The sequence below is a fragment of the Myotis yumanensis genome, unplaced genomic scaffold, assembly GCF_028538775.1.
Source record: "Myotis yumanensis isolate MYYU_CA2020_CCGP unplaced genomic scaffold, mMyoYum1.0.hap1 SCAF_2, whole genome shotgun sequence".
Taxonomy (NCBI): domain Eukaryota; kingdom Metazoa; phylum Chordata; class Mammalia; order Chiroptera; family Vespertilionidae; genus Myotis; species Myotis yumanensis.
The window spans coordinates 173,909,853-174,150,524 of NW_027223753.1; the positions used below are offsets into that span (position 1 = coordinate 173,909,853).

Sequence of the window (240,672 nt, forward strand, 5' to 3'; positions counted from 1 at the left end):
CTGTCTGGTTCTTTCACTGGTTCCGCTATTTCCTAACCTGGCTTCTGATCGCAGTCTTCTCTCTCACAAAATAATGGAGGGTAAGAGACTAGACTCTGTGTTTGCTGCTGTGTGAGCTCTGTCAACTATTCCTAAGCTTCCATTTCCTGGACTGTAAAGTGGGGGCTGTTAAGAGTCCTGCTTCATGAGAGTTTTTATATGGAATAAATACATTCTTGTGTGTAAAATGCTTACTGTGAGGTCGTGAGTGTATTAGGTACTCAATGAATGTCAGCTGCCCTTACCCCCCACCCCCGCCCCCATTTAAACTCTCCTCTAGAGACAGATGGCATCCAATTTGAATGTTCAGTCTGAGCACTGAATTTTCACCTGCTTGCTAAGAGGCAGCACAGGGCAGAGGAAAGTGCATGGCTTTGGAGGGGGCAGCCCAGGGTGTGAGTCCTGTTCAGCGCTCACAGCTGTGGACTTTGCAAAGTGACTTCATCGGAACACCTGCTCATCTACTTATCCGTAAGTGGGCTCATGATACTTCTCTGGAGTGGAATAAGCTTTGCCATGTCCATTTCCTCCATGGCACTTACCATCCTATATAATAAAAGCCTAATATGCAAATTGTCCCCTCGACCGGGAGTTTGAGCAGGAGTTCGACCAGCTGCCGGCAGCTGCTAGGGACCCTACCTGTGTACGAATTTTATGCACTGGGTCTCTAGTGTTCTATAATTACATCTTTCTCCATGCTCTCCTCCAACCAAGGGAAAGTAAAGTCCTGAAGAGTAGGAACCTTGCCTTCTGTTCCCTACTCTGTTCCTTGCCCCAGCACACTTCTGACAGAGGCTCAATAACACTAGTTTCTCATTCACTTTCTCTCCTATATTCCTCAGACTTCTCAAAATCAACATATACCAAATCAACTAGTAATTTCCTTGCTAGACCCTACCTCTTAATTGAACAAATATTTATTAAGTGCCAGTTTTAAGCCAAGCAGAGGGCTAAGGGCCAGATCAGACAAAAGATTGATGAGATATTGTCTCATTTGTGGAAATGTTTACTGTCTGCCAGGGAGATGAATAATGACACTGGAGCATAGTATTTGCAATAATAGAAATAGAGACCCTTCACAGAGAAGGAGCCCCAAGCATCAAGAAGGGACAATCTTTTCTGAGTGTAGGAGTGGGAGGATGTTTCTCAGTGGAAGTGACAATTGCCCTGGCTGTTGATGAGAGTAGGAATTTTCCAGACAGAGAAGACTGCCAGATTGAAGGAAGGGTATTGTCAGAGGCATGAACTAACATGATGCATGCTCAGCTGGAATGGAGGGTTTAAAGGGACAAATGAGAATGGAGGGCTGAGACCATTTGCCCCATTTTTTAAAATGGAAAATTTCACAAACATACAGATATAGAGAAAATGGTATAAAATCCACCTCCATGTGCTGATCATCCAGCTTCCACAATTATCAATTCAGTGGACAGTCTTGTTTATTTATATCCCTACCCACTGAACTCCCATCCCATTGTTTTTTTAGGACACAAAGTTTTCTTTAAATATTTCTTTTGGGGAGGGAACACGACACTTCTCAATTAAGAGAAGCATCATTTTTTTTAACAGTACAGAGTATATAAATTACATATATATATATATATATATATATATATATATACCAGATTATTATGACCACCCCATCAGTACAATGAAGTGAATTAGTTATGCAAATAATAATAATAATAAAACCTTGAGAGTATTTGCTTAGGAAGTTTTCAATATTCAGTATTTTTGGAAGTGTCAATGAAGTACTGATGGGGCGGTCATAATAATCTGGCCACTCAGTGTATATATATAAAATCGTGCCGTGGATTCACAGGGAGTGGGGGCCAGCAGCTCAGGCTCCTTTCCTCTGGTTCTCACATAGTGAGCTCCTCTGGGTGGAGCAGGCTGGCCCTTCAGTTGAACCCAAGTACCGTTCTCTTTGGCTTCCTTCTTTTTCTGATCATTTCCCTTCACACGTTTCAGGAAACTATCAGCTGTTAGAGTGCTTAATATGCTCAACACATACATCAATTCTCTTGGCAAGAATCTTGCCCTTGTTTGTTTACAATGCCCACTGCATGCTGGGAAACATTGTAGACTCACCCAGTTTTGCCAAGGGAACATTTGTAGACATCCCTTGAAGTCTACAATATCACGTTTCTTGTAGATTCAGATGAATGTGGCCAAAGAAACAACTCCATGTTTTCTAAAAGTGCCTCTCGCTGGTGCCTCTCCTCTTTCCCTTTGTATTGGTCATTTTGGAAATTATTGGAAGATGGTGGGTCTAGCCAAAAGGCCCATTCCATTATTTTGATGCAAATCCAAGACATTAAATCATTTCATTCATACATGCTTTAGTATTTTGAAAAGATAAAGTGTATCCTTGTATTTTCTTCTCGAAAAGGAGTCATAATATGCTCTAACACTGCAACTTCCCTATCTGACGACTGAACTGTGTCAGGATATATAGAGTCGCCTCCCTCTTTTAGGAAGCTACCTAGTGTTGCCTTTGTGACTATATGTTCCAATTATCTATAGGAACATAAGCACAGGTGACCCAATTCGTTTCATTTGGATATACCAATACAAACATCAGAGGGTACTTACTATTAATTAATATGGCCGAGCTTAACCAAAAACTAAGAAGAGAGAGAAAGACACAGGAGATAAACAATGCAAGAAATCACACAGGTTTATTTACCAGAGAGCTGATGGGTTTCAGTCCTTGGCAGGCCACCCGGAGACACTCGCCGACAGAGAAGACACACGGAGGTCGTCAAAAATACGCTGCAGCAATGAGCTCGGTCTCTTGACTCGAAGAGAGGCGCCTCCAGCAGTTTGGGCTCAGGCAGAGCAAGAATGGCAGTTTTGCAGTCCGGCAGTTTCCAGGGGGGAGGAGAGCATCCTGTCTGTGGAGGGCAGACAAGCGTCTGAACCTCAGCAGATTTGCTCTCCTTAAATCCTTGAAGCTGGGCGTCTTCAGTGTCTCATATCGGGTGCCATACACGGGTGCTGCCCTGTTATCTAGGTATACACTCAGGCGGGAAAGTTGTGACCATGTTCAAAGCTTATCAATCATACATACACCTTATTTTTGGAGTTGTTTACAAGTGTTGGTCTAAGAATAAAACGGGGTCTACTTATGCTAACTTATGCTAATACAAAGTGAGTCTACTTTATGCTAACTTATTGCTTATACAAAAATGGAGTTTACTTTATGCTAACTAAACTTATTACTATAACAGGCTTCTTCAGTGTCTCTGGCCAGTGTGTTCCAGTGGCCTTCTGGGCTTATCAGGATGCACACGCAGGAGGTTGCAAGTTTCTTATAAGGAGTTAACATGCTGGGAGTTATTGGTCAGGAGTTAGCTTGCAGGGCATTACAAGTTACTTATCAGGGTCTCACACACACACACACAAGTTAAGTTTCACTTCTAAGTAAAGTTTAAAATTCACTCTAATAAAGAAATGAAATTTGATTATACTATCTTATACTAACTAAACTTATTACTGTAACACTATACCACAGTTAACCTAGCTGGTCCCCAACTGAGGGACATTTAGGTTGTTCCCAATCTCTTCATATCAAAGCAAAGCTGAGAAGAATACCTTTGGACATACGTGTTTGTCTATTGAGGGGAATATCTACAGGTTAAATTCCTGGATGCAGAATTGCAAGGACTTTGTACATTTTGAATTCTGACAGGTGCTCCCTATTTGGCCTAAAAGATGCTTTGGGTGATAAGACAAGGATATTTTTTTCTGTCCAGGCTTGAGACATTCTGGAATCCTCTCTGCCCCTGCTCCATTTAATCAGTCATATGCTCTACCAACTCAACTCCCAGCCTGTCCATCTCCCTTCCTTCCTTCATCCCCACTGCTGTGGTCCTGGCTCAGGCCTGCATCCTCTATCATCAGGACAGCTGCAACTATCAACTCAACGTATTCGAATCCTAACACAGGGACGGAATCATTCTCTTGCTGAACCACTTCTGCTGGTGCCTCACCATGTACAATATTAAAAAAAAAACACACAATTTCTTAGCCTGCCTGCCTTTCAATGCTTTCCAGTTTGTCCCTAACTTCTCCCTCATTTTCATACACCTTAGATTTCACTGAACCCGGACCCTGGTGCCTTACTTGGGCCCCCACCTCTCTCTCTCTTTGTCTGATGTGGAAAATCTTGCTCAACTTTTAAGGTACATTGAAGCCCCACCGCCTCATCCACGCAGCATTGGGCCACTAGTTTAGGACCCACGTTGACTTGGATTCTAATCTTTTCTTTGGGGGGATGTCAATCCTCCTGAGATTCAGTTTTCGTCTGTTAAATAAAGACAAAAATACCAACCTTGTTGTGAGGATGATAGCAGGCATCAATAAAAGGTAATTCTGATCATTTCCGAGGTCACTGTGACCTTCTCACCGGAGTCCCTGCTTTCACCTGGCTGCATTAGCATGTGTTACCGCTAATTGTGGACAATACTGTCTTGAACCCTAGACTGCAAGCTCGCTGTGGGCAGGGCTCGTGATTCGCCTCTGGACGTCCCCAGGCCTGGCAGAGAGCCTACAAATAAGCGGAGACAGAGACAGAGATAAACGTGTCAAGAGAGGAAAGAGGCAGACGAGCGGAGAGGGGCTAGGCTAGGCTTCCGCTGGAATCTTGGCCCAGCGCCAGGGGCGGAGTCTGGGCCGGGGCGGGGCCTGGGGCGGGGGGGGGGCGCTCAGCTTGGGGGCGGAGTCTGGGCCTGGGGGCGGGTCCTCGGTCTGGGGGCGGGGCTTGGCGCGGGCCCCGCCTCGGTCCGTCGGTGAACGCGGTCCCCGGGCTCCGGCTGCGCGCGGCGCGGTGCGGGCGCTGCCTCCAGGCTCCTCGCAGCCGGCGGGTCCGGGTGCGGGCGCCGAGATGCGCCCCCTGCTCCTCCTGCTCCTGGTCTTCGTCGGCTGCACCTTCGCCTTGTACTTGCTGTCGACACAGCTGCCCCGCGCGCCGACACGGGGCTCCGCCGAGGACGCTGAAGGCAGGTGCGTGGCGGGGACCGGGGTTCGGGTCAGAGGAAGCGAGACAGTTTCGGGGATGGGGTCTGGGAATCTGAGACTCGGGTTCTGGGATCGGGGGCGACGGGGCCGGGATTTGGGGTTCCAGCACAGGCGATAGGGGTCTGGTCTCGGGCCGGCCGGCGGCTGGGACCTGCGCGCTGCGGGCCCCGCCGGTGCCGCGGGCTGGTGACTTGCGGAGAGAAACGCGGCACTTTCCCCGGCGGAGCCCGCTCGCGCCTCTGTTCACGCCGTGGCCTCGCCTGCCGTTCGCGTTCCCACCGCGTTCACACTCAGCCCTCACCCCCGTGCGCAGCCGACCCTCACCCGTTTGCACCCGCAGCCCCTTCACGACTGCTCTCAGCCTCCCACCTCACTTAGGTCCACCCTGGGGGCTGGAAGGCATTCGGCCTTCAGCCGAAACGTGGACTTTAGGTTATTCAGGGATTGATGATCGGGTCCGCCCTCTTCCTGACTGTCTCTACCTTTCCGTGTCTCATTGCCGCCCGGACGAGGCAGGAGGCGGTGTGATACCCGCCGGGCTGGTTTGTGGGAAGAGCTGCTGTTTGTAAATTTCGTGGGCGTACGCCTGGCACAGCCTTGCGTGTAGGATGTTCCTGATATTCGAATATTAGGACAGTTGTTTTCAGTTACTGCACCCTTTTGCTCTAGCTGAGAGGGCTTTGCTGTGGGTGTCAGATGCGCTAAGAGAAACATTTTTCTGAGGACGAGGAGGGTTTGCTAATAATTGATCATGGATGGATTCAAGGGTTGCTCAGGTGGCAGCCGCAAAGTAGCCTTTACTCTGTAACCCTTGTACAGGACTCAGAGTGCACCCTGGACCAGATAAAGATCAGGGTGAAAAGGCAGGCTCTTTGAAAGGATTGGTTTCCAGGCTGACGTATCATCAAGAAGGTTATGTTTATGGTGCAGGACAAATAGACGTTCCCAGGGAATCTTTAGTTGGCGTGTTACTGTCTGATAAAACAGTCCTTTTAACTAGTAACTCAGGAGCAGTGGGAAGATTGACTTGTCCTTGGCCTAAAGTTTGGGGAGGAGGGGGTGCTCCTTGAAAGGAAGGCATTTTAGGACGTTTAGTCTTTGCCTGGAAATTTATCCATTTGCTTCTTAAGAATAGACCGTAAAACCTGAGAGGTGAAAGGGAACTTAGTGATTATCCAACACTGAGCCTCCTTTTCAGATAAGGAAACCGAGCCGAGGGACTAGCCCAAGATCACACAGCTGGACAGCAGCAGAGTCCAGGTGCTGACCCATCTCCCTTGCTTCCACACCAGGGCTCTTCTGTCCGCTCTGCTGTGTTGTATCAGGTCACCCACCATCTGGAGCTCCCAGCATGTGTATATTCTCAGCAGACCAGAAGATGAGCACATTTATAAGACGACACATTGAGTAACTTTCATAGGTCCTGGGCTGATCTGGACTCACCGTTTCCATCTGCTTTTCCAAATCCCCAGGTCCCTGTGGTTCCCCTCCGACTTGGCTGAGCTGCGGGAGCTCTCCGAGGTCCTTCGAGACTACCGGAGGGAGCACCAGGCCTACGTGTTCCTGCTCTTCTGCAGTGCCTACCTCTACAAACAGTGCTTTGCCATCCCCGGCTCCAGCTTCCTGGTCAGTGCCCTGTCCTCCTTCTGTGCCTGTCAGGAAGCCTCCTTCTGTCTCTGTAGGGGGGTCCTTAGGCTGCAAATCACACAGTTCAGAGGACAGACTACCGTGACTACCCTGTTTGGACAGCTTCTCCTGGGGCAGGCACTGTCCTAGTTGTTTTACCTGCATGACCTTATTTAATGCTCCCAACAGCCTCATCGTGTGGGGAGAAGTTACGTTACTGTCCAAGGGGACAAGAGGAGGAGGGGGTAGGGCTGGGAGCTGCACCTGCTTCTGCTCAGCTCCAGGGCCTGCCTTTCCTCTCAGGTTTGCTGCCTTTGTTTCGGAGGCATCAAGAGCCATGGCGCTCTGTCCTTGGGAGACACACAGATGTACCCTGGGCTGGGTCAACTCTTCCTCCTCACAGCCCCCAGGATGTTCTGCATTTTGGCACTGCTTTTGACTTTTCAAAAAACAATCTGTTTTCGGGGGGCCCAAGTCCCTCTGATTGAGGCCACTCCCCCCCTCCCCCAATCTGTTTTTTGTCTCTGAGTTCCTGAGTTCCTTGAGGATAGGACCTGTTTCTTATTCTCAGCACTTGTATTCCTTTGCCTGACATAGGGAGGTGTCTTCGTAAGTGTTTAATGAACAAATGCAAGTTGTTTGTGGTGATGTTAGGCGATGGAGGATCGGGAAGTTTCTCTGATGTGGAGAGAACAAGTCATTCTGATTTTCCAGCCACAGTCTTAGTCCCGAGCTCGTTCTCCGGCTATCGGATGCTTCTCATCAGTTGCCATCTCAGTTTATACAGAAGACTCTGTGCTCTCCTCCCAGCAGCATTTTATATCTATAGGCATGGGGTTGGTTTGAATCCCAGCTATGCAACCTTGGGCAAGCCATTTAACCTCCCCTGCCCTGTTTCCTTGTCCATAAAACAGGATACTTCTATGTAACCCCTAGGGTTGTTGCGTGGGAAGAGTAGGTGTAGAGTGGCTGGCATGGTGATCGGGCCTGGCACGCAGTGGCACTCAAGCACTTGTTGAATGACTGAGTGATGGAGCAGGATAGCCTGCTTCTCTCTCTCCTGCCCCAGCCTCTTTTCGCTACTACAGGCTTAGGCTGGGTCTGCTTAAGCAGTTTCTTCGTTGGAAACTGGAAGGAAAACAAATGTGTCCATGCCAAGAGAGGCGGGGGAGGTGTGTGGAGTTTGGGTACCTGCCTTGCCACTTGAGCTGATCCCTCATTAGGGCAAAGAGCCAGCTGCCACCTGGATCTCGTCTGTGCCTAGTGTGATCTTGGGCACGATACTTAATCTCTCACCCATAGAATGGGGTAAGGATAGCATATGACACAGGGTCATAGTGAGGATTAAATAAGACATGTAGTCAAGCATAACACATGTACGTGCTCAGTAGACCCTCACCTCCTCACTTCCACATTCCCCTTTTACTTTTTAAAAAATATATATTTTTATTGATTTCAGAGAGGAAGGGAGACGGAGAGAGATAGAAACATCAATGATGAGAGAATCGTCAATTGGCTGCCTCTTGCATGCCCCCTACTGGAGATCGAGCCACCTGGGCCTGTGCCCTGATTGAGAATAGAACCCTGACCTCCCGGTTCATAGGCTGACGCTCAATCACTGAGCCATGCCAGCCAGGCCCCTTTTACTTTCTGTCTTGTATCCCACATTTGGCAGGATGATGTTAACCAACCAAATTACATTTAGGAAGTATCAGCTCACTTTATCATTTTTGTTAATCTAAGACTTTTTTGAGTGTCACCTAGATCTCTGGTCAACATGAACCACCCCCACCCACACCCCCCCTCCCACCAAGTATTAGCATACCACATAGAAACAAGACATTTTATATAGCTTGTGTGGTCTTACTGAGGAAAAATCCATTATTTGTGTTCATATAAAGGGGTAAAAATAACTTGTGAGTTTCAGTTCTGCCTTCTCGGAGCATCCGTGTTTGCAGGATGTACACGGCAGGCTGGGTGCTGTATACTCCTGTTTTGTCTTTTAATTCTTCCTGCCTTCTGAGGTCTTAATCCTCATCCCTGGTTTAAAGGTGAAGAGCACAAAGCCAGAGTTGTAGTTCTCAGCTCTTTCATCACTTTTCACTCACTTCTTTAAAATGGGAGTTGGGTTTGGGCCAGAAGGGTGGAGGGAACTCACGACTCGGCCTCCGGGACTGGTAGCTGCCAGATGTGCTGGTGGCTGAGGATTTGTTTTCTTTGCAGAACGTTTTAGCAGGTGCTTTGTTTGGGCCGTGGCTGGGGCTTCTGCTGTGCTGTGTGTTGACTTCGGTGGGTGCCACGTGCTGCTACCTGCTTTCCAGTATGTTTGGCAAACAACTGGTGGTCTCCTACTTTCCTGATAAAGTGGCCCTGCTGCAGAGCAAGGTAAGGGGCAGGGGTACGTCTGAGTGCTGGGCTCCCATAGTCACCTCAGGGACCTGGGGGCGGGGGTGAGGGGCAGGGATTTCCCACCGTGTTCCTCCGCCTGCTTCTGGGAGTCCTAGGGGTTCTTTTGGTGTCTCCAAGAGGCACAGACCTGAGATCAAATCCCAGCTCCATCATTAGCAGCTCTGGGACTTGAGGCAAATTCCTGACTTCTCTGAGCCTCAGGTACCTCTGTTTTAAAAACAAGGAAAACAGTCTCTACCCGGGGGGTTGTTGGGAGGTTTGGGGACAGAATATATAAAGTATCTAGAACAGTGCCTGGCACTAACAGATTTTCAACATCTGGAAATGCTTTCTGCTTCCTAATGGCCTTGTCTTCTTTGGCTACAGGTGGAGGAGAACAGAAACAGCTTGTTTTTTTTCTTACTGTTTTTGAGACTTTTCCCCATGACACCAAACTGGTTCTTGAACCTCTCATCCCCGATTCTGAACATCCCCATTGGGCAGTTCTTCTTCTCTGTGCTTATTGGTAAGAAGCTTTTGGAGTGAGTGAGTCTTCAGAGTTGTGCCTGCATCTGCATCTGAGGCCCATGAAGAGCATCTTCAGGTGTTCACTAAAATCCTGATGTCAAATCTACTCAGGCTTGAACAAGAAACCTCAGAAAAAGACTTTCAGAAAAAATTGGACTGTTCATCCTACAACTGTATTTAGTGCCTATGGTGTGCCAAGCTCTGTGCAAGACATTGGGTTAGAGGATAATGTATAAAGCACACGACTTGGCCCATGCTAGGTGCTCAGGAAATACTAGCAGGAGAAGCAGGGTTGGAAGGAAGGTATGTGGGCAGAAAAAAGGAACAAGAGCAGCGGACATCCTGTCTGGCTTTGGCTTTGGCCCCTGTTTAATTAAGATGTGCCTTAGGAAGAGCAGGTACCACTGGAGTTCCTTCCTGCCTCCTGACAGATGTGTGACCTCCAGCAGGCTGCTTTGCCTCCTTGGGCCCCATGGCCAGATGAGGGGCAAGAGCAGTGTTTCTCAATGTGTAGGCCATAGACCACCTTTATCAGAACGCTAACGTGCTAACACCCTATTAAGTCAGTGACTTATTTTCTCCTGGAAATAAACCATTTTCTTTAAGCTTAAGGCAAGGATTGCCTCGCTTAAACCTTCTTTAGAGTGTGGATGGAAAGAATACTCAGGGCTTCTAGGTCAAACAAAACAAATCTGTGGTTGAGCAGCTGCTATTAATAGGGGATTCTTGAGAGAAATTGAGATCTTAAAACGAAGCAAAATCAACCACAGTTAATTCTGGTCATATCAGCTTTCAGACAGAGTGCCTCAGTGCCTCGGGTAGCAGCCTGTAATTACCCAGGTGGCACAAAGGTCAGAAGGACTCTGGAGACCAGAGCTCCAGTCTCCCCTCTGACAAGCTGTGCAACCTTGAGTGGTCTGTGATCTTGAGATCTATGATCAGCTGTGGGAGAGGGCTGGTTCATCAGGGGGTCTCAAGCCAATCAGAGTGGAGAGGCTTTTAAACTGCAGGTTCCTGATGCTCTCTTAGACCCAGGTAACCAGAATCTCTGGGCTGGAGCCCTAGGATATGTTTTTGTTCACTTCACCAGGAGATTGTTGTCACCAGCCTGTCTAGCTGCCACTCACACTTTTGGGGTCCAATGAACTTGATCACCCCTTAGAAACAGTGTAGACCATGAAGAGAACACGGTGGTTTTTATGTTATGTGTACTGTAGGTCTCATCATGCTGGTGCTGCTCCTTACTTGGCTCTTGGCTGCTCAGAACCGAATTTGGGGCCCACCTCTAGCAAGTGGGTGATCCTTATGCATTTTTGTCCTAACTTTACTCCCTTATTTTTTTCTTCACTCATTGTGTTTTTCCTGTTAACATCTGTTTAATCTTATTGTAGTGTATGTATTTTTGTAAACCATCTCAAGCCCTTTTGTTAAATAAGGCAGGTGTATGTGGGAAGTGAAGAAAGGAGGGAGAAAGTAGAAAAGAAGGGAGAGGGTAATATGTTTAGGAGTTAAGAGCTGTGAATTCATGGTGACATTTCTGAACAGTTAATGTTCTTCTTTTTCCTTTTCTTCTTCCAGGTTTAATCCCCTACAACTTCATCTGTGTGCAGACAGGCTCCATCCTGTCAACCCTTACCTCTCTGGATGCTCTTTTCTCCTGGGAAACTGTCTTGAAGCTGCTGGCCATCGCTCTGGTGGCCTTAGTTCCTGGAACCCTCATAAAAAAGTTCAGTCAGAAAGACCTGCATTTGAATGAAACAAGCAATGCCAATCATCTAAACAGCAGAAAGGCCATGTGATCTGGATTGTTTTGGTTGTGTGTCCCTGGACTCTACTGCTTCTGTGTGTCATGGGTGTGGTCCTCTACAGCCCTTCCTTGTTTTTTAATTACCCTCAACGGGTGGCTTGGACAGTATTCATCCGGGCGCAGTGTCTCGTCATGAAGGACACTGTGCTGTAGAAGGTGAGTTACTTCAGGTTCTCAAAGCAGCCCTGGTTCAGTAGGACACTCTGTGAACTGGATAGCTGCTCAGAAAACCCTGGTTATATTTTATCGAGTAACAGGGAGCTCAGGATAGTCTTGTATTTATTTGCCTCTTGCCAAGCCCAGAGCTGCCTTGGGAGAGGATGCCGACTGTCCTTGTCCAGAGTGCCTCTTTTGCAAAGTGATAGGCTGTAGTGACAGGTGTTCCTTCTGTTCTTCTTTGCGGATGACCTACCTCTTCCATAAGCCAAGGGAAAGAAGCTGCTGAGAACGTCTGTGTACAGTTCAAGTGCACAGTGACTTCTGCGATGCGCTTTGTGTTCAGACACCCCGAGGTTGCCATGTATGTCAGGCTTCCTCTTGGTTGCAGACAGATGATTAAATATGAATCGAGCACACTCTGTATGCCATGGATACGCGCTGGAGAAACTCGCATCCCTCCGGACAGCGCAGGGCCCTTGACTCCCCTGAACCAAATGACCATCAGTACATTTTCTAATCTGTGCTTTCTGTGTGGGAGCCCCTTCTCCCTCCTGCTAGGAGAATGGGTGCAGTACCCCCAGATTTTGCCCTCTGAATGTTTCTCAATTTGTCATTTGCCAAGAATAACTGAGGAATAATGATATTTTTTTTTTAAAATATATTTTATTGACTTTTTACAGAGAGGAAGGGAGAGGGACAGAGAGCTAGAAACATCGATGAGAGAGAAACATCGACCAGCTGCCTCCTGCACATCTCCCACTGGGGATGTGCCCGCAACCAACGCACATGCCCCTGACCGGAATCGAACCCGGGACCCCTCAATCCGCAGGCCGACACTCCACCCACCGAGCCAAACCGGTTTCGGCGGAATAATGATATTTTATCTTTTAATTCTAAGAGGAAAACTTGGTTTGGGGTTTCTAGTGTGTGTTTGGATTGTCTGCAGCTGTCGTTGCTTCCTAGCGCAGCAGTACTGCATTGGCACAGCCCTGGTTTCATTCTTCCAAGGACAGAAGGAGCTTGGCTCCTAAACTGACCAGCTCTGGGACCCTGTACCCGACAGGAGTAACTCCTCATTTCTCACCAGATTGGTGCGCTTGTGCATTGTCTGCTGGGTTTTGGATTTGGGTTGGCCAAGAATCTTGCCAGGGCTTTAATCTAGGCCAGGGGTCCTCAAACTACGGCCCGAAGGCCACATGCAAATACAAATATTGTGTTTGTTTCCGTTTTGTTTTTTTACTTCAAAATAAGATATGTGCAGTGTGCATAGGAATTTGTACGTAGTTTTTTTTTTTAAACTATAGTCCGGCCCTCCAGCGGTCTGAGGGACAGTGAACTGGTCCCCTGTTTAAAAAAGTTTGAGGACCCCTGATCTAGGCCACCTGTTCTACATGAATTCTTGAGAATGAATTCCCAAGCATTGTTTTTTGGACTCGTATGATAAAGAAACAAAACAAAACAAAAACAGAAGAACTTAATTTTTAAAGATGTGTTGCTTTAAAAGAAGCTTGATAACAAGGGTTGGGGCGAAGAGGAGGCCGCCTGGACTTGGAAACCTGTGGCTTTTTGCTCCTGGAGTAGGGGAGGGAGGGAGGACCAGGACGCTGTCCCACTTTGTCCTTTACCAGGACCCTCTCTCCCTCATCCCCCATGATTTTGCAACAATGTGCCTTATCGGCTGTGAGTTTACAGGCAAAGCAAGCTCCCAAATAAAGGCTATAAATGCTCTGTGTGGTATGTGTTTGTACATGTTGCTAACTTTCAATTTCCCTCGCCAGTGGGAGACAGGATTGGCTCAGAATCAGTCCAAAACGGTGTTCCAGCTCTCCACTCTCGGGCCTTTTACCAACATTGTTTTTTAGAAGCCACACTCTCATTTTCACCGTTCCCCTCTCTCTGCTCACTTGATAGTGGGGTAACTAGTAACACTTACTGACTATAAGGTGGGCAGCAGGGAAACCAGAGGGATGAAGCAGAGTGCCTGTCTAGGCGATGACAGACTAACCAAGAAGAGACTATAACAAAGCAGCGGTGCTCTCTTCCTTCTGTGATGTGTCCAACAAGAGCCACAGAGACTGGCTTTGCCATCAGTTGCTTTTCCTGGCTGCAGGAAACCCAGTCGTGTGACATCCTCCTTTGCCCAAGTTCTGACATGCTGAGATTTGTGAAGGTGGCTCTCAGGAGACAACCAGTACCTTTAGGAAAAGACGACCAAAAAACAGCGAAGTACACTTTTTGTTTAATTCCGTGCATTTGTTTGCTTTGATAGTCGCTCTTGTTCCCATTGCTATACAATTGTTTGGTGCAAAGCGAGCTGGCATCAAACCAACAAGGTGTAGAGGAACTAACAGGACTGCAACCACAAGGAAACAGATGAGGGGGTTCATTTTGAGACCTGACCACAAAAAAGAAGTTAATTTGCTCCAAACTGATAGGGAACTCAGATTATTGCAATAAAGAATCGAAGTGAGTCTTCCCACTTCCAGAGTCAGAAGAGCCCTCTGGGTGACATAGTCAGTAAGGGATGTCTTCCTAATAGCATGTGCACTCTGATTGGGGTTCCCTCCTCCAGGCAACCATTGGAGGACCCTGCCTGCTTGGCCACTGGGCAGCAGCCAGGAACCAGCATTCCCTGGTGCTGTGAAGTGGCTGGAGAGTAGGTCTGTGATTCTGCCAGGAGTTTCCTTACAGTGGCCTTGCCATCGTGTGAAATCCTGCCATCATGCTCTGGTCATGTTGACAGTTAGTCAAAGCCCTAACTTCTTTGGGGTAACCCTCTTTCTCAGAGAAGTGATTGCAGAGCTCCCCTCTTCTGCCACCTGTCCCAGAGAAGTGTTCCAGTTTCCACAGGGGTCCTCTACTCAGCAGTCTAGTTCACTCAGTTTGAATAGGTGCTTGCACTATTGGCTGTAACATGCAAACAAGCAGACTAATGTGATTCTTGTGTGCTAGTCTGTTGGTAACATTGGTGGTGTGAATATACTAGGACATTTATTCTATGAAATCTGCAAGGAAGGAAAATCTTGCGACCTGGAAAGGCACTAAATTCAAGTCAAGGTCACATTGTTTTGATACTTTAGTAACTGGGATTTAACATATTAAGTGTGTATAGAAGGTGAGGGAGGAACATGCTTATTTAACACAATGAAATAAAGTGAGTGAAGAGACACATTTTGGAATTCAATTTGTCAGCAATTGAGGATGATTCAATTGGAATTGTAGTCCCAAAGGGCAGGGGTGGAGGCAGGTGGCCTTTTCCAGCCGATGGTGCTGCCCCCTGAGACCCATAGGGTGGGGTCCATAAGGAGAACACTGGTGTGACCTGTCATTTTCCCGTCGGGGCTAACGCCAGATCTCAAACCACTGTTAGGAAACTAATTATGAGCTTAGAGCCGGGATGGTAAACATCTCTCCCTGCACAGCCGTTCTAACAAGTGGTAGTTGTTCCCCGTGCTGTGTTGTAAGAGGCTCTGAACATGGTGAGCAGTGAATAATGTTGGTCTTGGGTGTTTAGAGTATAGATTGTAGGTGGTGGTATTTTGGTTTCTGGCTTAGTGGCAAAACAAAATAGCGCACTACTGCAGAGCAGAGTGGGAATTCCTAGGTTTCCAAGTATTATGTTCCATTTTGGAGAATTCAGTTCCAGGAACTTCAAGCAGGAACATTTTAAGGGGAAACAAATGAGACATAAGGGGACAGGGGAACAAGAGTAAATTACTTGATCAATAAGAATGCACTTACACTGAAAGGATGTCAGTGCTCCACAGTGGGCGGGCTTTTAAAATTGCTTGGTACCAGGAAAACCCCAAACCATAAAATCCATTATTTAGGGCAAGAGGGAAATTTAGCACAAAGAATCCCTGAAATGGATGTCTAGTACTAAAAATATCCTTAACTCTTGAAGAATGGATTTGTTGATACTGAACTTTTAAAATATCTGAACTTCAAGTAGGCCATTCCAGATCATCTTACAACAGAGCTAGCGACTTCTTTTTTCTGAGTAGGTGCTCCCCACATCCTCCAAATAGATCTAAATTTTAAAGCCTATTATAATTTCAACGTGGATGCAGGCTTCTTAGTTTCTCTGCTAAGCAACTTATTTATTTATTTGTTTGTTTATTTATTTATAACTCTCCAGCCAGGTTTATTTAAAAAAAATTCTTTCCCCCCCCCTTAAACTCCACATTCTTAGTTTTTCAGGAAGAGAGAGAAGTTTGCAGCAATGACATCAACTCAGCATCATCTGGCTGCTCCTGATTCTACAGGACTAAAACCATTCTCAGGAGTCCTGCCCACCAGCCAGTGAGGACAAGACTTCTTCAGGTGTGGTCCAGCTCAAGGACATCTGACCCACCCTGACAAAGAGGCTTGCTTGCACGGTCTGACAAAGCACAAAACATTGAACAGGTAGCCTGGGACTCCCAGGCCTTGTAAAGAGCTTCATTAGTGCCGTTCAGGTAACTGAACCAAGCGCATCTTCCCTGACACTCGCTGCTATGCACTAGCCTCTACTTCCACAAACCTGTCAATGTGCAAAGGTTCAACATGCGGGGGATGGAGCAAAGTGTGGCTGGGCAGCCTTGAAAACACACCTTTTACCAGCATTGAGAAAAGAGAAATGGTGGGGAGTGGGGTTCCCTGAAGACAATAAGATGACCTTTCCCTAGCTCCCCTCCTAGCACCTGCCTCAAGCAGTGTCCTCCTGTGACAGGGCACTAAGGAGGCTAAAGGTTAACACGGCTACCAATCCCTGCCCCTTCTGGAACGTGAGAAAAGCTTCCTAGAGCTTTACATGTGTAGCTGCAAAATGCTAGTGGCACTAGGACGGCTTAACCTATACGTTTCTGTTCTAGAGCTGAGTAGACTGTGAACCTTAGTTTGTAAGAAACAAGTATGCATGACAAGAGGGCTCACCTTCTGCCATGGGCCCCTTCCCAGCCGAGCCTCAGGTTCTGTGGAGACTGGAACCTGCAGTACCTGGTGCCACACCCCCAAATGCACCCTTTGCCCTACGCAGCCAGCACTCCATCAGCCTTGTTTTTAACCAAAATACCTCAACATCTGCTAAGCAATTTGAAGAGGAATTGTTATTCAGAAGACATGATCTAGAAATAGATGGAAATCAGAAACAAATGCCCATCTGCAACCCAAATTAAAACGCATTATCTTGCAGTCAAAAACAGATGCTAAATGAATGTGGACATTCATCCTAAGGGGGTTAAACTTTCGATCAACAATGAAGCTTGAAATCACAGTCCTGTGAGGTTCATAGTCATTAGGCCTGAAGAATTAGTTTTTAAATTTCCTGAGCTCTTGATTCAATGCTCTTCAGAAGAGTTCTCAAACACACCAACTCAAAATTGTCCTGGGACCTCAGGCAGGCAATAAGGGGCAAGGCTGGGATAGAGAAGGCAGTTCTCTTTCTGACCTAAAGACACTGTTCTCTGAAGCCCCTAGTCTAGTGGTTCTCAACCTTCCTAATGCCGCGACCCTTTAATACAGTTCCTCATGTTGTGGTGACCCCAAATTTCATTGTTACAAATTGAACATAATTAAAGCATAGTGGTTAATCACAAAAACAATATGTAATTATATATGTGTTTTCCGATGGTCTTAGGCAACCCTTGTGAAAGGGTTGCTCAACCCCCAAAGGGGTCGTGACCCACAGGTTGAGAACCGCTGCCCTAGTCACTTCTACTGAAAATTAAATATAATGTTTAATGTGGAACTTTATTAAACTCCTGACCATACAGTGAATGACTGAAGATTCCATGCTTTATATGACCCTAACATGCTCATACAGTTATCCCAGATAGGTATATGGCACTGTAATGACAGACAGTCAAGATGGGAAATCAGGAAATTTATTAAGAATATGAGGTGTCAGCTCTAACCGGTTTGGCTCAGTGGATAGAGCATCGGCCTGCGGACTGAAAGGTCCCAGGTTCAATTCTGGTCAAGGGCATGTACCTTGGTTGTGGGCACGTCCCCAGTAGGGGGTGTGCAGGAGGCAGCTGATCGATGTTTCTCTCTCATTGATGTTTTTAACTTTCTATCCCTCTCCCTTCCTCTCTGTAAAAAAATCAATAAAATATATATTTTTTTAAAAAAGAATATGAGGTGTCAGGTGGGGGTTTCCTAGGAAGATCGTGACTGGGAGATATAAGACAGACATTGACCGTCATGTTTCTCTTTTGCCACCACAGGTGGGCAAGAACCAGACCAGCTGAAGTGTCAGTGTTTTATGTTGGACAGAAAGCGGACAGAGTTGTAGCTTATCTTTTCCCAGAAGTAATGACCCAGAGAGATTCATAGTATAGTGTGGTCTGAAGTCAGAGGATGCAAAATAGGGCTCTTCAAGGTAGTACTTTTCCAGCCCTAAGAGCCGCTAAGTGACCAAGCCTTTCTAGAATTTCTTTAGTCTTGTTATAGGATGACATCACAGCTAGGTATTTTATGTCATGATATATATATATTAGTTTTTCTGCTACTCCCAACTAGGAGAAAGCAGGTTAGTTTTGTGGGATCTTGCAGGAACAAGATGACAAACTATGCTACCAGTTCTTGGAACTCTTTAACCTATGGGCCCCATGCAGAAATTCTCTATGTCTGTGCCTCTTAGGGAATTAAATAATTCTCTTTTTGCTTCTAGTGTAGTCTCATGATTTTATTTAAGAAACTTGAGAAAGATTACAGCCTTTGAACTATTTGTCCATCCACTCAGTCATCTGCCCACCCAGGAGCTTCCACGATCAAGTCAAAGTCACCATGTGCCCACTGGGCTCCAGGGCAGAGCACACATCCTCAGATGATTGTTGCACACAGAAAATGAGGGAATGCACCTCAGATGAATACTGGAGAGCTCCCAAGTGGCAGTCTCATTTTCATTCCTTCATAAAAATCATAAAAATTCACGATAATTCATGGTTAGCGATAAACACAATCATTGTGCTACACTGTAAACCACACCTTCTGATCGACAGAAAATGAGAATGACAATAATTATTATAAAATAAAATAACAATGATAATAATGCCATAACTTAAGATCTTTCATGTAGTCCAGCTACAGAATGTATACAAAATGGAATAATTTAATGCAAACAATACTGTTCTCTGTATAAGTTAGACATTTTCCTTCATCTTACTTAAGAGCTATAAATTAAAAGACAGTAAATTTTAAATTAATACCTCAACATAAATTGTAAACAAATGAGGGAACAGACAAGCAAAAGGAACTGCTCTCAATTCCCTCCTGCCTTTCCTTTTTGGCTGATGCAATCGGTGAAACCCAGCAGAGGGCAACATTTCCACCTGCACTGGAATGGTTTAATGCCAATATGTGTAAGTCTTTCCTAACGTCCAACACGATGCCGTGTCTAAGACTCTAGCCATCGCCTTCAGATTCTGAGCCTAGAGACATTGTTTGACAGTAATCTATCTTGGAGACAGAGACAGGAACGAGGCCGATATCTGTTTTTATATAAAATTCGACATAAAAATTGGCTTACAGCTGAGGTACCATGATGTACCTTGGCATGCTTTTCAGAGCCCATGACCCTGGATAGGAAGGACCTCATGCTTTGGAAAAGGCAAAATCTTCCCAATTGCTGCTCAGCATCAGTTGTTCTTTGCACAAATTCCCAAATCCAATGATTTAAAATTGTGTTGATCCGAAGAAAAGTAAAATACCTTTCACAAACAGCTTTGAACAAAAATGCTATTGTGCTGGGATATTGTGGTGGGGGGTGTCTTTTGCAACTTGCTTATTTTGCCTTTATTCTGATAGTGGAAGCCAGTCACTAAAGCTTACAGGATAGAATGAGTTAATAAGTAAAAACAAGGGAATGGTTTGTGATTGGACATTGGACAGACTCACACACACCCTAGCTGCCTTCAAAGTCTGTTCTCCTATTTGAATCAATATGACTCTAGTAGACAAGCAACCTGGTTCCACAGAGGGCTAGCTCCACCTTCTGGACGAGCGGAACTGAGAGGTTCTGACAACGTACTTTTACAAATTCCACGTTTGCTTTTCTAACACTGTGGTCAGTTTCCTTTTTCTCTTATCCTTCTCTTCTTCTCAGCCCTCCCCTTTTTCCTAAAGGAAGTGGTCACCAGGTGGAAAGGAAATGGCTATGAGGAAATGGCACGTTGGTCAAGGTCACACATTTGTCAAGGTAATGGCAATGACAGCATTTAAAAGGTAAATGTTTGTCAAGGAAGATTCGACTCTATCCATAAGTCTCACAACTAAATGCTGCTTAAAATAAATAAAAATGAAACCAGTTTTCACATATACAGTTTTTTTTTCCTCCCAGAGGAAGCACATGCCCTCAAAGACCTTGGGTGCAAGTATCTGGTTACCAAACTTTTCTAGATAATTTTCATCACCCAAAGGATAAGCTGGTTGAACTTAAATGTGGTCTGTTCACAAGTTACCCGGAATTGCTTTTCTTTTGCTGTCCTTTGTTTTCTAAAATGCTCAACATGTCTTGCTCTGGCTCTTCTTCAGTCACTTATGGTCAAAAGAACTGGTCCCCTGTTCAAGTAGCAATAATAATACCTCTTGGCCCCACAAATTACCAAGAATGTTGCTTCTAAATTCCACTTCTTGCTTCCTTTCTCTCTCTTTTTTTTTTTTGCAAGAAATTATTGTCTCTCTCTCTATCATATATAGTTCAATCTTTACAGTACAAAGTGTTAAAATGTCAAACAAAAATAAATATCAATGTTACAGTAGCTAGAATATTCAATAAAATAGATCCCTGCCATTCTTGATTGAAATGTTCAGTGAGACTTAGTTTCATTTGGATATTTTTTTTCCAGAGATTTGCGAAGTCTCATGTTCCTGTTATTGCAGCTTATTTCTAGGGGTAAGAAAGATGGGGCAGCTCTCTTCCCAGACAAAAAGGCAGGGGGAGAGCGGGAGGAATCGGGGTGGGGCGGATCTGAAACATCAGTATTGTCACGTCATCTTCAGGATGGGTGCCCTCTCATTACCAAGTAGCAGAGCTGTAGTGTTTATTGGTCCTCACTGTGGCATCAGAACACTCCCCATCTGAAGAGTCACAGTCCGATTCTTCAAACTGCATAGGATTCTACAAAGTCAAGACAAAATAAAACCTTAGTTCGTGTTTGCAACCACTCAGTAAACATATATGGAACACCTCCCACATGACAGGCTTTGGGCTACAAAGATGAGACTAGGTCCTGTCCTGGTGGGGCTTACGGAAAAAGAAGACATGTAAAGATGATGTTCATGACAATGATTATGACCATGATAACAGTACCACCACAACCACACTGTACAGCGTCTACTATGTTCCAGGCACGGCACACTCCTTGTCAGAGAGCCCATTATTAATCCATTTAATCCTTACAACAGCCCCATGAGATAGATGCTGTTACCATACCCATTTTACAGATAAGAAAACTGACCCATGGAGAATTTAAGTGACTTGCCCAACAGCACACAGTAAGTAAGTGGAAAGGCTGGGGTTTGATCTGGGCAGTCAGATTCCAGGGGACACAATTTCAACCCCTGTGCTATCCTGCCTCTCGAAAGGCAGCACTGACCATGAACTAAAGTGGTACCTGTGCTATGATAGCCTCATTAGGGGACAGCGGGGACAGGGAAGAGGGACGTTCATACCCTTCACCAGATTGGGCGATGAGGCCAGGAGGAGGTGATGTTGGAGTTCAATCTTGGAAGGGAGGTTCCTGAGCCGTTCAATGTTTGTGCCTCATTTGGGAGCTCTACCCTCATTTTTAGGAGCTCTGTTGCTCTGTGTACTTTTACTTACTTCTTGGAGGCAGTTGTTGTATCTCATATACTCAATGATCATTGTAAAGGACCTCAGGACTCTGAGCACATCATAACTCAAAAGAGCTACAGGAAGGGAACAGTGCCGAGAGGAGAAGAAAGGAGAGGCCCGCACCTCGTAGCCACGCTGCTCCACACACAGCTTGCCCAGAGACATCTGCGTCTTCACGCGGCGCACGGCACACTCCTTGTCAGAGAGCCCATCTGAATGCGAGGAGATCTCGATGGGAATCTCCGGCGTCTGGGACAGCAGGTCATCGAGCCTCTCTGCCAGGCGGCCTTCAAGTTTATCAGCAAACTCATCAGGACTGTTTGAGTGGTCACTGGTATTTCCCTCCTCGCCATCGGACACAGAGAAATTCTCAGAGCTAAAGGTTGAATACGACTGGCAGCTTCGGATGCAGCGATGGGGCCTAGAACCACAAAGAACCAGAGGAATTTCATCCCGGGAACCACCACCCTCCTTACTTTGTCCATCAATCACAGTCCCGGTGAGGGGTCACCTAGTTTTTTCCCTGCCCTTCAGGGAGATTCAAATCCAGATAGACTGAAATGATTTAATTTGAAAGCAACCGAGAAGGACATTTACATGTTGATGTGCTAACGTCCAAAGCTGAGGGTAACCATTGGTCTTGAAAAATATCAGCTGATCTAATCATGCTGTGTATACCTATGCATGGAAATTATGTTTCTTACAGAATCCCAGGTTCTCGCAGGTGAAAGAGACTTGGGAGATTCTCTGGTCTAACTCATTTTCCAGATCAGAAAACTAGAGCCAGAGAAGGAAAGTGACTCGTGCAAGGTCACACCATTAGTCAAGGCAGAGCTGTGGCATGGGTGGGTCTATTCACACTCTGCTCAGTGTCCTTCTTTACCTCACTCCACCCCATTGCATCGCCCATTCAGCTGCTTCAGCCACTGGGCATGGCAGCCCTGGGGGCAGTGCCTTCACCACCCTGTCAACCCAACTGCAACATAAAAGAGCTTGGAAGCAACATTAACCTTGCAGCTGGGGACACTGCCCAGCCAGCCAGTGGCTCATTTCAGTTAATATTGGGGTTTCGTTCTGATAAAGACAAAGATTCAGGGGGGAGGGTGTAAGGAGGAGAATTTGCAAAAGTTCCTCACTTCTTTCTCATGGTTTAAAAGCAGCTTAGTAAGTAAGAATGCTGTTAGCGTATACTGGTTTAAAAACAAAACAGAACAAATAACAAAAGAAGACTGCCTTTTCCCTCTGGCATTGTCTGATCTGTCTGTATTTCTTAGTACAAAGTGATTTTGATGGCAGATGATCTGAGCCTGGCTGATGACCAGGCCAGGTGGTGGGCTGCGGGTGGGGGATCAAGGTCACATGAAAAGAGCCACTGTGGGAAATGGAAGTGAAGGTAAGAGTCACGTAACTTTTCAAGGCTGGTAATCCAGAAGAGAGACAGGGAGAAGAATGTTATAAAAAGCAAAACCATGTAGTGAAAATATAATTTGCATCATAGCAAGAAAAGGTGGGAAGCCATTAGGTGGGCTGAGTTCATGGTGTGTCACAGGAACAAAAGCTGGAGGTAATATTGTGATGCTAGCGAGTGATTTCGTGTTACTCAGGCGCAATCTGGTTGCATAGGAGGAAACTACTGTTCATGGCAGGTATAGCTCAGAGATGAGAACATATTTCAATTTTGTGTAGAGCATGGGGACCCAGAATACAATTTACCAAAGGATTAGGAGAGCCTTCGTTTGCAGGAAATTCCTGTTTCTGGGCAGGTACACAACCCTTCCGGGGATCCTTAGAGCTTCACTTTTAAAGAACAAAATGCCTATTAGCAGAAAAGGCCTCCTGGGAGGAAAACAACCTTTCCTACTCTTGCATAGGAGCAGCCTGTTCTAGACGTAGAGGAGTGTGTGGTCCTTCTTTAATCCTACAAGCAAAATTATTATCGCTGGCTAAGCAGGAAGCCCTTTCTAAGGCTGGGTTGAAGGAGGACTCAGCTCATCTAATCCAATTATAATCTAACTAGAGGCCTGGCACACGAAATCGTGCACAGGTATGGTCCCTAGGCCCAGCCTGCGATCAGGGCCATCTTCCCTGGCAGCTGGCCCTACCCCCCCACTGCCACCCACCCTGGTTCCCCGTTTGCCATCAGCAATCAGAACCTGCGGGCCAGGGGGAGAGACCAAGAGGTTGGCCCATTCTACCCGCTCACCAGTCTAGGCCCCTGCTGCCACCCACCCTGGTTCCCAGTTTGCCATCGGCGATCGGAGCCTACTGGCTGGAGAAAGGGACTGAGAGGTGGTCAGTGCACCACATAGTGACTGGTTGAGTGGTCGTTCTGCCATTATGGTCACTGGGCTTTTATTATATAGGATTATAATTAATTATACTAGAGCAGCCGTGGGCAAACTACAGCCCACGGGCCGGGTCCGGCCCGTTTGAAATGAATAAAACTAAAAAAAAAAAAAGACCGTACCCTTTTATGTAATGATGTTTACTTTGAATTTATATTAGTTCACACAAACACTCCATCCATGCTTTTGTTCCAGCCCTCCGGTCCAGTTTAAGAACCCATTGTGGCCCTCAAGTCAAAAAGTTTGCCCACCCCTGTACTAGAGGCTTGGTGCACAAAGTTTGTGCACTGAGGGGGTTGTCCCTCAGCCCAGCCTGCACCCTCTCCAATCTGGGACCCCTCTCACAATCCGGGACTGCTGGCTCCCAATTGCTCGCCTGCCTGCCTGCCTGATTGCCCCTAACCCCTTCTGCCTGCCAGCTTGATCACCCCCTAACCACTCCCCTGCCAGCCTTATCAATGCCTAACTGCTCCCCTGCCAGCCCCATTGCCCCCAACTGCCCTCCTCTGCTGGCCCAATCACTCCCAACTGCCCTCCCCTGCAGGCCTGGTCACCCCCAACTGCCCTCCCCTGCTGGCCCAGTTGCCCCCAACTGCCCTCCGCTGCAGGCCTGGTCACCCCCAACTGCCCTCCCCTGCAGGCCTGGTCACCCCCAACTGTCCTCCCCTGCTTGCCCAGTTGTCCCAACTGCCCTCCCCTGTAGGCCTGGTCACCCCCAACTGCCCTCCCCTGCAGGCCTGGTCACCCCCAACTACCCTCCCCTGCAGGCCTGGTCACCCCCAACTGTCCTCCCCTGCTTGCCCGGTTGTCCCAACTGCCCTCCCCTGCAGGCCTGGTCACCCCCAACTTCCTTCCCCTGCAGGCCTGGTCACCCCCAACTGTCCTCCCCTGCCAGCCTGGTCACCCTCAACTGCCCTCCCCTGCTTGCCCGGTTGTCCCAACTGCCCTCCCCTGCTGGCCTGGTCACTCCCAACTGTTCTCCCCTGCCGGCTTGATCGCCCACAACTGTTCCCCTGTGGTGGCCATCTTTGACCATATGGGGGTGGCCATCTTGTGTGTTGGAGTGATGGTCAATTTGCATATTACCTCTTTATTATATAGGATAATATCTTGGGACATGGAAAGTGCTGTGGACTGAACTGTGTATCCCCCTTCCCTCCCCCCCAATTTAGATGTTGAATCCTTAAACTCCAAAGTAACTGAATCTTCACAGTCTTTAGGAGGTAATTAAGGTTAAATGAGGCCAAAGGGTAGGGCCCTAATCCTATAGGATGTGGCCTTATAAAAAGAGGAAGATCTCTCTCTCTCTCTCTCTTCTCCTCCTCACAGCCCCCACCCCCCACCCTCTCCCCCACCCCCCACCCCCCACCAACTCCAAACATGTGAGAACACAGTGAGAAAGCTGTTATGTGCAAACCAGGAAGAGAGTTCTCATCAGGAACTTTGAGCTTGGACTTCCCAGCGTCCAGAAATGTGAGAAATAAAATTCCATTGTTTAAGCTACCTAGTCAATGGCATTTCATTATGGCAGCCCAAGGAAACTAATTCAAGGAGGTACACTAGAAACCAGTAAAATTATCCACAGAACACATGGCCTTCTCTCATAAACTGCCCACTATATTCTTAGTTGTAATCTTGAATCTGTATTTATGTTCGTCTTGAAGTTCCTATGAAAAGAATTCTGATAAACTGGGACTGGCTGTGCATAGCCAGTTGCCAAAATGTGGGAACAGGAGACGATATACATAGTGAGTTCAAGTTTCCTTACAACAGTGATGGCAAACCTATGACACGCATGTCAGAGGTGACACACGAACTCATTTTTTTGGTTGATTTTTCTTTGTTAAATGGCATTTAAATATATAAAATAAATATAAAAAAATATGTCTTTGTTTTACTATGGTTGCAAATATCAAAAAATTTCTATATGTGACACGGCACTAGAGTTAAGTTAGGGTTTTTCAAAATGCTGACACGCCGAGTTCAAAAGGTTCGCCATCACTGCCTTACAAGGTGGTTGTTAGAAAGTGATATGCAATTGAACAGGAAGTGGCAACCTCAGGGTTTCCCCAATTACACTGAAAGCAATCACATGTGTTTGATGATTTTACCTCTGTCTTCGTGGAAATTCAACTTCACTATCTACTTCCCCTTCTTCCTCTTCTGAGGACTCATCTCCACTCTAAAGAAAACCAAGATAAAAGAATTTTATTTCTCTCTCTCTCTCTTTCTCTCTCTCTCTCTCTCTCTCTCACACACACACACACACACACGGTCCTTGCAAAGATTTAGTCATCAAAAGGCATTTGAGTAGTAGCTTGCTGAGTGTCATCTTTAAACATACATATCTTCACTCATACTTTTAGCAACTTTTCCTGGGTGTCCATGGTGACAGGCCTTGCACTAGGTGCTGGAAGACATACAGAAATGAATAAAACATATCTTTGCCCTCAGGGAGGTAAAGGCTCCATGAGCATGTCCAGAGGTGAGTGACAGAGACAGAGAGGGGAAACTGGAGAAGAGGTCTTGGAGTGGGGGCAGGCTCATGCAATCATTGTCACTAGTGGTTCCAGGCTTTGTCATAGAGACTTCACCAAGAAGTGATCTTTCAATTGTTCAAAGCCCAACAACTACTTTTCCCCCTTTCACATACAAACCCCCTTTCACTGATATGATAGTCATTACACATGTATCATCTCCACTACTAAGACATATATCATTTGAGAGTGTCATCTTTAAACATACATATCTTCTTGTACTGTCCCCCTCACTCCACCATTAATACAATGCTGCATATAGAGCAGGTGCTTAGTACATTACATTATTGAGTCAGCATGTTGGCCGGACAAGGGCCATTGGAGGCCTCATGGTTGCGGGATTCTGTGGTTGATCTGGAAGGCTGGGTAAGTGTTCTGTCTGAATAAATGATCTTCCCTCACAGGGAAGCTTCCATTTCTCTTCAAGTGCACAGGAGTAGCCACACTCAAACCAACCGTCCTTAACCACAGCGATACTACGTACCACATTACTACAATCCCTGTGAGGCGGGTAATTGGGTCCAAGTAATTGTACCAAAGATCAAGGATAATGTGCTTTGAAAGTCAGTTCTAAATGTCACTCTTATCTACTTGCATTCAGATGCTTTCTGAGTAGGAAAGACAGGGATGGAGGTACCCTGACTGCTAAGATGAGCCCTTTACCCCAGAGGCACACATGGGAGTATATGTCAGTAGAGAGAAGTCGAACTGCTCTCTGGGAGTGTGGTTCTAATAAGACCAAATGTATAAGGGTTGTGCTCTGTGGCCGCCAGACCATAAAAGGCAGTATGTTCAAGTAGGTGAGGGAAAGGCTGGATTATACTAGGTTTCTGCAAGATTTCTCAAAGTCTAGGACTTGCTAATGTACACGAGGAATTTCCCGGAGGGGACAGAGAATACAATGTTAACCAAACCTGTTTTATAATCGGATCTTTCCTTCTTGCAACATCCTTCGGGACTGGGCTAAAGTAGTGGTTTCCAAACGATTTTGATTTCATATCCCTAATATATGGTTGTCTATTTATAAATAATGTACATTTCAATCAGTCCACTGGTTCAATAGTTCTCAAAATGTATTTCTAAGTCCTTCACTTAAGCAGTGTGAAAAGAAAATATTTAAAATAAAGGAGCTCCTGTTTATTCTCTTGTTAGCTCATCCTTTTACAAAATGTGCACTTGTTGTGTATGTCTTACAATGCATGTACCACGACGGACTCTGGCATCCACGAAGGCAGTGACGCCCACGCTGTCCTTACCTTTTGAAGGGGCCTTGTTTTTCGAGGTAGCGCTGGTGGGGTGATGTGATGAGGGACGCCAAGGGACGAGGCAGACCTACAGCCACTGAATTCTTCATTTTCTTCCATTTTCTCAGAACCTTGGGCATTTTCTGAGAGGAGATTGTGTGCTGGTGACTTGAAAAGGTCGGGGCTCCTCCCCACCGGCTCAGCAAAGGGACTGTCTAGGGGCCCGCACTGCTCCGGCCTGCACTGCACGCAGGGGTCATAGGGGTCAGCCTGGCAGCAGCCCCAGGGGCCGGCCTGGCCTTGAGCAGGCTCAGAACTTCTCCAGCCATCTGCTGCCACGGCTGTGGAGATGAGGTCAGGGCTGGAGCCAGGCATCTGTCTCTGAGCGTGGTTGCTGAGCGGGCTCCGCAGGGCAGCCGCGGGGCCAAAGTACCTCAGGTTGTTGGCGCAGGTGGCAATGTCCTGGCCGTGCACATTGAGCCTGGGATGGTGACTCTGAGACGTGGCGGGAGGGGGCTGCTGGTACTGCTGCTGCAGAGAAGGGTGCTGGGGTTGAGCCTGGTGTAGATACGTGGGGTGGGGTGAGTTTTCGGGGGCCGGCTGGTTTTTCAAGATTGCTGCAAAGTCACTATGGCTGCCTCGGCTATTCCCCCGGCGGTGGCGTGGTTTGCTCCGGTACCGGCTCTTGCCGCCTGAGGTGGACATTTTGGGGCTTCCGGACAAAGGGGACGCAGCGGGAGCCACCTCCACACTGGGGATGCCTTCTGACCGCAGCAGATCTGGCCTGGGAGAACAGAGCAGGTTAAGTTTTAAACACATGAAAACACATATTCAGGTTTGGGGAACTCTATCCCAGGCCTTAAAACACACCGTTTGAATCAGCAGCCACACCCAGGGATTTACCCAATGGAGGAAGTGGATGTCCACAAAAACGTGTGTTTGAAGGCACTGCGTTAACGTATTGCTTAAAACAGCAGAAATGTGGAAACTGCCTACGTGTCCGCTTACAGGGGATTCCCGTTATGCCTCCTGGGTTTCATTCTGTGCCTCACTGCCCAAGGCGCTCAGTCCCTTTAAACTCTAACTCTGCCCAACAGGTTTCTGGATCTCCTCCTCATAGTATCAACCATCAGCTTGGTGCCAACATGCCAACACACAGGCATGGGCGATTGCCCACGACCAGAAATCTGTCTGGTGATGGATAGGGATAGATCCTACAGGGATCACAGTGGAGAGAGTTCTGGTACCAGGGACGGACACCTCGGGGTAATGAGGCAAGAGGCTAAGTTCAGAGAGTCAGGTGCAGACAGGTCTTCTTGAGGGCTGGGCTATGTCATATTCATGTTTGTCTGTGAAGGACACTAACAAGGAGTCTTGATCACAGTAGGGACGCAATAGTGTTTCAAGAGGAGGGGACATGGGGGTGGAGCCCGAAGACAGGACACAGTAGACAGCCCAGGAGGTTGAGCAGAGGCAGCGAGAGAAGGCTCCTGAGGAGTGGCCCTGGCACTGCACTGTGCTCCTACGGGGAGGAGTCCTCTCCCAGCCCCGCTGTCACGTGCCCCCCGGCCAGCCATGCAGCCCGTGTCCAGGAGGAAGCCGGCTCCGGAGGTGAACGCTGTGCACACGGACTCCAAGGCACATACTAGTAGGTCAGCAACAAGTGCTTTCTGAACCGATGAAGCGATTCAGGCAAAGATTCTAGGACACCAGGGAGTATTGCTACCTCCTCCCCACTGAGGAACTGACATTGAACTGTCCAAATAATCTAGCCTCACCCTCCTCTGGGACCAGACAGATACAAATTGGCAGGAGCTTTCAGGGCTGGAGGCCACCCCCTAGTTTTCTTAACAACAGAATCCTTTACTCAAATTAATTATTAGGAGAAGCCCAGTATCTGAAGCAGATCTAGTGGGACAGCTGAAGAGGCCCCTCCCTGCAGGGTCCTCGTTCTCTCCACCCTGCAATCGGACCTGAGGTCCTCTCTATGCAGGCCCTAGGGTACCCCAGACCTTGCTTGGAAACACAGATACAGTCCTGCCCCCACCCTGTGTGATGAGGAACCCAGAGCCCAGCCAAAGTGGCTCCTGGTCCCATAGCTCGTTCCTGGCAGAATGCGGACCAGAAGTCTCCGGCTCATTAGATACAGTATAGTTTGCAGGTGCGTACATGTTACTTGAGAGTTTGTTAAAATGACTGAGTAGGTCTGGGATGGGGCCTTAGGGTCTGCATTTCTAACCTGCTCTTGGATGATGCTGAGCTGAGGGCCTACACTTTGAAGAGCGAGGGCTTAGAGGAAATTAGCCAGCACCAGACAGTAGGAGGTGGGTTTCCCTTTCTTTCAGGGGAGGTACAGTAAAAGGCTTGCCTTAGCACAGAAGTTCTAGGAGTTACTGGCTTACGATAAGGCTGGTTTACGATAAGATACTGTGCTGTTCTCAGCAGCTTCCAGTCTCAGATTCAGTTCTATGGTCAGTTGAACAGCTTGTGCCTCAGACGGTATCTGGATGGAGGAGGCCCTGGGGCTTTTGTTGAGGCAAGAGGGCCCTCAAGACTCAGTCAGGGGCGTCTACTTACACAGAGGCTGGCTATGGTGGCATCTAAGAGGGCTGAGGAGAAAGTGTCCTACGTCCGGTGAAGGCTGCTTTCATTGAAGCTGGCAGCGCAAACATCACAGGACAACGTTGACACAGCACGTCACAGTTGACAAAGCCCTTTGCATTATATAAACCACTTGTTTCCTACTATTACAATATCCGTTTTACAGAGAAAGGCACTGAGGGGTCAGGGCGGTTAGCTGTCTTGTGTCCATCACAAAGCAAGTAAATGGCAGAACTCAAAAACTGACCCCAGGTCTTTTGACTCTGAGGAACAGTTCTTTTCCCGTTCCAAGCTCCTGCTTATTCCAAGGCATTTAGACGATCTTATTGGCCTATCCCAGTGGTCGGCAAACTGCGGCTCTCGAGCCACATGCGGCTCTTTGGCCCCTTGAGTGTGGCTCTTCCTAAGCCTTAGGAGTACCCTAATTAAGTTAATAACAATGTACCTACCTATATAGTTTAAGTTTAAAAAATTTGGCTCTCAAAAGAAATTTCAATCTTTGTACTGTTGATATTTGGCTCTGTTGACTAATGAGTTTGCCGACCACTGGCGTAGCCTCACTTGTGACAGGCTCGGTGGATCCATAATGGAACTCTGGCTCTCTTCTTTCTAGTCCTTGACTGAACATACCCTGAAGCCTAGGCTAAAGGATGGTGGATGGTTTCTCTTCTCTGCTCCCCTCAAAGGTCACTGGCCTTCTGGTTTGATAATCATTGAACTGTCCAAATAATCTGAAACTTAACTCCATTAAGGGGCAAGCAGCTGAAAATACTCTTCACAGCTCTAGTACCCATCCAGGTTACTTCCTGGACAAGTTCAGTTGGCTTGTAGACTAAGCATCTGCTGATGGTGTCAAACTCCTTCAAACACATTTCCCACAGCACATGAGCTCATATTCTGTAAAAGTAAACATGAGCTCATAAATTGAAAAAAAAAGGTACTATTGTCCACCCTACCCCCCACTCCAATGCTCTTAGTTTTAACTATAGGCAGAATGCAGGAAGGACCAGCAGGCAAATTTGGTCCCTATTTAGGACACCCAAAGAAAGAGGTGTTGGGCTTCCAGGAGGGTCTTACCAGGTACTATCTGAAAACAATTTCTCAGAACTTGAGCAGGCGATAGTCAGGAGTGGTAATTAAAAGCGAAACTGGAGTTAATCCATGGAATTGCTCACTAGTAGTTTAGATTTACATTAGTCATGGTCTCGGGCCACCTTTCTGAAAGCCTTAGAATAGATTCTTGGTTTGCATTTTTCATTACTTTTATTCTTACTGCATTTAGCTCACGTCTCACTGTTGGGCCCAGCTCCCAGGTTTAGGGACATTTCTTTCCTTTCTATTAATTTAGCTAGGACAAAACCAACTCTCCATTATTTGGGAGGAATGCGGCTCTTGCAGAACTTGGTAAGAAACACTGACTGGAGGAGCATTTTAAGGTTAAACTAATTCAGTATTTTAGATCTGTGGTTAGGGTCCGAGTTTGTAGTGGGCTGAGTCAGGTTATATGTGGATTTCCCACTAAGCAGGTGGTTGGCACCCCTAATCTCTACATTGTTCAAGGGCCAACATATAAGGAAAATGTGTTATAATTGGGGAAAAGGGCAATCTTTAAAAAAAACTATTAAAAAATCCACTTTTTGAGTATCTGTGATTTATTAGGTGACCTCACATATTATCTTATTTAAACTTCACAAAAGTCCCTTGCAAGAGTGGAATGAGGGGAACCATATGGGCAGATAGAGGTAATTATCAAAGCCGCTTTGGTAGCACATATACGAAAATTGGGTGATACAGAGGAGATTAGCATGGTCCCGTGCAAAGATGACCCGCAAAAGTTGTGAAGTGGAAAAAAAACCCCAAAAAACAAGTCCCTGCCTTCATTTGTGTGTGGTGGATTTATGGGTACTTATTACAATATTAAAATAGCTAATAGCTAAATGAATAAATAAAAGTGGGTCATGTGTGGACCAATGTTGCCTAAATTGAGAATTATAATTAACCCAATTTTGTGCATTAGGGGCCAAAGAAGAAATCTCATGTGCTATAGTTATACCATTTTACCATGGGGCTGAAAGAGGGCAACTGACATGGCCCAAATCACACAGCTCATAATGGGCCTAGCCAGGATTCAAACCCAGGTCTGTCTGCACCCCCCTCCCCCCGCCCCCGTTTATTTCTCTTTTCACTATTCTATGCTAAGAGAATAAATTTCTATGCCTCAGATAGTAAAGCATGGATCCCTAGGGTCCATGACACACTTTCTCTTAGCTTCCCACTCTGTTTTATCTAGAGGCACGTGTGCTAATGATGAGGTAGGGTGGCCACACCCACCATTGTCTGATAATGTATTTTTAGGGAGATAGTTCCCCATTTCTCTGAATACCAGGTCAGCACAAGCATCTCACCGTTTGGTCTGCACCCCAGGTTTGTGAGGCACGCCCTTCCTTTTCATGAGCTTCTCCATGGCATTGGGGTGGATTATTGGACGGACAGGGTGTCGCTTGTAGGTCCCAGGATACTTCTTTTCCACGGCTTGCTCACGCCTGCAGAAAAAAAGAAAAAGCTCATCTCAGCCACCGCAGACAGACAAGATGGGCAGAATGTTGCACAGGCTAATTCCACCCACAGATTCAGGCCACCTTACCAGGTGTAGGCCATTTGAATTACAAGGTTGTTATTTGGGTAAAATGGGGATAAAAAAAGATACTAAATTCAACCTAATGTGATTTCATTTTTCCCTTCAACTCATAGGTGAACTCGGAGACTGACCTTCCCTCCACAGTACACCTCATGAGAGACACAACGCAATGGTAGAAGTCCTACTGATTTCAGTAGCTGCTGTGTTGGTCAGGACCCCGGGATTTTCTTGCCATTCTCAGGAATACCCAAAACCACTTGCAGAAGCCACCTCACTTCCCCAGGGGGCAATAAGCCCCCACTCAACAACATCCAGCTCACCATGAAATGGCACCCCTTCTTTTTTTTAAAATATATTTTATTGATTTTTTACAGAGAGGAAGGGAGAGGGATAGAGAGTTAGAAACATCGATGAGAGAGAAACATCAATCAGCTGCCTCCTGCACACTCCCCACTGGGGATGTGCCCGCAACCAAGGCACATGCCCCCGACCGGAATCGAACCTGGGACCCTTGAGTCCACAGGCTGACGCTCTATCCACTGAGCCAAACCGGTTAGGGCGGCACCCCTTCTTGAGCCGTTCAGCAGGGTGAAGTGGCAAATAGCTGTCAGTGCATGCTCCCCTAGAACCAGCTCTGCGGCAACTCCACTCAATCGGAAACCTCCCCAGGGGCAGGGACTGTGCACCCCCCCAAAAAATGTTGGGTGAATGAATAAGACATCTGCCAGTTCTGAGTAGCAGCAACATGGAAGAGCAGTACATTTCTGCTGATGGATAGACCACATCAACAAGGGCAGACAGTGGTCTGGATGCATACTTAATGAGCTCCTTCTCCCGCATTTCCAGCTGCAGCATGATGGCACTCAGCTCCATGTATAAATTATTAGCCCGCTCAAGTTTTCTCTCGTAGTGTTCACGAATGTCCAAAGCATGCCTACCAAAGAAAACACAGGATCAGTGAAATCAACCAACTCCGGGGAGGACAAAAGTCAGCTCTCATGAAGTAAGAACCAGAATGGTTGATGTCAAAAGCATTTGCCCAAGGGCCCCCTAGATTAAAGGCTCCCTTGTCCGATGCAATGACTCAGCCAAGATGGAGTGGGAGATGGAAAATCTAAGCTTTCCATTTGGTTTATCCTTAGGGGCCATATCCAGCCACATAGAATAGCCAGGAGGGCCACAGGTAAAATGTGAATGGGATTTGTGCATAATTTGTAGCCTTTGTGTAGCACTGATAATATCATAATAAGAATACATTATAACTCATTGTTAATGGAAATATGCAGTTGGAGCTGATACCATGATCACTCATTTATACTTATCTGTGGCACAGATCCTGCCTAATTATAGTGTTTATCTATGAACATGTCTTGCATCCCTTAACAGATTATAACCATCTTGAGACCAGGGACTACATCTTATAAGTTTCTGGCCTCCAATGTCATCTAGGACAGGGGCTGAGTGGACAAATAGCATTGCTCTGGGAATCTTCATTGCAGAGATACAATGAAAGAGGATAACAGAGTGGCAGGGGGCAAGGAGGGGAGGATAAGCCAGTGATATAAAGGAGAGCAAATTTGAAAGAGAATTAACAATAAACAGCACAGGGAAAAGTGTGTAGAAAGTGAAGTGGTGATTCACAGAGAGAGTTCCTGCTAACATCTGGAGACCTGGGGATGCGAAGAGGTGGAGGAGAAAGCAGCTGACCTGAGCTCTTCTCGCCGCCTTCTAATCAGCTCTTCATCTAAGCGGTGTATACAAGTCCCTTCACTTTTGATCTTCTCAAAGTGTTTTTTCACTTCTTCTCTCCATTCAGCCTGGGTGAGGATAAATTAGACTTTGTTAATATTCTAGGAGTTTCAAACCCTGATACAGCCATAGACTCATGTATAAGATTTTTTTTTTCTGTAAGCTTCTCTTGAAGAACATTATAGAATAGATGTTCAATTAATATTAGTCAACAGCAAAATATCTCATGAAAATGTACCTGCACACCATATCCCACCCCATTTTCTGTAGTGAGACCAATATGCAATGCCATCTCTTTTCCAGTTTCCTGGGCCACCAGAACCATCACAGCTAGCATACCAGCTATCACCTCTGCAAGTTAAGAGGGCAGCAGAGAAAGCCTGGCTAGAAAGAATGGCTGTGATAACCATCTATATATATAAAAGCCTAAGCGACCGAATGACCGAACAACCCAACAACCAGTCCACCGGTCACTATGATGTGCACTGACCAACAGGGGACAGATGCTCAACACACAGAACCGGGCTCCCTCCTGTTTGGATTGGGCCTGCAGGGATTGGGCCTGTGGGGATCAGGCTCTCTCCTGTCTGGATCGGGCCTGCAGGGATCAGGCCAAAACCAGCTATCCGACATCCCCCGTGGGGTCCCGGATTGTGAGAGGGTGCAGGCCAGGCCGAGGGACCCCATTGGTACACGAATCCGTGCACTGGGCCTCTAGTATGGTACAAGTGCATGTCAGTGAGAACATGATCGTCTTTTACAACTGGCACCAGCATTTGTCTTAGGTTCTGTGTATGAAAAAACTTGAAAAAATATTTGGAGGAGAAGACCCAAGGGGCATGAACAGCAGGTGATGGGAATAAAAATACAGAGAATTATACAGGAATTTGGGAGTGAGACTACTAAATTCGTGAGGAATTTAGTAGGCTGACAAAATACTTAAGACAGAAAGGATGTCTAATATGTGATCTAAGTTGTTCAAAATGTAAGTCTTTTCCAATGTCCCAAATCTTTAGTAAAGTCTCTTGACATTCAACCTGACTTTGCATATGTATTTTTGTTTTTTTAGAAATCAAGAAAAGGTGCTGAACTTCATGGCAGGGGTGGGGGCCAAGAATTTTAGGAAGGCAGAGCCAGAGTGGCCATGAAATTATAAATCTCCAGGAATTCACAGGAGTGTTAGGACATTGGACTTTCCATAGGGCATGTAATTTCAAGCCAATTTTATCTAAATTTTAGGGGGCAGGGAAACCTCTGGTGGAATATAGTCTACATAGGCAGTTTTTCAAAAAACAGCTAAGGATATATTTCCTCAAATTATGTATAGACTACCATCCCTGGAAGCTAATGAGGTTAACATAACTTCCAGCGAAGGCTAGACACATCACTAAATGTTTCCAATTGCATAATCTTCCTCTAGAGCTATTCTATTACCTTCAGATTTGTGTTAATAGTGATCCCTCTAGATCATGAAGAAGTTACACTTAAGAGATTGTGAAATTACAGAAGGTTTCTCCCAAAATATGCCATTTATCATTTATTTTTATAGAGGAGGTTATATTATAACTAGAGGCCTGATGCACAAAATTTGTGCAAGGGGCTTGGCCCTCGCAGCCCCAGCTTCGTTTGGAAGGTTGTCTGGAAGGTCATTCGGTTGTCTGGTCTAATTAGCATATTATGCTTTTATTATTATAGATTATTTAGAAAGTGATTATCCTGACTATCCATTTATAATATGCTAGATCTTCATATATATGTTGACTCTGGCTGACAAAAATTAACTTTTGTGTACTGAACCTGCCAAACAATGCCATCAGAAAGCCAAGGTTCAGAATGTGCTGTCCATTATTTGATAGCAGTGATTGACAGTATCCTATATAATAAAAGCCTAATATGCAAATCAACTGAATGGTGGAACAACCGGTCACTATGACACGCATTGACCACCAGGGGGCAGATGCTCAACACAGGAGCTGCCCCCAGCCCGCAGGCCCCAGGCCAGCCAAGGCAGGTGCCAGTGGGGGCCCCCCGATTGCCCCACCCATCACCCCACAGATCAGCCCTGATCGCCGGCCAGGCCTAGGGACCCTACCCATGCATGAATTTTGTGCACCAGGCCTCTAGTCTAAGCTATAAATGCAGGTTTGGTTGAGCCCCAGGTAATGCTGTTCTTTTAATCATCAGATCAAAATCATGAGGTAGAAAGAGTATTGAGCTTTAAGATGCCAAAGATTGACAATCAAGAGTTGTTAGACCAAAAAAGAATAAGGGGGAGAATCAAACTTAGGCCTTAAAGTGTCCTCATCATACAAAAACCTGTCAGTGATTCCAGTACAGTACTTAAAGGAACCAGGAAAGGGAATACCTCCATCTGGTGGTGAGGAATGAGATATGATATGGCAGATCTATTTATTTATTATTTTTTAAAAATAAATCTTTATTGTTGAAAGTATTACATATTCCCCTTTCCCCCCCTGTTTATTTTTTAATTCTAGAGAAAATAAACCTCTTGATATTTAGCTTATGGGTGTATGGGTTAGGGAAACTTAAAGAGAACATCCTGAAGATTGAAACCTATTAAAAAAGTGAATTTCCAAAAAGAAGTTCCCTCTTGTGAAGAGGGAACAGGACGTGTGGGAAGACAGCAGGTACTGATTTGAGGAAGACAGCTTTCCCCAAAGGTATCATGTGACTGGTAGATGTTAATTTTGGAGTTCCCTCACATACACTTAAAATCTTTATGTAATAGGAGTTCCAACTGGCACTTAATCTGCAGCTCAGACATGTGTGGGCATATGTGAAGCCAATTTGACAGAGACCGAGGAGCCTCTGAGAGAAAACAGTCATGCAGGAAGGATTCCTGCTTTAACTTGACCTATAAAAAAGCCACCATCACTGGGGAGGAGCGGCACTTTCCACTGTTTCACTAAAATACCTGTAAGATGTTGCCATAACCAGCACTGCCCCATTGCTTTTAACAAAGTGTAAGCCAACAGGGAAAGGAAGAGTTCGTTGTGTAAACAGGACAATGTGCAGCTTTGGAATCTTATAAAGTCCAGAGCTGCAGTTACAGCAGGAAATAACAGCTCCCATGGGTGGTGGTGGTGCCCTAAGGATACGGGGGCACCTGGTGGATGTCAGCCGGGGATCACAGTCCTTTAGAAGAAAGCAGTGCTATCCAATAAAGCAACACCTGGCAGATGCTAGGCGGGGACTGCTGTGTCCAGCCAGAGCCAGTGGAAAGCAGAGCAGATGCTGTTCATTTGAGGCTGACACCCTACTCTTTATGGGGATTTCCCCCAAATGCATGTGGAGAATGGAAGGAGGGAGTAGGGGGTGCCTCAAGGTACTTACATCCCCTGTGAACAGATAAGAGAAAAATCCAGTAAAACCTAGGTTATCACCATTAGTGGGACATAAAGAGGACATTTAGGTTTTTGACTTCTCCAGCCTTCCACTTATTCAGTCAATAGCATTGAAGCTCTTGCACCCAAGCCTTGCTTCTTTTCTCTCCCATAATATAGGTGTCAAAATGAAGTTGAGTTAACAGAAGAATGGATCAACAACATGTGGGTATATCCATTCAGCAGAACATTATTCAGTCATATAAAGGAATGAAGTTCTGACGCATGCTACAACATAGATGAATCTTAAAAAATTTCTAAGTGAAACAAAGTTAAATGAAGGATCTAGAATAGGTAAATTCATCAAGCAGAAAGTAGAACAGAGATTAGCAGGGGCTGTGGAGAGGAGGGAATGAGAAATTATTGCTTAATGGGGTGATGAAAAATTTTGGAAGCAGATTAATAGTTTAACAACATTGTGAATTTAATTAATGCTCCTGAATTGTATGGTTAAAATGGAAAATTTTATATTATATACTAGAGGCCCAGTACACGAAATTTGTGCACGGGGTGGGGGTGTCCCCTCAGCCCAGCCTGCACCCTCTCCAATCCGGGACCCCTTGGTAGATGTCTGACTGCCAGTTTAGGTCTCATCCCGGGGATCGGGCCTAAACCGGCAGTCGGGCATCCCTCTCACAATCCTGGACTGCTGGCTCCTAATCACTCACCTGCCTACCTGCCTGGTTGCCCCTAACTGCCCCCTTCCTGCTGGCCTGGTCGCTCCTAACTGCCCCCCCTACTGGCCTGGTCACCTCTTACTGCCCCCCCTGCCAGCCTGGTTGCCCCCAACTGCCTTCCTCTGCCATCCTGGTCGCCCCCATCTGCCCCCTTCCTGCTGGCCTAGTTGCCCCTCACTGCCCTCCCTGCCAGCCTAATTGCCCCCAACTGCACCCCCTGCCAGCCTGGTCGCCCCCAACTGCCCCTCTCTGCCAGCCTGGTCACTCCTAACTTCCCCCCCTGCCAGCCTGGTCACCCCCAACTGCCCCCCTGCTTGCCTGGTCACCCCCAACTCCTCTCCCTGCTGGCCTAGTCGCCCCCTCACGGCTCCCCCGCCGGCCTGGTCGCCCCACGCAGCCTGCTTGTTCAGTCGTTTGGTCATCCCTCACTAACCCCCTGCCAGCCTGGTCATAGGCAGCCAGCTTGTGATGGCATGAGGGTTAATTTGCATATCACCTCTTTATTATATAGGATGTTTTACCTCAAAGTAAAAAAAGAATGAGTTCCAGCTTCTCTTGAGGAATATAGAAGCAGGATTCCAGGGGGCTAAGTAGCAGGAAATCATAGATTCTGAGTCAGTAAACACTTAGATGTGGTAAGCCCAACTCTTGATTGGCACAGAGTCCTGTTTCCTGCCTCCCACATAAGGACCCACTTCCAGCCTAAGCACCTACTTGCTCAGGACGAGACTACTTTTTGTTTGTTTGTTTGTTAATCCTCACCCAAGGATATTTTTCCGTTGATTTTTAGAGAGTGGAAGGGAGAGGAAGAGACAGAGAGAAACATCGACTGGCTGCTTCCTGCGTGCACTCCAACCAAGGCCAGGGAACCTGCAACCAAGGTACATGACCTTGACCGGAATCGAACCCGGGATCCTTTAGTCCACAGGCTGACGCTCTATCCACTGAGCCAAATGGCTAGGGAATGACCAAGACTACTCTTGAGGCAGCACAGTTTTACAGTGAATTTAGTGCCTCTGCAGCTCCCCTGAATTAATGGTGGTCGTAGTGGCACTCAAAAGGAAATTAGAATGATGCAAAGGCAGAGGGTGGTGGAGAGCTTAGAAGCAGAGCACACGGTCCATCTGGCAGCTGGGATTTGGGACCAGGCTAAAATGGTTTCTAAAGGCCGATATAAAATGTAATTGAATACCAGAAGCAATAAGTGCCTACTTGGAGAAATGGGTTATTGCTTAAGAATGAAGCAATAGCTGTGGCAGAATCTAATATTGTACTGAAATTGGTTGCTTTGTTCATTTGTGCTATGCATGCTGCGTCTTCATACATGTGCCGCTGATGAGAAACAGATGAATGAAGCATTTTCTCTTAGGCTGGGGCAGTGCTCTGGACTGACAGTTTTGGTGGGAGGTGGAAACGATGGCCAACAACCATTGATTAATAACTGATGCTGATAAGATTTTGTCAGCAGGCAGGAGGAGGTGAGGCCTCAGGTGCAAGACTGCTACAGCAAAGCAAAACCATGTGCGAATAACCAGCTCTTCTCCACCCGGGTGGCATAATGTCAAAGTACAATGAATATTCCCTACTGCCATCTTATCCATCTCAGGAGGTCATCAGAAAAAGTACCCAGAATGTAACAACCCAAAGGAGGCTTAATTTCTGTAGCTTTGTGGGAGGTTCTCTAAAGTTTACAAATCATTTGCACTTTTATTGTCTCACTTGGTTCTCAACAAAACTCCACCAGGACGGGAAGATATGATTATCTTTATTGTTTAGATGAGTAAGCTGATGTCTAGAGAATGTAGTGAGTTATCCAGGATCATAGGACAGGGGTTTAGACTCAGGGCCTAATTCTAGAAACTAGCAAGGATAGCAGATTTTGGGGCTCTTTAAGGAGAAGTACAATTTTATGTTGGGAGAAAAATGTGGAAGAATTAATGAATATTAAAAGATATCCAATGTAACAAGTTTTTCTTCTCTCTTCCTTCCCTTCCCCTCCCTTTCTTCTTCCTTTCATATTCTTGCTCCAAAAGAACCTTTTCTTTTCTGATCTCATCTGTGCTATATATGCTGCATCTTCACACATTTAGCACTGCATGTGCTGATAAAAGTGAGTTTGTACAAGTGAGGACACCGACTGTGGGTGCTGGGTTGCACCATGCTGTGCTTGGCACATGCTGGGGGCTTAAAACATGTTGCACTGGCTAAGAAGTGATATTCTGGGAGCACTCAAGTAAAATCTGCTTAGAAATTAAAGTTTCCCAAGTATATAAGTTATACTGTCTCAATAGCTTGTGACTTAGCATGCTCACAAAAACTGCTTTTCAAAATTGTGGTATGTATAGTTTTATAGTCACTGTATAGTAAAGGAAGCAAAGCTGGGGTTGCAACCAGACCCTACGCTAGAAAGATTTCCTAGAGTGCTCACTATTGTTCCCTTTCATTTCACAAAAGGCCCTAAGATTTTTTTCTGAGCACTAACAGCTATTTGACAGATTTCTTCTCCATGCCCCACACCTACACGTATTTGGATAGGCAATAGTTGTAATCGTTTCAAAGGGAGTTTACTTGAATGCATATAAAAGAACAGAGGAAATGGTATGAAGTCAATCTCCTACTTACTCTTATTTTCTCTAAGACAGTGGTTCTCAACCTTCCTAATGCCGCGGCCCTTTAATACAGTTCCTCATGTTGTGGTGACCCCCGATTTTATTGTTACAAATTGAACATAATTAAAGCATAGTGATTAATCACAAAAACAATATGTAATTACATATGTGTTTTCCGATGGTCTTAGGCGACCCCTGTGAAAGGGTCGTTCGACCCCCAAAGGGGTCGCGACCCACAGGTTGAGGACCGCTGCTCTAAGATCAAACACTTTTCTTCCATAGTAATTCCTTAGAAACACTAAAAAACTATAGGGCCAAGCCTAATTAAATATTTAAAGACACAGTTGTGGGAAGAGCTAAGTTTGTGGCTCCATAGAAAGTATGTTGGAACTTTGGGCAGGATAAGAGTCTCTGACTTATCTTTTTTTGGGAACTGCCAGAAGCCCTGTGACTTTATTAAGAAATTCAAAATGTCTGATGGCCAGAGTATCTCTATGTCTGTCAGATACCTGAGAAGCACATACTCTGAGCCTTGGGTAGGGGCGGGTAGTAAAACATATTGGAGGACTTGTTCAACCCCCAGGATGATGCCTCTCCCAGTTCAGTACTCTTTCTAACACAGACTTCCCTGGTAGGTAAATGCATCCCCCACTGCAGATGGGGGGCGATGAGGAATAGATTGAACCACCGATTGGTAATGATGTCTTCTCTGAGAATGAATCTTTTTTTAATTGATTTTTTACAGAGAGGAAGGGAGAGGGATAGAGAGTTAGAAACATCGATGAGAGAGAAACATCGATCAGCTGCCTCCTGCACACCCCCTACTGGGGATGTGCCCACAACCAAGGTACATGCCCTTGACCGGAATCGAACCTAGGACCCTTCAGTCCGCAGGCCGACGCTCTATCCGCTGAGCCAAACTGGTTAGGGCGAGAATGAATCTTTGAAATGATACTGGAAAATAATGTGGAGATGGAATTCATCTTATAAAAATTCACTTAGAAGCACAGTACCATGAGTGAGACAAAGCTATATGATAAGAAATTAGGTAATACTGTTGTGAAATCCTACAGGCATAAAGTTATAACTTAGGATCATCACACTTATTTCAAAATCCATAGTTTCACCCTATTTTGCTCCTTTTGCTATTACCCGGGTCTGGGAGGGATGAGGAACATACGTACACTTATCTCCATCCACTCCCTAACCATGTTGATAGAGGTTGGACCACCAATCCTTAGGACATCTGTAGCATTTTCATTTAACAGTGACAAATTCTTCCCCTCTCTGCACCTATCAAGAGGTGATGTCTATTTCTCCATCTGGGTTGGCCTGTGACTTGCGTAGCCAAGGAGACATTAGCACGCATGATACACACACAGGCTTCAAACTCACTTGTGCACTGGGCTTGCCCCTTGCTGCATCTGTCACCCCGAGAACACCGTGTGAACAGGCCCACGCTAGCCTGCCGCAGGGTAAGAGGCCACGTGGAGAACTGAGGCCTCTAGCAAATAGCCAACCAGTCGTCAGACCTGAGAATGAGGCCATCTGGAACCTGCCAGCCTGCCAGCCGACCTTGCAACGGACGGCAGACATGTGAGCGAGCCCAAAGCCGGCAGAAGAACTGCCCAGCCCAAATTCCCGACCCACAAAATTGTGAGCTAAACAAAAGCTTATTGTTTTAAGCCATAAGTTTTAGAATGACTTGTAATGCAGCAAAAGCTAACAGACACATTAAATGATATTTTATTTGGTGCTACTAAGTGACATATAAAGTTGGAGAAAAGGTTCTCTCTGGGCCTGATTCTATCATGGGCTCTTTCTGGTATTTAACTTCCCTCCTCTGTACTGTATTTTTTCTTCTTCAAAGACAGTAATACGTTCATGAAGTTCAGTAGTAATTCTAATTTGCATATATATACATTACACTTTTCATATCTTCTTTTCCTCTTTCCTCTTCAACAGTTTCACCAGAACCCATTATGAAGATCGGATTCTGATATACATTCTTTTCAAATGAGAGAATACTATATGTGCTCAAGAAACTCCAAAAGGTCACATGTATGAGCATCACAGTTACGGTTTCACAATGAATGGAGTTATATAATTGCTATAAGAATCAGAATGGCTCTCTTCTAAGAATTACTTTTTCTCACGGAGAGCTCCTTGTCTGTTTGTTCAGTAGTAGTACCTGGTAGAAAGTTTCCAAACTTACCTGAGACTTGAAGTAAGTTTCTTGTGGGGTGGCAAGAACATCTGCAGACGCGATGTCCAAATGCATGAGTGTCTGCCGGAAAGAAGGCCGGTTGCGAGGTTTACTTTGCCTAAATGTAGAAAAAGGCAGCTTGTGCATTTCAGAAGGTATGTCCAGGAGGATAAAGATTTTATTCTACTCTAATAAAAATGAAAGCCATTTTGACTCTATGCATGGCTGTATCTCAGTGTTGATGAAATGAACATCAGTGACCTGTTTGATAATAATCCCTTAGGACTGGTAAAGTAATAATAGCTATTATTTACTAAGGCCTACTATTTCAACATGTACTAAGTCCTTTATTTATCAATAGTTCCAAGGCTCCTGGTTTTTATCCTACCAGGTAATTCACTCCCAATACACATTAGAGACTTCCCTGCAGTTCTGAAGAAGTTTTAAGTATGGTTTTGAGGAGGAAGGTAAAATAGAATATTGGGAGAAATATATTCCTTACCATGTCTGTTTCATAAGGATTTTGAATCCATCAGGGCAAGTGGAAGGAACTGGAAGATGTAGGCTATTGCTTCCAACACCCCAGATAATGGCCGAAGAGTCTACATCTTTATAAGGTATCTCTCCTGTCAGCAATTCCCAAAGCACCACACCAAAGGACCTGCAGTAGTACCAAGAACATGCACAGAAGACGTTTCAGAAAGGCTGGCTTGTACTTTAGTTCTTTAATCATTTTTTAAAAATATATATTTTTATTGTTTTCAGAGAGGAAGGGAGAGGGAGAGAGAGATAGAAACATCAATGATGAGAGAGAATCATTGATTGGCTGCCTCCTGCACACCCCCCACTGGGGATCGAGGCCGCAACCCTAGGCATGTACCCTTGACTGGAATTGAACCTGGGACCCTTTGGTCCGCAGGCTGACGCTCCATCCACTGAGCCAAACCAGCCAGGGCTCTTTATTCATTTTTAATTGAATGTGTACCCAGTTTTAAAATTCTAATACTGCTACAAGAAAAATGGAAACAGCCAGGAAAACTCTAAGAAAGAAAGTCACTGAGAGGTAACCAGCACTACTGATATTAAAACGTTTTATAAGGCTTCAGTGATTAACTCTGGTGCATGAACAGACAGCTACACTAATGAAATGGAACAGAAATCTAGAAATAGACCAACTGCATAGAGGGATTGCATATATGATAAAAGTGACATCTCCAACCAGTGGGGGAAATTGATTATTCAATAGATGCTGTTTGGACAACTAGGGAGAAAATGAAATTTATATGTTATCTTACATAAAGATGAATTCCTAATGAATCAAAGATTTAGTTATAATAATGAAACTAAATTTCCTGAAAAAATACATGGGAATTAAAAAAAAACTTAGAGTGGTGAAGGATTTTCTGATTATGAAATCCAGAAGCCATAAAAGGAGAGAATGATAAGCTAAACTGCATTAAAAAAAAAAAATCTGGCATGGAAAAAAACTCTAAGCAAAATAACAAAATGTGAAAAGTAGTTATAATTCATATACACAAAAGGCTAATCTTTTTAATATATAAAATATTCATAAATTGATAAGAATAAAGATCAGAAAGCTTAGCAAAGAATAAAAATAGTTCACAAATAAGAAATTACAAATGGTTTGTAAACATGAAAAAATGCACAACCTTACTTATAAGAAGAGGAATACAAATTAAAATTGCTCCAAATATACTTTTTTTTTAAACCTACATGGTTGGCAAACATCCAAAAGTTTAACTTTGTTGGTGAGGCTGAGAAAACACTCTTACACATTTCTGTTGGGAACATAAATTGGCATAATTCCTAAGGAGGACACATTCATAATAATTACCCAAATTACCAGTCACTCTACATTTCTTCTTTTTCTTACTCTGATGTTACATGCAATTTTAATATATGCCATTATTTTAGCCTAAAAGTTATTAGTAGTCCGTTTTACGAATGGAAAAAAGCAACTACAAGGAAATACACTGTTAATAGCAAAGATTTGGAGGAAAAAGTGATAAAGATTCTAAAAAGGTCACCACCAACAAAAAAGCATAGCCCATAGAGGTGTTTATAAAAGGGTAAATAGCATTATACAACTCAAATATGTCTATTCTCATCAGTAGGTCACAGATGTACATGATGGTCTGAGTCACCAAAACAGGTAAACTTTGTTCAAAGTATTTTATTTAAGAAGGTGAGAATTATGTAATGTAAAGTCCAGGAAGACTTTTGTACTAAATGGTTATTTAAAGTAAACATCCAATTTTCCAGAAAGTTTAGCATATTCTTTGAAGGTCCTTAAAACTGATGCTTTACTGAATCATCTTAATTCTATCCCAACCCTTCTTACCATCGTATTGGGTAATATGGGACTGCAACCAACCAGAAGAGAGTAACACTGAAGACTACTTGAGGAAAGTAGAAGTATGGATGGAGGAACATGCTGACAGGGTGAAAGTGGGAAAAGGTTTTCCAGTTGGTACAGACGGTGCTGCTCACCATATATCGACTTTTTCAGAGACAGGCTCATTTCGTATCACTTCTGGTGCCATCCACGCAACTGTGCCAGCAAAGGACATCTTGGTACTTTTATCGCTGAGTTCCTTAGAGGTACCAAAATCTGAAATTTTTACTGCATCTGTGTGAGTCACTAAAACACTTTGAAAAGAAATAAGAGAACATCCATTAGTACTAATTAAAAACATGACTCAAATTGGCAACTGAAGACTTCGCTGCCTCCTACCTTGCAGAATTCAGCTTACCAGTTTCAATATTACTAGGACATTAGTGATACACTAGAAACAGCACCACTCATACTTGTGAGGCAGCATAGCATATATTTGATGTTTTTTAGAAAGAGAGGAAGGAAAAGGGAGAGAAAGAGAAACATCGATGTGAGAGAGAAACATTGATTGGTTGCCTCCTTTACACACCCCACCTGGGGACCGAACCTACAACCTGGGCCTGTGCCCTGACTGAAATCGAACCGGTGACCTTCTGGTGCAAGGGATCATGCTCAACCAACTGAGCAACTCTGGCCAGGGCCATAGTGGGCTTTTACATCTGGTTTTATCCTGCCTTCACCATTGTGTGAGCTTTGCCAATTTATGTAATTCTGCTACGCCATTTTTCTCATCTATGAGATGGAGACAATTCAGTTCACAATATCTTATCCACAATTTAAAAATGCAAAAAGATCTAAAAACAGTGTATAAGTATTTTTTCATATGCATAAAGCAAACACACTTTATTTATCCCACTTTGTGTGCCTACCATAGGTTTCGCTACAGATATATGAATGTGGCTGATTATAGGGTGCTGCCCCAGTCTTTGCTGGGGATGTAAGGTAATGAATGCACTGTTCCTGAAATCATCTGACTCCCAGAGTTTTGGATAAGGAATACGGGCCTGTAATAATGCCTCATAGAAATTTTGTTTGAATTAAATGAGATAAGTAAAGCACACATGCTCAATAAATATTGGTTTCCACCCTGCCAGTCTCAGACAACCCACTAAGAAAACACTTCTTTCAAAACACTGTTGAAATGATGGCCAACTAAAACCATGCATGGGACCATGATACTAGGAAGTAGTATACTGGGATTCCACTAAAAATGAGAAAAAGCAGGAATAAATTTAAGCTTAAGTAGATTCACACAACTCATGTTTTAGTTTTCATAATAGTTATCTGAAATGTGACCTGGGCAAACTGCTTTTGCCAGCTTTTAAGATGAATATAACCTGGGACTAATACAACATAGTAACATCCTCACGCACTACCAGTGGTTGGCAAACTGTGGCTCTTTGGCCCCTTGAGTGTGGCTCTTCCACAAAATACCGACTTCTGCGCATGGGCCATGAAGTTTCAATCGCACTGTATGTGTGCGCCCACACGTGGTATTTTGTGGAAGAGCCACACTCAAGGGGCCAAAGAGCCGTATGTGTCTCACGAGCTGCGGTTTGCCGACCACTGCACTAGACAGAGTTCACTTGAAACAGCCTGTTTAGAACTTAAGAATGTCAATGAGTTAGGGTTTCAGAGGCTTAATGATCTAGAGACTATTTTTAACAATAAGAAGGCTTAATACTCCAACAGTATCAGAATCAAGGAGGTGAGAAAATAGGAAACTTCTCAGTCTATCTCCTTCCTTCTCTTCTTGAACCAGGGACTTCACATTTGCCCCATCCCTGCCAATATGAAATAGCTATTTACCAAATAGCTCAGTGCTTACAATTGCTTTAGAATACCTTCATCCACATCCATGCCCTGGTTTTTCACCTGCTATGTAAAATTCACATAATTTAGGAATTTTGATTTAATGGTGCTAGTGTTGGTGGAAATGTATAAAGATGAAAGTATCATGGGCTATTTGTGATAATTGGAGAATTGAGGTATCATAAACCATGAGAGTCAGAAAAGGCGATAAGCCCCTAGGGGAAAAACACCAGAAACTTCCCTTTCTGCCTCTTATATGTTTCTCATTATAGGACACTAGAGGTCTGGTGCATGAAATTCCTACAAGGGTAGGGTCCCTAGGCCTGGCTGGAAGGAGGGCTGATCTGTGGGGCGACCAGCTGAGTAACTGCCCCGCCCGTTGGGGCCTGCGGGCTGGGGGCAGCTCCTGCATTGAGCGTCTGCCCCCTGGTGGTCAGTGCATGTCATAGTGACTGGCTGTTGGTCGATTTGCATATTAGGGTTTTATATAGATAGATGACGAGCGGGAATGGACATGGGAGGGGATAAGAGAAGATATGATTTTGAAACTTTTGTGAAATCTCTGAGACAAAGGTCATACAGCCTAAAGACTTAATGTGGGTAACAAAATCTCTCTTTACAGCAAGACAAACTGATCTTTGTTTTTTCAAAATTGTCTTGGAACCCAAAGAGGCCAAGGCTGCAGGGGTTCAGGGTGGTACTGATAACAGAGGGAATGCTTACTGGGTAATCAACTTACTCTAATCTTTAAGTGACAGCAGTTAAAGAGAGCAGTGTGTGATTGTTATGTATTCTACATATTCCTGACTTCCTTTTCTACAATTAATTCTCAAGGAGAACAAGGTGATTCAAAAGCAGACCATTCAAAGAGGCCTTTGGCAAGTATCTTATGTGTATGTAGTGGGTAACAAAAGCATCCATATAGACAGAAGGAATGAACACTATATAATAAAGTTATTTGCAAGTAAATCAAGAAGAAGTTTGTTCAGTGAGCTAACAATGGTAATAAACATTATTGAGAACTGTGGTGATAAATGTGGCCGGTCTTTTAAGTTTATAATCAAGACTGATTTATATCTTCCATGGAGAAGAGGCAGGATTCCTTGTGAATCCCTCACCTTCACACGATGACTTAAGAAGCAGTGGTCTTTGGTTGAAAAGTTCTGGGTTCAAGGCCTAGCTCCATGACTTCCGTCTCTGAGCCCTAGTTTCTCTCATATAAAATAAAAATAATGATACTTGTCACATATATCCCACACAGTTTTTGTCAAGTTCAAAGCAGATGTGATCATGGATATAAAAATATGTTGTAAACCATAAAAGCACATGCAAAAAAGATTAATCCTTTTCTGCTTCTCCAAACCAAAATGTGACGAGAAGTGATAAAAATGTTTAAAAATAGGAGCAACACTGAAATATACCATTTTATCAATTCTTGTATGCAATTTGAGGAACTGATAAACACTCCTCTTAAAATGGTTATTAGTAGCCAAGGAATCATTTTGAAAACAGAGGCTACTAGAAACAGCTTTGCTTCTCTTAAATAATCAGTTTGTATTTTTCTTATGAACACTGTGAACCTTATAACGATTTCTTTCTTTCTTTGCTTAGACTTTAGGAAACTCAGCGCCAGATATGGAGTCCACCTCTACACCACAGCGGTAGAGAATCTTATGGTATACATTTTGTGAACAAGCTTTAGTTCTAACATTTTTATTTATTCTTTGCCTCTGTTTCTTATTCATTCACTTTCACCTGACTGTATTAAGAGCATTTCTGAAACTCACTTTTAAAAAGTGTTTTTCTGGAAACACACAGGAAAACAGCAAGTCAAGCCTCCAAGTGAGGAAGTTTGGCATTAATTATTCAAAATGATTAATTATTCAGATAATGAATTGTTTCATAATTATACAATTATAATGCAACAAAAAGGGAAAACTAGTGTCAGGTGCCTGAACATATCTGCCATCTACATAGGTCAGTAGGTCAATAATAATCCAAAAGATACACAAATAGCATTGCCCACTGTGCTGACGTAAGCTGAACCAAAAGTGTCAAGTCTGAAAACTTCAACTAAGGTTGATGGAATTCCTTATTTCAAAGCAATAAAACAAAATGGCTGAAAAATTAGCTCCAGTACTCACTTAGGTGATTTGAGATCACGATGAATAATTTTGTGAAGGTGCAAATAATTCATTCCACTTGCGATTCCTGTGGACCAGTCTACTAGCAATCGAGGTGTGATCTTCCTGCCCGCTCGCAAAACCTCGTAGAGTTGTCCATGGGCACAGTATTCCATGATGATACAATAACATGGGGCCTGAGTACAAACACCCCTTTCAAGAAAACACAAGCATGGATATAATACACACATAGAAACAAACATACATGCATACTTATTTATATCTTAGGAGCATTTCATAAATTTAATCACTAAGGCCAATTCTCTATCCAAATTATTTTTTACATGCATATAGATAATCATTCCTGATTCTTAAATTAGCATTAAAACCCTTTAGTCTACAGATTTTCCCTACTATGCATAGCAACAATTTTAGTTTTGTTTTGTTCACTCTGGGTATCTACATGCTATGCTATATCTGGTGCTTTTTTTCTGTGGCGACATTCCATTCTGGGTCAAAGAGCACCCTTTCCTGAGGCTTTGTGTGGGCTAGATATTGTGTTGTTCTGATTAAGAATAATTTAAATAGCGTCCTTTTAGAATTCCATAGAGGGTTTTATACATAGTGTGCAGAAATATAATTCGAATAAAATATTGCTGTTTTTGCTATTATTTTGTTGAATTTTAAGTTACTCAAATTTAAGACTAGCTAGATTGAGGATCAGAAAAAAAGAATCAATTTTCTTTTAAAAAAATATGTTTTTATTGATTTCAGAGAGAGTAAGGGAGAGGGAGAAAGGGATAGAAACATCGATGAGAGAGAATCATTGGTTGGCTGCCTCCTGCACACCCCCTACTGGGGACCAAGCCAGAAACCTGGGCATGTACCCTGCCTGGAAATTGAACTGTGACCTCCTGGTTCATGGGTCGACACTCAACCACTGAGCAACACAGCTGGGCTCAATTTTCTATTTTATATGTCTCTAGTGATGTGTATACCTGAAACTAATATAATATTGTATGTCAATGGTAATTAAAATATAAAGAATGATTTAAATAAATTTAAAAAGAAGTTAAAAAAAACTTTTAAAAATTTCTATATTATATAGTCTTTGAAAAACCTTTCTGTTTAGAATAAAAATAGCATTACACAATGTGTTATATATCCATGCAGCCTGTATTTCCATCAATTCTTACATCTCCCATGAAGCCTTTCCTGATCATTCCAGCCTAAAGATCTTTCTCTTCTCTCAATTCCAATGCTACATAGCAGCCATTAGTTTTCAGATACGATCTGATATAGATTACAGGCTCATTGAAGGAAAAGGTTTTCAAGTTCTCATCTGTCTACCACAAGGCCTAGACATTCACAGCAAGGCCTTGAGAGATAGTTCTTAACTTTACCTTAACTTTCTTTGATGATCAAACCTTCACATGAACATGTGCAGAGGCCTAGGGTAGGAGGAGGGGCACTAACATGAAAGAACATCTTCTATTTGTCAGGTGTGTTTACATGTTTATTTGTTTTATTTAGTCTGCTCCAAACCACTGTAAGATAGATATTACCTTTTCCATTTTTTATAGGTAATGTTCAGAGAGGGACAGTGACTTGTCTTAGATCAGACAACTAACGAATGACAGTGGGATTCAAATCTGCCTGTTTAACTTCAATGCCATGCTCTTTCCACTCGTATACCACACTGCCTCTGTTATCCTCCTTCACTGCAGGATGGACAAGCATATTGGGGATTCCTATATTAATATTGTTAACTTATAGAAGTGGGAATAATCAGATTAATTCTAATTCACAGTTTGGTTCTGAGGATGAGAAAAGAGAAAAAGAAATCACCGTCTGCAATTCTCTGTGTCCCATCCTTAATGGTATGTATGTATGTATGTATGCCTTCCTTTAAAACTTTCCAGAATAGTTATTGAGAGCAGTCTACCTACAAGGCACCCAGCTAAAGTCCTTAGCCAGCTCTCAATTCATGTCCTATTTCTTAGGCTGCTATAAGTGATGAAGGACACTAGAGGCCATGATGGGCCCGCCTGGCATGGCTCAGTGGTTGAGTGTCAACCTATGAACCAGGAGGTCACAGTCAATTCCAGGTCAGGGCACATGCCTGGATTAAGGGCTTGATTCCCAGTGTGGGGTGTGCAAGAAGCAGCCAATCAATGCTTTTATCTCACCATTGATGTTTCTATCTCACTCCCTCTTCCTTCCTCTCTGAAATCAATAAAAATATATATTAAAAATAGAGGGCATGATGGCTTGTAATCATGTGAAAGTCTTACAACAATAACAGGTTATAAAGAAATTAAAGAAGTAGTCTTCATTTTCCCTGCTTTGCTGTGCCTGTCAAATGCCACAAAGCTATTTCTATTACTCCCCAGCATTTTCTAAGCTCCCCAAAATTTTCATCTTGATTTTCAGTGGAAACATTTTTTCAAGTTTTTGTTACTTGACTTGTAGGAAACCTCAGTGGAGCAGGAATGTACGGCACCTACAAACAGACTTTAATTTTCATCACAGAGAAATAATAAGTAAGGCAGGAATAATGTAATATGCTTAAGGATATCAAAATACATATTTGTTTGAAGCTACTCAGTATCCTGTTCAACTATGTTTTAACTTGTCACAAATGTAGACAGAAAGGGCCTAACGGTGATATGTATGCGTTTTTCATCTTTCCCGACTGACGAATGAGAAGCAATCATTCCATCAGCCCTATACTATGACAAGGCCCTTACTAGCTATAAATAACAGCTCTATAATCACTTCTAATTGCTACCTTTTCTTCCCCATTGGCACTCAATTCCATTAGGAACAGTCAGACTGGGTTTTCTTAAAAGACCGCTTTAAGAAATTGGGAGGAAAAAGAATACAGTATTCTTTCCTTGCTCTTTCCCTACTGTATATGGTTCTTATTTCAAAAGAAGCTGTAAGCACAGAAATCAGTATCCAGAGAGACGTACTAAAATCTAATATTGCCTTCATGTCTTCCAGATGGTCCTGAATGATTCATTGGCCAAGCAACACATGGCACAGATAGCTGCAAACATAACACTGCACAATGCCTCAAGAGCATGGTGTAATGGGCCAGGGACACAGTCTCGCTATTGTTTCCATGTAGAGGTAAAGACTATTCAAGCATCTTCAGCCTAAAGAGTTGGGGACCAGCATGGCAATATTTGTCCAAAATGCTGAAAAGTGCATATGCAGGTGGGCGGGTCAGAGAGTGAGGTGGGAGGAAAGACTGAGAAGAAAAGGAATAAAGCTTCTCATACCCATCCTCTTAGGACACACATGCTACATGGAAAGCCCTCTTACCTGGAAGATACAGCCTATTTCATTTCAGGAGGCCAAAAGGCTTGCTGATCTCTGTCTCAAACCTAAGCTTCAAGGTATAGTTAAATGGAAGCTCTACCTTCCATTTATTTATTTTTTTAATTTTATTTTATTGTTTAAAGTATTACAAATAGTAGTAAATATGTCTCCTTTTCCCCCCCATTGATCTTCCCCTGGCCTCCCCTTCTACCTTACATTTAGAATGATGTAGCATAGTGGGAGTGAAGATCCTCTTAGTGAAGTAAAATGAAAGAAAGAAGTGAGTTTCTGGTAGCCTGCTTAAAAATAATTCTCTTGCCCTGGCCAGTTTTCTCAGTGGTTAGAGCATCGGCCTGCAGGCCGAAGAGTTGAGGGTTCATTTCCCAGTGAGGGGCATGCACCTCAATTGCAGGTTCTATCCAAGGCCCTGGGCTCGTGCAGAGGCAACCAGTCAATGTGTCTCTCTCACATTGATGACTCTCTCTCTCTCTCTCTCTCTCTCTCTCTTTCTCTGCCTCCCTCCCTCTCTCCCTCCCTTCTCGCCCCTTCCATTCTCTCTCTAAAGATCAATGAAAAAAATATCCTCGGGTAAGGATTAAAAAAATAAAATCCTCTTATTGTCTTTTGAAATGATCATCTTTGGAAAGATTAGAATTGGTCTCTAGAACATTTTGTTTTAAGTCTCACATGCAACTAGGGCTACCAGTAATAGAATCACTAGAGAGAGTGGAAGGGAGAGAGAAGTGGGAGAGAGAAACATCGATGTGGGAGAGACAAGACACATGGATTGGTTGCCACCTGCATGTGCCCCAACCCGCACTTGTCCTGACTGGGCTGGGGATTGAACCCCAACCCAGGTACATGCCCTTAACTGGGAATCAAACCTGTGACCCTTTGGTGTGCAGGCCAATGCTCTAACCACTGAACAATGTTGGCCAGGGCAATGCTTCTCCTTTTTACACTCATTTCCCTGTCCATAAGGGGTCTTGAATCAAAACAGCTTTAATACTCGTTTAAACTCATTGTATAAAACTTGTACCTAAGATTTCTATTTCTTACTTTGGGGATGTGGTTCCAACAAAAAATTATCACATCACATGTTTAGCTTTATAATGAGAATTTTGTCAAGAGAGGCTCCCTCTTGGGGGCTGGGAGGAGTTCCTTCTAGTTTAGGGAAGGGGGATTTGTAAGTTATTTCACTTTTAACTGTAGCCTCATTGGTCATATAATTTTCATATATACATTTAAAGAAGTTCTACTTTCACCCTAACCAGTTTGGCTCAGTGGATAGAGCATTGGCCTGCGGACGCAAGGGTCCCAGGTTCGATTCTGGTCAAGGGCATTTACCTTGGTTGCGGGCATATCCCCAGTGGGGAGTGTGCAGGAGGCAGCTGATGGATGTTTCTCTCACATTGATGTTTCTGACTATCCCTCTCCTTTCCTCTCTGTAAAAATTCAATAAAATATATTTTTTAAAAAAAGAAGTTCTACTTTCTATACTTTCAGCTCACCTAAAAGCTACCTTTCCTATTCTTCACCTTGCCTACTCTAAAGCCAATCACCATTCATTTGTTCAAACCTAAGGCAAACTTTGAAGACTGGTAAGAGATGGAACACAAGGCAGAAGGAATTGCACATATTTAGAACTCAGCACTGCTAAATTTGGTGATTTCCACAAATTTGCCTTTGGGTCTCCCCCTTTTGCTAGGGATTCCTGCCAATATTCTGAAAATAATGGTCTAAACTATAAAGATCTTGAAAACAACTACTTTGTGAAATGAAAATAGCACATACTTGCTATCACCAATAACTCTGTATCATTACATTTAGAAAGCTGAGTATTTGGCATTCCTTAAAAAGCCACCTAGCAAGCAATGAGGCAGGGAGAAATACTCTGAAGGTATCTGTTATTACAAGTTAATATTTAATGAGAGATGCTAATAGAAACTAATAAAAAGCATATCTATTACACAGGGACTAATTGTTCTCTGGTTACTTAGATGTTAGCTTTGTTTTCTTAACTGAATTTTAGCATGTCCAGGTTATCTGTCATCCTATCGATAAATGAGGTTGATGAGCAGATCTGACTGCTTGGCAAGAATCCACTTTCTCTCTCTCTGCCCCATCTGCATCACGTCCAAGGAGGGCATTCTCTGGCAAAAAGAACTTCTATATTATAAACTCCTTAAAGACATGATTCTAATTTAATAGTTATTGATACCCTACCAAAGCACCTAGCACAGTGCTCAGTCTATAGCAGTGATGGCGAACCTATGACACGTGTGTCAGAGGTGACACGCGAACTCATTTTTTTGGTTGATTTTTCTTTGTTCAATGGCATTTAAATATATAAAATAAATATCAAAAATATAAGTCTTTGTTTTACTATGGTTGCAAATATCAAAAAATTTCTCTATGTGACACGGCACCAGAGTTAAGTTAGGGTTTTTCAAAATGCTGACACGCTGAGCTCAAAAGGTTCGCCATCACTGGTCTATAGCATGGTCTTAACATGTCTTTCAAAGCAGGAATTTATATGTATATATTGGGGGAAAGAAAATTTATTTCTTAAAAAAAAGAAAAAGCCTTGACCTACTTGAAAGCGATGATGTTAGGATGCTTCAACTTCCTCAAGTGCTTGATATCCGTCTCATTCTGTTCTCTCACTTTCTTGATGGCCACCTCCTCCGCTCGGAACTTGCCCAGAAAAACAGCTCCTTGGGCTCCGCTACCCAGCCACTGCAGCTCTGAGATCTCCTCAAATGGCACTTCCCAAGTATCTGGGCACACAAACAAGGAACAAGCTTAAAAAGATCTTGGAATTTGCTTAGGGACTATTCTACAAGGCCGCTCCAAAGGTGCCAACTTTACCATGCCCCAAAATGACTCTACACTTTGTTTCCCACCTGGTAACTCACCAAAAGTTAGAACCTTTCTATGTGCCTTGAGACTATAGATTAGATATTCCCATGAGTTAGTCTGTATCAATTTTTCACCAGTGAAATCAAGCAGATCAGAGATCTCCAATATACTCTCCTCCAAACAAAACATATAGGGTGTCCCAAAAAATGCATACACACACTTTGAATAATTATAAAGGCAGTGTTTATTAAAATACATTTCATTTTCAAAATTGAGCTATCAGCTGTTAAAGTGTGTATACAATTTTTGGGCGCACCCTGCATACTGACACTCGCTTCTCTGCGCTTCAAGCTTGCATGTTCAGTCGATTCCCCTGTCTCTACACCACTATCCCTACCCCATCACCCATTATAAGTGTTGTTTTATTCCTCTTCAAATTTCTAGTCAGGTGCTCAATTAATTCTTGCTGAATGAATTTTCAATGAATCTCACCTAAGAATCTAATTATGCATAATACCTGTATTAGTATTTACCTTTTATTTAGTAGTTACTATATGCCAGACACTAGCATACTGTTTTACATGTCTCATGTGTTTAATCCTTACAATAATCCTACAAGTTCAGCCTTATTATGGTTATTTAAAGATGAGAAAACTCGTTAGGGGTAGGGATGGTAAGTGGCAGAACTGGGCCTAGAACTCTAGAATTGGCTGATTCCAGGGGGTGTAGAGAAGCACTATACCACATTGCCTCTCATGCAGTAACTAAGAGTGTCATTAGTCATGATATCTCTCTATATAAAAGCCTAAGCGACCAAACAACCAAATGACAAGTTGACCGGTCGCTATGGTGTGCACTGACCACCAGGGGGCAGACGTTCAACGCAGGAGCTGCCCCCTGGTAGTCAGTGCACTCCCACAGTGGGAGCGCCACTCAGCTGACCAATGGGCACCAGAGGCAGGGCCCACGGTTGGTTAGCGCTGCTGCAGCAGCGCGAGCCTCTCCCAATCAGAACTGACTGGGTGCGAGCCCACGGCAGGTGCAGCAGGGCTGGGATGAGCGGGAGCAGCAGGCAGGAGCATCAGGTGGTGTTGGACTGCCAGTTTCTGCCAGATCCTTGCAGGCTAAGCTGAGGGACCCCACCAGTGCACAAATCCGTGCACCGGGCCTCTAGTATTTCCTCATATAGATATTTATTCTTGTAGTTCTCATATTTTCATGTTTCTCTCTTTTTTAGAGTTTTATTTTTATTTTTGGTACCAAAAAATGTACCAGCAGTTATTTCGAAGTGGTGGTATTATTAGTGATTCATATGGTTCTTTATCCTTTTCTGCATTAAACATGCTTAACTGTAAGTGTATATTACTTTCATAATGAATTAAATGCTATTTGAGATAAAGCACTTCAAAAACCCAATCAATATTTGCTTTAATCTTGTGAAACTTAAAAGGAAGAATGTAATCCATTGATCCTTCTCCTCGTCCCCCTTTTGCCAGTGCGTCATCACTGCACTGGTAAGAAATGAGCATCAAAGAGCCAGGAGCCCCAGGAGTGAGGGGAGGATGATGACAACGTTAAAGGTTATGAGAAATTCTTGTCGGATCACTGATCACTAAAAGGCTGCTATTTAGAGAACACTGAACAAGGTAGTGTTGACGGGGCTTTGAAGATATTCTGGTCTTGAAAGCAAATCAACTTACCATTTGCCATGTGAAGCAAGAGCAGAAAGAGTTCATCAGTATCCAGAACTACATTTCCCTCGTCTCTAATTTCTCCACTTTAGGAGAAAAGAAATTCTGTAGGCTCTTAACAAAATGTGGCTTCTCATCACAATGGTTAAACATGACCTTCAAAATGTAACTATGTAGAGCAGAAAATATTATAGTGAGGGTGGTTTATATCATGGGTATCCGTCCCATTCTGCTGACATCAGCAGTTTTAAAGGTTTCTATGCTATTGAAAGGGACTATATGTTATATCAAAGCAAATCTCTAAAATACAAATAACTCACAAATAAGAAATCACCTAAGGAACAAATAATATCAAATGCGATTAGGGAGAAAGCAGTAAGTTATAGACTTGACTGCTTTCAATATCTTTATGGCTTCTAATGACTGGTAAGTATTAAGTGGCTGGAGCAGTCTCACTTTCGTCCCCATGGGCTTATTCGTGCAGCACACACAGGCGCAGATATTGATGCATACTCTAAGACAGTTTTACTATCAGGGTCAGTGAAGAACTAAACACAGTGTCATTGTGACCATCCTGATGACGGAATAAGGTATGATTACAGGATATGGGGCAAGAGCATAATTGGATAATATTTCTCTGAATAACTTTATAAAAGTCCAAGTTACCCTAATTTTTAATACAATAACTGTTAAAATTGGACAATCTTTGGGTGTCTTTTTTTCCTATCTACTCAATCTTTATTTACTGTTAAATACTAGAAACATTAGAAAATACCAGAAAACCCCCTATTTTATCTAATATCCCACCCCATACTCAGTTTTCATCTTCTCTTTTAGTCTTTGTTCACATGTATACAGCTATGTAAAAGTTGTATATATGTATAATTTTTTTATGTATTATGTATTCCCCATGTACTTATATAATTTTTATTTTAAGCTTTAATAATTGTTTACTGTATCCTCATCTTTTTTTTGTACTTAAATATTTCCATCTTTTTGTTTGCTAATTTAAATTTGAAATTAAAACACTTTTTTCTTTCTTCATATTTACTTCCTCAAACTCAATCCTTAGATTAAAGAGCACAGTTTCTTGGCTCTTGGTATACATTCCAAATTGCTACCCAAAAGGATTTAGCTCATTTTTGCTGACAGCAGCAATGTATGTTCCTTTTATAACAACTTTGCCAGCCATGAATATTGCCAATTATTTTTTGGTGCTAACTTAATTAGGTATAAAATACTATTTTATGTTTGTACTACTTTAATTGTCAGCAATGTGGAATATTTCCTTTACATTTGCTTACTATGCACATCTATTTTGTAGGAATTATCAAATTTATCCTTTGTCTATTTACATAGTAGGGTCTTGTAGTTCTCATAAATTTGAAAGAACTTCCTCTCTATTTCTTTGAAAACATGAAGAGAATATATATATATGTGTGTATATATATATATATATATATATATTTTTTTTTTTTTTTACAAAAGCATTTTCCTTTTAATTTTATTATTTTTTGAACAACATATTTTTGTGGTTGCCTGAAATTTTCCTTGTAATGTCTTCTACTGGCTATTCTATCCTCTAAGAGTTGATCTATAGTTGATTTTTAAAAACTTTAACCTTTACATCCATCTGGAGTTTATTTAGGTGTATGATGGGAGGACTGGTTTAAATTAATTTTTTTCCATATTGTTATTTAGGAATTCTAAAACAATATCTTAAGTAACTCTTTCTTTTTATATCATTTTATAATGCTTACATTGTAATTTATTATATTTTAAAGAAATAATGCCTATTATTAATTATTTTTTCTTTTCTTTTTAAAAAATCCTCACACAAGGATGTTTTTATTGATTTTAGAGACAGAGGAGGGGGGAGAGAGAGAGAAGGATGGAGAGAGAGAGAGAGAGAGAGAGAGAGAGAAACATCGATGTGAGAAACATCTATCAGTTGCCTCCCATATGTGCCCCAACTGAAGATCAAACTCACAACTAGGTATGTGTCCTGACCAGGAATTGAATGGTGCAACTGTTTTGGTGTATGGGATGATACTCAGCCAACTGAGCCACCTGGCCAGGGTGTATTATTAAGTATTTTTATAAAATGAGAAATAAATAAATTGGCACTCAAATACCAAAAGTTGAGGATATTATAATAAGGATTAAAGTATTCCTCTACCAACACTAGCTCATGCCTATGTTATTCAGCCAAGTGTCAATTAATATGGAAAAACAAAGGAGATAGCATTGGTATTCAAGAACACAGAGTGTAAAATAAAATAGTATTTCAACTACCTTCACATCCATCTTTTTACTAGAACTGATTACCAAAAGTAAAATGATGGATGTGATTTAGTCTTCTTGTCCTGTCCCAAAGTCCCTGTCAATATCTAGTAAGGAGGCAAGGGACAGAAGAATGGCAGGAAAAAAACAAACAGCAATAAGAATGTGAAAAATTGGGGGCCTAGATCATTGATGAACGAGATCGCTATCCTCATAATAATGGAAATTGGTTGTGCTCCCTCCAGGGTTAGCCCCAGACTTTCTGCTGCTTTTACATCTGTCCCTGGTACTCTTCCCAGCTTTCATCTTCTCTCTGATTCATCACTATGACTACTATCTTAGTTCCAATATCCACCAGGATTCTTAAGACTGAGAAAAAGCCACATGCTCACCCACTTTAATGCATAAATTCTCCTTTGTTTATTCAGACATGCCTATGACAATACTTGCTTTGAGACTGGGAATTATTTGGAAATAAAAGATTTCAATGACATATAGTGCTGCCTTACTTGGACTTCACTACCAACAAACAAAACGGCAGATGAGGACATCATTAAAATTTTTTTAAAATTTAGTGAAATTTCCTCATAAGTACCAACCGCAGGGACACATCTGTTACACGAGCTGTCCCTTGGTTGACTGTAATCCAGGATTAAAGATAATCTCCCTGATCCCAGGCTGACAAGGAAGAAACACTTAGTTTCTGGCTAGCAAATCTCTCACAGCCCACGGCAACACCAGCCCACAACAGGATATCTTATCATCTGCTGAAGAGTTAGGCAGCTGCTGTGTCCTTGTGAGCTTAAACTGACCAGGCCTGTTTCTTACTTATTCCTGCAATAATCCTTTCTGAAAGTCACATAATCAATTGGAAGACAAAATAAATACAAGTTTATAGAACAATAAAAAAATTTAAAGGCTCCTTTTCACAAACACAGAATGTGTCTTTTATACCTTTTATATGTCTAAACCTCACTGCTCCATTTGGGTCCTGAGACCTTCAACTTACCACCAAAATAATTATGAGACTGGACAAGTGAAGACCCTAAAAACCAAATAGAGTTTATAGCATAAGCAGATATTTGTAGGTTTTGTGTCTATTCAAAGAGGGAACTTTAAAAAAAATAATAACTTAAGGGTTGTTATCTCTAGATTGTGGGATGACAGGTCATTTTTATTTTCCTCTTTGTGCTTATCTTTATTACCAATTTAAAAAAAAAAGACTGTTTAACGTAGGAGTTCCCAGCTTTTGTGTGACAAGGAATGCTTTTTTAATTTCCTTAAAAACTTAAGATCATGGTGGGGGGTGGGGATGGAATGTGCAGAGTATGGGAAGATGTATGAAAAAGAGACACAGACAGACACAAAGACAAACAGAGAAAATCCAGGTACTGACAAAGAATTTCTGCATGGAGCTCGAATGGAGGCTGACAAACCCGGAAAAGTACACCGGGAATTGACAGATCTACCAGTAGATTCCAATATATTTATGGGGAGGAAGTAGAGAGGGAGAGGTTGGTGTGGTTTAGGAAGAGTATTTCACAAATAGAAGAAACAGAATGCATGAGAAAAGTGGTTAATGGCGATTAATGTCGACTGGCTGTTGTGGAAAAGCTGTCAACAGTCCTGATAAAAGAGAAGAATATATTTTTAAGGGAGGGCCACAGAGTCCAATATTCATTATAAAAGAAATAAAAGACTCTTATTTCTGGTCCATATTTTTCCCTTCTAAAATTTTAAATGAGAGATCTCATAACAACTGAATCTTTTACACAAGGCTACAAAGATGTGTATCAAAGGCCTTAAAAGCAACAAACCCTTTGAACCCAACCATTCCTCTTCTAGGAATTTATCCTAAGGAGTAATCAAAGATATGTGCAAAAATTAAGAAATAGACAAATGTTCATTGCAGTGTGACCTATAATCACCAAAAATAGCAAACGAACTGCCAAGTAATAGAGAGTTGCTTAAATAAATATTGGCATGTTCACATGATTTAATATTATGCAGCCACTAAAAATGATGTTGACAAAGTATATTTGATGATATGGAAAAAGTTCACCTTATGAAGTGAAAAACAGTATGACTCTATTTGCTTTTAAGGCACACATACACACACACAAAAGGACTAACGTAATATGTACCAAAAACATTAATGGTGGTTATTCTTAGGATACTGGGATCACAGATTATTTTAACTTTTTTTTGAGGGGGGGAACCTGTATGTCTCAAATTTTCTACATATATTTTGCTATCAGAAATAAAATGTTCTTTTAAAGAACATAAGTGAAGTTATAAAGAACACTAGGGCCATGTGTTCTCTTCAGAACCATCATGCTGGAATTAGAATATATGAATATACGTGCTACACAGTGATGGGAGTTAAAATTTTACTTTTTAAAAAGCAGGGGGATCTAGAAATAATGATGCATCTCAAGAATGGTTAGATATTTTATCTTTCCTCAAACTGTGGGCTTCCTGTATCTTGACTGAAAGAAATAAATTCCTTTTATGACACCCTCAGGCAGGCTTGCAATCAGCAGGGGCAGTACCATGTGGCTTCCATCTGGTTTGGGATCAGTCCAGTGGCCATCAGCCTTTTTGACTGTATAAACTTTCAATAAAAATGTTTAAATATGCAAATATTATGTGATTTATTTATAAACTAGAGGCCTGGTGCACAAAAATTTGTGCACTCGGGGGGGGAAGAGGGGGTCCCTCAGCCTGGCCTGTGCCCTCTCGCAGTCTGGGACCCCTCGGGAGATAACGACCTGCTGGCTTAGGCCTGCTCCTGAGTGGCAGAGGGCAAGCCCAATCCCTAGGTGCAGCCCCTGGTCGGGCTCAGAGCAGGGCTGATTGGGGAGTTGGGGTGCCGCCCCCTGTCATGCACAGAGCAGGGCGGATTGGGAGGTTGCGATGCCACCCTCAGTCACGCTCAGGGTAGGGCCGATTGGGGGGTTGGGGCACCGCCCCCTGTCACACTCAAGGCAGGTTCAATGGGGAGGTTGCGGCGCCACCCCCTGTGATGCACAGAGCAGGGCCAATCAGGGGGTTGGGGCGCTGCCCCCTGTCACTCACAGAGCAGGGCCCATCAGGGGGTTGGGGCACTGCCCCCTGTCACTCACAGAGCAGGGCCAATCAGGGGGTTGGGGCACTGCCCCCCTCCCATCACGCACAGAGCAGGGCCCATCAGGGCGTTGGGGAGCTCCCCCCTGTCACGCACAGAGCAGGGCCCATCAGGGGGTTGGGGAGCTCCCCCCTGTCACGCACAGAGTAGGGCCGATAGGGGAGTTAGGGCACCGCCCCCTGTCACCCACAGAGCAGGGCCAATCAGGGGGTTGGGGCGCCACCACTGTCACACTCAGGGCAGGGCCGATGGGGAGGTTATGGCTCTACCCCGTCACACACAGAGCAGGGCCCGTGGGGGGGGGGGGGTTGGGGCACCACCCCCTGTCACACACAGAGCAGGGCCGATCAGGGGGTTGGGACGCCACACCCTGTCACACACAGAGCAGGGCCTGGGGGGAGGGGGGGAATTGGGGCGCTGCACCCTGTCACAGAGCAGGGCCGATCAGAGGGTTGGGACGCCGCACCCTGTCACACACAGAGTCGCAGGGCGATCAGGGGGTTTGGGCGCTGCCCCCTGTCATGCTGATCTGGTGCCAGGAGGCCTCGTGGCTCCGCTGATCCCTGTGCTGGGAGGCATATTACCCTTTTACTATATAGGATAGGGGCCTGGGGGCTGGCTGGTTTGCCCTGAAGGGTGTCCTGGATCAGGGTGGGGGTCCCCAATGGGGTGCCTGGCCAGCCTGGATGAGGGGATGATGGCTGTTTGCAGCTGGTCACACACCCTTCAGGGTGGGGGTCCCCACTGGGGTGCCTGGCCAGTCTGGGTGAGGGGCTGAGGGCTGATTGACTGAAGCTCCCAACCGCTCCTTTTTTTTTTTTTTTTCTTCTGGGCCAGCTTTAGCTCTGGCTCTAGCTCTGAGGCTTCCGCTGCTGGTTTGTTTGCCGTTCTATAATCGAAACAATGTATAACTTCAGCTCTGAGATCCCAGCCAGCTATATTTGTTAGAATGTTTCAAACTGCCAGCTCAGAGTCTGGCAAGTCAGGCGGGGAAGTTGGAGTCTGCAGTCACTGGAGCAAGCAAGCCTCACGTTCGCTTCCAGCTGCCTGGCTGCCGGCTGCCATCTTGGCTGACAGTTAATTTGCATAAGGATACGCTGATTAGCCAATCGGAAGGGTAGCGGTCGTACGCCAATTACCATCTTTCTCTTTTATTAGTGTAGATTAGATATCTGCACTTTATTAAAATACCCAAACTATATAAAAACACACATGAAAATAGAAAGTTAAAATGATGAGATGAAAGGAACAGAAACTCTAACATTTTCTTCCTTATAACACCATGATTGTCTTATCTGTAATCTACTTTGGATACCATTGGATTGGACAACCACAAAAGATGGGCTTCGACCAAAAAAATCCACCCGAATGTGAATCTGTTCCATTCAGAAGGTCTATGGGAAACTGATATGGGTATTCACTAGGCACTAGTTCTTTAATTTACCCACAGGCCAAAGGTTATGCAGTTAATGATGATGGTGTCTTTACACAAGAAATACCTCCCAGGTCTATATGATAGCTTACCTTGCTGCTGTAATTTGTAATCAGTGGAATACGCCTTCCCAATGATATTCCATACAGGCCTTAAGCATCCAAATAGTCCTTCAAGAAACCCACCACTGCCGCCGCCTGACCTGCTGAACTGAATCTTGATGTCTTCTGTTCCACTCATGCTCTCTCCATCTACAGTGTTGCTGTTCCCCTGAGACACGGCCATTTCCGATTCATCTTGTTCCCTTAGCTGAAGAACGCTGTTCTCAAACTGGTCCCTGGAATCCTCGCTCACACTTGTCAACACTGTTGTGGTGATGGGGCTGTGCATGCCCTCCGTTAGCTCGGTTTGCACCACCCCCTGGTCCTGCTGGTCCGTAAGGAGCTTGGGTGAAGGGTGGCTCCCCATGGGCGGGAGTTCATCTTGCAGTCCATTGAAGGTTTTGTTTTCACTCAAGGGTAAGTGTGGGGAGGAGGAGCAGCTCAGGTGCTCCTGAGGGTCGGCCATCGTGCCATGAGTGTGCCCGAGGCCCTGAGATGACACTCAGAGGATTATCTGAATAGAGTTCTGATGTAAGAGTGGGCTCCAAAACCTGGGGGAACAGGAGGAGGACATGAGGTCACCCTTTCTTCAGGCATCCGCACTACACTTCTGTTTATAATAATAAAAACACTGCAACAATGAGGTTAGTTAAACAGTGGTGCATATCCACATGATGGAATATTGTGCAGCAATTAAAAATCATGCGGAAGAAGAGCATTTACTCATATGAGAAAATTCATGACATATTAATATAAAAACACATTAGAACAATATATTTTACATAAACTGTTTTTAAATGTATTTAAAAGGATACATAAACACTTGTACAAGAAAAAAGACTGAAAGGATATATCCAAAGCATTAACAATAGTTAATTCCAGGTGGTTAGATAGAGGGGGTGGTGGTGGTTATATTGTCATGTTTTTTGAGATATTCCAAGCATTCTGCATTAATACAGGATGTTGCTATAGACCCAATGTTTGTGTCCCTCCCAAATTCATATGTTGAAACCCAATCCCCATTGTGTTGATGTTTGGTGGTGGGGTCATGAGGGCGAAGTCCTCAGGAATGGGATTAGTGGCCTTGTAAAAGAGACCCCGAAGAGTATCCCCTGTCTTTTCTGCCCTGTGAGGACACAGTGAGGAGATGGCTGTCTATGAACCAGGAAATGGGCAATGAAGATGCGGGGGTAGATTTAAGAGGCAGATTAGTAAGATGAAGTGACTGATTAAACATAGGGGTGGGTAAGGAAAAGAGAGAGGAATAACTTTCAGATAACTTACATGGGTAATGGATAGATGGGCATGTCATTAACTGAGATAGGAAACACCAAAAGAAAAGGAGATTTAGAAAGAAGATAATTAGCTCAGTTATAGACATAGAGGTTTTAAGGCCTACTGTGAATGTCATGAACTGAACCAGGCTTTTATTTTTGTTATCTGATTTTAAAAAGACACTTTGTAGGAAAGGATTTGAAGAGAGGTAATGATGGGTGCTCCTTTAGCTCAGGGGCAGAAGTATCAAAATAATACAAGGGTGAACCAAAGTTAAGTTAAAGGTGTATTTATTAAATATGTGCTAAGAGCTGTGTTGCAATGGGCTAGGTTCTGCAGATACAGAACATTACTTGTTGCCATTACTACTTTTATAGAGCCCTATTTACATAATTTAGCCATATGCTAGTAAACCAGCTCTCCAGGGGGAAAAAAAACCAATAACCCAATTTGTAGGGTTTGTAATTTCCCTGGGATAAATACTTCCATCATGGCAGATTTTAATCTAATAACACTTTAACAACCTGTTTGCAAAGTTACTCAATATTGGACAACTGGCTCTTACAAATTGATGTATAAGCCATCTCCAGCACTAATAGTCCTGGTAAGCGTGTCTTGTCATTTTACAGAGAAGTAAGAAACTTTTCTAAGGTCATATGTGGAGTAGGAGGTAGAGCAGGAATTAAAATCTAACTCAAAATTTAGATTTCCAAACCCCCTTGCCTTTTTAATAACACGATGGCCCTTACTTTTTTAAGAGTGCTTCCTGGTTAAAAAACACTGTTGCCTCTGAGATTGATCTAAACGTTTGTCCCCTGTGTAAGGAAGAGAAAACGTGGGATCATTGTCCCTGTTTTTTAAAGACGGACACAAAGGCCTAGAGACAGGTATGTGCTAAAGGTTACAGAGCAGGATTGAATACCAGGTTAATTTTCCTTATCCCCAAACTCTCTCCTGTACCATAACAGTCTCTGTAAGATGTAAGACACAGTTCCTTCCTTTCAGAGCTAGCAAACTAGTCAAGGAGTTAATAATTACATCAAAGGAATCACCTCCTGACTGTTCCCCACCCATGATAAATGAGCTGTGAGAAGAAAAACAATAATGGGGGTAGGAGTAGTGAACTTGGGCTGCAGGAGAGAGGTAGGACTTGAGATGAACCTTTGAAAGGAAAATGTGTTTAGAACAGACAGAAGATAGGGAGGCAGGGAGGAAGAAAAGACCAGGGTATGGAAGGGGTTGATAACTTGAATTTTAGGGCATAGAGAAATTTTAGGGCTGGGCAACTGCCTGGGAATATAAGGTTGGGGGGAAAAGAGAAAGACAAAGAAAAGCTGGATTTATGTGTTACAGCAATAGCTGTTGGCTGAATGGACTCCCATTCCCCCTACCCCATCCTCCCTACTTTGTTTCCTCTGTGCTCATCTCTACGTTTTGACATTACCGATTCCCTCATTTTGCGTTCTTGCTAATCTCCTGCTACAACCTTGGCTGTCTCTTGCCTTTGGTCTCTCCAACCTTGTTCTGCCTGATCTCTTTGAAAACTGCTGACTTCAGATTCTCTGACCTGGCCACTGCCTCAGCCGTTCCTTCCAGTCTGCCTTTGCCGTTGGGACTTGTGGTTATCCTACACAGCACAGGGTGTCCGTTATGCTATTGGCTTCCATTAGACTTGAGGACATTGCATACTGTATATGTGATTTTCAGCCAAACACCTATTTGTGCAATTTGTTCTTTGAATCAAACTATGGGACTTTATATTAATTCTTAGTAAATTTCTATTTTGTTGATTTTTATCCTGAGTTTCTCCCTGATGACATCATATTGGAATGAGCTCACACACAAAAAGTTAGAAAAACATGTGTTTGTTTTGTAATCTCTTCCCTTTTCCAAGAGGTTACGGGTGCACATGAAGCAGACCAGTTGCCACTGGCACTGGAGATGAGTACAGAAGAGAACTTCAGCATGGGCATCACCTGCAATTTGATATTTAAGAAATCAAGGCATAACAGGACCTTCGAGGAATACAGTCCAACCTACTGGTTTTACATATAAGAAGCAAATCTCAGAGAAACTGCTGACTTGCTCAACACAACCAATTAGTGGCAGAGCTGGGATGTGACCTCTTCCTCATCCCAAGAAGTGTGGTCAGAGAAGCTTGTACCAAGTCCACTGTCAGCGAATAAAGGCAGAGAAATTGAGAGACATAGAACAAAGGGAAGGAAACCATTGCCATGACTATATTCCAATATGATCAGAGCTGACTCTGCATTTAAGGAGAGTGTAGGAGGATAAAAAGATCTAAATTTTACCTGTGTTTGTGTGCACACCTACAAACGGCCACTGCACAGTTTAGAAGCTGGTAAGTAGAAACGGAGGGAACGCAAGCAGCCCCACTATCTCTGCCTCTGTCTTTGTCCTCTCCATCCCACTCTCCCTGACCAGATTTTGCTCAGGTATCTTCATGGGAATTGACTGGATCTTCTTCTTTTTTTTTTTTTTTAAATATATTTTATTGATTTTTTACAGAGAGGAAGGGAGAGAGATAGAGAGTTAGAAACATCGATGAGAGAGAAACATCGATCAGCTGCCTCCTGCACATTTCCCACTGGGAATGCACCCGCAACCCAGGTACATGCCCTTGACTGGAAACGAACCTGGGACCTTTCAGTCCGCAGGCCAAACTGGTTTCGGCAACTGGATCTTCTTTAAAAAAAATTTTTTTTAATTGATTTCAGAGAGGGAGAGGAAGAGATAGAAACATCAATGATGAGACTCATCAGTCAACTGTTCCGGAACGCCCCCTACTGGGGATCAAGCCTGTAACCCACCCAGGCATGTGCCCCCAACCAGGAATCCAAGCATGACTTCCTGGTTCATAGGTTGGTGCGCAACTGGTGAGTCACACTGGCTGGGCATGACCGGCTATTTTAATTCATGAGAAGTCAAAGTTAGTTTTTATTAGAAGGGGATAGAAAGGAAAGGAGATGATATTTTTAAACATTGAGAGTCAGATGGAAAAAGATAAGGAAGAGCAGAGGAGTGAAGGGGCGAGGTGGGCAGGGCTGCAGGAGTGGTGATATGGCTGCCACCTCACAAGGGCTCCTGAACCTGCCAGGAGCACAAGAGGGCCTTCTGCGTCTGCCCTCCAGGCACACTCCTCTTACTCGGTGAGTTTCCCAGCACCGAGAGGAGGGAGCGGTTTGTGCAAAATGAGTAGGCAAGAGCTGGAGACAGCAGCAGCTGTGCATTTGTCAGGGCCCTGCCAAATTCTGGAAATTACCTTGGCTTTGTGCCAAGACGCATCCAGCACAGAGAAAACGAGGAATGGAAGAGGCAACGTGACCATATGGCCTTCAAATTCTTGTGTTTATTATATAACACAAATTTTCCCATGTTGCTAATAGAGGATAATTTTATATAGATCATATTCTGAGTTTTATATTATAAACATGAGTAAATCAAAGAATTTAGAAAAATTTGCCCCTTAGATAAAATTTTCAGTGTGACTAAAATTGAATAACATTTTAATTTAAGCTTTATTGCTGAGATTTCTTGATTGATGTTGAAAATTTCCCAAGCTGTCTTCTCTTTATTTGGGTTTTTCTTGCCTTAAATTAAACACAGTCTTGCTACCCTAACCTCTTGGTCATTTCTTTAAAATACATATAGTAGTATTTCAAGCATAAGAGACTTCTGCTATTAGGGCATCATTTCCATCTTAAAATTGGGATTAGGTTACTTGTTCACAGTAATAACATAAAGTGATCTTCCCAGGATAGAGGTCTATCACCAAGATCTTGCTTGGAATTTTGAAAAACATTAGATAGCTTTTTAATGGAATTAAAATTCTAAGTTATTTAAAATCAGATCAAAAGAGTGGCCAACGATCATGCTTTTATCTCTCACCTGCTCTTATAACTATGAACGAACCATCTACTAAAAGTTCTATTTGAGAGGATAATTATAACCTCCCATCAACCAAACCCACTCACCTACCTCATCTCATCTTTATAACATTTCACTTAAAAACCATGCACTCAAAAAATACTGATTCAGTACTTACCATATACCTATATTTTTGGTTAAGATTCTGAATGTTTATTAATACTGAAGTATGCTGGAGCCAGCAAAAAATAAAAATTACAAAAAGGCAAATTCTCCATATTGATGGATCACCTTCTGCATACTAATACTTATAAATACAACCATGATTGAAGTTAAGATATGTTTAAAATGTAGGCTTTAAAATGAATGAAGATACTTCATTTTCATAGTCATAATTATAAACTTGTCAAGAAGTAGAAATTTGTGAGATTTCATATATAACTTAAGTCAAAGGCTAAACGCATTTCTTGACCAAAGAAATGATTTCTCTATAACCTCTATAAATCTACAATAAATAATAAATAGCATGGGGAAAAAGTAGGTTTAAACTGTGAATATACAAAACAGAGTTTATGTTTGCATTATTATTTGTTAATTATTATATTATTTTCCATACAAACAACTGTAAACCTACTTTTGCCCCATCCGGTACACTATTTTTAGTGTTAATATTCCAGAACAGAATCAAAATTTCCTGACCTATCTCTGACTTGCCATATGAAGAAGAAAATCAGTAACTAAATAAATTCACTTAAAGTATCTTAAAAATAAGATACAGACCTATTGCCTTTAAACATACAAATATTAATGAGTGTAAAAATAATTATTTAAGCATTACAAGAAAACAGAAAAATTGGTTTAAATGGTCAACAGTGGTTATTACTGTTGTTCTTTTAAATTGTCTCCATTTTCCTAAATTTTTATTAATAGCATGCATTACTTGTTTAATCAGAAATTTTCAAACCAAATCTTTATTGCTTTAAACACATAGACTAATGAGCCAATTTACCTACATTTGCATATATGACAAATGATATGAGATGTTAAGGGCATTGTTAGGAAACCTACTTGTCAGTCTGTGCTGCAGCTTGCAAACAAATTGAATAATAATTATAAATTCAAAATGAAAAGAACATGAATAAAAAACAGATGACAATGAGGAAACAAAAGTTGACAACTCCTGTTTTGTTTTTGCCTTTTCTACTAGTAAAATTTGTATTCAAGTGGGAAAAGGTAGAATAATTGTGACTAAGAGAACAAACTCAAGACAGATGAAAAGACAGGGCATATCTAAGTGTTTTGATTATTTCCAAGTTCTAAGGTCCAGATGTAGTACATGCTAAGACACTAAAAAACTTGCATTTAGAATCACAAAACAACCTTTGGTAAAGAATTATCTTTAGGAATTGTGCCATCTATTCATAAAAAAAGGAGAAGGTAGAGACATACCCTAATTTTTTTTTAAAAAAAGGGAGGATTATAGACTACATAGAACTAGGAACTTGAGTGGGCCACTAATACAAGTATCAAGTATATAGTTAGCACTCTGAAAATGCTAGTCCCTTTTCTTCTTTTCCTTTCCTGTTACTTTGTGCCTTTTCCCTCTCTTTTTGGAAATCTATGACTCTCTTTAAGACATACAGTTCAGGAGAACAATTAAAATGACAATTGAAATTATTTAAAATTAAAACTGTGTTTAAAAATCTGGGCTATAACACAATCTTTAATATTGTTTCCCAGTCCATCAGTTCAGAAATTTCTATACACTTCATCATATAGAGAACAATATTGTGAGGGTCTAAGACGAGAAGCACTGGAGGAAGATAGACCTGGATTCAAATATTAGTCATTAACTTGACCTTACTCTCTCTCTAAGTCTCAATTTCATTATCTGTAATTGGCAATAATAACAGAATCCACCTCATAGAATAGATTTGATAATTACATGAGATAAAGCATATATAACATACTTATACAATACACAGTGACTCCTTAGTACTTGTTAGCTTCATACCTTCTATTTTTCAAAAGAAATAAACTAATTTTCATTAGTTTATAAATTTACTGGAAGTACAATCCAAGTATTTTGTATCTCTGTATCTTGTCCCTCTTCTTTTTCTTACTATCTGGCCTCAGCACCTAGTACAGGACCTGATATAATATGATGCAATGTACTTTTTAGATGGGAGAACTTTACAGGCACGCATGCACCCCCCCCCCCCCCACACACACATACAGAGCAATGGGATAAGTAATATATTAATAACAATAGCTAACATTTACTGGGATTATTGCCACTCACTGCTCTAAACACTTTTCTTGTATTAACTTCTCTAATCATATCAATCCTGATAATGATTGATAAAGAAATTGGGGCACAAAGTTTAAATAACTGACCTACAACTACTAAGTGGTAAAGACAGGTCGGACCCAGCTCCACTTCAGTTCCAGAGCCTAAGCCTGAGTACAAGTCCAAGCCAGCACCCTTAGTCACAAGACCCCAGTGTCAATATTATAAAGGGCTTCCATTTAATTAAGAAAGGCCTAAGGCAGAAAAATATGGTCTAGGACTCACATCTTACCTTGAACTTCGGTTCTATACTTAGGATGAAAGATAAAAATTCCTAACAACAAATAAAAATAAGTGGAGAATTCTAAAATATGCCACTTTCTGTGTGGTTTACTTTATTCTGTTTTAACATTAAGCCCCTATATCTGCACTGTCCAATATGGTAGCTTCTAGCCATATGTGGTTTTAACTTAAAGTTAAATTCAGTAAAAAAGTCAGTTCCTCAGTTGCACTAGTCTGTTTCAAGTGCTCAGTAGCCCTGTGTGGCTGGTGGCAACCATATTGGACAGTGCAAAATGCAACCTTTCCATCAGTACAGAGAGTTCTATAGGACAGTGGTGCTCTACATGCTTTATTCATATTAACAGATTTGTGTTGTTGTGAGGATTCATAAAAACTGTGGCTTCCCTTTGTATATGGGGATTTGCTAAATGTATAGAACTCCATTACTTCCTTTAAAATAACAGGTCTGTTGCCAAATTTTAGGAATATCTGTAGATGAAATGACTAAAGTATAGCTTATTCTAAACGTGGTTTGTCAGAACCAAATTAAAGCAGAGAATTTTAAAAAATATATATTTTATTGATTTCAGAGAGGAAGGGAGAGGAAGAGAAAGATAAAACATCAATGATGAGAGAGAATTGTTGATTGGCTGCCTCCTGCACACCTCCTGCTGGGGAACAAGCCCGAAACTCAGGTATGTGCCCTGACTGGGAATCGAACTGTGACATCCTGGTTCATAGCTTGATGCTCAACCACTGAGCAACACCAGCTGGGCAAAGCAGAGATTTTTAAAATAGGATTTTCAAGGGGCCATAGCCAGGTATCTAAAACCATCAGAAGAGCCTAGGAATTATTTTCAAATACCTAAGTAGTTTCAACAGTCATCTGTGGAAAATTTTAAAATTGCAATTGGATTATTGCTATTCTCATAATTACCCTTCCTTGAAGTTCCTAATCACAGTACTAGTGTAGGTGAAAGGCAAAAAACTAGGGAAGGCTAATGGACGGAAGAATAAATAAACAGAAATATCTATCAAATCAGCAATAGCTCTTATTACTCCCCAGAGAAGATTGTATTACAGATAACCGGGATAAAAACTCCAGGAGGAACAAGGACCTATAGACTCTGGATCTAATGCCCAGTTTTAATAGTGAAGTAATTAAAACCATATTAGTGAAAGATCCCATTGCTTTAGACTTTTACATTTTTCCTTAACATCGTTTTTGCTCACAGAAACAGTCCTAAGTTTTAATTTTTTAAGGTAATGATTCAATCAAGATGATATCCTTGAAAATGTGTGATGAACATTTTGAGCTTTACCAAAAGGAAATTGGCAAAGATCAATCATTTTTCACCTGTCTCTTGTCACTGTTTTGAATGTGAATTTGACTTTGTGCTAGAGAGTAATCCAAACCCATTATTTAATTATTCATTGGTATATTTTCCACTTATACTCTCAATATATAGCTGAAATTTGCAGACTACTAAAGGAACCTTGATAAGTCCCATCTAAGATGAGGATGACTAGGAAGAACATCAATTAATATTAAATATTTATTCTAAGTGTTAAAAAATTATAAATATACAAGACAGTTCTAGTGGAAAAAATAAATGTAGAATAACAAACTGTTTGTGATAGAAAACAGTATGTAGTGCCTCAATAAAAAGATTAATATTACAGAGGATGGAATTTAAAGACATATTTAGCTGCCTCCCTTCAGAAATTATAATTTATTTATTTTAATTTATTTCAGAGAGAGGAAGGAGAGGGAGAGAGAGAGAAACCACAATTATGAGAGAGTATCATTGATCAGCTGCCTCCTGAACACCCCCTACTGGGGATCAAGCCCTCAACCCAAGCATGTGCCCTGACCCGGAATCAAACCATGACCTCCAGGTTCATGGGTCAATGCTCAACCACTGAGTAACACTAGCCGCGCCAGAAATTATAATTTTAACTCACTACATGGACACATATTTTCAGTACACATGTTCCTAAAAATTTGCATATAAATCCTATTTTTTTTTAAAGTCAACATTTTAAAATTTCCAGTAGAAGTGACTATTTGAAGTAACACTGACAAATCTGTGCAAAATCCTTATAAATGCTAATGAGTTTTTATTATTGTACTTGTTTGTTAATTTGAATTTTCTTCTGTCTCAATATAAAGCCATTAGTCAACTCATTAGCCATGACTTCTCATAGCTGTTAGTAAACCTGCTTGAGCAATTAATGTGTCTTTATAATTTGTTCTGGACCCGGAAACCAGATAACCACGCTTGTTCAAAGGTTTTGTACAAAGGCTTGAAGACTCCTCCTATGAGTGAACTCTGAGGGTTGGTACATGGTCTACGACAGTGTGAGAATGTTTCTTCCCCTCATAGTCTGGTTCTAAATAACTATTTATACATTTATATAAATTATGTCTAGCTGTTTTTAAAAGCATAGCATGAGTTATAGTCACAACACTCTGTAAAGTGAGGATAAGAAGAGACAACTCTACCTGAAGAACCTATGAAATGACAGTGGTCCATTTAGCCTGGCTCGCTGCCTCTGACAATAGCCTTGGAGGGGATGTCATTGTTTTTTTGTAACTTCTGCTTCCAAAAGGAATGGATATACCATAAACATCACTTGCTTCTCTTCACAATCCATTAAAGAATCTTATTCATGTGCTGAACTTATTTTTATATTAAACCTTAATGCTTGTATGTTATCACTAACATTTAATATTGTAGATGATCTCTACAACACATGTGTTTCTCTCACTAGAAGAGAAGCTTGCTGAAGGTAGGAACTATCTTAGTACTGTTTTTCTTAATACCTAGCGTGGAACCTGACATTAATAAAGGTCATATGAATTAATAAACTAAGGTAAAAAAATGCCTTTTCAAAATTTAAAAGTATCTGATGTTTTTAAAGTCTAGAATTCCAGAGTTTGTACACAATGATTTTATAAATACCAACTTTTTTCTTTAACACTGATGGGTCTTCAAAGTTCCAGGCTGCATTCCTAAGGCAGGGCACACATCCCTTGAATAATTTCGATTGTTCTTTCTGATCCATCTCCAACTTCACTTCACCTTTCCCAGAATTTTGCTCTGAATGTCACTGTTCCCTGGTGGTGGATTAAAGGGAGGAAACTTCCCTATTTCGGTGCTAGACCCCTTCTGATGATGCCCAACACATTAGTGAGTTGGCCACACACAGCACACTGAGCAAATGTCATCAGTGAATAACCTACCATTATGTCAAATTTCCTCCCAGAATCATAATGAACCAGACGGTAATGAAGGCCAAGATAGTGTAAACAGTTGTTTCCCCATGTTGATTACATTATGCTTATGATGTGTTGTAACAGGAAAGAATCTGGGGTTTCAAGTCAGAAAGACCTCATTGAATCCTGGCTCTGCAACTTACCAGCTGTGAAGTCTTCAACAAGTTACATAAATACATTTGTACACTGGAGATAATATAAAACTCCCTTTTGGGGGTTGTTGTAGATTCAAATCAAACTAACAGGCATTTTATTGAGTGTTTACTATAAATAAGACCTGAAATCTTCAAATGGTTTCTCTCGGTTTCCTTGACATCTGAAATAAGTTTGATTTCAACTGCAAAATTGGAAGATTTCACTCTATACTCGCATTTTCTGATTTATTTTCTAAAACTGTTAAATAAGATTTCTAGTTAAACATGGTAGATTAAACATAGACATTTTATCTCTGTTTCCCCTCTCCCCCCAACCAAATTCCACTAAGATGAAAGCAAGGCAAATGAGAAAAAAAGATACAGTGGGGCCTTGACTTACGAGTGTCCCCACTAACGAGTTTTTTGAGATACTAGCTGTCTCTCCTCCGATTTTTTGCTTTGAGTTGACAGAGTAATTTGAGTTAACAAGCTCCTTAACGAGCTCGGTCTCCGAACGAATTAAACTCGTAAGTCAAGGCCCCACTGTATAGCAATATGAATGAATCTCAAAAGCACAATGCTAAGAGAAAAAAGCCAAATACACGAAATCCATTTATAGAAACGACAAAACCACGAGGACAGGAAATAGTACAATAATTGACAGGGGCAAGTGGGGGGAGAGGGAACTGACAGCTTTTCTCTCCACACCCCCATGTCCAATACTGAGGTCTGCAAATTGCCATTTGCAAGGTAAAGTCCCCAAGCAACGGTAGAATGGCCAGAACAGGCTCCTTCAATGCTAACAGGGTTCCCAGGACACTGATACTTTTCCTGACTCTTTTACCAGGATGTCCTTGATAAAGACGAAGCTCACTTAGTTGGGTAAGTTGTGGCAAGCATTGTTAAAACTTCTATACAGATAAAACTTTTCATTTGTGTATATATTAGAATTAGCTTTGTATTTAGAACCTTAACACCTTTTGAATCAGAGCTACCTCTGGGTATGTTTAAATGGAGGATAATAAACACAAGTCTAGAGAATAAAATGGGTAAGAGTTTATGACAATCAAGATTAGATGTGCCTTAGAATCTAAATGCTATCCCTAGAGTTTCACACCCCAGAACCAAGTGTTGAGTTAAAGGCTGAGATAGAGATCCAGGGTCTGCTGGTGGAAAATGGTTAAGGAAAGAGACATTGGTTATATCTTGAGGATTCACAAATAAACACATAATTGGCTCATGAATTCTTTCCCACGCTTATTGAGGCAAATCAAAGTGTCCTTCTCATAAACTCTGTAGTGTTTCTATTATCCTTTTATGATTTTCTTTTCCTTTTCAGGCATGCTTTCAATATTAATTTTTTACCTTTATTTTACTGGGTACAAATTTGTGGGAACACATCTCTTCTGGGATGATCCACCACCCTCTATAATTTCCAAAATTCACATGATAGATTTTTCCACAGAGCCCCTTTTTTACTTGGCTCCCCCCCTAAAAACAAGTAGATTCACTAGTGAGAATGGGTTTCGAAATGGGGCATCCATCCAACCTCACTAATCTGACATGAGTTGAGCACTAAAATTTAAAATATGAAAATAAATCATTACATACCTATGAGGAATCACAGAGTCCTACCTCGTCTACTGAATGGTCTTCTTCTCATACTCACTGAAATGGCAATAGGACTAGGATGGTCCACCAATTGTACCAGCGACTTAGAAATTAACCTTTGACAATCTAGGTTTTGGAATTAGTGGCTTTTTCCTTTGGCCTAATATAGATAATCCCATGGGACAAAATTAAAGGCATGATTGGCTATGGTCACAGAGAAGCTCAAGAAAAGTCTACTTCTTGACCCCAGTAGATTCAGATTCTGGTTTATTCTCTTTTTTCACTGTCTCCTTACTCACACAGCCTAGGCAGAATAAAAAGAAAAGCCTAAAATTTCTCAATAGCTGGCATTTAGTTTCAGAGTCAAAATGTTAGAATAAAAAATGTATTTAGCATACTCCTACCATGTTACTGGCTTTATTTCAAACCTTTTCTTGACATGGCATTATACTTTAATTAAGGGAAGGTGCTACAAAAAAGAAAAGTTGAGAACTAAATTGCTGGCTAGGGATGGCTAAATTGAGAGTCAAGTGGTATCCTAAGCTTCCTGTTTTTCTGACTTCAAAATGTTCTGGGTAATGTTCCCTGACTAATCTGGGGCCCTCCAGTCTTTTTTAACTTTTCCACTACTCTTTCACCCAGGATCAAACATTATACAACTCTAGGGGGCCTCATTCCTAGGAACAACTTTGCTTTTATTACTTCTCTCTTCCACAAATAATTCTCAAAGTCAAAACGATTTCCAATAAGATCAACTGATGGTAACTGGTTATTTCATTTTAGAGAATTACAACCAAGTGGTTTAAATGTGCCAGATAACTAGAGTAGTCCTTCCAATTCCCTCACTGTTATGGTCTAAATGTTTGTGTCTCCTCCAAAGTCATAGGTTGAAATCCTAACGCCCAAAGGTATTAGTATGTGGGGCCTATGAGAGGTACTTGGGTCATGAGGATGGAGCCCCCATACATGGGATTAGAGGCTCTGGAGAGAGCCCTTGCCCTTCCACTGTGTACAATGAGAAGCCTGTGACCTAGAAGAGGGCCTCATCCAATCACCTGGCACCCTCATCTCAGACTTCCAGCTTCCAGAACTGTGAGCAATAAATTTCTGTTGTTTATAAGCTACCCAGTAGGTGGTATTTTGTTATTGCAGCCCGAATGGACAAAGACACTCCCTCAGTAAACATGCACTGAGCATGTGCCACACATCGTGTAATGATGCCGTGGATGATGGAATAGAGACATAGACAGTCCTAAGCTCAAGGAGCACACAACAGAGAGTCAACAAAACAGTGGCCATAATGAAGTGTAGAATTAAGTAAGCCTTTAAGAGTGTCACGAGCCATGGCACAGCAGAGAGGGCAGTAACTAACTATAATGGAGAATATCAGGAGAACACTTCATAGAGGAAGAGACATTCGAGCAACAAAGTGGGACTTGAAGGAAGAGCGAAAGTCACAGCAGTGGAGAAAGGGAGGAAGACGGGGGTGGCAAGCGCGGTATTTAGAAGAGGGCATTCATTTTTATAAAAAAGAAGCTAAAAAGAAAAGAATGGAGAGCGAGACAAAAATGGAGTTTTCCAGAAATAGTAAGCAGCCTGGAATAGTTGGAACATCAGGTGCGTGGAGGGCAGTGATAAGCACAGCTCTAAGTATAGGGCAGTGTCACATCATGAAAGGTTTTGAATGCTGGGCTAACAAGTCTCTTCTTTGAGCAGAAGGATCTGACTTCATAAAAACTATTACTCATTACTTATGCAATGATCAGGAAACTTATTCAAAACCACAGTAATTGGAATGAGCAGAATATGTAGTTTCTAAAATCACGATGTTACATTAAATAATGCATATAAACCTTATTAGCAAAATAGCATTGTCTGGGACATAAAATTGAGGCAGAGTTTCCCTTAAGCCATTAACTGGCACAAACACATTCTTCAATAACAATTCTAGAAGTCTAACAGTATCCAGGAAGGAATAAACATGCTGGCCTTTACCAAAAGGGTGCATGCCACAGGAAACAGTCAACATACTGAGATGCGTGCCAGTGAGAACACCGTCTAAGGCAGTGGTTCTCAACCTTCCTAATGCCGCGACCCTTTAATACAGTTCCTCATGTTGTGGTGACCCCAATTTCATTGTTACAAATTGAACATAATTAAAGCATAGTGATTAATCACAAAAACAATATGTAATTATATATGTGTTTTCCGATGGTCTTAGGCGACCCCTGTGAAAGGGTCGTTCGACCCCCAAAGGGGTCGCGACCCACAGGTTGAGAACTGCTGGTCTAAGGGCTTATGACAATTTGTATATTGTCAATAGGACTGGCTCCAAAATTTGCAAGGCTGGCACAAAATAAAAATGCAAGACCCCATGTTCAAGAGCAATTGAGAATTTTAAGGTAGAGACAACAGAGCATTAAACTGAGCACAGGACCCTTGCAGTGGCACAGGTTACACCCTCTAAACTGGCTTGATTGCCAGCTCTGACTTTTTGTTATTGTTGTTAATCCTCACCTGAAGATATTCTTCCATTGATTTTTAGAGAGAGTGGGAGGGAGAGGGAGAGACAGAGAGAAACATTGATGTGAGAGAGACACGTTGATTGGTTGCCTCCTGCATACACCCCAACCAGGGCCGGGGAACCTGCAACTGAGGTATGTGCCCTTGACCAGAATTGAACCCAGGATCTTTCAATCTGCAGGCCGAAGCTCTATTCACTGAACCAGACCAGCTAGGGCCCAGCTCTAACTTTTAATGGCAAGCCACCTGGTTTCTACAGCCTGATATGTATAAATCAGTTCTCACATGCAAGTGTGAATTTTGGCACCAATCTACCCCCAGAATTTATCCCATCCCACCGGTGTGCTTCCTTTCTGCCTTGCTAGCAATGGTAACTAGAAGAGAGTCCTTCTTAGGCAGTGGTTCTCAACCTTCCTAATGCCGCGGCCCTTTAATACAGTTCCTCATGTTGTGGTGACCCCCAATTTCATTGTTACAAATTGAACATAATTAAAGCATAGCGATTAATCACAAAACAATATGTAATTATATATGTGTTTTCCAATGGTCTTAGGCGACCCCCAAAGGGGTCGAGACCCACAGGTTAAGAACTGCTGTTTAGGGAAGTGCTAAATCCTTCACCTGTTCTTACAATGCTGTTCTGCCACTGAAAGTTCAGCCTCCCTCTCCTTAATCTTTTGTATTTAAAATCTTTCCTCTTCATAAAGGCTTCAAGTTAGGAGGTAAGGTAATATTTTCTCATCCACATCCAGTATTTAATCTTAAATTGATGCATTATTTGGGGTGCTATTTATGCTGAGTGTAAGTATAGGTACTATGGCTGCTGCTAATATTGATGGTGACTGAGTGCCCAGGTACTGTGCTGGGCATTTTACAGTCCTGAAAATTGGTCAGTGGATGACCCATTACTATCTGATTTCCTTGTTCTATATATTTTAGCCCTATTCCTTAACCTATTAATATTTCCCCCAAAGGAATAGCAAACGAAGGAGGGGGGTAAAATCCCACTTGGGTGGGACAATTTTGTTACTTGTTAATAGGATTGGTAAGAAAAAACTGGTAATGACTTTTTAAAAAAAGATTTAAAGCAATCACTTAATTACAGTTCCTATCTTATTTCTGTATTTAATTCATCTCCCCTGACCTTCACTCGATAAATTGACTGTTGGGCTCATCTATATCAATAAGTTGGCTATCTTAGTCAATAAAATCATAGAAGACACTATGCCTTTTGAATGGATGATTAGTACAACACACATACATAATTAAAAAATGGGAAGCTGTGAACTCTACTCAGCCGATTGAAATGTGTAGTATGCTAAGCCTCGCACTTCATGGTATATTACAAGGATGTAAGTTTTCATATCAGTGTACTGTCGTTGATAAAGAACTTCAGACAAGACCTTCTTGTGGCCTTGAACTAGGATTGGGTTCAGAGTGCAAAGTGGGGTTAATTTGCTCAGACGTCACCAATTTCAGAGCAGCAGCAGCAGATCCAGTCAGACTCTCAGCTGAGCTGCACTTTAGAATCACCTGGGAATATTTTTAAAATCCTGATTTCTGGGCCTCATCCTCCGATGATTTTAAAGAGATTTTAAAAAGATTCCCAGGTGATTCTAATGTGCAGCCAAGGTTGAGAACCACTGCTTAGCTGAACAGGAATCAATCCAGTCTGCTAACAATTTCCAAAGTGCTGCACATGTAGCTGAAGTTTGGCACACGGTTTGTGTTTTTCCCCATTTTGCCTTTTTACCTCTGATTTGAGAAGACTATGTACCACTATCCTGGGAATGTGAGAAGGAGGGAAGTTTTTCTTTTTACAAGAAGACATCTCTAGAACCTCAAGACACTTTGCCTCTCGAGCCACAGCTTAACCGCATTAGCAAACGCAGTTCAGCCAGAGGGGAACTGAACAGCAGCTGAGTCAGTCTCATAATTTACACTGGGGAAAGCCCTTGGAATTCAGAGGCACGCTGCCCAGCTGGAGAGACACAGCTAATCTCTGCTAATGATGTTTCCCCCTCTCTCTCCTATCAGGGTTGGGCTTTTTACACATGCGCACATAATTATATATGCACACTCGGTGTCCAGTGAAGCCAAACAACACGGCACCCAGGATTAAATTACACAGTAAGACTCTCGGCGTCATCTGGCCTCCACATCCTGTCTAATGAATGCTGTCCAGGGTTTACATTGGGGAGCTGTTAAAGACCTTACGAGTTCAGAAACACAGCTACCTACTAAAATTCAAAAGTAATAATATCATGGTTTTATTTGAGACTGACTATAATTAAGCTCAATGTCTTAAATGTATTTCAATAAACAAATGCATATTAGGAGACAGACACCTGGACTTTGTCCTAAAAATGACTCAAGGCTGTTGACAAAAATGCACACAGTATAATAGGTAAATAGGAGAAGGGAAAATAAGAATAAAATGCCAAAAACAAAACAGAAAAACCCAAGGTAAATACCAGCAGACAAAAACAATCCTATTGTATGCTAATGACTATTAAAGATGGTCCGAAAATTTGGACCAGAACTTTGTGTAGATAAAAAACTAATTAATTATTCACAAAATATAAAAACATGCCGATAGTCCAGAAGAAGCAGTGCGTACTGAAGCCTGAGAGGCCCAAGCCTTCCACTGATTCGTACAGAATGGTAAAATAGCTCAACAATACCCTCATAGCAAATACAGTAGCGTCTTTCCCGGGAGAGTTTTTAGAGTACCTCTCCATACAGGGTCAGATTCCCAAATATTCTAGAAAAGCAACACTTATAGTAAGAGGTTCTAAGTAAAATATAGCTCTTTGCAAGTATGATTTATCCAGAAGTGCATGGACTACAGCGCCTTTGGGAAATCTTCCTTGACCATTATTTATCACATTCAAGCTTTCAAAAAAAAAAAAAAAATTGAGTAGCTAAGAATGATAAGTTCTATTGGCAGGAACCTGGTGTACAAATATTGTGGGTTTTCATGTAAGAGGTCGATCCATAAGCTTTAGCAATCAACCAAGAAGAAGAAAGAGCTGACACCCTCCTGTGAAAATTCTCCTTTGAAAATTCAGTAATCTTTCCAGAATTTGTACCTCAAAACCTCATTTCCACACAAAGGCAGGCCAAGAAAAATAAGCCTGACTATGTGGTTGTTTATTTTTTATTATAGTGCATCATGTTCTTCACACTCTGATGAAACAACTTTTTATCAGTGAAAGTGTTTTCATACAAAGCCCTTTGCAAGTAGCATCAATTATTTTAAAAAGAAAGAAGCAATTTAATAGTTAATACCTCCGCCACTTGACTAAAGTAAATAGGGAGTGGTGGGGTAGTTAGTCACCATCTGGGCTGTAAATTAGAATCCTGCTGCCTGGTAATGGGTGGAGGGCCGAGCCATGAAGCTCCCCTAGGAGAACCCATCTATCAGTGCAGCCGTCCATAGAGGGGACTGCAGAGCAGGGCAGCTCCGAGCCCAGACAAGGACTCTGCTGCCAGATTTTCAAAGGGAGCTCTCAGGCAACCTCCTAACTCCGCCCCTGTCTAAAGACCTTGCTGAATTTCTGAATTCAGGAAGTTTTAGGGAAAATTCTCACACTTTAAATATTGGCAATTGGAGGGGACTTTATGATTTGGGAAGCTCTGGGCAAAAATAACACACAAAAAAACAAAAAAACTATAGACTCAAAGCTGTTTCGTCTATTTTTAATGTTTTGAAAAGTGGTGAAAGGTGACATTGTTTACCATAGCATGAAAACTGAGAAGAGAAGGTGACCAAGCAGGAAGCTATGTGATTGGGTGTGCATGTGCTTGTATGAAATTGCACAGACCCAAACAGTGCCCCGGTGGCCGATGACTCTCCTCCGCCTCTCACTGCAAGCTAAGGACTTAGCTGCTTTGGACTCCTTCCTCCAAATATGATCATTGCAAAGATGGCACAGCCAGGTAAAAAGAAGACAGGAGACAAGAATGATCCTAATAAGAAGGAAAACAGTGCAGAAAATCAAGTGTATAAAAATAATCAGAAAATTACAAGTTGAAAGAAAAATTTAGTTAGGATACTTTTTGAGGTCTTACATTAAGCCTCAATGGGTGCCTGGGATTATTCTTAGGAAATACAAGTTAGAAAAGCTTAAACAACTGTTTGATTGATCGATTGATTGATTTGGTATGCTGCCTAAATACCTAAACCTTAGGCCTGACACATCGTCTTAGATATTCAAAGACTTTTATAAACATTCTCATATCAGTTCTCGTCACAGCCATCTGAAAAAGGCACCTATCAGATGTGCCACCAAAATTACAAAACTACACCTACAAACTCCCATTTTAGTGAGGAAGGTGGTCGCTTCTCAGATATTTTCTATTCAGCTCATCCACTGATTCAACTACTGCTTCGCTCCTCTCCTGGGGTGCTGGCTCTGTGTTAAGCAATAAGGACAATGCAGAGATGAACAAGACAATGGACCCCTGCTCTGGAGGAGCTCACAACCTGTAAGAGGAGAAACACACAAATAAAAGACTACCATGCAGAACCAGAAGCTCTCTAGGGGAGATGGGCACACGTTTTTGAAGTCCACAAAAGGGGAAAATGCTGTCTGGGATGAACAGGAAATGGGTATAAGGAAGAGGAAGGCCCTGCACAAATGCAAATGGGTGTGAGAGAAATCACGTGGTTGTTTGGGAAGAGGGAAACATGTCAGCAGGGCTGGTAGGAGGTGATAAGGGAGGTAAAAGATGGGGCTAGAAAGGTAGATTAGGGGACTTTCTTTTCCCCTATGGGAAAAGTATGGAGAGGTGAAGGGAAGTGACATGTTAGATTTGAAAGATGATTCCGTAGACGATGGATGGAGGGTGGGAAAAAGCTGCTACAGAGAGAATGGAAAGAATCTGAGAGATGTTTAGAAGACAGAACTGATAGATTGGACAGGATGGTGAGGGAGGATTTTCCAGTGGGGATGACGAGATGCTGCCACTAATCAAAGCAGAAGAGGCACTGGCTAGGGGACTGCAGAGAAGAGGTAGCCAGTTAGGGCTTATAGTTTCGCATACCCTTCATCAGGCAAGGCTGTTTGAAACTGAATAAGGAAGTAGCTAAACTGAAACTGGGAAAAGGACTACTTATTTTTGAGTAGACAAATATAAGGGGGAAGTTTCACATAATTATTATATTCACATCAGGAGAGTTATACATTTTATGGACTCACTTTATTCTTAGGTTGGTGATGAGTATTATTCTTTTCTTAAGGGTTATTTTCTCATTTTTGTCTTGTTCACAACCCTCCTGAATCTACCACCAAGCTCCTTACCCTCCCCGACACCACACCCATACACACATAAATAATCTCCTCCTACCCTTTCTTCAACCCAACAGTGTTCCTTTTTCTTCAAAACCCTCTGTCTTCCATGAACTAAGTTTTGATTCTCCTAAAAAAAAATCAGTAATGGCTAAAGGATGCAACAGAGAACGCAGAGAGCAAACTAATTCTACCATTTAAAGCCACATCCATATTCCCATTAGCTATTTACTAGTATACCTTTGTTTTATTTCATTCCTTTATTTAAAATTTAAGTCTGATGAATAGAACACTTCACTACTTCAGAGTTCGAACACCATCAACAATGAGAACTGTCTAATGTGGGCATCACTGCCCCCAAAGGCCTCGCAGAACAGTTACTGTTTCCATGATTATCAGAGTATATTGGCATATACTTAGCCCCCAGAGAAAATGGTTCTGATTCCACGTAATCGGCAAGGGATAGGAAGGATGATTGCACAAGTGTAAGAAGGAGCTAGTGCTGCAACTCAACAACCTCTCCTGCTGCCTGCTGCCTGCGGCCTGCTAGGTGCTGTACAGTGCTGCTTAGAAGCCACACTGAATAGGAAGGTGTAAGGATGGTATCCTCTTTATCTTTTGATATACCTTACATATTTGATAATTTTTGTTAAAAAGTCCCTGTTGCTTAGAACACAAGTCTAAGGGGGAGATAGCCACAAACACAAATGAAGACAGGCCATGGCGTGTGCATATAATGGAGGTGCACAGATTAATAAATAGATTATAACAATTGATGAAGCTTCCTGCTTTTGGGGAACAAGTCTGGTCATCTGTCTTTACAAGGATATGAGGCTAAAAGTCTGAAATTTAGAGAGAAAATGTCTTTCTTGCTGGTGTATCTGATAAGCCTGAGATAAATATTTTTACGCCTCCAGCTGAAAAGGTATTAAGGGTAGCCCATTGGATCACGGGCTCAAAGCTGCTGCCTGGCCCTCTTTCTAAAGCTTTTGGCTGTTTCTCAGAAGAGACAGCATTGCTTGTCAGCTCTCTCAATCACACCAGTTCCAATGCCCGCCCTCCCCTCGCACCCCCGCCCCGTCTTTCCACATACCTCAAATCCCTCTCAGATTCTCCCATCATAGCCAGTGTTCTGTCCTCCTCTTCACTGTCCCCCCCGCCCCCACCCCCACACATACACAGAGTAAGGGGTGACCCCACAGCTTCCAGCCAGCGATTTCACAAGACAAAACGTTACAGATTCCCTTTAAGTGCAGTCCTTCCAGAAGGAAGGCAGAAGCCAGGCGACCTTTCAAATTCCCCATGGCATATGGACAGGCTCTACCCCTGTCTCATCCACATTGCCACTGACGGGCCTGGGACCAAAGCCTGACAGGAATATTAAAAAGCCTCTGGCTCCAGTCCACTCCATGGCCCTCATGTCTGGCAGAAAAATGTGTTTTTGTGTCTGCTTTGGTCATATGACTTCTTAGATATAAGAATCAAACTGATGCAGGGCAGGGTGGGAGTGGGGGACAGTAAGTGATCAACCAAAGGACTTGTATGCATGCAGATAAGCATAACCAATGGACACAGACACCAGACGGGCGAGGGCATGTGCTGGGGGGTGGGGGTGGCCAGGGAAAGGTCAATGGGGGAAAAAGCAGACATATGTAATACTTTCAACAATAAAGAATTTAAATTAAAAAAAAGGAATCAGATTGATGAATTCTTCTTCCCCTCCCCCTCAAAAAAGAAAAGGAAAGGAAAAAAGCCTTTTGAAAGGAGGGTATTTCTCATGAAGCTTTACCGAAATATTTGTACATATTAAAAGGAAAGATTTGAATTTTCTCCATCAAGGTAAAAATAAGTTTATCTATAACACAACATAAATATTTGCTATGCTAAAGTATGCCGCACACCAAAGCCTTTACATAACTGCATAATAGCATTTAATACCATTCAATTTTTCTGACTTTTGTAATTTTGCAGCTTAATGATTTGGAAATAAGGTACCAAGAGTCAGGAGTCCCAGCTGTGCCATAAATTAGTTGTTTGGCCTTGGGCAAGTCACCTAACCGCTGTGAGCCTCAATTTCCTCATCTGAAAACAGAAGGAACTGGACGAATGGTCTCTAAAATCCCTTTTAATGATTAAAAAAATTATGTGAATATAAGGAATCAGAACCATCTAACAAAGGAAAAGGATCTCTCAAAACTGATTAGCTCTCCCACTGCTGGAAATGCCCAATCTATCAGAGAAATGATAAGACTCCTGCTTTGGTAAAGATGATTGAGCCAAATGACCTCTTCTATGTCTTTCAATTGTAAGATTCTCTCGTTTTACCGATTAGTTCTAGAGACCATAAAGCCAGTAGAGAAAGAAATTAATTAAACAGTAAAAGGGGGAGGGAGGGGTATGCCATCTTCTACATATAGTAAATGTTTGCTGTTACATTAACAGAGCAATCACAGGTATGGCAAGTCACTGTGTAGCTAATACGGACTGTTTGTCTTGGGCCACGTTGCTAGGTGGTGTAAATAACTGTGCAAACACAACACCCAGCAATGAAAAGGTCTACATGCCTTCAGTCACTCCGAAGTGAGCATATAGGGTTTCATCACATAAAGCCTTCTGATTGCCAGTCGGAAAGTAAGAGGAGGGAAGACTAGCACAATGGGCTCTCCTGGGTTTGGGGGCATACACACACTTCCTATAGTGGTGTGCTCCACTGGCCTGTGCTCTTAGGGACGTATCAGAAGAGAGTGCAAAGAATAACAGTAATCACTGTGTTACCTTACATTTACATATTGGGTTTCCAAAGTAAGTCCATATATTTATTTTTTAAAATTAAATCTTTATTAATTTAATAAAATTAAATCTTTATTGTCAGATTATTACAGTTGTTCCTCTTTTTTCCCCTCATAGCTCCCCTCCACCCCTTTCCCACCCCACCCTCTGCCCTTACCCCCACCCCACTGTCCTCATCCATAGGTGTACGATTTTTGTCCAGTCTCTTCCAGCACCCCCCACACCCCTTTCCCCTCCCAAAAACAGTCAGTCCACTCCCTTTCTATGCCCCTGATTCTATTATATTCACCAGTTTATTCTGTTCATCAGATTATTTATTCACTTGATTTTTAGATTCACTTGTTGATAGATGTGTATTTGTTGTTCATAATTTGTATCTTTACCTTTTTCTTCTTCCTCCTCTTCTTAAAGGATACCTTTCAGCATTTCATATAATACTGGTTTGGTGGTGATGAACTCCTTTAGCTTTTTCTTATCTGTGAAGCTCTTTATCTGACCTTCAATTCTGAATGATAGCTTTGCTGGATAAAGTAATCTTGCTTGTAGGTTCTTGCTATTCATCACTTTGAATATTTCTTGCCACTCCCTTCTGGCCTGCATAGTTTCTGTTGAGAAATCAGCTGACAGTCGTATGGGCACTCCCTTGTAGGTAACTGACTTTTTTTCTCTTGCTGCTTTTAAGATTCTCTCTTTGTCTTTTGCTCTTGGCATTTTAATTATGATGTGTCTTGGTGTGGTCCTCTTTGGATTCCTTTTGTTTGGGGTTCTCTGCGCTTCCTGGACTTGTAAGTCTATTTCTGACACCAGGTAGGGGAAGTTTTCTGTCATTATTTCTTCCAATAGGTTTTCAATATCTTGCTCTCTCTCTTCTTCTGGCACCCCCATAATTTGGATGGTGGTACACTTGAAGTTGTCCCAGAGGCTCTTTACACTATCTTCATATTTTTGGATTCTTTTTTCTTTTTGTTTTTCCAGTTGGGTATTTTTGCTTCTTTGTATTTCAAATCTTTGACTTGATTTTTGTGATCCTCTAGTCTTCTGTTGGGAGTCTGTATAATATTCTTTATTTCAGTCAGTGTATGCTTAATTTCTAGTTGGTCCTTTTTCATAACCTCGAGGGTCTCACTAGATTTATTGAGAGTCTCACTAAATTTATCAGTGGTTTCTAGAAAATTCTAGAAACCGTGGTTTTGAACTCTGTATCCAGTAGTTTGCTTTCCTTCATTTCTGTCATTTGTGACCTGTTTCTTTGTCTCCGCATTTTTTATGCTTCCCTGTGTTGATAGAGTGGCTTTGTGTGCTAGGTGTCCTATAGGGCCCAGTGGCTCAACCTCCCCAGTTACCTGAGGTGGGCACTCTTGGTCCACCCCTTTGTGGGCTTTGTGCACAGTCTTGTTGTAGTTAAGCCTTGATTGTTATAGGTATCACTGGGAGGAATTGACCTCCAAGCCAATTGGCTGAGAATCAGTTGTGTCTACAGTGGGAGAACTTCTGTGCTGAAGACACCCTTATGGGGCAAGACTTGCTTCAGTGGGGCTTTGGTGCTCATTGACTCTGCCCCCTGAGTGTGTCCCTTATGGATCTGAGGAGTTGTAATCTGGATGGTCCCACTCTGACCACTGGGTACACTGGCTCTTGGATCTAAGGAGGTGCTAATTTAGCCTCTTCCTGAGGCTATCCAGCAGGAGCTATGGAGAGATCTGCAGGTTCCTCTTCTTTGTTTGGAGTTTGCAGTTTGCAGTTTGCAGTTTGGAGTTTGGAGGTGCCCAGATGAGGCCCAGCTGTGAAGCAATGCAAGCTGCTGTGGGGCCTTGGGCCTTCTTTTGGATGTTCTGGGTCTCTCTGACCCAGCTGTAGTTTGTTAGGTAATTTCAGATTGCAAAGGGCCAGGCCATTCATATGCAAAAGCCTCTGTGCACAGCTTGGGTGGGGTGGGGTCTCAGGGAATCAATAGGGCAGAGCAAACAGCTATGGCTGATCCTCAGCCCTGCCCTAAGAGGCCCCGGGTCTCAGGGTCCCGCGGTAATCGCTGCAAGCACCTCTGAGAGAAAGCCGCCCTCGAGTTCCGACTGATGCCAGACAGTCCAGTTTCTCCCAGTATGAATCTGGGTCCTCAGAGACTTGCCTGGAACTGGAGTTCAGAGCAGTTGGGAGCTTGTGTCTCCTTCCCGATTGAAAAAAACAACCGCATCCTCAGTCGCCAGCCCTTTCCACATGCGCCTCCGTACCTCTGCACTTTACTTCTGCACCTCCTCTGAGTCTCAGTGTGCTTTTCTCTTTCCTTCTAGTTGTAGAATTTCCACTCAGCCAGCCTTCCTGTGGTTTTGGACGATATCTGTTTTGTCTTTTAGTTGTATTTTTGAGTGTGCAGGCCGACGCTCTATCCACTGAGCCAAACCAGTTAGGGCTTAGTTGTATTTTTGAAGTGGTTGTTCGAGGCAGCAATTTCCGGTGTTTACCTATGCTGCCATCTTGGTTTCTTTCTAATTCCATATATTTAAATCTCATTTGAGCCTCATAATAGCCATGTGAGGTTGGCTGAGCAGGTATTATTGACCCTTCTCGGAGGAAAATTGAGGTTTACTATGGCTGAGTAACATTCCCTTTAACTGATCAAATCCTTATTATATCACTTCGAACCCTTTTAATGCTTTTATCACAAGAGGTTTGTCTGACAGGTTGTATCTGTCCATTTATGATTGCAGTATATTTGCATATATTCAGGAAATGTAAGAGGTATACGATATAGTTATAGACTTTCAGAGAATACCCTTTAAAAAGAAAATCAATGATAGAAATCTTGAATTATAATGGCATTTTGAAAAGCTGTATTAGAAAGTGATGCTGAATTAGAAATGCCTGCTGCATCTGAGAAATAATAAACAACGGAACCTGAAAAATCTAGGACAAACCAAACCCAATTTAAGTGGCAATCCAGCAATGTGATTCTGGAAGTATGTAATGGTAAAGCTCAGTATACTGGAAAGACATAGTCAGTACACTAGGGAGAGAGCAACGTACTTGAAACAAGTGATAAACATATCAAGAAATAAAGATCTTTCTACAGAATTTACATTGAAAGAACTAAATTTAGATTGATGAAGAATTAAGCAGAGGAGCTAAGTGCTAAATGCAGCCATGTTCAATAAAGGCAGATGTTGGTATACAGTAAGTATGCAAAAGCTTTAAGCCTTAGAACAAAAAAACCCAGTAGCTGTTAAAGCATCAATTATGCTTTATATACTTTTTATATACTTTATCTCAATTAATCATCATACTTTCAGAGAGATCAATATTATCATCATTTTATAGATGAGAAAACTGAGGGTCAGAGAGGTTAAAACACTTGTCCAAGTTCACATAGTTAATAGATGGCTTGTCAGGTCCATCTGATTTCAAACTAGGTCCTTTTAGTTAGCAAGTTACCTCTTCTTAGAAAAAGGATATCTAAAATTTGCAGTTATATTTAGTTATTGGAAACATGAGAAATTAAAAAGATACCTTTCATCTTTCCTAATAATTGCTAGGCTGAAAATTCCATGAGATGTTGTAATGTAACTCACTCATCCTAGTGACATGAGCTTTAGCATCAAAAGAACTGAGTATGAATCCTAGAACCCTTACTTAAGCAGCATATGATCTGGGGTAAGCCCATGAACTTTTTAAGGCCATAATCCAATATGTTAGTCTTTCATTATGAAATATAATTACTGGATGTCATGCTAGGTATCCAAGGGATAGAAAGATACACAAGACATGAGTCTCCATCCTCAGAATGTATTTTCATTAAATCAATTTAGTTAAATCAAAATCAGCTTCTACATTCTTGTTTAAAATACATTATTTTTATTGATTTCAGAGAGGAAGGGAGAGGGAGAGAGAGAAAAACATCAATGATGAGAGAGAATTGATCTGGCTGCCTCCTGCACATCTTAACATCCTTCTTTAGGTTTTTGCTCCAAGCAAGCAGGTGTTAGGGACAAGTGCACAGCGAGACAGGATAAATGAAGAGTTCTAACACTGACACTATAGATCAGAAGGCTACAGGGAATAATTCTTCAAACTTTGTAGTCAGCTAATCCCACCTTGCATCACATGCCTGTTCTCCTCTACCCACAATGTAAGCACCCCTGTTTATAGTCTTGACCCTGTACTTCTCTGTGCATCCTCTTCCCCACCCCCATTGTCCTCCCCTCCAAAACTCTCTCATTGTATCTTTCTGTTTCTTCAAAATCTTGACTGAATGCTCCCCTCAACCTCCTTGAACAAATGGTCACAGTTGACTTTTCTCTCTTTTCTCCCCTGCTCACCATCACCACATCCATCTAATCAACAAGATCCTGTGGATATTTTATTGTCAGGGAAAATTGCCAATGACTAAAATAGGCAAAAAGATTGCTGAGTATCCTTGCCTACTGCACCATTCCCAGTTTACATGAGGCTTTCTTTGTTTTTGAGATATTAAAAACTCTGAAAATGTAGCATACTAGTAATGTAACTGATTTTTGTCTATAGAAATGCTCAAATAGAATGTACTTCAGTTTCTTTAGGCTTTTATTTTATAGAGTCAGAGTAAAATACTCAACTCATCTGCTTTTCAAATTGTGAACAGTTCCATTAAATGTCTATTCCTAGAAAGAGGGCTTTGTTTTACGTTTTCTGTGATGGGGAAAAGGGAATGGGAGCAGAAAAAAGCACAAGAAAGGGAAAAGAAGGCCAGAATCATGAGAAATGGCTACAGCATACACAATGGATTCTAGCTACTGCCCAGGCTCTCTTTCTTTTTTCCTTTCTTCCTCCTTTCCTCTCTTGTCTTTTCTTTCCAAAAATATATTTTATTGATTTTTTTACAGAGAGGAAGGGAGAGGGATAGTTAGAAACATCGATGGGAGAGAAACATCGATCAGCAGCCTCCTGCACACCTCCTACTGGGGATGTGCCTGCAACCCAGGCACATGCCCTTGACCGGAATAGAACCTGAGACTTTTCAGTCCGTAGGCCGACACTCTATCCACTGAGCCAAACCAGTTAGGGCTTTTTTCTTTCCTCTTTTCCTCTCCTCTCCTCTCCTCTCCTCTCCTCTCCTCTCCTCTCCTCTCCTCTCCTCTCCTCTCCTCTCCTCTCCTCTCCTCCCCTCCCCTCCCCTCCCCTCCCCTTCCCTCCCCTCCCCTCCCCTCCCCTCCCCTCCCCTCCCCTCCCCTCCCCTCCCCTCCTCTTCTCTCGTTTCCTCTTCTTGTCTTTTCCTTTTCTTCTCCCCTTTCCTCCCTCCCTCCCTCCCTCCCTCCCTCCCTCCCTTCCTTCCTTCCTTCCTTCCTTTCTTCCTTCCTTCCTTCCTTCTTTCTTCCTTCCTTCCTGCCTTTCTTTCTTCCCTTCTATCTATCTTCTACTGAATTCTTCCTATCCAAAGAACATTATGACATTTAGGATAAATGTTGAAAATAGTAGCTTTGTAATAAGGCATAGACGCAGTACATTATAGGTTTATGTTACTTTCTTTAAATTCTGTAGCATTTTACATTCTTTTTCTTTTTTATTAACTGATATTTCTTTGGGTCCTATGTTTATGAATTATTCTTAACAAGCAAAGCCCTAACTTTAGTATTCAGCCTTAAACAGGAAGGGGATTCTGATACATGACATGGATGAACTTGGAGGCCATCATGCTCAGTGAAATAAGCCAGTCACAAAGGACAAATATTGAAAGATTTCACTAACATGAGGTTCCTAGAGTATTCAAGTTCATAGAGACAGAAAGTAGAATGTTAATTGACAGTGACAAGGGGGAGGGGAGGGATTGGGGAGTCAATCTTTAATGCGTACAGCAGTTCAGTTTGGGAAAATAAAAAAGTTCTGGAGATGGATGATGGTGATGATTAAGCAACAATATAAACAATGTATGTAATGCCACTGAAGTGTACACTTAAAAATGGTTAAAATTGTAAATTTTATGTATATTTTATGTTATGTAAAATTGGAGAAAATTCTATTTATTAGCCTTGAAACTGTATTAACTGGCAGCTGCTGTTTGGAATACTGGACAGACTGAAGTATGCAGGACAGAGCTGTTGATACAATTGGGAGAAAGGGGGAAAATCTGAATGTAAAGTGATTTATAAGAAACTTATTAAAGCTGAGGGCTGAAAACATACCCAAAAATAAGATCGGGCTCTGAATTTAGTGACAATGAAGTGTTCTCCCAAGATTGTCTGTGAGAACCCCTATTCTTGCATATCCCTTAAGAAAAATGGTGTCTTCTCTATGAAATACTACTCAATTCCCATGTAGGGGAGCAGGGCAGTGGCATAGAAAAGAGTCTGGACCCTGGAGCCAGATGATCTGAAACTAAATGCTGGCTCCACTTGGTGGAATTTACCTTTTTGTGCTTTGGTGTCATCTGGAAATTAGGAAAAATAATAATAGCACCTTCCTCATAGGGTTTTTGGGAGGTTTAAGTATGTAAATCACTACGGACAGTGTCTGGCATAGTAACAGATGTTATCTATAAGCGCAGATGTTAGCTATAATTCTTGTTTCTTCTTCACACTCACAGCCAATGCAGTGGTGCTCAGCGTGTGCTCTGGCTCTCCTGGGGTTCCCGGAGACCTTTCAGGGGGTGTGTGATGTCAGAACTATTTTCATAATAAGATGTTATGGAGAAAAAGGAACCCTCATCCACTGATGATGGGAATGTAAACTGGTACAGCCACTAAGGAAAACAGTTTGGAGGTTCCTCAAGAAATTAAGATTAGCATTATCATATGATCAAGCAACCTCTATTCTGGGTATTACCTGAAAAATTTAAAAACACTTATTTACAAAGATACATGCACACCTCTATTCATTGCAGCACTATTCACAGTGGCCAAGACATGGAAACAACCGAAGTGTCCTTCACTAGATGATTGGATGAAGGAGGTGTGGAACATAGTAGTATATACAATGGAATACTACACAGCCATATGAAAAGATGAAATACTACCATTTGTGACAATATGGATGGACCCTGAAAATATCATGCTAAGTGAAGTAAGTCAGAAAAAACAAAGAACCATATGATTTCACTCATATGTGGGATATAATACTGAAACTCATAAACACAGAAAACAGTATGGTGGTTACCAGAGGGAAGGGGGATAGTAAAGGATAAATGGGGCCAAATATATGGTGAAGAAAGATGATTTGACTTTGGGTGGTGGGCACACAATGCAATATACAAGTTATGTAGCATGGAGATGTATACTTGAAACCTATATAATCTTATTAACCAATGACACCTTAATAAATGTAATTAAAAAATCATCTTGAAAAAAAAAGACAAAGAAATGTTTTCAGTAAAGAAAATTTAATTTTTTTCTCAGTTTTAATTCCAACTATAGTAAATATAGAAGATACAACTCACATAAACAAAAGTCCTTTGGAATACACATAATTTTTTGGTCCTGAGCCCAGAAAGTTTGAGAACCACAGTTTTATTGCAATATAGTGTATGTACCAATCCCTCTAAGTTGACTGGGAATGTTTGTGGACAGAAATACTATTTTTCTTTTTTTAATTTCTCAGTCATCAACTGACAGCCTTTTTCACCTGGTGGACAATCAAAAAAGGGATTGAAGTAAAATATAGTAGCAACTACCATTTATTCAGGGACTAGTATATGTTATGTACTGTGCTAGCCTTTCATTTAACCCTCACTAGGTTCTAGAATTATCCCAATGATATATATGTGGGAAACTTAGAGACATTAAATAATTTACTCAAGGCACAGTTAGTAAATGGAAATGCCAGGATTCAACTGCCATCTGCCTGATTTTAGAAGCCAAGTTGTTAACCATGTCAAAAGGTTGGGAAAATGTAGAAATGAGAGAAGCTATGATTAGGCAAGACAAATTAATTACAAGCATGGTTCCAGTAGTATCTACCAAGTAAGTACCTAGTTTACCTTTGCCAGATGTTTGTAATCTGGATTTCTCTTGGATATTCACAGTGTGACTGTTTCCCCTACTGGCTGTACCAGTTTACATCCCCATAGTCAGTGAACGAGGGTTCCTTTTTCTCCACAACATCTGCGCATGTCTACGAATGACTATAAAAGTGCTGCAAGTATTGATTTGGGGGTTAAAAAGAAATTTTAGTGAGTAGGTGAGTTCACAAATACTAAGTCTGTACGTAATGAATATCAACTGTATTTCCCTAATATTGAAGAGTTCGTTTATTTCTTTTTCTTTCTATTACAATAATGCCATGGTTAATATTTTTATGCACAAAACATCTTCCTCCTTTAGGAGTATTTCCTTATGAACTACTGGGATAGCTGTAATTTTGATACAGCCTACATATTGCAGTTCTTGGCGTGGCTTGTGCTAATCCTTCAGATTCTTGCTACTTGCAAAGTGTGGTCCGAGGACCAGTAGCATCAGCGTCACCTAGGAGCGAATTAGATGCTGACAAAATTACCCCAGACTAACTGAATCAGAATCTGGTTTTTAACAAATTCAAGTGATTCCTATGCACATTAAAAGTCTGAGGAGCACTTCTATCAATCAAGCATTCTCAAACTTTACTACACATCAGCATCACCTCGTCAGCTTGTTAAAACAGATGCCTGGGCCCCGCCCCCTGAATTCCTGCGGAGTGGCCTGAGAACCTGCATTTCTGAAAGTCTCCCGCTGATGCTGATGTTCCTGGTCTGGGGATAAGTCACTGAATAAGCTGGTCTGTGGGTAAGTCCCTCACAGGATTAATGTTTTTAAACTGCTAATGCATCTTTTTCTTGGTAAAAGGGAGAAAAAAAAAGAATCAATTTATAGCACATCCAAAGAAATCTTCACTGAAAAGGGCCAGATTTTGTGGAGGTGGGTGAGCTAGCCAGAATGGTTAGACCTAAGTCATGGCTGGTGAAGAGAGGCCAATATGGATGGGTCAACTGAGAAATAAAAATATAGTAAAAAAAATTGTTTCCCCTCCTCCTTGTTATTTAGGAATACTCTATTAAATATCACTAAAGTATCTGAAAAAACTATTATTGAGTAGTTTTTCATAAACATGTTATATTTTATGAATTACATACAAAAAGAAGATAATGTTAAGAATCTGCTTGGTAAAAATGGCAAAGAAACATTTTTTTTGTTTTTCAGTTTCCTGTGATAAGATACAGCAATGAAAGAATAGGTCTCAAAACAAGGCCTCAAAGCTTAGTTTCCTGGTTTTTGGCAAATCCTTGGCTGCAATCACTCAGGAATAAGCTGGAGGAGATTTCTCTTAGAAGATGGAAGCCTCGAGACTCAATTTCCTTACCCCAAACCTTCACATCCAGTACACAGTCAATTCTAATGCCTAACTATCCTCCAGAGTAAAGACATTTCTGAGTACAAGTCACATGCATTTCAGGTAAACCACAATCACAGTTCATACCGATTATGAGTTTGGCAAACTATTTTCCTAATAATAAGACATTATTTTCTTTTTTACCTGAATAGGTACTCCTTTGGAGTGACGCCCCCCCCCCCCCCCCCTTTTCCTTACCCTAGAGGCCCTTTGGCTTTGCATTAATAATGAGGTTCTCTTGGTCATTTCTCCTTCTTTTCCAGACTTGGTCCAAAGCTTTTAGAATCTGGTTGGCTAGCTGTTCTTTGTTTTTAAAACTACTCCATGGCTTTTCAAATAGTTTGCAGGAAAAAGAGAAAGGCTATTTATAGAGCAATTTGCGGCAAAGGCAGTTGACTCTTACAAAAGCCAGTATCAAAGGCATAAATTTCAGTTAAAGGAAATCCTTATCAATGTAGATAACCTTTGATCAAAGGAGAGCAGGTGCTGTTTCACTGTGTTATGGCAGGAGCCCTGATTGGAGACAAGATCATTACACAAAACATAAAGGATCATGTGATTGCTTTTCTTTCTCAAAAAAATCTACACAGATCTTCAGGTATCTGAGAATATTAAAGGAAAAGATTAGGGCCTCGCTGTAATAATTGACACAAGCAGAATAAAGCAAATGTTCAGTTATTTTTTATTAGATAAACAGATGGAAGGAATTCTGTTACAAAATGGCCAGAAATGGGGGAATGGGGGGGGGGGGGGAGGTGGTTAAGGAAAGGGGAGGGAGAACCTAGCAAAGCAGTACAATTTCTTTTCAAATTGGCTTTTGACCCTAGCAGCTGCAATATCAGGTGGGTATTTCCCAGGAGTTTCTGTGCTTAGCAAAGGTTTTTAAATTAGTCTGTAATTTAGATCTAGAAGTAGTGACTAGAAATATACAAAGATATGTTGTATCTGTTTGTTCTTGGTGTATTTATTACATGAGAGGAAATAATTGGTGAGTAATGAGTAAAATGCTTAATCTCAGTTTCATCAAAATATTATTTTCCCTGAAAAAAGCAACCATGGCTTTGTATTTTGGTGCGCTTGATCTCACGAGTCTCAATTATCCACGCCTGTAGACAGCCTAATGTGTCCCATTGAAGGCAGGCCTGCTCACAACTAGAAATGCAGGCACAGTGCCTCGGGGGTAATAAGAAGCCTCAGTGGGCTTATTTTGCAAATTGAGCCTTCTTTTGTAATAGCAACTGTGACAGCCCTCCTTAGGACTCTAACAGAGTCTTTTTCAGTCTGGGTCCCAGATCCACTTTCTTTGGTTGAAGGTGGAAACTGCTGTCCTGGCTGCCACCTGCCTGAACCCATGAGCCATCAGCTCAGCCACAGTCTCCCTGAGCTCTGCCTCCCTTTTATCCATCACCTTTCTCCAGTGCTTTGTCTTTGGCTATTTCCTAAGCCCTTTACCCTTGGAATCTAGAATTCCACTAACATATCCTCCTAGTACTGTTCAATTCTACTATTACCCTCAGCCCAGGAATTCAGAATACAAATAAGCACATGGAAAACAATTACCATCTGCCAGTGGGAAGTCCTACATTGTTTTTCCTTAAAATTTTTAAACAATTAAAATTGCACAGTTACTACACATTCTCTTAGATTGCCCTGTAATATATATTGCTTTTTGCAAGATGTTTTCATCACACTGCCACACATATACTAGTAAATATTATTACTAACTGGAACCACTCTATGAATTTATTGTAGATGTTAGGACTAGTGTTAGCCTTCTCTGCTTAACTATTTATACAAATAACAAAGGATATAAGGAAAATTCTAGACTGATTAACACAAAAATGAAAAATAAGTTTTCTGTTTTGCAATATTTTTAACTTATCTTTTTTCTTTGACAAAATCTGCAAACTCAAAACACCAATCCATCAACCAACTTGTTCTTTGGAAAATTCTGTAAAGAATAATTTTTTTTTTAAAGTTAATAACTCTCATGCAAAATAACAAAATCTTAATTTTTCAAAGACTGGTTAAACACATTTATGGATTTAATGGGTCTTCATTTTCTTATTTACTGTAGTCTTTCCTCCTTCATCACACTCCAGCCTGAATTAGAGAATGGTAGGAGGAAGTGAGAGATGGACAGAAAGAGCCAATCTGATGAATTTTGTTTTTTAGTAGCACTAATAAAAGTCAGGTCAAGGAAAAGTCTACAACAGATAACCAAACTGAGGTTATTAGATAGATTATCTGTTGCCACATCCCATAGTAGTCCAGACTCCCAAATCACTCATCGAATGAAAGCTCTCTCTTGACTACAAAGAACAACGGCAAAGACAGATGACATTTATAATGGGCATGTCTAAGACGGCAAGGTCAGATCTCATCAGGACTCTATTTCCTGCTTATGAGGAAGTCCCTAGGCACTTCTGAAAGTGATTTCAGCTTTTTATGTCTCACCCAGATATCTCCTGACCCTCTGACACTTTCTCTGCCTCTTCAACTATAGCAGCATCCGTGGGGGTTGAACTACAAGGATACTATGAAAAAATTGGAGTAAAGATAGATTTTAAGCAAACTGTCTTAGAAATTGTCACTTGCCTATTGACCTTGGTAATAACCAGATTCCAAGAACCCTACCATGTTAGAGTTAGAAAGGACATTGGAGATCACGAAAAATAATTTCTTTACCTCGTATATTAAAACCAAAGCTGAGGAAAGAGAATTGTCTTGCCAAGGGTGTCCTGAGACTACTCCATGCGCCCTTACAGTTTTAGTCCAATTCTTTCGATTGCAGCATTGTGCCTTACAGAAAGTAAACAGACGACATGCTGAATTTATCCATTATTAATATAAGTCATCTTCTAGATAAAGAAAAAAGGCAGGTAAGTGGTTGCATAATGGAACTTCGTTATTTAAAACTTTATTATGCAATTTACTCTCTGTTAAAGATGGCGCATGTGAATCTCCTGCTAAAGTGTAAAAAGCAAAAGAAATTTAAGTGTCTTCTACATACTCTGGTGGTTCTCTGTTCAATTCATGTGGGAACTAGACACATGCCCCTCATTGACTATTACTCACAATGCAGTGATTCTCAGTGGTGACATTATGAAGGACACACTTCATAAGTGTGTGTCAGTGGACCCACAGACACACACACATCCACAGACATACTGAGAAGGATCTACAAATAGGGCAGCAAGCAAAGTTTCAAAACGTCTCCCAAACACCACCCTAGCCCTGGCCTCCACCAATGGAAAATGCACTAATCCCCCAAAATGGCGTCACACAATAAACCAATGTTTCGGAGTGTCTACCCTGCCAGGCGTGGGGTATAAAGTGGTGAACAAAAAGTTAATACTAAATATTAACCTCGAGTTTCAGTACTTAGAAGACACTATATATCCAAAATGCCTGACTTGGTCAGCCACCAGCCTCAGGGTTAGATGGTTCCTTAATTTCTTTGACTATACAAAGACTATACAAGGAAAAAAGTCCCTTTTTTTACTTTACTGCATCTCCAGCACTCTTTATTCCCTCCCACTTTTATTTTTCTCCTTAACATTTATCACTGTCTAAACATAATTTATTTATTCATTGTTTGTCTTTGTCAATAAAAAAAAAGCTTAAGAGGGCAAGAATTTTTGTCTGTTTTTTCCACTGCTGTGTACCCGGTACTTAGAACACATAGTAATTACTCAATAAATATGTGTTGATTAAATGAATGCCAACACCTCCACAGCTGCAAATTCTATTTGATCTATCCTCTTTTCCATCATGGTCTCCAAGCCATTCCCTTCAGTCATTCTTTTTTTTTTTTAAATATATATTTTTATTGATTTCAGAGAGGAAGGGAGAGGGAGAGATAGAAACATCAATGATGAAAGAGAATCATTGACTGGCTGCCTCCTGCACACCCCCAACTGGGGATCGAGCCCACAACCCAGGCATGTGCCCTTGACTGGAATCGAACCCGAGACCCTTCGGTCTGCAGTCTGACGCTCTATCCACTGAGCCAAACCAGCTAGGGCCACTTCAGTCATTCTTACATGCCTAGTATATTGGCCTTCCATCCTCTTAGAATTTTTCCTGCCAGCTGCACCTAGGCAGAGTATAGCCAGCCTAGGATCCATGATGAAGTATCACATGATATACTTCTTTTACCCCCACTCTCTTATCTCCCACTATACCTACTGTGGCAACACTTATCCCTATATTATCCCCACAATGAAACTTATCTTGCTCTTTGTTCAGTCCAGAGCATTTCTAGAGAAAATCTAAGATTCATGCTAATGACTGGAGCAGTAACAATTCTTGGTTAGGACTCAATATTGTTCAAAATCCATGATACACAGAAGAAAAGGAATGGGATTAAAAATTAGAGCTGAATTTGAAAATGGGGCATGATGTGCACTACCTGGTGTCTTTGGCTGAGTCAGACCCATTCTGAACCTATTTTCTTCTCTGTGAAATGGGGGTAATAGTACCTACTTCATATCCATGAGCGTTACATTTTAAATGAAATAATGTATGTGAAAGCTCTTAGCAGATTTATAGCATGTAGAAGGTGCTTAATAAATGTTAGCTGCTACCCTTCCTTCAATTTAACATATTTTACTAACCTTCAGTGATGCCCTCACTCTTTGAAAATGACTAATTCCTACTTAGCAAGAAAATTCATGCTTTCTGGTATGAACCTTCTTAATTTTCCTCTCTCCTCTCATTTCCATATCAGAATTCTATGTCTTCAGATATCCTCTCTCCTATTCTTTTCTAAGACTAGCCCTTTGTCCATGCCAATAGTTTTCAACCATGGCTGCACATCAGAATCATCTGGGGAGCTTTTCAAAACTGCAGGTGTCTGGGTCCATCACAGACCAATTAACATGAATCTCTGGAGGTGGGAGCTTGGCATTGGTATTTTTTTCAAGTTCCTAGGTAAGGTGACAAGATAATTCAATAGGGGTTGTGGGTGGAGGTGGGGGAAGAACAGTTTTGTGTTTTTTTTAAAAAAACAATTATTGCTGGAAATGGATGGATATCCTCCTTCAAAAGAATGAAATTGAATCCATGCATAAAAGTGAATTCAAAATGGATCATAGACTTAAATGTAAAAGCTAAAACTCTTAGAAAAAAACATAAGATTAAATCTTCATTACTTTGGGTTAGGCAAAGCCTTCTTAGATACGACACCAAAAGCACAAGCAACAAAGAAAAAATAGATAAATTAAAATTTCTGTGCTACAAACAATATCAAGAAAGTAAAAAGACAACTCACAGACTAAAATAAGATATTTGCAAGCTATATATTTTATAAAGAACTTGTACCTAGAATATATAAAGAATACTTAAACTTAATAATAAGATTAATAACCTAATTTTGTAAATGGGTAAAAGATGTAAATCAACATTTCTCCAAAGAAGAAATACAAATGTTCAATAAGCACATTTCCTGAAAATGGATGGCTATCATATGACCCAGCAATTCTACTTCTAGGTATATAACCAAGAGAAATAAAAATGTATCTTCACACAAAAACTTGTTCACAAATTTACACAGCAGCATTATTCATAACAAGCAAAAAGTGGAAATAAGTCAAATGTCCATCAATTGAATGGATAAATAAAAATGTGGTATATTTATAAATGAATATTATTCAGTAATAGAAAGGAATGAAGCACTGATATATTCTATAATATGGAACTTTTAAAACCTCATACTAAGCAAAAGAAGCAAGTCATAAAAACACATATCTTGTATAATTTTGTTTATATGAAATTATTAGAATAGGCAAATCTATGTATAGAGAAAGCAGATTAGTGGTTGCCTAGTGCTGGGGTGCTGAGGGGAAATGAGGAGTGACTGCTAATGTGTATGGGTTTCCTTCTGCAATGATGAAAATGTTCTAAAATGATTGTGGTAAATGTTGAACAACTCTCTGAACATACTAAAAACAACTGAAGAGGGGGGAGAGAGAGAGAGAGAGAGAGAGAGAGAGAGAGAGAGAGAGAGAGAGAAAGAAGAAGAAGAAGAAGAAGAAGAAGAAGAAGGAGGAGGAGGAGGAGGAGGAGGAGGAGGAGGAGGAGGAGGAGGAGGAGGAGAGAGAAGAGAGCAAGCAAGTGAGCATCTCTCCCAGGTAAAGTCTCCCAGGTAAAGTCTGTTTGCAGAGGCCAGTTTCTGAACTGCAACACTATAACACTACATCTCATGTGGTAACTTACCTTCTAGAGTCCTTAGGGGTAAAGATGGCATCTTCTAAATCTTTCCCCAAATATCCTTAAGGAATAATACCCAACATAGAGCAAAAATGTGATATCTTTAAAAAAATTTTTAAGTAAAAGAGTGTTCTTGGGAGAAAGTTGTTGATTTTAATTAAAATTGCTAGAGTCAGGCTGTCACCTGGCAGAATTGGTCATGTTGGCTATCTTGATTCATTTCAACCCCCCAAGTAATTAATTCAGCTGCAGCCTATAGAGGGAGGGTAGGTAGACAGTGTAAACCCAACTGACCGGTTCTGCCATCCAGAGATTGGTTGCTTCGTCATATACCAGTGGATGTGGCCTCCGGCCCTTAGGAACCATTCTTTTGACAGTTCCCCAGGACATGGCTCTGGTTTGACTGACTTTGTTTACTAAATAAATTAATTCCTACTCCTGGAGCAGCTTCAATTTTTAAACAGAAAGCCATCTATTGATAGTCACTGATACACAGGATTTTATTGTTTGATATTAAACAATTAAGAGTTATTGTTTTTTCCTCTACAAGTACACTATACATGAAAATAAATATAAACTAGAATACAGACACTAGGAGTGGAAGAGAGGGAGATTCTATAGCCACTCTCAATCTTAAAGAGATAGTTTTACTTTACCAAATCCATAGTGCAGACTGCATTTCTTGCACAAAATAAAACTCTCTCTTGGCAAAATGTATATAAAAAACAGTCTGATCAACATTTCTTAAGATGAGTTTTTATTATTAAACACATTATTTTTAAATTCTAAGAATTCAGTCTTTTGATCTGGCAGTGAGCTGATAGATTTCAATAATTTAAAATAACTTTAAAATTGCTTCTTTCAACAAAGTCTCTGGAGGTACACATAAAAATTGAAATAAATCTAGATGTTTACAAGTATAGGAAACAATGTCATTTGTTTAACCCAGCCCATAAAAAATAGCAAAATAGGAAACCATACTTGTCTGAATATAGGACAAAGATCTGGTTCAGAATCAGCAGAAGTTCTCCCTTCTATAACTCTAGTGAGTTTAATTGCACTCAGAAAAACAAAATGAGCGAGGGCAATGCCAAGATGGGAAGCAAAAGAGAATTCTAAATCCTCAGGTAATTTTGAAATGAAATGAGTTTACAGTTGGAAGATTCCCCAATAAGAAAATTCAAAAGATATCATTAGAGCCATAATTTAGAAGCCTTGTTTCATGAGAAAAGATTGGAATATGAAATTCTCAAAACTAAGTACTGATTATACAAGGTAAACATGACGAGGCTCGATGATAAGACATTTTGCTTCCTCTCTCACTGGAAAGGACAGTGAGGTCCCTGCCACAGACTAGAACATAAATTGCTCAAAGTGAGGCAGTTGGAAAAGGCTATTAGATTAATCGGGCTGAGGAGATGCCCAAAGGCAGAACATGTCACAATGTCACCTCTCTCTTCTTTACTATCACAATTTTCACCAGAATAAACCAGAGCCTTGGAAAACAAATTCAATCACAAACACTAACTTTTTGTTAACACTCTGAGCAAACTATCAAACCAACTTCATACACTGAACACATCAGAACTTGTCCATGTTTCCCAAACACCATGGAACAAACTATTTTCAGTATCTTGGAAAAATAGTCACGTGCATTTCTACACAATATAATTATGGAAGATATTAAGAAACCTTTTCTTAGTTTTACGAAAGGATAGTAAAAAGTCAGAATTTAAGGGTAATTTCCCTTTTGCCTCTGGTGCAGGCTTTTAGGTTTTTGAAAATATAAATAAAATGTACAGAGTGACAGGAAGAGCTACAAATACGTATAAATACACCAATCCAGCTCCCATAATAAAAGCTTTTAGGAAAAAATGGTTGGACAAGTATTCATCTTCCCCAAATTGCAATCCCAGGATATTGGTTGTCACACAATTATGAAACAAAGGCAAGGTGAAGGGTGAGAAACAAGAGAGAGGACAGCAGGAAGGAAGACAAGTGCTCAGCAGGCTGGATCCTGCTCCTTCTAGCTGGCCGGGCTTTCCCCAGCACCTTTCTGGTATCGGTTCCGGGCTTTTCCTCCAATACAATCCACATCATCTCTCCGAGACATGGATCTCTCTTAAAGGAAAGCCAGGCCAGCATCCAGAGGTAACGTGCAGAACCGTAAATGAAAAATGTCCACGTCTCGCAGGCAGACAAGCCAAGGAGAGCCAGCTGTCAGTTTCGGACGCCGCTGGCTGTAACGGGGTTTCGGGTTTCTCTCTGTCTCCGTCGGTCTGTCCCTCTCACCTTGTCTCCCTCAATAATATCAGCTTCCTAATCACCTCAAATCACAAATACAGTCTCCATCTGTCCTTGTATAATATATGCCGAGGAAACAGAAAAAGAGAGGGCGATACTCACAACAATGAAGAATTCCTACACATGTCGTTCCATTTTCTTGCATCGAAAAGATGAAAGGTTAATTTAAAAAGCCTTGCAGGATTAGAGCGATGAGGGGGAGGGGAATTCCGCCCGCACAATCCAGCAGCCCACCGCACAGGAGCCCGCAGGCTTGCTGACGTCACAGATTCATGAATGGATGTAAATTGGGCTGGTTTAGGATTCCGCACGGACGCTGTGGTGTGTGCCCTGAAAAAGAAAGGGAGGGTCCAGAGCAGTGCCGGCCAATGGGCTTCGGGCGGGCATGGCGTGCCTCCTCTTAGAAGGAATCTGGTCACAGAATAAACAGAGCCCGCCAATCAGGCGTCGGCCACGGCCTCAGACAGACTGGCAGCTTGAGGAGTGTGTGTGTGTGGTGTGTGGTGTGTGTGTGGTGTGTGGTGTGTGTGTGGTGTGTGTGTGGTGTGTGTGTGTGTGTGTGTGTGGTGTGTGTGTGTGTGTGGTGTGTGTGTGTGTGGTGTGTGGTGTGTGTGTGTGTGTGGTGTGTGTGTGGTATGTGGTGTGTGTGTGTGTGTGTGGTGTGTGTGTGTGTGTGTGGTGTGTGGTGTGTGTGTGTGTGTGTGTGGTGTGTGGTGTGTGTGGTGTGTGGTGTGTGTGTGGTATGTGGTGTGTGTGTGTGTGTGGTGTGGTGTGTGTGTGTGTGTGTGTGTGTGTGGTATGTGGTGTGTGTGTGTGTGTGTGTGGTGTGTGGCGTGTGTGGTGTGTGGTGTGTGTGTGGTATGTGGTGTGTGTGTGTGTGTGGTGTGGTGTGTGTGTGTGTGTGTGTGTGTGGTATGTGGTGTGTGTGTGTGTGGTGTGTGTGTGGTGTGTGGTGTGTGTGTGTGGTGTGTGTGGGTGTGTGTGTGTGTGTGTGTGGTGTGTGTGTGGTGTGTGTGTGGTGTGTGTGTGTGTGTGTGTGGTGTGTGTGGTGTGTGTGTGTGTGGTGTGTGTGTGGTGTGTGTATGTGTGTGTGGTGTGTGTGTGTGTGTGTATGTGTGTTAGGTGTGTGTTTCAAGAAAACATTATTATTGCTATTGAATGAGGGGATCAAAATAGAATTTCAGTGGAGTCAATGCTACCAAAAAAGCATCTAGAGAAATGACAGTCTTTTATTAGAGCAATTTTCTTTAACGCTTTTCTTGCTGTTCAGCAATGTGTATGATGTGATGTGATTTTAAAAATAATAATAAAAGTCAGGGAAATAGTTTCCAAAACTGATAACCAAGGGACATGCTTGCCCTGCACACCAAGACTTGTCAAAGCAAAATAATAGGGAAATAACCTAGTGATTAAGGAAATAAAAATATGTAAGGTGATATTACATAAATGTAATTGTTTTGTAGAACAGTATCATCTTGCTGACCTTGTGATGCATCAAAAGTGAGTGTGGAAGAGTAACTTATTACTTCCTTTGAATAAAGTAGAAAATTTCCTCATTGGTTTATTAAACTTCTGACATTCCTCCCAAAGAGCCCCTAATGAATCTTAGAGCAATTGTTAATTTTAGTAAGAAGCCTTATTATGAACAGCAAAAACAACTGTATTAAATTTACCCAAAGAGCTCACAACATTTTAAAAAATTAAAATAAACTTTAACACCTTTATTAAAGTATAATTGATATACAAAGAACTGTACATATTTAATGTGTACAATTTGATGAGTTTGGAGATATACAAACATCTGTGATACTATTACCATAGTCAACATAGTACACATGTCCAATATCTCTAAGAGTTTCCGTGTGTTCCTTTGTGGGTTTTTTGGTTGTTTTTGGTTTTGGTGTTTGTGATAAGAACACTTAACCTGAGCTCTACCCTCTTAGCAAATTTTGAAGTACACAATATAATATTGCATTCTTAACTACAGGCACTATGTTTACAGCATATCTCTAGAACTTATTCATCTAGCATAACTGAAACTCAACACCCATTAAATAACAACTCCCTATTTCCTCTTCCCTCAGCCCCTGGCAACCACTATTGTATTCTCGGTTTCTATTAGTTTGGCTGCAGGATTGCTCATATAAGTGGAATCATGCAGTATTTGCCTTTTTTGTGACGGGCTTATTTCACTTAACATAATGTCCTCTAGGTTCATCCATGTTGTCATAAATGGCAGGATTTCCTTCTTTTTTAAGGCTGAATCATACTCCTTTGTATGCATATCCCACATTTTCTTTATCCATTCATCTGTCATTTACATTTGGGTTATTTCCATGTCTTACTTATTGTATAATGCTGCAATGAACATAGGAGTATAGAGATCTCTTCAAGATACTGAATTCAATTATTTTGAACATATTCCCAGAAGTGAGATAGCTGGGTCATATGGCAGTTCTATTCTCAATTTTATGAGGAACCTCTATACTGTTTTCCATAGCTGCTGCACCACTTGTATTCCCACCAACCTTGCCAGCAAGGGTGTACAAGGGTTCCAATTTCTCCACAACTTTGCTGACACTTACTTATATTTTATCTTTTAATAATAGCCAGCCTAAGTACTATGCGGTGATATCTCAGTTTTGATTTGTATTTTCCTGATAATTAATGATGTTGGGCATTTTCTCATATACCTGTTTGCCATCTGTATGTCTTCTTTAGAGAAACATCAATTTAAGTTCTTTGCCCACCTTTCACACAGGACTTAGCAATGATTGCCTGGATATAACACCAAAAGCACATCAACAAAAACAAAAATATACAAGTGGGACTACATCAAAGTAAAGAGCTCTGCACAGCAAAGGAAACAATCAACAGAATGGAAAGAGTAATACAAAATGGGATAAAATATTTTCAACCCATGTATCTGATAAGGGGTTAATTTCCAAAATATATAAAGAGCTCATACAACTCAATAGTACAAACACAAATAACTTGTGGCATTTCTCTACTATTTAAAAAAGTTCAAAGTTACACAAAAGTGGAGATGAATATAATTTACTGCCCCTGTAACCCATCACTTTGCTTCACAACTACCAATACTTTACTAATACTGATCACAACTTCTTTGAAATTGGGAAATGGCCTTAAGTCCTTGAATCTGGAACAATAGTGGTTAATATAAGGCCTCAGTTATGAAGTGTCCAGTGACCAGGAACGTTCTGAACAGAGATCTGTTCTCCCAGTCAGATTATTTGAACAGCTGAGAGAAGAAAAGCATTTGCCTTTTTCTTACGGTGAGTTCAAACCTGACACAAGTAAATACTGCACTGCTTAGCTCATTTGGAAAAAGAAAACTTCTAGGATTCTTTTGCACACAAAGATGTCCAGTGTGCTGTTCTATATACTAAAGCAACAGAATATTATAGGTAAGTAACATATTCACCAAATTTCCACAGGAGCTTATTGTGAAATATCACTATGGAAAAAATAGACCAAAGAAATTTACCCAGGTGATGTGGGAGTGCTCAAGACCAACACAGTAGTGATATATTCTTCATAGGCTGAGTGCACCACATTGGACTGTATCAACATGTCCATGTCCCCAGATTATTTTAGAACCCACAAATGAAAAGACAAGAAAATATATCTCTTTTTCTTTTAACAGAAATCAAAACCAACCAGAATACGCTAAAAGAATCAGATTTACAAAAAAATGTTTTCTTTCAAAATAATACAGACTAACTCATAGAAGGCAGCAGCCACTTTGTGGAACATGTCAATAAAATGGTCAGTCTGTTATAGAGACTTAACAGTTGCTGTAAGGTTTGATGGCAACATCATTAGGAATAAGTCTACCAGGAATCAGGGTAGTCTCTGAAGCAATTCAACAAAACAGTCTATAAATGCTTCTAATAACTGCCACCTAAGATGTTGGCTTACTATATGTAACCTGGCAAATAAAAACTAGCTGGCTCTATGGACTTGCCATTTTAATAAGCTGAACTCAGTCTGGTTAGCATGCATCCCTGTACCATAGAAATATCAACTGGGCCAACAAAACTTTCTCCATGTCAAATATCATGGGAAGTCATTGAGAAGATAAGTTGTCTCTCCAAATGACAAAATCTGTAGAGATTGTTGGAGGAAGCCATTGTTGTCTTAGGGACAGAAGGAAGGCAGGGAGAGGGGGCCATGAGAATTGTACATTGGAGAGCAACACTGCTGGGAAACTTCCTGCGATGATGGAAATGTTCTATAATTTGCAGTCGAACACAGTAGCCACATGTAGCTACTTAGCATTTGAAATGTGTTTAGGAACTGAGTTTTAAATTATTTTTAATTTGAATTAAGTTAAATTTAAAAATAAATAGTCCCATGTGGCTGGTGGCTACTGGGGACACAGCAATTCGAGAGATATGAAGCCAAGTCTCATCATCACAAGTAATTTTGTATTTCAGCATTGGGCAGGCAAGTGTGAAGACTATAAAGTCACTATCAAGGTGAGTAGTTCTTTTAAGATCCAAAGGATTTGGTTCAACTTTTAATAATGACTGGAAGATGATTCTGGTCTCATTCCCAACAGGATATTAAAGACTCATTATTAGAAAAAGATCCTAAGAATAGAAGTCAAAGTACAATTTTTCTGCTATAAAAATATGAGCTAGTCTAGGTTGGATTTTTATTTTAGAAAATTTAGTTTTTGTTTTTGTTTTTAAGAAAAATAACATTTAAGTCAGAGTCTAAGAGAAGTCCAAAGTATTATGACCCTGTGACAAATTTTGTCAGAAATACCAGGATAAAGAAATAATATAATGACCTCAAATGCCAATGCATAAAGATTCAGATTTCCTTCACAAGCAACACTGTGTAGTAGTGAAAAGCCAGTAAAGATTTGGGTTCAAATCCTGATGCTACCAGTTATCAGTTAGTTATGTAAGTTCAGAGAAACCTGGGTTTCATTTTCTCATTATTAAAATGAGGATAATAATAGGCTCTGCCTATTGTGTGGAAGTTAAATAAAATAACACATGTAAAGAGTCTAGCACAATACTTGCATATAGAAGATGCTCAATAAATGATACTGGTAGCAGTTTTTATTTTATTGCTATTATTCAAATACCATGGGTCCTTCTACTCTCTCAACAAGAGAAATTGCAACTGTACAGATCCAAGAATAAAAAACACAGAAAAGAATACAACATCTTTATTTTGCTTGTAATATAGCCTGACTATATCTTTGCAGGAAAAATTTAAAATATATATTAGTGACACATCTTTCCCCCAAAAGCTTATTCAAATCATTTTCCTTTGGGAGTTTGGGGCATACTCTATGAGGCTCTAAAGCAGAGGAGAGGAAAAATCCTCAGAAAGTTAAACTATATGACTAAAAACTCTCTTTATAAAAATAAAATAAATAAAAAGAAAGATAATTTTTTATGTAAAGATGTAGTATATATATAATGATATTAACTAATATGGAAAACAATATGTCTACAAGGTGGGAACACTAGTCAGAGAATTTTCTACTTTCATATGAGAATATTAATCCCAACTTTCCTTGTTTTCAAAGCATATCTTTAGTCAATGATTTCAATCTTCAAATTTCAATACTTAAAGACCTCAGCAGACTATTACTTCAATTTTCTGTTGTTGTTGCTGCCCAGCTCCCAGATGCCTATCTGAGAAAGTGATTTTTAAGAAACATCTAAGGAAGCCAGTCAATGAAGGAAAAATACCACATGATCTCACTCATTCATGGATAATAAAGACCATTACAAACTTTTGAACAATAATAGATACAGAGGCAGAGCTGCCTCAAACTGATTGTCAAACTGCAGTGGGAAGGCCAGAGAGGATTGGGGGGCAGAAGGAAGGGGAGTAAGAGATCAACCGAAGGACTTGTATGCATGCATATAAGCATAACTAATGGACATAAGACACTAGGGGGTAAGAGAGGGCAGGGGATTGTTAAGGGCGGGGGGTGGGGGCAGGACACATATGTAATACCCTTTGTAATACTTATTATAATATTTTTTTAAAAAAGAATAAAAAAAATAAATAAATAAAAAAGAAACATCTAAGGAAAAACATTCTTATAAGCATCACTAAAATCTATCCTTGTATCAGAAAGATAGGTCATCAGAAAGCTACATGCCACCTAAATATCATTAGCCTAGAGACCCCCTTAGCAGAATCACTATCATTGAGTTACATTTTATGTTATAGTTTGCTTTTGCCAAGAATAATTGTAAGGAGCAGTCATATTGCTTCTGTGTTGTCCATTATTCTGCATGATGTCTCACATATATGGAAATCATAGGAAGAATTCACTTTAGAAAAGACTTTTGTTCTTGAAGGATTATTAGGCATCCACCTTTTAGATGACAACAGTGTAATCAACTGAATTGCCAATGTTTTGTCCCTGCTTCTGGGAAACTTAGAGCATTATGCTCAAGTCAGTCTATCTACTTATACCTATATATACTATATTTTAGCTTTTGTGGTGTATTTAGTATATTTGCTTTTTATTCTTGTTTTGGGTTTGATTTACTTTTTGTTAACCTTATTGCATATATACTTCATGATAAGCACTTCAAATCCTTTTTGAAAAGGTAGACTATAAATAAAAATGTATGCTAAATACATACCCATTAACTTTTAAAAAGATACAAGTCTTATGTTGATAAATACTACATTTATCTTCATGATAAAATAAAACTCTAAAGGTAGCACAATTATGGCAAACTTTGAAGGATATCATGAGTTAAGTGGATTTGAAGTCTTCAATATTTTTTATCAAAGGATAATAAAACAGACAGTCAGCTGGAGAAAAGCAATTGCTTTGAGATTTTATATGCTTTTTCAGAATAAATCTTAATAACTTAATGACATTTTAATGTATTATCCCTGTCAAAAGGATGACTAAAAATGAGGGCTACAAGAATTCTTCTCTGATCGATAATGAAAATGCACTGAAACAAATCAAAAGCAAATGGATTTTTCAATTAATAAAATATTTAACATCCCAGACACACACCACTCCATAATATACAAATTCTGGCAAGATACCATAAACCAAACATTTGGGAGACTAAAATGAATATCTTGAGTTTATAAAGGCCCTTACATATTGAAAGAATAAAAGGAAACTTTATACATTATTTTACTCATTCACATAGAATTTGTCCTACTTTCTGAAAGGTCATAGAAAATGAAAACTTAGCCATCCTACTTCTATTCTTCTGATCCTGTTTTAATTTCCCTTCTTTTTAGCTAGATATAACTTGGCATTTCCACTTTAGCCTCAGAGTGCAGGCAACATAATTGGAAGATCAAAACATGGGAATAGTGGATATCTGCCTTTTTTTATTTAGCCTGCCCCTGCATCTTTTCCATTTGGGAAATTGTCTCTCCCCAATTTTCAGTCCAAGTGGTTAAGATGGTGCAGTACCAGTTGAATCTTGGGCTGCAAGAGTGACCATGGCACCAGGCTGGCCAATTTACCTCCTCGGTCATATGATTAGTGAAATGACAGACGCATGACCCAAGCCAATCAATGAGAGTTAGCCAAGTCATCCCCAGGATGTTTGCTACAACTATTGGAGGTGGGGTGGGGGAGTACATTTGTTTAATCAGGATACTCTGCATAATGTAAGCAGAGAGCTGTCAACTTTGTCCATAGGTAGGACATAGGATATAGGAAAACAGACCCAAGAGATAAAGAAAAGAAGACGGATTTCTGACAACAGTAACTGAGAACCTAATTTCACTGATGTCTGAAGCTACTTATTCCTCTGGAGCTCCCAACTACATAAATCAATCAATCCTTTCCCTGTGACTCTCATTTTTGGGGATTAAACCAGATTGATATAGAATCATATTAACATTCAGTCAAGAGTCCTATTATTAACACAATGTCATTAACTGATCCTCTTCTGTCATACTCAACACACCTCAGTTACTATCCATTGCTTTTACTATGAGAGCTCCTTTTCTGACATTAATAATTTCAATACATTGGTAGATTTAACTTTCAAATTCTGTTTTCTAACTCAGACAGTGTTTGTATTTCATTATTGTCTTTGTCATCTTAAAATATTCTTAAGACCAGTATCTTTCAATAGCAAGCTCTAGCTTTGATATTTTAGAGTTAGTGATGTTTCCCTGTTTGTACTATATGGCAAGCATTGGGCTAAGAGCTCTCTCTCTATATATCTCATTTAACTCACACAATGATCTGAGGTAGGTATTTTTAAGCCCCATTTTAAGATGAGGAATGTGAAATGCAAAAAGGCTTAAATGATTAAAAGTTACAAAACCAATGAAAAAAAAACAGGCAGCAGTCTCTAGAACCTATGCTGTTATTATGCTGGTCTGTTTGTAAGAAAAAAAGATAATTTAACTGGGAGTCTTACACAAAAAGTATTAAAACAATCGGATTGATTTTTAGAGAGATATGTATAATCATTGTTTAAAAAGTTACCCTACAGTAAGTATTAAAGAAGTCCATTTAAAGGTATGATCCATGCTCTGAATATTCCACAGGCCTGGCAGGGTGACCTACGATAGTAGTAAAGATAGTAATAGTCAAATGAAAAAGCAACCTGTTAGAACCTATTTTATAAAGTGAATTATTCAGGACTACCCAGGTGCCTAGAGCTCCAAGAAAAAAGAAACACCTGGAATATTTATTGTTGATAAAGCTAGAGATTTGATGTATTTGTTTTAAAAAATCGAAGTTGTTATTGTGGGGAAAATAATTTAACAAACATCATTATATATTATACAATCAGCATTGTTTTAATGATTTTGACTTAATATTTGGGTGAGAGAACTTTTTTCAGTGTTTGGGGCCATAAAGTTCTTAATTCAGTCTTTGGGTTTTAATACATAATAATGTCATACATTTTCAGAACAAAGGTCATTGTCTCCTAAGCAGGGGGTACTCCAGATGCACCATCTAATGGAGCAAGCGGAACTAGAAGTATGGCACTGAGAAGACAACTATCTTGGTAAGTCTTTTCAAAAGAACTCTTGTTGTAGCATCTCCTTCAACAGGAGCTATTAAACATAGCCAGCGATTCTTAAGATGTTAAACACACACCTACCAGATGATATAGTCATTTCACTCCTAGGTAATTTACTCAGAGGGAATGAAAGCATACGCCCAAACGAAGACTTGTACACACATGTTCATAGCAACTTGATTTGTCATAGCCCCAAAATGAAACACACACACGTCCCTCAACAAGTGAATGAATAAACAGTGGTAAATCTATACAATGGGAATACTCCTTAGCAATAAAAAGGAATGTACTGTTGATACGCACTGCATCATTGATGAATCTCAAAGTAATTACATTGAGTGAAAAAAAGCCAGATAAAAGAGTGTATGCTCTATGACTCCATATATATAAAATACTAGGAAATAAAAACTAATGCACTATGACAGAAAACATACAATGGTGGCCAGGTAAAGGGGATGGAAGCAGAGAGGAAAAACAAAGGACCCGAAGAAGATTTTGGGGTGCTCCATATGTTCATTATCTTCATTTCTGTGATGAGTTTATGGGGGTACACTTATGTCAAAACATACCCAATTGTATACTTTAAATACATGCAATTTAAAATGGTATGTCAATTTTACCCCCCAATAAAGCTATTAAGAAAATTATTTAAAGAAGACACAAACACAGCCAAAAAAATTTATGTACTTTTAAAATTATTGCATGATGCTTTCTGATATTTTTAAGATAAAGAGTAAGCATTAAAAATAATGGCATTCAGTGTGTGAACTAAGAAGCAAAAACAAATGTGTTCCCATTCCTATATTGTGTAATATGCTTTTTCCATTTTAAGGTAAACAAACATTTGATAGACTCAAAAGGATGATAGAAAATGCAGTCTTTAATAGACTCTAATGACATAAAAGGGTTTTTAAGAAAATATTTTTCAAACTGCAGTTGCAACCCATTAATGGACCGTGAAATTGATTTAGTGGGTCATGACCATGATTTAATAAATGAGATAAAATAGAACAGAATAGAAAATAGTATGTCCCATGTGGTGAACTTAAATATATTGTTTCAGGAAACTTGCTGTATGTGGGTATATAATGGGACACTATGAAAATTATGTTTCTTACTGTCGGTTGTGGTTCAAAAGTTTAAAACTTCTACAATAAATACATTTAACACATATCTGTTTCTTGTTATTTTTTTGTTATTGTTAATCCTCACCCAAGGATATTTTTCCATTGAATCTTTTTTTTTAGAGCGAGTAGAAGGGAGGGGGAGAGACACACAGAGAAAAACATCGATGTAATCACATCGATTGGTTGCCTCCTGCTCACACTCCAACCGGGGATCGAACCTGCAACCAAGGTACGTACCCTTGACTGGAATTGAATCTGGTACTCTTCAGTCTCAGGCCAATACTCTATTCACTAAGCCAATGGGCTAGGGCTGTTTCTTGTTATTTTTTATGTCCCACATTATAACCCATGCCTGTTGTGCTAAAATATCTTCTTTATATAATTGTGCTCTTTGGAGTTTCAGCTATTTAAGTTCCAGAAATGATAATTGGGAACAAATCTGGTCCTAGAATACTTTGTAAACAATCTTGTACTTACTTCACAATTTACAAAGTAGTTTATTTTATTTTATTTTTTTAAATTAAATCTTTATTGTTCAGATTATTACAGTTGTTCCTCTTTTTTCCCCTCCATAGCTCCCCTCCACCCGTTTCCCACCCCACCCTCCGCCCTCACCCCCCCCCCCACTGTCCTCATCCATAGGTGCACGATTTTTGTTCAGTCTCTTCCTGCATCCCCCACACCCCTTTCCCTCCCAAGAATAGTCAGTCCACTCCCTTTCTATGCCCCTGATTCTATTATAATCACCAGTTTATTCTGTTCATCAGATTATTTATTCACTTGATTTTTAGATTTACTTGTTGATAGATGTGTATTTGTTGTTCATAGTTTGTATCTTTACCATTTTCTTATTCTTCCTCTTCTTAAAGGATACCTTTCAGCATTTCATATAATACTGGTTTGGTGGTGATGAACTCCTTTAGCTTTTTCTTATCTGTGAAGCTCTTTATCTGACCTTCAATTCTGAATGATAGCTTTGCTGGATAAAGTAATCTTGGTTGTAGGTTCTTGCTATTCATCACTTTGAATATTTCTTGCCACTCCCTTCTGGCCTGCAAAGTTTCTGTTGAGAAATCAGCTGACAGTCGTATGGGCACTCCCTTGTAGGTAACTGACTTTTTTTCTCTTGCTGCTTTTAAGATTCTCTCTTTGTCTTTTGCTCTTGGCATTTTAATTATGATGTGTCTTGGTGTGGTCCTCTTTGGATTCCTTTTGTTTGGGGTTCTCTGTGCTTCCTGGACCTGTAAGTCTATTTCTTTCACCAGGTAGGGGAAGTTTTCTGTCATTATTTCTTCAAATAGGTTTTCAGTATCTTGCTCTCTCTCTTCTTCTGGCACCCCCATAATTTGGATATTGGTACACTTGAAGTTGTCCCAGAGGCTCCTTACACTATCTTCATATTTTTGGATTCTTTTTTCATTTTGCTTTTCCGGTTGGGTGTTTTTTGCTTCTTCATATTTCAAATCTTTGACTTGATTCTTGTGATCCTCTAGTCTTCTGTTGGGAGTCTGTATAATATTCTTTATTTCAGTCAGTGTATGCTTAATTTCTAGTTGGTCCTTTATCACAACCTCGAGGGTCTCATTAGATTTCTTGAGGGTCTCATTAAGTTTATCGGCAGTTTCTAGAAAATTCTTGAAAAACCTTAAAAGTGTGATTTTGAACTCTCTATCCAGTAGTTTGCTTTCCTCCATTTCTGTCATTTGTGTCCTGTTTCTTTGTCTCTGCATTTTTTTATGCTTCGCTGTGTCGATAGAGTGGCTTTCTGTACAAGGTGTCCTATAGGGCCCAGTGGCTCAGCCTCCCCAATTACCTGAGGTAGACACTCTTGGTGCACTCCCTTGTGGGCTTTGTGCACAGTCTTGTTGTAGTTAAGCCTTGATTGTTGTAGGTATCACTGGGAGGGATTGACCTCCAGGCCAATTGGCTGTGAGAATCAGCTGTGTCTGCAGTGGGAGAACTTCTGTGCTGGAGACACCCTCCAGGGCAAGACTTGCTTCAATGGGGCTTTGGTGCTCACTGAGTTTGCCCCCTGAGTGTGTCCTTTATGAATCCGAGGAGCTGCAATCTGGATGGTCCCACTCTGACCACCGGGCACACTGGCTCCTGGATCTCTAAGGAGGTGCTAATCTAGCCTCTGCCTGAGGCTATCCAGCAGGAGCCAGCTGTGACGCAATGCAAGTTGCCCTGGGTCCTTGGGCCAGCTGCAGTTTGTTAGGTAATTATTAGATTGCAAAGGGCCAGGCCTTTCATATGCAAAAGCCTCCGTGGCTTGGGCAGGGCTGGGTCCCAGAGGATCAACAGGGTGGAGCGAGCAGTTATGGCTGCTCTCAGTCCTGCCCTCAGAGGCCCTGCTTCTCAGTGTCCGGGCAATCGCTGCAAGCACCTCCGAGAGAAAGCTGCCCTCGAGTTCCGACCGATGCCAGACAGTCCAGTTTCTCCCGTATGAGTCTGGGTTCCCAGAGACTCGCCCAGAACTGAAGCTCAGAGCTTGAGAGTCCCTCCTGATTGAAAAAGACAACTGTGTCCTCAGCCGCCAACCCTCTCCGCATACACCTCTGTACCTCTGTATTTTACTTCCGCACCGCACCTCCTCTGAGTCTCGGTATGCTTTTCTCTTTCTTTCTAGTTGTAGAATTTCCACTCAGCCAGCCTTCCTGTGGTTCTGGATGATGTCTGTTCCGTCTTTTAGTTGTATTTTTGAAGTGGTTGTGCGAGGCAGCAATCTCCGGTGTTTACCTATGCCGCCATCTTGGTTTGTATAAAGTAGTTTAAAGTAGCATAGGTGTTAGCACCATTTTATATGTAATTTCTGCTCAAGGAGATTGATGCATCTAATCTACCTCTATGTATACTCTGTAATCTACTGACTACACAGTAGTCCCCCCTTTATCCACAGGGGATACATTCCAAGACCCCCAGTGGATGACTGAAACCACAGAGGGCACTGACCCCTATATATACCATGTTTTCTTTCCCTAGACATATGTACATTTTCATTTAAAGGAAGCACTTTATGACTTCTTTTTGGCGTGTCTGAATTGCCAGCATCACACTCCTGTGCGTTAGGGCCGTTATTAAGTAAAGTAATGGTTACTTGACCACTAGCACTGCAATACCGTGACCACCAATCTGATAACCCAGACCCCTACTAAGTGACGGATGAGTGGGAAGCATATCCAAGGTGAAGACGCTGGACAAAGGGATGATTCGTGCCCAGGGCAGGACAGAGCTGGACAGCAGGAGATCTCATCACACTACTCAGAATGGTGCACAATTTAAAACGTATAAATTGTTTACTTCTGAAATTTCCCATTTAATATTTTCAGACCACAGTTAACTGCGGGTAATTGAAACCACAGAAAGGGAAACTGTGGATAAAGGGGGACTACTGTCCTTTTAAATTTTACCCATTACTCCATGACCCTCCCCCAGTTAAAAGCCTGTCTTCTATCATCCAATGACTATAATTAAAAGTGAATTTCAAAAGTGACAATGCAAAGATGAAAAAGCAAGCTTTTGGTAACAAGGAGCTTTGGTAAGATGAGTTACTACACAAAGTGGTGAAAGTGGTGTAGCCAGGAATGTCCTACTTGAGATTGGAGAGCAATGCTAGAAGGAAGTTAACTAACATCTGGGGTGAGAATATGCTTCCTTGCATGGGACTTTTCTACATAATGCAAAAACGTTTAGTACTCCCCATGTCTGCAAAATAAAATAAAATAAAAATAAATAAAATAAAATAAAAATCTCCCAGGCATTTGTCTTAGGCACTAGAGGATTGGGACTGCCCCAGTTTGAGACCTAGAGGTTAAGGTGGTGCTCTCTGCTGCCCTCTATTGATATAGAGAGGTAAGATCAAGCCCTTAACAGAAAAATGTATCTTGTCCCTTAGGGAAAAATATGTTTCTTGGAGAAAAATGTAACAAGAACAAAGATGCCTAGCATTGAGGCTAAGCAAGAGCTCTGGGGATGTAAGGTAAGTAAGGGAAGACTGAATACAGACTGGAAGCCACTCTTCCTGGTTCAGACTATAAACGGCCAGTACTTGCTGTTTGCTTGTCTTTGGCAAGTTGGCATGTTTGTAAAGGGAATAAAGGCTTCTTCTTATGCAAATACACCCTGTTCTTATGCTTTGGTTCTTTCCAGGGTTTGAGTTAAGTCTTTTTTCTGATAGGATGATCATTTGGGGCTAAGTGGTTATAATCAGTTATAAAAGGCGATGAACTGGCTCAGTGTATAGAGTGTCGGCCTGCACACCTGAAGTTGGAGGGTTTGATTCCTGGTCAAAGGCACATACCTGGATTGCAGGTTCGATCCCCAGCCTGGGTTGGGGTGTGTGCAGGAGGTGACCAATCAATGAAACTCTCACATCAATGTTTCTCTCTCTCCTTCTCCTTCTCTCATTTTCACTCTCTCTAAAAAGCAATAGAAAAAAATACCCTCAGGTGAGGATTAACAAATAATAAACAAACAAATAAATAAATGGAGGTAAACTGAACTGGACCTTGAAGGGGACTGGATATGAGAGAACAAGGACAATTCTCTGAGGTCATCTATAGCAGATGTGAAACTGTGAGGCACATACAGTACTTTTCATTCTGGTACAGGATTATGGTGCACATGTGCGGCAGATAAAGACCTGCAATCCAGAATGGATAAGATGTTAAGACCGAGTCAGTAAACTGTAGCCTGTTTTCAAAATGAGCCCCACGACTATTCATAAACAGGCTCATGCTATATAAACTCACACTTGGCACTACATCGACTCTCTATTAACACCAAAAAGGAAACAGAGACAGAAACCAAAAATCTCTCAGGAGAATATGTTTCAAAGTTTACTCATAAATATAATTAATTACAGGTCTAGGGAGTACACTTAAAACCAAACGAAGACACCACACTGGAAAGCGCTTGGTTTTCCATTACATGTAGTCATGCTGCCCCAAAATCATAATAGAAGGCGTAGTGGTGAAGACTGTGCCCCAGTATCCAATCTCTTCTCTTTCCTTTTAGTTATAGAATCCTTACCCCCACACCACTCTTAAAGTCTTAGGGTACATGCCCTGCTGCTAAAGACTTTTACTACTAGTAGTAAAAAACAGTAATTGCTATTAGTAGCAACCTGCTCCAAATTAATCAGTCTAATATATATATATATATATATAGTTTTACTACTTCATAGTTTCTGATCTAGTCTCCTCAACTTGGTTGAGAATAAAAGTTTTACATCTAACAATCACTGAATAAGTAATACGTAGACAGAGCAGGGTATAAGAGGGAGTGTGTGGGACATAGTGCTTACTTAGATGCTCTGAAAAATCAATATATAAATTAAACATACATATTTTATTGAATGACATCTATGTTCAAAATACCTTGACATGTTCTTTGGGGTATACATATAGGCATAAATCATAGATCCTGATCTCAGTCAATTTCATTAGATAAGATAAACACAATAAACAGTAAAATAAAAACTGTTATAGTGACTTAAAATCATAACAGAAGGCATAGTGGTAAAGACTGTGCCCCAGTATCCAATCTCCTCTCTTTCCTTTTAGTTATAGAATCCTTACCCCACACCACTCTTAAAGTTTTAAGGTACATGCCTTGGTGCTAAAGACTTTTCTATTCTCCTGGCTGTAGATGGGACACATGACCAAGTTGTAGACAACGGGATGTGAATGGAGCGATGCCTGGAACTCCCAGGTCTTCTGGGAAAGGAAGCTGCTTGTCCTGGATTCTCTTTCTTCCCCCACTCCCCCACTCTGAGGCAGCTTCTACCATGCAGGTGATGACCTACCCCACACAATGGCAGAGAAACAAAACAGGAGCCTTGGGCTTTGACTATTTTAGTAAACCAGAGTTGTCCATCTGTCCTGGAGTACCTGCCTACTTTAGGCTTGTTGCTGAAAGCTGTAATAACATTCTTCCCTTTTTGAGCCACCACATTTTTTGACACTCTGTTCCTGCTGCTTAGAATGTATCCCAACTAATATGTCCTGTTAGTGGGTGGTATATGGTTGTTTCCTAAATGAGCAATATTGTTCCAGACACCCTGAGAAGAAATACTGACTCAGAATCAACGAACTGGGAGAAACCTTAAAATTCAAATCTACTCTGTCTCCGTTGTTTACATATGAAGAAACTGGGGTTCAGAGACTTGTCCATAGTCTTGGAACTTGTGCTGGAACCAGGAACTGATCCCAGGCCTCCTCAGTGTTTTGTATGACATCATCCTGTCTATCTGTGGGATAACAGTGAGCACTGGTGCTGCCCTTTCTTTTCCCGACGCAGGCAAGACTCGATCGGTCCTCCTGGGGCATAGGATACTGGCCTGAGTTCTATAGGAAAGCCAACAAGAATTTTTAAAAGCATGTGTTTTGTGTCAAAGGTATCTGCAATCTACCACAGAGACAATACTAGCACAACTATGTGGTGCTATTAAACTAAGGACAACCAAACAAGAACAGACTCAAGCAATTAGAGATCCAATAACCCTTAAGTGGAAATGGTCATAAAAGTATTATAGGAGCAGTTCACTTCCTGATAAAAAGTGCTTTGGAAATGCAGAAAATATGATTCAAGAATGCTTGAATCCATTTTTTCAGGGTTCTCTTAAAACCTAATTCAACATGCCGGGGCCTGGGAATATATATTCAATTCTCATAAAATTCCGTCTTTTTCTTTGGCCTGGAAAATGTTAATGCTTTTATCTTTAAAAAACAAAACAAACAAACAAATAAAAACCACACAAAACACCCCAAAAAGCCTTCAGCCTAGAGATCTCTTCTGTACTGGCTAGTCCACAATAGCCGTTCTTTAGCAGAAATCTCTCTTCTAAGCTGTACTCTTGCTGAGAGGAAGAGGTAATGAATACCTCATTGTAAGCGCACAGCCTGCTGTAGAGAATGTGAAGAAAGGGGCAGCTTGGGGGCGATATGAAAGGAAGGAATGAGAGGAGAGGGTCACTTCATTTGTTCATCAATGAAAACTTGCTGGGCACTCAGTGTGTGCTGGACTTGAGCTGAGATCTGGGGATAAATACATGGACCCTGCCTTGAAGAACCATACAGTCTAGAACTGGAAACTTTCCTTTCTGAATACATGTTCACACATAGAGTTTAGCTGGGATGGAATTAAGGGTGAAAGAATGCTTTAACTCCCACCCACCCCCTATCCCCCAAAAACCTTAATCTTTGGAGTAGGAAAAACCACTCCAGACCACCTTCACTTTGTTCCTGAATCCTAATCTGCTCTTTTTCATTCTGAGGTCATTCTAAGAAACAATTCCACGTTTCCCTACAGCCTCTGGTTGCTCTTAGTTCAGAACAATCTGGGCTTTCTGCCATCAAAACCACCATTAGCTTTCAATTGGTCTGAGTACCAAGTGTTCCTCTTTCTCCTCAAAACCCACAACCCCTTGGCCTATCTTACAGTCTCCTCTGGCCTATGTTACATACCATCCACCAGTCATTATAGTTTGCAAACCAAAGCAGGTGTGCTCCCAGATCCCCTGTGGTGGTGTGGCTTGACCCTGCTGTGAATGGACTACAGACCATGCTTATCCAACTTTAGGGGGAATATTACAATCTAAAGACAATTATTGCAAATACTCCTGAGGCATGTATTGGCCCTGAATTTTAAAATTAGCAAAATGATCCCCTGGCTGGTGTGGGTCAGTTGGTTGGACCATCACCCCGTGCACCTGAGGATCACAGGTTTGATTCCAGGTCAGGGCACAGACCTAGGTTGCAAGTTTGATCCCTGGTTAGGTGCCTTCAGGAGGCAGCTGATAGGTATCTCTCATCTCTCTCTCTCTCTCTCTTTCTCTCTCTCTCCCTCCCTCCAAAAAAACCACACAAAACTAAACTAAACTAAAATTAAAAAGAAAAGAAAATTAGCAAAATAAAGTCCTATTGAAGACCACCCATAATGGAAACTGTGGCCTCAAAAGGCCATATTTTCTTCACTTGTATTTTTAATCTGTTACTAAAGGCTCTGTGTTAAATGGTCATCATTCCAAAGGCCACTTCTCTGGAAAAGAGGCTGGTGTCTTGAAGTAGCTTTCACTATAAATATAAAAAGAGGTAAGTGGAGGGGGCCTAGTAAGATTCCAGAAAAGTAGTAAGACATACTATAATTAGTAAATAATGCAACATTTGAAAAATAAAATGCATTTTTCCCACGAAGAGTATATGTTGGAGCTTACATCTTAGCTGGGCTATACCATACTCACAAACTTCTGCTGAATTTACATTTCTAGAGGAGCCTCCATCATGAAGCTCTTCACATTTAGGGCATGTTGCTTTATGCTGCCCCCATAAATGCCTGATTATATCTGAACCAAATGAAAGAATGCTTTCTGCTGCTGCCACCTACTGAAAACTTGAAAAGTATGCTTAAAAACGTAAAAGAGAAAATGTAATATAATACTCTAACTGAAGAATAATTTATGTCAGAGAAGTAGACAGATCAATGTCCATAGTCTTTACTTTTAATCAAGCTACCAATTATTTCAGAAGCTTTAATGATGACCAATAAGGTAATGTTGCATAAAGAGAGTAAATAAGCTACACAGGACAGTACTAAATGGCTTTGCCAAGCTACAGCTTGACATCATTATAATCATATATCATTAATCATTCATGCACCATATCATATATATCATATATCATGTCATTTTTCTCTAGTCTATCTCATAGGCAAAAACCAGTCTATTCTTTGTGTTGAGAAAAACCTAATGCAGAACTACCAGAAAAATAAAGTACAAAATACAATTTTACTAATTTGAACAACTGTGAATTCAAAAAATATCAAGGGAGATAAACATATAAATATCAGGGGGAAGGGAATTGGGGGGAGAGCAGAAAAGGTTTGTGAAAAAACAATGCACATAAAAAGAGATGTAAAGGCCCGGCCGGTGTGGCTCAGTGGTTGAGTGTTGACCTATGTACCAGGAGGTCACAGTTCAGGTTCAATTCCTGGTCAGGGCACATGCCCAGGTTGCAGGCTCCATCCCTAGTGTGGGGTGTGCAGGAGGCAGCCGATCAATGATTCTCTCTCACCATTGACGTTTCTATCTCTCTCTCCCTCTCCCTTCCTCTCTGAAACAAACAAACAAACAATCAAACAAATAAGTAAAATAAAAAAAGAGATGTAAAGGCCAATACGAAAAATGTTTAACTTCAGTATCAAAGAAATTCAAATTAAAACACAATGGGAGAGAACCAAGATGGCGGCATAGGTAAACACCGGAGACTGCTGCCGCAAACAACCACTTCGAAAATACAACTAAAAGACGGAACAGACATCACCCAGAACCACAGGAAAGCTGGCTGAGGAGAGACTCTTCAACTAGAAGGAAAGAGAACAGCAAACCGAGGCTCAGAGGAGGCGCAGTGTGGAAAATACAAAGGTACCGAGGTGCGCGCGCAAAGCGGGCTGGTGGCTGAGGGCGTGGTTGTCGTTTTCAGTCGGGAGGGAGTCTCAGACTCTGGGCTCCAGATCCGGGCGAGTTTCTAGGGACTCAGACTCAGACGGGAGAAGCGGGATTGTCCGGCATCAGTTGGAATCTGAAGGCAGCTTTCTCTCCGAGGTTTGCAGCGGCTGCTGGGGTTCTGAGAAGCAGAGCCTCTGGGAAGGGACTGAGAGCAGCCATAACTGCTCCCTCCACCCACCCGCCCTGTTGATCCCACCCCGCCCAAGCCCTACGCAGAGCCATTTGCCAATTCTCCTCAGGCAAAGGCTAGATTAGCACCTCCCCAGAGGACAGAAGTTTTCCACACAGCTGATTCTCACAGCCAGTCAGCCTGGTGGTCAAATCCCTCAGTATTAACTAAAAAAATCAAGGCTTAACTAGAACAAGACTGCGCACAAAGACCACAAGGGGGTGCACCAAGAAAGCATAAAAAATGCGGAGACAAAAAAACATGACAGAAATGGAGGATATGGAGCTAAAAAGCGCAATTTTGAGGGCTTGCAATAAACTTGTGGAGAGCCTCACAAAAACTAATGAGACCCTCGATGCTACGATAAAGAAACTAGAAATCCCCATACACGGACTGAAATAAAGAATATTATACCCAATAGCAGACCAGAGGAGCGCAAGAATCAAGCCAAAGATTTGAAATTCGAAGAAGCAAAAAACACCCAACCGAAAAGCAAAATGAAAAAAGAATCCGAAAATACGAAGATAGTGTAAGGAGCCTCTGGGACAGCTTCAAGCGCACTAATATCAGAATTATTGGGGTGCCAAAAGATGAGAGACAGCAAGATATTGAAAACCTATTTGAAGAAATAATGGCAGAAAACTTCCCCCACCTGGTGAAAGAAATGGACTTACAGGTCCAAGAAGCGCAGAGAACCCCAAACAAAAGGAATCCAAAGAGGACCACACCAAGACACATCATCATTAAAATGCCAAGAGCAAAAGACAAAGAGAGAATCTTAAAAGCAGCAAGAGAAAGAGACTCAATTACCTACAAGGGAATACCCATACGACTGTCAGCTGATTTCTCAACAGAAACTTTGCAGGCCAGAAGGGAATGGCAAGAAATATTCAAAGTGCTGAATACCAAGAACCTACAACCAAGAGTACTTTATCCAGCAAAGCTATCATTCAGAATTGAAGGTCAGATAAAGAGCTTCACAGATAAGGAAAAGCTAAAGGAGTTCATCACCACTAAACCAGTATTATATGAAATGCTGAAAGGTATCCTTTAAGAAGAGGAAGAAGAAGAAAAAGGTAAAGATACAAATTATGAACAACAAACATGCATCTATCAACAAGTGAATCTAAGAATCAAGTGAATAAATAATCTGATGTACAGAATGAACTGGTGATTATAATGAATCAGGGACATAGAAAGGGAATAGACTGACTATTCTCGGGGGGGAAAGGGGAGTGGGAGATTCGGGAAGAGACTGGACAAAAATCGTGCACCTATGGATGAGGACAGTGGGTGAGGAGTGAGGGCGGAGGGTGGGGCGGGATCTGGGAGGAGGGGAGTTATGGGGGGGGAAAAAAAGAGGAACAAATGTAATCTGAACAATAAAGATTTAATTAAAAAAACAACAAATTAAAACACAATGAAATCAAGCTCTAAACCAATGATTATCACATTTCTTTACATTTGACGAATGTTCCATATTTATAAAGAACTTTCACGTAAACAAACAAAACAAATAAACACAATGGGATACCAGTTTCTCCTTGCAAAAGTGGCTAAGATTGCTTTTTTACATAGTAACATTTGGAAAGGGTTTGGGAAAACAGACACTCTTATATACTGCTGATGGTTAACTAATGATTGCAACTTTTTTGAAGTACAATTATTTAGCAAAGCGTATCAGTAGGCTTAATGTAAACAGCCTTTGATCCAAAATTCAACTTCAGGGAATTATTGTAACAAATAATCAGAAATTTGAAAAAAGGATCTAGCTATAAAGATTTCATCACATATTTATTTCAAAAAATAAATGGGAACATTATACTACTCATAAAGGGAGTATTTGTTAAATAAATTATGGTAAAACTGCACAATAGACTATTTATAACCTTTATAAATTATGTACCAAAATACATAAGAACAGGTAAAATATTCATGACAAAGTGTGAAAAATGGCAAGTAACATGATACTAGGTAACATGATCTAATACACACATATGGAAGAATATATGTAATATTAACTATAGTTATCTCTGGTTACAGAGATAATGGTAATTTTATTTTCTTCTCTTTGAATTTTCATCTAAATTTCTAAATTATTTATGAAATGCAAATGTGGTACTTACTTTTGGAAAAAAATTTTTAAAGTTGATAATTTACTTAATAAATACTAATTGTTATTTTAGCTTATTTAAACTATTTTAACTTAAGAAAACTTGTTATAGTTTTTTTCTCCCTAATGTTAAGGAATATATCAAATTTTGAGGCAAAGGTGGTGTGGAAATGATTCAATAATACACTATGCTGTAGTGGTTAATTTATCTTTTCACTGGAGTAAGGAATGCTCATGGCTGGGATAAGCTTTGGGGAGGTGGGAGGGTTTAGGACTAAGTCTTGACCAGAAGGTAGGTCTCTCTCTCTCTCTCTCTCTCTCTCTCTCTCTCTCTCTGTATGTGTGTGTATGTGCATTTACTTAGTTTTGCAAGAAAATATAAAAGTGAGGATGGCAATAAAAGATTATGAGATGAGTACAAAGGAAGTTGAGAAACCACATTATAGGAGGAACAGTCAACTGGTGAAAAGACAATAGAGTTGGGATCATAAGGAACAGAAAAGGTTTGGATAGCTACTGTCAGAAATGCAAATAAATATGAATCAAATGCCACCAATCGGCAGTGAGGACCCAACTAATGAGGAAAAACAATCAATAGGGTGGCAGATAAAACGATTAGGGAGGTACTGTGGGTTGGGGACAATCAAAGGAGGAAGGGCCTGAGGTTGTCTAGGGTGGAGAAAGTAAGACTTGGAGAAAGTGATTGTTGCCATGGCTAATGATATTTCCAAGCTGGATGGGACAGAAAGGAAAAGGGGTCAGGGATATATTCACTTTGGTTACTATAGTATCTACTGCCATGTATGACACACAGTAGAGCCGTGTAATATATTTTTAAGGGGAAAAAAGTGAGGAGAGACTGTGTAAGGAGAAGGATAAGACAAAAAATATCACTGAGCGCCTACTATGTAACATTCATTTGGCACAGATAAATACATCATTTTCTGTCTTTTCTTATTGGCTGGGCTTCTCCTTTGTCTCTCCTTTATAAAATTTCCCTTTGACTTATCTACTCAGTTTCCTCTTCATTACCACTAAACTTCTTGAAAGAACACTGTTATACAACAGGGCTGGCACAAAATCCCACAGGTATAGCCAATTGCAGGTATAGCCAATATATGATGGTGCTCTTTCCCACTGACACACCCATAAACATATGTGAAACTGAATATTGTCTAGCAAAGGGCCTTGTACATGGTAAGCATTCAATAGCAACTTGCTAAATAAATGAATGCATACATGTCACATATCAAGATAGATGTGGGAATCATCACATCTACTGTTGCCTTTCTTATTCCTAGGTCTTACTAAAACCTGAATACAATGTATGTAGGATGATCAAAAGGCACCAAATGATAGAACCTTTTACCCTATATCTGTAACTTTATAGAAACAGGCTCCCTTTATGCTACTGACAACAGCACCTTAGGTTCCTCATATGCAGGAAACCTTTGCTTAGGGTCAATCTAGCTACTTGCATGCCAACTGTTTCCAACTACAGTATTTTCCAGCCTGGAGGCATGTTTGGGGATTAGGTATATCGTTTACCTTCCCTGTTTTTATTATCCCATTTCCAAACCTTCTATTCAACTCTCCCCTGGGGGTTGTCCATTTGCAACACGGAGGAGGGAAACACACACACACAAACCCAAAACAACACCTCACACTCCCTTTTTAGGTACAGAAACCTTTGGTAAAGTACTAATTCTATCTTGCACAGAGGAGTCGCATGATCTCCAAGTCTACTGTGGCAGACACACTCTTTTTTTGTTTTTTTTAAGAATAGTTTATTGATTTTTAGAGAGAGAAGAAGGGAGAGGAAGAGAGAGAGGAACATTGAATTGAGAGGGCAACATCACTTGGCTGCCTCCTGCATGCCCCTTACCAGGGATCAAGCCTGCAACTTGGGCATATGCCCTGACCAGGAAACCAACCAGCAACCTTTGGGAGCACATGATGACGATGCTCAACCAATTGAGCCACACCAGCCAGGGCCAGATGCACTCTTAGGGTGGCTCTCATGATCCCCACCTCCTAATGTTGTGTGTTCCTCCCCTTGAGTGTGAGTGAGGCTTGCTTCTAAACAACAGAATACAGTAAAGGGGCTGGAATGCATGTGATTACATGCACGTAATTATATGATGATGCTGTATAAAACCCTAGTGCCTGTCTTGCTGGAGTTTCTCCTTTGCTAGCTCTGAGGAAGCAAGTGGCCATGTTGAGGAATCCCACATGGCAAGGAAGCTTGGGTTGCCTCTATGAGCTGAGGGCAGCCTCTGGTCAACAGGCAATAACAACAAAACAACAACAATAAACGGAGGCTCTCAGTCCTACAACCGCAAGGAACTAGATGCTGTCAACAACCACTTGAGCTCCTCAGTGGAGCTTCCAGATGAGAACCTAGCTCTGGCCAGTACCTTGATTGGTGCCTTGAGAGACCCTAAATAGAAGGCTCAGCTAGCTCATGTTCAGATTCCTGACCCTCAGAAATTGAGCTAATATATGTGTTGTTTTAAGCTACTAAGTTTGTGATATTATTGTTATGCAGCAATAGAACAACCACAGAACTTAACACCATCCCAGCCAGAGACAATTTGATTTACATTTATAGAAAGCAACTAAAATCCTGAAGGCACACTGAGTAAAGATTATAACGGCATACTCTAATATTCCTTTTATATAAATAACTAGTGACCCGGTGCACAGATTCATGCACATTGAAAGGAAATTAATTAGAAGGTGGCCGGCTGGGCGGGACTGGGCAAGAGGGACCGAACATGCCCCGGAGCCAACCTCCCGTGGTCCCTCTCTGATGTCTGTGGAGTGAGCAGGGTCCCGCCGGCAGGTGGGGTCCCTCAGCCTGGCCTGCAAGGATCAGGCCAAAACCAGCTCTCCGACATCCCCCCGAGGGGTCCTGGAGTGCGAGAGGGCACTCTGCAAAGTTGCTGTTGTACAGGGTGGAGAACACAAACGCAAGTGTGCAATGAACCAGATTCAGGGCCGACAGTGCTCCAGCAACAACATAACCCATGGCCAAAGGTGGATCGCGTAGTCCTGCGAGAAATCAGGCTCCCTCCTCTCTAGTTTTGGGTACATCACCCGAGAACCACTGCTGCCAAGTCACTGCAGTTCAGCAGCTCCTGTATTGAGCGTCTGCCCCCTAGTGGTCAGTGCATGTCATAGCGACCGGTCGGATGGTCAGACACTTAGCATATTAGCCTTTTATATAAATAAATAGTAAGAGTAAACATTCTGCCTGATGACTCAAGTAAGCATGGTTTACAAACCTAATTATTTTGTTAGTGATAGTAAAAATCAGTAGCAATGATAATATATAGTAAGGAGAATTATGAAAAATATAGAAGATACAGTCCTTGTTTTCCATTATCCTTTGTTTCCTAAGAGTCTTGTTTATGTTATCTAGGAGCTTCATTATATAAAGGTCTCATTTCCCAGTATGTTTCTAAAACAGCAAAAGCCTGAGGCATAGATAAGACACACAGAGCAGCTTGCAGGCTGCAGTGAAAACTGCAGAAGGGAGGAGTGGGTATTAGTTATGTATTGTGGCAAAACAGATTGCCCCCAGATTATCAGCTTAAAACAGCACACATTTATTATCTCACACAGCTTCTGCAGGTCAGGAATCTGGAGCAGCTAGGTGGATGGTTCTGGCTCAGGGTCACTCGTGAAGTTGCAGTGAAGCAGTTGACCAGGGAAAGCTTAACTGGGGCTTAAGGCACTACTTCTAAGAGTGTTCACTGACATAGCTGTTTGCAGGAGGCCTCAGTTCCTTGCCATGCGGCCTTTTATCAGGGCCATGTGAGTGTCCTCGTTACAAGGCAGCTGGGTTTCTCCAGAGCAAGTTAAGAGCAAGCAAAAAGCTGCAGTGCTTTTTATGACCTAGTTCGGGGATCGGCAAACTTAAAGGGCTAGATAGCAAATATTGGCTCTGCATGTCAATATAGGCTTGTGTGTACTCACCTCATTGTTTTAGTGTGAAAACAGCCACATACAATGTGTAAACAAATGGGCATGGTATGCTCCAATACAACTTTCTTTATGAAACTAGGCAGCTATCCCGCAGACAGTAGTTTGCCAACCCCTGACCTGGCCTCCAAAGTCTATTCATCAGAAGTAAGTCATTAGGTCCAACCTACACTCAAGGGGAGAGGAATTAGTCTCTACCTCTTGAAGTGAAAAATAAAAGAATTTGTTATCTTAAAACTGTTCTGCTTTCTATGTGTTAAGTCCATTGCAGTGAATTTTGTGGGGAAAACCCACCACAACATATAATTATATTCCCCTCAAAATTCATATTTGGCTGTAACCTGAGAAGGTGATCTTATCTGTTAAATAGGGTCTTTGCATATGTAATTAAGTGAATATGAGGTCATACTGAATATGGTGGGCCCTAAATCCAATGACTATTGTCCTTGTAAGAGGAGGAGAGAATATACTCTTAAGCCCTGAAATGTGTAAGGGATGTTCCTTGTAATCCTTAGGATAAAGCATACTCATAGAGATTTTAAAACCCCTTTCTTAGTAATAAGTAGAGCTAGACAAAAAAAAAAATCAGTAATTAGATAGACGTAAACAATGCTTATCAATCATCTTGACCTAATTAACACTCTTAGAACACTGCACTTAACTGCAGCATACTTACAAACTAAGAATTCCAGAATGGAAGTAAACTATGAATCTTAGTTAATAATAATGTTATCAATATTTGCTCATGAATCCTGAAAAATGTTCCACACTACTGCACGATATTAAAATAGAGAAAACTGGGTGGGGCAAGCAGAAATATGGGAACCCATTGTACTTTCTTTTTTAAAAAATATATTTTACTGATTTTTTACAGAGAGGAAGGGAGAGGGATAGAGAGTTAGAAACATCGATGAGCGAGAACCATCGATGTATATCCCCTTCTGGGTATATACCTGCAACCAAGGTACATACCCTTGACTGGAATCGAACCTTGGACCCTTGAGTCCGCAGGCCGATGCTCTATCCACTGAGCCAAACTGGTTAGGGCCCATTGTACACTCTACTCATTTTTATATAAATTTAAAACTGCTTTCAAAATTAATAAGGTCTATTATTCTAAAAAATTTGCCATTATTAGGAATGAAAGAAGATACCACATCAGATATTGAAGACACTAAGAATAAAACAGAAATATTATGAATGCTATGAAAATATGTGCAACAACTTAGATAATATGGACAGAACTTGAAAAATACAAATGACTTAAAAAGAATTAGAAAAAAAGTGTCTTGATGTCTGGTAAATAATTCACAATGAATCAAATTCATAATAAAAATCTCTCATACAACTCAATAGCAAAAAACCCCAAACAATTTGATTTTAAAAAAGACCACATTATTTGAATAAACATTTTTCCAAAGAAGACATACAAAAGGCCAACAGGTACATGAAAAGATGCTCAACATCACTAATTACCAGGCAAATGCAAACCACAACCACAATGAACTATCACCTCATATCTGTTAGAATCGGTATTATAAAAAAGACAATACATAACAAGTGTTGGAAAGGATGTGGAGAAAGAGAATCCTTGTACACTATTGGTGGGAATTTAAATCTGTGCAGCCACTATGGAAAACAGTATGAAGGTTCTTCAAAAAATTAAAAATTGAACAACCATATGATCCAGCAATTCCACTTCTGGGTATTTATCTAGAGAAAACTAAAATACTAACTCAAAAAGATATATGTAGCTCCATGTTCACTGCAACATTATTTACAATAGACATGACATAGAAGCAAGTGAAGTGTTCATCAATGGGTGAATAAAGATGTGATACACTTTCTCTTTTCAAGATGGCAACAGAGTAGGTAGATCTTGCTCTCACCTCCTCCTAGAACCAAACTGTAAATACATCTAATTTAGAGAACAATCACCCTGAATTACCAACTAAAGACTATCTGAAGAGGAGTCCTATAACCAAAGACTGGCAGAAGAAGCCACCTTAAGACTGGTCGGAAGGGCAAGGATGCGAAAGGGGCTGCCACAGGTGGCTGCCAAGGTTACGGAGGGATATCTCAGCTGTGGAGGTTCCCCTGGAGAGGTGTGAAGCCTAAACCCCAGGCTGGCTCCCCAGTCCAGAGCTCCAGAGCTGGAAAGAAGTGCCCACAAAGCATCTGGCTGTGAAAAGCAGTGGGGTTTCTGTCCACCAAAGAAAGGCTGAGCCTGGAGACAAAGGCAAACTCTTAAAGGGCCAATGGGCAAAATTTCATTCACAGCCACTGACCCTGGGCTCCAGCAGAAGGAGGGCAGTGCAGACTGGAGTGGCCTGAGGAGAGTCCGCGGTCTGTGGCTTTGGGGAGAACATGAGGGAACAGCCACCAGGATCCCTGTACTGAGCATCCTCTGATACCACAGGACCATCTTTCTTGGGCAGGCAGTCCCCTCCCAGCAATCAGCCTGGGGAAAAGCAGTTATCCCACCCTCAGGAATCCTTCTCGCCCCACCCTGAGGATCTTAAGACCTGCTGAGGAGTAAGTGGCATAGGCTGGGTATAGAAAGCTAGACAGAATCAGGGGGTGTCTGTGAATGGCTTTGGGGAACGGCCATTCCCCCACTTTCCTGTGAACCTGAGTGGTGCTTCCCCTCATGGGAGATCTGGTAGAAATACCCTCCTGACTCCGGCTTCCAGCAGACCTAACCTCTGGACTCAAGAGGCCCCAGCCTGACTACTAGAGGCTCTGCCCTGAAAGGGTCAGGGAAAAGACAGGGACAGAGTCAGACACATGGCTCTGGGGTGAGGGTTTATACCCATCATCTTCCCTGAAGTCTGAACGGCACCTCCCCTCACAAAAGATCCAATAGCCTCATCTTCCCGATTCTGCCAGAGGCTATTTATTTCAGTGACTGAGCCTTTTCAGTGACTATGCCTAATAGGCAGCCGCAGGTATGGGTGTATCCCGGGGTGACTTGGGACTTTTGCTGACCCGCCCTTGGGCCTGGTGCTGGTAAAAGCTGGCCTTGGAGTACAGCTTGGTCCTTCCCATGCACAGCCAAGCCCAGCAGAGGCAGCCACAAATTGTGGATCACCTGTAGCTTCAAACACTTTGCCAAGAGCCAGGCATAGATACTGTTTGACATTGGCTTGCACCAGAGTCCCTCCCAAGAGGCCTAGAACCAACACACCAAGTGGCCAGCTCCAGACATCAGAGCAGGATCCAACAAGCTTCACTGACAGTATATCCAAAGGGAGGTCACAGCAGGCACTAAACTCTGCTGAGACAAACTCCGCTTTTTTATTCTTTATTATTTTCTATTTCTTTTCTTTCTTTTTTCTATTATGTTCTTTTTTTCCTTTCTCCTTTCCTTATTCTATTTTTCCCATTTTTCTTTTCTTATTCTTTTTTTTTAGTTTCATAGTGGTTCTTTCCCTTTTTTCTTTTTTTATTCTATGTTTTTTTTCTGACTTTTTTCTTTTTCTTTTTTTTCTTATTTTCTCTTTTTTATTCTTTTTTCTTTTCTTATTCTTACTGTTCTGTTTCATTTGCAATACCAGAACCTGTATAGCAGCTTGCACACTGTGGTCAGGGCTGAGCTCACAGCCAGCCAACCTGAGGGTCGATCCCACCCAGGAACGGGCCAAGAGCAATCCAGACCCAATTACAACAGGAGGGTCTACATAACCAACACCAGGGACATTCCTAGAGCAGCCAGGTGCCTCTGTGGAACTTCTCATCCTTGTTTATCCTATCTTAAAACAGGCTAAAAACTGGCTTTCAATTTCTAATGTAAAATTATTTTTGTCATCTATGTTGTTATGCTGCCCCTTTTATTTGTATCTCTCTTGTCTATTTTTCTTTGATGAGGTGTGTCATAAAGTACTGTGAAGTGTGTGTTTACTTTGTTACATTTATTGAAGAGTAGAAAAAAGGCTGTTCTATTCTGTCCAGGTGTTCTGTAATTGTCTTTGATGTCTGTGCAACATCCTGTGTAAATTGTTTCTGATAAGTTTGTATTGCAAATGTATTTTGAAATAAATTTTACCAGGGTCCATCACACCATTTTGCTATGGAAACACTAGGATGGATCTCTCAACATGGCATTCATGATTTATTCCTTAAATTTTAGAGTAATGTTGAATATTATCTGGTTATGATTACAATTATTGTCCTGTGAGGAAGGCAGAGTGAGACATTACCTCATTTTCCAGATGAGGAAAGTGAGACATGGACAGAAATGATTAAATGAGATAGCACATGAGAAAGTACCTGTGACAGGGCCTGGTGTGCATGTACGTGTACGTGTACCTATACACGGACGAAGACATACATGTACATGCACATGTAATTTTTCTTTGCAATGAGGGACAGAGCAGTAATTTTTTCTCTTTAAAAGAATATATTTACTTATGATTACAAAGCAAATTAGTGAAAGATCTAAAATTAAAGCTTTTTGACTTCTAGTCATGTATGGTCTTTCTAGTAAGCTCTATTCAGATGGCACAGATGACATTTCCATATCTGGTTATTAGCTTTTCATATTCATGACAAACTATTGTGTATTATAGTAGTTCCATTTTTAAAATAAAATCCAGAGATAATATAGGGACACTTCCTTAAGCTGTCTTTCCTTTATATATTTCTACTGTCATTATACCATTTTGACTTCTTCCCAAGATCTCTTTCTGGGAACAGGAAAAGCCGTGGGCCAAATTCTGGTTTAGGTTAAGTTTGGCTTTGGCTTCCTTCCACTTTCTTTTCTGGTCCCTCTACTATTTCTTACTAGGGGCCCAGAGTGTGAAATTGCATGAGAAGGTGCCCTGCCTCCTGTCTCCCGCAGGGCGCCGCCAGGGCCAAGAGGTGCTCCATGCACCTCCTAGAGACCCATTATTGGGTCGTTTTGGTCGTGACGCCTCTTGGCCTTTTATTATTATGATGTGACAACTTGTGTTCCATAAAAGTCAGTCAGTTCATGGACAGCAACAGCAGGTAGAGCAATCAGATCTGGACAGTGAACTACGAATCAGAGACTAGGAATGCCACAGGAAAAAAATGCCTTTGAGCAATTAGGAACTGAAAGAACTGCGAGATGAGCAATCTGAGAGCAAAAGGTTAACAATTCAGAGTTTGACAGGTGGGGAGGGAGCAGGACAGAGCAGGCCTAACAAGGAGTTTCTGGAACCAGCACCAGCAGCAGGGAAAATGCAGAGTGCTTTCCCTTTAGTCCCTCTTTATTCCTCTCACGATGGCGAATTCCAATCTAATGTGATCCTACCAGTAGAAGTACCTGCAACAGTTGTCTGGCTGACCGCTCAATGTGGAGTGGGGAGTGACCACAGTTATTTTGGAAGAAGGGTTGGTTTTCTTTACTCTGGTTGTTGAAAAGGATGCAATAACATTAATTCATACCAAAAGGGAGAAACTGATCATTAACGTATTACAGCTCTTAAACATAGTCTGTTTTGAGGAGCGAACCAAAGCAGCCCTTCTCCCATTGTGGCATGCCCACTCCGCATTGAGCTGAACCAGGTCTCGGTGGCCACGCACTCGGGAAAATGCTGCCTGGCCCTCCTACTAGAAACAGTAACATATCAAAAGTCCCGAGAGTCTTCCAGTAAGTACATGAGCTCATTGATTTGATTTGATTTACTTGTATGGTTAGTGCTCTAGTGTCCTGCTCAAGAAATCTTTACATACCTCAAGATTACAAAGATATTTTCCTTCGTGTTTTTGTGGTTGTTTTTTTTAACTTTCTGGTCCTATTTTATGTTTAGATCTACAGCTGTCTACTTCATGTTGTGAACTGAGTGAGAAAGATGTATGTTTTTTTCCATAAGAAAATCCATTTTTTTCCAGCAATATGTTTAAAAAGTCTATTCTTTTCCCATTGAACTGACTCAGCACCTTGATCAAGAATCCATCAACCTGCCCGGCAGGCATGGTTCAGTGGTTGAGCATCGACCTATGAACCAGGAGGTCACGGTTTGATTCCTAGTCAGGACACATGCCTGGGTTGCAGGCTAGATGCCCAGTGAATTGGCCTATCAATGATTCTCATCACTGATGTTTCTATCTCTCTCTCCCTCTCCCTCCCTCTCTAAAATCAATAAAAACATATTTTTTAAAAAAGGAATCAATCAACCTTTGTATGTGTGAGTTGATTTCTGAATGAACTATTCTCTTCCGTTGATGTTTGTCTATCCTTAGGGCAACATTTGATAATTGTAGCTTTACAGACAAGTCTTGAAATCACATTTTATAAATCAACCCCTTGTTGTTCCTTTTCAAGATTGTTTTAGTTATTCTATGTCAGTTGCATTTCCAGATAAGTTCTAGAATCACTTGACAGTTTCTTCAAAAGTCCTGTTGGAATTTTGATAGGATTGCATTGGATACATAGATTAATTTAAGGAGAATTGGAATCTTAACAATTTGGAGTTTAATAATCCATGATCATGGTGTATACATTGTACTTTTTATTTTGGTCAAAGAAATTCTTGCCCTCACAGAACTTATGTTCTAGTGAGAAAAACTGTATAAAATAAATAATACCAGGTAGCTATTTTTCTTTAAAAAAAAAAAAAGGTATATCAGGGTAAATAACAAAAGGAGAAATACTGTAGAAGTGGGGTAGTGGTGTCTCCCAGGAAGAGGCATTTGAGTCACAATTTAAATGAAAGGAAGGAAGAAACAAAGAGCTTTCCAAGCAGCCAAGGACTTGAGGCAGAAACAAGCTTGATGTACCTGCAGCAAGCTGCGTGAGGAGAACAATGCTAGGCAATGATGGTAAGCATATGGTCAGAAGGTAGATCATGTGGGCTTTGTAGGGCATGGGCAACTTTTGGAGATTTAAGAAAAAAAAATCTGAAAGGGTCTTGGTTAAGATTCATCCAGTAATAAAAAAAAAATTTAAAAAAAGATTCAGCCAATACACACCTGTATGTCCATCCAGGTTGTTAAAACAGTGAAATATTTCGAATCCTTAGGAAATAGCTGCTTCCATAGCAGCAGTTGCACCTGCCATGCTGGCTCCTTTCCCAGGAACCCCCAGCCCCCAATGTCCCGCCCATGAACCAACAGCTAAATAAGTAACCTAGCCCAGCAGAGGCTATTGCGTTGGGGAATTTAACCAGCTCAGGAACCCAAGACCATTGAAATTCATCAATCTAAAGGATGAGTAAAGGTTTCACGTCATTACAGTCCTAGAGCCTGCTTAGGACAGTGCGTCTTGAGCTTCCAAGGCTCTATTGGGGCCCCATGCCATTGTCTGGGCTCCTGCTCAGTCCAGCAGGAATAAGAGGTAGGCTCGAGAAGCAGACTGAATGTTCCTGAGGTCTGAGATGAAGGCAGAGGAAAGGGGAAATCCAGTGCATTTCTACATAAACAATCGGTCTTCTTAGCACTTCCTGCATTGATTTGAAAGGCTACTGGCCTTTATAACTTTTATATATTGACCACATCAAACTTTTTTTCTATATTCAAAGTCATAAAATTGTGAACTACCAGCAGTTGTGTGTTTTTTTTTTCAATACATTGTGGCAAAAGGGAAATAGAAAATATCAACCTCTCCAACACTAAATGCAACCTTAACATTCTCAGAGCTGCACTCAATAAAGTCAATGCTTGGGTAACAGTGTGTAGTTCCTGGAATCCTAACCTCAACATACAAATACATCAGTTGAAATAAAGCAATTCTAATTTCATATATGAAATTCATTTTACACAGTATAGTACCAGAAAATTAGTACATATGTCAAAATCTTAAAACCATATTTCTCCAAAGTTGCATGAAATTTCTAAGGCTGCTTGCCATTTCCATCCATTTCACAAAATTCCTCCTTTTTGAAAATAAATTCTGCTGCTCTTATATCTAGGACCCCAACATCCAATTATATAGTATTAAAGTTCTACTTTATTATCATTTAATTTATTTGAACATTAACACCTTCAGTTTCATTACCTGAGAGATCACTAAATATCTGCTGACATAAACTTGTAACATGGACCTAAACTAAAGGAAAAGCAACTGGAAAGATCAGGGAGAAATCTAAGCTCTACTTAGAAATAATCCATCTCTGGGCACTAGCATCTATTCACTCACTTACATTTTCTGACTGTAAACAATCTCACTGATCCAAAGACAAGACATTAAAAACCATATGCGAGCAGGACCTGTGTTAGTAGAACACTTGCTGAAAAACTTCATTGCTTTTTCCTTTTCGCTGTTTAACATAAAACTACTTGTGAAATGCCAAAACTTTCTTTCAGGTAGGTCTAGCACACAAGCTTGAGGGTCAAGCAGAACCTTAATGTAATCTTAGATGGAAATTATTCCTACTAATTATATTCCTTTTTATATTCCGATATCATAATTTTTAAAATCAAAACTACTTACACCACAGCAAGCTGACGTCTGGACAGACAGCACGAGACTGCTAGTAAGCCACCTATTTGTTCACAGGCTACACTTTGCTCCCTCGCTGGCTGGGATCAGGTTCTGGATCAGGTTCACACTGGTACACATTCACTGTGGCCTTGGAAGCTGCCACCCCAGGGGGGAGGTGGGAGGGCTTGTGAATTTAACTCCTGCTTGATAACCACTTATCAGAAATTTCTTAAAGGTTGATTTCAATGTGTCTAAAGAGAAAAATGTAAGGAAGATTATAGGGAAAGTCTGAAAACTCTCAATAGTCTCTGATGGCTGGGCTTTGGGTTCAGAGGGGATTTTGTTTCCATATGTTTCTGGTGGGGGAAGGGGGAGAGAGACACACAATAGTCCTATGAGCTTTAAAAATCTTGCTTTCTTCCTTTGATAAAAGTTTCCCCAACTCCTTAGGACCTATCCACTGTATAATCATGGCAACACACACACACACACACACACACACACACCCGGAAAGTTGCTTCTCTACTGCTATCTCCCATCTCCCCCATTTTCCTCAACTCTCACTAGCTAGGAAAATAATACAGTTCTTGTTAAATTTAGTGCTTTTGGACATTGAAACCACCTGCTGATGTAATGTAAAGTGATAACTTGGATCCCAAATTCTGTTTCATCCCCTTTCCATCCCTAGCTTCTTTCCCTTCTGAACCACTATATGCCTGAAATTTCTGAATTATCCTTCAAAGCAAAAACTATTTATTATGTACTTACTACACTAATCATTTCATAAACATTATCTCTTCTTTCCTAGGCATGACATTTTAGGATCATCTCCAATTCTTCTTTGCCTGATTCTCTGTATCCAATTTAGCTCCTTCACTCTTCCTGGTGGTCCTCTGTAATAAGCACTGAGTAGGCAGAATAATGGTCCATCCCCCCCACCCCCCCACCCCCCCAGGGATGTGCATGCCCTAATCACTAGAACCTGTGAATATGTCACCTTGCATGGCGAAAGTACAGCAGTGGAAAATCTAGTGAAAACTGAATAAAGTCTGCATTTTAGTTAATAGTTATGAGCCAATGTTAATTTTTTAAAACACAATTTCTTTGAGGTTAAGGATTTTGAGACGGGGAGATTATCCAGATGGGTCCAAAGTAATCACACAAGTCCTTTGGAAGTGGTGAACCTTTCCCAGCTGTGGTCAGAGAGAGGCAAAGTGAGGACTGGACTTGCTCTTGCTGGCTCTGAAGATGGGGGAAGGGAGCTACTTGAAGTTGGAAAAGGCCAGGAATCAGCCTTGAGGTAGCTTGGTCTTAGCCCAGTGAGATTCATGCTGGATTTTGGACCTACAGACTGTAAGATAATAAATTTGCATTGTTTTAAGCCACTAAATTTGTGATAAATTGTTTTGGAAGCAACAGTTAAATAATGCAGGTACTTTAATTTCAAAAATGCCCTTTTGAAATATAATACCTAGAACTGAATAGAATACTCCAAATGAGATCTGATGATATGCTAAATGGTAATGTGGCAAAAGTACAGCAGTGGAAAATCTAGTGAAAACTGAATAAAGTCTGGGTTTCAGTTAATAGTTATGTGGCAATGTTAATTTTTTAAAACGATTTTTTAGAGCGAGGAAGGGAGGGAGATGGGGGAGAGAGGGAGAGAGAGAGAGAGAGAGAGAGAGAGAGAGAGAGATCATGTGCGAGAGAAACACCAATCGGTTGCCTCTGGCACGCACCTTAACCAGGGATCGAACTCAAAACCTGGGTATGTGCCCTGACTGGAAATCAAACTTGCTGCCTTTCGGTGTACAGGACAATGCTCTAACCAACTGTGAGCCACACCAGCCAGGGCCCAATGCTAATTTCTTAATTTTGGCAAATGAGCCATGCTTATGTAAAATGTTAATTTAACATCAGAAGAAACTGGGTAAAGGTACTATTTTTGCAATTTCTTTATAAACCTAAAATTATTCCAAAAATAAAAAACATATTAAAACAAGAAATAAGCTAACATTTAAAAAGTTATTAGAGTAGCTGTGGTGGAAATAGCTTGGAGAGAAAAGAGATTAGAACCAAATAGTCCAGATGGGAAACTGTAGGAGTAATCTTGGCATGAGTTGCCAAGGACCTCCATAGGGTTAAAGTCATGAAAATAACTAATACACATATGATATATTTAAAAAGAAAAAAATCAATAAAATACTTGCAATAGCAGAGAGCAGAGGTAAGAACAGTGATACCATGACAAAAGGTGAAAATTACAGGAGGAATCTGGTCTGAAGGGAAATGAGATTCATTTAATCATTCATTCAGTAAGTATTTGTTGGTACCTACTGTGCCAGGCTCTATGTAAGGCACTGGGGATGTGAGAGTGAGTTTATAAATGTCCTTGGATTGTCCAAAAGGCACCTGGATATTATAAGTGAGAGGACAGAACTGAAATAGCTGAGAAAAGTGATATCAAATGAGGAAGGAGAAGCTAAAACTTAACTGGGAACAGAATCACAATTAGGGGGAGAGAGGAATAACAAAGACAGAAAGGAATGGCCAAAGAGCTTTGAAAAGAAACAGGATAGGGAAACCAAGATAAAACAAAGATGAAAGAAGAAGGGTTTCATCAAAAGCACTGTCCAAGAAATGACACACAAAGACAATAAGACAGGCGGTTAAAAAGATGGAGAGAGACCCCCTGACACAGAGAAGGCGACTCAGGAGAACCCGTTACACTTCCAGTAAAGCCTACATGGAACCCAGACTATGAAGTCGAAACTTTCTTACAAGAAAGCATTTCTGACTTAAAGGCCTTTGGGAAATGGGATTCCATTTATTAACATGCTTCTCAAACTGGAGTATTCGAAGCCACGGGATGTCTTTATGCAGCATCAGCTTTATTTGGGGATAAATGTATTGAAACAGAGAGAAGAATGCAGAATTTACAATAAATTCTGAAATGCAAGTATAGAATGTCTTTATAGGAGGTCACCTTCCTATTTCTAGGGCTACAAATTCACTCTCCATTTTTATAAGGGGCACTTGGGTACAAATCATAATGGCCAGCTATGCTGAAATGTGTGCTTGCTATTAAAACCCAGGATGCCTAAAATTTAAAAATAACTTTATGAACTATGGCCTCATATGGAAAATTACAATAAGCATTCCATATTCAAACAAGAAAAATAATGAACAAAATCTCGAATTTATATTTACCACTATTTTCTATTGCTATTTATAGTAACCATATATTATTTATCCTTTATGCCTGTAGCTGGAGCTTAGCCACACATGTAGAGGGAAGTCAGTGTCATATACTCAGATGCTTAATCAATGCTATTTGAGAATGATGCATATATATACTAAGTACAACCAATACTATATACATACATACATATATACATATACACACATATATAATATATATATACATATATGTGTGATGTGTCTGCTTATATCTGTAATTTTGTTTTTTGCAGTTTCAGTCAACTGTGATCCAAAAATATTACATGGAAAATTCCATGAATAAACAATTCACAAGTTTTAAGTACTGCACCATCCCACTCTGTCCTGCCCAGGCTGCGGATCACCCCTTCATCCAGCATATCCACCCTGTACAGCTACCTGCCTGTTAGTTGACTAGAAGCCATTCGGGTTATCAGATCAACTGTCTCAGTATCGCAGTGCTTGTGTTCAAGTAACACTTATTTTACTTAATAATGGCCCCAAAGCACAAGAGTAGTGATGCTGGCAATTGGGATACGCCAAAGAGAAGTCATAAAGTGCTTCCTTTAAGTGAAAAGCTGAGTACAGCACAATAGGATATTTTGAGAGACTACATTCACATAACTTTTACTACAGTATATTGTTATAATTGTTCTATTTGATTACTAGTTATGTTGTTAACCTCCTACTGGGCCTAATTTGTAAGTTAAACTTTATCATAGGTATGCATGTATAGGAAAAAACAGAATTTAGCAGGTGCTTGAATAACATCGTTTTGTTTGATATTGTTTCATTATAATGTTGATGAGATGCCATAGGAACTTAACTCTTGTTCATATCAATTAGCCTATGGTAAAATTAATTTTATTATACATCGTTTTGCTTCAAGTTGCAGAACCTATCAATGACATTAAGTGAGGACTTGCTGTATACAGGGTTCAGTACCACCTGCGATTTCAAACATCCAAAGATGGGGGGAGACTACTGTATATGTATGCACATGGACACACAGACTGTAAACGTAAGTGTTAATACAAAAACTGGTGACTGTGCTTCAAATTTTAATTATATAGAAACAACTGAAACCTTGACTGATGTATAGGGCACCATAGACCAGTAAAATGGAAGTACAGTTTTTATATGTAATTTTCTGCCAACTCAATTAAAATACTAGTTTTGGGCTTGCTTTGGCAGCACATATACTAAAATTGGAATGATACAGAGAAGATTAATATGGCCCCTGTGCAAGGATAAAACACAACTTTGTGAAGCATTCCATATTGTTAGAAAAAATAAAATACTACTTTGGCATTAGGTCTTCATAAACCAGGCTAAACATAAATCTGAAAGCTTTGCTCTGATATTTTCCATCTAATTTTAAACAGCCTTGGTCTACAAGCCACAAAGCAATGCTTCCACCAAGTAAAGATTTATTTTATATCTTTTGTGTGAAGCCAAGTAACCGTAAGTAATACACAGGAGCTTCTTGAAAATGTCTTGGGAAAAATATGTAGGGTTAATACATTTTAAAAAATCAATTGTCTAGTCTGATGTCATCTGAGTCAGGATAGTAATATCATCATCATTTATGACCCCAATGTTAATTCTGATAAAGATTTTTACTGTTTAAAGAAAACCAATTTTACAGATGGTTAAAACAAACCAGCTCCTTTTCTAAATGCTTAGGTTTCTAAACTAAAAGTTTTACACCACTAGCTCTCTTTACTCCGTCTTGTATACACTGTCTGAAAGTACCACCTGGGGCTAAAAATCAAAACATTAATGCAACACTAAACCTGGAAGACAGAATTACAGCTCTTGCAAGCATTGCATCCAGCCTAGGGTGGCAGCTTTCACAATAAATAACAACTATGGGGGCATGTTGTCACTTCCTAACATCGTCTAATGCCTTGTTCATCTCTGCTGTCACATTTTAAAGGAATTTAGATATTACTGTGTTTTGAAAAAGCAAATCTCAGTTGATATCCTAGAGCAGTGATGGCAAACCTATGACACGCATGTCAGAGGAGAAACACGAACTCATTTTTTTGGTTGTTTTTTCTTTGTTAAATGGCATTTAAATATATAAAATAAATATCAAAAATATAAGTCTTTGTTTTACTATGGTTGCAAATACCAAAAAATTTCTATATGTGACACGGCACCAGAGTTAAGTTAGGGGTTTTCAAAATGCTGACACACAGACCTCAAAAGGTTCGCCATCACTGTCCTAGAGCATAAAAAATCATATTTTTCCTACTTGACCTCTATAATCATGAGACTGGTAGAATTCTGTAATTTGATATTACCAAGAGAAGTTGAAGAAGCATGTTCATAAAACCAGCAATTCAACTCCCAGGCACACCCCTCACAGAGCTCCCCAACAGCTGTGCCATGACCCCTGAGCAGGCAGTGACTGGTTGTAGGTGTGCCCACATGGATCTCCGCCCTCTAGTCAAGTCCTTGCGAATGTATGGCAAATATATACACAAAGCTATATGTATATATAGGAGCAATGTTTGAAATAACTAAAAACTGGAATATTCCAAATGTCCATCAATCAATTCATCTGCTAATAAGTTCTGAAATACTCACACAATGTAATACTATACAGCGGTGAAGACTAATGAGCAATAGCTATATGCATTGACATGAACAAATCTAAGACTATACTGTTGAGCAAAAAACCAGTAAGTTCCAGAAAAATATATATAATATGATTCCATTTTTGTAAAGTTCAAAAACATGTAAAATTAATCGATAAACTGTTCAGGAATACAAAGACGTGATAAAAGCATTGAAAGAAGCAACCAATTATTAACACAAAATTCAAAACTTTGGTTTCCTCTGAGGGAGCAAGAAAAGCTTGGGATCAGAGAGAAGTACAAAGGAGATTCTAGAGGCAATGGTAATACTACTTTTTTTACACTGAGCTGGAGGTACACATATGTTCCCTATATAGCTATTCCAATAAGCCTTACGGATATTTTATAAATATTTTGTATCTACTCAATATTTAATAAACTTCTTTTATAAAAGCCCTCCTTTGTCCAAAGGTAGACAGTGGCTGCATCTGCCGCCACTGCAACATTAGGAGGTACATGGAGCAGGAGAGACAGAGAGCACCAACTTAGACGGACCCTGTAAGTCAGACACTGAGCCTTTCGCAAAGGCCCTACCAACTCAGGCGCAACTGCACCAACGAAAGACTTGAAAGTTATACAACAGTGAAAATTAAAACTAAATTCAATATGCTGTCATTTTATGAGGTACCATAGATGCAGATTTTAACATGAAATAAAATATGGACTTAAAGAACCAGGACTGAATAGACTGCCAGCCTATGGATGAGTGACTCCTCTTGCTGTTTTCTAAACAATCAACATTTCATTGTGTATTTAGACCACGCAACAGACATTTACAGAACGACAATACTTCAATTCATCACGTACATCCACCGATGTTTGCCTCGTCCAATGCCTGTTTTTCAATGTCAGTTAAGGACAGGTTTATAAAGCTTCAAGAGCAAGAACTGGGTCTGTTTCAACTGACATAACTACCAAGAAAAACAATGAAATCCTTTTTAGGAATTCATGCCTAGTGTACTCTGTCTCCTTGTGGTTTAAGGACTAAACTATGGAAAGCCATTTTTCTAAGCATTAGATATTCTGCCAATCCAGAAGAGATATGTAAACTTACCCTCCAAATTAATTAAATTTACTATTTTTGATTTAAAATATAAAAGGAACCCAGCTTGAGTGCTCCCTTTAATGTTAAAAAGCCACTAAAAAGCATAGTTAAAGTTTACACACAGGCTATTTTCCCCTCTTTTTTTTTTCCTTTCAAGTTTCAATGGGTGAGTGACCTTGCTGGAATTCCCCGCAGTTCTGGAGTATCTGTTTGGAAGTTTCAAACAGAAACTACTCTCACATGATACATTAGAATGGTATGCCAAGTGATAGCAGTCTGTACCTTGAACCTGGATATCACAGATGAATCAATAAACTTTATACAAAATGAAAGGCTTTTTCCCTCTTAGGCCATTTAAGAAAGGATCACATTTAAATATGTATAATATTATGTATTCATAGGATCAATTATACACAGAAAAACTTCACATATTTACCCAATTCAAGAAATTTACCCTTGATACAGCTTTAAGCTATCAAAGACAGGACAATTCTTAAGCATGTCAAACACTAAACATGCTAAAGTGGGAATCTGAGTCCATAATTAATCCATTATTTTTCTATAACTACCTTAAAATCTAGATGATATAATGCATTTTTTTTGTTTTGCTTTATTTTGGTATTTCTAAAATAGCCATTTTCATCCAGAAGAAGCTATTTCAGACTTACTGTGAAAAGACTAATGGAAAACCTGTCTTTTCCAGTGGGAGTTGGTTATGAAACTAACCCTAAACCACTGAAAATCAATACAGTCATAAGCAACAGTGGGGATGATTTAGAATAGAAATCAAATATTTCCCCAATCTAGGCCACACCTCTAGTTTCACCCTTGGCACTTCTCTCTCTCTCATTTTCAGAAGATGAAAGCACAGTAAGTGTTGCCCTAGAATTTTAGCCTAGTCATCTATCTTGCTCTCAAAAGCTGTTTCAGGACAGACAAAAATTAATCATTTCACAATCTGAGCGTCTACAGAACGTACTTGTGTTTCAGAAGTTGAGATGAGTGAATGGAGAAAAAGCAGAGGGAGGATACTTTTTAAATATGTTTCCTGGAATGCCTCTACACTATTTTATAACTGGCTGGAATCTTCTGTGGAACATCAGACCTTCTTGGACTGCTGAGAAAATGAGTAAAGAAGTCTCTGGGGATGACAGCAAGACCGACATTATCAAAAGAGGAAGGAAGCAAGGGATACTGCTACTTGAAGTAGGGGCATTCCTAGGAAACTTATTCTAAAATAGAAGGAAAAAAAGGTGCCAGTTGTAACAAGGTACCACTGGTTGGAGCTCTTCAGAGACACATAATTTGGAGACACTGGTTACTTCAAAGTGCCTTCTGTCTGAACTAGGAGGTTGTCTTTAAGTTCCACAAAAGAGCCTGGCTTTCTTCTGGGAAGTTTGCTGTGGTTTTCACTCACCACCTTAAATGTCAGAAGCAGAAAGCAGCTAGAACAGAGAAGCATTGAGAAACACAAATGAATGAAGAGAAATGGCAATGATAGCATAGTGGCAGGTGCTGCCTTCCTCTGTCCATCAATAGGAATAACTAGATACCTGAAAAGTCATACCATATTATTTTCATTTCTTTTTCTTTTCACATCACTCTTTCTTTCTGTGCTTCAGTTTGGATAATTTCTATTGACCTATTTTCAAGCTCACATATTCATCCCTCAGCTGGGTCCAGTCTGATGATAGCCTGCCAAACACATTCTTCACCTTGGATATCATATTTTTTATTTTAATACTAGAGGCCCGGTGCACAAATTTTGTGCAATTGGGGAAGGGTGCGTGTGTCCCTCAGCCGGCCTGAGCCCTCTCGCAGTCCGGGAGCCGTTGGGGGATGTCCGACTGATGGCTTAGGCCCACTACCCATGAGGAGCGGGACTAAGCCAGCAGTAAGACTTCCTTAGTGCTGCCGCGGAGATGGGAGAGGCTTCTGCCACCCCCACTGCGCTCGCCAGCCGTGAGCCCGGCTTCTGGCTGAACGGTGCTCCCCCTGTGGGAGTGCACTGACGAGCAGGGGGCAGATCCTGTATTGAGCGTCTATCCCATGGTGGTCAGTGCACATCATAGCGGCCAGTCATTCCACTGTTTGGTCGATTTGCATATTAGCCTTTTATTATATAGGATGTCAATCTGACTCTTTAGTTTATATTTCTCTGCTAAAATTCCTCATGTGTTCATGCATATGCCCCACCTTTTCTACTAGATTCTTTAACATTTCTATCATAATTAAAGTCCCTATTTGATAGTTCCAACATCATACCTGGTTCTCTTTGTCCAACCTCAGTGTTAAGCAGGCCTTGGCAATGAGGCTTTCTGCATCCCCAACCCTATGGCAGTGAAACGCTACTTTAATCTGTGAGGGAACACTGCAAAAAACTCTCTAGCACAACATTAACCACAAGGCAGCAGCAGCTACTGGTGGAGAGGTTCCTGCACGTCCGGAGGGCAGAAAGCCTTTGATTTTAACCTACCTTCTTTTTTTTTTTTTAAAGATATTTTATTGATTTTTTACAGAGAGGAAGGGAGAGAGATAGAGAGTCAGAAACATCGATCAGCCGCCTCCCGCACATCTCCCACTGGGGATGCGCCCGCAACCCAGGTACATGCCCTTGACCGGAATCGAACCTGGGACCTTTCAGTCCGCAGGCCGACGCTCTATCCACTGAGCCAAACCGGTTTCGGCAGATTTTAACCTACCTTCTGTGAACCTTTGCCTATACTCTGAAAACAGAAAGGTTTCCTGTCCCTTCCCCAGTGCATTAAGATTTTTGCTTCATGTAAGAGAATGATTGGTAAAGTGCAGAGTTTTGTAACTGTGTCCTAAAGATTGCTCTCTCCAATCTTCTGTTTTGCCCTCAATCTTTTATGAGCACCATAAAAGCTGCTGTAAGTGTAATTGTGTCTCCCCAAAAGGTAAGTTGATGCCCTAACCCCTGGTATCTGCGAGTGTGATTTGATTTGGAAGCAGGCTCTTTGCAGATGTAACCAAGTTGAGATGAGGTCATACTGGAATAGGGTAGGCCCTAACCCAACATGGCTGGAGTCCTAGTAAATAGAGAAAACAGGGTGGTGTAGGAACCCCCTAACCTCACTGCCCGTCAGAGGGTCAGCAAGACGGCAGAATAGGAAGTCCCAGATCTAGCCCCCTCAGATACAGTAACTTAACAATATATGGTCTTAAAAGCCTTTATGTGGTCTCCAGAAACCAGTTAAGAAGTCATAGTATCCCAGGAAAGCTCCAAGCCAAGAAGAGCCACATTGACATGGGTAAGAAAAACATTTCATTTCACCTGTTATAGCCCTTCCCGCAAGCTGGCAAAGTTCATCCTGATCAGAGTAAACAAACACCCAACTCACAACTTCCCCGTCAGGAGGGAAAGAGAAGAGTAGAATGCATGTGTAAAGTTCCAGCTTTTTGGGTGACTGCCTCGGAGACTGAGACTGGTTTCTGTCTCACCTGAGCTAATTGGCACACTCTGGATCTCCAGAGCAGGGGAGAGCACGGAGGCTAGCTGCTGCACCAGACAACCTGCAGTACCACAGACCGACACCAGAGAGAGCAAGAGACTACAAACTCCTGAAAAAATAAACTGGTGAACCTCTCTAATTGGGAGGCACATAGCAAGCCCAGAGAAGACGCATCTCCACGTAAGATTTGGGAGGCGCCCAGAACCTATAGCAGGGCTGACGAAGAAGGTATTCCCTCATATGAAACCAGCCCATAGAACGGGATAGGTGACTCTTTTTTTCAAAGGTACAAATCCCAGCAAAAAATAGTAAGGCATCTGAGGAGACAGGAAAACATGACCCAATCAAATAAACAAAATGAATCTCCCAAACTGACCCTAAAGAAATGGAGGTCTAGGTCCTGGCTGGTGTTTCTCAGTGGTTAGAGTGTCAGCCCACAAACTGAAAGGTGCCAGGTTTGATTCCCGGCCACGGGCACATATCTGGGCTGCAGGTTCAATTCCCAGGGGTGCTTGTGGGAGGCAATTTGTTGATGTTTCTCTCTCGCTCTTCCCCTCCCTGCCTCTCTTCCACTCTGTCTAAAATAATCAATGGGAAAAATATCTTCTGGTGAGGATTAATAGGAAAGAAAGAAAGAAAAAAAAAGAGAGAAAGAAAGGTCTATGAATTGACAAAGAATGCAAAAAATTTCTTAAAGATGCTCAATGTGCTATAAGAGAACACAAATAGACAACTAAAGAAAAGCAGAAAAATGATGCATGAATAAAATGAGAATATCAACAAAGAAAGTATAAAAAGAACAACCAATTCTGAAGCTGAAAAATACAAATGGTAAAAATTCACAAATATATGGAAATTAAAAAACACACCCTTGCAAACCGTGAGTCAAAGGAGAAATCACATGGGAAATTAGAAAATTATCTTGAGACAAATGAAAATGAAGACACAACATACTAAAACTTATGGGATTCAGCAAAAGTAGTATTAAGAGAGGAGTTTGTAGTGGTAAAGCCTACACTAAAAAAGAAGAAATATGTCAAATCAACAACCTAACTTTATACCTCAAAGAACTAGAAAAGAAAAAAAAACTAAACCCAATTAGCAGAAGGAAGGAAATAATAAAGATCAGTGTAATAATAAACAAAATAGAGAACAGAAAAAAAAATCAATGAAACTAAGAGCTGGTTTTTTAAAAAGATCAACAAAAGTGACCATTCTTAGCTAGACTAAAGAAGATTCAAATGACAAACATCTGAAATGAAAGAGGAGACATTATAACTGATACCACAAAAATAAAAGGATCAGGAGCATCTACTATAAACAATTATATTCCAACAAATTGGATAATCTAGAAGAAACTGATAAATTTCTAGAAACATACAAACTATCAAGGGTGAACCATAAAGAAATAGAAAATCTGAAGAAACCTTTATCTGGCAAGAACAGTGAATCAGTACTCATAAACTTCCCACAGAGGGAAGTCCAGGACCAGATGGCTTCATTAAAGAATTCAAACATTACAGAGGAATTAACACCACAACTTCTCAAACTATTCCAAAACAACAAAGAGGAGGGGACACTTCCAAAGTTAAGTTATTTTATGAGGCCAGCATTTCCCTGATCCTAAAATGAGACTACAAAAATACTACAAGTAAACTACATACCAATATCTTTGATGAATGTTGATGTAAAAATCCTCAACAAAATTTGGGAAACCATATTCAACAATACATTAAAAGGATTATACAGTTACACCATAACCAAGAGGGACTTATTTATGGAATGCAAGGAGAGTTCAACACACAAAAATCAATCAATGTAATACACCACACTAACAGAATGAACAACAAAAACCATATGATGAAGAAAAAGCATTTGACAAAATTTAACACTCTTTCATTATAAAAACGGAGGTTAGAATTATGCTGTCACAAAGCAAGGAATGCCAAGGATTGCCTGTAAACACCAGAAGCTAAGAGAAAGGCATGAAGCAGATTCTTCCCTAGATCCTTTGGAGAAGAGAGCATGGCCTACCAACTTTTTTTTTTTCTTTTTGTTAATCCTTATCCAAGGATATCTTTCCATTGATTTTTTAAAAAATATATTTTATTGATTTTTTACAGAGAGGAAGGGAGAGAGATAGAGAGTTAGAAACATCGATGAGAGAGAAACATCAATCAGCTGCTTCCTGCACATCTCCTACTGGGGATGTGCCCGCAATCCAGGTACATGCCCTTGACCGGAATTGAACCCGGGACCCTTCAGTCCGCAGGCCGATGCTCTATCCACTGAGCCAAACCGGTTTCAGCTCCATTGATTTTTAGAGAGTGGAAAGGAGAGAGTGACACACACACAGAGAAACATCTGTGTGAGAGAGACACATTGATTGGTTGCCTCCCACATGCACCCTGACCAGGGCAGAGGAATAAGCCTGCAACCAAAGAACATGCCTTTGACTGGAATGGAACCCAGGACCTTTCAGTCTGCAGGCCAACACTCTATCCACTGAGCCAAACTGGCTAGGGCCTAACTCTTTGATTTTGGACTTCTAGCACCCAGAGCTGTGATAGAATAAATTCTGGTATTTTAAGTCATTCTCATTTTGTAGTACTTATGTTATGGCAGCCCTAAGGAACTAATAAAGGGATCCCATAGAAAAGAGCTTAATATGAATGCAGACTCCCCTCATGTCTTGGGCTCCTGGTTATTTTAAACAGTTACTCTAGCCCATACCCAGACTTCAAGAATTCATTAAAATTTTAGCTGCTCTCTTCTTATCCATTTTTATGGTGGCTGCCTCTTCCTCCCACGTTCTGCCAAAGGTAAAAACAGTTCCTGTGTCCCATCTCTCCTCAGAAGGGCTTGTTTCCCTTTGGAATTTTAGTTCATTTGGTTGCCTTGTGATCTCAACGCTCTGATGGACTCAATAAAAGTTGGCTTTGTGGATTATCAGACTTTTTCTCAGTGTTAGGGTAGGAGAAATATTCTCTTGCAACTTTCAACATCCTAAACAGAAGCAAAATTCCCTCCCCAAAATTTAATGAGAAGTTTTTTAGATTTGAGAGTTTATTAAATTTTCACATGTAACTACAAATGTTTTTTAAATCTAAAACCACATCTAGAAAACACATTGCTTTATTTATTTGCTGTTTATTCATGCTTTTAATTTTGGCACAAATTTGTATCTAAAGAATGTTACCACCTTTTAATATTCCATGCTTATCATTAAAATCTCATATGATTTCATAAATCTCCTTTATCTTGGTATTTGTTTCCATTTTTATCTTCATTCTATATATGAATCTGCAATATATATACTATCTACACTAATAAAAGAGAAACATGGTAATTGGCGTACGACCGCTACCCTTCCCATTGGCTAATCAGCGTATCCTTATGCAAATTAACTGTCAGCCAAGATGGCGGCCGGCAGCCAGGCAGCTGGAAGCGAACATGAGGCTTGCTTGCTCCAGTGACTGCAGACTCCAACGTTCCCGCCTGCCTTGCCGGCCTCTGAGCCGGCAGTTTGAAACATTCTAACAAATATAGAAGCTAAACAAAACTCCCGGGATCTCAGAGCTGGAGTTATACATTGTTTCGATTATAGAACGCTCAGCAGCGGAAGCCTCAGAGCTAAAGCCAGAGCTAAAGCTGGCCCAGAATAAAATTTAAAAAAGAGGAAAAAAAGGAGCGGTTGGGAGCTTCAGTCAATAACCACCAGCCTGAAAGCAGCCCTCAGCCCCTCACCCAGACTGGCCAGGCACCCCAGTGGGGACCCCCACCCTGAAGGGTGTGTGACCAGCTGCAAACAGCCATCATCCCCTCATCCAGGCTGGCCAGGCACCCCAGTGGGGACCCCCACCCTGATCCAGGACACCCTTCAGGGCAAACCAGCCGGCCCCCAGGCCTCTATCCTATATAGTAAAAGGGTAATATGCCTCCCAGCACCGGGATCAGCGGAGCCTCGAGGCCTCCTGGCACCGGATCAGCGTGACAGGGGGCAGCGCCCAAACCTCCTGATCACCCTGCGGCTCTGTGTGTGACAGGGGGCAGGGCCACAACCTCCCTATCTGCCCTGCTCTGTTTGTGACAGGGGAAGGCGCCCCAACCCCCTGATCAGCCCTGCTCTGTGCCTGATAGGGGGGAGCTCCCCAATCTCCTGATCACCCTGCGGCTCTGTGTGTGACAGGGGAAGGTGCCCCAACCCCCTGATCAGCCCTGCTCTGTGTGTGACAGAGGAAGGTGCCCCAAACCCCCCCCCCCCCCCCAGGCCCTGCTCTGTGTGTGACAGGGTAGAGCCATAACCTCCCCATCAGCCCTGCCCTGAGTGTGACAGTGGCGGCGCCCTAACCCCCTGATCTGCCCTGCTCTGTGTGTGACAGGGGGCGGTGCCCTAACTCCCCTATCGGCCCTACTCTGTGAGTGACAGGGTGGAGCTCCCTAACCCCCTGATGGGCCCTGCTCTGTGTGTGACAGAGGGGAGCTCCTAAACCCCCTGATCGGCCCTGCTCTGTGCGTGACAGGGTACAGAGCCCCAACCCCCCTGATGGTCCCTGCTCTGTGCGTGACAGGTGGCGCCGCAACCTCCCCATCGACCCTGCCTTGAGTGTGACAGGGGGTGGTGCCCCAAACCCCCAATCGGCCCTACCCTGAGCGTGACTGAGGGTGGCATTGCAACCTCCCAATCCGCCCTGCTCTGTGCATGACAGGGGGTGGCGCCCCAACTCCCCAGTCAGCCCTGCTCTGAGCCCGACCAGGGGCTCCACCTAGGGATTGGGTCTGCCCTCTGCCACCCAGGAGCAGGCCTAAGCCAGCAGGTCGTTATCTCCTGAGGGGTCCCAGACTGCGAGAGGGCACAGGCCGGGCTGAGGGACCCTCCCCCTCAGTGCACAAATTTTTGTGCACCGGGCCTCTAGTTTATATACATAAAACCCTAATATGCAAATAGACCAAACAGCAGAACTACTGAATAACCAAACAACCGGTCACTATGATGTGCACTGACCACCTATGATGTGCGATGACCACCAGGGGGCGCATGGGGAACATGGCGGGCTTCGGCAATAGGTGGCAGAGCACGCAACATGGCAGGCATTAGCTGTGGCAGTATGGTGGAGCAGGTGAGCGGGGGTGCCAGACCACAGTGGGGCACTGGTTGCTGTCATCGGGGTGAGCCTCTGGTGGTTACTGAAAATTCTTTGCTCCTGCATGCTTGCACTGGCCTTGCTCACACCTGCTGCCGGCATCCTGCCCTGATCACTCAGTGCTGTCAGTGGGTATGAGTGGTGGCTGCTGGCCCCGATTGCCCCTCAGGGCTTCTCCACTTCCCCCTGCTCCTGAGGGGCAATTGGGGCCAGCAGCTGCCTCTCGTACCCACTGCTGGCAACAGCCCCGCTTGCACCTGCTACTGGAGCCGCCATTCACACCCACTGCTGGTGCCACTCACACCCGCAGCCAGCGCCAGATCCTGGCTTCCCTCCGGTCCTCGTCTGGAAGGATGTCTGGTCTAATTAGCATATTATGCTTTTATTATTATAGATTAGAGGCCCGGTGCACAAAAATTTGTGCACTCGGTGGGGGGGGTTCCTCAGCCCGGCCTGTGCCTTCTCGCAGTCTGGGACCCCTTGGGGGATGACCACCTGCTGGCTTAGGCCTGCTCCCTGGGGGATTGGGCCTAAGCTGGCAGTCAGACATCCCTCTGGCAGCCTGGCAGCCCTCGGGGGATGTTCACTTGCCAGTGGGGAGCAGACCTAAGCTGCAGTCAGACATCCTTAGCACTGCTGAGGAGGCAGGAGAGGCTCCCACCACCACCGCTGTACTGGCAGCCATCAGCCTGGCTTGTGGCTGAGCAGAGCTCCCCCTGTGGGAACGCACTGACCACCAAGGGGCAGCTCCTGCATTGAGCGTCTGCCCCCTGGTGGTCAGTGTGTGTCATAGTGACCAGTCATTCCCAGTTGTTCTACTGTTAGGGTCAGTTTGCATATTACCCTTTTACTATATAGGATAGAGGCCTGGTGCATGGGCAGGGGCCTGCTGGTTTGCCCTGAAGGGTGTCCCCAGATCAGGGTGGGGATTCCGCTTGGGTGCCTGGCCAGCCTGGATGAGGGGCTGAGGGCCGTTTTCAGGCTGGCCGGCAACTGAAGCTCCCAGCCTCTCCTATTTTTCTTTTTTTTTTTTATTCTGGGATTTATTTACCTTCTATAATTGAAGCTTTGTTGCCATCCTGCTCGCTCCAGCTCTGAGGCCGCGGCTGGCTGAAAGCAGGTATATTGTTTGGCTTCTCTAATTGAAACTTTGTTGCTTTTGGAGCTGTTGCTTTCGGAGCTCAGAGCCAGGCTGCGGCAGGCAGGGAACCTTGGCTTCCTGCATCACTGGAGCAAGCAAACCTCCTGCTCACTTCAGCTGCATGGCTGCTGGCCGCCATCTTTGTTGGCAGTTAATTTGTATATCTCGCTGATTAACCAATGGGAAGTGTAGCGGAGGTAAGGTTAATTACCCTTTTTGTCTTTTATTAGATAGGATTGGAAGTCAGTGTTCTCTTCTGCCTTCTTTTGTTGTTGTTTTTTTCTATTTATATGTACTCTTTTATTTACTCCAGTTAAATTGGGTGACATATTCTGCACATTAATTTTTACATGCTGTGGCAAGTTCAGAAAAAGATACTACCACTATACTATGTTTACCTATTCACTTAGGAGCAATTTACTGAATTCTAACTTGTTGAAAGTATTACTTCTAATTGTATATTGAAAGCATATCTGAAAACAGCAATGTTGAATAAATGGTATTTGAATGAGTGTAAATGTATACTGACATTCTGAGAAATTCTCAATTTAAATGGGATTTTCCCCATTATCTCAAAACTGCTTTGATTTATGTATAGATGCAACCTTTATTTTATATTCAGTCACATTAAGGAAACTAAACAATATTATAGTCACTGAATTAAGACTATTAAGCAATTCCATAAATAATTGATTCATTAGTTCATTCCACAAATATTTATTTAGTACCTTCTATGAACCAGGCCTTGTTCTAGACCAGGGGTGGGCAAACTTTTTGAGTGGGCCACAATGGGTTCTTAAACTGGACCGGAGGGCCGGAACAAAAGCATGAATGGAGTGTTTGTGTGAACTAATATAAATTCAAAGTAAACATCATTACATAAAAGGGTACGGTCTTTTTTTTTTTTTTTTTTTTAGTTTTATTCATTTCAAACGGGCCGCATCCGGCCTGCGGGCCGTAGTTTGCCCACAGCTGCTCTAGACACTAGGGTTATAACAGAGAACAACCAAACAAAAAAAGATGAAACAATTCACCCTGCTCTCATGCAGCTTACATTCTAGTATTGCAGGAGAGAAATAAGATAAATAAGGGAAATATGGAGAATGTTACTTACTAAGAAGTGTTAAAGAGAAAAAGAAAGCAAGTAAAAGAGATTAAGAAGTGTGTGTGATGAAAGGGAGTAGGGGGTTGGCAGTTAGACCTCACTGAGGAGGTGACCTCTGAGTCAAGTCCTGAAAGAGGCGAAGGAAAGTGCCACATCCTACCTAGAGCATTCCAAGCACAGGGAACAGCACCAGCGAAGTTCCTACACAAAGAGACTTGAAGCAAGAGCATCTGGGGAAGAGAAGTAGGAGAATTAAAGGGTTTTCATTCTTGAGGTAGGAAGCTTTCGCAGTTTTAAGCAGAGTGACGTGATGTGCCTTCTGTTTTAACTGGGTCACTGTGGCTATGTTAATAGATTGAAAGGGGCAAGGGTAAAAGCAAGAAGATAAATTAGGAGGCAAGTGTAAGGGGTAGCAGTAGAGGTGATTGGGTCCTGGTTATATTTTTAGGGCAGAGACAATAGGACTTTCTAAAGGATTTGATTGCAGATATGAGAGAAAGAAAGAAGTCAAGGATAACTCCAGGGTTGAGTAACAGGATGGATGGAATTGTCTGTTACTGAGGAAAAAACTAAAAAAAAAATTTTGATGAGAGGGAATATTAAAGTTCAATTTTGAACATGTTAAGTTTGAGATGAATATTAAGCATACAAGTGGAAATGTTAAATTGGCAGTTTTGAAGTGCAGAGGAGAGCTCAAACTGGAGATAAAAATTTTCAAGTAAAGATGGTATTAAATCCTTGAGACCAGATGAGATCTTCAAGAGAAATGAGTCTAGGTAGACAGAATAGTCAGAGAAGTAGGAGGTAAGCAAAAAGGGTGTCATGTACTAGAGTCTAAGTAAAGGAAGTGCTTCCAGGAAAAGATAGTAATTATCTATACCAACATTGCATAAATTGTTTAATGACCACACAATCCATTTAGTACATATGTACCAACCTATAATAATAAAAGCATAATATGCTAATTAGACTGGACATCCTTCTGGACGGAGTCGGGGCTACGAGGGAAGCCCAGGTCCCTGGTGCCTGCCGGCAGCTGGAGGGAAGCTTGGGTCCCAGGTGCCAGAGGGAAACCCGTGCCAGCAGCTAGGGGAAGGAAGGCCTACTCTTGCACAAATTTCGTGCATTGGGCCTCTAGTCCTATATAATAAAAGACTAATATGCTAAGTATCTGGTCGTCCCATCATCTGTTCAACCAATCAAAGCATAATATGCTAATGATATGCTAAGACCACTCAACCACTCGCTATGATGTGCACTGACTACCAGTGGGCAGACAGTTGATCGGTCGACCAGTTGCTATGACGTGCACTGACCACCAGGGGGGAGATGCTCCAACCGGTAGGTTAGCTTGCTGCTGGGTTCTGGTCGGTTGGGACTGATCGGTATGGGCCGGACACGCCCTGGAGCCCTCCCGCAGTCCCTCCCTGGTTGGCCAACCTCCCATGTCCCTCCCCGGCCCCAATCGTGCACCAGTGGGGTCCCTTGGCCTGGCCTGCGCCCTCTTGCAATCTGAGACGCCTTGGGGGATGTTGGAGAGCCGGTTTCTGCCTGATCCTGCAGCCCAGGTCGAGAGATCCCCCTGGTGCACGAATTCATGCACCCAGCCTCTAGTTTTAGAATAATTTTAATATTTTAATAACTATATTCATTTAATATTTTAACATCTAGATTCTATTTTTGGTGAAAATTTTATTGAAAATTAGGATTTACTTACTTAGTTTCAGAGTATATCAAATACTATTGTAGAATATATTATTATACACATATATATGTCTTAAAATATATTTTTAAATCTAGAACATTTTCTGATATCCTATTCCAAGGGCTACAAAGATTTTACGAGCAAAAGTGTTCTGGCAACACTTAAGTTTGAAAAGTGCATTATAAATTTCCAAAAAAGAATGCAACATTTTCCAAACTTAATTCAGAACGCTTTTGGTTTAAGAATCTTTTTTAGCTGTGTTAGCATTCTGAATAACACAGTTGGGAAATAGTGAGTTAAAATCCTGGACATATTTTTTTGTCCTCACTATAGCAAAATTTGTGTCAGCAAAGACGCTGGGAGATATTTTCTTTCTGCCACTTCACCACTTTTACTGAAAAGAAGATCTTTCTGCTTCTGCACCACTTATGCTAAAAGATATGATGACGCTTGCATTATTTTTACACTGATAGTTCTGTCTGTTCTTAGGTTTTCCACTAGTACTCATCAAACACGAAACTGACGAGATGCTTGATTTTTCTAAAAATGAACATAAAATTCCAGTAAATATGTAAAGTACATTCAACTAACACATTTTAAATTATTTAGAATAATGTATATTTATAGATTAAACATACCCAATATGTTCATTTTATCAGCAACATGGTATTCATAATGCTTTTGGTAAAATTACTTGCCTTTTATGAGAATTGTCCATTTTAATGGTTCTGTGATGTTCTTATTATGTCTCCTCACATTTTTAAAAAATGTATAGAACATAAATGATTTTTAAAAAATACATATTTCCATTATTTCTCTAAAAGTCTAATGTTGGTTTAGTTCCCTTTTTTCAACCTTGAAAAATGGGGCAGGACAGAAGTTTTGGTCTCAAAAGTAATGTTTCTCTTTAGGTCAAAGATAGAAAGGAGAAGGTTAAAAAGAGAAAGAAAGAAAAAAGAAAGTCAAATAAGAGCACATTTTGCCAGCAGAATACCATTTAGCTAAATATGCTTATCTTGTCACTCAAAATTCCCGCTTTGTTGAATGAAGTACTGCAGGTTCCTGAAAGCTCTGCAGCCATGCCCTGTTTATGTCTGGCCTGCAGGTGTCTCCACGTTTCTCAGACTCAGTTTAAATGGCCAAAAAAGAAGACAAAATAGAATGAGAAAAGTATATATTCCATAAAGAGAAAGACATAGACTCACATACCATATAATGCCCCAATTAACTTCACATACACACACTGTAGCTCTGATTTTGGCTGCTATATTGGTGAAAGATCCACCGGCTTTACACCTAGCTCTCCACCCCAATTCAGTTGTTGATTGTATTAAAACCAGTTTTATTGAAATACAATTGACATATAACCTTGTATTAGTTTAAGGTTTACAACATTATGATTTGATAGATGTATATATTGCAAAATGAAAAACCTATTTCTAAGTCATCAATCATCTGCCTCAAAAGGAAGGAAGCTACGGCAATTGGAATCTCATACTACCTCATGATTAAAGTCGGAGAAACTGCAGTAATTAATGTGCTAGTTGGTATCTTTGTCAGCAGATTTTCAAAAATATCCAAGTTTGAATCACCTTGGAAATGACCTGGACATAATATAAGCAGAGGCTGGTAGCCATGACTGTCATCTCTGTGTGCATCTTACACCAACAGGGAATTTCCTAATACAAAGCAAGTTTTTCTAGAAGAGCCATTTCACAATTTTATCGTTAAACCAAATAGGTTTTCTGGGTTCCTATGCAAGACTCAAATGTCTGTGACCTGTGCCACAGAAAAAAAATCCATGATTCCTGTCCAATTACCATTTCTAAGCCAAGTCTTTAATGAGTCAAATTTACAACCGTTTTTAACCACTATGATGTTCCATATTACTTTACCCAGTTTAATGTTACTATTACATTCTTTGTTTTGTCCTCTTTATGTCTTCATCCTTTTGTACTATTTTTTTAGAAGCCACCTCAAATATCTTTTAGCACAGCGCAAGATATAAATAAGCTTAATTAACTCAACTTTTAAAACCACTTAAAATATTAAGTCCCTACAACTTAGGTTATAGGTCTCATTATTGCAAATATGCATCTCTATGAGTACAAGTTAAATTCGTTCATTTAAAAAATAAGTTCTAAGTGCCTTCCATGTGTCAGGCACTACTCTGGGTATTGGGAGAAACACTGGTAAACAGTGTCAGAGATAAGTACCATGGAGAAAAATAAAGCAGGGAAGAGGAATAGGGATGATATGGGGTGGTGGAGAGGCTACGATTTGAAAGAAAATTTACTGATAAGTCATGACTTGAAGGATCTGAAGATGAAGGATGAAGCCACCTCAACATCTAAGGCAAGAACATTCCAGGTACAGGCAATATCAAGTACAAAGTTCCCGAGGCAGAAGAAAACTTTCCATTTCTGAGCATCAGCTAGGAGACAAGCGTGGCTGGAGCTGACTGTTAGGAGAGATAGAGAAGGGGAGAGCAAAGGCAGATCAGGTAAGGCCTTTATAAGGACTTCAGGTTGTAACTGGAGTGAAATGAGAAGCAATTAGAAGGTTCTGAACAGAAGTTAAACAACCTAGAAGAATTTGCAGTCTGTGAAACATCTAAATGACGAGGGGTAGCCATGGAAACAATTAGTCCACAAATATCGACTGAATTCATACTGTTTACTAGGATTTCCCTAAGCAGTGTGCATATAGTGGTAAATAAAACAGGCATCAGTTCTTGTTCTCATGAAGCTTTAATTTTGTGGGTAAGAATATTAACAAATGGCCTGGCTGGTGTGGCTCAGTAGTTGAGCATCAACCCATGAACCAAGAGGTCACTGGTTTGATTCCCAGTCAGGGCACATGCCAGGGTTTTAGACTCGATCCTCTGTCGGGGGGCCATGCAGGAGGCAGCCAATTAATGATGTTTCTCTCTCATCAATGTTTTCATCTTCCTATCCCTTTCTCTCCTTAAAATCAATAAAAACATGTATTTTTTTTTTAAAGAAATTAACAAATGATTAAGCAAATAATTACAACCATGCCAGGTGTGAGATGAACTGGGTGACTTATGACAGAATGAGGAAAAACAGTCTACTCTAGTCTGGGCTGTGGGGGAAGGCCTTTGAAGAAAAAAATATTTAAGGTGAGATTGGTAATACGAGGACTGAATTAAGTGAAGAGGTATAAAAAGGACAAGAGCATTCCAAGCAGCAAGTATCCGCAAAAATCCCTGAAGAAAAAACAAATGGCACCTTCAGGGAATTGGAAGACCATTGTGGTTGGAGTTAAGTAGGCAAAAAAGAATGAATGGAGATTTTAGGTTGAATGCTAAACAGGAGACCAAAAAGATGAGAGTTGTGTGCTGTAAAGATGACTCTAAAAACAATGAGATTAGAAGAGAGAAGAGTGAATTCAGGAGACCAGTTAAGAGCTATTGCAGAAGTGTAGACATGATGGTGATATCATAAGTGTAGTGAGAACAGAGAGATGGATAGGTTGAAAGAAATTCAGGAGGTAGAAAAGATAATTTGATGATGAATTAGATTTATGAGGGTGGAAGAAGGTCAAAGAGGCTGAGGCTACCTACCTACTTTTCTTAACCTTTTCTTGTGGGTAAATCCTACCTTTTCCACAGAGAAAAGATAAATTTCAATGTGATTCTTTTGGGAGGGCCAACAAAATGCTGGTCATCCTATATAATAAAAGGGTAATATGCAAATAGACTGAATGGCAGAACAATCGAACAACCAATCAAAGCGTAATAAGCTAATGATATGCTAAGGTTGCTCAACCGCTCGCTATGATGTGCACTGACCACCAGGGGGCAGATGCTCCAACTGGCTCTGGGGTCCGGCTGATGGGGACTGAGCAAGATGGGCCGGACACGCCCTAGAGCCCTCCTGTGGTCCCTCCCCAGCCCAATCCCCGGCATGATTGTGCACCGGTGGGGGGTCCCTCAGCCTGACCAGAACCCTCTCGCAATCCACAATCCAAGACCCCTGGGGGATGTCAAAGAGCCGGTTTCAGCCCGATCCTGCAGGCCACTCCCCTTGGGAGCATGCCAGATGCAGGGCTCATGGCTGGTGAGTGCTGCTGCGGCAGTGTGAGCCTCTCCTCTCCCGATCGATCGCGGCAGGCACAGTGGGGCCGGGATGAGCAGGAGCGGCAGGTAGGAGCTGCAGGCAGGGTTGGACTGCAGGTTTTGGCTGGATCCCTGCAGGCCACCCAGAGGGACCTCACCTGTGCACGAATTCATGCACCAAGCCTCTAGTACAGCGGTTCTCAACCTGTGGGTCGCGACCCCTTTGGGGGTCGAATGACCCTTTCACAGGGGTCGCTTAAGACCATCGGAAAACACATATATAATTAAATATTGTTTTTGTGATTAATCACTATGCTTTAATTATGTTCAATTTGTAACAATGAAATTGGGGGTCACCACAACATGAGGAACTGTATTAAAGGGTCGCGGCATTAGGAAGGTTGAGAACCACTGCTCTAGTATATAATAATGAACATTTATGCTACTAAAGAGTCTCAATTTGCACAATCTATGCAATTTGTTCTGTTTCTACCAATGCATGAAGTTTGGCTATGACTGTTCAGAAAAATAAAGAACTTGGATTCTACATTTTAAATCATCTGATAAATATTCATGTCGCTAGGATTATATATATTTATATAATTTGTAAAGAAAAAAAATATTTTCTGCTATAATATTCCATCCAAACTTAAATATTTCCAGGGCACCAAATGTAATTTTTAAGTACACTAAAGAATAAGTTCTTCACCAAGAATTGGAATATACAACCCTTCGAAGAAAAAGCCATTCCCTATTGTTGTTCATAGGAACTACAAAAGTCCTATGCTATTACCAAATAAGGTTATACCTATGCTATAACCAATGCTATTACCAAAAAGGTGGATATCTGTTTTTAGAGAAACAGTTAAATTAGTTATTCAGTGACTTATTTATTTTAAATCATAAAGACACATTTAGTTATTCAGAGAGAAAAAATGGCATTTTCGCTTCTAGAGAGGCTTAGTCATAGGAATTATATTCTCTGTAGCCTATCTTCCAGGGATCCTCAAACAATGCTAAGCTAAGTGGGAGTGTTTTGTTTGCCATTAGGCCAGAAAAATAAAAGTAACAAAATCCTATATAATAAAATCATAATATGCAAATTGACCAAATAGCAGAATGACTGGAGGAGTGACCAGATGCTATGATGCGCACTGACCACCAGGGGGCAGGCACTCAACGCAGGAGCTGCATTGAGCATCTGCCCGCCCTCCCCCCCCCCCCCCCCCCCCCAGAGGGAGGCAATCGGCGGTGGCCATCAGGGGATGGGGTTGACCATCGGGTGGCACCAGGCTGCCAGCCAAGGCAGGTGCCAGCAGAGCCCCCCGATTGCCCTGCCCGCTGGTTGCCCCACAGATGGTCCTGATTGCCGGCTAGGCCTAGGGACCCTACCCTATATATTGGGAACAGTCTCTTAGATTTAAAAATTAAAAGTTGGCAAGGCTACTCTAACACTGAAAAAACAGGATGATGCAGCAATGACATGCATGGACTCTGGCTTGCACACTTTGTGGTCAACCCTGATTCTGACACTTATAACTGTGTGACAAAGCCAATTACTTAACTTCTCTCTGCTTCAGTTTTTCCACCCATGAGATGGGGAAAATGGTACTACTACCTCACAAGGATCATGTTATGTACTACTTTTTAGGGCAAAAAAATGTAGCTGCCCATACAACAGCAAGATGCTTTTCACCTGTATCAGCTGTATGAAAAGTATGGTCACTGGTGCATGCAGTGTCCCGGATTGCAAGAAGGATGTCCGACTGCCGGTTTAGGCCCAACATCTCCCGAGAGGTCCCAGATTTTGAGGACGCAGGCCGGGCTGAGGGACCCCCATCCCCCATGCATGAACTTTGTGTACTGGGCCTCTAGTATTTAAAAGGAAAAACATCCTATATAACAAAACCTAATATGCTAAGTGTCTGGTCGGCCAGTTGGCCATTCAACCAATCAAAGTGTAATATGCTAATGATAGCCTAAGGCCGCTCAACTTCTCGCTATGGCATGCACTGACCACCAGGGGGCAGATGCTCTGACCAGTAGGTTAGCTTGCTGCTGGGGTCCTGCTGATCAGGCCTGAGCAAAATGAGCCGGACACATCCTGGAGCCCTCCTATGGTCCCTCCCTGCCAGCCAACCTCACATGGCCCTCCCCAGTCCCGATAGTGCACTGGTGGGGTCCCTCGGCCTGGCCTGTGCACTCTCACAATCCAGAATCCCTTGGGGGATGTTGGAGAGCTGGTTTTTTGGCCCGATCCCGAAGGGCAGAGGGACCCCACTGGTGCATGAATTCATGCACCGGGCCTCTAGTTTCATATAATGTTTCTACTAGTGTGAGGTTGAACCAATATTAAATGTTATTAACAGTCTGGGTGTCAGAGTAAATGGTATTAGAATATTATATAAAATACCCAGAAAACCTATAGGCTTTCTCTGTACTCTAAAATTTTTTTAAAATATCCCATTAATTTCACCAAGTCAAACTTGATATTGTTTTGTTTGTTTGTTTTTAAATATATTTTATTGATTTTTACAGAAAGGAAGGGAGTGGGATAGAGAGTTAGAAACATCAATGAGAGAGAAACATTGATCAGCTGCCTCCTGCACACTCCCCACTGGGGATGTGCCCGCAACCAAGGTACATGCCCTTGACTGGAATCGAACCTGGGACCCTTGAGTCCACAGGCTGACGCTCTATCCACTGAGCCAAACCAGTTAGGGCAAACCTGATATTGTTAATTCTTTTATTACAAGCAGTATGAAGTGAAAAGAAATAGCCTCCTAGGAATCCAAATGTGTAGAAAGGCATTAGTACTAAAATGATACTCCTAGAAAAGCAATTGCAACTCATAGGAAAAATGCATTTTATTTAACAACCAAGTACACAAATACACACACACATATACAACTAAAACACTATTAAACACTATTGATTATTACCAGGTGAGATGCACTGTGAAGTTTTCTGCTTTATGTTCATTCATTTTTTTAAAAAATGTGGGTCACTCAGCCAGTGTAGCTCAGTGGTTGTTGATTGAACCAGGAGGTCATGGTTTGATTCCTGGTCAGGGTACATGCCTCGATTGTGGGCTCGATCCCTGGTAAGAGGCAGGAGGCTGCCAATCAATGATTCTCTCTCATCATTGATGTTTCTATCTCTCTCTCCCTTTCCCTTCCTCTCTGAAATAAATAAAAATATTAAAAAATAAGTAAATAAAATGTTTAAATAAAAAAATATTTTTAATGTGGGTCACAGCTTAGTAACAAATTTTGTAAACCACAAATATGTTACAAGACATAACAGCTCTAGAACATTATCAATGCTAACTTATAATTTTAGGGCTATTTATAGTCGTCCTCCTTCTTAGAATTAGCCCCTAAGAGAACTCTATGTACTCAGAGAAAACAAAAATCAACACAGCCTTGTTACCACATATACATCCTGGACATAGTGCCTTCAGTGTGCTTAAATCACCTACCTTCCCAGGTCCAAAAGCTGAGGGGCTGACTTGCAAGTATGTCTATATTGCACATTTTATCTAACAGTCCTTTTCATGCACACGACTTCAGTTAATCCTCACAACAACCCTGTGAGGTAGGCAGGGAAAATACTATCAGATTTACTTTTCAGATGAACTTAAGGCTCAGAGCAGTTAAGTGATTTTCCCAGTTAGAAGAGGCAGAGAGAATAAGAACCATCAACTTTCAGGCTGAGGCTCTTTTCTCTAAACCACATAGTCTCAGAGAGTATAATCTGACCTCAAATATTTTTACTACTTCGTCCTCCTTTTCTTATTGTTAACTCAAGTTTTTATAGGCCACAACAAAAGATGTGATTCTAAACTGATCCTGCCAAGTTTATACTTCTCTAGCAATGAAAATTTATGATCACAGGACATAATATTCTTCCGGAAAGCGCTGTTTCCTTGGCTCTAGGCAAAGGAACATAAGCAATATGAAAGACCCTACGGTGAAGGAAATTGGAGGGATCAGAGAAAAGGGTATACAATGGAATGTACTAATGGATTTTAGTCCCTTAACGCTTTTAATTTTGTGACAGAGTTCAATGGAGAGCTTTAATGCAGATGAAACTTGAGACTTTTGAAGAGAATCTAAGCCTTGATGAAGTTATTCAAACTCAAATCTTGAATGCATAATGATGGTAGGCCTCAGGGTCTTCAAAAACTTGTACTTGATGCTTTAAAACAAAACAAAACAAACACACACAAATTCTACTAGCAAATCTAATAAAATTGCTTAAAGGATTTTGAAAAGCTATAACTCTTTGACCAGTAATTAATCAGAACACTAGATACCATGATGAAAGAACAAAAAGAAAAAGAAAATAAAGAGATTTTTAAAGAATATAGTGTACAGAATAGCTTAATATGTCCATTGACTTATCTATTTGATTAATATTCTTCACTTTAAATTGAAACAGAATTTAAAGTTCTTACTGAACCACGTTGGGCTATAGAAAAATAAACTGATTTAATGATTATTTCCTGAATCACTATCCATGACATCTAATTGTCTTAAAGGGCTTTTGGTCTTTGAAAGCATGGCCAAAATATTTGTTGGAAAAGATGAAATAAAATGAAATTGATTTCATGGGGTAAAGAGATTGAACTAGGAATATTATGGTTTGAAAATATTTAAGCAGGGAGGAAAATTAACGAAGCCTTTAAGAATGAAAAAATTCAGAACACTCTGCAGGTTCAAACGAATAACATATCATAAATCTTACTGACTACTTTTGTGCTATTTCTAACTTGCTTCTTTTTAATTTATGTGCTCCTATCAACCTGCCTCTTCCTCCCAAGAGAACCTTAAGGTTTTAAAAATTAATGATAAAAATAGCAAGTAATATTTACTGAGTCTATACTTTGTGCTAGGCACTGCTCTTCATACTGTATATAAATTCACTTAGTCCTTACAGCAGCCCCATGAATGAGATACTACTATTACCCCCAATTTTCAGATGAAGGAATTGAGGCCACAGAGAAGAAATGGAGGTAGTTTATCCAGCTGAGAAATAGTGGGGTTAGGGTTTAAACTCAGGTCTTCCAGCTCCAGAACACCAAGTTACATCCAATGCTCTACAAAACTGGTTTTCATGCAAGAAAACTGATCAGGACTAAGGTTTCCTGCAAATCAGCATTGTGCCCTGTAACCATCTTTCACTGCATATATTCTGATTAGAATGTGTAGTGACAAATTTAAGTTTCCCAACAGTAGTTTCAACAATCACTTCTCAGAAGTGCCATCCTGTCAAAGCAGTTTTAAAATAAAGCATGCCACTAAAATATTGACAGTAGTAGAAGAATATAGGCGACTTTACTCCTTTTATCTTTTTGGTGATATACATATCCTAATATCTCCCCCCGCCCCCATATATATGGATTACCTGTACAATTAAAACATTCAAAGTAGAGTGAGCTTTATGGTAATAATGAAATAATAATAGTTATTACTTATCACCTAATATAGGCAAATCTACCTACATTATCTTTATTCTTGAGTAAATTCGTATTTTCCAGATGAGATTGAAGTTTGGAATGAATAATAAACTTAATTTATAGAACATGTAATAGATCCTGGGGGCCATATTCAAACCTGTCTTTACTAGTCTAGAATCCATATTCTTTCTACTCTACTAGAGGCCTGGTGCACAAAATTCATGCACAGGGGTGGGGGGGGGGGGTGTCCCTCAGCCCAGCCTGCACCCACTGGAAATCCTGGACCCCTCGGGGGATGTCCAACTGCTGGTTTAGGCCTGATCCACAGGACATCTCTCTCTCAATCCGGGACCACTGGCCCCTAACCGCTCACCTGCCTGCCTGATTGCCCCTAATCACTTGCCTGCCTGCCTGATCACCCCTAACCACTTTGTCTGCCTTCCTGATCGCCCCTAACTGCCTCTGCCTACCTGATTGCCCCTAACCACTCGCCTGCCTGCCTGCTTGCCCCTAACTGCCTCTGCCTGCCTGATCTCCCCTAACCACTCTGCCTGCCTCTCTGATCACCCCTAACTGCTTGCCTGCCTGCCTGATCGCCCCTAACCACTTGCTGGGGGGCTGCCGGCTGGGGTGAGGGGCCGTGGTCATTCTGGTCTCTGGTCATTCCACCATTTCGGTCGCTGGGTTTTTATTATATAGGATAATGCAGTCCCTGCAAATGCCAAATATCTGTCTTTTGTTATTAAACACACTGAAGAGATCTTTCTAAAATGTTATAATTTTCTTAAATAGAAAATGCTGAACATAACTTATTTAAGTTCAAACTTATCATTTTGAATATCCATTAACATAGAGCTATTTTCATCTAGTCAAATGAGCCTGGGTTATTACAATTTTAAAATTAGTTGGTTTGCTTTCTGATTATCTTCTTGCCCTTGCTTGTCAACGTGCTTGTCTCTCATAGGAGCACTTGGCACAGCAACAATTTGCTGCTTCTAATACACTGTGAAGTAGGTGCCAGTTAATTAAGCCTGTTAGAACTATGTCTAAGTAAATAAACTGAGTAAGGACCTGAGAAAAGCATATAGTGTGTGTCTTATATTTGGGGTTAATTTTTAAATTTATTTCCTGGTTATGGGTAAGTGGAGCTTGGTGGAAAAATGACCAGGGATAAGTTACCTATCAGTATTTAAATATAGAGATAATAGATACTTGTGCTATTTTTAAAAATCACTTTACTGCACTATAAAAAAAAATCTTAGGTTTGAAAGCAACTTTCATTATCAATCTAGTACGATCTCCCATACATTGAGAAATCCCCTCTGCAGCATTGCTTATGTTCAAACCTCACTTAAACAACCCTAATGATCTGCAATTCACTGCCTCTTGACACAATCTGCTCCATTGTTGACAAACTCTATACCTTCTCTCAGCTAGAATTAATTTTGGCCTCAACAGAAACAAATGTACTCCCTATGAAGTTTCTCCAACTCTTCTAAAGTCTTCTATTTTCTGAACAAAATAGTCCCAGTCCCCTCAATCTAGATCATCACAGTTGCCCTTTCATTTAGTCACAAAAATGATTAAAACAATTCTCTTTTCCTTCAAGGTTTATCAAACAATGAAACCAATTTTTAGACATTCATGTTTTGTAGGTTAATAGATCTAGTTAATCCATCTTGGTCATACACAATTGGAATACTAGGAAAGACTTACGGACATAGCTCGAATTCTAACTGAACAGCAATCAATTTTTGAGTTCTTCTTCTTGCCATCCCTCCCTCCCAAATACCACAAAACAGAATCTTAAAGATACCCTTAACCATAACATAGTGCTAGATTTAAATGTTCTCACTCTTAGGCTTTTATCTACCTTCCCATCACTTATTTCCTGTAATGATACTAAAACAGACAAAATTCTTCAAGCTACTTTCACAATCATGAGCTAGCCTATGACAGGCCCAGCTCTGAGGCCTTAAAATTCTGACCTTTTATTCCTCTTGGATTAATTGAGTATCTTCCTAGAATTTTTTGTTTTCCAGAAAAAATTTTTAAATAGTTTATGTGTAAAATAAAATATACACATTTTATATACACAATGTATTATATATCTGTGTGAATAGACCCGCATATATGTATGCATAAACATATCTATATATATATACATGTATCTTCCCCATTTCTATGTTATCTACATGTAAGTTTTACCTTCATGCTCATCTCCTTTTTTTCCTATATGTTACATTTACCATATTCATCAAGACCCAGAAAACACAATCAACCCTTGGCTTCAATTCCTTGCTATCCATTCTGTTAGCAAGAATAAGGAGGAGTCCCACTCTAGGCATTCTGCTCAATGATTTTTCACTGTGTGGCTAGTTTTGATTAAACCCAAGGATCTCAAGAAGCAAAGCAAAGCATCATTTAACTACAATGATTATAAGAAAAATACTCTGTCAAACTATGGTATAAAACACCTGACATACCATAACTGTCCTATTCCATGAATCATGATGCAGTCCCTAGATTAGTGGCCTTCATTTTGATTTTTAACAAGTTACACAATCTGTGGTATCATATGGGTAGGTATCTTACATAGCTCATTCTCAGCAGATCGCAAATGAAATGAAGATCACAATATCTTTAAATTTCTTGTTAACTCATTTTACTCACCTATTACTATTATTCCAAAGTTCCCACAGTGAAAGTGTGGAAAGACAAAGATGGCTGGAGAAGTGAAAGTCACCAGAAATTTTGCTGCATCCCAAAGCAAATCATCAGCCAATTCAAAGTAGTATCATCAGTACAGAATAAGACTATCCATATATACCTAAATTATCTTTCTAGTTTATGATTTTACTAACAGAGAGAACAAGCCATTCTTTGAAATGCCTTAGGCCATTTCTAAAAATCAAAACAAAGTGAAATAATAACTAAGATCTATTTAAAGAGTAGAGTACCTAAATAGCAATTCAAATAAAACAAAGCCCATCCCATTCACTAATGAGAAGCTCATTGGCAAGAACCTGGCCAATGCAATACAAACCTAGCTTGCAAATGAAAGTATCATCCGCATCACCTCATGAAGTCAGCAGCATGCTATAAACTATATAGCTGTATTGAATTCGCCAATACTAAGCACTTAGTTCATCACAAATCCTTATTAAGAGTAATAATCTAATGTCAAGGTTAAAAACCTATTATATCACCAAACCTTCCATGCCACTCTGTAAAAAAAACTTACCTCACTTATGCAACTCCATTCCTCTGACTAGTCCACATAATTATAAGGGCAAAAGTCATAAGGAATAGTAGTAGGCTCTCTCAATTATGAAACCAGTCTAAAGCTTTGCTGTTTGTTCATTTCTTAGTATTGTAAAAATGAAATCATGTTCACATAAAAAAAATTAATCCACCAGAAAGAGTATACAGAAAAATGAGTCTTCCTATTCTAGACCTGTAGTCTCATTCCTCAGGAGTACCTGTGTCAATCATGTATCTATCTATCTATTTATCTATCTATCTGAATAAATATAACATAATAGTGTATTATATAGATTTAAAGAAATTTTGCATGCATATATAAATGTATGCTTTTGAAAACATACTGTTCATACAGTTCTATATTGTTTTTCTCAGTTAACAATGTATCTCACAGTGATTTTTCCATATTTCCATCTATGGATCTGCTTCATTCTTTCTAAGAGTTGCAAAGTACTATATTATATTAAGGCATTTATTCAATCGTACCTTGGTGGGGGATGTTGAGGCTACTTGTAGTTTTTACTTATTTATTTGTTTGCCTATTTAAAATAATAATATGATGAATATCTTTATATACAAATTTTTGTGTGCAAGTACAAATATATCCAAAAGATGAATTCCTGGAACTACTGTCTGATTTTAGAATTTAACAATTTCTAAACAAGAAGCCAGTGTATCTACAAAGGAGATAAGGAAAACCACAAGTTTAAAGCTTAGTGATTAAAAGGTGCCAAACAAAATTAGAAGTTAAGGTTGTAAAAATTAACAAATTAATTAAGCTAGGAAAGGTAAAAAAGAAAAAGAGAGAAAATTTATCCCCTGGGATAGAAAGATAAAAGGCCCGGAGAATGAATCATCTGAGAGATTTTTTGAAAAGAAGAACAAAAAAGAAAATAGCACTAATAAGACAGGATAAGGAAAAAAAGAGATTTTGGGGCCTCTTTTCTTGCTTCAACCTAAGATTAAGGCATAAAACTGGCCAGAAGATTTGAGACATATTATTCTAGAACCAAAGCTGATGTAAGATTATTTAAATGATTATTTGAGGTCTCATTGCTATATGGTACCCATCGGTTGATAAGACTCTACCAGACTACCAGTGTTGAAAGAAGCTCTCAAAAAAAAAAAAAAAAAAAAAAAAAAAGGGAAAGAAATAAAGAAAAGAAAAAAGAAAGCAAAGTAGTAATCTTTCAGGAACGATATAGAGGGAAATAGTTAGGACTGCTTCATAAACACAGAGCAAACCTCTCTTTGAAAGATCCACATTAAAACTTAATTTAAACAGATTCAGCCTATATTTTTCAATCACAATCCCACAATTTCTTATTCCAATCCAGCGTTATTCTCTCATCTAAAATAAAACACAGTCGATAACTTACCTTTCCCAAAGTGCTAGGATTTGAATGCCACAATACAAAATGACTCATGTTTTTGTCCGTTAATGGTCCGTGGATTTCTTTAAATGAAGTCCATGTTAGAGTCCATGGATACCAGTGTTCTGCAAAACTGAAAACCTCAAGAATGTCAATGCACAAACCTAAGTCGCCACTTGGATACCAATTTATTATGAAAACTAGTTACAATAGTTACCATTATGAATACAGACATTTAGATGTGCAAAGTAAGTGGATATGACACTGAACAGCAGATTGAGGAAGCAAAATTAAACTTTATTTTTAAGTAAGACATTAATATTCAAGTAAATCTAGAGGGTCTCAAAACCTAACTTTATACCATATTTATATACATTGAAAAGTTGACAGCAAAGCAACAACATACAATGATGGGGGTGATTTGGATACCAACACTTTCCAGACATTGGGAAAACAAGTTTGAAAGGCAGGCAAACTTTTAGAATTTAAATGACTGCAATATTTATATACATGTCTACTTCTTTTTTTTCAACCTATTTTTAAGAACACCTTAGATTTTTTAAAATCTAAAAATGCTTACTATTTTCTTCTTTGTAAAAAAAAAAACACACAAAAGCAACAAAACAAAAACAAAAACAAAGCCATAAATTCAGGTTTGCCTACTGCATCATATCCAATCTAATAATAAGATCTAGAACCTCCCGGGACTGCAGTTAGTGATTCATGCTCAGATTCCATTACACAGCCTGACAACCAACACCAATCTGGTTACAGTACTTGTTCTTTAGATCTATTCCCACTTTTCATCACAGTTAAGACATCAGAACAAATAGTTTACAAAGGAAACAATTTAATCTTCTGCGATTTATTCTCTCTGAGGCCTCCTACAACTGTTTGGAAGGAGTTAACCTTATGTGAACCCACCAGGTGAAATCTCTGACTGGATTTTCATAAATTACTACTTTCATCTTGGTTATGAAATAATTCCCATTTACATCTCAAACGTAAAGGAACCCCAATATAAAAAAGAAAATATTAAGAAAAAGGAAAATGAGTTCATATTCATGAGAAGAAAGCACTTAGAACGCAAATTAGAAGCTCAGTGCTATAAGCTGCAGCTTCTCATTTGATGGCCAACTCTCCTCCCCGGTATCATTCATCGGGAAGTTCTTTCCAGAAAAGTGAAGAAACCTGAAAGAAGTCAAATTAATTGCCTTCTCTTCCCATGCCAATAAAATAAAATAAATAAAATAATAAATAAATACAATACAATAAAATAAATTAAATAAAATAATAATAAAATAAAATAAAATAAATATGAAGGCACATTTCTAAATTTCAATAACCACAAAACAATGTCCGGAATGTCTACCACACCGGCATCCGCATAAACCACTGGTGAACGAACCACGCTGGAGTCACTTCTACATTCGGAGGCAAGGGCACTACAGTTCGGGACAAGGTCCCCCCGACCCCACCCGCACCCCCCACCCCCGGTGCGGCAGTCAGCTTCGTGCGTTCATCAGTCCCTATCCGACGGCATCTGAAGGACGCCCATCGTGGCAAAGCACGGGATGCAGAGATGAAAAGGCAAGTCCCCGCCCGCTGCTCGCCGAGCTGCACTGGGCTCAGTGCAGGCGGCAACTGAACTCTAGCTCAGCGCACCTTAGCGCCCAGGCTCCATCTCTCCATCCGCGAGCGCCAAGGCTCCGGAGCCCACGACCCGCAGCCGTGACCGAGTCCTGGAGACTCAGTCGGTATTTCCTCGGCGACCTCGGCCCTCACGACCCCGTCCCCAAAGTTTCTCGTATCCCCATCACCCTAGGAGTCCCACGCCCAGGAGCCTGTCCCCGGGCCACCCCCTCACGTGAGATCCACTTCCCCCGGCCCGAGCGTGGGGCCCCGAGCAAACTGGGCCACCAACCCGAACCCCGAGCCTCGCCAGGGTCCAGGTTCGGCCAGCAGGTTACCTGTCGGGGATCCAGGGTTCCTGGAGGACCAGCGAAGCTCCTCCCCGCCCATCGCGACGCCCCTCACACCCGGCACCGCCTCCGGGGCGGGACTTCCGCTGCCTCACTTCCGGCCGGTGGTCCCCAGGCCGCTGTACCGCCGAGCGCCCAGCCTCTCTATGCATGTCATTTCCGACCGGTTCCTGGGTCCCCGGGATCCGTGGGCTCCGCAGGTGTCGTTCACCGGTTCTTTCCCGCCTGCTTTCCTAATCGCCGCTGAGTAATGCAGCCCCGAGAAGCGCCTTTTTGTTTTTCAATCTCCTGTGCCAACTTCTGCAGCCTTCTCGTCAGTAGACCCTTGCCTCTGCTCCTTCTGTACCTTGAACCCATCACTCCTCCAAACTCGTCCGTTCCCTCGGGGAAATCACCAGTTTGTTCTTGGGATTCATCTGGTTTTTCCGATTCTGTCTGGTGGAGCGCGGTGCCGAACCTGCCTCTCAGGGGTAACGGGTCACCTAAGCCGGTTACGTAAGCTCCGTGCCTGTGTCCTCCAGTGGGGAGCAGGAAACACTGCTGGAGGACACAGGGTTGGGGGGTGTGACTTGAGACTTAACACGTGGAACGCGGAGGCACAAGGAAAGCACTCTGGCGTTAACTATTACAAGAGCTCTCATGTTCCCTGTTGGACCATGTGAGTAATAAGGAAGGCAGGAACCCGTGTTCCTGTTACCCTTTCTACAGCTTTTACGGAAGTGATTACTTAATGATGCTTAGCACTTTCCCCCTTAAATTGTGAGCTCCTCCGGACAAAGATGGTATTTTTTTTTTTTTTTATCCTCACTCGAGGATTTTTTTTTTCTTCCATTGATTTTTCAGAGAGAGTGGAAAGGGGAGGGAGAAACTTCCTTCTAAGAGAGACACACGATTGATTGCCTCCCACACGCGCCTGGACTAGGCGGGATGGAACCTGCAGCCCAGGGACACGCCCTTGACCGGAATCGGCTCTAACTACCTGCCAGGGCCAAAGATGGTATCTTAATAGGAACTAATTTCAGCCCTAGTTGAAATCACCTGCTTGGTTATTGTGCTAGCTACTGGGGGAAAGATGAATAAAACCCAGACCCTGTCCTCAGAAACATGAAGATACTTTAATAAATTATGGACAGAAGAAAGTCAACCCAGGAAAAAACAGGAGGGAACAGCTGAGTTGAAGATTTATCCTTAGAACAACAACAACAACAAAAACCAAAGAATGTTAGAACTGAAAATTTTTTTAGAGATAATAATTTAGTTAACTTCTTGATGTTACCAGTAAAGAAAATTGGATCCAGAGAAGCAAGGGATTAAAAGTCATATAATTAGTGGCAGGGTGAGGCCCAGAGGTGAAGTTTCCAAATGCTCACCACCACCCCTATCCCCCAAATTTGTCTCAAGGTGTTAATAAGGTAAAAGCAGATCCACCTTCAAGACCTTCACTCGCAAGTAAAAAAAAGAGTAGGAAAATTCCAGTCCAGAAGAGACAAGAGCAATGTCTCTTGTCTAGTAGATACTACACAATTATGATGATCATTTTGTTTAAAATAATACAAATGTAGCCACTTTAAAATGGAGCCAGAGCAGCCATCCAGAGGAATTGCCTTGTACATCTTAAGCCTCAAACCTTTGGAATGTTAAAACAGGGCAAAATAACCTTTGGACCGGGCCTAAATCAACATGTGTCCCAAAGAACTGTTTGCAAACATAGCAAGAAAACAGATACTATGACAACTGGACTGAAAATTAAAAATAATTTTTTAAATTTGCATCACTATGTTAGCTTTTCTGCACCAATAGAAATGCTTTCCTTTTATGGATGTAAGTTCACTCTTTTCCTTTCCATAAATACCCTTTGCCTTTGTATTCTAATTGGAACACTATTTGGTTTTCTGCCTGAGTCAGTGATTCCCCAAAAAGCTATTGTTTTCTATCTCAAATAAATGCTTGTTGCCTCTCACTTCGAAAAATCTTTTATTTTTTGTTTAACCATTTGAATGATCTGGTCCAGACACTGTTGAGTTCATTTCTCACACAGTAATCCCCTCTCTCCTGGCAAACTTCTTATAAGTATTTACCCAGAAATGAGGGGTTAAGTATCAGCTCCTATGAGCTCTACCTGATGTAAGCAGTTCCTGAAGATAAACATAAAGACATGTGAACGGTAAACATAAAGGCACAGCCCATGACATTGTGCAATTTTTTTGTTTTTATTTTTTGGTCAATCCTCACCGGAAGATATTTACCCATTAATTTTTAGAGAGTGGAAGGAACGGAGGGCGGGGGAGCCGGGAAGAGACACATCCATTGGTTGCCTCCCACACATGCCCCAAAGGCCCAGGATAGAACCTGCAACCAGGTACATGCCCTTGGCCAGGAATCTAACTCTTGACCTTTTGGTGCAGTGGCCCCCCCCCATACTCTAACCACTGAGCGACACCAGCATGTTAGCATCTGCTAAACTGGCTTGCCACACTTAGATTCGGCCCATACGAGCCCAGAATAGACTCAGGCAGTTTATTATTTACACAGACAGCAACAGAAAGACCCGCTTGGTATCCGCTCCCTGTGTACCTAGTGCCCCAGGCCGACACCAAACAGGAGGGTTAAATGACAGATGACGGGAACCCGTGGGCCCTTGTGTTGTGGAGGAGCAAGGCGGGGTCAGCACTTGCAGGAATCTGAGAGTGAGCGCCCTCTTAAACTTTAAATTTTACAGAAGGTTCCCCAAGGGGTAGAATAGGGGTAGGAGGTAGTCGCAAAGCAGAAAGGTCTGTGTTCAACTGAAACTACGGAGACATGAGCAATGACTTGTGTCTGACTCCTCCAAGTGGGCCAGGGGATTGCAAACCTCGACTCGCTGGCAATTCCACCCATTTTCCATCGTCCTCCCCAATCGGAGCAGGTAGCGGAGCCAATACAGAGAAAGAGGGGATGAGCGTTTGCAGAGCCCGGGGCTGGGGTCCAGGAAGGGGGGTAGAGCCGCGACGGAGGATGGGCGTCGGGAGGCGGCGCCGCGCTCGCATTGGCCCAGCGGGCGCCCCTCCTCGCGGGGGCCGGGCGCGCGAGGAAAGAAGCTCCGACTGCGGTGGGAGGCCGCGGCGACCCTGGCACCGAGGAAACATGGCTGAGTATTCGCGATTGCGGGGCTGCCTGGCGCTAATTCGCCTCCGAAACCCGCCGCTCAACCCAATCAGGTAAGGGGCTCGGGTCGCCTCCAGACTGGGTTCGGCGAGGCTGTACTCGCCGGCCTGCGGTGCGGGCTCTGACTCGCCCCGGCTGATCTGAGAAAGACCCAAATGGAACGTGGACGTATGCCAGGGCCTTTTACATAGGTTGGCTTGGTTAATCTTCGCAGAGAATTCCCGTTCCTTCACTGGGAAGGAAACCGAGGCTGAGAGGCAGGCAGATGGCTACGGAGTAGGGGAGCTGGACGGGAACCCGTCTGCCTATGCCAACTTCGTGCTGAGCGCTCCTCCTTGCCTGCAACTTTGACTCCGCAGGCCTGCTTTCTATTCCAAAGGTCTTCGTGCAAAGCTGGCTGGACCTTGATCCCTCACTTCCCAATCTCCAGTCGAGGCCACCCACTAAAAGCGTTAGGAATCCGGCAATGTGGCTTCACCTCATACCAAAATAAATAAAGGCCCTCATGAATGCCAACGCAGTGAGGAAAGGAGAGTTGCGCCCTGGCCCAGAAATGCACATTTCTCCTGGTAGGTTCTAAACCTCCAGACCTTAGCGCTTTAGCAGAAGATCCATGTCAGCGTAAGCCTAAGTAGCATTTTCTGAAAAACTGTGCACTTTATCCTCTTTCATTCCATCACGAGTACCTTTTCGGTTAAACTTTGTAACCCAGATTTGTGCAGTGCTGTCTGCATTACTTTGAAAAGTGAAATGAGTGCGCTTTTATGGAAATTAATGAAGTTATTTTATAGGTTTGATTCTTCCATATCTCTGAAAAGAGTATAGTGATCGGCCCTAGGAAAAAGACAAAAGACACCCCTCCACAGGGAATAGGATTAGCAGAAGTTATAATTTAAAGGACTCTATACAGTATAGAGAGAAAGACCTTTGTTTAAATTCTCATCACATGCTGCTGGAGCAAAAAGGGACTGAGATGAGGAGACCTGCTAATTTTAACTGAGTTTTTATCCTGTCATCAGATTTGATTTTATCATTAGTATTAATATTTCTTCTTTTTAATATGAATAATTGCATTTAATAATACAAAAGAATTGCAGGAGTAAAACCACACAAGGATGACATGTTCACTTACTTGCCATTCTCAGAAGAAAGCAAAATATTCATTATTTTGGTTTTGATGAAGAAACACATCAGCAATATGATTACATATACGTTTTGGACTTGTCTGTATTCTGATTAGAATTATTAGATATTAGAACTGCCTGCCTCAACCTCTGCTCCGAATGGGAAACCATGCCCATCAGGAATTTGAGGGGGAAAGTTCCACAGTCTAATACCTATAGCTAGGAATATTTTCCTATAACTATTTTTAATGTTTAATGTATTTAATCCACTGTCACCCACCTTGCAGGAGAAATGTTAGCGTCTACCTCATAAAGTTGTTGTGACATTGAAATGTGCCGGAGGTTATAAATTGGCATTTAACAGAAGTTAGTTATCATTGTTTCTATTCATCAGAAGCCTACCAACAGGCCCTGCTGTTCAGGAATCATTTCAACTTCATGGAGATTTCCCCCTCTTGGGAATAAATACTTTCTTGCTTTTTTTTTTTTTTTTTCTATCTGCATCTGAAGTTCTGTTTTTTTTTTTGTTTTTTTTTTTTGTTTTTTGTTTTTTGTTTTTTTTGTTTTTTTATTTATTTATTTTTTTATTTTTTTATTTTCCTCTTAAAGTATTACAAAGGGTATTACATAAGTATCCTTTCCCCCCCCCCCCCCCCCGCCCTTGACAAACCACTACCCTCCCTTACCCCCCAGTGTCTTATGTCCATTAGTTATGCTTATATGCATGCATACAAGTCCTTCGGTTGATCTCTTACTCCCCTCCCTCCTGCCCCCCAACTCTCTCTGGCCTTCCCACTGCAGTTTGACAATCAGTTTGAGGCAGCTCTGCCTCTGTATCTATTATTGTTCAAAAGTTTGTAATGGTCTTTATTATCCATGAATGAGTGAGATCATGTGGTATTTTTCCTTCATTGACTGGCTTGTTTCACTTAGCATAATGCTCTCCAGTTCCATCCATGATGTTGCAAATGGTAGGAGTTCCTTCTTTTTAACAGCAGCATAGTATTCCATCGTGTAGATGTACCACAGTTTTCTAATCCATTCATCTACTGATGGGCACTTAGGCTGTTTCCAGATCTTAGCTATGGTGAATTGTGCTGCTATGAACATCTGGGTGCATATATCCTTTCTGATTGGTGTTTCTGGTTTCTTGGGATATATTCCTAGTAGTGGGATCACAGGGTCAAATGGGAGTTCCATTTCCAATTTTTTGAGGAACCTCCATACTGCCTTCCATAGTGGCTGCACCAGTCTGCATTCCCACCAGCAGTGCACAAGTGTTCCTTTTTCTCCACATCCTCTCCAGCACTTGTCGTTTGTTGATTTGTTGATGATGGCCATTCTGACAGGTGTGAGATGGTACCTCATTGTTGTTTTGATTTGCATCTCTCGGATGATTAGTGACTTTGAGCATGTTTTCATATGTCTCTTGGCTTTCTGAATGTCCTCTTTTGAAAGGTGTCTATTTAGATCCTCTGCCCATTTTTTGATTGGATTGTTTATCTTCTTTTTGTTAAGTTGTATGAGTTCCCTATAAATTTTGGAGATTAAGCCCTTATCAGATATGACGTTGGCAAATATGTTTTCCCACGAGGTGGGTTTTCTTGTTGTTTTGTTGATGGTTTCTTTTGCTGTGCAGAAGCTTTTTATTTTGATGTAGTCCCATTTGTTCAGTTTCTCTTTAGTTTCAACTGCCCTAGGAGCTGTATCAGTGAAGAAATTGTTTTGGCATATGTCTGAGATTTTGTTGCCTTTGTATTCTTCTAGAATTTTTATGGTTTCCTGTCGTACATTTAAGTCCTTTATCCATTTTGAGTTTATTCTTGTGTATGGTGTAAGTTGGTGGTCTAGTTTCATTTTCTTGCATATGTCTGTCCAATTTTCCCAACACCATTTATTGAAGAGACTATCTTGGCTCCATTGTATGTTCATGCCTCCTTTGTCAAAAATTAATTGAGCATATTGGTTCGGGCTAATTTCTGGACTCTCTATTCTATTCCACTGATCTATATGTCTGTTCTTGTGCCAGTACCAGGCAGTTTTGAGAACAGTGGCTTTGTAATACAGCTTGATATCTGGCATTGAGATCCCACCTACTTTGTTCTTTCTCAGGATCGTTGCAGCTATTCGGGGTCTTTTTTTATTCCAGATGAATTTTTGGAGAGTTCGTTCTAGATCTTTGAAGAAGGCCATTGGTATTTTAATGGGAAGTGCGTTGAATGTATAGATTGCTTTGGGTAGTATGGACATTTTAATGATGTTGATTCTACCAATCCAAGAACATGGTATGTTCTTCCATCTGTTTATGTCTTCCTCTATCTCTTTTTTCAACGTCCTGTAGTTTTCTGAGTAGAGGTCTTTAACCTCTTTAGTTAAGTTTATTCCTAGGTATCTTAATTTTTTTGGTGCGATGGTAAATGGGATTGTTTTTCTGATCTCCCTTTCTGAAAGTTCACTGTTGGTGTATAGAAATGCCTCAGATTTCTTGGGGTTAATTTTGTATCCTGCTACATTGCCAAATTCATGTATTAAGTCTAGTAGCTTTTTGATGGAGTCTCTAGGGTTTTGTATGTATAATATCATGTCATCTGCAAATAAGGACAGTTTTACTTCCTCTTTTCCAATTTGGATGCCTTTTATTCCTTCTTCTTGCCTAATTGCAATGGCTAATACTTCCAGTACTATGTTGAACAGGAGTGGTGAGAGTGGGCATCCCTGTCTTGTTCCTGTTCTTAGGGGAAATGGTGTTAGTTTTTGTCCATTGAGTATGATGTTGGCTGTGGGCCTGTCATATATGGCTTTTATTATGTTGAGGTATGATCCTTCTATTCCCACCTTTCTGAGAGTTTTTATCAAAAATGGGTGTTGGATTTTGTCGAATGCTTTTTCTGCATCAATTGATATGACCATGTGGTTTTTTTCTTTCAATTTGTTTATGTGATGTATCACATTTATTGATTTACGGATGTTGTACCATCCTTGCATCTCTGGGATGAATCCTACTTGGTCATGGTGTATGATCCTTCTGATGTACTGCTGGATCCGATTTGCTAAGATTTTGTTGAGGATTTTGGCATCTATGTTCATGAGGGATATTGGCCTGTAATTCTCTTTCATTGTGATGTCTTTACCTGGTTTTGGTATTAGGGTGATGCTGGCTTCATAGAATGAGCTTGGAAGCGTTCCTTCCTCTTGAATTTTTTGTAGTAGTCTGAGGAGGGTAGGTTTTAGTTCTTCCTTGAATGTTTGGTAGAACTCCCCTGTGAAGCCGTCTGGCCCTGGGCTTTTGTTTGCTGGAAGCTTTCTGATGACTGCTTCAATTTCTTCCATCGTTATTGGCCTATTGAGGTTTTTAGATTCTTCCTGATTGAGTTTTGGAATGTTGTATTTTTCTAGGAATTTGTCCATTTCCTCCAGGTTGTCCAGTTTGTTGGAGTAGAGTTGCTCGTAGTATTGTTTAACAATCATTTGTATTTCTGTGGGGTCTGTTGTTATTTCGCCTCTATCATTTCTGATTTGGTTTATTTGGGACCTCTCTCTTTGCTTCTTGGTGAGCCTGGCTAGGGGTTTGTCAATCTTGTTTATCCTTTCAAAGAACCAGCTCTTGGTTTCATTGATTTTCTGTATTGTTTTTTTGGTCTCTATTTCATTGATTTCTGCTCTAATCTTTATTATCTCCTTCCTTCTGCTCACTCTGGGGTTTTCTTGTTGCTCTCTTTCTAATTCTTTGAGTTGTAGAGTTAGATGATTGACTACCATTTTTTCTTGTTTTTTGAGATAGGCCTGTAGAGCTATAAACTTCCCTCTCAGGACTGCTTTCATTGTGTCCCAGAGGTTTTGGATTGTTGTGTTTTTATTGTCATTAGTGTCCAGGATGTTTTTAATTTCTTCTTTGATGTCATCGGTAACCCAATCAATATTTAATAACATGCTATTCAGCTTCCAAGTGTTTGAGTATTTTGGGTTGTTTTTATTGTAGTTTATTTCTAACATTATGCCATCGTGGTCTGTGAAGAAGCTTTTTATGATTTCAATCTTCTTGAATTTGTGGAGACTTTGCTTGTGACCCAATATGTGGTCTATTTTTGAATATGTCCCATGAGCACCTGAGAGGAATGTATATTCCGCAGCTGTGGGGTGAAGTGTTCTGAAGATGTCAATTAAGTCCATCTGATCTAGTGAGTCATTTAGGATTGCTGTTTCTTTGCTGAGTTTTTGTCTAGCGGATTTATCCAGTGATGTCAGTGGTGTATTAAAGTCCCCTACTATGATTGTATTGTTGTCGATCTCTCCCCTGATTTCTTCCAGAAGTTTTCTTATGTATGTGGGTGCTCCTGCATTGGGTGCATATATGTTTACCAGGGTTATATCTTCTTGTTGTATTGATCCCTTTAGTATTATGAAGTGGCCTTCCTTATCTCTGGTTATGGCCTTCACTTTGAGATGTACTTTGTCAGATATAAGTATTGCTACCCCAGCTTTCTTTTCCTTTCCATTTGCGTGAAAGATATTTTTCCATCCCTTCACTTTCAGTCTGTGTGAGTCCCTTCTAATGAGGTGGGTCTCTTGTAGACAGCAGATGTATGGGTCATGTTTTTTTATCCATTCAGCCACTCGATGTCTTTTGGTTGGAGCATTTAGTCCATTTACATTTAAAGTTATTATTGAAAGGTATTTGTTTGTAGCCATTTCTTTTTGTGTGTGTGTGTGTGGCTGTTTTCTTTCTGAGCTTGATATTTCTTCTTTTTACACCAGTCCCTTTAGCATTTCTTGCATGGCTGGCTTGGTGGTGATAAACTCCCTTAGCCCTTTTTTGTCTGTGAAGCTTCTTATTTCCCCTTCAATTTTGAATGATAGCCTTGCTGGATAGAGTATTCTTGGATTCAGTCCTTTGCTTTGCATCACTTTGTAGATTTCCGTCCATTCTTTTCTGGCCTGATGTGTTTCTGTTGAGAAATCATTTGATAATCTAATGGGAGATCCCTTGTATGTTACTTTCCGTCTCTCTCTTGCAGCCTGTAAGATTCTCTCTTTATCCTGAACATTTGCCATGGTAATTATGATGTGTCTTGGTGTGGGTCTTTTCGGGTTCACCTTGTTTGGGACTCTCTGGGCTTGTGTGACTTTTTTCTTCCCCACCTCAGGGAAGTTTTCTGATATTATTTCTTCGAATAGGTTTTCTAATCCATGTTCATCTTTCTGTTGTTCTGGCACCCCTATTATTCGTATGTTGTTTCGTTTCATGTTGTCCCAAAGCTCCCTTAGGCTCTCCTCCTGTCTTTTAATTTTTTTCTCCATTTGCCGTACAGTTTGAGTGTGTTTTGCTTCCTTGTCTTCTAATTCACTAATTCGGTCCTCTGCTTCTCCCAGTCTACTGTTGATACTTTCAATGGAGTTTTTTATTGAAGCTATGTCACTCTTCATTTCTTCTTGGGACTTACTTAAGTTGTTGATTTTTTCATCTGTTTCTTCTAGCTTCTTGCATAAGTAGTTGAGTTTTTCATCTGTTTCTTCTTGCTTCTTGAACATGTGGTGCATGTACTCTAGGAACCTTATTCTGAATTCTTTTTCCGTCATGTTGCATATCTCTGTCTCACTTAGCTGCTTTTCTGGCGAGTCCTCCTTTTCTTTCCTTTGGGGGTTTCTTTGCCTACCCATGTTTGATCTCGCTGACATATGTAGATGTTGAGGTGTTCAGTGGCTGCTCCCTGGGTGGCAGGGGCTCCTTGGGTTGTGGTTGCTGCTCAGACGGTTGCGGTAGCAGCTGCTTTCCAGTTGGCAGCAGCTCCTCTGGTGGGTGTTGTTCACAGCTGTGTTGGCTCTTCTGGCTGGTGGGGGGAGGCTTCACGTACAGTTGCTGTTCCACAGACAGAGGGTGTGGTGATCAGGAGGCTGTGGTGATCAGGAGGCTGCGGTGATCAGGGGGCTGCTGTTGCTTGGATCTGCTGCGTTGATTTAAAGGCACAAAATACAACAGAGCAAGGCACAACGTACCAGGCACTGAACACAAGTATATTCACAATATTAATAACTCCAAATAAAGGTGACCACCCGAATTAAGAGAATTAGGGGATAAGGGAGAAAGAAGAGAAGAAGATAAAAGAGAGAACAGAAAAGAAAAATAAGAAAAAAACAAACAAAAAAGGAGTGCAAAAATAGAATTGGGAAAAAAGAGGGGGGAAAAAAAGAGAGCGAAAAAAGAGAATGAAGTAGAAGTGGGGAAGAGACTCCCCGTATGAGGAGCAAACTCCAATAGAACTGCCACTAATCTCAACAAATTCCAGCAACAGATCCCTGGAGATGAATGCAAACTACAAACCACCAATAATATCCAGAGGGGTAAGGGAAAACAGAAGCACAAAAATAACTGGGGTGGGGTGGGGGAGGGAAGGGAAAAACCAGCAGAAAAAAAAAAGAAAAAGAAAAAGAAAAAGAAAAACAACCTCACAACCAGTCCTAAAAAAGAAGAAAAAACACAAAACAAAACAAACAAACAAATTAAAAAAAAAAAAAAAAAAAAAAAAGCCCAATATATTCGACAATCAAGAAAACAATAGAAAGATAAGAGAGAAAAAAAATGGTTGGAAAGTGAAGAAGGATAAAGAATAGGTGTATAAGGATTTAGAGCAGTAGATTGGAAGTAGGATATATAAGTAGGGTGGAATTAGACAGGGGGTAAAAAGAGGGAATTGGGAAAGTCTGGACCAAAGTCTTACCCTTAAATAGGGTAAGAGAAACAGGACACCAAAAGGGGAAAAGTAAGGAAGAGGGTTTTAGCAAAGAGGTGGAATTGAGATAGGGAAAATTAATGCTAAAGGAACGATGAAAATAGAATGGAGAACACTAATCCCAAAAGAAAATAAAGAGAAAATAAAATGGCACTTCAAAAAATGGCAAAATGGTAGGAGCAACAATACTGGTCAAAAACAAAAATGTGGTAATTGAAAGGGTAAAATCAGGTGATGGAAAAAGAAGAAAAAGAGAAAAAAAAAATTGGTTTCTTAGTAAAAAGGTGAAAAAATTAAAAAGAAAAAGAAAAAGAAAAAATTTGCAGTAGTGATGGTCCTTCGGCTCTTCCACTCTTCAGCCTGGTTCGCCTTAGTCCTGCCAGGTATTTAGGAGAGTGTTGAATCTGCCTGCATTACACTGTTCCTCCGTGTTGCAAATCACAGTCCCGATTTTAAAGCAGGCCGTATTTGTGATCCAGTCTGCCTTAATTTGTATTCCCCTAAGAGTCAGTTTGTGGCTCAACCTCTGGGTGGCAGTGTTTTTGGGTTGGCCTCTGAGGCTATACAGCTTCTCTATCCTTTTTTAATCCTTACCCTGCTCTGTGTTGTTGGTGGGACTGAAAATCCCTCTATAGGCCAGACCCTGGTAACTCCCAGGGACTAATCAGCTTGTTTTAGTCCTTTATCTCATACAGGGTGGAATCTGGGTGTGGCTGTGCTCCTTGCCTGGGGGGCTGGAGGGAGGAATTCCACCCTCTGGAGGAAAGGCTGCCCCAGTCCTGGGCCCAGGGGGGTCTCAGCACTCAATTCGCTGCCACCTCCTCCGGCTCCCCCTCTTTCCTCAGCCTCTCCCCAGATTCCCCTCGTCTGCACCTTCACCCTCTCTTCAGCACAGGTGAGTGTCTGTATCCGAACTGTCCTATGAGCAGGGTTCAGTGAAAACAAAGAAACAGACAAACGCCGGCCGGCCGCGGAAACGCTCCTCTTACCGGTCTGGGAAACGCTCCTCTTACCAGCACTGCATGGTCTGGGAAACGCTCCTCTCTTATGGGCACTGCATGGTCTGATCAGTTCCTCAGGATGCCCCCTTTAATCTCAGTTCTCCGCAATCACAAAATCCAAATCTCAAATCTCCTGGCGCCAGCAAACCCGCGGAACTCCTTACCCTGGTCAGGGTCTGTGTCTGTCCCAAGAGACGCGGCTGTCTGCCATGCGGTCTCCCTCCGACCCTCTGGGCTCAGGTCTGGCAAACTTTCCTGCCCAGATCCCTGGTTTTTAACCTTTCCAGGGGAGGTCTGCCCTTCCAGGCTGCAAGCCGTCTCACCAGCTGAGTAAATTTGCCAATTCAGGGTGGGTGTTATTAGTTTCAGCTGCTTACTCCGTTTGCTCCGGGACAAGACCTGGGACGCGTCTGCCTATATCGCCGCCATCTTTCCATCTCTGAAGTTCTGTTTTAAGTAGAGTATATATCCCGGAATGTTCATCCAAAAAGGTTCCCAATTTTTCTTCTTTTGCTTTGTATTTTTCTTTCCCCTTCCTTCCTTCCTTCCTTCCTTCCTTCCTTCCTTCCTTCCTTCCTTCCTTCCTTCCTTCCTTCCTCCCTCCCTCCCTCCCTCCCTCCCTTCCTTCCTTCCTTCCTTCCTTTTCCCTTCCTATTTCTAATTTTATGTGGAAAATTATCTCTTCCTTGCCCACCGAGAGATTCTTATTTTAATATTATTTTGGCCCAAACAAATAGTTTAAATTCTTCTTTGCTAATTTAGCCAGCTGTTTTCTTCAATTCAGATGAATGCCAACCCTCTTTCCAAATTAGTCTGATTACTAGGCCTGTTTCCCAACACACTTCTTTTTTTTTACTATAATTCACTCAGTAAGAAACCCCATGTTTTACATTGCAACCTAAGACATACAAATACAGAACTGAACACAAAGTTTCATGAAATAAAACTTATCCTTACTTGTCATATAGCTTGATATATTCTATTTTCTCTTCTATTTCTTTGTTTTAAAAAGAGTGCTTGTCACAAGCCACAAACTTCACTTGATGACATTTGGATTTAAAAAGAAAATTCACTAAAAAGACCTCCTATAGTCACAGAAGCTAAAACGTCTTGGTCAGCACTCAGGAAAAGTTATCTTTACTCTAGACTCCATTTTTCCATACCTGAAAGGGGAGAAAATAATTTCTTAATCTCTGGAACCTTGACATTGCTACCAGCCGTGGTCCCTTTCACTTGGCTTGACGCTAGTAAAGCTGTATCTGTTACAGCCATTTTCAGTTTTCTTTTCTCCCCTGTGTTTGATTTTTGCAAAATTGACAAGAACATTAGAAATAAAAGAGCAGGGGCTAAGTGACATGGGAAAAGCCAGCCTCTTCTCAGTGGCACTGATTAAGTTCATTTGGGCTCATTTTGCAACCATCGTTTACCCAGAAGGAAATACATGCCTTTTGGACTTCTTCATACTATGGATGGTTCAGAATCTGTTTTTCTTAGCAGATTTGGTGTCTAATTAACAATCGAAAGCAAGAGGTTTTGTTAAATAAAAAGTAATTAGAGAATTATCTTATTTCCTTTATTCCCTGAGGTTTTTAACTCAGAGTTGCTGGTCTGAACCATCTGGCTTTTTGAGAAGTTTATGATTGTATTCATATTTTTGTATTCATATTTTTCATTTTGTATTCATATTTTTTCACCCTGTATGCTCAAGAACAGACATTTCATCCAGACTACTCAGAATTCCATGGCAGAACAGATTAGACTCTGGTTCTATTATTTTTCCTCCAAGCAATTCCTCACCACTTTTCCTAGGTTCTCCTCCTTCACCATCCCTTGGCACTAATTGATTCCCTGCTTCTTGACATAATTCTTTTCTCTTGGCCTTTGTGACTTTGGGCTCCCTTAGTACTGAGTCACTCTGCAGAGCCTCTCCCACTTCTTAAAAGAGGGTGTATCCAGAAGATCTACTCTCACTTCTCTTTTCTTTCCCGTTGGCAGGCATTTAATCACGGCTTTAACCATCTTCTCTGTTGATGACTCCCTCATCAACTGAAACTTGACAAAATCTACTACATGTCCTTTCTTTCCCTGACCTTGCATTTACCTGCTAAATTAATGTTGAGGATTAGGTTTGACTGTCAGTGACAGAAAACTCAAAGTAGTGGATTAAACAAGAAAAAGTTGATTTCTCTCATAGCAGTGTCCTGGAATGGTACAGCTGCCCCACAATTGGGGACCCCAATTCTCTTTCTCTTTGCCCTGCCATCTTCAATATATGGTCCCACCTCTTGGTCCATACAGGCTGCTCCTGATCTGACCATCACCTTTTCATTCCTGCCAAGAGTAGGGAGGAAAAAAGAAAAAAGTATACCTCGTCCTTTAGGACTCTTCTAGAAAATTGCATATGCCAAATCTATCCCATTGGTCACAACTTAAGGCCTTGGGCTAACCTTACTGCATAGCAGGCTGGGAAATGTAGTCTTTATGTTGGGCAGCTATAGTTTCCGCTAAAAACCATATGTTTACTATTGCTTTGAAGAAGGTGGGGAGGTAGGGATATTTAAGGTAACTTGCAGCCCCTGCCACATCTGTTTCTTTTAGAGTATTTCAGTTTTCTTATATTGTGCCATTATGACAAATTGGAACTCCCCTCTGAACTTTCACACACTTTCTTTGTATCTATTATAGCACACATCTTAGTGTGATATTTTGCTGTGTATATGTTGTTCTCCCTGGGGTGTTACAAACACCTTTCACTGTATCTAGAAGAGGTACAATAGTATTTTTAAATTGATTAGTGCTGAGTCTAAGTGTTCAAAGTTATAGTGGAGTGCAGAAAAATGCTATTTTTAAAAGTTCAGTGCTCAATTCACTATAAAAACTAGAGTTTTTATCCATTGTGTATGTGTTTAATTTTTCATTGTTAGGAAATGGAAAATCTCTGAGATGGTAGAAATTTAATTCTGACTAATGCTTTCATTTTTTTTTTTCTTTTAGCATAGCTGTCTTCAATGGAATAAAAGAGGGACTACAGAAAGCTATAACAGACTCTACAGTAAAAGCCATTGTGATTTGTGGAGCAGATGGCAACTTCTCTGCAGGTACCAGTACCTAACCCTCTCCTGTTATCTCTGGAATGCAGCCTCAGATTGATACTGCACAAGCTGTCCTTATGGGTAATACCCTAGTGTGGGTAATGGATATGGGAGACTTGAGTGGGAATGAGAAACTGTGGAGAAAGAGACTGTGGAATTATAAGAGAGACCTAGAGAAGAGTTTGACTTTATTCTCTTTTATATTGGATTGGACCTTTGTAAGATATTTAGTTGTAGACTTGATAGCTGTAATACCTGTTTGTATATACCTGCTGGTATATACCTGCTCTATATATCTTCACCCTATGTGAACTTGAGCAAATTCCTTTAATCTTCTGACTTTCAATTATATTATGGAATTGTATACTTGAAACCTATATAATTTTATTAACCAATGTCACTCCAATAAATTTATTTAAAAAATAAATCAATCTCTCTATTTTTAAAGTTTTTTTTTAAATATATTTTTATTGGTTTCAGAGAAGAAGGGAGAGGAAGAGAAAGATAGAAATATCCATGATGAGAGAGAATCATGGATCAGCTGCCTCCTGCATGCCCCCTACTGGGGATCGAGCCCGAAACCTGGGCATGTGCCCTTGGCCAGAATCGAATCTGTGACCCCTCAGTCCGCAGGCCAAACTATCCACTGAGCCAAACCAGCTGGGGCATCAATCTCTCTATTTTTAAATTAGATACAATAATATCTATCTTGATAGGTTTTTGTGAGATTAAGTGAGATAACATATCTGAAAGCCTTTAGTGCAGAGCCTACATGTAGATATTTAATAAATGTTATTTTTTATTTCACACAGTCTTGAAATGAAGTTCATTTTTCTTCTGCTAATCACCTATCTTGGTGATCATGACACTTTTCACTGAGTTATTCCTTGAAGATCCAAAATTGTTGACAAAAAATATGGCAAAAGTATCTGAAATGGTGATTCAGTGATATTTGTGACATCTGTCCTCTTTTCCTAAATGAATATATTATACCTTTTGACAAAGTCACATGAATAGGAGGGCTTATGTAATCTTACTGTAGCTAGAGGAATTTAACATACTAGTATGTTAATGGTAGCCTGAGAAGAAACATATATTGGAATTATGACAACAGATAAATATAAATATGATACCCATAGTAATTATCATTTATCTTGCCTGCTATGTACCAGGACTATGTAGGTTATTTACTAATAATGAAAATAGTAGTATTTTTCACTTATTATATCTTAATCCTCAATAAATAATATAATCTCTATTTATAGCTGAGAATGCTGAACCTGAGAGAGATTAAAATAATATGATAAGCATAAACCAGCTATTAAATAGCTTATTCAACTCTTTGAAAACTTAGGACATGGAGAAAAGGATCAGAATTATGGGGAACTTGATATTTCTTTGTCAGTAAGGAGATAAAGGGTGTTCCAAAATTCATGCAAGAAGTAGTTTTGAGACACTCCTGGGTGGCCAGCACAGGCACAGCGACCACGCCATCTTGGGAAACAGAGCTGCTTGAGACTAGGATCCTGGCCTCAGCACCACCCGGTCTGATCTCAGACACATACCAGGACCCTGCAGCCACTGGGGACAGAGACCTGTGACCACAGCTACAGACCTGCGGACACCAAAAGTTCAGCGATCCCCGCGGCAGATCCGTGAGTAACAGAGCCCATCCCCCCTTCCCGCAGGCTCGAGGGCAGCGCCAGAGTAACTAACTGATAGACCCCACCCCTTGCGGGGGCCTCAGAGCTGCAGGAACTTTGGCCTGGAAGTGCGCGAGCACCTTGGAACTGATCCTTCCTTCGCGCACTGCCGGCTTCCCTGCCCTGGGCTGGGAGCAAACCAAAGGCTGGGAGTAAACCAATTGCTGGGAGCAAACCTAACGCGCCAGCACTGGGAACTAATTCTACGCGCACTGCGGGCTTCGGAGTCCTGGGCTCGGAGCAAACGCGCGAACGGGAATTTGTCCGCTAGCTAGCACAGGCCCAGGGACCCCGTTTCTCGGGGCAGGAGGCAGCACCAAGCACCAGTGACTTGACTGTGTTTCTTATCACCCACGCCTGAGATCCTGATTGCCTGTGCATTCATACTAAGAGCCAGTGAATCCAATTCCTGGTGCAAGGGCACACAGGGACCCTGATTCTCAAGGCGAGGTCGCGCGAAGCAAAAGAGACTCTGATACTGGTCTCTTGGGGAACTCTGACTCCTGGCGCATGCTAGGGGGCTCTGGTTTTCAACACAGTGCAGGCAGGGTCCCTGATTCTAAGGGCACATACGAGGCCACATTGAGCGCTGGCAACACTGACTCAGAGCGAGCCTGGTTCCCACCAACCAACAACAATCACACATCTTAGTGTCAGAGCTCTTCAGTGACACTAGGGTGGTGGGAGGCTCCCACTGCACACGGCCCAGGCCCATGCAACTCAACCTTTGAACCATGGGGAGATAATCAGAATGAAGAGACAACACAACACTCAGAGGAAAGACAATGAGGAATCACCAAGAAAGGAAATTAATGAAGTTGAAGCATGCAACATGACAGAAAAAGAATTCAGAATAATGGTTGTACAATTCATTCACCGGATGGATGAGAAAATCAACAACTTATGCAAGAATCAGGAAGAAATGAAAAGTGATATAGCTACAATCAAAAACACCATGGAAAGTTTCAACAGCAGACTAGAAGAAGCAGAGGACCGAATTAGTGAGTTAGAAGATGAGGCAGAGAAACAAGCTCAATCTGAACAGCAACTGGAGAAAAAAATTAAAAAACAGGAGGAGAGCCTAAGGGAGCTTCAGGACAACATGAAACGAAGTAACATACACATAATAGGGCTGCAAGAAGGACAAGACAAGCAGCAAGGATTAGAAAATCTATTTGAAGAAATAATGACAGAAAACTTCCCAGATATAAGGAAGAATAAAGTTACACAAGTACAGAGAGTCCCAGGCAAGAGGAACCCCAAAAGACCCACACCAATACACGTCATATTAACGATGGCAAATGTACAAGACAAAGAGAGAATCTTAAAGGCTGCAAGAGAGAAACAGAGAGTTACCTACAAAGGATCCCCCATCAGATTATCAAACAATTTCTCAACAGAAACACATCAGGCCAGAAAAGAATGGACAGAAATTTACAAAGTGATGCAAAGCAAAGGACTGAATCCAAGAATACTCTACTCAGCAAGGCTATCATTCAAAATTGAAGGGGAAATAAGAAGCTTCACAGACAAAAAAAGGCTAAGGGAGTTTATCACCACCAAGCCAGCAATGCAAGAAATGCTAAAGGGACTGTTGTAAAAAGAAGAAATAAAAAGCCCAGAAAGAAAACAGCCACAAAAAAATAGAAATGGCTACAAACAAGTACCTTTCAATAATAACTTTAAATGTAAACGGACTAAATGCTCCAACCAAAAGACATTGAGTGGCTGAATGGATAAAAAAACATGACCCATACATTTGCTGTCAACAAGAGACCCACCTCATTAGAAGGGACTCACACAGACTGAAAGTGAAGGGATAGAAAAATATCTTTCAGGCAAATGGAAATGAAAAAAAAGCTGGGGTAGCAATACTTATATCGGACAAAATATACCTCAAAGTGAAGGCCATAACAAGAGATAAGGAAGGCCACTTCATAATACTAAAGGGATCAATACAACAAGAGGATATAACCCTGATAAACATATATGCACCCAATGCAGGAGCACCCACATACATAAGAAAACTCCTGGAAGATATCAGGGGGGAGATCAACAACAATACAATCATAGTAGGGGACTTTAATACACCACTGACATCACTGGATAAATCCGCTAGACAAAAAATCAGCAAAGAAACAGCAATCCTAAATGACTCACTAGATCAGATGGACTTAATTGACATCTTCAGAACACTTCACCCCAAAGCCACAAAATATACGTTCTTCTCAAGTGCTCATGGGACATATTCAAAAATAGACCACATATTGGGTCACAAACAAAGTCTCCACAAATTCAAGAAGATTGAAATAATACCAAGCATCTTCTCAGACCACAAAGCCATAATATTAGAAATAAACTACAATAAAAACAACTCAAAATACTCAAACACTGGGAAGCTGAATAGCATGTTATTAAATATTGATTGGGTTACCAATGAGATTAAAACCATCCTGGAATCTAATGACAATGAAAACACAACAATCCAAAACCTTTGGGACACAATGAAAGCAGTCCTGAGAGGGAAGTTTATAGCTCTACAGGCCTACCTCAACAAACAAGAAAAAATGGTAGTAAATCATCTAAATCTACAGCTCAAAGAATTAGAGAGCAACAAGAAAAGCCCAGAGTGAGCAGAAGGAAGGAGATAATAAAAATTAGAGCAGAAATAAATGACATTGAGACCAAAAAAACAATACAGAAAATCAATGAAACCAAGAGCTGGTTCTTTGAAAGGATAAACAAGATTGACAAACCTCTAGCCAGGCTCACCAAGAAGCAAAGAAAGAGGACCCAAATAAACAAAATCAGAAACAATAGAGGCGAAATAAAAACAGACCCCACAGAAATACAAATGATTGTTAAAAAATACTATGAACAACTTTACTCCAACAAACTAGACAACCTGGAGGAAATGGACAAATTCCTAGAAAAATACAACATTCCAAAACTTAATCAGGAAGAATCTAAAAATCTCAACAGGCCAATAACTATGGAAGAAATTGAAGCAGTCATCAAAAAGCTTCCAGCAAACAAAAGCCCAGGACCAGACGGCTTCACAGGGGAGGTTTACCAAACATTCAAGGAAGAACTAAAACCTATCCTCCTCAGACTACTACAAAAAATTCAAGAAGAAGGAACACTTCCAAGCTCATTCTATGAAGCCAGCATCACCCTAATACCAAAACCAGGTAAAGACAACACAATGAAAGAGAATTACAGGCCAATATCCATCATGAACATAGATGCCAAAATCCTCAACAAAATCTTAGCAAATTGAATCCAGCAGTATATCAGAAAGATCATACACCATGACCAAGTAGGATTTATCCCAGGGATGCAAGGATGGTACAATATCCGCAAATCAATAAACGTGATACATTACATAAACAAATTGAAGGAAAAAAACCACATAGTCATATCAATTGATGAAGAAAAAGCGTTTGACAAAATTCAACACCCATTTTTGATAAAAACTCTCAGAAAGGTGGGAATAGAAGGATCATACCTCAACATAATAAAAGCCATATATGACAAACCCACAGCCAACATCATACTCAATGGACATAAACTAACACCATTTCCCCTAAGAACAGGAACAAGACAGGGATGCCCACTTTCACCACTCCTGTTCGACATAGTACTGGAAGTATTAGCCATTGCAATTAGAGAACAAGAAGAAATAAAAGGCATCCAAATTGGAAAAGAAGAAGTAAAACTGTCCTTATTTGCAGATGACATGATATTATACTTAAAAAACCCTAAAGACTCCATCAAAAGACTATTAGACGTAATAAAAGAATTCGGCAATGTAGAAGGATACAGAATTAATGCCAAGAAATCTATGGCATTTCTATACACCAATAGTGAACTTGCAGAAAGAGAGACTAAGAAAGCAATCCCATTTACCATTGCACCAAAAAAATTAATATACCTAGGAATAAACTTAACTAAAGAGGTAAAAGACCTCTACTCAGAAAACTACAGGACGATGAAAAAAGAGATAGAGGAAGACATAAAGAGATGGAAGAACATACCATGTTCTTGGATTGGTAGAATCAACATCATTAAAATGTCCATACTGCCCAAAGCAATCTATAAATTCAACGCACTTCCCATTAAAATACCAACGGCATATTTCACAGACCTAGAAAGAACTCCCCAAAAATTCATCTGGAATAAAAAACGACCCCGAATAGCTGCAGTGATCCTGAGAAAGAACAAAGTAGGTAGGATCTCAATACCAGATATCAAGCTGTATTACAAAGCCACTGTTCTCAAAACTGCCTGGTGCTGGCACAAGAACAGACATATAGATCAATGGAATAGAATAGAGAGCCCAGAAATCAGCCCCAACCAATACGCTCAATTAATATTTGACAAAGGAGGCAAGAACATACAATGGAGTCAAGATAGACTCTTCAATAAATGGTGTTGGGAAAATTGGACAGATACATGCAAGAAAATGAAACTAGACTACCAACTTACACCATACACAAAAATAAACTCAAAATGGATAAAGGACTTAAATATACGACAGGAAACCATAAAAATAGTAGAAGAATCCAAAGGCAACAAAATCTCAGACATATGCCGAAGCAACCTCTTCACCAATACAGCTCCTAGGGCATTGGAAACTAAAGAGAAAATAAACAAATGGGACTACATCAAAATAAAAAGTTTCTGCACAGCCAAAGAAACCATCAACAAAACAACAAGAAAGCCCACTACATGGGAGAACATATTTGCCAACATTATATCTGATAAGGGCCTAATCTCCAACATTTATAGGGAACTCATACAACTTAACAAAAGGAAGATAAACAGTCCAATAAAAAAATGGGCAAAGGACCTAAATAGACACCTTTTAAAAGAGGACATTCAGAAAGCCAAGAGACATATGAAAACATGCTCAAAGTCGCTAATCATCCGAAGATGCAAATCAAAACAACAATGAGGTACCATCTCACACCTGTCAGAATGGCTATCATCAACAAATCAACAAACGACAAGTGCTGGAGAGGATGTGGAGAAAAAGGAACACTTGTGCACTGCTGGTGGGAATGCAGACTGGTGCAGCCACTATGGAAGACAGTATGGAGTTTCCTCAAAAAACTGGAAATGGAACTCCCATTTGACCCTGTGATCCCATTTCTAGGAATATATCCCAAGAAACCAGAAACACCAATCAGAAAGGATATATGCACCCCTATGTTCATAGCAGCACAATTCACCATAGCTAAGATCTGGAAACAGCCTAAGTGCCCATCAGTAGATGAATGGATTAGAAAACTGTGGTACATCTACACGATGGAATACTATGCTGCTGTAAAAAAAGAAGGAACTTTTACCATTTGCAACAGCATGGATGGAACTGGAGAGCATTATGCTAAGTGAAACAAGCCAGTCAATGAAGGAAAAATACCACATGATCTCACTCATTCATGGATAATAGAGTCCATTATAAACTTTTGAACAATAATAGATACAGAGGCAGAGTTGCCTCGAACAGACTGTTAAACTACAGCAGGAAGGCCGGGGAGGGTGGGGGGGCAAAAGGGGGGGGCGGGTAAGAGATCAACCAAAGGACTTGTATGCATGCATATAAGCATAACCAATGGACATAAGACACTGGGGGGTAGGGGAGACCAGGGGATTGTCAAGGGCGGGGAAAAAAAGGACACATATATAATACCCTTTGTAATACTTTAAGCAATAAAAAAATTTTAAAAAATGTAGTTTTGATAGAAAACACAGGTTTATAATTAAAAATTGTAAATTTTTTATTGATTCATAAAGTATACAGTATAGGATTATGTATGAAATAGCATATCATGTAAATGGCCTCCACAGCTTTGCTCGCACATACGCACTCTTTTGTTGAAATTTTCCACGACCGTTTTGCATAAATGTGGCTGAATTTCGATGAGGCTCATTTTCATCTTGATGGCTTGGTTAGTCAACAAAATTGTCGCATTTGTGGTTCAGTAAATCCACGAGTGATTGTTGAGAAACAAATGCATCCACAACGTGTCACTGTTGGGTGCGGATTTTGGGCTGGAAGCATCATCGGACCATTCTTCTTTGAAAATGTAGCTGCTCAAGCAACAACAAAAGAGTGCGTATGTGCCAGCAAAGCCGTGGAGGTCATTTACCCGATATGCTATTCCATACATAATTATATACTGTATACTTTATGAATCAATAGAAAATTTACAATGTTTAATTATAAACCTGTGTTTTCTATCAAAATTACTTCTTGCGTGAATTTTGGGACACCCTTTATAAGAGAAAGAATGTAGTTCAAGTTTAGAGCAGAAAAATATTCTTCTAGAAAAGCATTAAGAATTGTCAGATTTGACTTAGTGGATTTATATAGAGCAATGTACCCAATAATTGCAAAATAATACATTTTTCTAAAATCTGCAACATTTACAAAAATTGACTAGCTATTGGAACATGAAAGCTAGTCTCAATAAATTTTCACTTAGAATAGGTTCTCTGACAACAATGCAATTAAACTAAGCATCAATAACAAATATATAACTGGAAATTCTCATGTTTAGAAATGAAATTGATCTTTCCGAGTCAAAGCAAATATCATAATAGAATTTAGAAAATATTTTGAACTGAATGATAATGAAAACACAACATATATAACAACAAATACAGCAAAAGCAAAACTTAGCAGAAATTTTATAGCCTTATATAATTGAGGAAAGAAAAAAGACAAATGTAATGAGCTAAACATCTGTATCAAGGAACTAACAAAACAAACAAGCAATAAAATAGATCCAAATGAAGTAGAAGGAAGGAAATAATAAAGAGGAGAAATTAATGAGATAGCAAACAAATGTGAATCAAGAAGATCAACAATGTCAGAAGTTAGTTCTTTGAAAGACTAATAAAATTGACAAACCTCTGGAGAAGTTGATCAAGAAGAGGAAAAAAAATGACAGTAAAACAATGTATATAAGATTATATACCAAAGTGTTATCACTGCAGATACTGTGTAGCCTTTAGCAAAGATAATGAAGACATTATGAACAAATAGAAGACCATGTAGCCCACCGGTATTGACTAAGGAAGAAATAGAAAACTCAAATAGATTGGGGTTAGTGGTTGGGACCTCAGTACTTTTCGTCGATACAGAAAAGATTTTAAGGTCAATGAAAATGAAAGGAAAGTGAAGTGGAGTTAATGGAAGATATACTCCAAACAATTGGCAGGCCAGTCGAGAGAGAGAGAGAGAGAGAGAGAGAGAGAGAAAATGGCTGGGCTGCCTAAGCTCACTGGGAAGTCAGAGAAAAGGGGGCCTTGTAGCCGAAACCGGTTTGGCTTAGTGGATAGAGCCTCAGCCTGCGGACTGGAGGGTCCCGGGTTCGATTCCGGTTAAGGGCATGTACCTGGGTGGCGGGCACATTCCCAGTGGGAGATGTGCAGGAGGCAGCTGATCGATGTTTCTCTCTCATCGATGTTTCTAGCTCTCTATCTCTCTCCCTTCCTCTCTGTAAAAAATCAATAAAATATATTAAAAAAAAGAAAAAAAGAAAAAGAAAAGGGGGCCTTGTAGGCAAGTTAAGGCCGTTAGCCCAGGATGAGACGAGCTGCTGCTGCCCATTGCTCCCCTAGTTGCAAGTCTCATGGGGTCCCCTATAGGTTGTGATATACATGCCAGTGGGGGAATGGCCTGGACATGCTCCTTGGAGGGAGAGTGTGCCTTGGGTCCTTTGTCCTGAGTGTATTTATTCCATTATTGCCGGTGGAAATCTTGGGGGAGGTCTCAGGTTCAATACAGATATCTGCAAGGCCATTCTTCCATGAAGGCTCTCGGGAAGAATCCTTCCTTGCCTCTCTGGCTCCTTTCGGTTGCTAACAATTCTTGGTTACCCTTGGCCTGTTTCTGCATCACTCCCCTTTCTACCTCTGTTTTCCTGTGGCCTTCTCACCTGTGTCCAAATTTTCCTGATCCTAGATAGATCCACCCTAATCCACTATGACCTCATTTGGAAAGACTCTATTTCCCAAAACAGGTCACATTCACTTGTTCGGGAAACATTATTCAACCTAGTACACTTCCCAACTCATGTTTTGAGGCTAGCATAACCTTGATACCAACACCTGTCAAGGACAATATGAAAAGCAAAATTATAGGCCAATTTAATTCATAAATACAGATATAAAAATCTTAAACAGTATATTATAAAATTGAATCTAACATATATAAAAATGTAATATATCGCTTTTATCCTAGTACTACCAGATTGGTTAGACCTTAGAAAATTAATGTAGTTTCCTCTTATTAAAAAGATTAAAGGCATAAGCATAACTAATGGACATAAGACACTAGGGGGTAAGGGAGGGCAGGGGTTTGTCAAGGGCGGGGGGGAAAAAAGGACACTTATGTAATACCCTTTGTAATACTTTTAGCGAAAAAAAAAAAAAAAGATTAAAGGAGAAACAATCATGGTGTTTCAATAGATGCAGAAAAAGCATTTGATGACATGCATTAAAGATAAAAATTCTTAGTAAACTAGGAATAGAAACGATATGTCTTAAGCTAAAATATTCACTCTTAGAAACCTACAGCAAACCTCAAACAAAATGATAAGTTGGCAAGTTTCCTTATGAGAAAAGCACAAGACAAGGCTGGCTGCTATCCCCATCTGTATTTGATTTGACATTGTGTTCTAGCCCTGGCCAGCCCAGTAAAAAAAAAAAAATAAGAGGTATCAGGATTGGAAAGGGGGAAACAAATTTTATTATCCAGATGATTGATATGGTAGTGTTTGTAGAAAAATTAAAGATATCAGAAAATTATTAGTATTAATAAGAGAATTTAGCAATTTTGCTGGGTTTAAAATCAATAGCATTTTTATATGCCAGAGATAGTTAAAAAGTGAAATCACTATACTCTTGTCTGTGCCTTGATTTCTCTACAATTAGGATAATAATAATACTAACCTTGTGTGGCAAGTAGAAGAAGATACAACATTTAAGAATGTGGGCTGTGGTCAAATTGCCTGAGTTCAAATCCTTAGCTGGTTGATTAATGTATAACTCACAAATGTGTATGCATTTTACCCTGAGACTTACCAATTACTAGTTATATGTTTGAACTAGTCACTTAACCCCTCAAAGCCTTAACTTCCTTACCTGTATAATGGGGATTGTCATGCTACTATAATGTAGATGTTAAGAAAATTACACGAGACAACTTAGCACTATGCCTGATGTATTTATCCAATAAATATTAGTTGCTATTATTACATGAAAAACCATTTAAATCTAAAGTTATAGGCATGATAGGCTTGAGATTCAGTTGAAATTCATCTTGTTTCTCTAGAAACAAAGAAATCTAAATAATAATGATAATACTAGAAATATGATGAAATACGGTGGGTTAGTGAAAAGGAGCATGATCCCTGAGTTGATACTAGATGAGGAGCAGGTAGAAAAATGAAAAAGAAAGACAAATAGGCTGAATATGAAATTAACTTGTATCAAGCTTAATGTTTTCAAAGAATACTTAATGTTATAGGGAAAGAGCTCACTATGTATACCTTTATGTGAAAAAAAGGAAAATATAAAAAAATATATATTATCGTGAACTTCCATTTAATTCTCACATCAGTCATTTAAGTAGGTATTGAGACAAAGGTTAAGTAACTTACTCAAGATCCCAAAGCTATTTATATATGTGCATTGGGAAAAAACTAAGAATTCACCAAATATTTCATTGTTATTTCTGTGGTGATATTTGGGGTGATCTTTAGGTTCTTTATAATTTTGTGTATTTTTCAAATTGTCCATAATGTATGTTATTTTTATAATTAGAAAAAGCAATAAATGTTGTTACTGTTATTGATAATAAAAAATCTACAACAGAAACATAATTCTAAGCTTGTTGATTAACGTATAACTCACAAATATGTATGCATTTTACCCTGAGACTTTCTATTGTAATAACTCATGCCTGTAACAAAGAAATGGCTTGAAATTGCTGTGAATAGGATTAGTGAGCAGTATCATGCAAAAAATGGAAGGGGATGACTCAGTCTCAGAATAATGCCCGTTGTAGGAGAATCTCTATTCCCTTTCTGTAGGGCGTGGCTATAAAGTTAATCCTCCGACTGACCTGTTGGCAAAGCCACAAACAAGTCCCAGTTTAGAGGGCACAGTCCTCTTAGAACAATTAGGCTTTACCTTATGACACTCCCTAGATCTTATCTGGGTAGCTAATGGGCTGTGGGAGGTGCACAAGTGCTGTCAAAACAAGTGAAACTCACAAGAACATTGTAACTCTGGTGACCACTACCTTGTTTACCTCTGACTTGAAAATAAAGGCTCAGCTTGCCTCTGGATCTCTCTCTGTGGCCTCAGCCAGGCGCAGGAAGATCCACCTAGACCCAGCTTATTCTCTTTGTCTGTCTTTTCTACATCCTTCGCCGGCCTCCCTCAGGCTTGCAGAAACCCTTGGCTGAACCTTTCTTTGAGCTTTTTAACTTTTCTAAAAATAGAATTGCTACCTAGCATATGGAGAGACAGATTTTAGAAGATTACAGGATTCCTAAAAAGATTTGAGAATTTTCTATCAATCTACGTTTTCCAGCTATTTTTGTTCTTTTACTGTGTCTCCACCTAAAAGATTAAGTGTTTCATGGCTCTAAAGAGGTCTGAGATTCCTTAAAAATTATCTGGTACCTTATTGTTATGTAACAAAGCCCACCTCTTTCTCAACTCTCTTTTCCTTGTCTTTGTGACCTTAGGTGCTGATATCCATGGCTTCAGTGCTCCTGTTACTTCTACGTTCACATTAGGAAATTTAGTAGATGAAATGCAGAGAAGTGAGAAGCCCCTGGTGGCAGCAATCCAAGGCATGGCTTTAGGAGGCGGACTGGAGCTGGCCCTGGGCTGCCACTATAGGATTGCCCATGCAGAGGTAACAGCTGGGTTCCATGCGGGACTTGGTATGTGGGGTTTTTCTTTAGGGCAAGCTCTAAATGTAGTTATACGCATCCAAGGTGATCATTTTAAATAGTTAGCTTACCGGTTGACAAATCTTAGGCTTTTCTAGCATGGGTGCTCAGCTATTGTGTACCAGTTCAGTGATACTGGTTTTTAAAATCTTGAAATACTCTAACTGGCCAGGGGGCTTGACCACTTTTAAATGGCTAGAAGGGGCATATGATAAGGACTGAAGCTCACCCTCTTAACTGGATTGAAGTTGCTGACTCTCTTCTCCTCCTCCCCCTCCCCCTCCCCCTCCCCTCCCCCTCCCCTCCCCCTCCCCCTCCCCCTTCTCCTGTTCCTGTTCCTCCTCCCTTTCTCCTCCTCCTCCTCCTCCTCCCTCTCCCTCTCCCTCTCCCTCTCCCTCTCCCCCTCCTCCTCCCCCTCCCCCTACCCCTCCCCCTCCCCCTCCCCTTCCCCCTCCCTCTAAATTTACTCATTCAAAGTGTACAATCTACCCTAACTGGTTTGGCTCAGTGGATAGAGCATCAGCCTGTGGACTGAAGGGTCCCAGGTTCAATTCCGGTCGGGGGCATGTACCTTGGTTGCGGGCATATCCCCAGTGGGAGGTGTGCAGGAGGCAGCTGATCAATGTTTCTCTCTCATCAATGTTTCTCTCTCATCGATGTTTCTAACTCTCTATCCTTCTCCCTTCCTCTCTGTCAAAAATCAATACATTTTTAAAAATGTACAATCCAATGGTATATTACTATATTCATAGAGTTGTGCAACCATTACCAAAGTTTATTTTATTTATTTATAATCCTCACCCGAAGAAATTTTTTCATTGATTTTTAGAAAGAGTGGAAGAGAGAGGGAAAGACAGAGAGAAACATTGATGTGAGAGAAACACGTCGATTGGTTGCCTCCTCTATGCGCCCTGACCCGGGCCTGGGCCGGGGAGGAGTCTGCAACCAAGGTACGTGCCCTTGACTGGAATCGAACCCAGGACCCTTCAGTCCACAGGCCGATGCTCTATCCACTGAGCCAAACCAGATGGGGCCTCAAGTTGATTTTAGAACATTTCATTACCATAAAAAGGAACTTCATTTAGGAGTAATCCTCCATCTTCCTTCTCCCCCAGTCCTAAGTAACCACAGATTTACTTTCTGTCTTTATGGATTTGCCTATTCCAGACATTTAATATAAATGGATTAGACAATATGTTGTCTTTTATGACTGTCTTCTTTCACTTAGCCTAATGTTTTCAAGGTTCACTCATATTGTAGCCTATATCAGTACTTCATTCCTTTCTGTGGCTGAACAATATTCCCTTGTATCATATGCCGCATTTTGTTTATTCATTCATCAGTTGATAGACATTTGGGTTTTCCTACTTTCTTAACCTTAATGAGCACTGTGGAAATTTGTATGCAAGTTTTTCTGTGGACATGCTTTCATTTCTCTTGGGCATATACCCAGGAACGGAATTGCTGGGTCAGGTGGTAACTCTGTGTTTAACTTTTGAGGAACTGACAAGTTGTTTTCCAAAGTGGCTGTGCCACTTTCCATTCTCACCAGCAATGTATGAGGGTTTTGTATTCCCCACATCCCCTCTTACACTTATTATTGTCTATCGTTTTTATTGTAGCCATCCTAGTGGGTGTAAAGTGGTATCTTGTGGTTTTGATTTGTATTTCCCTGATGGCTCATGACATTAAGCATCTTTTCTAATGTTTCGTGGCCCAACTGTAGCTCTTTTTTTGAGAATGTCTATTTAGATCCTTTGCCCATTTTTAATTGGATTATTTGTCTTTTTATTATTGAGTTGTAAAACTTCTTTATATAGTCTAGATATACAATTAAAAAAGGTTCTCTCCCATTCTGTGGATGTCTTTTTACTTTATTGGCTGATTGGATCTTTCAGGACTCTGTAAAGCTGTTTCTGGAGACTATTATTTTTGTTGATCAAGACAGGTCATAATAGAGTCAGAAAAAAAAAATGTGTAAGATGCTAAGGATGTGTTTCAACATAAAGACTTAGGGGACGACACATCTCTTTTTATGCTGTTAATTAAATTAAGCGAGAGGGTATGCAGTAATTTGCCTTTTAGCAACTCTTGCTGAATTCTATGAAACAATGTTTTTGAGAGTTTGGGAAATTCAGGGGAATGCTCATCTTTACTGTCTATGTCATCTCATTTGATTAACCGTCATGCCTTTAAACTTTGATAGGCTCAAGTTGGCTTCCCAGAAGTCAAATTAGGACTTCTTCCTGGTGCAAGAGGATCCCAGCTTCTCCCCAGGCTCATTGGAGTTCCTGCTGCCCTTGATTTAATTACCTCAGGTCAGTATAAACCCTGCCATCAGTTGTCTAGGTCAATATGGGGAACTGGAATAGGATTTAGAAAAATCTTGGCTTCACCATTCCATACCTATGTGATCTTGAGAGGATACTTCAACTTTTTTTAACTGTCAATGTTCTCACCTATAAAATGGAAAGAATACCTTCTCCGACAGCTTCTCAAATGTTACCTTGAAGATCAAATGTGAGTGTCTTCTAAATTAAAGTATATACAAACTGCTAATCATATTGAGGTGTTTTTTTTTCATGGTTATGTCCTCTTTCTTTTTTAAAAAGAATTCTTTATTGTTGAAAGTATTACATATGTCTCCTTTTCCCCCCATTGATTTCTCCCTGGCCGCTCCCCCCTGCCCCCAACACATGCCCTCACCCCCCGGTGTCTCTGTCCATTGGTTATGCTTATATGCATGCATACAAGTCCTTTGTTTGTTCTCGCCCCCTGACCCCCACTCTCCACTACTTTCCCTCTGAGGTTTGATGGTCTGTTTGATGCTTCTATGTCTCTGGATCTGTTTTTGTTCATCAGTTTATGTTGTTCACTATATTCCACAAATGAGTGAGATCATGTGATATCTTTCTTCATCTGGCTTAGTTCACTTAGCATAATGCTCTCCAGGTCCATCCATGCTGTTTCGAATGGTAAGTGTTCTTTCTTTTTACAGCAGTGTAGTATTCCATTGTGTAGCTGTACCACAGTTTTTTTAATCCACTCAGTGAGGGTTTTTTAAAAAATATACATTTTTTATTGATTTCAGAGAGGAAGGGAGAGAGAGAGGGGGGTAGAAACATCATTGCTGAGAGAGAATCATTGATTGGCTGCCTCCTGCACACCCCCTACTGGGGACTGAGCCCACTACCTTGGCAGGTGCCCTTGACCAGAGTCAAACCTGGGACCCTTCAGTCCACAGGCTGATGCTCTAACCACTGAACAAAACCAGCTAGGGCAATGAGGGTTTTATTATAGTTCCAGTGTCTACTCATAGACACTTTTGTTCACATAGGGTATATTATATTCAGATCTAATTTATAAATTGTATTATAAACTGGAACTAAAACCAGAATTTTCCAGGAAAGATTTCAAGTTTTAGACTGGAAATGACTGAATTTTTCATTTCCAAAGTATTAACGATAAATTTGTTCTCTTTTAATAGGGAATGTACATATTGAAACTCTGGAAAACATTTAGAGACCCTAAATTTACACAATACCATAAGATACATAAAAATATTTTCAGTTAAGATAAGGTTGGAAGAAAGAACATATACAACTACTTACTGTAAACAGGTATAAATAATTATGAGACCTTGGGTTAGTCACTTTGCCTTTTTGTGCCATAGTTTTCTTATTAATGTGGGTAATAATAGTAACTGCCACCTTTACAGTGTGGTAAAGATAAGTTAATACAATGTGCTTGGAACAGTCCTAGACATGGTAATGACTTCATAAGTTTCAGCTATATGTTATTATTCTCCTTTCTGTCTTCTTCGTTAAGAGGATATTTTAGTAAAAATAAGATGAGGGGCAATAAGAAATAAGATGAGGATATTGGTAATAGACTTCAAGAAGGTGTTTTAGAATCAAAGACCTGAGTTTGAACACCAGTTTTACTACAGTCAAACAATATGCCTTATACAAGTTAAATTTTATTCATTCATCCAGCAACTATTATTAATCTTCTCTCATATGGCAGGCCTTGTTCTAGGCATTAAGCCTGGAGCAGTGAATCAAGGCAACAAATATTTCTGCCTTCATGGAGATTATATGGAGAAAACAATGACAGTCACCATCTATATATATAAAAGCCAAGCAACCAGAATGCTAGAACGACTGGAATGACCAGAGCGACTGGTTGCTATGATGCGCACTTTGGTGGCCAACTGCCCCTCCCTCCAGTCGGCCCCCCCAACCTTCTACGCCCCCTCCCCCGAGCCGGCCCAGCCCCCAATCACCCCCCCCCCCCCCCCCCCCCCCAGTTGGGAGCGGGGCCTGCCGGCCTGGTAGACAAGCAAGTGGAGATGTCAAGTAGACAGTTGAATAGACTGGCCTGGATTTAGGAGTGAGGTCTTCTGAACTCTCAGCCTCCGTTTTCTCATCAGTAAAACAAAGCAATTCTGAGGAACAATGAAGTTACATGACATGCTTCTGTCATATAGAAGATTTTTCTAAATGATAACTGTGGGGAGCAGAATAATAACCCCCCAAAGATGCTCACGTCCTAATCCCCAGAACCTGTGAATATGTTACCTTACATTAAAAAGGTACTAATGTAGCCCGGCCAGCGTAGCTCAGTGGTTGAGCATGGACCTATGAAACAGGAGGTTAAGGTTCATTTCCCGGTCAGGGCACATGCCCAGGTTGTGGGCTCAATCCCCAGTGTGAGGTGTGCAGGAGACAGTGGATCAGTGATTCTCTCTCATCATTGATGTTTCTATCTCTTTCTCCCTCTCCCTTCCTCTCTAAAATCAATACAAATACATATTTTTAAAAAAGGTACTAATGTGATTGAATTAGGGATCTTTAGTGGAAGATTAGTTTTTATTTTCCAGGTGGGTCGAATTTATCACAAGAATCCTTAGAAGAGGGAGGCAAGAGGTCAGAGAAGAGAGCAGCTACTACACGGGTACCTTTGTAGATGGAGGAAAGGCCAAAAGCCAAGAAGTGTAGGCAGCCTCGCAGTGGTTCTCAACCTTCCTAATGCCGCGACGCTTTAATACAGTTCCTCATGTTGTGGTGACTCCCAACCATAAAATTATTTTCGTTGCTACTTCATAATTGTAATTTTGCTACTGTTATGAATCGTAATGTAAATATCTGATATGCACGATGTATTTTCATTGTTCACGACCCACAGGTTGAGAACCACTGCTCTAGAGGCTGGAAAGGACAAGAAAGCGATTCTTCCTTAAAGCCTCCAGAAGGAACGCGGTTCGTTCTGCTAAGCTCTTTTAGACTTCTGACGTCCTAAGCTAAGATCACACATGTGTGTTGTCTTCTGATGCTATGTGTTTGTGGTAATCTGTTATAGCAGCAATAGGAAACCCGTACAGTGTCCTAAGCTAAGATCACACATGTGTGTTGTCTTCTGATGCTATGTGTTTGTGGTAATCTGTTATAGCAGCAATAGGAAACCCGTACAGTAGCTGTAAATAATGATGATACTAAAAGTCTTTCTTTCTTTGGAAATTTTTTTTTTATAAGAATGGATGTTAAAAATAATTGTCACTAAAAGGTAAAGATTCCTTACTGATGGAGGGGAAAAAACACAAGTGTTGCAGGAGCTGATCCCATACAAAATTAATAAGCAAATAGATTTGGTTTAAATTAATAAGTAAACATATTCTGATCTTCTGAAATCCATAAGAGAGGTAATTCTGGAAAGTGGATCGATGGCAGCACCAACTATTGCTTCTCCACAAGTCCCTTAAAGTGCCAGCTGAAAATGACCGCATCTTTAGCAGTGATCACAAAAGATGTGCTTGAACACATTGCAGTTCATTCCCTGATGTTCTCTGTCCAATCAGGTGACAAGAACTGCAGTGCCCTGTTCTTTCTGCTTTTACTTTCTAGGTCCTGTCCTCCTCGTTCACGGAACAGCACAGAAAGCCAACCCTCTATTCTCTTAGAGCTGATTCCCAACCCTGATGGGATTCTTTGTGATGATTCCTGGTACGGGGATGCCCCCAGATCTCTAGACTTTGATGAGACTCCTCTTATTATCTAGAACACTCGGGGAGTGGCACTTTTATCCTGCCTGCCTTTAGGTATAGGTGAGGTTTCTCTATATTTTAACAAGGTGTTGAGGGTAAGTTTTACACCCAGGGCTCCTAGGCAGCAATATTAAGTATCAGCAAATTTCATTTCATGATCAAAACAAAAGAACCAGACAAACCGAAATCTCAAAACTAAACCCCAAATCTAAAGCCTATGGAAATATTGTGGCATAAAAATGAAGCATAAATGTGAGCCTGCTGAAACAGATTTTAAAAAATAAGAATTTTAGGAAATTCACATTATTACAAAATAAGAAAGAAAATAGTTTATTAAACAGGAATACCCTGTTTAAATTCAAAACATTAGCCACAATTATTTCTTTTTGAAGCAACACAAACAGATGTCATAGAACAGACAACAGAATCAGCAAAATGGAGGATAAATAGAGACACATTTATAGAATTCAGAAGAATTTAACAAAAAGATACATAAAATGTAAATGAAGGTAGCAGACATGGAGGTATGTAATAGAGGTCTGTTATGAATAATAAGAGCTCCCAAAGCATGAAGCATAAAGGTGAGAAATAACCAAAGGAAAAAAACAGAAGAATTTTTTCAGTTAGGAACTAGAGTCAGAGATTGTATTTTAGCAAGCATACCATTTTCCTGGAAAAACTGATGAAGCAATATCAATGCCTGATACATTTTGGTATAGATTTTAAACTTCCAGGAAATAGAATCATGCAGCCTTCCCAAGGATAAGAACAATATGCAACAAAAGGCTACTTTCAAACTAACTTCAATCACTCCATCAACATATAAATGCTAAATGTATGGAACATTCATATATTAAGATGGTCTGCAGTCTTTAAAATGATCATCTAAATTAAGAGTTCTTAAAGTGTGATTCAGGGACTGATGGGTATTGCTGAGACCACTATGAAGTCAGAACTATTTTCATAGTCATAGGCCATTACTTGCCTTTTCTACTCTCATTCTCTCCCATGTGTATGGTGGAATTTTCCAGAGCTTATTGTATGCCATCTGACATCAGAACAAATTGAATGCAGAAGTAGATATGAGAACCCAGTGGTCTTCTATTAAGCCATACATGAAAGAAATCTGCAAAGATATATAACAACTAGAGGCTTGATGCACAAAATTTGTGCAAGAGTAGGCCTTCCTTCCCCCCGGCTGCCGGCACCAGCTTCCCTCTGGCACCCGGGACCTGGGCTTCCCTTGCAGCCCCGGCCTTGGCCGGAAGGTCATCCGGAAGGCCATCTGGTCTAATAAGCATATTATGCTTTTATTATTATAGATGACACTCTTCTCACTAAATTTTTAACAATTTGAACACATAGTTATTTTTCATAAAAATTTATTTATGTTAACATATAATAAAAAGCATTTTTAAAGTTCTCAGTTTTAATTTCTAATACCGTAACTATTGATAGAAATAACCCATGTAAGCAGAAGCTCTTTGGAGTGCTCTGTGATTTTTAAGAATGCAAAGGGGTCCTAAGACAAAATTTTGAGAACTGTTAATCGAAATTCATATGTTTTGACATGGAAGCCACAATACAAAACTATATACAGGATCCAAATTCCTCCTCTTATAGAATATGAAAGGGGAGTTAGAAAAACTCCCCATGCTTTAAAATTATTAAATTTCTTATCATCAATACATTAAAATTTGTTATAATTTGTGATGGTATGAAAAGGCACACATTTAAGAAAATGAACTATTTTAAGTATCCAATGTAGAATTTATAAGAGGATGCTTACATTCCAACATGAGTTTATTCCGCAAAATAGGAAGGAAGCAAAGAAGCATAAGATTTAGGAGGAAGTTATAATACAGCTGACCTGTGAACAACGTAGGGTGCCAACCCCCATGCACTTGGAAATCCATGTGTAACTTTTGACACTCCCCCACAAACTTAACTACTAATAGCCTGCTGTTGACCAGAAGCCTTACCAAGAATATAGTTGATTGATACATATTTTGTGCATTATATGTATTATATGCTGTATTTTTACAATAAAGCAGGTGAGAGACAAGAAAATGTTATTAAGAAAATCATAAGAAAGATAAAATACATTTATAGTACTGAATGTATTTGTTGAAGAAAATCCGCATATACGTGGACCCTCACAGATCAAACTCATGTTGTTCAAGGGTCAACTATAGAGCGAAGTGAGTCTATAAATTCCAAGTTTACAGAAATTAAAGCATGTGGGCAAACACTGAGGAATTTGTGGCCCTGTTTTCAGTATTAAGTCTGAAAGGCAAGAGTATCTTGGGGAAAATCAGGAAGAAATCTGGTTTATTTGACAAAAAGAAATGAAGTGAACTATGACTGGCCTTTTCCAGAGTTCAGCAGTTTTTAGAAATACCACTTTTTAACATGATGAGAAGAGATAAAAACAGTAAGAATATGATGGATTTTGACTTGCGTAGGAAAGGTCACAGTGAATTAGAAGAAAGCTAACATTAGAATTATACAGCTATCTTTTTAAGTAATCTGTACAATTTTAGGGGGACTTTAAAACGACATTGGGAAAAGGTTCCATGGAGGAAAATTTTTCTAAAGGTCGGAAAGAAGCCAGGAAAAAATAGGGAAAAAAAAAACAAGATTACCCAGCAGGGAGAAGTCTCCTTATAGTAGCTTTAGGCAGGGCTCTTATTAGAGCCCATTGGACAGTGGTTGTGCTCTACACAGAGGGCAGCACAAGAAAAAACAAGCTGAAATCTCAGCCTGAGAATTTGGGTTGTATATACAGAGCTGGGTCTTTAGGTCCTTGGCAGAATAAAAGTACCTGGAATCTCATTGACTCTGTCAGTAGAGTGTTGGTACTCCTCTGCTTTTGTGAAATCCACCCAGAAGAAATCATTAAAGCTGAAGGAGCCCTGGCTGGTTTGCCTCAGCGGTTAGAGCGTCAGCGTGGGGACCGAAGGGTCTCAAGTTTGATTCCCTCTCAAGGGCACATACCTTGGCCCTTAGGGGTGCATGTGGGAGGGAATCAATCCATGTATCTTTCTCACGATATTTCACTCCTCTCTCCCCCCTTCTCCCTCCCTTGCACTCTCTCTAGAAATCAATGGAAAAAATATCTTCCAGTGAGGATTGTTAAAAAAAAAAAAAAAGCTAAAGGAATTTTCAGTCCATCAGTGGGGAGTTCTTGTTACCCCTGGCTAGTTGCCTCAAAGATCCTTTTAGTGCTCAGGTTCCTGTCCTCCCTCCCTCCCTCCCTCCCTCCCTCTCTTCCTCCCTTCCTTCCTTCCTTCCTTCCTTCTTTTTTTCTTCTTAGGAAGCGGATTCACTCACCCCTCACCCTAGTGATTTTATACACAGGATACTTGACCCCCGAAGCCTCTCACCCGCTCCCCACCACCCACCTCACCCCAGGAGGAAATCTGGAAGCCTGTTTTCAAAGGCACTTCCAGAAAACTGGCCAAATTTTGCTGTTACAGAGTGATCCATGCCAAAAGTTTTTGACTGTCTATCTGATCAAGACCCATTTGTAGCTCTTGGAAGCACTAAAAAGAACCAGGCATGGAGGGTTTGTCTCAGAGATGGCATCTACCAACACTGTCTACAAGAGCAGCAAAGACCGTGGAATTGTTGCCATCAATACTGATTTGATGATCACTTTTCAGAAGGAAGATGGTATTGGCAGAAAAGCAAGTAATGTGTCAAACTTCTGGAACCCCCTAGAGGTGCCATTCTGTACTGGAGGCTGCCAGAGCCACCACTGGACACTGGATGTTCCTGGCACCACCACCAGACACCAGATGTACCACCTGAGATAGGAGATTTAAGCAGCTGCTGTTGCTTAGTGTCACTAACTCCTGGACTAAAAACCTTTAGTAGAGCACTCCATTCGCCAACCTTGGTGTCATGGGACACACCCTAGCTGCCAAGGGTCTGAGGGCTCAAAAGCTTGGACAATAGTGATTCCACAAACTAATGAGGTATCAAGATTCTGGGTAGCCCCCCCAAAAAAAGTGATGGAAGTTCACCCCAGTTATCCTGTGTAACTTTTTAAAATTGAGTTGAGGGAGGGAGGGAGGGAGAGAAAAAGAGAAAGAGGGAGAGAGAGAGAGAGGAGAGATGAGAGAGAAATATCCACCAACTGCCCTGACTAGGAATTGAACCTGAAACTTTGGTATATGCCATGACCAGGAATTGAACTCACCACCTTCTGGTATATAGGATGACACCCCAACCAACTAGGGCCTGTGTAATTTTGATTATAACATATAATGTCAACTTAATACATTTTTCCTCTATCTGCCCAACCATATTTATCTTCGGGCACTGTCGTGTGTGTGTGTGTGTGTGTGTGTGTGTGTGTGTCTGTAATCAATGACAGCCTTTGGTGCATATGATATGAGATACTGGTACTACTCTGCTACTACCTTTATGATTATAATTTAAAACAATCATCTCTTATCTACACTAATAAAAGAGAAACATGGTAATTAGTGTACAACCACTACCCTTCCCATTGGCTAATCAGCATATCCTTATGCAAATCAACTGCCAACTAAGATGGCGGTTAACCGCCAACAAAGATGGCGGCTAATTTGCATACGGGAGGCAAAAGGGGAAGGACTGAAGAATGGTGATCGGCAACCCAGGCAGCAGGTAAGAGCTGGGGGGTGGGCAAAGGCCGCCTTCCCCCACCCCACAGCCGGTGATCGCTATTGGAAAACCGGGCGGCAACCCCGGACCCCACTGGGGCCGGGGTTGCCGGCTGGCCTGCGAGGAGTGATCCCCTTGGCGATCGGAGGGTGGGAGGGCCCGGACGCAGGCCAGGCGGCAACCCCGGACCCCACTGGGGCCGGGGTTGCCGGCTGGCCTACGTGGATCCCCATGGTGATCGGAGGGTGGGAGGACCTGGCCTGCGCGGAGCGATGCCATGGCGATCGGAGGGCAGGAGGGCCCCGGGCGCAGGCCAGGCGGCAAGTGGGGCCATGGTTGCCGGCTGGCCTGCGCCCAGGATCGCCATGGCATCGGAGGGCGGGAGTGCCCGGGCGCAGGCCAGGCGGCAACCCCGGACCCCACTGGGGCTGGGGTTGCCGGCTGGCCTGCGAGGAGCAATGCCATGGCAATCGGAGGGCGGGAGGGCCCGGGCGCCGGCTGGCCTGCGATGAGCGATGCCATGGAGATAGGAGGGTGGGAGGGCCCAGGCGCACACCCAACTGTGTGGTCTGAGTTTGCTGCTGCCTATAAACCGAGAAATAGTTGTAAAATGAAGTACTAATCTCTAGGGTTTAGGTCAGACCCAGGAGTAGTGCCAGTCAGCCAGAAGCTGGCTTATGGCTGGCCAGTGCAGAAGTGGTGGCAGGAGCCTCTCCCACCTCCATGGCAGTACTAAGAATGTCTAACTAACAGTTAAGGCCCAATCCCTTGGTGGCCTAAGCCTTTAGTTGGACAGCCCCCCGAGGGCTCCCTGGCTACCAGAAGGATGTCTAACTGCAAACTTAAGCCTGATCCCCCGGGGAGTGGGCCTAAGTCAACAGGTGGACATCCCCCAAGGGGTCCTGGACTGCAAATGGGCACAGGCCGGGCGGAGGGATGCACCCCCCCCCCCCCCCAAGTGCACAAATTTTGTGCACCGGGCCTCTAGTATTTATATAGAGATCTATAGTTTATAAAGTGCTTCTATAGATATTATGTCTAGAATAAAGAGAGAATATGTTATTTTCACTTAATACTCAGAATTACTAACGTAAACACAATTATTCCCATTTATCAACAAGGAAATTATAGTCCTAAACAGTTCTTTATGGTAACACAAATAGTAAAAGATAGTGCTGGAGCTTGAATCCACATTTTCTGGTTACCCCTTCAGTGATCTTTCTACTACAGCTGTCATTTATTTTATTTAACAATAGGTTTATTTTCAGAACAGAGGCCCTCCCTGCTTTTGCTTTAATCTCACATTGTTCTGTGACTTGTTTTGTTTTGTTTTAGGAAGACATGTTTTGGCAGATGAAGCACTCAAGCTGGGTATTCTAGATGAAATTGTCAACTCAGACCCAGTTGAAGAAGCACTCAAATTAGCCCAGAGAGTTTTAGGTAAGAAGATAATAAAAATAGCACCAAATTGAAAACAAGCTAAATGTCTATCTTAAGAAACTCCTTAAATATCTTCTGGTACATCCAAGTGATGCAATAAGACACAGCTTTAAAATGAATGAGAAACTATGTATTGATATGGTATGAGTGCCATGATATAGTATATTAAGTGTAAAAAGCATCATTGTGTATAGTGGTTTACCATTTGTGAAATAAGAAAGAGGGGATGGGATTGAATGCCTATATGGGGAGAATGTATATATGTAACTGTTTGTGTATAAAATATTTCCATAAGGATTCATAAGAAATGGCTAATGGTTGTCTCTGGGAATGGGGCTGGTCAGCCAGAGACACAATTGGAAGGAGACTTTTTGTTTACTAGAGGCCTGGTGCATGGATTCATGCATGGGTAGGGTCCCTCAGCCAGGCTGGCGATTGGAGCCGATCGGGGGACAGATCATGGGAGGCTGGCCCTAGCAGCAAGCTCACCAAAGCTGATTCTGTGAGGAATCGGGCTCCCTCCTGCCTCCTGTCTGGGTCCAGGGTGCGGGTGAACCAGATTTGGGGCTGTCAGGGCCCCAGCAGCAAGGTCTGGGTCAGTGCACAGCACAGCTACTGGCCGGTCATTCCAGTCATTCGGTTGTAATGGTCGCTTGGGCTTTTATATATACAGATTCTTCCGCACCTTTTGAATTTTTATTAAATAAATGCATTTTCTATTAAGAAATACAATTAAAATTAAAACAAGCAAATAAACATTTCAGCAAATAGAAGACAGGCTCTATAACTGACCACAATAAAAGCATGGTTCCGTTTCTGTGAGCTGTTTTCTCATTGGTTTCTCACTGTATGGAGTCATGCCATCCTTTAAGAGTTCTTTGGTGTGGCACTCCTCGAGTTTTTCTTTCCTTTTCTAGCGGTTTCTTTTTAATGTATGGAAGTTGGCAGCAAGATGGAGAGGGTTAAAGAGTGTTAGAAAAAATAATTGGAAAGAGTGCTGGTTATAGGCAGAGCAGGGCGTTCACCTCACTACTTGGTGGCAGGCAATGGCTCGGTGTCATTCAAAGGCATTCTTTTGAAAAAGTCATTCTTTTGCTGACCCTGGTAGGGACCAAACACTTTTCTGAAGTAATCATTCTTTTTGTGGCTCTAGCCAGTTACTGTCAATGCAATAAGAAAAGCTTGAACTGGAGAGGCCAGGGTCTGTGGGGGGAGAATACTGGCGACTCATAAAGAGAATCTGCAAGTCTTTGCCCAAATGGGAATGAGTTTCCTGCTGTCTTTCTCTGCCTTCCAGACAGTCTTCAGCACGTTTTCATCCCTGGCTTCATTGTGCCTCCTGAGAGGGCTTAGTGTTGTGTTGGAAGTCACCTGGTTGGCCAGCAGCAAAGGCTATTTACATTTGGAGGTGCCTAAATTATTTTCGGTTGGGGGCTTAAATAGACTGTTATTTACACCCGTGATCTTAGATTGTAAAGAACCCGATTTCAACAGAGAGTTCTTTTCCTGAACTGATTTCCTTAGATTCAGATTTGAGAGTTAAGTTCCTTCAAGAGGTAACAAGGATCATGGTCTAATACATTTATAAAATTGTCTGTTTTCATCTTTTAAAATTGATTTCATTTTAAAAATTAATTTAGATGATAAGTTTTAAACAATTTTTTTTTTTAATTTATAAAATTTATAAAAGTCTACTCAATCTCAGTCACATTACACAGTTTGTCCACTTGATGGCACCCAAATATTGAGGAGGAATCATCTGCTTTAAAACTTGGTAATTCACCTGTAACAATGCAGGAAACAGTTCTGGGCTTTGGGCAATTATGTATAACTATTTCAAATTATAGTCATGAGTGCTGTTTAGAAATATGTAAAATTATTTGTGTATAAAAGTGTCTATAATATAAACTTACATATATTCTATAATTATAGCTACATAAAGTATGTATGAATACAGACAAAAAATTTAAAAGAGATATGCAGAAATGAAAACAAGTTAGTTTTAACCCCAAAATTGTATAAATCATCTTTTCTTTGTTTTGGGTTCTCTTTATTGGGGTATAATTTACACACACAAAAATTCTCCCATTTTAAGTATAGAGACAGATTAAATTTTGTAGTTGTTTACAGTTATGTAGTCACAATAAAAAAGATGTAGTTCTATCACCCTAAGAAGTATTCTCATGCCTCTTTCCAGTAGATTCCCTCCCACAGACAGCCACTCACCTGCTTTCTGTATTGTTTTTTTAGAATTTCTCATAGATGGAATCACACATATAGTATGCAGTCTTTTATTTGACTTCTTTCACTTACCATGTTTTTGAGATTCATCCATATTGTTTCATGTATTAATATTTTCTTTTTTAAATTACTAAATAGTAATCTATAGTATGGATATATCACAATTTATTTACCCATTTATCAGTTGATGTATATTTAGATTATTTCCACTTTAGGCTCTTGACAGGGAATCGAACCCAATGACCTTTGGTACAAGGGCCAACGCTCTAACCACTGAGCGACTGGCCAGGGTGGGCTCCAGTTTTTTGTTTTGGCTATGACCTGCATTGTGTCTCTTTTAGTGTTTAGGGCTTAGAATCCTATGGAAAATTCTGGAACTTTTTCTTTCTTTGTATTTTTATTTTATTTTATTTATTTATTTACTAGAGCCCCAGTGCACAAAATTTGTGCGTGAGTGGGGTCTCTAGGCCTAGCCGGCGATCAGGGCCAATCACGGCCACGCTGATCAGGGCCAGGCCAGAGAGGAGATGACAGTCGCTGGGCCAGGAGTGGAAGGAATGGACACTGGACCCCGATGCCACCATCGTTGGCACCCCCCGCCGAGCGGTTCCCCGCCTTTCCCCTCCTCCTTCCCTCACCACTGCACCACCACTGCAGCGCAGGCCGTGGGCCAATCGGGGCCTGCTGGCCAGGGGAAGGGATGGGGTATGGGAAGTTGGCTGCCGGCCCCAAGGAGGGAGCCAGCCCTTGACTCCCCTGGGAAAGGGGTTGCATCCACTTTCACCCACCCCTGGTTCCCTGTTCCAGCCTGCGGGCCTGCCAACTGTGGGGAGGGACCATGAGAGGTTGGCCGGCCGGGGGGGAGGGACCATGGGAGGTTGGCAGGCCAGGGGAGGCTGGCTGTGGGAGCACACTGACCACGAGGGGGCAGCTCCTGCATTGAGCATCTGCCCCCTGGTGGTCAGTGCGCATCATAGCAACCAGTTGTTATCATTCCGGTCATTCTGGTCATTACAGTCACTTAGGCTTTTATATGTATAGATTTTTAATTTTTATTGATTTCAGAGAGGAAGGGAGAGGGAGAGAGAGATATAAACATCAATGATGAGAAAGAATTATTGATCGGCTGCCTCCTGCATGCCCCCAACTGGGGATCGAGCCCACAACCCGGGCTTGTGCCCTTGACTGGAATTGAACCCGGACCCTTCTGTTCATAGGCCGATGCTCTAGCCACTGAGCAAAACCAGCCAGGGCAATTTCTTTCTATTTTTAAAAATTGAGTTTCGCCGAAACCGGTTTGGCTCAGTGGATAGAGCGTCGGCCTGCAGACTGAAAGGTCCCAGGTTCGATTCCGGTCAAGGGCATGTACCTGGGTTGCGGGCACATCCCCAGTGGGAGATGTGCAGGAGGCAGCTGGTCGATGTTTCTCTCTCATCGATGTTTCTAACTCTCTATCTCTCTCTCCCTTCCTCTCTGTAAAAAATCAATAAAATATATTTTAAAAAAAAATGAGTTTCACTAGAATTCTATAATTTACTGGTGCTGCTTTGTAATAGGTAAATGCTAGAGAGACAAAGTAGAAAAATAGGATAGATTAATGAAGGTCTAGCTCAGAGAATCTTATCTACATTTGCCAGTTATTATCTTACCAAATGCGAAGTTTAGCTAGGCTTATTTATTTTGCCTTTCATTTTCATTTAAGGTCTTATGCTTTTCCTTTCTTTTTATGTTTCCTCAATTTTCTCTCTCTCTTTTTTTTTTCTTTAAATATAGTATGTGGTTATTTGGCAGAACAAAATTGATGGGTTGATTTGAAGAAAAGACTCCATAAAACTGTATTATCAAAATATATATTGATATTTTATAAGAGATATTATAAAATATGTTAACAATAAGATATATCAATAATAAAATATATTAATACAAATCTATAGTTATGTGAAGCTGGTACCATTGTCTTGATCTAGAGGAATGGTTCTCAAACTTTATTGTGCATCAGAATCACTGGGACGGTCTGTTAAAAGAGACTGTAGGGCCCCCTCACTACTTTCTGACTCAGTATGTCTGAGGTGGGGCCCAAGAATTTGCATCTCTAACAAGTTCTTAGGTGATGCTGATGCTGTGTTCTTGGGCCCACACTTTGAGAACAACTGGTGTAAGAGAACAAGGGAAGAATGGAGATAACTTTTCCTAGTTTTGACTTTTTACACCTGGCATGCAAACACTACCAGCAGTCTCAAAGATATTTGTAAATCAGTTACAAATGGTTAAAATACATACATGTATGTTGCACAGCTTGTGAATATACTAAAAAACCACTGAATTGTAAACTTTAGAATGGTGACTTTTATGGTATGTGAATCATATCTCAATTTTAAGATACATGTAAAATTTTTGTTTCCTTTTCCCATTTGTAAAAATATTCTATTAATTCAGCCTATTCCCACCCCCATCCTTACCCCCAACCCCACTTCTGAAATAATGACTTAAACAAGTAAAAGGAAAAGGGTAACAGCACGTATTTAGTTTCCACAGCCAATAGGAGAGGAGAGCGAGAAGGGAATTTCGAAGGGCAATATTGCAATCAGCAGTTTTGGAACCCGTTGTGTGTGGGAGGGCATTGTAGAAGGTTAGCATGTATCTAAAAATGTGATTTGGGAAGTTGCTGCAAATTTCTCTACAAATTTAACGTGTATCCTGGAGATTTAACTGTGAAAGTTAATTAGCTTCATGCATCTTAATACTCCTTTATATGAAGCCTCTCAGACTACTGCCGTGCAATAGATTTAGCAGAGCAATTCAGAATTACTTGACCAAGCCAGACTGCTTTGGCTACACTGGGGAGAGCAGGGTCCTGTAAAATGCTATTTATTTGCACTTGCATTTGGCCTGTAGCCTGCTTTTACCCAAATGGAGTGAGAACTCCTGATTACCACGTGCATATTTCTGGCGTGAAGCTGAAAATGTGTGTTGTTATTCAAAGATGGGCACAGGGGACATCAGACTGGGAGCCTCCACACAGGAACCTAATGCTCTGCTTTTGTCCCTGTAATGACCCCTGGTCCTGTGACTGCACTGGGCTGTGTTAGCCATTTTTAACAATTCTAATTCTGCCTAAAGACCTTGGTTTTTTTGTTCATCTTGATTTTGTGGCTTTAAAAAAATCTTAGTGGTTCCATATGTCTTTCTCTTCACTTTATCTTTTGCTCTTTGTAATTTATTTTTACTCTCTATGAACATTTATATAAACTTATTTCACAGGAGCAGAGTGACTGCCTTACGTAGGAGGCCTAAGCATGTGTCTAAATTTAACTTCCCTTGGAGGTACTGCCCAACTTCTGTGGGTGCCTCCCGCAAGCCTGGGAAAGTACAGTTCTGTCTGCTCTCTACAGAGCTTCTGTGATAGACACAGCTTACTGTTTATCAGAATGAGAGAAGAGAGAGTCCTTTATGCCTTAGGAAACCATTTCTATAAAGGGCACACTGTGTCTCTCTTCATCCTAGGCAGAAAAAAAAAAAATCTCTTCCTGTAAGTTTACCGGAAAGGAAAGAGGGAAAATAATTGCCCCCTTTTCTTTCATTGGGAGTGTGGTTCACTTTAAAAAAAAAATCAAAAATTTAATATTATGCCTTAGAAAACCTTGAAGAATTAAGAAAAAAATGTGAATGGGTCAAGGAAATAATTTGATCATAAGCACTTTTCAATCAGAAATCAGTTCTTCTCTTACCCATTTTCCTATGCAGCGAACGCTAGTGCTGGACTGCTCACACTTGCTTCTCTGATTATGTAGGTACAGTTGAGTGACTTTAAAACTACCAGGACTCTAAAACTACCAAGTGTGTAAGACGTACACTTTGAAAACATCAGACCTATAGATCCAAAGGGGAAATTCTGAATATATTTTGTAGTAATAAACTGGAATGTTAAGATAACAACATCCTTCAGTTACAGCTACAACAAGAAAGGGATGGGAAATGGTATGGGGGGAAAGTGATCTATGATGGTGCTCTGATCCCAGCCTCCCCAGTGGATACACTTCTCTTGGCCCTAGGCTGGTTTGGACAAGTACCGTGGGAAGCTCCCAGGATGCCCACTGGCAGCCTGAGAGGTTCTGAGTATCCTCAGGGTAACAGGCTTATGCTGATCAGCAATATTTACTGTACACAACGAAGCAGGCTTTGCTTTTATTTTTTCTTGTCCTTTTCTTTTCTTTCTTCTCTTTCCTTTTCAATCTCTGTCTCAGAGTAAACTTGCCAGGAGCTGTAACTGTCCTCGGTACAGTGGCTGGCATAACACTTTGCTCTTGGACCTCCCAGAAGCTACACCTCACAATCAGCAGTTGAATTGTTTAAAAAATACTCATGCCTACCTTTAAAGACACGTAACTGAGTGTATGGTGGAGCCTGGGCATCTAACCTTTTTAAACTCCTCAAATAATTCTGATGTGTCCTATGGAGTTGAGAATCAGCCCGTTGTGGAAACAGTGGCAATGTCACAAGGACAGAGATCGCTATAAGATATCCCAGGCTAGGCCTGTACTGGGCATAGATTGCATCAGTCCCCTATTTATGCTACAACACCGACAGCTCATCCCTCTTCCCTCATCCTCTTGGTTCCTCCACACACTTGTCCTCTCCTTACTGTTCACTCTTGTCTTCCTTTTGGGCCACCAGAAATTAAACCAGGCCCTGGAAAGGTTTCCATCCTTCTCTGCTGAACTTGCCTTTCCAAAGCTTGAGGATTGGGCTAACTCATTGGGTAAATGGGCAAGTAACTGGTAGCCTGTTGGGTAGAGTTCATGTTTTTCCAACAATAGTAGTGTGAATAGGGACTACATGCTGCTAACTGCTGTCTTTCCCGCCTTTCCTGAATCCTATTCTTAACATCATCTGGTAAAGCATCAATTTAAAAATTCATTCTTGCCCAGCCAGCTCAGTGATTGAGCATCAACCTGTGAACAAGGATGTCACAGTTTGGTTCCCGCTCAGGGCACATGTCCAGGTTGATCCCCAGTGGGGGACAGGCAGGAGGCAGCCAATCAATGATTCTCTCTCATTGATGTTTCTATCTCTCTCTCCCTCTCCCTTTCTCTCTGAAATCAATAAAAATATATTTTAAAGATAAAATAAAATCCATTCTTTTCAGCTATATGTAGTAATCAAGCATTAAACTAGTCTCCCTTCCTATGTTAAAAAAAAAAGTTGAAATTATACAATGCTTCACAGATATACTTCCAAGTGGACATGATTACATCCCAACCATACTTGCTCTCTGTTGGACACATAGTAACACAGGAATGCCAGACAGGCTCACATTCATATGTCTTTTTATAGTGAAACTGCTTTATGAGGTTTGGTAGGTTTTATGTTTAACCAAGGTGTACATTTTTGATATGATGTTTTATTCTTGAAGAGATGATAGTACTTTTTAGAAAGCAGTTTATGGTATACTGTTTTAGAAAACAGTTTTGATAATGTAATTTATTCTCTATCCATATGTTTTTATTGATTTCAGAGAGGGAGAGAGCGATAATCATCTATGGGCTGCCTCCTGCACTTCCCCTAATGGGGATCAAGCCTGCCACCTGGGCATGTGCCCTGACTTGGAATTGAATCGTGACCTCCTGGTTCATGGGTTAACACTCAACCACTGAGCCACACCAGCTAGGCATATATTTATTCTTTTATGCAAACTTTAGGAATCATTCTATTGAGTTATTTTAAAAAAATATAACAATATGGGTTCTGATTAGAAATTTATATATAATGTACATATATGGAAATATTTTTATGCTTTAAATATTATATCATTGGCTCTCCTAATTAAGGTCTTATTTTATGTTCTTCAATAAAATATTATATTATCTTCATAAAGGTCTTATATTTTCTAGGAATTTTTTAACAGCTTTAATGAAGCATAATTTACCTTATAAAGTTATGCAACCGTCTCCATAAATCAGTCTTAGGACTTGTTCACTACTACAAAAAGTGCCCTCATGACTTTTTGCGGCTAGCCACCAGCCTTAGGCAACCACAGATCTTTCCATCTCTATACATTTGTCTTTTCTGGACCATTACTGTAAACAGCATCATACAATAGGTAATCTTTTGCATCTAGCTTCTTTCAGTTAGCGTAATGTTTTTGAGGCTCATCTGTAGCAGGTATCAGTAGCTTGTTCCTTTTATTGCTGAGTAGTGTTCCATTGTATGGCTATGCCACATTTTCTTTATCTATTCATCAACTGATGGATATTCAGATTGTTTCCAGTTTTGAGTTCTTATGAATAATGCTGCTATGAATATTCATATAAGTTTTATATAGCTATATGTTTTCATTTCTCTTGGGTGGATTCCTAGGAGTAAAATTGCTGGGTTGAACAATAAGTTTATGCCAGTGGTCAGCAAACTCATTAGTCAACAGAGCCAAATATCACCAGTACTTCTTCAAAATAGACTCGCCCAGGCCGAAAACCGACGTCTGCTCATGGGCCACGAAGTTTCAGTCGCAGTGTACGCACACCCGCACGTGGTATTTTGTGGAAGAGCCACACTCAAGGGGCCAAAGAGCCGCAGTTTGCCGACCAAGGGTTTATGCTATCTTTTTAAGAAACTGTCAAACTGATTTCTAAAGCTGATGTGCTGTTTTACATTCTCAGGGTTCCAGTTACTCCACATCATCACCAACATTTGATATTGATGTCTTTTCTATGATAGTCATTTTAGGGGTCTGTATTAGTTATATATAGCTGCATAACAAATTCCCCCAAAATGTAGCTGCTTAAAGTCAAACATTTTTTAAAGGTTACAGTTTCTGTGGGTCAGGAATCTGGGCATGGTTAGCTAAATCCTCTGGTTTAGTATTTCACATAACGTTACATTCAGGTGCTGTGGGAGCTGTATTCATCTCAAGGCTAGACTGGGAGAGAGGATCTTCTTCCAAGCTCCTGTGGGTGTCTGCAGGATTCCGTTCCTTATGGCCCATTAAACTGAGGGCCACAGTTCCTCTCGGGCTGTTGGCTAAAAGCCTCCTTCAGCTCTTGGTCACTTAGGCTTCACCAAAGGGCAGCTGGCTGTCATCAGAGTGAGGAAGGGAGAGAGCAAGAGAGGGTGAGATTTTTGTACTTTAGTCTCAGAAATGAGGTTGATTAGAATCTGCTTATACATTCATTGTAGTTTGAATTTGCATTTCCTTAATGACTAATGGTGTTAAACATCTTTTCACATGCTTATTAGCCATTTGTATATCCTCTTTGGTGAAATAACCATTAAAGTTTTGTCCATTTAAAAAATTAGGTTGTTTGTCCTCTTATTATTGAGTCATCAGAATCATTTATATATTGTTGGTACAGATACTTATTAGATATTTGTTTTCATATTGTATTAGTTTTTCTATTGCTTTGATAATAAATTACCACAAGTTTAGTTTAAACAACACACATTTATTTTTTACTGATCTATAGGTTAAAAGTTCAGTAGGGGTCTTACTGGGCTAAAATCTAGGTGTCAGCAGCTTCACTCCTTTCTGGAGGTTGTAGGGGAGAATCCATTGTTGGTGGAATTCAGTACCTTGCGTTGTAGGACCAAGGTCCCTGTGTTCTTGCTGGTTGTAAACTGAGGGCTGTCCCTAGTTCTAGAGGCCACGGTGTTTCTTGGTTCTTGGTCCCCTTCCTCCTTCTTCGAAGCCACATCATCACCATTAGGTTGAGTCTTTTCCATGTTGCAACTTTCTGATCCTTTCTCATCAAATCTCTCCCTCACTATATAGCCAGGAAAGATTCTCCTCTTTTAAGAACTCATATGACTGGACTATGCCAACCCAGATAATAGAGGATAATCTCTACATCTCGAGGTCTTTAACCTTAATTACATCTGTAGAGTCCCTTTGCCATGTAAGATAATAAATTCATAAATTCTGGGGATTAGGAAGTGGACATTTGGTGGAGGTGGTGGAGTGGGCATACATACTTTCTTTCAATCTATGACTTATCATTTCATTTTCTTAATGATGGTTTTTGAAGTACAGAATTTTTTAATTTTAACACAATCTAATTAATTGATTTTTCTTTCATGGATCATGCTCAAAACACTTCACCTAACTCAAGGTCACAAAGGTTTAACCTATTTTCTAGAAATAGGTTTAAATAGGTTTTCTTCTAGAAATTTTTATAGTTTTAGCTCTTCAATTTATGATCCATTTTGAGTTAATTTTTTAAAAAATGTATTTTTATTGATTTCAGAGAGAAAGGGAGAGGGAGAGAGAGATAGAAACATGAATGATGAGAGAGAATCATCCACCAGCTGCCTCCTGCACCCCCCCCCCACCCACCCCCACTGGGGACCAAGCCCGCAACCCAGGCATGTGTCCTGACTGGGAATCAAACCATGACCTCCTGGTTCATAGGTTGACGCTCAACAACTGGGCTATGCCAGCCGGGCTGATTTTTATATATGGTGTTAGATAAGGATTTAAGTTTATTTACTTTTTACATACGGATATCCAGTTGTCTCAGCAAACATATTTGTTGAAAAAAATCTTATTTTTCCTCTCAGTGAATTGTTTTGGCACCTTTGTTGAAAAGCAATTGGCCATAATTATAAGGATTTATTTCTGATCTCTCAGTTCTCTTCCATTGATTTGTATGTCTATCCTTGTACCAATATCACACTCTTCTTTTCTAGGTATCTTTAAGTCTTTGTTACTATTAGGAATCAAGTTAAAATTACCTTGAATCTAAAATATTATTAACTCAGAGCTATTTTCCTTAAAATGACTGACAGATTAATATTTGATCTATTATAAAATTGGAATAATAGGAAAATGCTGCTTTATGCTTCAACTAGGTAACTTGAAATTGCTTTGGAGCCATTAAATTTTTATGGAACTAAGTTGCAAAGATGTTAGAGACTTTGGTATTCATGTTATATTAAATATCTTGTTGGATAGCATTTAAGTTTGTACTTTGAATTTGAACAATTATCACTATTATTATTTACTCATTTTCTCTTAGTCTAAGTAACATTTCCAAAGATCTGATTTTCCTTCTTATTTCTTTCAGATCAGTCTCTAGAGTCCCGTAGACTCTTCAATAAGCCAGTGCAGAGCTTGCCCAACATGGACTCTATTTTCAGTGAAGCCCTTCTGAAGATGCGGAAGCAGCACCCTGGGTGCCTTTCTCAGGAGACTTGTGTCCGTGCAGTCCAGGCTGCCACACAGTATCCCTATGAGGTGGGCATCAAGAAGGAGGCGGAGCTGTTTATGTACCTTCGGCAATCGGGGCAGGCTAGGGCCCTGCAGTATGCTTTCTTGGCTGAGAGGAATGCAAATAAGTGGTCAGTTCCCTCTGGAGCATCCTGGAAAACGGCGTCGGCACGGCCCATCTCCTCAGTGGGCGTTCTCGGTAAGAACATGGGGTAGTTAATGTCAATCTCCAGATCTGCACATGTGAAGTGCTACTACCATTTGCTTAGGGCTACTGGGTTCCAGGTTCTATGCTAGATATATTACATGTGTTAGCTAGCTTAATTTTCACCCCGGCCTATTAACTATCTTCATTTGACATGTGAGGCCTAGAGACGCTAACCTTCTCAACAAGGAGCTAAATAAACACAAGTGGTGTAAGAGTCTGGCCCTGGATCTGTCTGAATCTGGACTCTGGGCATTTTCCACTCATCCCATCCTCTTCTCTGTTTGAATCTGTCACTCCTGAATTTCCCAACCATGATTACTATTTGTACCACATTTTAAGGTGTGTCCTGTCACTCTTGCAGCTAGGCATTTGGAATGAAGTTTCTGTCTTTCTGGTCCCTGGAACCATTTCCTTCTCCTAGTTCAAAACCAACTATCCTCAAATCCATCTGAACCATGAAACGGGCTTACCGTCTTTTGACCCTGGAATTTTTCCAAACAAATGTCTTCCTTCCTCAGAAGCTAGCTCTCTGATTGGCTTCTTTGGGCCACTTTCCTAAGCTTCACTTGCTCTTAGTCTTGGCCCAAGAATGATCTTTTGTGGATTTTAAACCCTGTGAAATGGGAAGTAAAATGTTATATGCTTCAGCTCGTGTACAGTCTTTTGGGGGATGAGGTTCATAGTTTATTAAAAGCATCTACTTGCCTTTTTTTTCTTTTTTTTTTTAGCATCAACTTTCTTAACCCCCACCTGGCTCTTTAGCACCCAACCCAACCTGGAGAGAAAGAGCCCACTCTATGCATCTTCTTAGTGTTATCTCAGTCAATTTTTAATATAAAATAGTTGATTTTTTAAATTTTTCAATTACATTTGACATACAATATATAAGTTTAAGGTGTACAACATAGTGACTAGATATTTCTATAACTTACAAAGTGATAACTCTGGTAAATCTAGTACCTATCTGACACCAACCATAGTGGTACATACTACATACAATGGAATACTACTCAGTCATAAAAAAGAATGAAATCTTGCCATGTGTGACAACATGAATGAACCTAGAGGGTTATGCTAAGGGAAATAAGTCAGACAGAGAAAAACAAATATATGATTTCACTTATATGTAGAATCTAAAAAATAAAATAAATGAACAAACAAAACAGAAACAAACTCATATTTACAGACATTTTGATGGTTGCCAGATGGAAAGGAGTATTGGGGAGATGGGTGAAAAAGGGGAAGGGACAAGGGTCAGCAAATTGTTTCTGTGACATTCCAGATAATGAATATTTTAGGCTTTGTGGGCTATAGGGTCTCTGTTGCAACTACACAACTCTGCTATTGAGCACAAAAAAGCCATAGAGAACACAAAAACAAATTAGCATGGTTGTGTGCCAATAAAACTTTATTTATAAACACTGAAATGTGAATTTGATATAATTTTATGGGTCATCAAATATCATTAATTTTTTTTGGTTTTTCAACTGTTTTAACGTGAAAACATTTTTTATTATTTATTTATTTATTTCAATATATTTTATTGATTTTTTACAGAGAGGAAGGGAGAGGGATAGAGAGTTAGAAACATAGATGAGAGAGAACCATCGATCAGTCGCCTCCTGCACACCCCTTACTAAGTATATGCCCGCAACCAAGGTACATGCCCTTGACCAGAATCGAACCCGGGACCCTTGAGTCTGCAGGCTGACGCTCTATCCACTGAGCCAAACTGGTTAGGGCACATGAAAACATTTTTAGCTTATAGGTAATACAGAAGTAGGCAGTGGGCCGGATTTGGTCTTAAGGCCTTTAAGGTCTCCTCCAAGGTCTCAGAGTTGTTCTCTGCATTTTCTATCTTCAGGTGATAATGAGGGATCTTGTAGGGGATTTTATGGGCCAATCATAGATCCCACACATACCCCTTAACCATTTTAGTGTCCAGAATTAGTCATATGATATAAGGGATGTGGAAAATATAGTCTCTTATGAGTCCAGGAGGAAAATGAAACGATATGGTGAAGGGACAGCAACATCTTTGCCATTGAATAGCTTTTATTCCTCTTGCCTTTGCTGAAAACATTATTCCATTTTCCTTTTCCTTCTCCAACCTGTATAGTTCAAGTTTCTCAATTTTACCCACTTCAATATGTTCTTTCCTCAAATACTTATTCAAATATCTTTATATTGAAGCTTTTCTTGATTCATTCAACCAAATATAATCTCTTTCCTTTGAATCATCAAATAAATTTAAATTTCTCAACTCACATCGTTTACTTTACCTTATAGGATGGATATTTGTGAACTTTTCTTCATCCCACTACTAGATTATAGGCTCCCTGAGGAGTGGTACTTTTCATATTTTTTGACAGTTTTATTGAGATGTAACTCATCCTATCTAACAAAAGAGAAACATGGTAATTAGCGTATGACCGCTACCCTTCCCATTGGCTAAGCAGGGCAATATGCAAATTAACTGCCAGCCAAGATGGCGGCCGGCAGCCAGGCAGCTGGAAGCGAACATGAGGCTTGCTTGCTTCAGTGAAGGAGGACTCCAACGTTCCCGGCCTGCCTTGCCGGCCTCTGAGCTGGCAGTTTGAAACATTGTAACAAATATAGAAGCTAAACAAAACCCCAGAAACCAGCTTTCAGCTGGCCGGGATCTCAGAGCTGGAGATGATACAGTGTTTCGATTATAGAACCAAAACAAACCAGATACCTGCTTTCAGCAGCAGAGGCCTTGGCCCAGAATTAAAAAAGAAAAAAAGGAGTGGTTGGGAGCTTCAGTCACTCACCAGCCTGAAAACAGCCCTCAGCCCCTCACCCAGACTGGCCAGGCACCCCAGTGGGGTCCTCCACCCTGAAGGGTGTGTGACCAGCTGCAAACAGCCATCATTCCCTCATCCAGGCTGGCCAGGCACCCCAGTGGGGACCCCCACCCTGATCCAGGACACCCTTCAGGGCAAACCAGCCAGCCCCTACCCATGCACCAGGCCTCTATCCTATATAGTAAAAGGGAAATATGCCTCCCAGCACCGGGATCAGCGGAGCCGCAAGGCCTCCTGGCACCAGGATCAGCGTGACAGGGGGCAGCGCCCAAACCCCCTGATGGCCCTGAAGCTCTGTGTGTGACAGGGGGCGGGGCCACAACCTCCCTATCCGCCCTGCTCTGTTCGTGACAGGGGAAGGCGCCCCAACCCCCTGATCAGCCCTGCTCTGTGCCTGATTGGGGGGAGCTCCCCAACCCCCTGATCGCCCTGCGGCTCTGTGTGTGACAGGGTGCGGCACCCCAACCCCCCCCCCCCCCACGGGCCCTGCTCTGTGTGTGATGGGGTAGAGCCATAACCTCCCCATCAGCCCTGCCCTGAGTGTGAGAGTGGCAGCGCCCCAACCCCATGATCGGCCCTGCTCTGTGGGTGATAGAGGGCGGCACCCAACACCCTGATCCGCCCTGCTCTGTGTTTGACGGGGCGGTGCCCCAACTCCCCTATCGGCCCTACTCTGTGCGTGACAGGGGGGAGCTCCCCAACCCCCTGATGGGCCCTGCTCTGTGCGTGACAGAGGGGAGCTCCCCAACCCCCCTGATGGGCCCTGCTCTGTGCGTGACAGGGTATGGAGCCCCAACCCCCCTGATGGGCCCTGCTCTGTGCGTGACAGGAGGCAGCGCCCCAACCCCCTGATTGGCCCTGCTCTGTGCGTGACGGGGTGGCGCCGCAACCTCCCCATCGACCCTGCCTTGAGTGTGACGGGGCAATGCCCCAACCCCCCAATCGACCCTACCCTGAGCATGACTAGGGGTGGCATCGCAACCTCCCGATCCGCCCTGCTCTGTGCATGACAGGGGACGGTGCCCCAACTCCCTAGTCGGCCCTGCTCTGAGCCAGACCAGGGGCTGCACCTAGGGATTAGGCCTGCCCTTTGCAACCCGGGAGCAGGCCTAAGCCAGCAGGTCGTTATCTCCTGAGGGGTCCCAGACTGTGAGAGGGCACAAGTGGGGCTGAGGGACACCCCCCCCCCCCCCGCCAGTGCACAAATTTTTGTGCACCGGGCCTCTAGTCTCTATATATAAAAGCCTAAGCAACCAAGTGACCAAACGACCAGTCGCTATAATGCACACTGACCACCAGGGGCAGACACTCAACTCAGGAGCTGCCCCCTGGTAGTCAGTGCGCTCCCACAGTGGTAGCGCTGCTCAGCTGACTGACTAGCGCCAGACACAGGGCTCACAACTGGTGAGCGCCTCTGGGGATTGACTGGGTGTGAGCCCGTGGAAGGCACAGTGGGGCCAGGATGAGCGGGAGTGGCAGACAGGAATGACAGGTGGCGTTGCACTGCCAGTTTCGGCCCAATCCCCACAGGCCATGCCGAGGGACCCCACCAGTGCACAAATCTGTGCACCGGGCCTCTAGTATACCATAAAATTCTTTTAAAGAGTATAATTCAATGTAACATAGTATAGCAGCTATGGAAAACAGCATGGCAGTTCCTCAAAAAAAAAAAAAAAAAAATAGAGGTACCATATGATCCAGAAATTCCACCTCTGAGTATATACCTGAAAGAATTGAAAGCAGGGACTCGATTAGATATATGTACACTCATGTTTATAGCAGCATCATTCACAAGAGCCTAAAGTAGTAACAATTCAAATGTCCATCAATGGATGAATGAATTAACAAAATGTGATGTATACATACAATGGAATATTATTCAGGCTTAAAAAGGTAGGAAATTCTGACACATAATAAAACCAACATAGATGAATCTTAAGGATATTATGCTAAATGAAATAAGCTAGTCACAAAAGAACAACTTTTATATGGTTCCACTTATATATGAGGTACCTAAGGTAGTCGAAATCATAGAGATAGAAAGTAGAACAGTGGTCACCAGTGGCTGGAGGAAGGGAGGAATGGGGATTTACGGTTGAATGGGTACAGAGTTGTTTTTCAAAATGATAGGCATTCTGGAGATGGATACACAACAATATGAATGTACTTAATACACTAAACTGTAAACGGATGTAAATTTTACAGGTATTTTATCACAGTTAACATTTTTAAAATACATTTTATTGATTTTTTACAGAGAGGAAGGGAGAGGGATAGAGAGTTAGAAACATCAATGAGAGAGAAACATCGATCAGCTGCCTCTTGCACACCCCCCACTGGGGATGGCCGCAACCAAGGTACATGCCCTTGACAGAATCAAACCTGGGACCCTTGAGTCCGCAGGCTGACGCTCTATCCACTGAGCCAAGCCGATTAGGGCACAATTAACATTTTAAACAAATATATATATAGTAACAATGTCACCAAAAGAGAATACACTTCAATTATTTTTAGATATTGACAAAGTTGTGCAGCCATTGCCACAATCAATTTTGGAACATTTTCATCACCCTGAAAAGAAACCCTATACCCATTAGCAGTTATTACTCATTGTCCTTCCCCCAGCCCCTGGCAACCACTAACCCACTTTCTGTCTCTATGGATTTGCCTAATATGGATTTCATATAAATGGAATCATATACCATGTGGTCGTTTGTTTCCAGCTTCTTGAACCTAGCATAATATTTTTAAGGTTTTCCCATATTGTAGCATATATCAGTGCTTCATTCCTTTCTACAGGTGAATAATATTCCACTGTTTGGATATACCGCATATTGTTTCCATTCATCAATTGATGGACATTTGGGTTGTTTCTATTTTTGGCTATTTTGAATAATGCTGCTCTGAATACTTACGTGCAAGTTTTGTGTGGACACATGTCTTCAATTCTCTTAGGGATGTATGTACATGTCCCTAGCTACCCATCTCCCTATCTCCCTAGTTAGGAGTGAAATTGCTAGCAACTCCATATTTAACATTTGAGGAACTTCCGAACTGTTTTTCCACAGCAGCTGTACTATTTTATAATCTGCCAGCAATGCATCAGGCTTCCAATTTCTCCACATCTTCACCAGAACTTGTTCTTGTCTTTTTAATTATACATAACCTAGTGAGTATAAAGAGGCAGCTCATTGTAGTTTTGATTTGAATTTCCTTAGTGACTATTGATGTTAGGCATCTCTTTCTATGCTTGTTGGGCATTTGTATATCTTCTTTGGAGAAATCTTTATTAGACCCTTTGTCTAATTTTAAATTGAGTTGTCTTTTTTTTTGCTGTTAATCCTCACTCAATGGTATTTTTCCATTGATTGTTAGAGAGAGTAGAAGAGAGGGGGAGAGACAAAGAGAGAGAAACATTGACGTGAGAGAGACATTGATTGGTTGCCTCCAGCATGCTCCCCAACTGGGGCTGGGGATTGAGCCTGCAACCAAGTTACATGCCCTTGACTGAAATCGAACCCGAGACTCATTAGACCAGGGTCCAATGCTGTATCCACTCAGCCAAACCAGCTAGAGAAAATTGAGTTATCTTTTTATTGTTGAGTTTAAGAGTTCTTTATATATTCTGATACAAATCCCTTATTAGATTTGTGATTTGCAATATATGATTTACAAATATTGTCTCCCATTCTGTGGGTTCTTTTAACTTCTTTAATAATGTCCTTTGAAGCACAAAAGTCTTAAATTTTGGTGATGTCCAATTTATCTATTTTTTCTTTTGTTGCTTGTGCTTTTTGTTTCATATCTAAGAAGTTACTGCCTAGGTCATGAGATTTACTCATAAGAGTTTTATTGTTTTAGCTCTTTCTTCAGTCTGTTATCCATTTTGAATTTATTTTTGTATATGGTGTGAGGTAGGGGTTCAGCTGCATTCTATTGCATGTGGATATCCAGTTGTCCCAGTACCATTTGTTGAAAAGACTATTCTTTCTCCCATTGAATTATCTTGCAAATCTTGTCAAAAATTGATTGGCCGTAAGTGTATGAGTTTATTCCAGGACTCTCGATTCTATTCCATTGATTCATATGTCTGTCCTTATGCCAGTACCACACTTTCTTGAACACTTTAGCTTTGTCATAAGTTTTGAAAGTAGGAAGAGTGAGTTCTTCAACTTTTGTTCTTATTTTTCAATATCGTTTTTGTTACTAAGGATTCTTTGTATTTCTATACAAATTTTAGGATCAGCTTGTTAGTTTCTGCAGGGAAAAATAACAGTTGGATTTTTGATAGGGATTGCACTGAATCTGCAGATCAATTTAGGTAGTATTGCCATCTTAAATTGTTAAGCCTTCTGAATAATGGACATGAGATTCTTTCCATATATTTGGGTCTTCTTTAATTTCTTTCAATACTGTTTTGGGGTTTTAGTGTACAGGTTTTGCAATTCTTCATTTAATTTATTCTAAAGTATCAATCTTTTTGATGCTATTGTAAGCAGAATTGTTTTCTTAATTTCATATTCAGATTGCCCATTGCTAGTGTGTAGAAATACAATTGATTTTTGCATATTGATCTTGTATCCTGCAACTTTGCTGAACTTGTTTATTAATTCTAATAGTGTGTGTGAATCCTACTCATTGTTATGTACTCTAAAGCACTTAGCACAGTGTCTAGCCTTAACTAGGATTGAATCCATGTATATTCCTTGAATTGATCTCTTTAAATGCCACATTGCCACAGAAGCCTTGCATCTACTGAATAATTTTCCAGTTCTCAATACCATTGAATCATTTTTTTCTCCTTTATTCTTATTTACAGGTTTGGGAACAATGGGTCGAGGCATTGTCATTTCTCTTGCAAAGGCCAAGATTCCTGTGATTGCCGTAGAATCAGACAAGAAACAGCTAGAAACTGCTAACAAGATAATAACCTCCTTCTTTGTAAGGGAAGGCTTGAAAATGCAGCAAAGTGGCCACACTTGGTCAGGACCAAAACCCAGGTTAACTACATCTTTGGAGGAGCTTAGTAGTGTCGATTTAGTCATTGAAGCAGTATTTGAGGAAATGAATCTGAAGAAGCGGGTCTTTGCTGAACTGTCAGCTGTGTGCAAGCCAGAAGCTTTTTTGTGCACCAATACATCAGCCCTGGACATTGATGAGATTGCTTCATCCACTGATCGTCCTCACTTGGTCATTGGCACCCATTTCTTCTCACCAGCTCATGTCATGAAGTTGTTAGAGGTTATTCCCAGCCGATACTCTTCCCCCACTACTATTGCCACTGTTATGAACTTATCAAAAAAGATAAAAAAATTTGGCGTAGTTGTAGGCAATTGTTTTGGATTTGTTGGGAATCGAATGTTGAATCCTTATTATAATCAGTCGTATTTCTTGTTGGAAGACGGCAGTAAGCCAGAGGAGATTGATGAGGTGCTGGAGGACTTTGGTTTCAAAATGGGACCTTTTAGAGTGTCTGACCTTGCTGGGTTAGATGTGGGTTGGAAATCTCGAAAGGGGCAAGGTCTTACTGGACCTACGTTGCCTCCAGGGACTCCTGCCCGAAAGCGAGGCAACAGAAGATACTGCCCAATTCCTGATATGCTCTGTGAATCAGGACGATTTGGCCAGAAGACAGGTGAGGGTTGGTACCAATATGACAAGCCATTGGGTAGGATTCACAAACCTGATCCCTGGATTTCCAAATTTCTGTCACAGTACAGGGAAACCTATCACATTGAACCACGTATCATTAGCAAGGATGAGATTCTTGAGCGCTGCTTATATGCGCTCATTAATGAAGCATTCCGTATCTTGGGAGACGGGATAGCCGCCAGCCCAGAGCACATTGATGTTATCTATTTACATGGGTATGCATGGCCAAGGCACAAGGGTGGGCCCATGTTCTATGCTTCCACAGTTGGGTTGCCCACAGTGCTAGAGAAGTTGCAGAAATACTACAGGCAGAATCCTGATATTCCCCAACTAGAGCCTTGTGACTATCTGAAAAAATTGGCTTCCCAAGGAAACCCTCCTCTGAAAGAATGGCAAAGGTTGGCAGGACCCCCCAGCAGTAAATTGTGATTCAGCCTTTCAGGTTATGCCTCACAGGCTGGCGTCAGGTCATGCTCACTGAGCATTAAATTTAAACCCAAAGGTCCAAAGTAAGATTGCTCTGAAATACAAAGCTAAAGAAATAATCAGCTAAGCCTCCTCTTTGGGTCTTCTGCCTGATGATTCTAATGGGTCAAATATTCATTAATGTGCTTCCTATGCCTCTGAATCTGTCCCTACCAGATAAACTATTCCAATCCCAATGAATAAACTCACATGAATACCTTTATAGCTAAGAAGAGAGCCTCGGGAATAAGTTGAGGTTCCCAAGTGCTTTTATCATTGGCGAAATATGTAATCAATTAACAACTGATAAAAGCAACTAAGTTATAAATTAATTTTGACCCCCTTCAGCCTCACACACATAGCACTAATAGGAAATCTTACGGATCCTTCACTCAATAAACATTCATTGTGCCTCCCCTAAGCTTCTTGCACAGCGCTTGACAGACCTAGAGCCCAGGCGGGCATTAGTCCAGCATGGATGCCTGTGATGAAGTTCAGTCCATAGTCTCAGTCGTGTAATGGAGATAGTTGTCAGGGTTGAGTCAGCAGTGAAGGTCATTGTGAGTGAGCATGAAAAGCTGCCCAAGGGAAGGCGGAGTGTCAAAGATAGAACAGAGTTGAAGTTATAGGCAAGACACAGTTGGGAATTGGTGAGGAGCCATGTACTTCAGACCAGAATGGGGAACTCGGAGTAGCTTGGCAAGTCATGCTCAGTATATCGCTTCTGTCCAAGGACCGCTCACACATGTTCACAGCTGTGCTTGCTGCCTGCAAGGGGCTCAGTAATGTTTGTTGATAATTACCTGGAGATCAGGGGAAGTCCTGGTCTTTCTTTACTCTTCTATTCATGGAGAAATAATAGATAGTAGTATGTTGTTGACTTAATGTAAGAAGGGATCTTAGAGAACATCTAACCTCCTCTGATTCTGTCCTTGATTTAGATTCTGTAATGATGCCAGTTTTCCTGTCATGATAAGCCTTTGTGTTATTGGGTGTGAAAATGGTTGAGTCTTGAAAAATCCAAAATTATTATAAAACAAATTTCTTATAATTTTGTTATAATTATAAGACTTCTCTTTTAATGTTTTGTGTGGTTGGTTAACAGTTGGGGGGTTGGTCAACACAAAAACTCGTACACAGATGTTTTCATCAGAATTATTCATAATAGCCCCAAATTGGAAACAAAGTAAATGTCCATCACTGATGGATGGACAAACAGAGGGCAGAATAGCCATACAATAGACTATTCTGCCATAAAAAGAGATGAAGTACTGATACATGCTACAACATGATGGACCTTGAAAATATTTTGCTAAGTGAAAGAACCCAGTCACAGAGGCCACATATTGTATGAACATTTATATGAAATGTTCAGAATAGGCAAATCTATAGCAACAGAAAGCAGATAGAGGTTGCCTAAAGCTGGAATGATTGGGGATGAGAAATGGGGAGTGACTGCAAATAGGTACAGGATTTCTTTATGGGTTAATGAAAATGTTCTGAAGTCATTGTGGTGATGGTTACATAAGTCTGTGAATCTACTAAAAACTATTGAGTTGTATACCTTAAATGGGTTAATTACATGGTGTGTAATTATATCTCAATAAAGATTTTAATAAATAAATAAATGGGCTCAAGTTGTTGGCCTTCAGTGTTGATGCTGTTTTCAAAATATTTTTACCTGTGAATTCAAACAAAACCATCAAAAGTTCTGATAGAGAAGTCTTGAATGAATATACTATGTTTTTCATTGTAAAAACAACAATAAAAAACCAAAACACCCTTAAAGTTTGCCTCGAATTGCAGCTCAATTTTGAATAGTTTTTAAGATGTATATCGCTGGAGTTTATATAAATTGGTTCTTGAAATTAAAGACATCAATATAAAAAATTCTTGAAACTAGTAACTTGGTCTCCAAAGTGACTTCTTTTCAAATTAATATAAACACACACACATTAACTTTTTCTTCTTTAGACCTTTAGTGGAATTCATTTTCAGTTCTTTAAACTCATTTTTACCCTACACTATCCTCTAGATCAGAGCTTTGAAACTAGAGTGTCTATGAATAGGTTTTATGAGTCAATAATCCCTGACATTTTATGCTAATGTTTGTGTATATGTATCTGAATGCATTTCTTAGAAGAGATACCATATTCTCATAAGTGTTTATGACCCAATAAAGGTTAAGGACCAGCACTTTATATATAGATAAAATGAGAAGAAGAAATATGAGTTTATTTATTTTTACTTTATATCCAAGGAGGCAAACCTAATTCTAATTTGTTGGGTCCTACATAAAACAAAATGATGAAACCTTTCCAGAATATGCTACCCATCCTTGAAAATCCACTTGCTTAAAAGGCTTATTTTGTTATTGTTGTTAATAATTTTAAAACGACTTATCTTTAAAAAACAACAGCCTCTGAGTGACATTCTAAAAATGTGTTCTAATGGTAATTGACTCTGATGAGAAGGCTATATTAGAAATACCCTTGAAGGTTTGCCATAATACTCCAGCTTTAAAGATGAGACTAATGACATTACTTAAATCAGAAGCAGCACTGTGCAGCTGCAGTTGCTACCTACTTATTCATTTCCAGCAGGAACAGGTGTGTGTGAGAGCGATAAAATGAGGGACCCTAAACTCCCCTGATTAATGAAGTTACAGAATGGTGTATGCAAATCGTACTCTACACAGTGTAGGAACCTGGATTTTCTAGGGCCTTACATTTGTCTTTAAAATAGACCCCTATAAATCAGAAATATTGTGGGCTCACTAGATTGTTTGAATCCATTTGGTAACCATTGATGAGCTTAATATAAATCAATTCTCTGTACTAGGTTTAAAAGCAACTTTGTGCAAGAACTCTTGGGACTATCAGTGTCATCTGCATATCTTGCCAGTTTATATATATTTTAAAATTAACAGATAGTTAATGTTGTCTGGACACCATCATTATACAACTCTGAGGGACACCATTTCATACTGTGGCCCAAGGGGTTGCCATTTACATAGAAATCATGTGAACAGCGCCCCTTAGAGTTGTGCAACACCTGTTATTGTTTCCAGGGCACTCCATGTAGAGTTTCTAAGCCAAAAACTTTCTTCTGTTTATTGCTGTAAGTATCTTTCTAAACAAAAGTTAGTTGACAAGAGTAGAGGGAAAGTCTCCATTTAGGTTGATGTCCTCAATGGGACCAAATTTTTAGAAAGATTAAATCTTATCTGATCTTTTTAGTTTTGTTTTTGTTTTTGTTTTCTTCCCGCACCCAGAGAAAGAACATGAGAGAGTTGCACAGGGCTTTTAATTCTTTTTTTAAAATCCTCACCCGAGGATATTTTTCCATTGATTTTTAGAGATAGGGATAGACAGAGAGAAATATCAATGTGAGAGAAACACATCGATTGATTTCATCCTGCTCTCGCCCCAACCAGGGCCCGGTCCAGGGAGGAGCCTGCAACCAAGGTATGTGCCCTTGACCAGAATCAAACCTGGGACCCTTTGGTCTGCAGACCGACACTCTATCCACTGAGCCAAACCCACAAAGGCCAGGGCTTTTAATTCTTGTTCAAAGATTTTTAGGGCACTTCAGTTGTAATGTTTACTTGTTCTCTTTAATCCACCTTAAAGTAGCCTGGTAGAATGAGTGCGTGAAAGCATCTGATAAGATGACACAAGCAGGCTGATCAACTATCTTGTGTACATCTTTCCTAGTTAGTTATTCCACTTTTTCTAAGAGGAAGCAGTGCTATCAGGAGCAGCTACTAATTCTAGCCATAAGGTGAGGTCCTTAGGAGGAAGTAGGGCAAAACCTCCCACCAAGTCATCAGTGCACTGGATTCCTGAAGCTTGCTTGGGCCTAGAGAGTTGCTGATTTGTAAATTTTGGCAGAGACTGTTGTCTGTAATCACAATGTTTCTCTTCTGTAGTAATAAACGTCCAAATTTTATGGAAGTTAAATTTGACACTTGGTTGCTCGAAATATACAATATATTTGTTAGCTTCTCTCGGATCCAGTTGTGAACATGTGGCTAAGATCCAGACAATAGGAAGTAAATGGAGGTGTCCCACGGCAGCTTTCAGAAACCTGACTTATGAGTCAGATGATGTGCACAGCCGGTGTTGCTCAGTGATTGAGTGTTGACCTATGAACTAGGAGGTCACAGTTCGATTCCTGGTCAGGGAACATGCCCAGATTGTAGGCTCGATGCCCAGCCTGGAGTGTTCAGGAAGCAGCCAATGGATGATTCTCTCTCATCATTGATTTTTCTCTCTCTCCTTTTTTCTCTGAAATAAATAAAATATTTTTGAAAAAGAGTCAGATGATGTGCATTCTTTGTTTTTTGTTTGTTTGTTTTGTTTTGTTTTATCTTCCATTTGCTGCCTGGACACATATGGGATGGGGGAAGTTTGACTCACTATACTGGATCACGAGGAC

General features: G+C 41.1%; 3 protein-coding genes and 1 non-coding gene across 11 annotated transcripts; 3 read left to right on the plus strand and 1 right to left on the minus strand.

Moving 5' to 3' along the window:
* Nucleotides 1-4,873: 4,873 nt before the first annotated feature.
* On the plus strand, nucleotides 4,874-18,205 carry TMEM41A (transmembrane protein 41A). 3 transcript variants are annotated; one of them, XR_011470324.1, is made up of 6 exons: nucleotides 4,874-5,046; nucleotides 6,534-6,687; nucleotides 8,911-9,072; nucleotides 9,463-9,601; nucleotides 11,182-11,566; nucleotides 15,762-18,205. XR_011470324.1 is itself a non-coding variant. In XM_070406652.1 (5 exons), exons 1-5 carry the CDS (start codon nucleotides 4,928-4,930, stop codon nucleotides 11,400-11,402), a joined length of 795 nt encoding a protein of 264 aa, XP_070262753.1. In that variant the 5' UTR covers nucleotides 4,874-4,927; the 3' UTR covers nucleotides 11,403-13,297. The 3 variants fall into 3 exon arrangements, 1 of the variants encoding a protein (XP_070262753.1); XR_011470325.1 differs by lacking the exon at nucleotides 15,762-18,205 and adding an exon at nucleotides 13,348-15,172; XM_070406652.1 differs by lacking the exon at nucleotides 15,762-18,205 and having other exon boundaries at nucleotides 11,182-13,297.
* MAP3K13 (mitogen-activated protein kinase kinase kinase 13) lies at nucleotides 17,980-176,237 on the minus strand. 4 transcript variants are annotated; one of them, XM_070406647.1, is made up of 15 exons: nucleotides 175,721-176,237; nucleotides 173,757-173,883; nucleotides 64,562-65,121; nucleotides 55,671-55,854; nucleotides 49,769-49,960; nucleotides 45,908-46,066; nucleotides 43,899-44,057; nucleotides 43,406-43,514; nucleotides 34,459-34,568; nucleotides 33,569-33,685; nucleotides 32,519-32,656; nucleotides 27,525-28,296; nucleotides 25,843-25,913; nucleotides 21,510-21,807; nucleotides 17,980-20,669 (listed from the first exon to the last, which is right to left on the minus strand). In XM_070406647.1, the coding sequence occupies exons 3-15, from the start codon at nucleotides 65,034-65,036 to the stop codon at nucleotides 20,568-20,570; spliced, it is 2,886 nt and encodes a 961-aa protein (XP_070262748.1). In that variant the 5' UTR covers nucleotides 65,037-65,121; nucleotides 173,757-173,883; nucleotides 175,721-176,237; the 3' UTR covers nucleotides 17,980-20,567. The 4 variants fall into 4 exon arrangements, with proteins under 4 accessions (XP_070262748.1, XP_070262751.1, XP_070262749.1 ...); XM_070406650.1 differs by lacking the exon at nucleotides 175,721-176,237 and adding an exon at nucleotides 175,675-175,717; XM_070406648.1 differs by lacking the exons at nucleotides 173,757-173,883; nucleotides 175,721-176,237 and adding an exon at nucleotides 105,881-106,096.
* LOC139004552 (U6 spliceosomal RNA) lies at nucleotides 144,496-144,598 on the plus strand. The gene has a single exon (XR_011470429.1). It is a non-coding gene; the product is annotated as a U6 spliceosomal RNA (small nuclear RNA).
* A 2,570-nt stretch (nucleotides 176,238-178,807) lies between the features above and the next one.
* On the plus strand, nucleotides 178,808-237,869 carry EHHADH (enoyl-CoA hydratase and 3-hydroxyacyl CoA dehydrogenase). Of its 3 annotated transcripts, XM_070406655.1 has the most exons (8): nucleotides 178,848-178,929; nucleotides 190,729-190,827; nucleotides 191,634-192,476; nucleotides 203,294-203,466; nucleotides 205,710-205,821; nucleotides 215,535-215,639; nucleotides 226,937-227,278; nucleotides 234,935-237,869. In XM_070406655.1, the coding sequence occupies exons 4-8, from the start codon at nucleotides 203,362-203,364 to the stop codon at nucleotides 236,194-236,196; spliced, it is 1,926 nt and encodes a 641-aa protein (XP_070262756.1). In that variant the 5' UTR covers nucleotides 178,848-178,929; nucleotides 190,729-190,827; nucleotides 191,634-192,476; nucleotides 203,294-203,361; the 3' UTR covers nucleotides 236,197-237,869. The 3 variants fall into 3 exon arrangements, with proteins under 3 accessions (XP_070262754.1, XP_070262756.1, XP_070262755.1); XM_070406653.1 differs by lacking the exon at nucleotides 191,634-192,476 and having other exon boundaries at nucleotides 178,808-178,929; nucleotides 190,724-190,827; XM_070406654.1 differs by lacking the exon at nucleotides 191,634-192,476.
* The last annotated feature ends 2,803 nt before the right edge of the window (nucleotides 237,870-240,672 follow it).

What these genes read in the sequence shown, in the direction of transcription:
- EHHADH (XM_070406653.1), top strand. Translation starts at nt 178,856, where the DNA reads ATGGCTGAGTATTCGCGATTGCGGGGCTGCCTGGCGCTAATTCGCCTC. An exon ending in ATAGGATTGCCCATGCAGAG is followed by an intron (nt 203,467 to 205,709) that starts GTAACAGCTGGG and finishes AAACTTTGATAG; the next exon opens with GCTCAAGTTGGCTTCCCAGA. An exon ending in CTCCTCAGTGGGCGTTCTCG is followed by an intron (nt 227,279 to 234,934) that starts GTAAGAACATGG and finishes TCTTATTTACAG; the next exon opens with GTTTGGGAACAATGGGTCGA.
- TMEM41A (XM_070406652.1), top strand. Translation starts at nt 4,928, where the DNA reads ATGCGCCCCCTGCTCCTCCTGCTCCTGGTCTTCGTCGGCTGCACCTTC. An exon ending in GCCGAGGACGCTGAAGGCAG is followed by an intron (nt 5,047 to 6,533) that starts GTGCGTGGCGGG and finishes CCAAATCCCCAG; the next exon opens with GTCCCTGTGGTTCCCCTCCG. An exon ending in TGGCCCTGCTGCAGAGCAAG is followed by an intron (nt 9,073 to 9,462) that starts GTAAGGGGCAGG and finishes CTTTGGCTACAG; the next exon opens with GTGGAGGAGAACAGAAACAG.
- MAP3K13 (XM_070406647.1), bottom strand. Translation starts at nt 65,036, where the DNA reads ATGGCCGACCCTCAGGAGCACCTGAGCTGCTCCTCCTCCCCACACTTA. An exon ending in CGGGAGAAGGAGCTCATTAA is followed by an intron (nt 32,657 to 33,568) that starts GTATGCATCCAG and finishes TTTTTTCTGCAG; the next exon opens with GCGTGAGCAAGCCGTGGAAA. An exon ending in TGGAGCAGCGTGGCTACGAG is followed by an intron (nt 20,670 to 21,509) that starts GTGCGGGCCTCT and finishes TTGACTTTGTAG; the next exon opens with AATCCTATGCAGTTTGAAGA.